The sequence below is a fragment of the Desmodus rotundus genome, chromosome 13 (genome assembly GCF_022682495.2).
Source record: "Desmodus rotundus isolate HL8 chromosome 13, HLdesRot8A.1, whole genome shotgun sequence".
In the NCBI taxonomy this organism is placed as follows: Eukaryota; Metazoa; Chordata; class Mammalia; order Chiroptera; family Phyllostomidae; genus Desmodus; species Desmodus rotundus.
Window position 1 is genome coordinate 49,210,744 of NC_071399.1, and position 260,133 is coordinate 49,470,876.

The 260,133-nt window shown below is 38.6% G+C and overlaps 2 protein-coding genes and 3 pseudogenes across 5 annotated transcripts; 4 read left to right on the forward strand and 1 right to left on the reverse strand.

Moving 5' to 3' along the window:
* Positions 1-3,764: 3,764 nt before the first annotated feature.
* Positions 3,765-173,252, reverse strand: GTF2F2 (general transcription factor IIF subunit 2). 2 transcript variants are annotated; one of them, XM_045202408.3, is made up of 9 exons: positions 173,020-173,224; positions 170,584-170,657; positions 165,065-165,083; positions 163,197-163,341; positions 84,810-84,891; positions 34,071-34,170; positions 31,392-31,495; positions 25,931-26,074; positions 3,765-7,373 (listed from the first exon to the last, which is right to left on the reverse strand). In XM_045202408.3, the coding sequence occupies exons 1-9, from the start codon at positions 173,083-173,085 to the stop codon at positions 7,364-7,366; spliced, it is 744 nt and encodes a 247-aa protein (XP_045058343.1). In that variant the 5' UTR covers positions 173,086-173,224; the 3' UTR covers positions 3,765-7,363. The 2 variants fall into 2 exon arrangements, with proteins under 2 accessions (XP_045058343.1, XP_024425338.1); XM_024569570.4 differs by lacking the exon at positions 31,392-31,495 and having other exon boundaries at positions 173,020-173,252.
* On the forward strand, positions 90,099-99,869 carry KCTD4 (potassium channel tetramerization domain containing 4). Of its 3 annotated transcripts, XM_053916835.1 has the most exons (3): positions 90,099-91,176; positions 94,376-94,521; positions 97,994-99,869. In XM_053916835.1, the coding sequence occupies exon 3, from the start codon at positions 98,182-98,184 to the stop codon at positions 98,959-98,961; it is 780 nt and encodes a 259-aa protein (XP_053772810.1). In that variant the 5' UTR covers positions 90,099-91,176; positions 94,376-94,521; positions 97,994-98,181; the 3' UTR covers positions 98,962-99,869. The 3 variants fall into 3 exon arrangements, with proteins under 3 accessions (XP_053772810.1, XP_024425311.2, XP_053772811.1); XM_024569543.3 differs by lacking the exon at positions 94,376-94,521; XM_053916836.1 differs by lacking the exon at positions 90,099-91,176 and having other exon boundaries at positions 93,151-94,521.
* Positions 92,052-92,997, forward strand: LOC112312959 (adenosine 5'-monophosphoramidase HINT1 pseudogene; annotated as a pseudogene).
* On the forward strand, positions 168,960-170,086 carry LOC112312953 (large ribosomal subunit protein eL27-like; annotated as a pseudogene).
* Positions 173,253-222,176: 48,924 nt separating the features above from the next.
* LOC112311210 (farnesyl pyrophosphate synthase pseudogene) lies at positions 222,177-223,246 on the forward strand (annotated as a pseudogene).
* The last annotated feature ends 36,887 nt before the right edge of the window (positions 223,247-260,133 follow it).

Genomic DNA, 260,133 nt, shown 5'->3' on the forward strand with positions numbered 1-260,133 from the left:
CTTTGAGCCAACTCAAGTGGATTTCTGCTTCTTACAAGTGAGAACCTTGAGTAGGACAGAGCTGAGCAATGACTGGGTGACAAATATTTCTTGAGTGCATGCAAGAGTGTGTAGAAGCAGGTGGGCCCGTAGCAGGGCAGGTGATACCATGAAGTCACATTGTGAATGGTCTTTTTCCAGCACACACGCGCGTGCGCATGCACACACGCGCGTGCGCATGCACACACACACACGCGCGTGCGCATGCACACACACACACACACAGGCCTAGTGCCTGCCATCCTCTCCACAGCGGGGTGTAGGTAGATGTGTGTGCAACCCAGCATGCACTGTAGTTGGGCCTGTGCCATGTGTACAAGTCCGAGTGAGAATAATGAAGCAACCCCTTTCCAGTCTTGGGATGGGCAAGACTGGAAGTCAAGACTGGCCAGGCCCATGGTTTAGAATTACAGCATCTTAAAACCAGGTCATTAAAGATCATCTTCACCAACCTCTCAGTAAGTACTGATACTCTTTTCTGATGACCAGCCCCTCTCCAGCCACTTCCCCTAAACCACACCACCAGGTTCCCCACCCCGAATTACTGGTAATAGCAACCGATTAAAAAGTCTGGCAAAAATAAGTATTAGAGATAGTGGGGAATGTGAAACTGCAGTTCTACCTTCCTTGCTTCTTTACTTACGCTTTTCTGGCACATGTGATGCTCTAGTCTTGATCGACAAACTCCCTTTTCTGTGTGTGAGGAAATCAACCAACTGGGCCCAAGTGAAAAGTTGTTTTAAAAAATGTTACTTAAAATAACTGTTTTCTTTCCTGTTCCTTCCCAAATGACTACTTGGCATCTATTTGCAACTGCATGCTACCTGAAACATCCACGTGCAGTGCTTTCATTTCAACATACTAAGCTTGCAGGCTAAGTTTGTGGACTTCCAGATGAGTATTTGTGTAGGTGGTTAATTAACAAAATATGATTTCAGAGCTGTTTGACATTATTAAGGTTTCACTTGCCCATGCTGTCGGGAGGTAATTAAAAGTTTCATTTTCTTTTTTTACTTTTTAAAAGATTTTATTTATTTATTTTCAGTGAGAAGGGAAAGAAGAAAGAAACACAGGGAGAGAAACATCGATGAACGGGAGAAATGTCAGTTGGTCACTTCTAGCATGCCCCAAGAGGGAACCTGGCCTGCAACCCAGTCATGTGCCCTGACTGGGAATCAAACTGATGACCCTTCCATTCACAGGCTGGTGCTCAAACAACTGAACCACACCAGCTAGGCAAGAGTTTCATTTTCTAAGAGGATATAAAGCATGGTGAGTAGTAAGGACTCAGCACCTCCAGAAGCTGCAGCTGAACAGGTCCATTTACTGGAGTTCGCTGCAAGGTTGGCCCATTTGCTCTCCTCCAGGATCCTGGGCTCCATGTAGAGATAAGGCTCCTCACCCAGAGGCAGGAGACCTGAGGGTTGTGACTGTTGTTGGGCTAGACACACTAGCAAAAGTTTCAGCTCAAGCTGACTTTAGTTCTAGCTTTAGCTTTTCCACAGTTCCACTGTGACAGGGTCAAGAACTTACTTTGGTTTTCTCTGCTTCAAAAATAGCACATATCTTACCTTCCACCTTCCTACTACATTAGGAAATAATTATTCAAAACTGCTTTCTCAAACATTTAGCAAATCAAAGAAGTGACATTCACTTCCCAAATTCGTTGTGGGATATGACTCAATCCACCGCTGCCTTTGTGGCCTCTCTCCTGTGGACGTAATTCAAGGCCTCAAACTCTGTATACACCAGGCACTTCCTTCCCTTTCGGAGATGAAATTTTACCTGTTAATCCTAGAATTTCTCAAGGCAACAGAGCAGGCCTCTAACACTGTAAACAGGCCCTGATGGGCTTCTCACCTCATTTCCTGAGAGGAGCAATCTGCAGGCTCCCAGAAGTGCAGTGCAGGATGAGGACTGAGTCTAACTCAGCACCCGGGGCTTCCCCACCACAGCACCTCAGGTGGCACCCAGGATGCAGCAGGGTGAAATTCAATAAATGTCTGATGAGGTGTAGCCTACCCTCTGAGCCTACGTTTTCTCTAGGGAAAGGGTCTTCCCTGATGGCAGGACTCAAGGTATTTCCTAACCCTCACACTGAATGCTGTAGAAATGGAGCATTCTGTATCGTTGGAACTGAAAAAGTATGTTGCAATGGGGGAATAATTGAATTGTTTGCATCATTTTGAACTTGTGTGTACAACTGAAGGAAGTTAGCCCTGCCTAGCTCCTCATCTATTTCATCTGGGCCCATGGTAAAATTACCTGACCTCCATGTTCTTTCATCAGACTGAGATTGTCCAGCCACATCCAAGGTGTGCATGGGCTCTCACCCCAACCATCAAGTGAAGTAAGGCTGCTCCGTAATCCCCTTGCACTTGTTCTTTCTGTATTTCCTGCCTCGACTCTTCAGACCCCTTCAAAACCCACCTCAGATACTAACTACTCTAAGGAGGTTTTCCTGATTCCCAAAAGATGCAATTAATCATTTCAGTCTCTGTCCTAGCTCCATATTTTATATATTTTGTGTATGTTAAAGTTAATACCGATAAAGTATTTTGTACGTATCATGGAGTGTTTTAAATGCTTTACATATGTTTACTTAATTTTTACCACAATTCTATGAGATAGATACTCTTAATATTTCTATTTTATAGATGAGGAAACTAAGGCATAGATGGCAAACAGCTTAGCCTAAGGCACAGGCTTTGAATCCAGGTAGCTCATAAAACATGCTGCCACATATTTCTATTGCTACACTTGATATATTAAGATGCCATCTATTTATTTCACAGTTTTCTTCAATACTGTAAGTTTCTAAAAGCAAAGGCTGTTTTATCTGTTCAGCTCTTAATTCTCATATCGGCAGTCTCAAGCTAATAAGACTTCCTATGTGCTCACTAAGCCATGGCACAGACCTTCCCCTGTGATCAGCCAAGTCAACAACTCTCTCATGAGTGTGGGACTGACTTTCACTGGGTGGTCTAGGATGTAAGTAAATCTAGTATACTGATCATCTGCAATCATTTCTGGGAAACAGCTCATCTGAATCTAGAGCAGGAAAAAAAAAAGGAGTATCATTCCACAACTAAGAGACTCCAGAACCTGAACAAGAACTGCAAACCAAATCTCTAAAGTCAAAACAACTCAGGTAGAATTCAGAATCCACTCTTTTTCTTTGATTCAGGAATGGTAACTCTTGAGATTCTGTTACCCATTAGTGAGGAGAAGTCAAATGTGAGAGAGATATGTAAATTATATCTTAATAATTATTAAAACAAAACCCAACCATGAAAGACTCTGGGCAAATAAATTACAGCTGTGGGTAATCAGCAAGTAGCACCCATGATTTATATATACATACGGGTAACTAAGAGCCTGTGCTCCAGAGTGACGTTCTAGGATCTGAATCAGCTCTGACCCTGACGACTGTATGACCAGGTTCTTTAGCCTCTTAGTACCTGAACATCTATGAAACACGGGTAAGAAGAGAACCTATGCTGTAAGGTTGACGTGAGGATTAAATGAGTTTTGAGTCCAGTGCTTAGCACAGTGCCCATACATAATAAGGGTCTAACAAACAAAAACTATTATTCTTCTTGCTTACTTAGTCAAGTAGGAAAAGAACTGGTAGCATATAAGGCACATTACCACAAACGCCCATCACCTTTACCCCTGCTGCCTGGCATACAACGGGCATTTCTGTGGATTTTTCACTGAATGAATGAATGGCCGAAGTGGTTCACAGGTTTTTGTTCAAGGGGAGAAACTAGAGTGGCAATCAGAAGTAAGGCTTAAATGTCATGAGCACTAGCCCAGTAAACTCTCTAATTCACCTTTCTATTAATGAGATTGATATATTGTAGACTTCCACTGTATGTATTCATAATTGTGATTCTTAGGCATTGTGTAAATCCTGTTGTGTCTTATAAATTATCAATGGTTACATTATATTCAAGGAAGTTTTAAAATTAAGTATATATTACTGCATTTAAATGCTTTAAAAGTTGGAAATCCACGTAGAGTCTAAATGGCAACGATGAATTAACTGGAATATTTTGATTAATTGTAACACTAAGTTCACACTTCAGGACCCACATGGCATTGTTACCTTTCTACACTCTCTATTTTCCACTAGACTATTATGCGTTCATATCCCACAGTGCCTGGAATATATTCATGGTCAATGACTACTTGCCAAATAAACAGCCACTGTGTTCCATGAACATACCAAATTAACATTTTTAGTCCAGTAACATATTCTTTTGGTGTACTTACATTTCCACACACAACAAAACAAAACAAAACAACAAAAACAAAAAACCTCTATCTTCTTAAGACCTTACAAATACAAATTTCAACATTTAAAAATATGGTAAATTTTAAGAAAATAATTCTTTAAAAACCTAAAATTTAAGCCTAAATTACTTCAAAGAATCTGCTTTAAACTGTAAGCTAAAGCATCTAAAAAGTTCTTAATTTAGATGATTTCTAACAAAATCAGATAAAAACTCTTAATTTTCGCCCTGGCTGGTGTAGCTCAGTAAATTGGGTGCAGCCTGAAAACTAAAGGGTAGCTGATTCGATTCCCAGTCAGAGCATATGCCTGGGTTTAGGGCCAGGTCCCTAGTAGGGGGCACGTGAGGGGCAACCAAACATTGCTGTTTCTCTCCCTCTCTTTCTCCTTCCCTTCCCCTCTCTCTAAAAATAAATAAAATCTTTAAAAAAACTTAATTTTCTTAAAATCAACTATTAAAGGCTCACACTGCTCATCTGTCAGAAGTTGCATCACACAACTGTGTTATGGACGGTGGTACCTGCTCAAAGTAGGAAGAAGAATGTGAGTATGTGAAAAGTCACGTTCAAAAGTGATCTCTCATACTTCCTGTCACACATTATGCAAATGAAACTATACTCAGGAACCTGCTCTGGACATACGTCAGAAAGAAAACTCAATCAAAAAGAGAAGCACCTTATCATCTCCTGGACTCTTACAAAAATGATAGGGAAGATGGCCAATGTATTGATATGAAAGGGGTGTCTGCAGCACACAAAGTCTTAATCCAAGGCAGCTCCCCTTCAGCTCAGTGCCCCATCCCCTGTCATATTCCACTGGGCTCCTTAACTCCGATGGAGGTCTAAAAGAATCCACTCTAAAGTCACACATCACACATCCTACCCGGGTACTTGAAGTATAACAGAAATTCAAATTTTAGCAAAAGGACCTTCACTTTAAAGAAGGGAGGTGGGCAGGGGTGTTTAGATGCACAGATTCAAGCACGGCTGCCGGAGATAAGATTGGGGGTGTAGGGGAGGGCAAGTTCTGGGAAAGTAAGCATACTTTCGTACTCACTTTGCCCTAAGGGTAGCATTCCTCCAAAGAGGGAGCAGTACTCATAAAGGTATGTATGGTGGGCAGGAAAGTTCTATAAAATGGACATTATTTCTCAGCATTATTTCTGAGGATTTTATGAGATATTTTAGAGCATTTAACACATTGTCAGGCACATAAGGACCTGAAAAGTGTTTACTCTTACTTCACTGATGTATACCAACATTGATCAAAATATGCTTCAATGAAAATTTGTTCACAGATCCTGAAGAACTGCAACTCTGCTGAAACCCACAAGAGCTGCTTATAATACAACAGAGCAAATTCTGTTTTCTTTTTTAAGATGTATCACCTTAGAAGTTACTGTGGCAACATGTAATTTAAAATCTTTCCAATGCCCAGAAATCATAATCTTATTACATTTTGACAGTTAAAACATGCCCTAAATGCGTGTACTGGCTGAGTTTTAACAATCTCAGCTATTATATAAGGCCTTCCTGTAGGTATATCAGCCTTTCTCTCAATCTCACAATGGTTTAGGGTTTAGGATTTTTACTTCCTCATTTCTGGTTGTCAAAAGCATGTTATCAGAGTAAGAGAGTCCTGAAATAAAAGAATAAAACCAGCCCTGGCTGGTGTGACTCAGTGGATTGAGTCCCGGCCTGTGAACCATAAGATCACTGGTTTGATTATCAGTCAGGGCACATGTCTGGGCTGCAGGCTCGATCCCCAGTAGGGGGTGCATGAGAGGTGACCAATTGATGTATCTCTTCCACATAGATGTTTCTCTCCCTTTCTTTCTCCCTCCCTTCCCGCTTTCTAAAAATAAACAACAACAAAAAATCTTTATGAAAAGAAAGAATATGGAAACACAGGTAGAAGGGAATCTCTTCCACGGCCAATATTTTAGTAATGATTAAGAAAGCAATTCCAAAAAACTAATCAGGAATGACACCAGTCTACCACACAGATTAGCTATCCTATTGAAAGGTAACAAGTGTTTAAGAGACTCTAAGTGTTTAAAAGACTCAAGCAGATACTGTCAGGTATGATGAGCTAAAGGTAACTAAAATAAGCTGAAAAAAAAACAGGTTTGCAGAAGTATCAAAGTATGACTTCAAATGACACACAGCTCTGATATGGAAATGCTATTAGCAGCCACCAAGTTCCACCTGGTAGGCACTGTCACCACAAAAACAAAAGGCAGGGGTAGAAGACACAGGTGTGTTTCAGAGCAGTTCCAAACATAAAAAGACAAGGTTTTGGAAAAGTTATATGCTACAAACCAAGTACACAACAGGCATCAAGAATTCTCAGTCCTACACAGATTTATCACACCATTATCCACTTGCTTCCTGACACCAAGTCTCAAATAATTAAGAATTGGAAGACAATGGGGAAATGGTTTGCTTCCCACACCAGAACAAAGCAGGATAAGACAACTGGAGGCGGGGAAGGAAAACGGGACCACCTTCCTTAATCAGGATTTATTTTACAGTGAGAATGCAAGGATAAAAATTTTCTTAGTGCAGTGGCACTCAACCTCAACATTCTGGTGTTCTGCTGTTAAAAAATCAAATAATACAGAAAAATATTTATCTCCGTGGATAGTTATTTCCTTGATTTGCTTTAATTACATAACCTCTTATCCCCATCATGAATAATATGATTTAATACAAGTTAAGCCTATAAATAAATTTGTTATTTCTCTTCAAAAAACAAGTAACTTTTCAAGAATTATTGTTTAAAAAATTTACCTAGAGAAATTATAGTATCAGTCATTTTACCGCTGTAACAGATGGTGTTCAAGTGCTCAAGTACCAACGCAGTATGCTTAACACATCACCCTTGAGTTCTGTCAGCATGCTGGCTGAGAGTCTTCTTAATCACTCTTTTCTTCTCCTTGATAGTGTCTGTATTCTGGTTTCAGCTCCCATGTGTTTTTGTGGATCCCTTTTACATTTTGAATACCAATTTCTTTTAAGATTTCTTTCAGGTAGCCCTAAAAAAACAACCCAAAACAAACAAACAAAAACCCCAAAGAGATGAGATTGTGAAGGCAGGAAACAAAATTTAACATAAAATGATACACCAAACCACATTTTATAAGAAATAAAAATTATGAGCCTCTAAGTGCAACAAGGTTTCTCTATGAAGAGGTTCAATAAACTGCCTCTCGATTCTACACATGCAATATATGATAACTGCATTTGCTATATGATCATCTACATTAAAGAGGTTGGAAGTCCTGAATGACAACCTGAGAATTAAGAAAAGCTTAGAAAATTACTGGTGCCCAATGCTTACTAAGATGACCTGTACACCAAGTGTAACCTGCCCCTGAGTTCAGTGGCCTCAGTTCACAGAGAGAGTGATTTTTGAACCAGTCATTTCAGAAGCAGTGGCACATAAACATGACAAATATTTTTGGAACAATAATATTCTATGAGGCAAGCACATGACAGGTATCCAGAATTCTCAGTTCTACACCGAGTTTTCAAATTTGCTCTCAGATCACTTATTTTTCCTGTGTAATAAGGAAAGTCATTTTTGTCTTTACTATTGTTATCTTGGCGAAGCTTGTCAAGACCGAGTGAGGATAAGAAGTAATAGTAAGTCATCCTAAAATCCTGGGGCTGCAGCTTTGTTGTGTGTGGCTCCTCTGAAGAAAGGAACGAGGCAAGCAGATAGCTATTGCAGGACAGAACTCTGCATTCTGGTATTTCAGGTTCCTGAAAATTCAACAGATACTAATACCAAATGATGACTAGGTTCATGGAAATGATGGCTATGATAAATGTAATACTAAATCCTACCTCTGCTTGCCAATGTCCAAGGCCAAAAGCATCCACTCTAAACCAGTATAAATTACAGTACTTTACCTCCTTCTTGGAGCAGACAGAAAAGTTAATCATTTAGAAGTGATTGTTTTTTCCTGCTACAGAACAAACCAATCCAAAAATAATGTTTGTGTGTATGTTTCAAAAAACCAGTTACAGTATTATAGTGACTTATCCCTTTGATGAAAGATGTTAACACTTTATTTATTGAAATGAGGCACTGATTAGAAAAATGACTGATAAGCTCTTACCTAGATAGTGTTTAAGGCAGTGCCCTTCTTGAGTGCGGTGCTAGACTACCTGCATCAGAACCGCATGGGATGCTTGTTAAATAAGCCCCATTTTAGGCCTACTGAATCAAACTCTCTGGGGCCAGGCCCGAGTATCTGCATTTCCAAAAGCCCCTAAGAGACTCTGATTTTACTCAAGTTCCACAGCATCTGCTCTAAGGATTCTCCTAGCTCTAATATTCTAGGATTTTTGAGTCTCTGAAGTGTTCTCTGAACCCCATCATTGCTGGAGATTATGCATTAACCAACGTAACCTAACACCACCTTACATTGGTATAATACTCTACAGTTTATAAAGTCCTCTTATTTAGGAGTAGGTTGTCACCTAGAAATGGCAGCTGATTAGCACTGGAACAACGTGCACACGAGTTCCTTCTGTGGCCCTCGGTGGGCTCAGTTCTACCATGTGAGCAGCTTTCCCATTTCTGCGGCCAGCTCCCAGCAGGTGGCAGCAATGAATCAAATGAGGTTTGGGTTTCCCCAGGAGGAGGCTTGTGGGCCTCCCAGTCCTGCAGCTGGCTTTACCAAAGGACCCTTGTGCATGAGTAAGCCAAAAGGCTTGAGACATCCAGGTCATGTGCATGTGTGCCATCTGTCACTTCAAATTACATTTAGAAAATGGGACACCTCATAAACTACTAATTAAACAGAATTCATAAATGGAAAATGATGGATTGGCCACAAATGATCTTCAGTTTAGATGCCAAGAATGACATCTTTGTAAAACTGCAAAGAATGATTTATTGTGAGACTGGCTAAGACCCTGTGCACAATCATGCAACTGTGGATGCTCTGTGTCATTGCATCCACATTGCTCTGTGGATGCAATGTGTCAAAAATGAACAGAGCAATCACCATGAGTACTACGGTTGCCTGATAGAAGCTCTCTTGATTTCAAGTCTAGTGTGCCCATTTATAATCTAAATATAGAACATGAAAAGCCTAAAAAAGGGTTAAACACAAAATATTAAGAAAGTCTTAAGTGTAAAAATTCAGTTGCTTTCATGTGTAGTCCACCTTTATTTTACTAAACTAGTGTATCAAAAGGTTATGGAACATTTATTTTTAAAAGAAAACGTCACTTTTTTTCCTTTTTGCAATAAGCATGGAATGACATATTCATAGACTATCAATTTATTACATTAGGTAACAAGTCGGGATTAGGGTCACATTATCTAGCCATGGTAGATTTTTTTTTTTTTTTTTTTTTGGCAGGGGGTTGGGGGGAGGAAGACAACCCTCTACATTTCCAAATGTAGTTTTTATATACAGTTGTATGACATTACCAACTGCAACCTAAGACCATTTTACTCTAACCAAATGAGTTAACTTGGCACCAAGCATTAGCTGAGAAAGTAGTAGTAATGATAGGGAAAAACAAGGTCAGAAAACCCCTGAAGGAAAGACACAAGCAGGTAACAGTGAGATGCTATCATTCCTCTGTTTAAAATTTTTCAATGACTTCCCCTTAGGCCTATAGGTTAAATTCCTAACTCTTTGCAGGAATCCACTCAGGTCTGCTTTTTTTAACCTTTGGCTTCACCTTCTAATACTTCCCTTTATATATACTTGCCATTTCTTTGTCTGTAGGCTTCTAGTTTTTTCCATATGCTGTTCCCTTTTCTTGTAATGTTTATCCCCCCTCCCCAAATCTAAACCCCTCATCCTTTAAGATTCGGCACAAATGTCACTTTCTCAGGGAAACTTTTCCTAACAGTCCCAGCTCTCAATAATATAGTCTTCATGATATATTATAACCCTTTATTTAAATGTCTATCTCTCCCATCAAACCATGTTCCTATTATAGTGCCTGCCTGCACATTACAGAGGCTTAGCCCACTTATGCAGAATGGACAGGGTATGCTTAAGAGTAAACAAAGGAACTAAGAGAATTGAAGGGGGTGCTTGAGGGGATATGACTTACAAGGTATAGGGATAAACTAAGGTAATTCTAGTTCTTTTCTGTTTTAAAAAGGAGCTACTATAAAGGACACAAGGACAAAATCAAGGGGGAGGGTAAAGGTGGGGGAGGGAGGTAGGATTGGCTGGGGTTGGGTGGAGGGACGCGGAGAAAATGCAGACAATTGTAACTGAATAAAAATTAAAAAATAAATAAATAAAAAGGATTTTATTTACTTATTTTTTGTAGAGAAGGGAGAAGGGAGGGAAAAATCCATGTGAGAGAGAAACACCCATCTGTTGCCTCTTATACACACCCTGACCAGGGACCGAACTTGCAATCCAGGCATGTGCCCTGACCAGGAATCGAACCAGCTACCTTTTGCCACACTGGTCAGGGCTCTAGTTCTTTTCATTTTTAGAATTCAGGCTCTAATTAACTTATAGGGCAATGACCCAGCTGGAGAAATAAAAGTTGATTCATTAAATTGTTTACCTGAATTTGAATAACATTTATTACTGAAATCTGTATTATAGTGCTAAAATATTGTTGGAGACAAAGCCAACTGAGGGGGAAACTTAAAGGTTCCAATAGGATTGAAGAGTAACTTTCCTTTTTAAAAACTCATATATTCACACAAATATTTATTTTAGCACCTACTATGTGCCAGATAGAGTGGTACAAGTCAGTTTTTATCCTCACAGAGTTTACAGTTTAAGATAAGGATATGTGGGGCAGGAGGTTTAGGGTGTACAACAGGCAATCATGAAATAACACAGAAGCAGAGTAATAAGAACATATACACAGGATATTATGGGAGCACTGAGAAAGGGCACCTAACCCGGCCTGAGTCAAGATGTTAGGTTGTTTGAAGGTATATATTTGATCACTTGAATTGAATGGTAATTCTGTGCAGATATCAAGAAAAACTACTTCTCCTTCTCTTACTTATTCTAAACATTGACTTTTTAATGTGATCTTTTGCCTACTTGTATTTTAAACAAAGGAGTCTAGAACTGAACAGATCACCTTTATGTCATATAAAATTAGAGATTTCTAATTGCTGACTCTGTGCAGTGCTGCAGAACAAGATCTGAATAAACTGGCTGAGGTCCAGCAGTTCTTCATCAAAGGGATGTGTGGGAGAGTATTTACAGTAAGTCTTCATGCGGAGAAAAAAGGGGTAGAATATTACAGCTTCCTTGGAAGGAAAAGGCAAAGCACACACTGAACCAAAGAAGTGAAGTGACAGGATATAGTTTGCATTTGTGAGTAAAGACACAACTGTGGTGGCTAAAAAGCCAGAAACCCACAGATGAAATTCCTAATCCCTCTCCAAGATCAAGATAAACCTATGTAGAATCATAAGGCACCACAGCTCACTATTTTAGTGTCTTTTTCTCCTTCCTTCCCTTCCTCTAACCCCAGCCATTTCTACTCTCTGCCAACCAAATGGAGGATTTATCTGCATTTCATTTTATCAGGAATTTCAGTCTTAAGCATTATGAAAATAATTCCTAGAAGTAGATCAAAAAGATTTACCTTTGATAGAAAGCTGATCATCAAGTAATACTGCTTAAAGTAGTAAGCCAATAATACAACTCTACTAGACTTCTACTCACAAAAGGTTCCCAAGAAGATTGGAATGAATATGCAATATGCAAATCTACACCAAAAACGACAGCACTGGTTAATGCCGTCACCAAAGGGAAATCACTCTACGCGTATGCTTCTTATAAAGTGATCCAAGGGCAAGAGGGGCATTACCAGTTCTGTAATAATGTCAAAGTATCACTTCATGTTTATGTGATTTTTGTGTGTGTGTCTGTGACTCCTTTAAGCAAGGTCAACAGAGAACTTCCTGATGAAGATGTTAGTGGCTCCAAGGCACAAAATTCTTGCATTAAAAAAATAAACTACACTTTAGGCATAAGGTGTGAAGCAAGGTGACTGCTTTACATACAGAAAACTGTGAATAGGAGAGGGAAGGTGATGCTGGGGACAGCTATGGAACATGGGCCACCTCAGCATTTTTCTCCTTTTTTCCTTTTTTGGTTTCACCTCTGCTTTTCTACTAGATCCTGGCCCTGTCTTCCTCTCAGGGTCCCACTGGCTGTATTCCTCTCATTGTAAAACTCTTAAGAAGCAGAGAGATGATGGGTAATGAAATGGTCAAAGCACAAACTCCACCCTGCAACCCCTGGCCTACCTTACGGCTTCATCCAAGTTCTGAGAAAACAAGTCATTACTGCATTAATATTTGTGTACTGGTAAGTCATTTTCATCTATCTGGATTTGGCAAAAGATTCAACTTCATCTATCTAGATTTGGCAAAAGATTGACATGTTTGCATTAAATAAAGTTTCCTTCCTTTGGGACAAAACTTTAATTTTAACCTCTTGCTTAATGATACTTTCTAAACTATATTATTTATATGCTGAATGTAATATAACCTTAGAATATGGGTAGTTATTCCAAGGCTGGGATATGATGGCTTTGAACTGGGAAAAAAGTGTGTGTGTATGTCTATATATATTTAACGTTGAAACTGTTAACAAGGAAAATACAGAGATATCCAAAACTTAATAGATAAAGATGAAAAAAATAAAATTCCAGTTGGAATGTAAATATGATTTCTTGCATGTAGAACCATGGCAACTATATTACCGCATTTGGTGTGAGGTATAGTTTGAAACGTAAAAAAATATAAGAAGATACCAATTTTCATAGTTATTATTTGTTTACTTGAAAATGTTGCTAGAAACTAAATGGCACACAAAAAGACTCTCTAGGTACAAATTTTACCAAGAGAGAATTTTCGTAAATTACCTAGCATTCCCAATGATGAAGCATTACTTACCTTATGATAGTTGGAATAGAGAGTAAAAGTTTTTGCTGGCTAAGGATTAAAGAAGGGTTGATGACAATCTGGCAGTTCCTCAGGTTAAAAAGTTACCAAAATGATCCAGCAATTTTACTCCCAAGAGAAATAAAAACTTATCTTTACACATAAACTTGTACATGAATGGTCTTAGCAGCTTTATTCATAACAGTCAGAAAGTGAAAACAGTTCAAATGCTCATTCATGAGTGATGGATAAACAAAACGTTGTATAACTTATTTGAATATAATAAGTTATATTGGTATATAATGGTATACAATTATACCATATAATGGTATACTATTTGACAATAAAAAAGAACAAAATGCTGACACGTGCCACAAAATGGATAAAATGTGAAAATATTATTGATGCCTAAATGAAAAAAGCCAGTCATAAGAGATCACGTACTATATGATTCCATTTATATGAAATGTCCAGGGCAGGCAAATCTATAGAGACAGAACGCAGATCAGAAGTTGGATAGGTTCCAGCGTAAGGGGAAAAGAGGAATGATTGTTAATAGGTACAGAGTTGCCCTCTGGAGTGAAGACAGTGTTCTAAAATCGACTGGTTAATAGATATGCGACTCTGTGAATATACTAAAATCCACTCAACCATAACTTAAAAATACAGTGTAACTTGTACTGAAAATAAAGGTTTTCAGTTCCGGGGGCAGGGGGGAGCAGAAAAAAAGACCTCTTGAGGTCTAACAACAAATTAATAAAACACCATCTCTTTAATTATTAAATTATCGTGGGTACAGTAATATGTCCAACAGTGGCTAGTTCTGTGTGTATCAGCTCATATGTAGTGGAAAAATGATGGAATTAGAATATCTGTTTTGGGACAGTCTATATAGAAAGAATAGCTTATAAAGCTGCAATAGAGAACTGAAGAAAGCCAGCCCAGCTGGTACTACAAGGTCTTCTGCCTACAGGCTTATCCTCTGGTATCTCAGTTCCCCTTCCCAGGCAGAGAAACTGGAAGGCTTCAAACACTTATCTAAATCCATAATGTTTCCTTTAACTCAGAGACCAACGCAAAGAAAATGATTTCTTTCCTGAGACAACTTCCACAAGAATGGTAAGCCTAAAAACAAGTCCTAGCTTGTTCAGGGAATAAATAAAGAATTCAGAAGAAAGCAATTAACAAGCTTAGAAACTTATTTTACCTCCCTTTAAATCAAAAGGGACTGGAAAAGTGGGGAAGATTTTATGGGTAATGGCAATTTTCTATTCTTTTCTTTTTTTAAATATATTTATTGAGTATGCTATTACAGTTGTCCCATTTCCACCCCCCTCACTCCACTCCATCCTGCCCACCCCCTCCTTCCCACATTCCCCCCCTATAGTTCATGTCCATGGGTCATACTTGTAAGTTCTTTGGTTTCTACATTTCCTACACTATTCTTACCCTCCCCCTGTATATTTTCCACCTATCATCTATGCTACTTATTCTCTGTACCTTTCCCCCCCTCTCCCCCTCCCACTCCCCTGTTGATAACCCTCCATGTGACCTCCATTTCTGTGGTTCTGTTCCTGTTCTAGTTGTTTGCTTAGTTTGCTTTTGTTTTTGTTTTAGGTGTGGTTGTTAATAAGTGTGAGTTTGCTGTCATTTTTACTGTTCATGTTTTTTATCTTCTTTTTCTTAGATAAGTCCCTTTAACATTTCATATAATAAGGGCTTGGTGATGATGAACTCCTTGAACTTAACAATATCTGAGAAGCACTTTATCTTCCCTTCCATTCTAAATGAGAGCTTTGCTGGTTACAGTAATCTTGGATGTAGGTCCTTGCCTTTCATGACTTGGAATACTTCTTGCCTGTAAGGTCTCTTTTGAGAAATCAGCTGACAGTCTTATGGGAACTTTGTAGATAACTGTGTCCTTATCCCTTGCTGCTTCTAAGATTCTCTCCTTCTCTTTAATCTTGGGTAATGTAATGATGATGTGCCTTGGTGTGTTCCTCCTTGGGTCCAGCTTCTTTGGGACTCTCTGAGCTTCCTGGACTTCCTGGAAGTCTATTTCCTTGGCCAGATTAGGGAAGTTCTCCTTCATTATTCGTTCAAATAAGTTTTCAATTTTTTGTTCTTCCTCTTCTCCTTCTGGCAACCCTATAATTTGGATGTTGGAACGTTTCAAGATGTCCTGGAGATTCCTAAGCCTCTCCTCATTTTTCCGAATTCTTGCTCCTCCATTCTTTTCTGGTTGGATGTTTCTTTCTTCCTTCTGGTCCACACCATTGATTTGAGTCCCAGTTTCCTTCGCATCACTATTGGTTCCCTGTACATTTTCCTTTGTCTCTCTTAGCATAGCCTTCATTTTTTCATCTAGTTTTTGACCAAATTCAACCAATTCTGTGAGCGTCCTGATTACCAGTGTTTTGAACTATGCATCTGCTGGGTTGGCTATCTGTTTGTTGCTTAGTTGTATCTTTTCTGGAGCTTTGATCTGTTCTTTCATTTGGGCCATGTTTTTTGTGTTGGCACGCCTGTTAGGTAAAGGGGCGGAGCCTTAGGTGTGCACCAGGGTGGGGTAATGCTGGTCTCTGTGCTGTGACTCTGTACGTGGGGGAGGGGTGGAGAGGGAGCAATGGCGCCTGCTCCACTCTCTGCCCGATTTCAGTCACTCCCTTTGCTACCCACAATCAAATTGGGCCCCTCTGGTGCTGGTTCCCGAGTGGGTGGGCTTGTGCACACTCTAGGTCCCTGTGGGTCTCTCCAATGACCTCAACTGTGAGGCTGGGAGTTTCTCCTGCTGCCGCCCCAACCCCCACGAGTGTTTTCACTCAGAGGTTTGAGGCTTTATTTCCCTGTGCTGGAGCCCTGGGTTGGGCAGTCTGCTTCACTCCCCTGCCGTTCGTCCCGGTTTATCTGTGCACAAATGTGGGGCCACAGGGTCTGCTAGTGGTCGGACTGCCTGCCCCGTTCATCCCACACTCCGCCAGTCTTGGTCCCACCAGGGCAAGGCGAGTCCTCTCCGCCCCAGCTGCCCGTCTCGGCCCCTCCTACTGGTCTGCATGAATGTTTATTTTTTATCTCCTTGGTGTCGGACTTCCTTGCCGTTGGATTTTCTGTCAGTTCTGGTTGTGCGAGGAGGCGCAGTGTGTCTACCTACGCCTCCATGTTTGTTCTCTCTTCACAGTTTTCAAATTAAATATAAATATTGATGCCTACTGCTTAAATGAAAATTCTATGAAACTTATGTATATAAATAAATGCCAAATTTTGTTTACTGGGTGCCTATGTTAGATATTGCTTTTATCAACATAATATCTCAAGTAAAATCTGGACTTAATTGGTTAAGTTAGTAAACTTACCCCAACTTTTAACTCATTCAGAAAATGGTAAAAGAAACCTTGCTGGTGTGGCTCAGTGGATTGAGTGCCGACCTACAAATCAAGGGGTCGCCAGTTCAATTCCCAATCCGGGCACATGCTTGAATTGCAGGCCAGGTACCCAGTAGGCGGCACGCAAGAAGCAACCACACCTTGACGTTTCTCTCCCTCTCTTTCCCTTCCCCTCTCTCTAAAAATAAATAAAATCTTAAAAAAATATATGGTAAAAAGATTTAAAAGAGGATGAAATAAACCATATATCAAAAGACAAAACGGCCCTGGCTGGTGTGGCTCAGTGGATCGGGCACCAGCCTGCAAACCAAAGGGTCATCAGTTCAGTTCCCAGTTAGGGCAGATGCCTGGGTTGTAGGTCAGGTCTGCAGTGGGAGGCACACAAGAAGCACACAGTGATGATTTTCTCTCCCTCTTTCTCTCTCCCTTCCCCTCTCTCTAAAAATAAACATATTAATAAAATCTTAAAAAAAATAAATGAGAGAAAACGTTACTATCCCATTATAAACTTGGTAGTAGATCTACTGAATGTTTCCTATGAACATTCTATTCTTAAGAAAAATATTACAGTTCATAAATATTTAAATTTCATCCATTTATATTTAAACATAGTTAATAATTTATTTTAGTATGACATCTCATATTCTAAAACTTTTAACTAAAGCTCCACACTTCGTAAGTTAGCAAATAATTATTTTAAGCAAACAGGAGTCTTGGACTTTCAGTCAAGATGGTGGCATAGGCATACATGGCTCACCTCCTTGCACAACCACATCAAAATTACATCTAAAATGTAGAACAACCATCACTCAGGAACGTCAGAAATTGATCTGAATGGAAGCCTGATAATTATGAAACTGAGATGGTTGGAAGTCTGACAACTACAGAATTAAAGAAACCACATCTACCCAGACTGGTAGGAGGGATGCAGACACGAACAGGCTGGTCCCATACCGACATGGATAAAAGTCTGGGGATGATAACTTGGGAGTGAGGAGGCTCAGACCCATATCAGGTCCCCCAGCCCAGGAGTCCAGTGTCAAGAAGGTAAGTTCCCACAACTTCTAGCTGTAAAAACCAGGGGGTATTGAGTCAGTGGAAGAAAGTCCTGGATCCCCAAGCAGTTCCTCTTAAAGTACCCATACGGACTTAGACTCACTCCCTCTGAGGTCTGGAACCAGGGTAGCAGCATGAAAGGTTCCAATGGTATACAGGGAGAAACTGAAGTGTTGGCATCAAGGTGAGCAGAGGTCACAGAATTTGCTAAATTCTCCCCCAACAGCGCTGGTAAGGTCATGCCATGTCAGAGACATCATCAACCTGGCTAATACTGTGTGACCTGCCTTGGAGATTGCCAGAGGCTCTGCCCCTCCCAATTTACAGGCCCACCCAAGCTGCTTTTTCATAAGAATAGTTGGCCTTGGCTCCTAAAACCTATCAAACAAGAAACAGATGGCTTCAGTGAGCCCTAGAGACAGCCAGATTAGATTTATAGCTTGGCTTTGCCAATCTCCAAGCCCAGGACAAGCAGAAGTCATCTCAGATTGCTTACAGCTCAGGTAGGGTGGCCCTGGGCAAATAAGTGTGGGTTGACATTGGTCTGCAATTGGGAAATCCCAGGGCCAGCACACCCAGTGGACAGCTACAGATCATGTCTGAGCACTACCACCCTGCCCCTGCACAGCTGATCCTCCACGGAGGGTGGAGGTTGGTGATCAGTGGTCACAGCCTGTCCCTGCAGCTGACTGGCCTAGGTAAATCCCTCCCATTGGTCTGCAAACAGCACACAAAGGGTACATCTCAAGTACCCAGCTTGGGTGATAGGGGAGGCTGTGCCACTGGACCCTACAAGACACCCGATACATTAGGACATGCTATTAAGACACAGAGTCATAGCAGCTCTACCTAATACATAGAAGTAAATAGTGGGAGGCTGCCAAAATGAGCAGATAAAGAAACTTGGCCCAAATTAAAAGAACACATCGAAACTCCACAAAAATAACCAAACAGAAGGGAGATAAGCAATCTATCCGCTGCAGAGTCCAAAACATTGGTATAAGAATACTTAAGGAACCCTGTGAGGTCATCAACAGCATAAAAAAGATCCAGTCAGAAATGAAGGACACAGTATGAAATAAAGAACAATTTACAGGGAAACAGTAGAGTGGATGAAGGTGAGAATCAAATCAATTATACGGAACATAAAAAGGAAACAAAAACTACCAATCAGAAGTGTAAGAAGAAAAAAAGAATCCAAAAGAAACCTGTGGATAATGTGAGCAACCTCTGGGACAACTTTAAGAGGTCCAACACTCACCTCATAGGGGTGTAAGAAGGAGAAGAGAAAGAGCAGGAAATTGGAAATCTATTTGAAAAAATGATGAAAGAAAATTTCCCTAATCTGGTGAAGGAAACAGATGTGCAAGACCAGGAAGCACAGAGTCCCAAACAAGATGGATGCAAAAAGGCCCATGCCAAGGCGCATCATAATTAAAATGCCAAAGGTCAAAGATAGAGAATCTTGTTGACTCTCACCTAAGATGGTCACTTTGTCTCCTCGCACAACCATACGAAGGATAACAAATAGTCTAAAGACAAAAAACAACCAAAACTGCCAGAAAATCAAACTGTATGGAAGTCTGACAACCAAGGATTTAAAGAAGCAACAATCATCCACACAGGTAGGAGGCGCAGAGAGGAGGCAGTGTGGCACAGCAAGGCGCTGGTGGCGGTCAGGCAGCTGCAGCAGTGGCCCATGGAATGGGCAGTCCCACACTAATATACAGTTGATACAAACTGGGAGTGACAACTGTGGAGTGAGCGATCCCTGCCCCAAGCTAGACCCACTGTTCTAGTGACGGGAAAATAAAGCCTCATAACCTCTGGCTGTAAACCAGTAGGGGTTAGCGTGGTGGAAGAAACCACTGGTCTCTCAGGAGAGTTTGTGTAAAGGGCCCAGGGTGCTAGAACATCCACAAACTCACCCACTCTGGGAATCAGCGTGAGGGCAGCAACTAGAAGGGCACCAGATGCTATGGGAAGTGGAGGAAGTGACTGGAAACAGGGTGAGAGCCAAGCAAGAGGCACTGTGCCCTCTCTGACCTCTCCTCCACCACAGTGGCAAACTGGGCTGCCCTGGCCTGATGAATACCTAAGGCTCCATCCCTTATAACATAACAAGTGCACCAAGCATGGGAATCAAAGCAGCTTTACCTAATACACAGAAACTCAGGGAGGCTGCCAAAATGAAGAGACAGGTAGATAAGGCCCAAATGAAGGAATGGATTAAAATTGCAGAAAAAGAACTAAGTGACACAGACATAGCCAATCTATCAGATGCAGAGTTTAAGGCACGGGTGATCAGGATGCTCACAGAAATGTTGAGTATGGTGGCAAAATAAAGTAAGAAGTGAAGGCTATGCAAAGTGAGTTAAAGAAAAACATACAGGGAACCAACAGTGAAGGGAAGGAAGCTGGGATTCAAATCAATGATATGGAACAAAAGGAAGAAATAAACAGTCAACCAGAACAGAAAGAATAAACGAGAATTCAAAAAAAATGAGGAGAGACTTAAGAACCTCTGGGACAACTTTAAGCATATAACATTCGAATCAGGAGTGCCAAAAGGAGAATAAGATGACCAAGAATTGAAAACTTATTTGAAGTAATGAGCTAAAACTCCCCCAATTTGGTGAAGGAAATAGACTTGCAAGTCCAGGAAGCACAGAGTCCCAAACAAGATGGATACAAAGAGGCTGCTCCAAGACACATCATAATTAAAATTCCAAAGGTTAAAGATAAAGAGAGAATCTTAAAAGCAGCAAGACAAAAAAAGAGAGTTACCTATAAAGGAGTTCCCATAAGACTATCAGCTGATTTCTCAAAAGAAACCTTGCAAGCAATAAGGGGCTGGCAAGAAGTATTCAAAGAGATGAAAAGCAAGGACCTACATCCAAGATTATTCTATCCACCAAAGCTATCATTTAGAATTGAAAGGCAGATAAAATGCTTCCAAGAAAAGGTAAAGCTAAAGGAGTTCATCGTCACTAAACCATTATTATATGAAATGTTAAAGGGACGTATTTAAGAAAAAGATCAAAACTATAAACAATAAAATGGCAATAAATACGTTATCTATCAACAACTGAATCTAAAAAACAAACTAAGCAAATGACAAGAACAGAGAATTATGGATATGGAGAGTGTTTTGATGGTTGACGGATGGGAAGGGCTGGGGGAGAGTGGGTGAAGAGGTGAGGGGATTAAGAAGTACATATAGGTAGTCAGAGAATGGCTATGGGGATGTAAACTACAGTATAGGAAATGAAGTAGTCAAAGAACTTATAAACATGACCCATGGACATGAACAATGGTGTGTGGATGGCCTGAGGTAGTGGGGCATGTTGGGTGGAATGACAAAGGAGGAAATATTGGGACATGTATAATAGCATAATCAATACACAATAATTTAAAAATAAAAACTTCCAGCCCCGACTGGTATGGCTCCGTGCATTGGGCGCTGTACCGTAGACCAAAATGTTGTTGGTTCAATTCCTGGTCAGGGCACATGCCTAGGTTGTGGCCCCCATCCCCAGTTGGAGGCCTGCAAGAAGCAACCGATAGATGTTTCTCTCCCTTTCTTGATCCTTCTCTTCCCCTCACTCTAAAAATAAATAAAATCTTTAAAAAAAGAACAACAAAAACTTTCAGTTATTGGCAAAACGAAGAGAGAACTGACAGAAGATATGTGAACAGAAAAGAAATGATACAAATTCAGGGAGGGAAAAAAGAGAAAACAACATTTATTAAGTACTAAATTTGGAATGAGTTTCAAACACTTAAAAATATCTATTTTTACTGTGGATTAGGAAGTAAATGAACTAAGATAAAGCTTAAATTCTATTCTCTATGTACCTGGTTTAGATTAATGATGGTGATTCTTAATAACAGAGAAATTAGAAAGCATCTGCCTGAGAGAGTAGCTTTTTAAATTTTTTATTAAAAAGGGATTCCTAGTGTTAGAAAAATATTTTCCTTGCTTGTCACACACATTTATATGTCTGAATGTAGAAGAGGCAATGTGGTAAGAGATATTCCTAGACTGAAGTCAGGACACTGGGTTCAAACTATTAGGCAACTTTTATTTGCTAACTTTTTAAATTAGAAAGACTACCGTTGCCTTTAAGATCCTGAGTCAAATGCTGGCTTGTGTGGCTCAGTGGATTAAGCAGCAGCCTGCAGACTGAAAAGTTCCTGGTTTGATTCTGGTCAGAGCACATGCCTGGGTTGCCAGCCAGGTCCTCTGTTGGGGGTTGCCAGCCAGGTCCTCTGTTGGGGGCGTGCAAGAGGCTACCGATTGATGTTTCTCTCCTCTATCCCCTCTCTCTAAAAATAAAAATAAATAAAATCTTAAAAAAAAAAAAAAGATCCTGAGACACGTGTGTGTGTGTATGTATGTATACATACACACATATGTGAGGATATAGGAATATGCGGCATCTGGCCTGAGCAACTTGTGGAATGGTGTTGTCACTTTAAATGGAGAAATCTGGGGGAAGCTTTGGAGGGGTGCAGAAATCAAGAGTTGTGTTTTGAACACACTAAACTTGAAATTACAATAAAATGATTAACATCGATTAGGTGTTAACTCTGTACCAGGCGGTGGGCCCTGGCTGGTGGAGTACTCCTACCCCATCCTCTTGGTTTAGGAATGGACATACCACCCCTACTACATCACTAAGATCTTCCCTGGGGTTTTTATTGGAATAATCAGGGCAGATAGTCTCTTTTTGCTTAGAGGCTGCTAGCTATGAGGTGCTTTAGGGGATCATTTTGGTTACCACACGGGAAGATCCTGTCTTTAAGAATAAAAACAATGCAAACAAACATAGAACAATAAAGGGAGATATGGAGATATGAGAAGAGACAGTTCTAACTAAATAATATTAGTATCTGGATCTAGTCATGTTTAAAGCTAGATGCATTCCCAAACTTCTTAGCTACTGAAGCTAATAAATTCTACTTTTGTTTAAGCTAGTTCAAGTTGAGTTTCTATTCCTTGCAACTAAGAGTCCCAACTAATTCACATATCTAGAATAGCATATACTTATAAATAAAATTTTATTTATTTGACAGGAGAAATTCTTAATATTCAAATATTCTAGTCATTTTATCCTAAAAATCCCCATATCTTCCTGATTTGTTTAAATCACTTCTACTTAAGCCCTGGCTGGTGTAGTGCAGTGGATTGAGCACGGGCCTGCAGACCAAAGGGTTGCTGGGTCAATTCCCAGTCTAGGGTACATGCCTAGGTTGCAGGCCAGGCCCCCAGTAGGGGGCACGTGAGGGGCAGCCACACATTGCTGTTTCTCTCCCTCTCTTTCCTCCTCCCTTCCCTGCTATCCAAAAATAAACACATAAAACCTAAAAAAAAAATCTAATAAAAAAATTAAATTACTTGTACTTAAGCCTTTACTCTGGCCTGTCTGAAGACAAACTATGAGGATTACTTTAACGTTACCTTACCGATGCACTACTTTATTAAAAGCCTACTTTGTGTAAATAAGCAACAGCCCGTTGAACTGGGGAACTTGACATATGGGCATCAAGCTGCCTCAAAATCAAAGCCATAGAAATCTTTGCCTGGTTTTTCCTGTTGATTTGAACTTACTTTAATAAGAGCATGCAAACTGTTCAGTAACATTATGAATTTGAAAAAGGGATCCACTCAACTGACATGACTAGGGACTGCTGATTTAAAGGGGATTATCAATAATTAAAGGTAAGTTTCCCTACATCTGGACATGAAAGTCAATGGATGTAGCACAAGGAAATTAACTGGTTCAAGTTATCATCAGAGCTGGTTTTGGATGACATTTTTGATAGAAACACTGGTAAATGGGTTCTGTGCTAGCAAAGAGTATGTTAGTGCTCAAATGGTCTTGACGTTTAATGTTTCAAAGGGACCAATTAGATAAAAGTTTCTACTGGTTTGTATTTTGAAGGAAATGCTACATATGCTTCTATTTTAAAGATATAATAAAATGTAGAAAGACTAGACATAACACATTCAAGGTGACAGATCAAAAATTGCCAGGGAACAAAAATAACAGAATTCCTCTGATACCTCACTTCCAAAGAGGGGAGGAGACAGTCAAAATTTAAACTGTAAATGGTAAGTTACTGACCATGTTTCTGACTTTACATCAGTTACCAGAGCTTGGCCTTTTATTTATTTATTTATTAAATTTTATTTATTTATTTTTAGAGAGAGGGGAAGGGAGGGAAAAAGAGAAGGAGAGAAGTATCAATGTGCAGTTGCCTCTCATGCGCCGCCCCCACAGGCAAAACCCAGGCATGTGCCCTGACTGGGAATGAAAAGCTTTTTGAGGGTGTTAGGCCCTCAGTTAAGAATCTGATATAAATATGGATCTGCTCCCCAGAAAAATCCATAAATTTTTGAACATATTAATAAACAGATTACTAGATCCCCTAAAGTCCATTAATTAAAGAAAGCTTTACTATAAGAAATTCACTGAGTACCATCACATGAAAATTATAAGAACCAAAACTGAGAGAATTACTAGTTATCTCTTTTCTTTGATGCAAGATGAATAAAACTTTTAAAACATGCCATTCCATGTTAAGGGAAACTCTTTTCCTTCTGAATGTTTCTCCTTAAATGTCTATTTCACACATGTACATTTGTGTGTTACTCTATGAGAATATATCGCTTGCATTCAGAGTTTCTGGACTGACCTTTTCATATTTATATATAACACACAGATAAACTTCATTAAAACCATAAGAAACACAGCTTAGCTAGTGAATTATTCTACTTCAATTTTTTTTTCTAGCTTGGAATGCCATTTCTAAGGCTTTGATGCCAAAGGGAGTGAAGTCATTAAGATGAGTTGATAATACTGCAGAATGAGTATTTTCCTGTTGTCTTTTAAAAAAGCTATATCTTTTGGAATTTAAATTAATTTCTTAATGAAAAAGTAGAAGGTTGAAGTACAACAGTAGAGAAATCTCTGCAGAAGTGGGAAAGTGGTTTCACGAATCATTTTCTATAGCTTTGAATAAATCTGAAAAAAAGGTAGCAAGCCCTTTCGTAAGTAGTAATTTGGTTATGTTAAAGTTTTTAAAAACTGGTTATCTTGTTACATATTCTGAAGCAAATAAATAGGCCAGTTAGAATAATATATGCCTTGAGTATACTGGCAAAGTGGACAAATGATAAAAGGACAAAAAATAAAAGGTTTTCCTAAAAAACTTTTAAGTAAATACTGTTATAATTCAATTTGATACTTTGCTTGCATAACAGTATAAGAAAGATAAACAGAAGGAAATGTCAAAGGCTACAGAAAGGATTTGGATTCCTTTCTTGTTACCAGTGTTTTAAATGGATTAGAAATACAAATTATTAGCAAGTAGGCACAAAAGTCTGGAGAATTAATAAAAGTGATTATTTATATAAAAAGCAAGATTTTTAAAACACCCATTTTAAAAATTGTGCATTAAAAATGGAGAACATGCCAACCTAATGACAATCTCAACAAGTATCTTTGAGGCAATACTGCTAGTTTAAAAGGATCTAATATTAGTGCTAGTAGATTCTGAGTTTTAAAAAATTCTTTAGAGCCATGGTTGGTATGGCTCAGTGGACAGAGTGCAGGCCTGGGGAGCAAAAGGTTGCCATTTTGGTTCCTGATCAGGGCACATGCCTGGGTTGTAGACCAGGTCCCCAGTAAGGGGTGCATGAGAGTCAACCACATATTCATATTTCTCTCCCTATCTAAAAACAAACAAGCAAACAAAATAAATAAAACCGTTTAAAAAATAGAATTAAAAAAATTCTTTAGAGAACAGTCTACAGAAGTAAACTCTCTCATTTTGACAGACTAGTATGACTCTAATTGAAATATGATTCTTCTAAGACACATTTTCCAATTAACGAAAGGAGTTGAGCTTTTTTTGGAGGAAGCTAGGAGAACAAAAGTATACAGAAATGATATAAAAAAAGATTTCAGGCTTAATGTTAAGGATTAGTTAAGAAAAAAAAGGATAAATTCACCTTTTCTTCATATGGACCTATTAATATTAAATATACTTGAAAATTCAAAATAATAATGCTGATGTTATAAAAAAACACTGCATTAAGACATCTTTACTGAGTGTTGAAATAAAACCTGACATTAGCATAGGTGGACTTATTACATATGACACACTTCTCTTCAGTAATGCATTGTTAATGTAGAAGGACACAGTTAAAGGGCCAATATGAACATATACATACCACAGGCTGTTTTGTGATGTCCACCAAGTCCTTAAGGTTATAATATTGATGTTTCTCAAAAGCCGAAAATAGCATGTCCAAAACATACTGCTTATCAGCTCGAGCTCGTTTTCCATCTTCTTTCTTTTTCCTTTCATATTCAATCTACATGCAAAAAGCAAAAGAAATAAAAGCATCAATTCAACATGTTCACTCTGAAATATGTTCCTTTTTTTTTTCAGCCATCCAAATAACTACTATATTTTAAGCTTCAAGATAGCAGGTTAAAGAGCAGTGGTTCAGAACCTGGGGTCCTCATTGCTACCTCAGCTCATCAGATCTTTAAGCCTCTAAGAAGTATTAGATTTGTATTAATGTCAATCTATAAACCATTTTCATTATTTCCTAAATTTAGTTTTATGTAACATGTCCACTTCTCCTCCCAAAAGGCCTTCTTTGCAAAAATTCTATCAACTCAGTGTGGCCACGGGTTAACTCATACTGGTCAGAAAGTCTAACTTTCTTTTGTTTTTGATTACCCAAAATACAGTAAGTTTATCTAACAAATGCAGTTTGGTAGGTGACATTTTTCAAAATTCAGGATTTTAGGTGCATGCAGAGGGCTAAGAGGATGGTAGATCATAGAACAGGCTCTCTAGGAAGTGACAAGTTTGGGAAGCATTGGTAAAAGGCCAAGAACATGGGCAGTTACAGGAGGCTGTTTCTCAACCCAACTCTGTGACTTCCCTGAACTTGTTTCTTCTCCTATTTGAAATGAAGTAAGCAATGGCACTAAGGGAATATGTAAACTTACTTCTAGTGTTACCACCCAGGGACTTGTTCATTTGTAAAAAATTATCTTTTTATTGAAAACACGCAAACTTTCAGTTGATTAAGCTTTTAATTTTCTTAGAAACATTTCATTTTGATATTGCATCAGGAACTTGTTAGAATAAATATGTATCATGACAGCATGGATGGAAGTGGAGAGCGTCATGCTAAGTGAAATAAGCCAGGCAGCGAAGATGAATACCATATGATCTCACCTATAAGTGGAACCTAATGAACAAAATAAACAAATGAGCAAAATAGAACCAGAGGTATGGAAACAAGGAACAAACTGACAGGGACCGGAGGGGAGGGGATGGGGGATAAGGGAGGAAAGAAGGAGAAGGGCCTAGTTAAAGAACTAGTTAGTATAAATGACCCATGGACATGGACAACAGGGTGGGGGGTGGCAGGGAAGAACAACAGGGTAAAATTGGGATAACTGTAATAGAACAACAATAAAAAATAAAAACTGCAAAATGTTAAAAAAATAAATAAACTGCAGCAGCCCACCTGATAAAATAAAGCATCAGCAGGTGACAGCTGCCAGGGAACAATCTCCTATGCATCAACTGGAATAACTATAATCTACGGGCTAGCTTCAAAAGTAATGAAATGCATTTCAAAATTTACAATAAATTATTGCATAAATTCCAGCCTCATATAGTTAAATTCACTCTCTTTATTTGTAACAATTGCTATATAAAAATAAAACTTTCTACTGATGTTAAATTAAAAATGTATCTTATACTTTAAATTTTTAAATTTAATTTATTAATTTTTTCACCTGAGGATATGTTTATTGATTTTAGAAGGAGAAGAAACAGTGGTGGGGGAGAGAAACATTGATCAGTTGCCTCCCATATGCATACTGACCAGGGATTGAACCTGCAACTTTTTGGTGTACAGGAGATGATGCTCCAACCAACCAAGCCACTCAGCCAAGGCTATCTTCTTGTTACTCAGAAACTTTTAAATTAGCGGCAAGAGGTAACTTTGACAACAAAGACTATCTTTCAATTAAATAAAATCAGAAACTAGACAAGGAAAAGGTCTAACAAGCATCTTTATTTTTTTTGATACGTAGACCTTGGAAATAAAATTCAAGATCTATTAATCTCAGGGTGTAGTAGGATAAGACTAACGGTGTTTAAATGTACAAACTTGCAGTAAGTAGTAAATAAGCCAAAGAGATCTAGTGTACAGTGTAATATAGACAATATTGTACTAAAATTATGTAATATGTATCAAAAATCATTGTATTCCTTAAATTTGCACAATGTTGTATATCAAATTTATTCAATTTAAAAGTAATCCATTTATTTATCTATTTATTTACCTCACTTGAGGTCATTTTTTCTTTTTTATTCTAAAAGATTTTATTTACTTATTTTTAGAGAAGGGAAGGGAGGGAGAAAGAGAAGGAGAGAAACATTAATGTGTGGTTGCCTCTCATGTGCCCCCTACTGGAGGCCTGGCTCATAACCTAGGCATGTGCCCGGACTGGGAATTGAACCAGCAACCCTTTGGTTTGAAGTCCAGCATTCAATCCACTGAACCACACCAGCCAGGGCTGAGGACATTTTTCATTGGTTTTAGAGAGAGAGAGAGGAAAAATGAGAGAGAATTATCGATGCGAGAGAGAACCATTGATTGGTTGCCTCTGGTCTGTGCCTGGGCCAGGGATGGAACCGGCAACCTAAGGATATGTCCTGATGAGGAATCAAACTTGCAACTTTTTGGTTACTGGACGACGCTCCAACTAACTGAGCTATACCTGCCAGGGCTCCATTCATCTCTTTAAAATATTAAGCAGGGACTCTGGGCTTTGAATTGCACTAAGATACAAGGCAAATAAGACAGCCTCTTGCTAACTGCATCCTGTTTCTAGGGCTCATGTATTAAAGTGTTTACAGAGGACCTTGAGCATTACAAATGTGGTAATAGATCACAGAACTACCTAGGACAAGATCATGATATTGGAAAAAATGCACATGCATGACACGGACTGTATTGTTGGGAAAGAATGAAATCCAGCCAGTCTCAACAGTTTCTGGGTGGGAAGAGCATTAAAGAAAACAACTATGAGCAGCTAAAACAATTTATTAGAGAAGAGCAGAGGGACTAGAAGAGCTGGAAGCAAGACTGGAGAGGAGAGGTATCAGAGAAACCCATGACCAAGGAGATAAACCAAGTCTTCCCAGTGTGGGGAAGATAGAAAAACCCATGACCAAGGAGATAAACCAAGTCTTCCCAGCGTGGGGAAGATAGAGAAACAGATGAAAAAATGCATTTAAGGACAGGGCAGAAGTACAGTCTATCCCAATTCAGCAAGAAGGAGGTTACAACAGGGCAAAGACCAAAAGGGATGGACTCAAGGTCCATTCAGGGAAGAATTTTCTTTTCTAGGATTAAAGGATAGAACTAAGAAACTGACTGTGATGGAGAAAGAAAGCATGACAGGCAGGACAAAACCCATGAATCCAAACAGAGGAGTCTTTGGATTGAAAAAGAAATGATATCATGGAATGCTTTAAGGGATTAATGTTTTAAGCCTTGCTTTACTGACTAAAAGATGTCTATTTTCCCTGGCTACAATTGTACTTATTTTACATCCTGAAATCCCCTTCCACCAATGCACTGCTCTTGAACAGGTTTCTTTTGTATTGTGATGGACAGCCTAGAAAGGGGGCCTGCTAAAAAAGTAGGAACAAATCTGGACCAGGGAATAAAGCTGTTATAACCCTTTATTCTGGTCAAGTGTGGGATAAGTAAAACTTAAACTTGGGATCTAGAAAAGAAAGGGAGAAAGAATCAGACTAAGGAGGGGTGGGAAAAGCCTATTTCTTTCCCACAGGTTTTAGTGAGATGTGGTGTTTCATTTAGCCAAAGGCCACTGGTTCTCAAGAAAAACAATACAGAGGAAGTGGGGACCTAGCAAAAGACCAATGTTAGCTTTGGTATTCTCTGAATGTTGGCACTTTTGTGAGATATTCTGTCTGCCCACCCTTCCCAGCTTTAGCTTATGCTGAAAGAAGACAGACAAAGTTAAATTCAGGAAACAGGAAAGAGAAATGATGGTATATTCAGTTTCTACGGAGAAGCTAGGAAGATTAATAGAAAAAAATGTTAAAAAAAAAAACCCCTGCTGATAAGGCAAAATGGCCCACTTCAGAAAGGGCTCACACTCTGGTTGATAGCAGAGAGAACAAAGATAAGAATTTAAAATAAGTTAGAAAGGCCCTGGAGGGTGTGGCTCATTTGGTTGGGCGTTGTCCTGCAAACCAAAAGGTTGCAGGTTCGATTCTATTCAGGACACAAGTCTGCAGGGTCCTCCCAGTCAGAGGATGCACAAAAGGCAACCAATTGATGTTTTTCTCTCCTACTAATGTTTCTTTCCCTCTCTTTCTCCCTCCCTCCCCCCCTCTCTAAATCAATAATCATGTGCTTGGGTGAGGATAAAAAAATGTTAAAATAAGTTAAGAAAAAACATAAAAATCAAAACTGAAAGGATAAGATTAAGGGTGAGATTAAGTTGTGATTAGCAAAGTTAATGAGTAGGGAGAAAAGTATCAAATTCTTTTTCTTTGATTCTTTTTCTTTTAATCTTGGTTTACATACTTCAATCTCAAAAATACTGCATTAACATTGGTGCTTTCCTACTTTAACTTAGAAAAAACAGCTCAATACCTGGAGGCAGTGCAACCTGCTTTACTTTGACCAGTGAACATAAAACACTTAAAAGTACCACCTGAAAACCCAGACAAAAAATAGTAACAGCAGTGACAAAAATGGAAATATTCCTCACTAGAGAAATTTAAGTACTAGAAACTTAACCTCACACTTACTTAAAAACAAAATGTAAAGTGGAACATCTCTTTAATTCATTCAGGGCCCGCACCATGGGATAATCTATAAAAGATTGTTTTAAAACAAAAATTTTGGCCCTGATCAGTGTGGCTCAGTTGGTTGGGTATCATCCCACAAAATGAAAAGGCACTGGTTTGATTCCCAACATCAGGGCACATGTGAGGGGCAATGGATCCATCAACGTTTTGCTCTCACATCAGTGTTTCTCTTCTTCTCTCCCTCCTTTCCCCTCTTTCTAAAAATAAATCAACAAAGTCTTTTAAAAAACCCCCAAAATTTAACTACAGCCTTATTTAAATCTTCTTTGATAATTTCCAAGATAGGCTCATAATCCAAATTCTGCTCTGTGGCATCAGGTACTCCTAATATAAATATGTAATTACAGAAGGGATTTTAATGATCTCCATGGTCATTAAATTACTAATAATTTTATACTCGGGACAAAACTGATGTTCCTGAGTTGATTTTTCATTTTAAAACTAAATGGTATAGAAAGATAATCTTAATATTGTACTTATAATTTTGTACAACAAATAAAATTAATTCTATACGTAAACTGGAAGTGATATGAACTAGTCTATTTAGAAGACTACAGTGTTGAGATAATGTTATTTCTTCTCTTTTTAGCTCTTTTCCCTTTGAGCATTATGTTTTGCACTGGTGCACTGGCACACTGGCATTGTGAGAAAATGATATGCAGCTCTGCCTGGTGTGGCTCAGTGGGTAAAGTAGCTGGCCTGCAAAGCTAAAGGTTGCCAGTTCAATTCCTGGTCAGGGTACATGCCTGGATGGCAGGCCACATCCCCAGTTGGGGGCGTGTGAGAGGCAGCAGATCAATATACTTCTCGTGCGCTGATGCTTCTTTTCCTTTTTCTCCTTTTCCCCTCTCTAAAAATAAACAAAATATTAAAAAAAAAGAAAATGATACTCAAAGCAGTCAGATATATAACTTGTTAGTGGCTACCACAAGATATTAATTAGTAGGATAGTTATTGGACTAGAAATAGCTTTTATATTATGTGAATTTTCATTACTGAACTTATATGTATCCTCAATGACCCAGCTGTACAGAAATAAACATCAATTCAGAAATTTAAATGTAATCTCCAGTTACAAATTTTTATAATCCAAAAAATCCATCATATGAAATTTTACTTAAGAATAGAAGACAAATTATTCAAGACTAAAATGCAACCAAGTAATTAAAATCCATTGTAGATGTGGTATAGAGATGTTCAAATGCCATACTGAAACCTTAATCATTAAAATTGTGTCAGTCACTGCCAATGAAAATATTATAACACAGATGTCTGCAAATTCTGGGTGGTTCTGCACAGAAATACTTTGATGGCTCTGTCAAGGCCATCTTTGTGGAGACTTTTAACTTTTGAAGCAAGCAGGACAACCTTGATTATCATGATTTGAATTTTTAAATCCTTGCGAAAGATCCCAGTGCCCAATGCTTCTATTTCTACTTAGTGTGTCAAAATTAATGCTTTAAGGGCTTCTGGCCAAGATGGAGGCATAGGCAGATATACTGTGCCTCCTTGCACAACCAAAAGAAGGACAAAAACAATTTAAAAACAAAAAACAACCAGAACTGACATAAAATCGAACTGTATGGAAGTCCGACAACCAAGGAGATAAAGAAGAAACATTCATCCAGACTGGTAGGAGGGCCAGAGATGGGCAGCCAGGGCGGAGAGGACTGACAGCAGGGCGGTGGCTAGCAGACCCAGCAAGGTGGCGGATTGTGGAATGGGGTGGGCAGTGCAACAGCTAGCAGACCCCACAGCCCCACATTCGTACATAGATAAACTGGGAGGAACGGTGGGGGAGCAAAACAGACTGCACAACCCAGGGCTCCAGCTTGGGGAAATAAAGCCTCAGACCTCTGACTGAAAACACCTGTGGCGGTTGAGGCGGCAGTGGAGAAACTCCCAGCCTCAGAGGAGAGTTCATTGGAGAGACCCATAGGGGCCTAGAGCGTGCACAAGCCCACCCACCCACCCGGGAATCAGCACCAGAGGGGCCCAATTTGATTGTGGGTAGCAAAGGGAGTGACTGAAATCGGGCAGAGAGTGGAGCAGGCGCCATTGCTCCCTCTCCACCCACCCCCCACGTACAGAGTCACAGCACAGAGACCAGCATTACCCCGCCCTGGTGCACACCTAAGGCTCTGCCCCTTTACCTAACAGGCACGCCAAGACAAAAAAAATGGCCCAAATGAAAGACCAGATCAAAGCTCCAGAAAAAATACAACTAAGCAACAAACAGATAGCAACCTATCAAATGCACAGTTCAAAACACTGGTAATAAGGACACTCACAGAATTGGTTGAATTTGGTCAAAAACTAGATGAAAAAATGAAGGCTATGCTAAGAGAAACAAAGGAAAATGTACAGGGAACCAATAGTGATGCGAAGGAAACTGGGACTCAAATCAACAGTGTGGACCAGAAGGAAGAAAGAAATATCCAACCAGAAAAGAATGAAGCAACAAGAATTCGGAAAAATGAGGAGAGGCTTAGGAACCTCCAGGACATCTTGAAACGTTCCAACATCTGAATTATAGGGTTGCCAGAAGGAGAAGAGGAAGAACAAAAAGTTGAAAACTTACTTGAACAAATAATGAAGGAGAACTTCCCCAGTCTGGCAAAGGAAATAGACTTCCAGGAAGTCTAGGAAGCTCAGAGAGTCCCAAAGAAGCTGGACCCAAGGAGGAACACACCAAGGCACATCATAATTACATTACCCGAGATTAAAGAGAAGGAGAGAATCTTAGAAGCAGCAAGAGAAAAGGACACAGTTACCTACAAAGGAATTCCCTGATTTCTCAAAACAGACCTTACAGGCAAGAAGGGGCTAGAAAGAAGTATTTGAAGTCAAGAAAGGCAAGGACCTACATCCAAGATTACTGTAACCAGCAAAGCTCTGATTTAGAATGGAAGGGAAGATAAAGTGCTTCTCAGATAAGGTCAAGTTCAAGGAGTTCATCATCACCAAGCCCTTATTATATGAAATGTTAAAGGGATTTATCTAAGAAAAAGAAGATAAAAAATATGAACAGTAAGAATGACAGCAAACTCACACTTATTAACAACCACACCTAAAACAAAAACAAAAGCAAGCTAAGCAAACAACTAGAACAGGAACAGAACCACAGAGATGGAGATCACATGGAGGGTTATCAACAGGGGAGTGGGAAGGGGAGACAGGGGGAAAAGGTACAGAGAATAAGTAGCATAAATGGTAGGTGGAAAATAGACAGGGGGAGGGTAAGAATAGTATAGGAAATATAGAAGCCAAAGAACTTATAAGTATGACCCATGGACATGAATTAAAGGGGGGGAATGCGGGTGGGAGGGGGTGTGCAGGACAGAGGGGAGTGAAGGGGGGGAAATGGTAGAACTGTAATAGCATAATCAATAAAACATATTTAAAAAAAAGAAAGATAGACTTACATTGTATTGATGATTGGCAACAGGTCTGTAATTGGTTGTTACAACTTTGTCCAGTTGTTGTGATAGCCTTACAGGTTTAGAAGATTCTTCTATTTGTAATCTGAAAAATAGAAGACGCTATTAACAAGTTCACTTGTTTAGTAGAGTGAAACCTATAGAGTTATTCCTATGATCCTCCTCATTCAAGAACTAATACTTTATAAAAAGTAACCTTAGAAAATATATCAACCTTAATATAACACTTCAAAAACACCCTGAATATATTATAATGTAGAAATCAGACCATAAGCTAAACATACACTCTCATTATAATTCTATAACCTAGTTCTTTTTAAAAATTATTTTATTTTTATTTTTTAAAAATATTCTTGAATTTTATTGTTCAAGTATAGTTTTCTGTCTTTTCCTCTCACCCCTCCCCATCACCCCAGCCATCCCCACTTCCCTCCCGTTTCTACCCCTCCTTGTTTTTGTCCATGTGTCCTTTATAGTTGTTCCTGTAAACTCTTCACCCTCCCCCCACCATTATCCCCTCCCCTCTGGTTGCTGTCAGTTTGTTCTTAATTTCAATGTACTTTTAACCCTATATTGTATAGTCAAAGAAGCTACTCATCTTTAAATTTCTGAAAAAAATTTACATTGTAAAAATGAATTATCTTAAATCATATGGCTTAGAACTACCCAAGTTATTAATTCAAAACTTCTTCACTTGGCAAGAGATAAGGGTAAGTAAAAAGATAATGTATCGCCACTCAGGGTCTAGTGGTGGCTTTATTAGACAATGCAGATATATAACATTTCTATCATCAAAGTAACTTCTATTGGATAGCATTGGTCTATTTTAGGACTCCATCTGTATTAAATTATAATTCAATTACCATTTTTTATAATCCTCACCCAAGAACATTTTTCATTGCTTTTAGAGAGAGGAAGAGAGACATCGATGTGAGACAGAAACATTGTGGTTGCCTCCCATATACGCCTAGATTGGGGACTGTACATGCCTGGACTGGTGATGAACCCGCAACCTTTCATCTAAGGGACAATGCTCCAACTAACTGAGCCACATCAGCCAGGATCAAAATTCCACTTTTGAAAAAAGAGCCAAAAATAAACAAAGGACTATGTACCGCATATTACAAAATACAGCAGTTTATCAGTAAGTATATATTCAAGTAGCAATCTTAGGTAATTTTGCTTTGATTAAATGTTACCATATTTAATGACTTGCACTTTACCATTTACTCTTTATTTTAAAAATTAGACTAATTCATTTGGTATATCAGCATACTAAATCCAGAAAACATTTTAAGGGTGAAAAAAGTAGTTTTTCAAGGTGACTATTTAAAAAACCCAAATGTATCACTGTACCTGTAGACTTCTCATCAGCAAGATGTCAGAATACAAGAATATATTTAAAGCACTATAAGAAAAAATATTACCAGCCATATCTAGCTAAAGTATAATTGAAGAGTATGAGTGAAATAAAAGTATTTTTGGACAAAAAAGCAGTTTATCGTTGATAGATCCTTAATGAAAAAACTACTCAAGGATTTGTTACAGTAAGAAGAAAAATGAAAGCCCTGGCTGCATAGTCGAGTTGGTAAGGGCATCATCCTGATATGCCAAGGTTACAGGTTCAAGCTCCAGGTGAGGACACATATAAGAAGCAACCAATGAATGCATAAACAAGTAGAACAACAAATTGATGTCTCTCTCCCCCTTCCTTCCTCTCTTTAAAAATCAACTTTAAAAAAAAAAAAAAAAGGAAAATGGACCCAAAAGGAAGTAGTGGGCTGCAATGGTCACAGCAAAGAATTTGAGAATCATGTTAGAAAGTTGCCTACTCAATAAATACCAAAAAAGGTTTTTTGCTTTTTTTTTTTTTTAAAAAGAATGGAACATGAAAGCTGTGAAGGAAGAGATTAGAATTAATGCATTTTAAGATTTCTGTATGTTTTCTAAATTTCATGCAATAAGCATCTATTATATTTATAATCCAAAGAGGGAGTATACTTTCTTAAAGAAAAAAGTTTGTTAGGTTAATTTGAAAGCATAAACATATTGGTTATTTAAAAGCAATGCATGTTCATTAGCTTCTGGTCAAGATGGAGGCTTAGGTAGACAGCCTATTCATCCAGACAGGTAGGAGGGGCAGAGACAGGGAGTAAGGCAGAGAGGACTCAGTGTGGAGCTGGGGTGGAGGGGCGGAGAGGCAACAGCCTACATTCACGAGTGGTGGATAAAAAATAGGGACACACCTTGTGAGTGAGTGAGCCCAGCCTCAGGCCAGACCTCACAGCCTCAGAAAAAGAGCTCCAGTGCTGGAAAAAAGAAAGCCTCATAACTTCTGGTGATAAACCCAGCAGGGGCTGGGGCGGCAGAAGAAACTGTTAGTGCATATGCAAACCCACCCATTTGGGAACCACAACCGGGATAGCAGCTGGAAGGGTGCCAGTTGTATGTGCAAAATGAGTGAAGTGACTGGAAACGAGGTGAGGGCCAGGCAAGCACCCAGAAGTCAGCCAGCAACAGCATAATCCCTTTGATCCTACCCCCACCCCCAGAGCCACAGTTGCCCTGCCCTGGTGAATACTCAAGGCTCTGCCCAATCCGACTGAATAGGTACACTAAAATGGAATCAAAGCAGCTTTACCTAGTACACAGACACAGGGAGGCTGCCAAAATCAGGAGACAAGGAAATATGGCCCAAATGAAGGAATAGAACAGAACCCCAGAAAAAGAACTAAGCAATGTGGAGATAGCCAACCTATCAGACGCAGAGTTAAAAACACTGGTGGTCATTATGCTCAAAGATCTCATCGATAGAGCTCATTGATAAATACAGCAAAAGCATAAGGGAAGAAATGAAGGCTCTAGTAACGGAAATAAAGAAAAATGCACAGGAAACCAACAGTGAAGGGAAGGAAGCGGGATTCAAATCAGCGATTTGGACCATAAAGAAGAATTAAATATTCAACCAGAACAAAATGAAGAAATAAGAATTCTAAAAACGAGGAGAGTTTAAGAAGACCCTGAGACTCTCCAAAAGTGCCAACATCCGAATCATAGAGATGCCAGAAGGAGAAGAGGAAGACCAAGAAATGGAAAACTTATTTGGCAAAGGAAATAGACATACAAGTCCAGGAAGCACACAGAGTCCCAAACAAGTTGGACACAAAGAGGTCCATATCAAGACACATCATAATTAAAATGTCAAGCATAAAGATAAAGAGAGTATCTCAAAAGCGGCAAGAGAAAGGCAGAGAGTTACCTACAAAGGAGTTCCCATTAGACTGTCAGCTGGTTTCTCAAAAGAAACTTTGCAGGCTAGAAGGGATGGCAAGAAATATTCAAAATGATGAAAAGCAAGGACCTACAACCAAGATTGCTGTACCCAGTAAAGCTGTCATTTAGAACTAAGGGACAGATAAAGTGCTTCCCAGACAAGGTAAAGCTAAATGAGTTCATCATCCCCAAGCCCTTATATGAAATGTTAAAGGGATTTATTTAAGAAAAAGAAGATCAAAACTATGAACATTAAAATGACAACAAACTCACAACTATCAACAACTGAACCTGAAAAACAAAAACAAACTAAGCCAACAACTAGGACAGGAATAGAATCATAGATATGGAGATCATTTAGAGGGTTATCAGCTGGGAGGGGGCAGGGGGAGAAGGGGGGTAAAGGTAGAGGGATTTAGAAGCATAACTGGGTAGGTACAGAATAGGCTGGAGGATCTTAGTAACAGTGTAGGCAATGGAGAAGTCAAAGAACTTAAGAGGCATAACCCATGGACATAAAACTAAGCGGTAGGGGGATTACAGGAGGAAAAGGGGAAACTGGGCGGAGGGGGGCAAAGGGGGAAAAGTGGGACAACTGTAATAGCATATCAATAAAATATACTTGAAAAAGAAAAGCAGTGCATTTCAAGGATCCAAGATAAAGGTGGGAGAGAGGCAATTTGGGCACTGATCTGTACAGAGGGAAGAGGATGGGAAGCCAGAAGATGACTATCCACAAGCCAGGGAGAGAGGCCTAGAAGAGATCCTTTCCTTACAGCCCTCAGGAGGAACCAATCCTGCAGACACCTTAATCTCGGACTTCAAGTCTCCAGAACTGTGAGAAAACAAATTTCTGCTGCGTAAGCCAAAATAAATAAATATAGGAACTAAAAATAATTTTCTTTAAAATTCTTTCAAAAGCAAAACCTGAAGTTTTAATAACATTCTTATTATTTAATTCCTTGGATGAAGTTTATTAGCTTCTGCCTATTTTTAGGTATATTAAATTACTCAGAAGATATTAGATATCTCCTAAATGCTTTATAAATTGAAAGCTACACAAAACTAGAGGTTTTGTTTTTCCTACAAACCCAAATTCAGTATAATCATTTCTATACTGAAATATAAATATTTTAATTCTTCCAATTATTTATAAAGTGTAATAAAGTCCTCTAGAAATGGCTATAGAAACTTACTGTATGTATAATCATAATTCAAACATTAATTTGCTTTTCATGTGACAAATACACTTTCTATGAACCATGAAGAAAGCACTATCTAGAGGTCTAGAAGAGAGATGTCTACCCAAAGATGGGCTTGGACTTACAATCCTTCAATGGCCTGTTTACTGTTCTTAGATGAAACAGCCTTCTTCACATGATTTCATGTACCTCTAGGATCTAGTCCCTGCTTATCTCCCACATCTGCATCAGGCCACAGCAGTGCCATGACCAGATTTCAGAAGGAGCTGCCTGCTGGCAATCACCCAACAAGTGTTTATTGGGCACCTATCTCTGCCAGGTCCTGGGTTAGAGGTTGGGAATGACTCAGTAAATAAAAAGACTTGTGCCCTGGCCAGTGTGTCTAAGTTAGTTGGAATATCGTACAGTAAACCAAAAGGTTTCAGCTTTGGTTCCTGGTTGGGGCATATACCTGGAATGTGGGTTTGGTCCCGTCAGGGCATGAACAAGAGGCAACCAATCTATTTTTTCCTCTCACATCCATGTTTCTCTCCCTCTCCTTCCCTTCCCTTCTCTCTAAAAATCAATAAACATGTCCTCAGGTGAGGATAAGAAAAGAAAAGAAAGACTTTCTCTAGTGGAAGACCAACATTGAACAAATGCTTATCTATAACTAATAATTGCAGTACTGAAAAGAGACAGGGGAATGGTTATTATGGCAACTTCCTGAATGCTGCAATGACGTAAATATTTACTCCAAGGTGTGCACTGGAGGGTAAACTGGAGCAGAACTGCTCATGCTTGTGAGAGGTCGAGCAAGAAGACTGGGTGAAAGTGACTCCTCCAAGCTGGTAGGAGGTCTCCAAGTGATAAAGAGATAACCATTTAGAGGGAATAAAGTGAAGACATATAGGAATGTTTACAAAGTATTAGAATTAAGCATGTGTAACTTCTTACAAAAAAACACTTTAAAAATAATATAGCTAAGTGGCAGCTTCTTCCTGATCACCTCTGTGTTCTAACCTTAGCTCTAACCCCTAATACGACCAGTTGTCAGGGGTTTGGCCTCTCTAAATGGTAATCTATCTGTTATGCTGCCACTAAATCATTGTCCCTGTCTCAATCCCCTCACTCCACAATTTAATCTTAATGAGATATTCAAAGAGGAAAGCATGTGCCAGGTCCTTTCATCCACATTAAATGATTCTTCCCATTATTTTGCAATTTGAAAATTCCTCAGGGTTTCAGTTTGTTTAGGGAAGTGTGCCTTTTTATAAACGGTAGCTTATTCTTGTCATACTCTTACACTTGAATTTACCTGAAGAATTTATTTCCAGCCACTGGATCATGACAGCAGGTTCATGTGGCATACCTTCCTTTCAATTCTAACACAACAGATGTAAAAGCAAATGCCATCATCCAGAGTGTCGTGCCATTTTTATACTCAAAGTATTTATTAACCTTTTAAGTATATAAAGAAATACACTGAATTAACATTTTATAAAAAAGAAAGCTCATATAAAAATTTAACCTTTTTATTACATATTTAAATTTTGTTTTAATTAAAAGAGGATATCTTATGATTCAAAACTCAAAAGGTTAATCTATGGACTGAAAATATAACATATTTTTAAAGAACTATATCTTAAGATTCTTTAATTAACCTTGAATAGTTAAAAATAATTTAGCAGGGTTCTCTGCTTAATAATTAATTCACTTAACATTATTTTATGAAGTGTCAGAACAACCTGAAACTCCACTTCACCACTGAACAATACACTAAATTAAACATCACTGACCTCAACATGCCTTCAAAGCGAAATTAAAATTTATCTGGGCTTGTACCAAATAATATGATTTGGAAACACTTGGTTGAACAGCAAACTGCATATTGGACTGTCTGGCCGTAGGCTGTACAGGCCGCACTGGGAGTAAGCCAAAAGCTTTACTATCCTGACCACTGAAAAAAATTGGTCTTAAGTTTTTTAGAAAAATTTAAAATGTAGTGTTACTTTCAAGAAAGAGTAATAGAAAAATAATATCTGTAATTATTTAGATGCCACCAGGCTTGTTTTACCTTTGGTTTATAAACCATAAAAAAAAAAAAATACTTGGTGCTAATTACTACCACCACTTCAGGACAGTTTATAATGTACTTCTACATTCTAAGAGGGCTAGGACTCACTGAACTACTAGTATTTCAAGAATTATTATTTAAAGAATCAGTTGGGTTTTATTTATTTTTTGAGAGAGGGGAGGGAGAAAGAGAGGAAAAGAAACATCAATGTGTGGATGCTTCTCGTGCGCCTCCAACTGGGGACCTGGCCTGCAACCCAGGCATGTGCCCTGATTGGGAATCAAACCTACGACCCTTTGGTTTGCAGGCTGGAATTCAATCCACTGAGTCACACCAGCCAGGGCTCATAATCACATTTATCAAAAAAATTTTACTTGAAATTCTTCATTGTATTTTAAAATTTATATACTCAACCACACCAAAATCACAACTAAAATAAAGAACCACCATTACTCAGAGCCATCAGAAATTCAGTTGAATGGAAGTTTCTCACAACTATGAAATTAAAGAAACCACATCCATCTAGACTGGTATGAAAGGCACAGATGTGGAATGGGCTGGTCCCTCACACACAAGGTGGATAAAAATTGGCGAGGAGTATCTCAGGAGTGAGGAGTCCCAGCCCCACACAAGCCCCCAGGCCAGGGTTCCAATGCCAGGAAGGTAGTAAGTCTTACAACTTCTGGCTGAAAAAACTAGCAACGATTGAGTTGTGGGAAAAACTGCTGGAACCCCAAGCAGTTCCTCTGAAAGAACCCCCACACAGACTCACTCCCTTTGAGCTCCAGCACCAGGGTAGCAACTTGGAAGGCACCAGTGGTATACAGGGAGAAACTAAAGTGTCTGGCATCAAGGTGAGCAGAGGCCATTGTCCCTTTTCTAAACCCTTCCCTGCAGAGCCAGCAAGCTGGTGCCATATTTGAGACTATCAACCTGGCTAACACTGTTTGACCTGCCTTGGAGATCCCTAGAGACTCTGCCCCACGAAACCCAAGCTGCTTTTCCATATGAATGGCGGGTCTAGGCTTAAGCTGCACAACTTCCTAAATCTTCTTAAACAAGCAACAACTGCTCTCAGTGTGCCCCAGGCCTGGTACTACCTGCAATTAGCCTAGATTCACAGCTTGGCTTCACCTGGGAATCTGAGCACAAGTAGCAGCCATCACAGATTGATTTATAGCTCAGTCAGGGTAGCCCCAGACAGAACAAAGGTGGGGGCTGACCTTGGCCTACACCACTTTGGAAACCCAGGTCTAGCTCACCCAGTGGACAGCTATAGACCACTCTGGAGCCACCCTGCCCCTGAATAGCTGAAAATCCATACAGGGAGGAGGTTGGTGCTAACTGCTCACAGCCAGTCCTTGCAGCTGACTGGCCTGGGTAAATCCCTCCCACTGATCCGCCAACAGCAACCAAGGCTCAACTACAAGAGAAGGGTGTACTCAGCCCACATGAAGGGTACACCTTGAGTACCCTGCTTAGATGAGAGAGGAGGCTGTGCCACTGGACTATACAGGATACCTACTACATTAGGCCACACTACCAAGACAGAAGGTCATAGCAGCTCTACCTAATACAAAGAAACAAACACAGAAAGGATATCAAAACAAGGAGACAAAGAAACACTGCACAAATGAAAAAAGAGATCAAAATTCAAGAAAAGGAGCTAACTGAAATGGACTTAAGCAATGTATCAGATGTAGAGCCAAAATACTGATTATAAGGATGCTCAAGGAACTTAGTGAGGACTTCAGCAGCATAAAAAAGATGCAGTCAGAGACAGAGGATACAATAATTGAAATGAAAAACAATTTCCAGGGAACAGTAAATTGGATAAAGCTGAGAATCAAATCAATGATTTGCAGCATGAGGAAGCAAAAAACAACCAATTAGGACAAGAAGAAAAAAGAATTTAAAAAAATGAGGATAGTATAAGCAGGTTCTGAGACAACGTCAAGTGTTCCAACGTCCACATCATAGGGGTGCCACAGGGGTGCCAGACAGAGAAGAGAATGAGCAAGATAGTGGAAATACATCTGAAAAAATGACAGAAAAATTCCCTAATATGGTGAAGGAAACAGACATACAAGTCCAGGAAGCAGAGAATCCTAAACAAGATGGAGGCAAAGAGGCCCACTCGAAGGCACATCATAATTAAAATGCCAAATGTTAAAGATAATGAGAGAATCTTAAAAGCAGCGAGAGAAAAGTAGTTAGTGACCTACAGGGGAGTTCCCATGAGCCTGTCAGCTGATTTCTCAAAGGAAACTTTGTGACTGGAAGGGATTGGCAAGAAATATTCAAAGTCATGAAAGGCAGGGACCTACAGCCAAGATTGCTCTACCCAGCAAATGCATCATTTAGAATCCAAGGGCAGAGAGTGAGCTTCCCAGACAAGAAAAAACGAAAAGAGTGCATAATCATCAAACTATTATTATATGAAATATTAAAGCGACTTTTTAAAGAAAAAGACCAAAGACCAGGAACAATAAAATGGCAAAAAATGCAAATGTACCATACCAACAATTGAACCTAAAACACAAACTATGCAAAAAAGAAGAGCAGAGAAAGAATCATGGATACAGAGGGAGTTTTGATTATTGCCAGATAGGAGGGTGGTGTGGGAAAATAGTGAAGAGGTGGGGTATTAAGAAGTACAAATAACTTCCGGCCAAGATGAAGGTATAGGTAGATACACTTTGCCTCCTTGCACAACAAAAAGGACAACAACAAATTTAAAAACAAAAAATAACCAGAACTGCCAGAAAAATTGAACTGTATGGAGGTCCAAAAACCAAGGAGTTAAAAAAGAGACTTTCATCCAGACCTGTAGGAGGAGTGGAGATGGGCAGCCAGGGTGAAAAGGACTTGTGGCAAGGTGGCAGCTGGTGAACTGGGCAAGGCAGTAGCTGGCGGTCCCACATTTTCCCAAGGATAAACTGGGAGGAACAACTGGGGAGTGAGACAGACCACGCAACCCAGGGTTCCAGCAAAGGGAAAGAAAGCCTGAAAACCTCTGACTGAAAAAACCTGTGGGGGTTGAGGGGGTTAGAGGAACTCCCAGTCTCACAGGAGAGTTCATTGGAGAGACCCACAGGGCCCTAGAAAGTACACAAAACTACCTACCCAAGAATCAGCACCAGAAGGTCCCAATTTGCTTGTGAGTAGAGGGGGAAGTGACTGAAAGCCAGTCAAGAGCCAAGCAAGTAGCACTGTTCCCTCTCACATCCCTTCCCCACATATAGAGCCACAACACAGCAACAGGGGTTCCCTCGCCCTGGCAAATACCTAAGGCTCTCCGTCTTACTATGTAACAGGCACGCCGAGATGAAAAAAAAAAGAGGCCTAGATGAAAGAACAGATCAAAGTGCAAAAACAGAACTAAGTGATAAAGAGATAGCCAACCTATCAGATGCAGAGTTCAAAACACAGGTAATCAGGGTCCTCACAGAAATGGTTGAATACAATCACAAAATAGAGGAAAAAGTGATGGCTCTGAAAAGTGAAATATGGGAACCAACAGAGAAGGGAAGGAATCTGGCACTCAAATCAATGGTTCAGAGCAGAAGGAGGAAATAAACATTCAACCAAAACAGAATGAAGAAACAAGAATTCAAAAAAAAAAAAACGAGGAGAGGCTTAGGAACCTCCGGGATAACTTTAAATATTCCAACATTCAAATCATAGGGATGCCAGAAGGAGAAGAGGAAGAGCAAGAAATTGAAAACTTATTTGAACAAATAATGAAGGAGAACTTACCTAATCTGGCAGAGGAAATACACACCCAGGAAGTCCAGGAAGCTTAGAGAGTCCCAAAGAAATTGGACCCAAGGAAGCACACACCAAAGCACATCATAATTACATACCCAAAATTAAAGATAAGGAGAGAATTTTAAAAGCAGCAAGAGGAGCGGAGACAGTTGCCTACACAAGAGTTCCCATAAGACTACTAGCTGATTTCTTAAAAGAAAACTTACAGACAAGAGGCTGGAAAGAAGTATTCCAAGTCATGAAAGGCAAGGACCTACATCCAAGATTGCTCTATCCAGCAAAGCTATCATTTAGAATGAAAGGGCAGATAAAGTGTTTCCCGGATAAGGTCAAGTTCAAGGAGTTCATCATCACCAAGCCCCTTATTTGAAATGTTAAATGGACTTACCTAAGAAAAAGAAGACGATCAAAAATACTAACAGTAAAATGACATCAAACTTACAACTATCAACAACCAAGTCAAACAGAACAAAAACAAAAAACAAACTAAGCAAACAACTACAACAGGAACAGATTCACAGAAATAGAGATCTTGGTCCTGGCTGGTGTGGCTTAGTAGATTGAGCACCAGCCTGAAAATCAAAGGGTCGATGGTTCAATTCCCAGCCAGGGCATATGCCTGGGTTGAGGGCTCGGCTCCCAGTAGAGGGCGCACTAGAGGCAAGCACACATTGATGTTTCTCTCCCTCTCTTCCTCCCACCCTTCCCTTCTGTCTAGAAATAAATAAAATCCTAAAAACAAAAAAAATAGAGATCACATGGAGGGTTATCAGCAGTGAGGGGGTTGAGGGAGAATGGGGGAAAAGGTACAGGAAATAAGAAGCATAAATAGTAGGTTCAAAATAGATAGGGGGAGGTTATAGTATGGGAAATGGAGAAGCCAAAGAACTTACTGTATGACCCATGGACATGAACTAAGGTGAGGGAATGATGGTGGGGGGCGGGGTACAGGTAGGAGGGGAATAAAGGGGAGAGAAAAAATGGGACAACTGTAATAGCATAATCAATAAAATATATTTAAAAAAAGAAAAAAAGTACAAATAGGTAATTTCAGAATAGTTATGGGGATGTAAAGTACAGGAGTAGCCAAACAACCTACATGCATGACCCATGGACTCCATGTGGGGAGATTGCCTGTGGGCATGGGGCATGGGGCAGTGCTTTGTGGAAGGAGGGCAAAAGGGGGAAAATCAGCACAACTATAACAGCATAATCAATAACATATAATTAAAGAAGATTTATGTACTATACTGGGAATTCAAATACTTAAGTGTATTTTAGAAATATAAAATTCATGTAAAAAGAAAGAGTAACGTAAATATCACCCAAATATTTTAAAAGATGAACTTCGCTAAGATCTAACAAAATTACAAAAAAGAAAGCCAAATTCTACTGCTCTAAGCTCTTGACAGATTGGGGAAAAATTTTATTAGCCAACAGATTTTTTAAAATCTCATTAGTATGTACTGTACTTCTCATGTCAAAGTAATTCAATAAATATTTGTTAAGCAAATGAACAAATGACACCTTTATTGGACAATCAGATTACAAAGGAAAAGACCGAATACTATATTAACAAATACACAATAATGCCTGATTTTATACATGTAGACTATTTTTTTTGCCTAAGCAGAAAACCCTAAGTAATATTGCCTTGCTAATCTGTCTATCAAGTACAGAATTAAACAACTACAAAAACACCTAACAATAAATGTTTCCATGAGCAACTGCCAATGTAGGAGTTACTTTGTAATGTACATAACCTTATTTTAGCATTTATCTATCTTTTGTGCTATAGCTGCACTTGATTGCAATTTAAGCTATTAAAATGACGTTTCACAAAAGAATGTGTACTGTCTTAAGAGTTTGCTTTCACTTTTGAAAGTGAGAGAGTAAAGCAGTTAAGGAAGTAAACAATGCCTCCCAAGTGGGAAAAGGAGCTGACATTTGGAGAGTGTGAGTAAGAGAAAAGTTTCATGGCAAAGAGAAGCAGGAACAGCAGAAAGCACTGGCACTGACTGTGAGAGAGAGCAAATACACTGGCCCAAAGTCACATAACAAACAAGGAAACTTCGAGCCCTGGCCAGTGTGACTCATTTGGTTGGGCATTATCCCACAAATCAAAAGGTCATGGGTTAGATTCCAGGTTGGAGCACATGCCTGGTTGCTGAAGGCAGACAATCAATGTTTTTTCCTCTCACATTGACATGTCTTGCCCTCTCTTTCTCCCTCCTTTCCCCTCTCTGTGATTTTTTTTGAATTTTTTATAGAACTAGCAATTTCATATAATTTAACCTGATAGCACCCAACATGAAAGACTTAATAATGAGTTGAATTCTTCTATAGGAGAATAATATAATTCAAATCATTAAGTTAGTTCCATTGTAATGGTTACTTGTCCATGACCATACGGTTGGTCAGAGGCAGAGAGGGAAAAAAAAATTCAAGATTCCTTGTCCAGTGCTCTTCACTGACGAAGTCTGCCTAGTAAGTATCCAGACATACAATATGAAAAATAGAGACATTTATTGAAGAAGATACAAGATACAAGAAACATGTATATAGGACAATAATGCCTCAGTCCCCTTCAAAGTAGGCACCTTGGGACCTCACACAGTTCTCCCAATTGCCGTCAGCTGCCCCATTGTGTTTTCTCGAATCTTGATGGTCTGAAATCTCTTCCCTTTCAAAGCTGATTTTAGTTTTGGGAAAAGGTATGTTTCAGAGAGCCAAATCTGGGCTGTAGGGGGACTGAGTGACCTGAGTGATCTGATGTTTCGCCAAAAAACTGCATGAGATGTGATGCACGATGCTTCACTGTCATAATGAAGCTACCAATCACCAGTTACCCATAGCTGGGGCCTTCTGAATCATCCAAATTGTTTCCATGGAGTCATGTTCAAGCTTGACGCAAAATCTGATGCAGATTTGTTGCACTAGTGGCTCAGTTGTTTTGTATGTGACAATCACACAGTACACATGCGCACTCAACAGTATCTACTGCCCCCACTGACTAGTATGGTGAAGTCATCGTTCACACATGCACATTCCAGTCTACTCCTTGGCTGACAGATTATATCAATATTCTGCAAACCACTGTCATTATGTTAACAGTGGCTGGACTTTTTCTGGACAGACTGGAAGCATTTTTGATCTGAAATAGTTATATTGGCTACTTTCTCTAAAAAGATTTAAACAAAATCTAGATAGTGCAATTAGGTAGAAGACTGCCACAATAAGAGTTCCTTTTTAGTACCACTTTTCTATTTTTCTAATTTTTAGCTTTAGAATTTTTATGAAAAACAGTAAAATAAGTATTATAGCAAAGGCATGAAGCAGATATAGAAGTTAAAGTATATGAACATAATTACTTTAATAAAATTCCCATTGAATTTGTTAGGTTCACTAGCATTTAAAACCACTAATAACACATTAGAAATAAAAATAAAGATAAGTAACCCTTTTTTCCCTTCTAAATTTGCCCTAAGAAGCCAAGAAGAAAGCTCAGGCCTTTCACTATGCCAAGATGATGAACTCCAATGCACGACTTGTAAGATAAACAATGCAAAAGCCATTTCTTTTCATTAGGGACTGAAATGCATTCATACTGATAAATGAATTTAAGGTTGCAGTTTGGTTTTAAGAGTTTAAAGTCTCACACAGAGTTTATATTTATAAATACTAATATTTCAAATTAAAAAAGAAATCTCTAGCCCTGGGTGGTGTGGCTCAATGGATTGAGCTCTGGCCTGCAAAGCAAAAGGTTGCCAGTTCGATTCCAAGTCAGGGCACATGCCTGGGTTGCAGACCAGGTCCCCAGTTGGGGGCATGTGAAAAGCAACCACACACTGGTGTTTCTCTCCCTCTCTTTCTTCCTCCCTTCCTCTCTCTCCAAAAATGAATGAATAAAATCTTTAGGGAAAAAAAAAAAGAAATCTCTATAAATTACCATTAATATAATAAAGTTAACTCAGTTTTGTAACAGAACTACTGATGGCTATATGTTTATCATACTAATAAAGTGCTGAGAATAATTATTACACTAAGATCTTTATAATTTTGTCACCTCATGTTGCCAGCCCTCTCAACAGACATTCAGCTGTAACTACTTTTTTGTAAGCTCCTCAAACTGCTTACCCATGGACTTACTGATAAACAGCCTTCTGTTTTAATATCATTTGGTGGAGTATTATGTAATACATGAAGTTACCTAGCCACCATGCAAATTTTCTCTTACAAAGAGCCTATGGACAGACTTATTAAAAACTAAATATATCATTTTATGAATTCAATAATATAACTTTCTTGCTATTAGTAGAGGAAAAGCATTACAGAAGTGTTTCAGTTTTATATTTCTAAAGTACATAAAATATTACCTGCTTCAATTCAAACTTAGGTTTTTAATACTGATCTTAGAACAAGAACAATAAGCAAATAGGAAAAGAGTTTCTAAACAAGATTTGGGTACAAACTGCTTTTTCAAGTTACTAGAAGACAGTCTGCCCAGAGTGCCAGGGAGTCTCCCCCATTAGCCAAGATGGTGGCAGGGGGTGGTTCTTGGAGGCAGAAACTAGGAAAATAATTGGATAGCAAAAAAGACCTGCCCCTCCTTATTTCAGACCCAGATTGTGGGTGAGACCAGAAGGCAGGCACATGCAACACAGAGGTCAAATGGCACAGGGAGAGGTGCTGGACCAAAGAGGCCTGTCAGTCTAGCCCGGGGAAAGAAGGGATTGGTTGAGAGACCCACCTGAGGTGTGTGAAAGTTTGGGGTTGACTGGTTGTTTTGAGAAAGCACCTAGCCTGTCCCACACCCAAGCTAAGACAATAGCAGGGGGAACAAAGAGGCTTCTGCTTGCTAGTGACCTGGACTCACAAGGTACACTTTCCTGGCCTCCAGGGGGGAGTCTGTCTCTCTCCATCCCCCTCCCCTACCTGGTGATGCACTAGACCTTGAGTTCACATGCTCTCTCACCTGGGAGCACGGACCCTGGCAGCTGCATGGCCCATGACTTCGTGGGTTCCACACACAGGTTCCAGGAAATATCCTGAAATGGAGAGCTGCCCAAAACAAGCTAAGCTATGTGGATGGGGACTGTGACCATTTAGCAGCCACCTGCAGGCTCCAGAGGACTGTACTTTCAATTGGAGCAGGATCTCTTGACACTGGCTTTTGTCTTGATCTTGCTGAGAAGATGGGCTTTGAGATAGGAGTCTGCCATTCTCCCAGGTTAAAACCTCTTTCCTTACACACCAGCATCTGTCTCACAAGTCTGGCTTTTGTGGCAGCAGGCAGATGAATCTCCACTTTGTTTTTGTTTGGTTGCACCGATGCTTTATAGATTTAGACTCTCTGTTATTTCATTTGCACTGCCAGCTCTAATTAAAAGCAGCTTCACCTTTTATTCACTTATTGAATAGCCTGTAAATCCTATAAAATGCTAAAGACATCAGGCTATTCTTCATGTACCTCTGGTTAGTCACAAAATGCATACTATTATGGGCCCCAAAGAAATGTATAAAAATGTATTCTGCATCACCAACATGCATGAATGGTACAAAGTGTTATATAAGCTACTTATAGCCATGCTGTATATTCGAGAAATGATGGACAAATCTATTTCATTTTGCTGAACTGTTGATGTGATGTGGAGCTGAGTCATTTATCTTTATAAATGTTGCTGTTGTAGACATCTTTGACAAGGATGAATATCAACAGGAAGATGATGAGACATAAACTCCTATATTATTTTTTCCAGTTGTGGTAATGGTTTTATACCAAGCTCCTTCCTTCAGTTCCCGCTAGTGGTGTTAGCTGAAGGCAAAGGCTAAGTCTGTGTCCATGGAACAGTACAAAGTAACATCCCCAAATGGCAACTGACCCTACAACCTTTCCTCTGGCATAATCCATTTAACAACTAAGTTAAGCAGGAACAAATGAGAAATTATGTATGATGTATATGTATATACTTAAATAAACACATACTATGTAAAATATGCCAATGGTCAATATTGAGAGCCAAGAAAAAAACAAGGGCTTGAACTTGCTGTATTTTCACGCAGATCAGAATGAAAATATGAATAAAGGAAAGTGAGTTTTAGGTTTAATTCACAGGAAGGGGTTAAAGTATGGAGCATATTTGATAAAAGCAATTTAGGTATGAAACAGACTTATAGTCTAAAGAGAGCCTTTATATGTTTATAACAGCTGGTATCGAAATAAACTTTTTAACAAAAATTTTATTTATTTTTAGAGAGAGGGGAAGGAGGGGAAAAAGAGAGAGAAACATTGATGTGTGAGAGAAACATCGACTGATTACCTCTTGTATGCACCTAGTTGGGGGACTGAACCTGCAACCCAGGCATGTGCCGTGACCAGGAATCACATGGGTGACCTTTTGCTTTGCAGTTCAACACGCAACCAACTGAGCCACACCCATCAGGGCTAGAAATGATCTTTACAACATTTAAGACTAGATCAGCCCTGGCCAAGTAGTTCAGTTGGTTATCCCGTTGTTGGATATGCCAAGGGTGTGGGTTTCATCCCCAGTCAGAGCACATACAAGAATCAACCAAAGAATACATAAGTGAGTAGAACAACAAATCAATGTTTCTTTCTCTCTCTCTAAAAATTAGTTTAAAAATTAAAAAGACTAGATCAGATTCTTGAAACTGAATTCTATCACCATGAAAAGGCTATCTTCTCCAAATAATGTATGTTAGAGAATGTGCATTTTCTGTAAGTTTTACTATGTGAAATCTGAAGAAAATAAATTAAAAAAAATGAAAAGATTCATGTTACTGTTAATTTAAGTACTGACTAGAGAAATTTTTTTTTTACCCTAACCCAAGGGTTTTTTCCCCATTACTTTTAGAGAGAAAGGGAAAGAGAGAAACATCAATGCAAGAGAGAAGCAATGACTGGTTGCTTCCCCTACAGGCCCAGACTGGGGATCACACCTGCCCAGACAGGGGCGTCACCCGCGCCTGCACCTGGACTCGGAACAAACCCAAAACCCGAGTACATGCACTGATCAGGACTCAAACTCTCAACCTTTTGGTAACAGCTGATGCTCCAACCAGCTAAGCCACATGACTAAAGGAATTTAAAGTGAGTGTGTAGGAGGGGAAATGAATGTGGTAATGTAGGTCAAGGAGGCTGACCTAATAGAAATAACACAATACAAGACTAGAAAAATTACTCTGATGAGAAGTACTTTTGCAATTTTCCTATTTATTATTAAGTCAAAGGTTTATAATCATAATTATTTAAAATGGTTTAAAGCTAAGCACTTAAGATTATTAAGCAGTCTGAACTACTAACTTCCTCATCAATTTCTCTAACTCCTAAATATATTTAGGTTAGACATTAAATAAATTTATGGTGACAGAAACAATGTTTCCCTAGCCAGCCACTGTGATATATACTGCAAGTATAAATCACTTTCCCAAAGTAAAATTTCTATGATCCTATGACTACCTGGAGGGTGCCAACAGAATACAAGAGGGGGATTAAACAACTTCTATTCAACAAATTAAAAAATACCATTCTGCAAATTTCAATTACCTTTGAGTAGAAATCAGAATTATTAGCTGCATATCAATATCAAACTGTAGGAAACTACTTAGGTGTACATTAAGACACTGTTGCTATGGTGACTAAGCAAATATAGCAAATGGCTACTTCATTAGTGAATCCATAAAACTGTAAGTGCTGAATAGAGATGGGAATAATCTGGCAGTATGTGGCCACCAATGTGCACTGAGATTTAGAGAGAATTTCTGAAAAGATAAGGGTAAATTTCAAGAAGTTGTTTCAACAACTTTCAAAAATTAAAGGGATTCTGATGCTAACTAGAATTAAATCAAGCCAAGGGGAAAAAAATCAGAGGAAGTGGTTAGGTTTAAAGGAAAAGTGCTCTGTTTAGGACCAGCTGCTATGATATTAAGGAATGAAAGTCATTTAGACTGCCATTTGGAACAGCAAAAAGAGAAAGAAGGACTCCCTACTGATTCAGTCCTTCAGACTGTCCAAAGGGAATGGGCTTTCAGGCCATATGGTCTCAATTTCTTTCCATCAAGAGGATGAAGAGAGGGATGAGAAAAAATTTTGCACATTTCAAATTGGCAGAATTTTAAACTTTATATTCAGAAATGAAAATAAAAGTTGGATATAAACTTCTCTGATACAGTGACAAAAAATTAATGCTAGAATTAGAGGAAAAAGGAGGAGGAAGAGAAGAAAGGAAAGAGAGGGAGGAAGGAGGGGGAGAGGGAGGGTAGGTGAAGAGTAAGTAGTAAAAAGATTGTTAATTCAGGCTATAAAAGCTCATGTATGCCAAACTAAACTATTAGGAATCAGTTGCTAAAACAGGGAAACTACAGGAAAGAGTTCACTTTAAAATAGAGATTAACTCAGCAGCAATAAGGAGAGTGAGCCAGAGTAGGGGAGAGACTACTGTCAGGGAGAGCAATAAAATAAGAGATAAAGAGAAGCTACACAGTACCAGCTGGAAGGCAGAATGGTGAGTACATATGACAATGAACTCAAAATGGTTCTGGAAACCTAATATAAACCAGACCTAGTGTTAGGAATTGTGAGAAAAACCAAAATGAAAAAGCGACAAGCTGGTGGAGTGGGCAAGAAATAAAAAGAGGTGAAACTTCTGAGGATTCCTCACCATTCCTGGAATTTGCCACCTTCTTTTCTAACACTCACTCCTCCTTTTGCAAGGCACACTCCTCCCTGGGCTATCACCTGCCCAGCAAAGCCATTTCTTGCTCCCTCTGTTGTTGCTCCATTTCCATCTCTCCTGTATCTCTCACTAGAGGACTACAGTATTCCAACAGCCACCTAAAGTCACTGCTGCAAGCAACATGTTAAAGAAGGAAAAAAACAATCCAATATATTACTCAATTACATTCCACTCAATACATTCAGAGTGTCTACTGTCTGTCAGGTACTGTGTTAACAACTGATTTACACTCATTTTAAAGTCCACCAGCAAAAGCTATAATGGAAATCTTCAGTGAGAGCAAATGAAGGCAAGATTATTAGGGAGGAAACCTAACTCAAGCAAATGTTTTGTGATATTGTTTTCTTGAAGCAGTATTGGAGTATAACTGACATACAAGAAACTGCAGATAGGTAAAGTGTTCAATTTGATAAGTCTTCACATATGTATATACCTGTGAAACCCTGTGGTATTTGTTTTAGAAACAGAGCCCAGCCTTATAACCTAGGTTCCTCTGCTGAATTTTGTTTTCCCTGTGGAGAAATCAATAAACCCAACCTAAGTACATATATTTTTAAGTTATTCTCTATCATTGACCAATAATCTCAGGAATTTAAGGTCACAGAAGTTTTATTTTATATTTTTCAGAGAATGATAACTATAAATACGTCACAGGTGGGCACAGGTAACCAGGTTCTTGGTGATCGTGGACAAATAATTGAACTGAACACACAGAGAGTTTATAGCAGAAGGAGAGAGAGCAGATTTATTAAGTGACAGTGCACTCCACAGAACATGGGAGTTCTGCAGGCCACCTCCAAGCAGAGACTGACCTCAGGGGCTAGAGGGAGTCTATTCTTACAGGGCAGATACTTCCTGGATAGTTTTGGTGGGCTTTTATTTGTGCATGGACACATAGTTGTACTACTTTAAAGCTATTGCACATGTGGTCTCCCAAGATTTTCCTTGACTGGCCACCGGGGAAGGGGGACCCACAATGTTATTTTATTATAATGCTGTTATAATGAAGCAGGGGTCATGTAAAAACTTCTGCACAGGTACATTCATGATTCACCATGATTCAGTGCTTTTCCAGAAAGCAGAAACAATCCATCTCTGTCCTGTATTGCTATCCTTTACCTTTGCCCTGGGGCACCTCTGGAATTTCCTCCTTCCTGACTATTTCCTGCCTCAAAAACATGGTCATATTAAACTCTTCTAAAATTCATATGCTAATGAAATATTTTAAATGTCTACATATATTTTCAGGCAATATAATAATACACTAAGAAGAAAAAGAAACAACTGAACAATGATAGACCAGAAACAGTGCAAATATACAAAAGGAGCTTTCCTATGTTCCAGCTATAAAATACTTTCTTAAAGAAAAAGCTTAGCAATAGCAACAAAAATATAAGTACACAAAGCAACCCTTACCAAAAAAGGTCCAACCCTATATAAAGAAAAGTGCACATTGCTATGAAAAAGTATAAAGGAAGGCTTGAGTAAATGGAGAGAACTGTGTATCTGAATGGGAAGATTAAATATGCTAAGAAGCTAATTAAGTCTTCCTAAAAACTTTTTAGAAAAATGTTTTTACTGGAGTATTCTGAATTTAAAAAATTGTTCTAGACCTGGCTGGTGTGGCTCAGTGGGCTGAGTGCTGGCCTGTGAACCAAAGGGTTGCTGGTTCTATTCCCAGACAGGGCACATGCCTGGGTTGTGGGCCAGGACCCCGTAGGGGGCGAGAGAAGCAACCACACATTGATGTTTCTCTCCCTCTCCCTCCCTTCCTCTCTCTCTAAAAATGAGTAAATAAAATCTTACAAAAATAAAAAAGATAATGCAAAGTTTATATTTGAAAAAATAAAAAATTGTTCTAAAATTGAGATGAGAGACTAATCAGGTAAGAAGAATTAAGAGAAAATGTAAAGAACAATAATAATGGGGATCATAATATTCTAGGAATTAAGCTTTGTTATTAAGCCACAATAATTAAAATGGTGCATTTCTGATATAAAACAAGAAAGATGACTGCTTAGAAACAGACCCTAGAATGTGTAAGAATGAAATTTATGATAAAGTGGTATCACAAACTTCTGAATAAGGGAAAAGAGATTCAAATAACGTGCTTACAAGAGATAAAGCTCCACCTTTTAGAATATGCTGATTGGTGTCAAAAAGAAAGGCAGGCTTAAGAGGTATCTGAGTCAATAGTAACTAATAGTATACTTTTAGAGCTATGGTTACAACATGACTTATATTCTCACATTTATTTTTGATTAGGTAACACAGTCACCTAATAGGATACATGATTAAAAATGTCACCCCCAGACATCCAGATCCTCTCTCTGGAGGCAACCAGTGACACGATTTATCAAAATGTGCTCTGAGGACCACTTACATTAGAATCATTGGGTTGTCTGTTAATTGCATATTTCTAGTCCCAACTCAAGACCTATTAAGTCAAAAACTCTAGGGGCTTGGCCCTGGAATCAACATTAAAAAAAAAAAAAATTCTTACCTGAGAACATGTTTACTGATTTTTCAGGGAAAAAGGAAGGGAGGAAGGGAGGGAGGGAAAGAAGGAGGGAGAGAGATGGCGGGTCAGTGTAGGGGGGAGAGAGCGAGATAGAGAAACATCTATCACTTGCCTCCCATATGTATCCTAACTAGGGATTGAACCTGCATCCTAGGTATGTGCCCTGCCCAGGAATTGAATCCACAACCTTTTGATGTACAGGAAGATGCTCCAATCAACCCAGCCACCTGGCAGGACTGGAATCAACATTTTTAATAAAGTTCCCAGGTGATTTGAATATACACATAAAAAGCTGAGAATGACTGGGTAACATACAAGCCCCATAAACACAGAAACCCTCTCTTTCTTATTTGTTGCAACATAATCCCAGACAAAGAAGGTATTCTATAATGTATGTTGAAGATTTAATGAATAATGTACACTGGGATTGACTGCAGAATGTCTTGTCAACATTCAACTGATTTTGAAACTGCCTGCTTCCTCCATGACAGAAATCTGAATAAAGAGTAGAGAAACAAGCTTTGGCAATCAACAGCTTAATACAGTTTATTTAGTTGTATGACTCAGTTTCAAAGCAAAACACCTGGCAAGATGTTGGAGAAGTTAATGAGCAATTTAACTATTATATATCTAAGTTTCAGATAGATGATACAAGTGTATCATGTTAACAGGAACCAAGTGACCCAAAGGAAAGGTTCCAAAATGAGATATTCTACATATTTCATATTTTCTATTTTGTGATACACTGATATCTGCTCTAACCAGAACCAGGAAATTAGCAAAAAAAAAAAAAAAAAAAAAAAAAAAAGCATTTCAGCAACCAAAATGGAAATCACAAGGCCAAGCATGACAGCTCTGGGCACTTGACTCATAGGTGAGCCCATTAGACCACCACTCAGTCCATTCAGTCTTCTTTTAAACATTCTAATAGAAGTTTAAAACTGATTTCCTAGTTCACAGGAAATTAAAAACACTAAATCAGAACAGAGAGAGAGCTGCAACAGACAGTAACATAATCAACATGACAAACGGATGGCCTCTAAGAGGCGAGTAAGAATTAAACAGAACAATGAAAAGAACTCACACAGGGTAAGAGTCTGCAGCCGTCTTGTGAAAGGGTAAACAGCTCTACTCTTCTTGATAGCATCTGAAGGCATCTACCACATAATTTAAAAATAGCGTATTTTTCGGACTATAAGACGCAAGCCCCCCAATTTGGGAGGAAAATGGGGTGTGTCTTGTAGTCCGAATGTAGCTTACCTGGCTCACGAGGGGTGGGGGGTGGGGGATGGGGAGGTGGTGGCGGTGGAGTGGGGTTACAGGAGGCAGGAGCAGGGTGGCTGCTGCAGGAAGCCGGTGGCAGCAAGAGTGGGGCGATGCTGCGGGCCCTGGGCTGAGAACAGGGTGTGTCCCAGCGGTGCAAAACAAGGGAGGCAGTAACAGAGTCCCTGCTATCTCATACTATAGTGCTAGGGAGGAGGGTACAGGCAATGCAGGCACGTTAGAAGAAGAAAGCCTGTGGGCCCATACGTGCCTCCATCACATGACCAGTGTGTCCCCCATTAACATTAACATAGGCAAATTCCACTGCAGGGTCACCTGTCAATGTGGCCCTGCAGCTGTTGCAAAACTATAACTCCCATCATGCTTGGACAGGTTGGGATGATGGGAGCTGTAATTTGGCAACAGCTACAGAGCCACACAGGTTGTGCAAAACTGCTGTCTCCATACAAGACTGTTTGCACAACCTGTGGCCCTCCAGCAGCAGATCCCCCATAACAGTGCGTCATCCACTGATGTTCTCAGCTACAGTGCCCCCATAACTATGAAGGACACAGTGCTGATAGTTCTGTCATTACTGTATTTTGTTGTGGAAAGATACAATAGCGCACCGTAGTCTCCTGCTGAATCTACTGTAATTGTGGAAAGATGTCAAAGCAGAAGAGGATCTCTGCTTTAGAGGATGTTACTAAATATTTTACCACATTTTTTGCTTCAAAATGTTTTACCCTATTTTCATCCTCTAAAACCTAGGTGCGTCTTATGATCTGGTGCATCTTATACCCTGAAAAATACTGTAGGTGTTCACAAGAAAACTAAGTTAAAGAGAAGGCTAAAATCATGTTCCCATTAAATTTTTATACCTGAGGTATGTATATGGGCACAATATGTAACATACTTCAGAAAGATTTTCATTCATTAATGCTAATTACAATTTTTTTCTTTGTCCATTTTTTTAATTGGATTGTTTGTCTTCATGGTGTGGAGCTGTGAAGAGTTCTTTATATATTTTGGAGATAAAACCCTTGTCCAAGGTATCATTGGCAAATATGTTTACCCATACAGGTAGTTCCTTTTTACTTTGCTGATGTTTTCTATAGACGTGCAGAAGCTTTTTAATTTGATGTAGTCGCATTTGTTGACTCTTTACTTTTATATCCCTTGCCTTAGGATATACATCACGGAACATACTGCTGCATGGGATGTCTGACATTTTACTGCCTATGTTTTTCTCTAGGCAGTTGAAATTATGGTGTTGTGGGTTATGTTTAAGTCTCAGTTTTTTAAAGTTACAAACTTTTAAAAAGAATTTAATAGCAGCTCTTTGGAAAACTATCAGAAATGACTCATTCTCTAGAGTTCCAGGAATGAAAAGAGACTAATGTACCAAATCAGTAGAGGTAATTTTCAAAACAAAATGTCCTTGAAAAAATTAATCTGTTATTTTGCTGTTGACATGGTTGGCAATGGCTATTCTTATTTTTTATGTTTGAAGGACTATATAGCATATATACTATCACTTAGTCACCATTTAGAATGCACATGGGGATTATTTCTGGAAAAGTCAGGGTGCTATATTACATGAATTATTTTCATCTTGAAGGATAATTTTCTTCATGAAAAAGGAATATCTAAAGTTTATGTAACAGAAAATAGTGCTACTCAAATGCTCTAAAAATAATAAAAATATAAGTATAAACTCCCAGTAATTTAATGACTTACAATAAGATATCATATGGCATTCAATGTAATTATGCAGTAAGTACTGAGATTTTTGTGAACAATAGCATTTGGCCATTACCACACCTACCCCCTCTAAAATTGGTGTGTGCACCAGACATTACTGGTAAACAACAAATTTGTAAATTAATTTTAAATATTTCACACTCACGTTAGCTTCATAAAGTGCATTATTTTGGACTATGTGGTGAAGACTTAAAAGCTAGAAGATCAAGTGTAGTGAAGCAGATCCAGTATTTTCCTTCTAGAAATTACACAGAATGCTGCATATCAAAGAACAAATCATTAACAGTAACTCATGGGCAGGGAAAATTTCAACTTTTTGTTCAAGAGTGTCTGGTACATAATAGGTATTGAATGTTTACTGAATGAATGGGTTTAGATAAGGCTGTGAAACCGTTGGTATTATGATGTAAAATATTGATTCTGAGGGGGAAACTCTGCTGACCCTATAGCATTAACTTTAGTTTCAACAGGTAATAAATAGCATCTTTAATTCCTTGTCTGAGCTATAATACATGTAATATGTGTCATACCAAAGACATGCCGTTTTGAAGAGAAATGATTTCTTTGATATTTTAAACCTAATTTTGGAGTATTTTAAAATTAAATATAAGTTAATTTTATGAAAATTCAACAAATAAAAATTATTATGGTTTGTAGGCCAGTGCTCCATCCACTGAGCCACACCAACCAGGGCAAATAAAAATTATTATGAAAAACATTCACTCATGCAACAAATATTTACTGAGTATTCTCATGTAGCAGGCACTATGGTAGGTGAGAGAAAAGTCAGTAAGTCATAATTATTAATTAATTAATAAATCTAGTGCCACACAGTAATAAGCACTAACAATACAATAAAACTGGATAATGGCTTAGCAAGTAACTAGGTGCTGGTGGTGGTGGTGGTGGTGAGAAGGCTACACTATTTCACCTAGGAGTGATTAGGAAAGGTCTGTCTGAGGAGGTGACATATGACCTGAGAACTGCATGATGGAGGGAAGGATGAACCTTTTAGATCTTGTGGTAAGGTTAAAGGAAGAGCCCTGTGATGAACTGTTCCTGTTCTACCCGCAAGGCAAAAAGCAGCCATTCTGGCTGCTACCCATGATGGAGGGAGGAATGTATGGAAAGAGAGGAAGAAGCTTCAGTAACAAATCACATAAAGTTTGGAAGGCCAGACCATGCAGTGTCTTTAAATTCTAGGCAGGGAGTGGTTATGACCTGATCAATGTTAATGACTCTGACTACTATGGGAACACTGGTCTATGGGGGAAGCAGTGAGCAACTGGTTAGGAGGCTCCCTGGAGTAGTAGAGGGAGGACCAGCTTCACCAGCAGATACCCTGTACAGTCACATTGAGTCCGCACTTAGGAGGGCCTTGCACTTGATTTAATGCAATGCTGTCACCACATTTGAAATTCTTAAATGAAGGGCGGTGTATTTCCACTTTGCAATAGGTACTGCAAATTATGTAGTCGATCCTAAATATAGGTGAATGAAGAAGGCAGCTTAGACTACTGTTGTAGCAGACAGAGGTCATAAGTAGCAGGTTAGACTGTATACTGCACAGGTGGCAAACACAAGGCCCCAGGGCCGAATCCGGCCCTCCACATTGTTTTATCTGGCCGGCACCTTGTTTCTACACAGTGGCAGCGCCAAGCTCCTTGCCCCTAGTTAAGAAGTACTTAAATTTATACAGTCCTAAGTAGTAGTTACACTTACTATGTTCTGCCCTTTGAAGGCAACTGCAAGGCTGATGCGGCCCCCGGTGAAAATGAGTTTGACGCCCCTGGTATAGTGGTACAACTGACAGAACCCAAAGATGGACTGGATGTGTCTTGCCAAGAAAACAGTGATTGATGACGGTTCCGGCCAAGATGGAAGTGTACGTAGAAACACTTTGCTTCCTTGCAACTAAAAGAAGGATAACATCCAATTTAAAAACAATAAACAATCAGAGCTGCCAGAATATCAATCTGCATGGAACTCCAACAAACAAGGAATTAGAGAAATATGCATCCAGGCTGGTAGGAAGGGTAGAGATGGGGAGACAGGACGCCAAACAGGCAGAGGGGACCCGCGGCAAGGTGGAGGACCACACAGGTGAGGAGGGGCTGGCTCACTGGGAAACTAAAGATTCAAAACCCTTAGCTGTAAATACTGTGGGTTTGAGAAGGTGGGAGAAACTCCCAGTCTCACAGGAGAGTTCATTGGAAAGTAGGGCTACAGCCAAGCAGACGATAGGCATTGTTCCCTCTCTGAACCCTCCCCCACAGACAGTGCCACAAGGCAGCAAAAAGGGTTGCCCCACCCTGCTGAATACCTAAGGCCCCATCCCCTAACAACTTAACAGGTGCACTGTGACAAAGAAATATGGCCCAAATGAAAGAAAAGATCAAAACTCCAGAAAAAGAGCTAAGTGATGAGGAGATAGACAACTTATCTGACATAGACTGGTAATCCGGATGCTCACAGAACTGATTAAGCTCAGTCACAAAATGAAGGAAGGAATGAAGGTTATACACAGTGAAATAAAGCAAAATATAGGGAACTAACAGTGAAGGGAAGGAAACTGGGACTCAAATCAGTGATGTGGAATAAAAAGAAGAAATAAACATCCAACCAGAACAGAACAAAGAAACAAGAATTCAAAATAATGAGGAGAGGCTTGGGAACCTCTGGGACAACTTTAAGTTTTCTGTCAGAATCATAGGGGTGCCGGAAGAAGAGGAAGAGCAAGAAATTGAAAATTTATTTGAACAAATAATGAAGGAAAACTTCCCCAATTTGGCAAAGGAAATAGACTTCTAGGAAGTCCAGGAAGCCCAGAGAGTCCCAAAGAAATTGAACCCAAGGAGGAACACACCAAGGCACATTATCATTAAGTTACCCAAGATTAAAGATATGGAGAGAATCTTAAAAGCAGCAAGAGGAAAGGAGAGAGTTCCCTACGAAGGAGTTCCCATAAGACTCTTACTTGATTTCTCAAAAGAAACCTTTCAGGCAAGAAGGAGCTGGAAAGAAGTATTCACAGTCATGAAAGGCAAGGACCTACATCCAAGATTGCTCTATCCAGCAAAGCTATCATTTAGAATGAAAAGGCAGATAAAGTGCTTCTCAGATAAGGTCAAGTTAAAGGAGTTCATCATCACCAAGCCCTTATTATATGAAATGTTAAAGGGACTTATCTAAGAAATAGAAAAAGATCAAAACTATGAACAGTAAAATGACAACAAACTCATAACTATCAACAACTGAACCTAAAAAACAAAAACTAAGCAAGCAACTAGAACAGGAAGAGATTCACAGAAATGGATATCACATGGAGGGTCATCAATGGGGAAGGGTAGGAAGACAATGGGGGGGAAGGCACAGGGAATAAGAAGCGTAATTCATAGGCATAAAATAGACAAGGGGGGGGCGGTTTAAGAATAGTATGGGAAATAGGGAAGCCAAACAACTTATGTGTACAACCCTTGGACGTGAACGAAGGGAGCGGAATGCTGGAGGGTGGGGAGTGTAGGGCAGAGGGGGATTAAGGGGAGGAAAAAACTGGGACCACTGTAATAGCATAGTCAATAAAATAGACTGAAAAAATAACAAAATACATACATACAAAGAGGAGTTATGGGGTTTTTACCTGAGTGAGTGTTAATGAAAGAAACTAGGGGAAGAACTGCATTAGGGGATGGAAGGTGGGTAACAACCAAGAATTCAATTTCAGGCATTTGAGGTTAGAAAGCTGTGAGACATCTCAGTGTAGCTATCAAGGGGAATGTTTGTGTGTTTGTGTACGTCAGAGTATGACAGTCAGGAGAGGCATCTGAGCTGGAAAAACAAATTCTAGGATTACTATGTAATATATATATATATATATATATATATATATATATATATATATATATATAAAATAAAGTGAATGGGATCACTTAGCAAGACAATGTAGGGAGAAAGAGTTCAAGAGATAAGCAGGAGCTACAAAGGCAAGAGGAAAATGAAACAGGGTCATAGTAACCGAGAGAGGAGAACAGAATGCTGAAGGAGATCCAGGAACTCCCTCAGAGTGAAATGTGCTCAATCAGTAACTTCTTGGATCATCCATCTGTCTGCTTGGTGTAACACTTAAATATCTATAATCAGTCTTTTGTTTACTCCACCTACCAGGTTGATCTACTACATTTCCTACAACACTCCAAGTGATTTATCTTGATTATGCTGTGCCATTCCTCCTAGAATTCCTTCCTTCCCCTCTTTATCTATTGAAAGTCTATGACTCTTTTCTCTAACTTTACCAAATCAGCATTTTCTGAAACCAGGTATTTACTGCTTTTGTCAACCTCTGATATTACATATAACAACATAATATCCTAAATTATCATTTAATATCCATGTATGATCATTTCTCAAAATAGATAAGCTCTGGTTACTTTTTAATGTTACACTACTTAGAATACATTAGATGCTCAAAAAACATCTGTTGAACAAATGAGTAATAAATGACACTTTGAAACTATGAAATATGGGGAAGTGGCAGAAGTAGATAAATCAACTTGGCAAGCAACAGCTTAGGAAAAAAATTACTCATTGTGATCAAAGTCCTGAGCAGCCTGTAAAACAAAAGGCATAAAACCTAAGTCTCACACACTTCATGCCTTCCTTTCTTCATTGAACAAATATATATTATGCACCTTTAGGTGTCAGGCCCTCTCCCAGTCATTAGGGAAACACCAGTGGATAAAGCAGACTAGAAGTCTTGCCTTCAGGGAGATGCCATTGGGAATACCATTCATTGGCATACTTTGTATTGTATAAACTCACCAAGTCCACACCCTTCTCCCCTCTTTCTCCCACTTGTCTATTATTTTTCAGTATGGAAAGTTTCTGTTTTAACGTTATTACTACGACTACTACTACTACTACTGCTACTACTACTACTACTACTACTACTACTCCTCTACTACTACTACTAATTCCATCCTTTTGGTTTTCCTCAAATACATAACACATTACAAGAAAAGGGTTTTAGGCATTCGAGGTCTTCAAAGTCACACAAGAAAAAAACCAGTATGGTAAATGATACCTGTAATATACTAAGGTATATTAAAGAGAAGTAGATCTTCAAAATGGCACAAGTACTACTAGTTCATCAAACTACACAAAGCATTACAGATTTCACAAAAATAAAACAATAAACTTGACAGGCATGTTAAATCAGTTAAATATTCTACGTTTCTCCTCAAGATATATATGGAGCCCTGACATTAAGTTACTATATCAAAGTTCACATTTAAGTTGTAGCACCTGAAATTTGATACAAAATTCTAAACTGAAGTAATGAAGCGGTTATATATCTTATATAAATCCTGTGTTATCCTATTTATAATGTAACAGAATCATGGTTTTATATATTAGTTTAAGTTGTGGGGTATTAGGGCAAGGATTATCCAATACAAGAGAGGAAAGAGAACAAGTTCCCTTCCCTTTTCCTACTGATAAGCCAGGCAACCCTTGAAACCCTTAAGGCCCTAAGAAGCAGCCTGTCCATCTACTGCATTAGAGTCAATCAGGATTAGGTTAAAATTCTAGCTTTGCCATTTACAAACTGTGAGCATGGGCAAATCACTTACCTTCTCTATGACTCAAATTTCTTATTTGTGGAAATGGAAATAAGATTGTTAAAACAGAAACTAAAATGAAAGTCTAATTAATATAATATGAAGCCATTTAAGAGTGCGTGGCCCATCCTGCACACTAACCTGTCCTATCTGAAATCAGTTCCCCTAAGCAGTCTTTTAAAATTTTTATAAGCTGAAGGAATCTCTTTCACAATTCAGGTTTTCTTTATAATACCTGAATACCATGGCAACTGCATTAGTCTCAAGCAAGGGGGGTAGTATGTAAGACATCTATGAGTCAGGTCTTCTTATACTTCTCATACTTGGACAAAATTAGTTCCTTCTAGTAGTAAGTTAGAGATTTGATTATCATCATTCCAACTGATTCAATATACTAAATGGGACCCTTGTTCCCCAATAAAAGAACATGTGGTATCTTTCTTTAGTCTTCAAGTGCTTTAGGGAATCACAAACTAAGGGCTGAAAATTCCAGTGCCGGCAAGGACCAGGCGAGCTACTTAAATTTTAAGTTACTCAGTAAGAAAACAGGACCTGTAGGCCTGCAGCAAAATGGATAGTGCAGCAATCTCCCAACTTTGCCCATTCTGCAGTGCACAATGTGAAGGGGCATATTCACACCAGAGACAACACAGATTTGTATAATTACTGTGACAATTTTCTGGAAGATAATAGTAATGTCTTCTTTAACAAAATCTGTAAGTTACCATGATTTTCTGATAGATAAAAATAAAAACCCTCGAGGAAGGATAATTTTTTAACAATGTGTACAAGAGCACCAGATGGACTAGTAGTGATGGCCCTGATTCTGCCTAAAGGTATTTGGCCACTTTTGTGGGTCACAATCAGTAGCAATCCTCCCAACAGATCTCCAACAAATGCAGCTCTGCCAGATCTACCCACTTGGCCCAGGAAGCAGAGATGGTTGTCCTGGTGATAAATCCTCCCACAAACTAAAAGGACTACTCAATTTTGTGTTTGGGCCAATCTACAAATTGCATAATTTCAAGGACTTTTCTTCACCCCACCACCCCCAAAACAATCTGCCTACCCAAATACCCTGAACAGATAATCTAATGACTATTATTTCACATTTAGTAATAAAAGGTTTAAAATCAAAAGCCCAATTTCACTTATGCCCATTCAGTCTTAAAATGTATTCAGAAGTGCTAGAATAAAAAGGATCAGAAGAAGGATAAAAAGTAGACGCATACAGACAGACATTACTAAGGCAAGGAGTGAAAACAGGAGATGTCCGGATAATAAAGGTAAATTTCCCATACTTCACAGTTTTGCCTAAGGTTAGCTTTGTTGGTTTTCAACTGTTGAGTGAACAAAGAGAGATTGTGTACTGAAATATTTTTACTCTGTGAAGCTGTGAGACTTTGTAGAAATACCACCATATGTCAATATTGCTTCTCTGGACTTATAATTTTAATCTTAAGCACAGTTAAATGTACTTTAAACAGAGATTAATTTGGAACATACTCATTTATAAAAGTATAACTGTAAATCCTGAACTTTAAAATGCTGATTTTTGGACATAAGCACTTTAAGGATTTATTGAACATAAAGCTGTCAGAAGAAAGATAAATGAGATCTAATCCCTACAGACAAAAACAAAAGTAATGAGAGTTAAATAAAGAACGAAATATAATTAATTACAGACTGTTGGAAAAAGGATGGTAGAAGCTTCGTGTAGATGATGTATTCTGTGTGGAGGAAAATGGCTGGGGAGATTCCACATATGAGGTGAATCTGACAGGATGAACTAGAGTTTGGCAGGCAGAAAAGCATGAAAAGAACACTGTGGACAGTAAGACATGACAGCACATAATACATGTGGGGAGGGTGAACCTGTCTGGTGTTGACACTGTACACACTGAGTGGGACTGGCAGCAGAATAAGAAGGAGCCAGATCCTGAGGAACACTACGGAACACTACAAGAGTGGCCAGAAGGGGTGGGGAATTCCAAAGATGAGAAGCTTAGGGACAGACACTAACCAGATACCAAAAAAATTCCTTTCCTCCTCCTACCTCAAAGTGAAACTATCAAAGGACTTGAAAGAAGACAATTATTTAAAACCTTTGTTTGTTGTTTAATTATGCCAATGTTTTAATTCTTTATAAATAAGCTCAATAGCCTCTTACAATCATTTGGAATTCATTTCTTCATCAGAATAGTAAATCTTCAGGGACAGTGTATGGCTCAAGGGTGGTGGGGGCAGCTGCTATGGTCTTTTAGAGGAAAGAGGGCAATCTTTATCAGCCAATCTCCCTAAGAAGTCTTCCTGCATTCCCTATGAAGACCTGCTTGTCTTTTACAAAACACTAAGTAAAACACCTTGCCTTGCTTTTTATGGTAGTTTTATCTCACTGGTATTCTTGCACTGCTACTACAGCTGTCTATTTATAATATTGTACTGTATTTTAATGAAAACATCCAGCTTCTTTTACATAATATGTCATGTTAAAAGGCACAGTTCAAAGGAAAGGGATATGAAAACAGGGGCACACTTAGGGCAGAGAAGGCTTGCTTCCTTCTTGGGTTAGCTCCTCAGAATGACTTCTTGTTCCCAGGCCTTTACAAAATCTTTGATTAAAAAACACACTTCCCCTGGTTAGTGTGGCTCAGTGGACTGCATGCTGGCCTGTGAACCAAAGAACACACTTTGCATAACATGATATTCTAAAGATCATAAATGATAGCATTTCATCTTTTATAGCTGAATCGTATTCCACTGTATATATGTACTACATCTTATATAATTTTATTAACTATTGTCATCCTAATAAATTTAAATTACAAAAAGATGTATAGCCCCACGATTTAAAGATCACACATCTGGGCACCTCAGGAGAGTCATCAAAGTTTCACTGCAGGAGAGGATGATAAGATTGTTTACAAGGACAACTTTGGAAAATTTTAGGGTTAATATCCTTTAAACTTTCCAGAAAGATTCTTAACATGCAAAGATTTATAAACTAAAAACCCATTATTAAAAAAAAATATATATAGATGCAATTGATGGCAACCACATCAAGGAGTACTTGAGGACACAGAGCAGAGTAGATGGAAAGACTGTAAAGAAAGGATTAACTCAAGTTTCCCAGGTCTGAATTTGGGTAATATCTATGTGGTCTAAACTACCACTTTAGGATTTCTATTTTGAAGACAGGATTATTATCATGGACTCTATAACAAAATCTTCAGATTCTTTCTCTCAGATCTATTTACCTTTCTGTTCTAGTTCTAATGTAAACTTTATTAAATTAGGTTATTTACCTCAGGGCAAGGATTCAGAAAGAATCCTTGTATACAAGTCTCTTCTGTCATGAGAACTGGATAGAGTGGGGAATATCTCCAGGAGAGTTTTAGGACAGGAATTCTTAGTTAATTGTCATAAGAGTACTTATTTAGTATTTATTTATTGAGTATCTACTCTGTCAGATAGCTCATATTACTATATTTTATTTAATCTTTATCATAACACTGAGATAAATGAAGTACAGAGAATCATATACTTTGCCTAAAATCACATAACCAGTCTTTGAACCTAGGCAGTTTGATTCCAGAGGCCAACCTCTTAACTTCCTCAATCTATTACCAAGGCATCTTTGTAGATCCACAACTGCTTTCTCATAAAAGTCCTGACCCTCTTTACAGGAAAGCAATCAAGGGTGTGAATGTCTCTGATGAGTTTTCCTATTCCTAAGATGCTTTCTGGCAAAAAAGTTTTGCTGAAGATCTCATGATTGCCTCCCTAGTATCTACTCTGCCCCTTCCCTATTGAGGAGTGGTCACATGCTTTGGATGGGATTGACCCTACCTCCTATACATTTCTACAGTTGGGCCATACATAACCAGTCCGTGCATCCCACTTCCACTGACACATTTATTGGTTAAGGGACAGACTCAGAATCCATGCCAGCCCACTGAAGGAAGTGAAGGGTTTTGTTTAGAAGCAAGTTAGAGAGAGAAAAGTCACTTAACTCCTGCTGCCCCATATGAATAAAGAGGCTGATAATCCTGAGAGCTGTATGTAGCCATCTTGCTACCAGAAGATAAGCCAGACTGAAGATAGTCAAGCTAGAGAAAGACAGACCCAAGGAAATTAGAAACAGATCTACAGCACTGATGATATTGAGAAGTTCTAGACAAAAACATGACTGAAGCCCACACCACCAATGGATCTGATTCATGTGAGTCAATGAATTCCTTTTATTTTTAAGCCATTTGCTTTGGGTTTTCTGATACTTGCAAATGAAAGCATCCTCAAAAAGGGATAATGACCATCAACTTCTATATTCTCCAAAAACTCTGTTCAATAAAAGCTGTTTCAAATATGATCACTAGAAAGCCAAAATGTAATACTATATTTCACTACTCATAAAATTATAAAACTCCAAATTACTATGACCTCAACCCTTATTGAGGATTAATAGAAAAATGTTTTTGTATAAAACTATTTCTTGTTTATTATTCATGTTGCAAAGATGATATAAAAATTGATATAAAAAATTACACTAAGAGTTCCAGCCAAGGTGGAGACATACAACTAAAAGAAGGAAACAACCAATTTAAAAACAAAAAACAACCAGAACTGCCAGAAAATCAAACTGTATGGAAGTCCAACAACCAAGGAGTTGAAGAAGAAACATTCATCCACACTGGTGCGTCCAGACAAAGAAATATGGCCCAAATGGAAGAACAGATCAAAACTCCAGAAAAAGAGCCAAGTGATGAGGAGATAGCCAATCTATTAGATGCAGAGTTCAAAACACTGGTAATCAGGGTCCTCACAAAAATGAGTGAGTATGGACACAAAATGAAGGAAGAAGTTAAGGCTATACAAAGTGAAATAAAGTAAAGTATACAGGGAACCAATAGTGACTGGAAGGAAGCTGGGATTCAAATCAATGACTTGGACAAGAAGAAGAAATAAATATTTGACCAGAACAGAACGAAGAAACAGGAATTCAAAAAAAATGAGGAGAGGATCAGAAACCTCTGGAACAACTTTACAAATTCCAAAATCTGAACCATAGGGGTGCCCAAAGGAGAAGAGGAAGACCAAGAAATTGAACTTATTTGAAAAAATAATGAAAGAAAACTTCCCCAATCTGGCGAAGGAAATAGACTTACAAGCCCAAGAAGCTCAGAGACTCCCAAACAAGCTGGACCCAAAGAGGAGCACACCAAGACACACCATAATTAAATTACCCAAGATTAAAGATAAGGAGAGAATCTTAAAAGCATCAAGAGGAAAGGAGAGAGTTGCCTACAAAGGAGTTCCCATAAGACTATTAGCTGATTTCTCAAAAGAAACCTTGCAGGCAAGAAGGTGCTCAAAGGAAGTATTCAAAGTCATGAAATGCAAGGACCTACACCCAAGATTACTCTATTCAGCAAAGCTATCCTTTAGAATGGAAGGGCAGATAAAGTGCTTCCATTCTAAAGAAGACAAGGGTACCAGGGAGAGGGAGATAAATGGGAGAAAAAAGAATGGGACAAATGTAATAACATAATCAATAAAATATGCTTAAAAATTTACATGAAAATGTTAATACAGTACCATCATATTTCCAATTTTGTGACTACTGGGAAGCACACAACAGTTTATGTTCAGCAATAGCAGTTAGTTCCGGCCTAGAATTTCTAGTATACATTTCCGGCCAGCACTTTTATTATATGTCCCTTACTTTTAGTTGTTGTTTTAAAAGGTTCGCATTTTAGTGTATCCAGGCTGTCCATAATAAGGGTAATAAGGCTATCCATAATAAGGACCTCGCATCCTACTTTTTCTGGAACTTCTTATATTGTTGTCTTAATACAGTACCCTCTCTGACTAGGGCTCATCTTCATTCTCAAAGTCCAATTTTAACAATAAATTATAAAATCATGATATTTATAATTCATCTTGTATGTTTTTAAATATATACTTTATTGATTATGCTATTACAGTTGTCCCAATTTCCCCCCTCAGTCCCCCTCCACCCGATACCTCCATTCCTCCATTCCAGCAATACACCCCCAGTTAATGTCTGTGGGTCATGAATATAAGTTCTTTGGCTACTCCATTTCCTATACTGTTCTCTACATCCTCCTGTCTATTCTGAACCTATAAATTTGTACTTCTTAATCACTACACCCTTTCCCTCATTCTCCCCCTTCCCCCCTGCCAATAACCCTCCAAATGATCTCCACATCCATGATTCTGTTTCTGTTCTGCTTGTTTGCTGTTTTTTATATTCAATTATTGATAGTTTTGAATTTATTGCCATTTTAATGTTCATGGTTTTGATCTTCTTTTTCTTATGTAAGTCCCTTTAACATTTCATATAATAATGGTTTTGTGATGATGAACTCCTTTAGCTTTACCTTGTCTAGGAAGGACTTTTGTCTACCCTTTAATTCTAAATGATAGCTTTGGAAGATAGAGAAATCTAAGGTGTAGATCCTAGCTTTTCAACACTTTGAATACTTCTTGCCAGTCCCTTTTAGCCTGCAAAGTTTCTTTTGAGAAATCAACTGACCTTCTTACGGAACTCCTTTTCAGGTAACTATCTGCTTATCTCTCACTGCTTTTAAGATTCTCTCTTTATCTTTAACTTTTGGCATTTTAATTATGCTGTGTCTTGGTGGTATCCTCTTTGAGTCTATCTTGGTTGTGACTCTGCACTTCCTGGAATTGTATGTCTATTTCCTTCACCAGATTAGGGAAGGTTTCTTTCATTATTTTCTCAAGTAAGTTTCCAATTTCTCACTCTTTCTCTTCTATTCTGGCACCCCTATGATTCAAATGTTGGTATGTTTGAAGTTGTCCCACAGGCTCCTTGCCTGTTCTCATATTTTTTAATATGTTTTTCCTTCTTGCTGTTTTGATTAAATGTTTTTTTCTTTCTTAAGTTCCAAATCATTGATTTGATTCTTGGCTTCATCCACTCCACTGTTGTTTCCATGTAAATATTTCTTCATTTCACTTAGTGTAACATTCGTTTATGCCTGGGTCTTTTTTATGTTGTTAAAGTACCCAATGAGTTCCTTGAGCATCCTTATAACCTGTGTTTTCAACTCTGCATCTGATAGATTATCTCTACTTTGTTTAATTCTTTTTCTGGAGTTTTGCTCTGTTCTTTCATTTGGACCATATTTCCTTGTCTCCTTATTTTGACAGCCTCCCTGTGTTTGTTTCTATGTGTCAGAGCTGCTCTGAAACCCTGTCTTAGTAGCGTGGCCTACTGTTGAAACACACACCCGTAAGTTGGATGGGGCAGAGCCTCAGGTAATCGCCAGGGCAGGGCAGCCCATGTGAACCAGGTTGATGGAGTCTCAGATATGGTGTCTCTGTTCTGTGGCTCTGTGTTGGGGAGGGTCAGAAAAGGGACTATGGCTGCCGCCTGGTGTCTGGGGTTTATTCAGGAGGAAGCTGTCTCCCAGCACTCATCCTGATGCCAGACACTTCAGTTTCTCCCTGTATGCCACTGGTGCCCCTCAAACTCTTGCCCAAGCTCAAGCTGGTGCTGGAGCCTAGCAGGAGTGAGTCTGCTTAAGTCCTAAGTTTGTTTCGGAACTAAGTGGAGATGCCTGAGCATCCCATAGTTTCTTCCTCTGCCCAATTACCACCGTTTTTCACAGCCAGAAGTACTTATGTTCCTGACAATAGAACCCTGGGGTGGGTGGTCTAGTGTGGGGCTGGGATCCCTCACTCCAGAGGTATGCCTCCCAATTTTTACCGACCACACATAGTGTGGGACTAACTTCTGCACATCTCCGCCCCTCCTACCTGGCTGGTTTGTGATTTCCTTAATTCCCTGGTTGTTGGACTTCCGTAGAGCTCTATTTTCTGGTAATTCTGAGTAACAGTTGCTTTGTATTTTACTTGTAATTTTTGCTATGGTTGTGTGAGGAGCAAGCTGTATTTACCTGTGCCATCATCTTCATTGGAAGTCATCTTGTATCTTTTTAATAAAAAGGATATAGCTATAACATACTGATAAGAAAAATCACTTGTAAAAGTTATTCTTCATGAAATTTATATATGAAGAGTCAAAATGATAGTACTACACATATTGAAATAGTAATTTAAATGTGTCAAGAAGAAATGTTTTAGTGTTTTTATTACATTAAACACAATTTTATTTACAGGAACTTCTTTGGGCATAAATCTAGTTCACTCACCTGAATGGCAACACCCAAAAATTGTGTAAAGATTTACTGAATAAGGGGGCCTTTTCTTCTTCCCTTGCAATAAGACATTCTAAGACATCTTTAAGTGTAATATGGGACATTAGGTATCTAGGCAGGAGCAGTACAGTAACCTCCCCTCAGGAAAGAATGTGCATCACAACCTCCTTTCCAGTATATGATGTCTCAGCATAGAGAAGAGCCTCATTTTTCTCTTTTCCTCCCCTCCACAGCCAATGTCCCATTCCCAAAGAGAAAGGCCTATCTTAGGATTTTGAAGAAAACCCATAATCACTGAAAGAATAAAAAACTTTTGAATATAGAAGCTGGTTCTTTGAAAAGACAAACAAAATCAACAAGCCTTTAAGCAGACTCATCAAGAAAAAGAGAGAGGACCCAAATAAACACAATCAGAAACGAAAGAGGAGAAATTACAACTGATACCACAGAAATACAAAGGATCGTTAAGAGATTAATACCAAGAACTGTATGCCAAGAAATTGGAAAACCTAGGGGAAATGGTCATATTTCTAGAAAAATACAGTCTTCCAAAAATGAATGAAGAATCAGAAAGCCTGAACAGACCAGTAACAGCTGACAAAATCGAAGGAGTAATCAAAAAACTCCCAGCACACAAAAGCCCGGACTGGATGGTTTCACAGGAGAATTTTACAAAATATTTAAGGAGGAGCTAGCCCCTATCCTTCACAGACTATTCTAAAAACTCCAAGAAGATGGAAGACTCCTGAACACTTTTCATGAAGACAGCATCATCCTAATCCCAAAACCAGACAAAGACACAACAAAGAAAGAAAACTACAGGCCAATATCACTAATGAACACAGATGTTAAAATCCTCAACAAAATATTGGCAAACCGCATGCAGCAATACATTAAAAAGATCATACACCATGACCAAGTGGGATTCATCCCAGGGATGCAAGGATGGAACAATATTCACAAATCAATAAAAGTAATATATCACATAAACAATAGCAAAGACAAAAATCACATGATCATATCAATAGATGTGGAAAAATCATTTGATAAGTACAGCACCCATTTCTGATAAAAACACTCAGCAAAGTGGGAATAGAGGGAGCATTCCTGAACATAATAAAGGCCATATATGAGAGACCTACAGCCAACATCATGCTCAATGGGCAAAAACTAAGTTCTCCCACTAAGATCAGAAACAAGACAAGGTTATCCACTTTCACCACTTCTATCCAACATAGTATTAGAACTCCTAGCCACAGCAATCAGACAAGACAAAGAAATAAAAGGCATTCAAACTGGAAAGGAGGAAGTAAAAATGTCATTCTTTGCATATGACATAATAGTGTACATAGAAAACCCTACAGACTGCACCAAAAAACTACTCAATCTAGTAAGTGAATTTCACAAAACAGGGGGATAAAAAGTCAATATTCAGAAATCGAAGGCATTTTTGTACATCAACAATGAAATATCAGAGGCAGAAATCAGGAAAAATATTGCATTCCCTATAGCAACAAGAAAAATAAAATTCCACTGAATAAACCTAATTAAGGAGGTAAAAGACCTGTACTCAGAAAACTACACAACACTGAAGAAAGAAATTAAGGAAGACACAAATAAATGGAAGCATATACCATGTTCATGGATTGGAAGAATTAAAATCATGAAAATGTCTATACTACTGAAAGTCATTTACAGATTCAATGCAATCCCTATTAAAATACCAATGACATATTTCACAGATATAGAACAAACATTTATATGGAACCATAAATGACTCCAAATAGCTGCAGTAATTTTGAGAAAGAAGAACAAAGTAGGTAGGATCACCATATCTGACATCAAACTATATTACAAGGCCACAGTAATCAAAACTGGTACTGGCTTAAGAACAGACACATAGAGCAGTGGAACAGTATAGAGAGCCCAGAAATAAACCCAAGTCTCTACGGTCAATTAATATTCAACAAAGGGGGCAGGAACATAAAATGGAATCAAAATAGCCTCTTCAACAAATGGTGTTGGGATATCTGGACAGCTACATGCAAAAAAATGAAACTCGACCATCAACTTACACCATACACAGAAATAAATTCAAGATGGATAAAAGACTTAAATATAAGTTGTGACACCATAAGAGTCCTGGAGCAGAAGATAGGCAGGAAAATCTCAGATATTCCATGCAGCATATTTTCACCAGTGTGTCCCCTAAAGCAAGAGACATAAAGGAAAAAATAAACAAATGGGATCTCATCAAAATAAAAAGCTCCTGCATGGCTAAAGAAAACATTAGCAAAATGAAAAGGGAACCAACTGTATGGGAAAACATATTTGCCAATGACATCTTGGACAAGGGCTTGATCTCCAAAATATATAAAGAACTCACATGACTCCACTCCAGGAAGACAGAAACAATCCAATTAAAAAATGGGCAAAGGACCTGAACACATACTTCTCCAAGGAGGACATACAGAGGGCCCAGAGACATATGAAAGGATGATCAGTCAGCATCACTAGCCATCAAGAGACACAGATTAAAACCACAATGAGATACCACTTCACACCAGTCAGAACGGTCATCATAAACAAATCGACAAGCAGTAAGTGCTGACAGAGTTGTGGAGAAAAGGGAACCCTAGTGCACTGTTGGTGGGAATGCAGACTGGTGCAGCCTCTGTAGAAAACAGTATGGAATTTCCTCAAGAAACTAAAAGTGGAACTGCCTTTTGAGCCAGCAATTCCACTGCTGGATTTATACCCTAAGAATCCTGAATCACTAATTCAAAAGAACCTATGCACCCCAATGTTCATAGCAGCACAATTTACAATAGCCAAATGCTGGAAGCAACCCAAGTGCCCATCAGTAAAAGAGTGGATCAGTAAAGTATGGTACGTTTACACAACTGAATACTACGCAGCAGAAAGAAAGAAGGAGATCCTACCCTTCATGATAACATGGATGAAACTGGAAAGTATTATGCTAAGTGAAGTAAGCCAAGTGGTAAAAGACAAATATCATATGATCTCACCTATAAGTGGAACCTAATTAACAAAACAAACCAGTAAGCAAAATATAGCCAGAGACATTGAAATCAACAACAAACTGACAGTAACGGGGGGGTGGGGGGGCGGGATGAGAGGGAAATAATGTGGGAAAGAAGGGAAAGGGACGTAAATGGACATGAATGAGGGATCCATGGATGGAGCCAAGGATGAGTGGGATTGAGGGTGGGAGGTGGGCATAGGTAGGGCTGGGGAAAGTGGTAGTGGGAAAATGGAGACAACTGTATTCTAACATCAATAAAAAAAGGAAGAAAAAAGAAGAAGAACTTTTGAGACAAGTATTTTTAGATGAGTTGGAGAAAAACATGCAGATGTTAAAGAATTATACACTTTTCTACTACTGTGACGGTCCTACAAGAAAACACGTATTAGGATATTTTTCTAATATTTATGCCCCATTATATTTAAAAACAAAACAAATTATAAATAGGGTGATTATATAATTAATCATTTGACTATTACAAAAAACTCAGTTGACTATTGAGTTTAAAGTTATATTTAAAGTTATATTTAATAAAAATGAAAATTTAAAATTTTAATTAGTACATCAGATAAGAACTGTTATTAAATATATTTACATTTATCAATTCAAAATAAATTTCACCCTAATATGAGACTGATGTGCTGCCTACTGTGCTAAGAGGGCACCTTTAATTTCATCCTAATATGAGTCATATCCATCCTAATTTATGTCAGATAAAGAGAAAGAAACACAAGCAGTGGAAGTTGTTTTTCCTTGTGTTTTGTAGGTATTCTTGGTGGCTAAATGGAAAGGGATTTTCATTATGAGATGGGATCAAACAAAAGAAAACTACAGCATAAGATTTTCTTCTTTCTTGACCTGAATTTCATTGATTTAGGGGGTTACATATTTCTTGGGTTTACTGAAATACTAATTTCTATCTCTATCTAAGTGAATAACAGAATCTTATAAACAGAATCTTATATTTTATTAATACAGAAATTATCATTCCTGTAACATTTGACTAACTTATCAGCTAGTATTTAATAGCAGAGAGCTATAAGAATTTATTACTAAAATTAAAGTCCCAATAGGACTTGTGGTGAAGATGGCGGCAGAGGTAAATTACCACAGCTCACCTCCTTGCACAACCACATCAAAATTACAACTAAATTACAGAACAACTATCATTCAGAATGGTCAGAAATTGAGTGGAATGACAGTCTGACAACTACAAAATTAAAGCAACCACATTCATCCAGACTGGTAGGAGGGGTAGAGACATGGAACAGGCTGGTCCCACATCCACATTTGGTTGTTAAAAATTTGGGAGAGATTATCTTGGGAGCAAGGAGTCCAAGCCCCACACCAGGCCTCCCTGGGCCCAGCAAGGATTGAGTTGGTGGAAGAAACTTCTGGAGTCCCAAGCAGTTCCCCTTAAAGAGCCCACACATGGACTTACTTAGATTCACTCCCTCTGAGCTCTAGCATCAGGGTAGCAGCTTAAAAAGCACCAGAGGAATATCAGGAGGAACTTAAGTGTCTGGCATCAAGGCAAGAGCTGGGCAGCTTTGTCCAAAAGGAAAGGCAGGCAGAGGCCATTGTCCCTTTTCTGAGCCCTCCTCACGCAGAGTTACAGAGCCAGCAGCCAGGTGCCATATCTAAGACTCCAGCAACCTGGCTAAGACTGTTTAACCTGCCCTGAAGATCCCCTGTGACTTCGTCCCATCCAAAAAAACAGGACCACCCAAACTGTTAACCGTGACTTTTCCATATGAGTGGCTGGTCTTGGCTCATCCTTCACAACTTCCCAAACTCTATCAAATAAGCAATACCCAGCCTCAGTGAGCCCTCAGCCCCCATACCTCTTGCTAAGTGACCCCAGGCCTGGCCTAGCAGCAGCCAGCATAGATTCACAGCTTGGTTTTGCCTGGGAATCTCTAAGCACAGCATAAGTAGCAGTTATCTCAGACAGACTGCTTTATAGTTTAGGCAGGGTGGCCCTGGGCAGAACAGAGGTTAGGGCTGACCTTGGCCTGTGCCACCAGGGAAACTGCAGAGCTCACACAGCCAATGGACAGCTACAAACCACGTTGGAGTACCACCACCCTGTCCCTGTACAGCTGATACTCCATGGAGGGAGCAGGTTGGTGGTTAGTGGTCACTGCCAGTCCTTACAGCTGACTGGCCTGGGTAAATCCCTCTCATTGACCTGACAACTGCAATCAAAGCTCAACTACAAGAGGGCAGTATACTCAGCATACAGGAAGGAGGCACCTCAAGTACCCAGCTTGGGTGATAGGGGAGGCTATGCCACTCGACTCTACAGGACACCTACTACCATTAGGCCAAGCTACCAAGACAGAGTCATAGCTGCTCTACCTAGTATATAGAAACAAACACAGGGAGGCTGCCAAAATGGGAGACAAAGAAACATGGCCTAAATGAAAGAACAGATCAAAACTCCAGATAAAGAACTAAACAAAAGGCGGATAAACAATCTATCAGATGCATAGTTCAAAACACTGGTTATTAGGATACTCAAGGAATTTAGTGACAACTTCAATAGGATAAAAAATGTCCAGTCAGAAATGAAGGATACACTAGCCCTGGCTGGTATGACTCAGTGGATTGAGCACTGGCCTGCAGACCAAAAGGCTGCTGGTTCAACTTCCAGTCAGGGCACATGCCTTGGTTGCCAGTCAGGTCCCCAGTTTGGGGTGTGAAAGAGGCCACCTGTGGATTCTCTCACACATCAGTGTTTTTCTCCCTTTCTTTCTCTATCCCCCCTCCCTAAAAACAAATATTTAAAAAAAAAGAAATGAAGGATACACTAATTGAAATAAAGAACAATTTAGAGGGAAACAATAGTAGAGTGGATAAAGCCAAGAATCAATGATTTGGAACATAAGGAAGCAAAAAACAATCAATCAGAACAACAAGAAGAAAAAAGAACCCAGCCCCCCACAAAGGATAGTGTCAGCAGCCTTTGGGACAAGTTTTAACATTTGAACATTCGCATCACAGGGGAGGCCAGAAGAAGCGAAAGAGCAAGTAATTGGAAATCTATTTGAAAAAATGAAAGAAACTTCCCTAATTTGGTGAAGGAAAGAGACAACCAAGTCTAGGAAGTACAGAGAGGAGCACACAAGATGGATGCAAAGAGGCCCACGCCAAGAAACATCGTAATTCAAATGCCAAAGGTTAAAGATAAAGAGAGAATCTTAAAAGCAGCAAGTGAAAAGCAGTTAGTTACCTACAGGGGAGTTCCCATAAGACTGTCAGCTGATTTCTCAAAAGAAACTTTGCAGGCTAGAAGGGATTGGCAAGGAATATTCCAAGTCATAAAATGCAGGCACCTACAGCCAAGATTGCTCTTCTCAGCAAAGATACCATTTAGAAATGAAGAGCAGACAAAGAGATTCCGAGATGAGAAAAAACTAATGCAGTTCATCATCACCAAGCCACTATTATATGAAATGTTAAGAGACTTATTTAAGTAAAAGAAGATCGAAACTATAAACAGTAAAATGGCAATAAAAAACTTACCTATCAACAACTGAATCGAAAAAACAAACTAAGCAAACTAAAAGAACAGAGACAGAATCATGGATATGGAGAGGGTTTTGATGGTTGCCAGATGGGGAGTGCTTGGGGAATGGGTGAAGAGGCGAGGGGATTATGTATAAACAGGTAATTACAGAACAGCCATGGGGATGTACAGAAAATGGAGTAGCCAAAGAACTTATATGCATGACCCATAGACATGAATAATGGTGTGAGGATGGTCTAAGGGACTTGGGGGTGTTTGTTGGAGGGGGGGTATGGGGGAAAAGTTGGGACAACTATAATAGCACAATCAATAAAATATAATTAAAAAATAAAGTCCTATTAAAGTAACACTACTCATTTTTAAATAACATTATTTATAGACATAAAATACACTGTGTAATATACTCAATTATGTTACTAAGAGTATAATTCAAGCTATTTGCTAAAATATAATACAGTGAAAACTCACTAAGTCACAAAACAATTTACAACTTAAGGAAAGAAAGGTCTTCTTTGGTAAAGGCTTTTTCTTCTAGTCCTCTGGAAGACTATTTTTTATATTTTGAATAATTTTCAATAATATAACTGAAGAATAATTATATTTTTAATTGTTGATGAAGTATTTCTATATTTGTTTTATAATCATTTGTCCCTTCTCAAAGCAGTGTATGTGTATGCACACATGCGCTATATGCCTGTGTATATGAACTGACAAATCAATCCCAGGTTTCAAATGCAGTTCTGAGTAAGACAATTTAAAAAGCTGAGTGTTGTTGAGTTTTATGTTTCCATACCTAGAGTTCTGGCATTCCTTTCTATTTCGATCTATTTCATCCCAACAAGTGGTTCTGGATATTTTATGTTTGTAATACAGTTTGCTAAGTGTAGAGAATATAAAAAGAGGGAGGGAGAGTGCAAAGAAAAAAATGGAGAAAAGTAAAACTCATAGTCCTTACTTTTTATTAAGTTTATAATCTTGTAGAAAATGCAACTATGTACACCTAATTGGTAGAAAAGATAGACTTTTATAGAAATCATTAAAAAAGAATAAATAAGTATGTGAAATGTAGAAAAGGAGGATGGTAGATCCTAACTAGAGTGGGGAGTAGAAACTATAGGAAGGTCTCCCTGAGTAAGTGAAAACTGGATTGGTTTTAAAGGCTCAAAAGAACCTTGGCAGAAGGGAGACAAGGCATTATAGGCAGAGCACACAGCACGCTACAAAGGCATAAAAGTGCTTAGCACGTCTGGAATAACAGCTTCTAGTGTGATACAGATATCTGGTGTCTATGTACAGGAGAATACTTAAAATGAAGCCAGAAAGTGAGACAAGAGCCAGATTATCAAAAAATTTGAATGTCATTAGGTATAGGCAGTCAGGAGGAGGTACCTGAAAAACCTTGAGCATATGTGTGAAATACCTAGGTATAGGGTATCTCAAGCACTGAATGACCAATTCTGTTCTCAAACACGTACATTTTGATGTCACGTACATCTGGAAATCTGCCACCACATTCATTTGTTAGTATCTTCCTTCCTTAAGATTCTATTTACTTATTTTTAGAGAGAGGGGATATGAGGGAGAAAGAGAAACATCAGTGTGAGAGAGAGACACCGATCAGTTGCCTTTCATATACTCCCTGACTAGGGACAAAACCTGCAACCCAGGTATGTGCCCTGACCAGAAATCCAACCAGCGATCTTCCACTTTGCAACTAGCTGAGTCACACCAGTCAGCGCATGCTACCACGTTTCTATCCCCTCCTACCCTGTCACTATACTGTCAGTAAATAGATTTTTTCAGATAATCCTGTGTGTGTGTGTGTATCTTCAGGTTCAAAAACTTAACTGCCTGGAGGAAGAATTTGCCCACTGGTACTCTACTTGCAATTTAAGTCATTTCTTTTTGAAATTTTTTTAAAGGAAAGATCAATTATTTTCTTGTAATTTTTTTAAAAAAAGATTTATTTATTTTTAGGGAGGGGGGAAGGAGGGAGAAAGAGAGGGAGTGAAACATCAGTGCATGGTTGACTCTCGCACACCCCCAACTGAGGACCTGGCCTGCATCCCAGGCACGTGCCCTTATTGGGAATCAAACTAACAACATTTTGGTTTGTAGGCCGGCACTCAATCCACTGAGACACACCAGCCGGGGCTCTTTTTAAAATTTTTATGTAAAGTGCCAACCAGGATTTAAATTAAAATGGAAAGGGGAACTAAAAGAATTTCCTTATCTCTGTCCTTCCTCAGTATAAATGGTCCTGTGCAATGCTCAGAATGGTACGGAACCAATCTGGGGATTCACAGCCCGAAGTATACCTGGGCTACAAAACAAGAGCTACCACCATCAGTATGACCATAGAGAAGGTCTTTTGTCCCACAACCAAAGTTTGAGATGAGTTCATCAGGTACCATCAACTCTATCTCCAAATATTCTCAAAACCTTGTTTCTCATGTTCCTTCTAATGAGAACCAGCTTGTTGTTTGATCATTCAGACATTTTGTACCTGGATTATCACATCAGTCTCTTAGCTTGTGTTGTGTGTATGAGTGAACAAAATAGGCACACACACGCAAAGACAAAATAACCATGGGAACTTGAACTCCACTAGAGCAAATATGGCAATAAATATAAATTATATAGTATATTAAGTGTTATATGCTGTAAAGAAAATATAAGTATGGAAGGAAGTAAGATGGTCAGGGTAGGCCTTTAATTAAAGTACAATCTGAGAGATACTTGAAAGAGGCAAGTAGGTAAGCCATGCAGTTATCTGGAAAAGCATGTTGCAGAAAAGCATACCTAGTACAAAGGACCTAATACAGAAGGGTGCTAAAGTGCTCATGGACTATTAGGAAATCAGTGTGGCTGGAGCAGAGTAAAAGAAGGGGAGGGAAGGAGATGAGGATGCGGAAAAGGGGGAGGAAATGGTAGGATGATTACGTAGGAAGCTGCAGACAACTGTGAGGACTTTAATTTTATTCTGAGTATTATAGCAAGCATGGCAAGTGACATTTGAGCAGAGATATGGCATGATTTGACGGATTTTTAAAAAACTGCTCTGGTTACTGCACTGACAACAGACTACAATACAGCAAGGGTAGAAGCAGGAACTCTACTAGTAGGAGGCTACTGCAGTGATCCAGGTGAGAAATAATGACATCATGTGGGTGATGAGACATGGTAAGACTGTAGATTTGTGATATTTTAAAGGTACAGTTAATCAGATTTTTCTGACACATAGGATATGGGATGTGAGAGAGGAATCAAAAATGTATTCAAGGTTTGGACTGACAAAATGGGAGGACAGATATGGCATTAACTCAATGAGAAAGCTGGTGGAGCAGGCTTTGGGGGAAGGACTAGGAGTCCAGTTTTTGACATATCTGAAATGAACCAAGCTTTTGGATATTTAAGTTTGCAGTTCAAAGAAAAGATATGAGCTGGAGCTTCTGTTCTGCCTCCAACAAATACTGCATTCCAGGCTTGCGGAACCATACACAAGTTTCTAATGTATTCCCCAAGTCTTTGTGCCTGCGTGTTTCTTTGTTTAACTAGAGTGTTCTTACTCCTTTTTTTCACTTGGTCAAAATCTCTCAGTCTTCAAGACTTATGTTAGATATCATCTATTTCATGAAACTGGGATGATTATAATCTATTTTATGAAACTCAGATGATTATTATCTTCTGAATCACCCTGTTTCTGTAAGTCACTTAAGTAACAAACATATACAGCTGGTCTTTTAGCATACTCCAAAGGCTAAACAATTTTAATTTCTTTTTTGTTAAGAAAAAAAAGGCAGCCATTACATAAGCACAGGTGACTTGCCTGCTCATCATCAGAAATCTTAAGAAACCTTTGAAGAAAATTAAGACCAGAGGAAAAAATCTTGGCAAGCAGTTCAGTAAACAGATTTTGCATTTTCCAATTTCAGTAGTTATTTGAAGACAAATCTTCAAAAAGACGTGAATTACATAATAAACTCCAGAGGATAAACACAAAGAGAGAAAAATCTTCTGCCTAAGACCCAAAGTTATTTTCTATTATAATGAAAAAAATTCATTTTGATTGTTTTGATTACTTTTAAATGAGAGCAATTATTGGATAAGAAAATCAGTGTCTCTGTTTCATTCCCAAGAGACAAACTCTAATCTAAGTGAGAAAAGGAGAAAAATTAAAAAGATGATCCAGCTCGACCAGCCTCTTTTACAAGTGAGAACACTGGAATCCAGAGAGGCTGCCACAACCGCTGGAACAGGTGCGCTCAACTACCAGTTCTGTGTATCTATAATCTGCTCAAAGGTAAGCTCCAGGAGGCCAGATATTTTTGTTTTGTTTCACCTAGTTAATTGCTAAAACAACAAATTTATAATTCTGAACTACATGGGATTGAAATACATTCAATATAAACTTTAATACATTTCTTTAGGGTTTAAAAATTGCTGACTCTTTGAAAGTCATAAAATTTAGAGTATCAAGAATTTGCAATCATCATCTTTTCTTAAAAAAATTACTTTTATTTATTTATTTTTAGAGAGAAGGGAAGGGAGGAGAAAGAGAGGGAGAGAAACATTGATGAGTGAGAGGTACATTGATCGGTTGCTTCTAGCACGACCCCCACTGAGGACCTGGCCCGCAATCCCCACTGGGAATCGAACTGGTGACCTTTCAGCTCACAGGCCGACACTCAATCCATTGAGCCACACCAGCCCAGACTACAATCACCAGTGTTAAATATCAATTACAAAACATCAGCGCTGTATAAAAGTGGGAAAGGGTGAACCCTGAAACAAAATCTCAAACCAAGTATTATGTTTATAAAAAAATTCTCTGCAAATCAAGAGAAAAGGATAATATTCTAACAATATAGTTGCTTTATACAGTATAGCATTTTAGATATTCATTATGGGAAGATTATAACCTTTGAAAATAAAATAATACAAAGTTATTACTACATATCTTTAAAGAATCAAGATTTATAAGGATACCCTGGCCGGGTGGCTCAGTTGGTTAGAGCACCATCCCATACACCATGGGTTCCATCCCTGGTCAGGGTGAGTACAGGAGGCAACTGATTGATGTTTTCCTTTTTCTCTCTAAAATCAATAAACATTTCCTCGGGTGAGAACTAAAAATAAATAAATAAATAAAAAATCAAAGATTTATTAGGACAACTAGAAAAAGAAGTTTAAAAAGTTTGATTCCAGGGTATGTTAACAAAGTAACCTAAAAAACCCCAAATAAACAGCCCAAATTCTAAAAAGTCCCTTGCCAAAGAAACTCTTACTTGGGCTTTTTAAAAACTGAAGTATAATTGACATGTAACGTTGTGTTTCTAAATCATTGTGTTTCATGATTTATTTGATAATCATATATACTGCAAAATGTTTACCACAGTAAGTGTAGTTAAATTAATCGCCACACACAGTTACAAAAATTTTTTTTCTTATGAGAATTTTTAAGATCTACTCTCCCAGCAATTTTCAAGAATACAATAAAGTATTATTGTAACTGTAGTCACCCTGCTATATACTACATCCCTATGACTTATTTAAATGTTTTATAACTGGAAGTTCATTTGGTTTTAAGACCCAACAGCCTTTGAAGCAAACGCTTTCAACAATAACCACAGTTGCAGTCAACAGGCAGTCTAACATATATATTTCAGTCCCCAAAAGGAAACATCAGGTATTATTTTAAAGTTAAACATCACCAACCTTTTTAACCTCATGTAGTTTTCACTTGCAGCCGGTCGGCATTCTGCTCTTTGTACCACTATTCCTTCCAGTGAAAGCTTATCTTGAATGGAAAGAAAAAAATTCACAAATGTATTCAGAGTTTAACATTTATCATTTTCCAGATTGTATGCTAACACATTAACCACAGTAATAATGATCACAATAAAAATTAACAATAAAAATCAAGGGAAAAAGAGGAATATATTTTGTATGTTTCTCAATTATAGTTTACATTCAGTATTATTGTGTTAGTTTCAGATGTACAGCACAGTGGTTAGACAATCATATACTTTATAGATTGGTCCCCTAGTGAGTTCAAATACCCACCTGGACCCATACATACGTTACTATGATATTACTGACTATAATCCCTATGCTGTAATTTACATCTCTGTGACTATCCTGTAACAACCCACTTATATTTCTTAATCCCTTCACATTTTTCACCCAGTCCCCTGATCCCCTTTCCCTCTGTCAACTGTCAGTCTGTTCTCTGTATCTATGACTCTGTTTCTATGTTATTTTATTTTTTTCAAAAGAAATATTTCTACGTTTAGAGTAGAATCATTGGTCAGAATAGAGGAAAACCTTATTCTTGGCTAGCAAAAAAAAACAGGCTCCTGTCAGGTTTGTTTACTGAGCTGCTGCAGCCCCTTACCAATAATAGTTTTTATACATTCAGCTCTTTCTAAAGAGGTTGGCTTAAAATAGCATAAAATCAAATGGAAAAATATTGAATATATACATGCATGAGTATACATATATATATATCCGTACATAAAATTCTAGAATACACTGTGAATAGAACAGCCAGCCCAGAAAATATTGTGAAACTAGGCAGAACCACTGCCTAGATTACTCTGTGACCAGTTCTGCTTGCTGGTTGCTCTGACTTCTCTTTCCAGCAGAATTATTAGTTTCGGTATGTCCAAATGACAGCTTTAACTGCTATGAATAATTGTCCAAAAAGAAGGACAATTTTCCCTACCATTAGAAATAATTTTCAGAGTTCCAGCCAAGATAGAGGCACAGGTAGATATGCTTCGCCTTCTCGTACAACCAAAAGAAGGGAACAACCAAGTTAAAAACAAAAAACAACCAGAACTGCCAGAAAATCAAACTGTATGGAAGTCTGACAACCAAGGAGTTAGAGAATAAACATTCATCTAGACTTGTGCACCCAGCAAAGTGGGTTGTCCCACCCTGGTGAGTACCTAAGGCTCCACCCCTTACCATGTAATAGATATGCTGAGACAAAGAAATATGGCCCAAGTGAAAGAATGGAACAAAACTCCAGAAAAACTAGTGATGAGGAGACAGCTAACCTATCAGATGCAGAGTTGAAAACACTGGTAATCAGGATGCTCACAGTAATGCTGAGTATGGCTGCAAAATAAAAGAAGTGGAGGCTATGCAAAGTGAAATAAAGCAAACTATACAGGGAAACAACAGTGAAGGGAAGAAAACTAGGACTCAAATCAATGATATGGAACAAAAGGAAGAAATAAACATTCAATTCAAACAGAATGAAGAAACAAGAATTCAAAAAAATGAGGAGAGGCTCAAGAACCTCTGAAACAACTTTAAACATTCCAACATCCAAATCATAGGGGTGCCAAAAGGAGAAGAGAAGACCAAGAAATTGAAAGCTTATTTGAAAAAATAATGAAGATAATTTCCCCAATCTGGTGAAGGAATAGACATACAAGTCCAGGAAGCTTTATTACAGTCTGGAAATGGATGACTATAGTTAGGAATAGCTATGGCTCAGTCATATTTCTGTGAGAATTCACCCAGGTTTTAAGAAGAGAGTGAGGAAATCCTTTGGCTCATCAGCAATGCGTTTATGTTTCATTTCTCCAGGGCAAATGACTTCACGCATTTTTCCAACATTAATTAAAGGCCTACTGTATGAAGAGCACCATCTAGGCATTGTGGAATCAAAGATGATTAAGATAGAGTTCTGTCTTTCAAGAAACATGCAGTTCACTGGAGGAAAGAGATAAACTGACTGAATTGTAGAGTTGCATATAGAACAACACCTTCATGATTTATACTAGAAAATCTTTCATAGGGTGAGCTTTCTTAATTTTGCCTTCACAATCTAGGGACTTGCTTTTTAGCCCCATTGTAGTAAATATGAACACACTATGTAATTCATTGGTTCAAGGATCCGTCAGGGCAACATATGTAACAACTCTCAAGAACTGTCGGATGATAGAAAGAGTAATAAAGAGTAATAATTCGGCATGCCTACCTTATACCAAAATATGCCAGGAAGAAAATAGTAAGTCCCTAATTATTTTATATTAAATGTAAATATCTAAAAATATTTTATCTTAATGAATTGAGTAAGATTAAAATTAGAATTTTCTTAAAACAAAAACAAATCTTATATGCAAGTTTGCTTCTAATTGAAGCTAAAAGTTCTATTAAGAAAAGTGTCTTACTAGCAATAGCAAGATTTGGAGAAATTTCAATGTACTGTATAAAGTATCATTAATCTGTGAAAAAAATTCACCATTAAAATATATATTAATCCTTTTTTAAAAAACAAAATACCACTAGAATACTGTCCCTGAAAAAAATTTAACTTATATAATGGGTCCATGTGTTTATTAATGTTGAATAGTAAAAGAGGTACCTTTAAATAGCACCTATGAGTATTCCTTGCTTATTTAGTAGAACCTACTCCATGTGAACAGGCTAATTTAACTTTCAGTTAAAGGTTTCTGTTGTCAACATTCTCCATACAACACTTGAATGAATGAGTCCAAAGCTCCTGGCCCATTTCAACATGGCCACCACTTTCATCATTATTCTTCAATCATGGTCACTCATACAAAGCAATAAAATTCACTTTCCAGACAATAGTTTTCTGACCATCATATCCTATTTTCAAACCTAAAAATAGCTTTTTAAAACCTAAAATAGCTTTCAGATGCTTCCCAAGTGAAAGGAAAAGTCCACCAACTGACTGTTCTTAATGTCACACTTGTCTGACTGTTCACTTGCCCTTCCCCTTTCTCCTCTTAAATAATTTTTAAAAAGCCAATTTATTTATGATACAGTTCACTACGCAAAATTTAAAGTCTTCACACACCTTTTAAAGCCTCACAGGAACATGTTTTCATATTCTTTCCATTAAACTATGTTTCTTTTCTTTTTCAAGACATTGTTTAAAATTTCAGGGGAAAGGTACTAAATATTACATTTTATTATTTAAAGCATTTGTACACCACCACTGTTAATTATAGATTATATTCATTAATACAAGAACCCTTACTTGAGACTACTTTGTTCGCCCATTTTGAGAGACCATAAATACTTGAAATAATCAATTTCTTTTTTCTCTCATACATGTATCAGATATTTACTGAGTGGCTTTTATGCAGAATATAATGCAAAAACACATCAGAAATAAAAAAGATAAATGAAACATGGCTGCTGCCCTCAAGGAGTCAAACTCTAGTACAGCCAATTGCTAACAGGCATATATTCTTAAAAATACTGAGGACCCCCGAAGAGCATTTATTTATGTGGGTTTTATCTATCAATATTTACTGTATTAGACACTAAAACTGAGAAACATTTAGAAAATCAGAGTGAAAAAGGCAAAAAGGATTGGTATTATCATGAAAATAGTTCTGATTTTACAGATCCCTTGAAAAAGTTTCAGGGACTTCTGTACCCAGCAGTTTTCAGATCAACACACTGAGGTCTGCTGGTCTAGCAGTGATCAGATAGGCATACAAACCATTCTGATACACCAAAAGCACTTCTGCTAGACCTCCACTTAACACACCTCCAGATTACCAAGACTCTCAACTGCCCTTTTTTAAATATAGTAAGAGGTGCCTACACAATAGTGGGTAGTAGGTTAAAATCTCCGGTAGTCACACACACTTCTGATCCAACTATGCTAGAACCTTGTTTATGCTAGGTTTACTCTGATAGTAATTATACAATTTGATTATAGACTACATAATCCTATTACTTAGGAGTATAAGGGAGTGAAATGCTTCTATGAAGCTGGATTTAATGTTTTGGTCAGTTGTTAAAAAACTATTGTCAAATTATGTAGTGTTCATGTGTCAAATTATGTAGTGCTTGTGTGTCAAATTATGTAGAGACAATAGGAGACTAGCAGAGAAACATAAAAGAAGGCTTCTGAATTCATACTGTTTCACAGTGCCAAAGTTCTTGCTCTGTCTTAAAGAAACCAAAATTGAAAATATAACTAAATTGTGGGTTTAAGCTTCACAAGAAAGAGAAAGCAGATGCTCAATCAGCCTTCTATACTGAAAGCAATGACCTACAAGAATACTGGAAGAATACTGGTAACTAAATGTACAATATTTATAAGTTTTAAGATATAATGTTTAAGGCAGTAGAAATGAATATTAATATCATTTTATGATACCTTACCTTTGAATTTAACTGACCAAGTACTACTGGTCCTTCCATATGGGCTGTGGGATTCTACTGTACAAAGTAGAATTTGTTGGGGAAGGTAGGGGGTGGGGGATGAAGGGATAAAGCAAAAAAAGAAAGAACCCATGGACAAGGACAATAGTGTGGTGATTGCTGAGGGGTGTGAAAGAAGGTATGGGGGGGATAAACGGTGATGGAAGGAGACTTGACTTGGGGTGAACACACAATACAGGGTACATATGATGTGTTGTGGAATTGTGTGTCTGAAAACTTGTATTAATTTTGTTAACCAGTGTTACCCCATAAATTTAAAAAAAAAGTAAAGAGAAGTAAAATTTGTTAAGGGTTATAAGGGCTATAAGACAGAGACATACACAATTAACACACATACACACACACACACACACACCCTGATTATGTCCAGCTGGGGATCAAGAAGAGCTGTGATAAAGGAAGAAATGTTTGTGCTGGACCTTGAAAAATGGGTTGGATTTAGAATGGGAAGTAAGTCAGAAGGGCAGTGAAGGTGGTGGAAACAGTAAGGGACCCACACCAGATACTGCTGGAAGGACATGGTCATGACAGCACTCTAAAGAGACGCCATGTAAGTTCATTCTACTAAGTCCTTGAAATGCCTCAGTTCCTCCCTTTCCCTAGGCCTGGCCATTTGTCCTCATCTTTGGATTCTGGGATATATTACAAATCCTTTCTAAATTCTCCCCCAATACCCTCCCCGACTTGCCACGTCCCACCTTTTTTTTTTTGCTACATTGGTTAATATTTGGTTTCTGCTAATTGTAACCAATAGAATTGTAATGAGTGTGAACACATGCTTTTGGTGATGGTTATTTTATTTATCTCTAAAAATTTGAAAGAAGACTTTTAAAAGTTAAGTACACAGAGCACATCCTATAAAAAGTACTGAAGGCTTCTATGCCCCGCTGGTGTGGCTCAGTGAGTGCCGACCTACAAACCAAAAGGTCGCTGGCTGGATTCCCAGTCTAGGGCACATGCCTGGGCTGCGGGCCAGGTCCCCAGTTGGGGGAGTGCAAGAGGCAACCACACACTGATGTTTCTCTCCCTCTCTTGCTCTCTCCGTTCCCCTCCCTCTAAAAATAAGTAAATAAAATCTTTTTAAAAAAAAGATGTAAAAAAAAGAACTGAAAGCTTCTAGTTCTGATGCTGTCATAAATAGCAGTGTTATTTTGGAGATGTTACACTCCATCTCTGGGCCACAGCAATGAAGTTCCTGGCATCTCTGAGGTCTCTTAAAAAAAAGAAAGAAAAAGCCACAACTGGCCTTCCTCTCTAATTGGGGAAGTTTTATTATTTAGTGTTTACTTTGTTTGCTCTAATACTTTCTAAAAGACCTAGATATACTTAAATTCTCTTTGAGTAGAAATTAGAAACTGTTTCTTAGAATGACAAAATGTTGAGAAGCTGTCCACCTGATAACACAAACTTCTGCTCTAAGAGAAACTTCCTACTGTATAGCTCAATGTGAGATTTACTCTATATTGAAGAACTCAAGAGAAGTAGTGACTTAACTTTTTACAAGTTAAGGGCATTCCTAGTTTGAGCAAGTTAAAGTAATAAGCAAGCAGGAAGGGTGCTTATTAGCATTGGCATGTAAGCAATTCGAGCAATTCGAGTTAGGAAGACAGTAGGCATCAGGAAGTACACAGGCATTCATTTCCACAGAACCGCTTTGGATCCAGTTCAGTGTGGAGGGCTTTAAGAGCACTTGCAACTCACATTAAAACACAGAAGAGTCGGCTAGAACCAAGGTTTGGGACTGATCCTCCAAACTTTTGAAGCTACTCTCCTGATTCACACTTACATCACACCTGTCTACCTTGTCTGGAAAAGTAGGGAAGAGACAGAATTTCCACAGAACAGGTGCATTTAAAAGGTAAATCATTTTCAATATTCCTACTAGTCTCCATTACTTCATTTAAAATCTTTTCCTAGCAGATTTTTCCTGTGGTTTACAAGGTATGGCCTATTCATACAAGCTACTTGGCATGTTAACAAACCAGTTAGGCAAACTTGTAATCCTTCTATTTTAAGAATGCAATCTTTATTCAAATTTGTAAATTGATGCTCTGATCTCTATTTAATCTTCAGGAATCTTAGGAATAAAAGATCATGTTCAGATTTCAGTAAACCTACAGAGTTAGCATTTGATTAGCTACCTCAAAAGTAACAAATAAGCAGTCATATAAATATTCCCAAAAGTTATGTTAATATAATGTTTTCTTATAATAATATTCAAATTACAACTATGCCTAATGCCCTGGGAATTCCCAATTTTAAACAGAATATTGAAAGCATAATTTGAGAACTAGATTTAGGATTTAGAAAATATTTCAACTTCCTCACTCACAGTACCATTCTTCAACTTTTCCCCTACAGACTGGGGAAAAGAAGGATGTATATTCGTATACAAGAGATGTTGTAATGCTGATCAAAGGTTACCTTTGAATTACAGTGGTCAGCTAAGATACAAAATCAAAGAAGGAGGCCATAAATATCTGAGTTTGTTCTATGAGTCTACAGAAACCATAACAGAATTTTGACCAAAGAAATAACTTAGGGACTGGGCATTTTTAAAACAACGATTGTATGTTTTAATACTTTTTGCTTGTTTCACCACATGTATATTTAATGAATATAAAAACCTGTAACCTGATGTTGTGATGTTATAAAGAGACAATCTCTAATCTCAAAGATGCTCTAAAGAATAAGATGCTGAATAAAACCCAGAAATAAAAATACAGATTTTTAAAAAAATGAATGCTGCCCCTGGCAGCCTTGAGGAAGGGAGGCCGCGATGGCAGGTGAGATCACCAAAGCTCAGGCTGCTTGGCCTGGTGGTGACATGATCTTCAGGAAGGAAGGAAATCCAGCCACGATCATTTTTAAGGATGACCAGTGTTTTGCTTTTCATGACATTTCCCCTCAAGCACCAACACATTTTCTGGTGATACCCTAGAAGCATATATCCCAGATTTCTGTAGCAGAGGATGATGACAAACGTCTTCTTGGACAATTGATGATCTTTGGCAAGAAATGTGCTGCTGATCAGGCCCTGAAGAAGGGTTATCAAATGGTAGTGAACGAAGGCTCAGATGGGGGACAGTCTGTCTATCATGTTTACCTTCATGTTCCTGGAGGTCGGCCAGTGAAATGGCCTCCTGGTTAAGAATGTTTTAGGGATAATTTTCCCTACTCTAGGCAATGATCAGTTTTGCAAGTTAAACAGTACTCTATTTTTGCCTGTGTATGGAGAGATTGAGGAAATAATTTCTAAAAGACGTTGCATGTTTTGGGAAAAAATAATGCTGTAAGGTAATAATAAATGCAAAAGGGTGGGAAAATCATAGTACTGTAATAGTTTTAGTTATACCTTCAGCAAAGGGTGTAATCCAGCTTTGATTGCTTCAACTTGCAATTAGAAAGAATTTAAAAACAGCAAAAGTGATTAAACAGATGAAAAACAAATCCCTGTAGGAAAGACTAAGTCTCCTGGAGAAAAGACTTTCACTATAGTGCTACATTTTAGTTAAACAGTGCCAAACACTGTGCTAGCTGTGGTGAGGGGAACAAAGGAAGAAAAATACAGACACCGGTGCTTAGGAAAGATTACAATATAGTTGAGGGATACAATATTACTAATGAAATACATATAGATGATCAACGGCATATTTTTAAATCAACTGAATATGATCCAAGTTTTATTAATTTCATCCTATTCTCTTCACCATGTTTAATTAGTGATAGCAATGATAACACATACTAGTTTAGTTCTTTATAATATTCAAGACACTTTCATAGTAAGTGATCCTCACAACTACAGGGGAGAAATTATGTCCCCATCATTAAGAACTCCTTTTAGGTAAGTTCCCTTTCCTTAGCCCATCAATGTCTTTAATAAAGTAGTTCTTCAACTCTGTTTGACCATTAGAATCACCTGCAGAGGTTTTTTATTAAAAAATACTGGTCTTACTCCCAGAGATTATACTTGAACTGTCTTGTGAGGGCAAGAGGTAGTGGCATTTTTATACCCTCCCTAGATCTTTCTAATATGCAGCAGCCAGGGCTGAGGACTGCTGCCTTAATCTCTCTCTCACCCCTTCCCACTTTTCCTCACCCTGTTAGTTTTATTTCCTGGGGTAACAGCTCACACAACGGCTCAAATATTTCACCAAATTTAAGATACTCATATAAGATACAAATTTAAGATGTAATAGTCACTATTACTTTATGTGTCACTGAGGAAGACAAAATACTGCCATGAAACTTTTACAAGCCAATAATTTTCACACATATCCTGAATGTCTTAACATTTCAGAAATGTTAAATGTCAAAAAAATGTGTGAGTTCTCCATTCCTAATTTATAATCACTCTACTCTCTATGAGTAAGAAACTGCATTTGCTCCTGTGAACCATCATATCCTGTTCTGCTATTCAGGCACCCTTCTCTCTCCCACACCATCTCACCACTAAGGACGCAACATGATCTAAAGATAAGAGGATAATAGAAGGAACAGTGGTAGGGGACAATATGGGAGCTGAGACGCTTTTGGTCAGTGATTTCAAAGTAATATTACCTTCATATATTTAAGTTTAAGTCATGTCCTTCGAGAATAACCACATAATGGTTATTAGTTAATAACACCTCCTTCTCAAAGAGAAGGTAAATGCTATTTTGCCAAATGCCACTATAAAAATTAGTTCAATACAATAATACAATTTCAATGTTCATTTGATGGTTTATAAAAGTGCTTTTCTCATTTGGTTACAAGAAAATTTTCCAGTGAATATGTATAGGCTACATTTCAAAAGAGAGAAAACATTTAAAAAAACTTAAATGATTCCTGCTTACAGAATTACAAAATAGGTTTCCTTGAAATACTCATCTTCCAAAGTACACTTACAATATTAATTAATTAATATGATTTGTAGATTGTTTTCAAGATTACCTCTGCAATGAAATGCAAAAAAATACAGATGGAATTTTGCTTGAACTTCTCATTTAGTCTGTCATTTTTATTTGTGCTCCTTTTGATACATAGTGCTTTATTCTTTTCTATATTTCTCAAATGAGGCTAAAAATCTGCTGATGTAACAAAGTTTCCTGGACTTTTTGAAGACCCAGTCCAACACTATAAAACTTTTAAAACTCTACTCATCTGACTGGAATTACCCATGCACATCACCTTCCTGCTAATGGCTACATCCGGGGAGTCCTAGGTGAGTCCTAGGAGCATACATAGTTGGTTAGACACTGTGGTCAATTAGCTACATAAAGTGGGTAAGGTACTGCAGTGTGCACTTTTTTTAGTACAACCTCAGTACCAGACAACATCTAATGTAGACAAACTTTATTATTTTCAAACAAAACAGAAGTTTGAATATTCAAATAGATTCAGAGTAAAATGGATACATTTTTAAAACTGGGACAACTGTTAATAGCATAAACAATAAAATATAATTTAAAATAAAAAAGTAAAAGAATGGATAAATTCTTGATTCTTAAAATGTTAATATGTTGCACCATTCAATTTATCTTTATTTTTTAACATGCAGAATGACGCTAAAGTCAAATAGTCATAGCTGAATGTCAAAACGGATGTTTCTCATGTTCAATCATAATGATGTCAATGACATCATTTCCCATCAGTTGATAGATAAAATGGGAATGCCTCCCACTGGCCTGGAATTGGGTCTGCCAAATGCAGGCAGTAGAAGATTAGCATCACTATATACCGAAAAGTTTAGCTAGAATTTGGTTAGGAATTGGGCCTAATTAAAGGATATAATCATAACAAGAACCTGACAATGGCATTGTTTAAATCTTCAAAGTTGGCTAAAGGGCTCTGTTTATGTATAGTTTACAGATGTCTAAGACAGAGGTGATCTAACTCTAATAAAGGGCTATGGTACTGAGTATAAAACAGGGTCCTTACCTTTTTTAAAAAAATCCTTCTACCAGCAAAGCAGATGAAATTCTTAAGTCTAGTGGATCTAAGTGAATTGATGATTGACATGTGGGTTAAGCCCTTCTGCTGAAACTACTGAACTGATTAATTCCAGTTTGTATCTACAGTAAGGCAGAGAAATGTAGTCATATAAACCAGGGATGCTTCCCTTGGCTTTGGTACTGAAGCACCATTTTAATAGTTAGGTCTATGTGGACCTGATTAACACTACCTAGAACAAACTTTCCCTACCCCATAATCCCCCAAGAAGGTAAATATAAATTTAGAATCGCCTGACAAAAACACAAGCTGGCTTTCTCCTAAGGGGCATGTAGACCACAACAGGCAGCAATGATCAACAACCCCCTGCAATTTCTGTAAACTGCAATCACTTTATTTTAATGGGGGCAATAGGGAGTGGTGAGGGTGAGGTGGGTCCTATTGGGTGCCATTTTCTGCAAGTTGGAGGCAACAGGACACAAAAGAAAAGTCCTATGGTTTGATAGGAGATTCTAGTCACACACTCAGACTAGGTTTCCATTAACACTACTGTGGCCAGCCACAGATGGCAAACAAACCACACATGTCAGGTTTGCAGAAGCCAAGAACAGCAGAGTGAAGTGTAGAGTGAGAAAAAGTGATCACGGGTTAGAGGCATATGATGTGGTGGTTTAGTCTGTCAAAGCAAGCAAAAGAAACAAAGAACAAGCATCAGTAGTTAAAAAAAAGAGGCAGCGGAAACCACAAGTATGCCAGTTAGCAAATATAAGGCAGCCCTGGGGTGAGTGATGAAGAAGAGGTCAGCAGTCCAACTTCTGCAGCCTCCCCTCCCCATCCCATGGAAGCCCATCCTGTAGCAGCACTAGCTTCACTTCTCCATGAAGGGCACCTACAAGTGGGCAAACAGGCTGTAAGGAAGCAGACCTGGTATCACAAACTATTCAGCTACGTCACTTCAAACATACGAAGAAAATGCTAGCACAGTTTCTACCGTTATGCCACAGTTATGTTCTATTGATTCTGATGTCCTGTCAACTTTGTTAAAAGAGGACTCTACCTATAAATAAAATTGTTATGCTTTTGTTATTATATGGTACTACTCATGTGCAGTGATGATTAACATAAGAATTCCATGAATACATTTCCGAAGTTGTACCAACTCCCCCCAATCTATTCACTAGTTCTTAAAAAGTATTATGCGTAGGAAAGTCAACACATACATGAAATTGTTAGACTTTGATAGCAAACTCTCAAATGATGCAGGACTGAGAGGAAGCTCTAGTCCAAGTGATGGCTATTAACAAGCTTTAAAGTTCTAGATAAAACACTAAAAATTCTCTGGAATGTAATTTTATTTTTGGTACAGTAAAGAGGATGAATTTCATGGCCTTTAAACAAAAACTTAGCCCTAAAACATGTTAAGCCTTAGATTTGCAGTTTATTTCAATGAACTTCTGATCATCTCAATAATACATAAATGTTAAATTCAAAATCTGTTATAATTAAGAATATTAATTTTTTATCTGGAAAAATCTAACCTTGTTTAGAGAAAATGTAAGCTAAACATTTTTAGAGGAATCTCCTCCAATATTTCTATCACCATATAGCTGAAGAATTTAAAAACATCTTCAATATAAAAGAAATATAAATCAATTTAATATAAAACCTAGTCTAATTCTGTAAACAATATAGTTCTCCAGGATAATTTAGCAGTCAGACCAGTCAAATAACAGTGTATTGGGGACAGTGTCGACATTTTTTACCATGGGCCTTTAAATGCTAAAACTGAAAGCTCAGACCACTAAAATGCTTTGGAATGTAAGCACATTACAAGGGAAGAAGGGGAAAAAATGGGGGAAAAAAATGACACTCACATGTCATTCCAGCTGCCAATTTTTTTTTTCTTAAAGCTTAGGTTTTGGTCCTTCCATCCCTTGTGAACACTGAAAACTACAACAACAACAACAAAAACCAACTAATTTTCCCATAACACTATTTTAGTGCAGGTATTTTGAACCTGTCTTTTATCTTCCCAAACACATGCATGCATGCACACACACACAGTAATATTTTCTACATCGGTCCAAGTCTTTTGTTCAGTATACTGAAGCAGGTTTAGGGTGAAACAAGCTTTACATTTTTCCATAGGAAATCTTAACCAAAAAAAAATAAATGATTACTGCAAAGGCTGTATTTAGGGTAAAAAAACAAAGCAGAACCTTTTATTGAAGGATATTAAGGACATTTCTTCTCACTTGCTAAAGGACCCAAAATCAGAATCACACAAATATCCAATTAAATTCAAGTGCAATGTCACAAATGACAGGTTTAAATATTCTCATTCGGGTTTCTAAAATGACTACACCACTCTGCAATGTGTGACATTTTATAGGAGAGAAAATCCTATACACCTAATTCCTTTCTTTTTTGGTTTCCTCTTTATAATTTACTTTAAAAAAGGATACTAATTCAATATACAGTTCTCTCCAGAAGGTGACAGTATTATTCAATATTAAGCCTACCTTATTAAGCAATACCTTAGTATATGTTTAGAAATGGATGAAAACTCACACTTAGCTGGAGAATTAAACAGTTGTAATCACTTAACTGCCAAGAGGAAATTCAACTTATTCTGAGTTAACTTTTATTATTTCAAAAAATATACATGAAAATCTTTGCACAACAAATTCCTTCCCTGATACAGTTAAATGCAAATTATCTTTTTTCCCCTGGTCTTACTCTAGAGAGCGAGCTCCTGCATATACAGCTGATACGCCACCTACTGCAAAATCGAGCTGACAGAACAAGCAATACTGCCAGCATTTCCATTCTATCACCAGGCTGGAGCTGAATAAAGGCGTGTTCGTGTGGCAGTTTCCTTTGTAAAATTCTTAAAGCCAAAAAAGAACAAGCTCAAATAGCATTTTCAAAAATGGAGTGTAAACTAAACAGAAGAGAAAAAGAAAAGGGATATGAAGAGAAAGACAATAACCTGGAAGATGCTGACCAAGGAAAGAACTGCAAATCTTCACTGATGACGCTCAATGTTGGTGGATATTTATATATTACTCAAAAACAAACACTGACCAAGTACCCAGACACTTTTCTTGAAGGTATAGTAAATGGAAAAATCCTCTGCCCATTTGATGCCGATGGTCATTATTTCATAGACAGGGATGGGCTCCTCTTCAGGCATATCCTAAACTTCCTACGAAATGGAGAACTACTACTGCCCGAAGGGTTTCGAGAAAATCAACTTCTCGCACAAGAAGCAGAATTCTTTCAGCTCAAAGGACTGGCAGAGGAAGTGAAATCCAGGTGGGAGAAAGAACAGCTAACACCCAGAGAGACTACTTTCTTGGAGATAACAGATAACCACGATCGCTCACAAGGACTGAGAATCTTCTGTAATGCTCCTGATTTCATATCAAAGATAAAATCTCGTATTGTTCTGGTGTCCAAAAGCAGGCTGGATGGATTTCCAGAGGAGTTTTCAATATCGTCAAATATCATTCAATTTAAATACTTCATAAAGTCTGAAAATGGCACTCGACTTGTACTAAAGGAAGACAACACCTTTGTCTGTACGTTGGAGACTCTTAAGTTTGAGGCTATAATGATGGCTTTAAAGTGTGGCTTTAGACTGCTGACCAGCCTGGACTGTTCCAAAGGGTCAATTGTTCACAGCGATGCACTTCATTTTATCAAGTAATTACTTGTGTCACAAACAAAGGCAACAAGCATGCAGCCAGCAAGCTTCGGAAAACCACAGCATCAAAGGCATCCCAAATAATGTGCCCAGCCAGCTCTGTACTCAGAGCCCTGCTGCTAATCAATTACTGTGAGCTAACGGTATGTAAATTCTATTGCTAAAGAATCCTTCTCTAGGGTTTCCTGCAGTCTGTTATACTTAAAATGAAAACAGTGATCTTCTATATATTGTAAATAAAGACTAAATGCTTTTGCTCTTTGTTTATTTTTTCTTAGGCTGTGTTTCAATCAGAATGTCATGGGTACTTGCACAATAAACGAGCATGTACATTATTGTTTATTTAAGTAAATGGTAATAAAATATTTGAAGGGGCTACAAAATTTAAAATCCTTTTTACTTATGGCAAAAGTCTACAAAGAAATTGAACTGGTAAAATTAACCATTGAGAGCAAAATAGATATGCAAATCTACTAAAACAGCATAGTGAAACCAAATAGAGTGTAAAAAGGTATTAAAGCTACTGATATAATTTTTAATAGTAGGCATCAAAAGCTTACTTATAGTTTCTGTATTGCATACTAGAATTATAGCTGAATTGATGATATGTTTCTGAAAATTCCTACAAAACTGCTTGATAAAAATAAAAGCACTACTAGCTTCTTTGCTTGTATTAATAATTATAATAAAAAGTTACACATGTCGCTTTTAAAACAAATATTACCACTTGATGATTTTACACAGTATTATACATTGATGTAGTCAACTGGCAGGCTGCAGTTACCCTGGCTGGTCTTGGAAGTGACAAAACCCAGCAGATTTATTTCTTTGCAGGCTGAGCTCCAATACAGCATAGATAACTTAGTCTCAACACAGTATGGTATTACAATAATATGGGAGTTCATTTTCAGTATCACCCTAAATATCTATTCATTTTTCAAGCTCAAATAGTAAATGAGCAACACTAAACATTATTCTCATTCACTGAGTTGTGTTTAATTTCTTCATGCTAAACAAGAAGTTATCTTTTATAATTAAGTTTTATATATGGCTGTCTCAATAAAATAATCTAGAAAATTAGCTCTAAATGTGAGTGCATTTTTTTCTCCCAAATAACAGCTAATCATTTCTATGCCACTTATTTTGAATTCTAAGAACAAATTACATCTTAAACTTGCTCCTTTAAAATTTAACCATAAAACTTGTAACTAAATCTTAACTTTAATAAATTTCAACAAAAGATATCCGAAAATCTTTACTGAGATTACATAAATTAGCAAATATGCCAAAAGTTGGCTTACGCATATAAATTTAGATTAAATTAGCAAATATTCTCAGCTAATTAGCTAATATTCCCAGATCTGTAACTGACTTCCAGGTACAACATCTAGGGTAACAGAAAAGCTGGCTGTACATACTAAAAGAAATATTTAAAAATTATACAAAGAAGTCCTTTAAAAACTCACATTAAAAAAATAAAACACTCCACAGCAACCACATCTTCTTTGTATACAAGAAAAAAAATGCTGCTACTTAAACATCAAATTTTCTCTTACATACTTGAAAATGGCTTAACTGGGATTTAAAGGAAGTACGAAAACAGACAAAATAATGAAATCTATAGCAGTTTAGTAATTGAACTATTGTTTACATACCTACCCTGAATATGAGTTGACTTTTCTTTTGTAGCGATTTTGATGTTAAAGCAAGACTGGCTCTAACAGGACTTCACTACGGATAATAAAAATAGCCCTGACATCTTTTTACAGGAGATATTTGAACAAATCTCCTTCGAAGTATTATAAATAAGGTTTTATATCAACTCAAAAGAGAATTTAACTGTTATAACAAATTATTATTGATGGAAACCACTACTTAAATAAATTTGTCATTCATTTTCATATGTCTCTAAAAATTTTATCTGGATGCATTTAAGTCCTCCTCACACTTTTGATAAACCATGATATCCTAAAATAATCTAGAAGTAAATTTGACTAGATTGATTACTCTTGTGTAACTTTTCATAAATGTGTACTTAGAACTCAAAATTACTTGCACTTGGATTTACATAATCATATTATATTTTAAGTGTATAAAAATATCTATTTTTAAATTTTGCTGTTTTCTAAAAATATTTGGAAATATTTTCCACCAAAAAAAATCAAGAAATCACACAAAATGCCGATTGTTAAGTCAGAGTGAAGCTGCCATAATATTTTTGTTTGCAGTCACTGAAGAATTTCTTTCTCCAATCTTTCCTCCGAAGAATAAATCACAAAGTAACTCTTTATCTTCTTTTTCAAAAGGTAATAAAAAATAGATTACTATACCTGCCATGAGCCAAATACATATACCCTTGTTTTCAAAAATATCCCATTGACTGTAGCACTGTCCTTAAAATATGAAAAATAACACACAGCTATGGTGTACTATATTTCTAATATGTATACGGCAGCATGCAGAACAAATAAAATACTTAAGAGACCTTTCAAATAATATAAGAAACTATTATCCTGGACAGAAGATGATGACACTGATTAAGCCTGTTCAGTTAATTTTTTTAAAAGAAAATTATTTACACTTTAAATGCTATCTTTAAGATGAAAATAAAAGGTAACATTTATTGTTTTATCACATGACAAATGACATGCTATGAACATATATTATTTCAATTAATCCTCAATTGACCCTAAGGAAGTACTACTATTCTTTCCTTCTTATAGATGACACAGTGACTCAGAGAGCTAAGAATCCTGCTAAGATCATACAATCATTAAAATGTAAGATGGAACCAAGATTTGAAACCCAGGTACACTAGTTCTAGAGCCAGCAGGAACCATGTCTACTTTTGCAGGCCACTTTCATCTCTAACACCTAGGAACTGGCTTAAAACTGGCACTCATTAAGTATGTGCTGAACACAGAATACCAGAACACAGGTTTGCCTCACTTGACAAAAATCTCATAGTGTACATACATACTCTTAAAAATTTGAGAGAAAAACTGAATTTTGGAAAAGCAAATCATATTTTTATTTATTTTTTAAATAAGATTTTGTTCATTTATTTCTAGAGAGAGAAGAAGGGAGGGGGAAAGAGAAAGAGTGAGACATCAATGTAAGAGAGAAACATCCACTGGTTGTCTCTCGTAGTTGTCCTGTTCAGGGACTGAATCCACAACTCAGGCATGTGCCCGTACCAAGAACTGATCTAGGGACCTCTTGGTTTGTAGGACAATGCCCATCCCACTGAGCCACATCAGTCAGGGCACAAATAATATTTTAATATTATGTCATTTGAAGAACATGATGTGAATCATCTCAGAAGAGTAAAGAATATCCTAAATCAGTCTATTGGTTAATCTAGATTTTCACATATCAGGTTAAATGAAAAAAAGGAGGTTAACTTTTTATGACTTCTACAGTCCACAGAACTGATGTGTTATGAAGAAAAAAATGTCACAGTGAAACACACATGGGCTATGGAGTTAGACTTCAGTTCAAACACAATTAACTCCCACTAATTTGCTTACACAACTGTAATCAAGATTCTTAACTTCTTTGCACTTCAACATCCTCATAGTGAAATGGAGATAATAATGATTAGTTGCTAGAGTTTTTATAAGGCTTAAATTAAATTCTAAATTATATGTAAAGTGCCTCATCCATCACAGACCTTCAATAAGCATTGGTTATTATCCTGTGTACAGGTATCTTCAAGACATAACCATGAATAATAGGCACAAATACGCACATTTACATTATTAGAATTTCCACTTAGACATGAACAGAATGGAGAACTTTAACAAACACAGACTTAATACTGTGATGAATACTGTAAGATACAGAATATACTTTAAATTGCTCCAGGCAAATACAGTTTTCATTTATATTAGTTTAAAATTATATAGGAAGTTTTGGGGACTTTCATCTTCTAGTTTCTTGTACTAGAATAAGCGGTGTTTGCTTCCGTCATGGCTAACACCAGTGCCGCCTCTAAAGCTCCTGAAGCTCCAGCCAAAGGAGAGGGACGGTAAGTAAAAAGGTCTCTATACCACGGCTCCTACAAAGCAGACTGCAGGCAAATTGACTGGTGGCAAAACGCCAAGGAAACAACTGGCTACCAAAGCCGCTCGCAAGAGACCGCCCTCTACTGGACGGTTAAGAAACCTTATTGTTACAGGCCTGGTAACATGGCACTTGGTGAAATTAGATGTTATCAGAAGTACACTGAAATTCTGATTCACAAACTTCCCTGCCAGCATCTGGTGTGAGAAATTTATCAGGACTTCAAACAAATCTGCACTTCCAGAGAGCAGCTATTGGTGCTTTACAGGAGGCAAGAGAGGCCTGCCTGGTTGGCATTTTTGAGGACACCAACCTGTGTGCGATCCATGACAAATGTGTAACAATTATGTCAAAAGACATCCAGCTAGCACACCACATACATGGAGAACGAGCTTAAGAATCCACTATGATGGGGAACATTTCATTAAAAAAAAAAAATTCTCTTCTTGTTATTGGTAATTCTGAACGTTAGATATTTTTTCCCCATGGGGTCAAAGGGAACCTAAGTATAAGACTGCAAGTGGAAAATAGCAGAAATCAGGTATTGGCAGTTTTTCCAGTTTCATTTGTGTATGAATTTTTAAAATATAAACGCGGGGACATAAAGTATTAATGTATGACAAAAGGTTTCAGTGAACCAGTTTCAACAGTTGAACTTTATAACAATATAAATAAACCTGTTAAATTTTCTGGACCATTCCAGCATTTGGGTTTTTGTTTTTTTTTTTTAAAGTTCAATTTCTTGATGGCAAATAAATGGTGTTTGTGAGTTGTCCTACATGCAAGTACATGTTTTTAATGTTTTCTGACTTCTGTGCTGTTCCTGTAAATTTGCTATTAAAATACATTAAACTATTAAAAAAGAACAAATGAATCATTGCAGCTGCTTCATCAGCAATTTTAAATCAGTAAAGAGTTAATATATGTGATAACACAATCTTAAAGGTACCCCTATCTTATTTCAGTGATTACGTGTCTTAAATTGCAATGATGTCATTCAAGATTAAAATTAGAGTATCTGAATCATAATTATCTTTGATAAACAGAGATGTAATACGGACTATCCAAAACCGCATACAACCTAGAAATTACTAGCATTTATCTTTGAAATATAGAATGGTTACTTCTGTAGCAGATTTATCTTTCTAATCACATTTTGCTTAAGCTAATATTAAAATTAATTGGTGATAAAGAAAAGTATTGCTGGGCAGAGAGAAATATTTAAGATGAAATTTAAAATCTGCCTAAAATAATTTATAAGAGAAGTGACTGCATTGCTACTTCTCTTGACAAAAATATATAATAGTTCAAGATTTTCTATCAAGTGAAAATCACTGACAAAAATATTATAAACTGTTATAAGTTACCTACATTTAATTTTCCAACACTGCAAAAAATGCATAAACTCTAGTTTTATTTAAGTCTTTGGTTATTTGAGAAAAAATACTGAATTGGATATTAAAGAGTGAGACAATAATACATTTCTTTATTTTGTGTCTTAAAGAAACTGTTCCATGACATAAAATATAAATTCATCAAATGGTACAATACCTAAAGCGTCATACAAGAGTTAACCTAGTAACACAAGTTTTTCCAAACCCAGATTCTAGAATATACAGTGACATTTAAAAGCAAGTTTTAGGTGTTTGTGTATGTGTGTGTGTGTGTGTGTGTATATGTATTTTCCCCCCTTTTTAAAGATCTAGTTAATTTTGAAAATTGCTTTTTGAAGACAGGCTCAACTTTTCCAAAGTAATTTTCATTACTATCCTATAGGATGTTTGCATATATTTTTGTGTATCATTAAAATATAAGTGAGCAAGTGTACTGATTTCTTCTGAATTCCATCCTCACTGATTTTTGACTCATTCTAATACATGTTTATCAACTAATTTTTAAGGTTAAGAATTGTTGAATGATATTAACTTTAATCTCAATAGTTACCTGAATTTGATAACTTTCTATGATTTAATATGGTTTTATAAAGCACTAGAGCATTTAGCATTTAATTTAGGTATCATACTATTTGATGAATTTTTATTTATATTTAATTTTTAGGACATTAAAAATAAATATGAATGCAGATATCCATGATCTTATATCCTAACAAAACTATTTTTCATTTTTGCATATTTTTCTATCCATGTATAGATATTTTTTAAAAAAGAACTATAGAAAAAGGACAGAATATATATAGTTGTACGCACAAATAATTATTAATAAAGGTTTGATGATGATGAGAGAGAAACACCAAAAAAAAGAATCTAAAAGTCACAGGTGACTAATTTACAAAACATACCAAAAAAATACAACCACAGACATTCATGACAGGTGTCTGTTACAACCCAGCCAAAAAAATAACACACTGGGATTCAGTATATAAATAATCATCTACCGTGAAAACTGGAAGCAGGCTTTATTTACTAAAATGTCATTTTAGTTCCCAGTTATACCTACCTCCCCTCTTCTTTCTATCTTGTCAAAATTTAGATTTTGATAAAATAAGATTATTATTTTTTATAATATAAGGTTGATTGTACTTAATAAAAGGCAAAAAAAGGAGGTTCAACTATATCTCATGTTATTATACAACAAAATTGTGTACAGTAAAATTCACTAGATGATAGATGTAGAAAAATACCAAAGCTAGATATAAAAACGTAACAGTAGAAGAGAGGAAGATGGCGACATAGGTGGGAGCAGAGTCCACTTCCCCGTGCACAAGGGTAAAACACCTAGCTGTTCTACTGAGGAAAGAAGCAAACAGTCAACAGTATCCCAGCGTTTATGAAAACAGGAGACCAAAAAGTATAGAGGACACTGAAAAAACAGACAATAAGGGGATTGCTTCAGGACAAAAAGGTCCCTGGCACCAGCACAGGGACCAGAGCGACTGCACGGCTCCCTCCCCTGCCAAACAAGGTTTGAGCAGCACCCAGAGAGACATGATTGCTTGAAGTCACAGGGAGGGGAATAAGGACAAAGTGGTAAACCCATGGAGACTGTGGGCGCCGGCTGGGGAGAGTTAAAGAGTTGGGCCCTTTCGGGACCTGATCCAGACAGTCCCTGGTCTAGCTGGAGAGGTGGGCTGAGGGGATAGGTCCTTCCTTGTATGGAACGGGCAGGACTGAGCAGAAGATTTTCTCAAAAAAAAAAAAAAAGGGAGGGGGGAAGAGACACTCGGGGGGCAGTTTGGGGAATTCTCCTGCAGTAGCAGCTCCAGCCTCCTCCCTCTTCACCCGGGCACTGAGTGCTCCTGTGGGGATGTGGGGGGCTTGGAGCCCAAATCCGAGGCATAGGGGACAGTGCGTACCTCAGAGGGACCTGAGACCACGTTCAAGGTACCGGGAAGAGTTAGCACCACAGGAAGGCCCTCCACGCGTACCTGAAACTGTGGGACCAAGGACTGCTGGAGAGCTGGGCTAGAGGCTGGCCCAGTGCTGGTTGGACCCCAGAAGAGCTAAACTAAGCACCCTAAGTCTGCTGCGGCCAAATAGACCAGCAACACTGGCTTGGCCAGTTTGAAGCCAGCAGGAGGCGTTTAAAAAAAAAATTCTTTATTATTATTATTTTTAATTGTTTTTCTTTTAACACCTTCTTCCTCTCCTTCCTTCTTTCTTGTTCTCTTCCTTCTCTCTCTCCCTTTATATCTCTTCTTCCTTCTGTTTTTTTTTTTTTAATCCCCACAAGTGAGACAATAAAACCTGGAACAGTGAAAAGACCAGAGTTGGACCCAAAGAAGGGCATCCCAACAGCTGAGACAGTTAAACAATATTTCACTTTGCTACTCCAGAGAACTCGCAAGTTATTGTATATTTGTAGTATTATTTTTTTCATTATTCTTACATCACTTATTTTATTAGTATTTTTGTATCTCTCTTCTTTCTGTTTAGTCTTCTTCCCTTGACTGGTTAATTTGCATTGTTTGACTGGATTCCCCTTGTTCTCTCTTTCATAGTGTATTGTTAATTGTCTTTCACTTCATTTGTGTTCCATTAGCACACTACTCTAGGACCTATACTCACTATTCTAGTTATCCAGATGACATAGCTTCTGTCATATGACTATTGCTATTGTAAATAACAGCTGTTCCATACATTTGTAAATACTACACAAAACCACTCCCAGATCTCAGCCCACTTCACTGTTTCCTGAACTTTATTATGTTGTGGTTAACTCTATTCTCTCACACATTACGCCTATTTTCTACCCTTTACTCTCACTTTACCTCATAATCTGACCTCCCACAAGCTCACAGCTTTTTAGATCTAGCTCACAGTCGTTCCGCCACACAACAAGTCTTATCTTCTTTCCACCCTTTCTAAAAAGTGGCTAGGTGGATGAATTATCATGGTTAACACTATACATATCCAAAGGATCTCCCATCTCTTCTCTAAGGGCTGGTACTTTAAATATCATAGAATACCCAAGTTCTGTCTTATACCATTTCGGCTTCCCCCTACAACCTATCACAAAAAAGAGTAGGTAGAAGTTGTAAACACCAGGATACCTCCCGGAAGAGGAAACCCACCAACAAAGGAACCACCAACAAGTAAGAAAAGAAGAAGGTGAACAAGCAAGTGGAAGCCACACTAACTCAACCCAGGATATATCTGAAAATACAACTAAACAGTAGAGAAATCAGGAAGAACAAACAACTGAACAAGAGCAAGAGAAAAGCCTCAAAACCTTGTACACACGGAAAAACCAGCTCCAACACAACCTGCCCACAACTGCACAACAGAAAACAAGAGGTGGTGGACAGACTGAACCTCAGATAACCAGCTGGTGGGAAGGACCCACCAAAGAAAGACCCAACAAGAACCAAAAACCAAAGACATACACAGAGCCAACATAAACCACAACCCAAAATAAGTAAGCTCGGGAGATCAAGGAGACTGTACCACTGAATTTCACAGGTATTCTACCACAGAAGTTTACACCATAAATCCAGGGCACCATAAGAGAGCAATTTAAGAAGCAGAGGCTATCAGGAAGAGTCTCACAAACAATGGGAAGACAAAGAAACAACCCCCAAATGAAAGGAAAGGAGGAAGCCTCAGAAAGAATGCTAAATGAAAAAGAGGCAAGTCAACTATCAGATACTGACTTCAAAGAACTGGTTATAAGGACGCTTAATGAGTTCACACAGAATTACCAAAAACTACAGGGAAATGACAATGAACTCACTGCAAACTATATCAATGTGAAAAAGGAAATAGAAACTATCAACAAGGGCCAAGAGGAAATGAAGAATACAATTTCTGAACTGAAGAACACAGTAGAAGGATTCAAAAGCAGGCTCGACGAAGCAAAGGATCTGATCAGAGACATGGAGGACAAGGTACAAAAAAATACCCAGAATGAGCAAGAAAAGGAAGAGGCTCAGAAAGAATGAAGAGGGGTTAAGGGAAATGCAGGGAAACATAAAATGTAATAATATCCATATAATAGGGATACCAGAAGGAGAAGAGGAAGAGCAAGGTATACAAAACCTGTTTGAAAAAGTAATGATGGAAAGTTTCCCTAATTTCATGAGAGAAAAAGTCACACAAATCCAGGAAAAACAGACAGTCCCAATCAAGAGGAACCCAAAGAGGCCCACTGCAAGTAGTATCATAATTAAAATGTCAAAATTCCAAGACAAAGAGAGGATCTTAAAGGCACCAAGGGAGAAACAGGAAGTGACATACAGTGGCGCCCCAATAAGATTAGCAGCTGACTTCTCGACGGAAATGCTCCAAGCCAGAAGAGAATGGGAAAAAAGTATTCCAAGTACTGAGAACCAGAGGCCTGCAACCAAGACTACTTTACCCAGCAAGGCTCTCAATCAAGATAGAAGACCAAATAAAGAGTTTCCCAGACAAAAGAAGTCTAAAAGAATATACCTCCACCAAAACAGCTCTGCAAGAGATGCTAAATGGACTTCTTTAAGGAAAGGAAGGAAAAGAGAGAGAGAAAGAGAGAAACACAGGTACAAAAAAATGGCAACAAATAAGTACCTATCAATAATAATATTAAATGTAAATGGATTGGCCCTGGATGGTGGGGCTCAGTGGACTGAGTGCTGGCCTGAAAAGCAAGTGGTCCCCAGTTCAATTCCCAGTCAGGGCACATACCTGGGTTACATACAGGCCAAGTCCCCGGTGCGCGGCACGCGAAAGGCAACCACACATTGATGTTTCTCTCCCTCTCTGTCTCCCTCCCTTCCCCTCTAAAATATAAATAAAGATATAGATTTAAAAATAAATAAATAAGTGTAAATGGATTGAATGCCCCAAACAAAAGACATAGAATAGCTGAATGGATAAGAAAGCATGACCTACACATATGATGCCTATAAGACACCCACCTCAGGACAAAAGACCTGCACAGACTGAAAGTGAAGGGCTAGAGACAAATTTTCCAAGCAAACACACAGGGAAAAAAAGGAGGGGTAGCAATATTCATATCAGACAAAAGAGACTTCAGAAAAAAGGGTCATAAGGAGAGACCCAGAAGGTGACTTCATAATACTCAAAGGAAGAATCCACCAAGAAGACATAAACATTGTAAATATATATGCACCCAACATAGGAGCACCCAAATACATAAAGAAAATCTTGGAGGAGTTCAAGAAAGATATTGACAGCAACACAATTATACTAGGGGATTTTAACACCCCACTGCCAAAGATCGACAGATCTTCCAAACAAAGTATCAACAAGGATATTGTGGCACTGAACAACGACCTAGATAAAATGGACGTAACTGATATATATAGAGCCTTTCATCCCAAAGAACCAAAATACACATTCTTTTCAAATACCCATGGAACATTTTCAAAGACAGACCACATTATAGGACAAAAAACAAGCCTAAACAACTTCAAGAAAACTGAAATCATATCAAGCTTTTTCTCTGACCACAAGGGATTGAAAGTAGAAGCAAATCTCAAGGAAAAAAACCCCCCAAACACTCAAAAACATGGAGATTGAATAGCATGCTATTAAACAATGAGTGAGTGAAGAACGAGATTAGGGAAGAAACCAAAAAGTTTCTGGATACAAAAATGAACTCACAACAATCCAAAACCTATGTGACAGAGCAAAGGCAGTCCTGAGAGGGAAGTTCATAGTGATATAGGCCTACCCAAAAAGAATAGAAACATTTCAAATAAACAGCCTAACCCTACGCCTCCAAGAACTCGAGGAACAACAACAAAGACAACCCAGAGCAAGTACAAGGAAGGAAATAACCAAGATCAGAGCAGAATTAAATGACATAGAGACTAAAACCACAATTCTAAGGATCAATGAATCCAGGAGCAGATTCATTGAAAAGATAAACAAAATCGACAAGCCTTTAAGCAGGCTCATAAAGAAAAAAAGAGATAGGATCCAAATTAACACAATCACAAATGAAAGAGGAGAGACTACAACTGATACCACAGAAATACAAAGGATTGTAAGAAAGGACTACGAAGAACTATATACCAAGAAATGTGAAAACCTAGATGAAATGGACAAATTTCTAGAAAAATATAACCTTGCAAAACTCAATGAAAAAGCAGCAGAAAGCCTGGTCAGACCAATAATACCTGATGAAATTGAAGCAGTAATCAAAAAGCTTCTGACACACAAAAACCCTGGACCAGATGGTTTCACAAGAGAATTGTACAAAGCTTTTAAGGAAGAGCTAACCCCTATCCTTCACAGACTCTTCCAAAAAAATCCATGAAGAGGGAAGACTCCCAAACTCTTTTTATGAAGCCAGATGCTGGCTTCATAAATCTTCATCATCCTAATCCTAAAACCACATAAAGACACAACAAAGAAAAAAACTTCAAACCACTATTGCTGGTGAACATAGATGCTAAAATCCTCAACAAAATATTGGCAAACCGCATCCAGCAACACATTAAAAAAATCATACACCGTGATCAAGTGGGATTCATCCCAGGGATGCGAGGATGTTGTAATATTCACAAATCAATAAACATAGTACACCACATAAACAAAAGCAAAGACAAAAACCACATTATCATATCAATAGATGCAGGAAAAGCATTTGATAAGGTACAGCACCCATTTTTGAAAAAAAACACTCAGCAAAGTGGGAATAGAGGGAGCATTCCTCAACATCATAAAGGCCATATATGAGAGCCCTACAGCCAACATCATACGCAATGGAGAAAAACTTAGAGCTTTCCCACTAAGATCAGGAACAAGACAAGGATGCCCTGTCTCGCCACTCCAATTCAACGTAGTATTGGAAGTCCTAGACACAGCAATCAGACAAGAAAAAGCAACAAAAGGCATCCAAATTGGAAAGGAGGAAATGCAACTGTCATTGTTTGTAGATGACATGATAGTGTACATGGAAAATCCTACAGACTCCACCAAAAAACTACTCGGCCTAATAAATGAATTTGGCAAAACAGCTGGATACAAAGTCAATACTCAGAAATAAAAGGCATTCCTATACATCAACAATGAAACATCAGAAACAGAAATCAGGAAAAAAATCCCACTTGATATAGCAACAAGAAAAATAAAGTACCTAGGAATAAACCTAACCAAGAGGGTAAAAGACCTGTCCTCAGAAAACTACACAAAACTGAGAAAGAAATTAGGGAAGACACAAGCAAATGGAAGCATGTACCATGCTCATGGATTGGAAGAATTAACATCACCAAAATGGCCATACTACCCAAAGCAATTTATAGATTCAATGCAATCCCTATTAAAGTACCCATGATATATTTCACAGATATAGAACAAACATTTCAGAAATTCATATGGAACCATAAACGACCCCGAATAGCTGCAGCAATTATGAGAAAGAAGAACAAAGCAGGAGGGATCACAATACCTGATATCAAACTGTATTACAAGGCCACTGTCATCAAAACAGCCTGGTACTGGCATAAAAACAGGCACATAGAACAATGGAACAGAAAGAGAGCCCAGAAATAAACCCAAGTCTCTACGGTCATTTAAATTTGACAAAGGAGGCGGGAGCATAAAATGGAGCAAAAATAGCTTCTTCAACAAATGGTGTTGGGAGACTGGACAGCTACATGCAAAAAAATGAAACTCGATCCCCAACTTACGCCATACACAAAAATAAATTATGGTGGATAAAAGACTTAAATATAAGTCATGAAACAATAAAACTCCTAGAGGAGAACATAGGCAGGAAAATCTCAGACATTCCACATGGCAACATCCTCACAGAGATGTCCCCTAAGGCAAGGGACATAAAGGAAAGAATAAACAAATGGGACCTCATCAAAATAAAAAGCTTCTGCATTGCTAAAGAAAATAGCATTAAAATGAAAACAGAACCAACAGTATGGGAAAACATATTTGCCAATGATACCTCAGACAAGGGTCTGATCTCCAAAATATATAATGAACTCACTTGACTCCACTCCAGGAAGACAAACAATGCAATTAAAAAATGGGCAAAGGACTTGAACAGACACTTTTCCAAGGTAGACATACACAGGGCCCCGAGACATATGAAAGGATGGTCAGTCAGCATCACTAGCCATCAGAGAGATGCAAATGAAAACCACAATGAGATACTATCTCACACTGGTCAGAATGGCCAACATAAACAAATCAACAAACAAATGTTGGAGAAGATGCAGAGAAAGGGGAACCGTAGTACATTGCTGGTGGGAATGCAGACTGGTGAGACCACTGTGGAAAACTGTATGGAATTTCCTCAGAAAACTAAAAATGGAACTGCCTTTTGACCCAGCAATTCCACTGCTGGGATTATACCCTAAGAACCCTGAAACACCAATCCAAAAGAACATATGCACCCCAATGTTTATAGCAGCATAATTTGCAATAGCCAAGTACTGGAAGCAACCTAAGTGCCCATCAGCAAATAGATCAAAAAACTATGGTACATTTACACAATGGAATTCTATGCAGCAGAGAGAAAGAAGGAGCTTATACCCTTTGCAACAGCATGGATGGAACTGGAGAGCATTATGCTAAGTGAAATAAGCCAGGCGGTGAGGGACAAATACCATATGATCTCACCTTTAACTGGAACATAATCAACACAAGAAAAAAGCAAACAAAATATAACCAGAGACATTGAAGTTAAGAACAATCTAACTATAGCCAGCGGGGACAAGGAAAGGGACAGTGGGGAGAAGGGTTTTCAGGAACTACTATAAAGGACACATGGATAAAACCAAGGGAGAGAGTGGGAGTAGGGGAGGGAGGTCGGTTTCGCTGGGGTGTGGTAGAGGGGTAGAAAATGCAGAAAACTGTGAATGAACAACAATAAAATAATTTTAATAGAAAAAATGTAACAGTACTGAGGTAGTAGTGAAGTCAATGCTATGCAGTAAGTGCAATCCTTCCCATCTTCAGTCCGTATCACACTAAAACTTTACATGTAACTAAAGGTTGTAATATAATATTTTTAAGTAGAATTAATTTCAATTCTCTTTATCTTTTAGAAAATGAACATGTATCAAAACAATGGTCTTTAAGATAATAGAAAAGAAAAATGGCTGAGAATTTAAAAATCAAAGTTAAAAAAGACATATTAACTCCACTGATGTTAATAACTGCTAATGTAAAAAGTTGAAAACTCTTCTATAGTAACTAATGGTTTTCCAACAAGGGAACAACTACTAATGTCTCTTCCCTTCAAAGAAATCATCTATGGTGGTTGTTTTTTTAAGTTTCAGGAATTAAGACATTATTAAAGTCACTTCTCCGGGAAAGAAAATGAATCTCCTTTAAATCAAGGTACAGAGGCTGCTAGTTACTTACTTCTCTTCTTTGTTAGTAACTCAACCCTGATTCAGTGTGGCAACCATACCCAGATAAAACCCTGTATTTCCCAGTGTTCTGTGGCTGCTAGGTTAGGCCAAGTTATCAAGTTTAGACCAAGAGTTAATATAAGCAAAACTCATAGGGTGTGACTTTTGGATATGGTCCTGCAAAGGGTTACAAAGCAGGTGAGTGTTTTCCTTGCCCTATTGTCTCCATTTTGCTGCCTGGAATGTAGATGTGATGGTTATAATTGCAGAAGTCATTCTATGTCACTTTCAGGATGAAAGCCACAAACTAATGATAGCAGACAGCTGCTGATAACCATAGAACTGCCATCCCAGACTTGGACTTCTAACATAAGATTTTCCTTTACAAAGAAAAATATGATTAATCACTACTCTTTTGGGACATCTGTTAATCCTAATAGATAGAGGTGGGCAGAAACACTGTTTTACAAACAAGGAAACAGACATGCAGAGTTAAGCAACTTGCTGCAGTCACACAGCTAGTAAGTAACCTCCAAAGTGCCAAGCTTTTAACCATTGTGTGATACCTCCTTCAGACTACTGACCAGCAACTCAGTGAGAGACTGAGCAGAGAACATGTGCCTTAAAAATGCACAAGAGGATGTTAAAGAAAGGTTGGCAGTTCCACTCATTAGACTAGGTCAAGACTGGGCTTAAAATACTGGAATATGCCAAAGTTAACCAAGAGGGAATGCAATCAGTTTGGTGAGTTTCAAGCAGGAAAAACTTAGAACAGAGAACCCATTTCTGAAACGTGGTGCTACGACCACAGAAAAGAAAGGGATGACTGGTGGGTGGGTCAGGGCATAAATCTAACCAGTAAAGAAACCTCTGTCAGTCAGGTAGATTTTCTTCATTCAGTTACAAAATCATTATTGGATTAAATCCAGAAGAACAGATATGTGGGAGTTACCAAAATGACTTCTAAAACTGGGAACTGAACATTCTTCCATGGGAACATTTAAGTAGAATCTTTAAGAAAATGAGGGTGGGGTTGGGAGGGTGTTTATATATCAACTAAACAAAGGAACAACTTTACAGAATTCTGAGACACAGTCAACTTTTGTTCTGTGATTCTGTTCCTGTTCTAATTGTTTGCTTTGTTCGATTTTGGTTTTACCTTTAGGTTTGGTTGTTGCCAGTCGTAAGTTTGTTGTCATCTTCCTGTTCAGAGTTTTGATTTTCTTTTTCTTATGTAAGTCCCTTTAACATTTCATATAATAATGGCTTGGTGATGGTGAACTCCTTTAGCTTGACCTTACCTGGGAAACACTTTTTCTGCCCTTCCATTCTAAATGAAAGCTTTGCTGGATAGAGCAATCTTGGATATAGTTCCTTGCCTTTCATGACTTTGAATACTTCTTTCCAGCCCCTTCTTGCCTGCAAGGTTTCTTTTGAGAAATCACCTGACAGTCTTAGGGGAACTCCTTTGTAGGTAACTGTCTCCTTTTCTCTCGCTGCTTTCAAGATTCTCTGCTTATCTTTAATCTTGGCTAATGTAATTATGATGTGTCTAGATGTGTGCTTCCTTGGGTACAACTTCTTTGGGACTCTCTGGCCTTCCTGGACTTCCTGAAAGTCTATTTCCTTTGCCAGATTAGGGAAGTTCTCCTTTATTATGTTTTCAATTTCTTGCTCTTCCTCTTCTTTCTTCTGGCACCCCTATGATTTGGATACTGAGACATTTAAAGTTGTCCAAGAGGTTCCTAACCCTCTCCTCATTTCTTTTTTTTGAATTCTTGTTTCTTCATTCTGTTCTGGTTGAATGTTTATTTCTTCCTTCTGCTCCGAACCGTTGATGTGAGTCCTGGTTTCCTTCCCTTCACTGCTGGTTCCTTGCATACTGTTCTTTATTTCATGCTGCATAATCTTCAATTTTTCATCTATTTCATGACCATTCTCAATAATTTCTGTGAGCATCCTGATTACCAGTGTTTTGAACTGGGCATCTGATAGGTTGGCTCTCTCTTCATCACTTAGTTCTATTTTTGGAGTTTTGATCTGTTCTTTCAATTGGGCCATATTCCTTTGTCTAGGTGTACCTGTTATGTTGTAAGGGGCAGAGCCTTAGGTGTTCACCAGGGTGGGGCAACCCACGTCACTGCATTGTGGCACTGTATGTGCCAGAGGGTCTGAGAGGGAACAATGCTGCTGGCTCGGCTCTCGCCAGCCTTTGGTCACTTCCCACGATACCCACAAGCCAACTGGGCCCTTCTGTTGTTGACTCCTGGGTGGGTGATTTTGTGTACATTCTAGGACCCTGTGGGTCTCTTGAACAAACTCTTCTGTGAGGCTGGGTATTTCTCCTGCTGCCATAACCCCCCCAATTTTTACAGCCAGGTTTTGAGGCTTTATTTCCCAACACTGGATCCCTGGGTTTCATGGTGTGTCTTGCTTCCCAGTTGTTCCTCCCAGTTTATCTGCTCGCATATGTGGGACCGCCCAGTCTACTGGCCACCACCTTGCCACACATCGTCTATGCCTCGGCTGCCCATGTCATTCTTCTTATTGTAACTCCTTAGGTTACTGGTCTTCCAAACAGTTGATTTTCTGGTAGTACTGTTTTTTGTTTTTTAATGTGTTGTTGTCCTTCTTTTGGTTGTGCAAAGAGACAAAGTGTATCTACCGATGCCTCCATCTTGGCTGGAAGTCTCTAATATTTAAGTTTTTAATCCACTTTATAAATTTATTCTTGTGTGTGATATAAGAACGTGGTCTAGTTTCATTTTTCTGCATATATATATCCAGTTTTCCCAACATCATTTATTGAATAAGCTATCTTTACCCCATTGTATGTGCTTGCTTCCTCTGTTGAATATTAATTGGCTATAAAGGTGTGGGTTTATTTCTAGGCTGTCTGTTCCATTCCATTCATCTATGTGTCAATTTTTATGTCAGTACCATGCTATTTTGGTTACTAAGGCCTCGTAGTATAGTTTGATATTAGGTAGCGTGATTCCTCCAACTTTGTTTTTCTTTTTCAGGATCACTGTTGCTGTGTGGGGCCTTTTGTGGTTCCATGTAAATGTCTGAAATACTTGTTTTAGTTCTGTGAAATATGTCATTGGAATATTGATAGCAACTGCATTGAATCTATAGAGTGCTTTGGGTAGTATAGACATTTTAATGATGTTAATTCTCCCTATCCATGGGCACATGTGTTTCCACTTATTTGTATCTTCTGTTTCTTTGTTCAGTGTTTTATGAATTTCCACATACAGGTCTTTTATATCCTTAGTTTGATTTATTCCTAGGTATTTTCTTCTTTTTGAAGCAATCATGAATGGATGTTGTTCTTTTTAGTTATATAACCTTAATTTGATGATCCTTTAAGAGGCAATACCCGCTCATCCACAAACAGATTTTGTATTTACTTCAAAATAAGTACTAGTTGTTTTTGTACTGCAGAGCTTTAAGAGATAAAATATAAAGTTATTGCTGCTTAAATCTTATTTTACACAGCCACATGTAAGGCAAATTATTTATAAGTCATTACAAGACTTAAACACAAGAACGCACATGTAAAAGAGTCCACTGGAAGGAAAAAGTATTTTGAATATAGGCAAACTACTAAATGAAAGCTGTCAACTAAGACCAATCTATTTAAAAAGCCTTGATTGTTGCCCTGGAACCCAGGCATCTTTTAGCTCTAGTTGTTTATGGGGAGGGTGTTAAATAATCAAATAGGATGAAGACAGAGAAATGTTCTTTTTCTAAAGCACTCAAGAAAGATGCCTACTAACCTAGCCCCCACCAATCTTGTAGGAAATGAAAAAGGGAAGGATAGGATGAATGGCACTGCCTGGTCAATCTTTCTGGATTGAACATAGCCCTCACTGAAGTTGCTAATAATATCTTCTGCTTGGCTTCACTTTAATAATAGATTTCTTTTAAATTTTTTTTGTAAATTGATACAGGCCAAATCAATTAATTTTTTTAGATTCACTCTTTAAAAACATGTTTATACTGGACAATTATTTAAAACTATCTTTGTAGCCTAAGACCTTTACTTTAAGTCTGTTCTTCATCTCTGTTTAAAATCCTGTCTCTCACAATTAGAGGCTCATATTGTACCTACAGAATAACAACAACAATGATAATAAATATAAAATAAGAGAAAAAAACTGAAGAATAATAAAAGGTTATTATATTTACTGAGCATTAACACCTTCCCAGCAGTTTTATCATTACCATGTCTAATTTATAAATAGAGAAACTGTAGTTTGGCAAAGAAATGTGCCTTAGGTTTCAGAGCCCCTGAGAGATTGAGGAGGGTTTTAATTCAGCAGTCAAGTTCTAGAACTCACTCCCTAGTGTATACTACAGCATACATTTGACAACCTAAATTCTACCTTTAGCTCTGAAAAGTAGAAAACTGTTGTTTTCCTCCATCTATGAAAAAGTGTTCAAATAGCTTAATAATGTAAATACAATTGTTTTAAACAATAAAAATAAATGTTTACATATGTAACTAGTTGACACATTTAAAGTATTCTTCCCGAAACTATTCATTCAAGGATTTCTCCCCAAACCTCCCTGTGCCAAGCTTTTTTTTACTCTGATTTATTATTTTCAAGTAGTAACAATGACATACTACTTTAAAAAACTATTATGAATAAGAAAATAAATTCCAAGCTGCCATTAGTTGAATTGTGTTACCTTTTCATTTTGAGGCAGCCAGCGAGAAGGGAGGGAGGTGTATGAAAGCTGAGGCTATAATATCTGAGTATCATTTTTGTTTTTTGATGACTGTATATGGCAAGAACCACTTAAGAGATTAGCAATATACCAGAAAAATATACTTCTAAAGAAAAAGTAATGCCATCTGCATGTCACTATACCTTCTGAAGAAAACATTAAGACATACATGAAAAATTAAATAATTTTCAATGATTAAAAATGTATTAAAGCAATGTGTTAAGGTAACAGGCCTCAATTATATAAGCCTGTACAAATAAAAGTTCAATTCATTTTACTAAAAACAAATGCAACAAGAGAAAACTAAAATGAGCCATCTTTTTTTTTTTTTTTTTTGAAGATCTTATTTATTTTTAGAGGGAGAGGAATGGAAGGAGAAAGAGAGGGAGCGAAACATCAATGTGTGGTTGCCTCTCACATGCCCCCAACTGGGAACCAGGGCCACAATCCAGGCATGTGCCCTGATGGGGAAAAGAACCAGCAGCAACCTTTGGTTTGCAAGCCCAAGCTCAATCCATTGAACCACACCAGCCAGGGCCATTTTTATATGATGTAACCATTAATGAGCAAATTAAATCAGAACTTACAAATTGAGTCAAAATGTACTTATTAAAAATTAGATGTCAACATCAAAGGAAATAAAAACAGGAAGTGTGGAGAGGAAAGTATGGTTCAATAAGTAAATCAATTCTTCTACAGAAGCATTTACTGTATAGTCAGCTTAAACATTTGTTAATTACCTAAAACTCTTTGAGGAATAAAACATATCTATGTATAAGGTATATTATATATTTTCTCTTTACATAAAATTATAATTATATTTCTAAAATAGACACAAAATATTGAATCTGAAATAAAGACAAATTCTGTAATGGAGCTGAAAAGAAACTATGTATAATTTGTAAAAGTCACCCATGAACCCTTTTGGAGAAAGAAAGGGAGGAGATATACACAATGAAGAGATAAATGAAAATCAATATATTCAGGAATAAGGTGGCATGATCAGAAGATTAGAAGAAAGAAAAAGTTATTTAAAATTAATACTAGGGTTAAACAGCAGAGGCTAGGGCTAGTTGCAGAACAGAACACTAACCTTTAAAGCCTTCATAAAGTGAAAATACAATGAATAAAATTTGGAAAATTGTTTTGAGAAAAAAAATTCCCTTATTCTTCATAAAAAGAAGTAACAGATTATCAAAAATGTGAAACCTCCCATCAGCAAATGAGTAGATCAAAAAACTATGGTACATTACACAATGGAATTCTATGCAGCAGAGAGAAAGAAGGAGCTTATACCCTTTGCAACAGCATGGATGGAACTGGAGAGCATTATGCTGAGTGAAATAAGCTAGGCGGTAAGGGACAAATACCATATGATCTCACCTTTAACTGGAACATAATCAACACAAGAAAAAAGCAAACAAAATATAACCAGAGACATTGAAGTTAAGAACAATCTAACAACAGCCAGAGGGAACAGGGAAAGGGACAGTGGGGAGAAGTGTTTTCAGGAACTACTATAAAGGACACATGGACAAAATCAAGGGGGAATGTGGAGGCGGGGGAGGGAGGTGGGTTCGGATGGGGTGGGGTGGAGGGATGAGGAGAAAATGCAGACAACTGTAATTGAATAACAATAAAAATTTAAATAAATAAATAAATAAATAAATAAATAAATAAATAAATAAATAAATAAATGTGAAACCTTAAGTCAAAAAAAGAAACCGGTGACTCCAATCCTTTAATTCCTCCCCCCTTACATCCACCATCAACTTGGGAACTCTTATTTCATGTGGAAAAGAAGCATTTATTTGACACTTTAATTCTTTCTATTCTCTTTCTCCTGTTACTTCAAATAAATTAACTATACTTGTTCTTATTTCCTATAATAGGGGGCTGAGTTATTTAGATCAAATCTCCCACTGGGGGGAAAACACTATAAAAGCTGAAGCTCAAGAGCTGGGGAGCTGGGGTGGCAGCAGCTGAAATCAGTCCAGAGCCTACACAGGCATTCCTTAAAAAAAATAAAAAGTAAAAAATAAATAATAATAATAATAATAATAATTAAAGTAAATTAAAGTAAATTTAAATTCCAAAGGACTATACCCTGTGACGGTAAAGAGGATGTGGGAAAGTCCCTGATGAACTGTAGCTAGGATGACCACAGCTCCTAGTTTCCTGACACAGTATACAGTTTACAACACTCCTTTGTATACTCAAAAACATTTCAGTTTGGATGGTAAGTTACATGGCCACCCTTACATCACCTACTTTCAATCCTCTGGCTGTCCTATTGGAGAAATGTCACGCCTTTTTATACTCAAAAACATTTCAGTTTGGATGGTAAGTTACATGGTCACCCTTACATCACCTAGTTTCAATCCTCTGGCTGTCCTACTGGAGAAATGTCAAGCCTTGAACATAGTTTAATAGATTGTCTCCAAAGACGACTACCAACAATTTCTCTATCCCTATATAAGTAAAATTGTGACAGATTAAAAAAAAAGAACCAAATAGGGCATCTATAAATAAGAAATATGTAACAGTTAAAATTTAAACCTCCCTGCAGGAGTTTAAATAGCAGATTAGACATAACTGAAGAAAGCTTTAGTGAGCTGTTATATAGGAAAAATAAACTTTCTAGAATACAGTATGGAAACAAAACTAAAAAAATAAGAAGAGATATAATATTAATTCTCTTCTCCCCTCATTTCTCCAAACCTTTATCTTAGTAGCTCTGCTCAGTCTCTGAGAATCTCTGCACCAGAGGCCCCTGCCTCCTGGACTGTGAGGATGATTACACACTTTTGGGAGCTATCATTTTCTGTTATCCAAGTAGGGAAAAGTAGCACCAGGACAGCTGCATTTACTCTCTGATATTTATATACATCTAGTTCCATGTCTCTTCTGTCTATGCCTCATCCCTTACACTGTGGCAATGATCCAAATCCTTCATCCTCTCAAACCTCTACACATGATGTTTCAGTATGCAACACATATGTTTCACTTGCTTATGGTAGGCCCTTAACTAACAATTCAGGTCATAGCTCAAATGGTAGATTCTAAGGAATTTCTCTCACTCACCTGGAGTAATTTGGTTGCTTCTTCTCTCTTGCTCCCAGTGAGCCCCTTCTCCATCCACCTCCCCTTTTAGACACTAACTGTTTTAAGACAGGAACTCAGGGCTTATTTAATAACAGTCTGAAAATAGGCAGTCAAATTAAACCTGATCAAACCACCTCATGTTATTTATTTTTCTTCCCAGAATTCTTGAGGATCATGTGATAAAACTGTAACAGTATTTTGTGAAGCACTATACAAATGATGTATTTTTATAGGCCATACTTATTTTTTAGAGAGTGAATCACAGTGCTTTCCATCCTAAATTATAGTTAGCCTCTACTGTTGAATTTCTAACCAAGTAAATTAGGCATCCAAAGGGGGTATAACTTTGCTTTTTACTTATCTCGCCACTTTTCCCCCATTTTTTCCTGGCAGGAAGAACATGGATACAGAGTAAGGAAACTGGTCTCTGGTATTGTTTCTCACAATCATTTAAAATAATTCTACTACTTTGAAAAAGGAGACTGGACTAAAATAAGACAGTCTCAAATCCAAGTGCTATGGATATGGCATTAGGCAGGCAAAATAAATATGTGAAAAAACTGAGTGGGAAATTAGAAATAATGGCTATGGACTTCCAGCCAAGATGGAGGTGTAGGTAGACACACTGTGTCTCCTCACACAACCAAAAGAAGGACAACAACAAATTTCAAAACAAAAAACAACCAGAACTGACAGAAAAATGAACTGTCTGGAAGTCCAACAACCAAGGAGTTAAAGAAAAAACATTCTTTCAGACCGGTAGGGGGCGTGGAGATGGGCAGCCGAGCAGAGAGGACTTGCAGCAAGGCAGTAGCTGGAGGACCGGGTTGGGCAAGGTGGCAGCTGGCAGACCCGGCCAGGCAGCAGCTTGCAGACTGGGCAGTCCCACATTCATGTGCAGATAAACCGGGAGGAACAACTAAGGAGAGAGATAGACTATGCAATCCAGGGCTCCAGTGTGGGGAAATAAAGCCTCAAATCTTCGGACTGAAATTACCTGTGGGGGTTAAAGCAGCAGTGGGAGAAACTCTCAGTCTCACACGAGAGTTCACTGGAGACCCACAGGGCCCTAGAAGATACACAAACCCACCCACCGACGAATCAGCACCAGAAGGGCCCAATTTACTTGTGGGTGGTGGGGAAAGTGACTGAAAACTGGCAGAGGGCAGAGCAAGCAGCACTGATCCCTCTCAGACCCTCTGGCACATACAGTGCCACAATGCAGTGACGTGGGTTGCCCCACCCTGGTGAACACCTAAGGCTCTGCCCCTTACAACATAACAGGTACACCTAGACAAAGGAATATGGCCCAATTGAAAGAACAGATCAAAACTCCAAAAATAGAACTAAGTGATGAAGAGAGAGCCAACCTATCAGATGCCCAGTTCAAAACACTGGTAATCAGGATGCTCACAGAAATTATTGAGAATGGTCATGAAATAGATGAAAAATTGAAGATTATGCAGCATGAAATAAAGAACAGTATGCAAGGAACCAGCAGTGAAGGGAAGGAAACCAGGACTCACATCAACGGTTCGGAGCAGAAGGAAGAAATAAACATTCAACCAGAACAGAATGAAGAAACAAGAATTCAAAAAAAAGAAATGAGGAGAGGGTTAGGAACCTCTTGGACAACTTTAAATGTCTCAGTATCCAAATCATAGGGGTGCCAGAAGAAGAAGAGGAAGAGCAAGAAATTGAAAACATAATAAAGGAGAACTTCCCTAATCTGGCAAAGGAAATAGACTTTCAGGAAGTCCAGGAAGGCCAGAGAGTCCCAAAGAAGTTGTACCCAAGGAAGCACACATCTAGACACATCATAATTACATTAGCTAAGATTAAAGATAAGCAGAGAATCTTGAAAGCAGCGAGAGAAAAGGAGACAGTTACCTACAAAGGAGTTCCCCTAAGACTGTCAGGTGATTTCTCAAAAGAAACCTTGCAGGCAAGAAGGGGCTGGAAAGAAGTATTCAAAGTCATGAAAGGCAAGGAACTATATCCAAGATTGCTCTATCCAGCAAAGCTTTCATTTAGAATGGAAGGGCAGAAAAAGTGTTTCCCAGGTAAGGTCAAGCTAAAGGAGTTCACCATCACCAAGCCATTATTATATGAAATGTTAAAGGGATTTATCTAAGAAAAAGATAAAAAATATGAACAGTAAAATGACAGCAAACTCACAGTTATTAATAACCGAACCTAAAAACAAAAAAACAAACTAAGCAAAAAACTAGAACACGAACAGAATCAAAGAAATGGAGATCACATGGAAGGTTATCAGCAGGGGAGTGCGAGTGGGAGGGGGAGAGGAGAAAAGGTACAGAAAATAATTAGCATAAATGGTAGGTAGAATATAGACAGGGGGAAGTTAAGAACAGTGTACGAAATGTAGAAGCCAAAGAACTTAATGCATGATGCATGGACGTGAATTAAAGGGAGGGGTATGTGGGTGGGAGGGGGTGTCCATGGCAGAGGGGAATAAAGGAGGGAAAATAGGACAAATGTAATAGTATAATCAATAAAATATATTTAAAAAATTTTTTTAAATTTCATTGACATATGATTTGTTCATTCAGTTTCTTTCCAAATTTAGTGTCCCTTTTTTGATACAACACTTGTCTTTCTTCAACTCAGCAAAAAGAAAAATAATAATAATAATATGAACATTTAAACCCACTGCTCAAATTATGCACAACAAAATCAAATATGGATACATTAAATACTCAAATACTATTATTCCCAGAGGAGTAGAGAATAAGAAAAATATATTTAAAAATTTTAGTATTTTTATTTGGAAAATAGAAAACAACTTCAAGTTGGAGGGTCATCAATATGACACATTTTATAAATTATTTTCTGCCCCTGTGCTTTTACCTAGTTCAGCCCTATCTGAATAGTAAACTTTCACCGACTATCTGGCTATTTCCTTCTCATTGTTCAAGGCTATCTGGTAACTTAATGCCCTGTATTTTCTCCTTTCTAATACTTATCACATTGGAGTTCTTCAATCTTTTTAAAATTAAATTAGAAGCTCTTTCACAACTCTATTCCTAGTACTTATGACATTTCTGGAAGATTACAGGTACTTATTAGACCTTCATATTACATCCTGGAGTCTTTCTTTAGTGATTTTATTAGTTTATTTCTGTTACGAATGAATTTATTATATTTTCTCATAGTTAACTATGAACATATATGATAGATATCACCTTATAATTATTTGGTAACTTTCTTCTTTAATGAACTTATTGTCATAGAGATTTAATTTGTTTATTTTGTGTTTTCTGCCACTTCTTAATGATTTTGGTTGTTTATGTTTTTAATTACTTTTCAAGAATTCCTCGTTATATTTGTATTTTTGCAAATAAAGTAGTATCTTCTTATTCTCCTTTATAATACTATCGTACGCTTGAATTCTATTGAACTTTTTCTTCAATTTCTCTACTAATGGCCTTTAATATTTTATAAACCCTTACCTTCAAAATGTAATCATTAGTTTTAGAACCTACATTCTCTTTAAGGAATAGTTTTGGGAAATCTACATCAGAGTTAACTATAATGACTGTTTCCTGTGTTTATCTCAGTCTATTTCCCATCTAAGTTTCATTCTTAAATTTTTAATATTATTTATTTTAAATTCCCTAACATACATTCTTAAACAAGTTTTGTTTTATTTATTTTTTGATGAGCACACCAGGTGACATATTTCTGATATGTCAATTACATAAAAATGTCTTTCTGTTCTCCACATTCATTACAGAGCACTCAGTTGGGCATAAAATAATTGAATAATGTTCTTTTCCTCTTAGAATACTGAAGACATTGTTCCCTTGTCTTTCATTAATGTAATTCACAGAAGAAAATTGTGAAGCCAGCTGGTTTTGTGTTCCTTTGTAATAAAATATTTTTCCACTGGATTCTTGTGCAGCTTTAACCGCACATGCACACATATACCCTTGTATGTATAAAACCCAATTATGGCAAAATCATAACAACTGTGGAAACTAGATAAGATATATAAAGGTTTCATTTTACTATACCAGCAGTCTTTCTGTATGTTTAAACATTTTCATAATAAAAATTGTAATTCAATAATTTTCAAAAAAAGAAAGAAAGAAAGAAATGGTTACTATTCTGGCCATTGGAACAAATGCCCTGAAATCATTATATTCATTATAAACAAAACATAAAGCAAGCCAAATAAAATAGACCTGCAGGATGGATTCAGTTTCTTACCCCAGTAATAATCTTTAGGCACTTCCTCTCCTACCTTTAAATTTTAACTCAAAGAAAAGGGCCATGAGAGTCATGATTTCCAAATTACGGAATACCACATCCACGAGATAACAAGTTCAAAGGGTCAGAGTTTGCTGGCCCCTATTTTACACTAATAATGAGCTAATATATTTTAATATCTTGTCCCAAATCATCTTTGGTGTACTACTTAAAACTCCACTACTTAAAGTCTATGACTTTATTCTCTCAATATATTTTCCTTCTATGTGTGTGGCAAAGCCACCATCTTTAATGCTAGAATTACCTTTTTAGTAAACTGAGTTCTCTTTCAGCCAATATCCTATAATCAACAAACACACCCCTGCCCAACTCCTTTTAAGAAATGGTTTGGGTCAAAAGGCAAGTCTTCTCTACTAGTAATGTGAGAAAATGACTATTTAAATAGCATTCCTTCTAATTCTATAAACTTAGCCAATATGATTCTACCAGCTGAAGTAGCAATGCATGTATTACTCTCCAAAGATGCATAAACTATGGAACAAACATACTCTTGTGCTGCAGTTTCATTCTCAGGATCCCAATCAAATGTCATAATATCATACACAACCCAGAGGGTCAACTTCAGGAAAAGTAATAACCCACACAAAAATAGCTAACTGTAACTCTATAGTTAGAGTGAGCCCTAAACCAATATGCCTGGTGCCTTAAACGAAGAAACGTGGTCAAACATACACACACCAGGGGAATGTGTGCAGAGGGATGACTACATAGAGAGACAGCCACAGGGTGGCCATCTGCATGCCCAGAAGACAGGCCTCAGAAAAAACCAAAGCTGCTAACACCTTGATCCTGGACTTCTAGTTTCCAGAACTATGAGAAAATATATTTGTTGTTCAAGCCACTCAGCCTTAACAAACCAACACAATATGATTTAATACCTGTGATCTAATTTTTTGAACCAACTAAGATCTGGTGGATGGATTTTTAGAAAAATGTGTGCTGTTCTTATGCTTTTCTTTATTAATATTTTTATTGAAACACAACCTACATTTAAAAAGAGTACACAAATCATAAATTCACAGCTTTGATGAATTTTTATAAAGTGAACACATCCATGTAACCACCACTCTGATCAAAATATAGAACACTGGTAGCTATGCTTTGATTTTTAATTCATGGATTCAATATTGAATTTTCTGTACTAATCTCTTACAGATCCTGAGTTACTTTAGCTTCTTCCTAATACGGTTTATTTTTTTTAACTTTCAAGCAAAAGTCTTATAGTGGACACAGCCAGTACTATTTAGAAATATTGCAATATTAGAAACATTAAACTTCTTAAAGGCTAGCATGTTAAAAAATAGACAAACCAGTCATGGTTCCAGCATGTAAAAAATTTTTCTTTTCTTCTTTCTTAATAAGAAGAGACTATGGTTATCTCTCTGAGGTACATAGTCATGTAAACTTATTAGAGGCTCCAATTAACTTTTTTTTCTCCCACTTATTGACTTTTAATATTTTTTTCTGACAGAAACATGTAAAGGTACTTGTGGAAAGTGAATGTCAGTTGAATCAGTGATGCAGTTATTTTATATGAATTTTATAATCTTGAGATGAAACTGTTTCCAACAAATGATAGTTTTTCCAGCTAATGTGGTACTATACATAGAATATTTTTCCCTTGCAAGTGTTTTCCCGAGTAAATTATATCCAAATGGCTTTTACATAGTTATTACAATAAAACTGGAGAATATAGAGAATCTGCGTATATTAAAAACTAGGGGCTAAAGTCAGAAATAGGGATCAGAAGTGGCATATGAGAAAAACTTTTGAGATCGCAATGACTTCGTAACAGAACTGAAGTCAAAATAAAGAAAAGGGTAGGGATGATTACCCAGTGGGGCCGAGGGGAGACTGTAATGAAGCCCAATGATGACATTAGCAGTGTGGTCAGCATACAAGGTGGGAACAGAGATAGCTGAGGAAAATGATGGTGGTCAGTGGGAATGGTAAAAGGCAGGTGACTGGGATAGCAGCAGAAACAGGCAGCAATTAGTGGAGAGAAAGCAATGTTTGCAGTGACATAGCATTAAAAAATGGTGTGGCCTAAAATAATATTTTAGCTTCCTATTTAAAATCTATCTGAACCTCAGCCTTAGGACATTTGGGTCTATTAAAGTATGCTTTATGTGCAGTATCCCTAGGTATTATGGGTTTAAAATCATTTGGATGCAGACACTCAGAAAAAAAAGGATGAGGATCAAAGAACATGTCAGTGCTCTCAACAAAAGACAGAAACTGACTGGAGACAAGGCTTTAAAGTTCAAGTAGTTTATTTGCAAGGTGACCCCAGAACACTTAAAAGAGAACTGGGGGAAAGAGATGGAAGAGGAAACAAGTCAGTCTGGATAAAGACAAATTTAGAACACTGTTACCAGCTGTGTACCACTGTGGAAAACTCTTGCTTAATCCTGCTGCAGAACTCTGAAGACAGGTAAAGACATGTGCCTGGAGTTATCCCACCTGAAGGTTAGGAGAGCTGGGTATGCACACACCAACTCCTGTCAGCTTTGGTTGAGAACGGCTCCCAAACAGAGTGAACACCCTGGCAGGTCTTACCTGCCCTCCAGGTGGGCAGAGTAGCTGCCAGTAGAGAAAGGTCTTAGGAAGAGATACAGACACTGAGATTTAGCAGCTGGCCAGTGTGCACAGAAATGAAAGGGGCTAAGGGACTATAGGCGGGCACTGAGAGCATCTAAGGCATTTATAACACAGTCCCTAACCCACGGGAGTCTGTCCCTAACTTTGGAATGTAAGAAATATCACCCTTTACATAGAAACTACAAATAAATAAATAAATAAATAAATAAACAAACAAACAAACAAATAAATAAATAAAAAGACTAAAAACTGCTCTAAGTCCTCATTTTCCTTTGCTAAATAATACAGGTGTTCCCCACAAGAAACAGCTTAACTGTGATTCCGGCCAAGATGGAGGTGTAGGTAGAAACGTTTCGCTTCTTCTCACAACCAAAAGAAGGACAACAACCAACTTAAAAACAATAAACAACTAGAAGTGCCAGAATCAAACTGCATGGAACTCTGACAACCAAGGACTTAAAAAAACATTCACCCAGACTGGTAGAAGGGGCAGAGATAGGAGATGGGCAGCCCAGCAGAGAGGACATGAGGCAAGGCAGCGAACTGCATGCGTAAGGTGGGGCTGGCTGAACAAAAAACTAAAGGCTCAAAACTAGCTGTAAATTACAGGAGGGGTTGCGATGGCAGGAGAAATTCCAAGTCTCATGGGGGAAGGGCACTGGAAAGTGGGGCTAGGGTAGAACCCCACTGGAGTAAGTGGCATTGTTCCCTCTCTGACCCCTCCCCCACAGACAGCACCACAATGCAGCAAAAAGGGTTGCCCCGCCCTAGTGAATACCTTAAGGCTCTGCCCTCTTAAAACTAACAGGAGTGCCAAGACAAAGAAATATGGCCCAAATGAAAGAACAGATCAAAACTCTAGGAAAAGAGCTAAGTAACAAGGAGATGGAGAACTTACCTGATGCAGAATTCAAAACACTGGTAATCGGGATGCTCACAGAATTTATTGAGCTCAGTCGCAAAATGAAGGAAAAAATGAAGGCTATACAAAGTGAAATAAAGGAAAACACACAGGGAACCAACAGTGAAGGGAAGGAAACTGGTACTCAAATCAATGATCTGGAACAAAAGGAAGAAATAAACATCTAACCAGAACAAAATGAAGAAATAAGAATTCATAAAAATGAGGAGAGGCTGAGGAACCTCTGGGTCAACTTTAAGTGCTCTAGCATTCTAATCATAGGGCTGCCAGAAGAAGAACAAGAGCAAGAAATTGAAAACTCATTTGAAAAAATAATGAAGGTGTAATTGAATAACAATAAAAATTAAGAAAAAAAAAAAAGAGCTTTATCAACAGAAAAAAAAATAATGAAGGAAAACTTCTCCAATCTGGCAAAGGAAATAGGAAGCCCAGAGAGTCCCAAAGAAATTGGACCCAAGGAGGAACACACCACGGCACATCATCATTAGGTTACCCAAGATTAAAGATAAAGAGAGAATCTTAAAAGATGCAAGAAGAGAGGAGACAGTTACCTACAAAGGAGTTCCCATTAGACTATCAGCTGATTTCTCAAAAGAAACCTTACAGGCAAGAAGGGGCTGGAAAGAAGTATTCAAAGTCATGAAAGCCAAGGACTTACATCCAAGATTGCTCTATCCAGCAAAGCTTTCATTCAGAATGGAAGGGCAGATAAAGTGCTTCCTAGATAAGGTCAAGTTAAAGGAGTTCATCATCACCAAGCCCTTATTATATGAAATGTTAAAGGGACTTATCTAAGAAATAGAAAAAGATCAAAACTATGAACAGTAAAATGACAACAAACTCATAACTATCAACAAATGAACCTAAAAAATAAAAACAAAAACTAAGCAAACTAGAACAGGAACACAACCAGAGAATGGAGATCACATAAGAGGGTTTTCAGGGGGGAGGGAAAGAATGGGGGGTGCGGTGGGAATGCACAGGGAGTAAGAAGCATAATCGGAAGGACTAAAATAGATGGGGAGAGGTTAAGAATATAGGAAACAGAGAAGCCAAAGAACTTATATGTACAACCCGTGGATATGAACTAAGGGGGCAGGAATGCTGGAGTGTGGGGGGAGTACCGGGCTGAGGGGTGATAAAGGGGGAAAAAATTTGGGAAAACTGTAGTAGCATAATCAATAAAACATACTTAAAAAAAGAAACTGATGATGTAAACAGTCCTGGGTGGTATGTTTTTTCCTTTGAGTAGAAAAGACTAGAAGAGAAAGCTACAACTTTCAACTATAAAATAATTTTCAGGAAAGGCTCTTTTAGACGGAAACCAAATATATATCTATATAAAAACAGTATGTGTCTGTTGAGGATTTCCCCTTCTTTTAGAATAGCTAATGATACAATATAAACAAGAAACTGTGGACTGATGCATAAACACAGTTACTTTAAAAAAAAACTTCGCTGGAAATTTTTTGCAAACACAGTGGCTTTTCAGAGCATACTGGCTCTCTCAGTAGTGCTTCACCTCTGACCAGGCTACAGCCACCTACTTGTTTTGTTTTATTTTCATTTTATTTAATGCCTATTTACTTAAAAAAAAAAAAAAAAGCCTATTTATTTATTTATTTTTTTTTGGAGAGAAGGGGAAGTGCAGGAGAGAGGGAGGGAGAGAAACATCAATCAGTTGCCTTTCGCAGGCCTGTGTCCTGACCAGAAATCAAACGAGGGACATTGAAGGTCAACCCCCAAGTCACTGAGCCACACCAGTCAGGGGTAAATAGCATTTTTAATTCCATTCGTCATATAAATTCTTATATTACCTGCTTCTATGTTGTTAACTTTTATTTTAAAAGCCCTCTATTCCTCAGGTTTGACAAGATGTTCTTCTTTCTAAAGGTATCTATTTATTAAGTTTATGAAATCTGAAAATAATGTGTGCTATTCAGTAAACACAGATTAAGTACCCTCCCCCTACCCATCCCAACAGTGTCACAAATTTGACATCAGTGCCTTGGTACAGCTCTAGAATGAGCTTCTATTCTGTCACTTTATCAGCCAACTTCCTCAGTTTTGCAAAAAGATTGCCTCATGCCTTCACAGTAATACAAATGACTTGATGAACTGTGTTTTCTCTAGTAGTACGTTTATAAGTGGATATTGTAAGCTGTGTAATTGCAAACAACTGTGACTTCAGATAGAGCTGGATTTATGAATCAGAAAACAGAACAGATTTCAGGGCGGGAGTGGTCAAGAATTACTGCAACTTGAGCATTAAATAGTTCCCACTGACTAAATGACATTTGGAATTATTGTTCATTTTTTTTAGGTATCATAACGGCAGGGTGGTTATATATATCTTAAAAAAGGAACCCTGATAGAGACATGTACTGAAGAATTTAAGGATGGAATGATGCATTGTGTGAGATTTTCTTTAAAATAATCCTGTGAAGCTGCTGTCTGTGGAGTAGCCACTCTTGTCTCACTGCTTCACTAATACACTCTACTCTTTCACTTTAAACTCTAAAAATCATAAAATAGCAAGGCTGGGGTATAGCTGAAACAAAAATGACCATATGTTGATAATTTGAAGTTGGATGATAGGTATATGCAAGTTCACTACTATTTCTCTACTCTTATATATACTTAAAAATTTTCCACAATGAAAAGTTTAAAAGAAAGGGGAAGGGGGGTGACATGGGAAAGAAAACAAAATTTATTTTTCTGTCCTGATAAGTTTTTATTTATCATGAAAGCCCTATAAAAAATTCTTGTCTACTAATCTGTAGGAAAGAAATCAGCCATAGTTCAATTTTTACATTGCCTTTCCCCCCCTTTATTACATATTACTCTTAAGCTTAAAATTAAAGAATTAAATCAAGCTTGAATTAAAGTGGGTGAGGTAGAAGCAGAACTTGTAGAGTGTGAGGAAAATATGCTTTAATGATCATGGTAAACACTCAAAATTGCTTTAAAGGAGAATTCTGACAAACAATGGCTAGTGAAAAAATTGAGTAAACTTAAGAGTAGATATTTAAAAAGAAAAACTGTATAAAGATGAATCCACAATAACAGTCTCCTGTAAGTTGATACATCTCTTCTTACATAACAAAAAAGAAGTAAAAATGCAGAAGGAAGAAGGGGAGAAACAGAAGAACAGGAGGAGAACAACAACAAAAAACGACTACTGGGGAGGTGAATAGGTTCTGGTCACTCCTGTTGGCTCCTTCAAAAAGAACATTTACAGTAGTCCCCCCTTTATCTGCAGTTTTGCTTTCTGTGGCTTCAGTCTCTCACAGTCAACTGCAGTCCAAAAATATTAAATTAAAAAGTTCAGAAATGCACAATTCATAAATTTTAAATTGCATGTTCTGAATAGCATGATGAAATCTCGAGCCATCCTGCACCTGGCCAGGTGACATCATACCTTCGTCCAGTGCACCCACACTGTATTCAATCCCTACCCATTAGTCACTTAGTAGCCATTTAGGTTATCTGAATGACTGTCGCAGCATCACAACATTCATGTTCATGCAACTCTTATTTTACTTAAAAAATGGCCTCAAAGCCATTCACATAACTTGTATTACAGTATAATGCTATAATTGTTCTATCTTTTATTATTAATCTCTTACTGTGTCTAATCTATAAATTAAATTTTATCATAGGTATGAATGTATGGGGAAAACATAGTATATATAGGGTTCTTACTACCCACGGTTCCAAACACCCACTGAGGGTCTTGGAATATTAACCTCTACGAATGGGTGGGAAGGAATACTGTATTTTATAACTTTAATATCAGTAGTTACACCAAATTGATTGTCGACTAAAAATAATATAGTTTACCTTATATTAGACCAGAATTTCTCATCGTTGGCACTACTGACATTTTGGGCTCAATAATTCTTTGTTGTGAGGGGATGTCCTGCTATAGTAGGAGGTCCTGATCATTAGATGCCAGTAACACACTCTAAGTTGTGACAATCAAAAATATCTCCAGATGCTGCCAAAGTTACCCTCAGATGAGAGCCACTACACTAGATAACATACAAATATATAAGTATACATCTAAAAATGCATTCAAAATCTGCAGGCAATGATCAGATTATTTTTGTTTCTGCAGGACAAACCCAATAGGGAATTTAAGAAGAAACTGAAATTTATAATAAATGAAGCTATAAGTCACAGTGATATACAGCCTTGTAGGGAGTTTGGGGTAAAATCCAGCAGGGCAATGAGGAGTACAAATATATATGAATAAAGTAAAATTGTACTTTTTAATAAAAGTAACCTGCTGTTAATCACTGACAGCATGTTAAAAAATCTACCATAGTGCTGGGGCAGGGAAAAAAAATCTACCGTAATTCCCTAAAGGTGGGTTGGGGTATACAGGGTTTACTACATTATTCTACTTCAGGGTATATCCGAAACGTTCAACAATAAAAAGTTAAACCCTGGCTGAGTGACTCAGTTAATTGGAGTATCATCCCATACACCAAAAGGTTATGGGTTCAATCCCTAGTCAGGGCACATACCTAGGATATGGGTTACATCCCTGGGCAGGAGGCAACGATCAATGTTTCTCTCTCCTCCCACACCGCCCCGCCCCCATTCCCCTCTATCTAAAAATCAATAAACATACCCTCAGGTGAAGATTAAAAAAATAAGAATAAATAATAATAAATAAAAATTCAAATTTCTTCCATTCTATCTCTCTCTCTGTTTTCAGTGCAGACTATTACTCATGAAACTGTACATCCGCACTCTGAAAACCACTAGTATGATGATTTAGGGCACAGGCTTACAAACTGCATGATGCTGGTCAAATTACAGCCCATTTCTCTCATCAATAAAATTAAATCACGGAGAACCAAGATGGCAGCATAGGTAGACACACTGCGCCTCCTCGCACAACCAGAACTGACAGAAAATCGAACGGCAAGGGGGTCCAACACCAAGGAGATAAAAAATAAACATTCATCCAGACCAGTAGGAGGGGTGGAGACGGGCACCGGGGTGGAGAGGACTCACGTTGCCGTGGCGGGACTGAGACTGGCGGAGTGTGAGACGAACGGGGCAGGCAGTCCGAGCACTAGCAGACCCTGCAACCCTACATTTCCGCAGATAAACCAAAAGGGCCGGACTCAGAGTACGGAGAGCGGGGCAGGCAGAGCAGTGGGTAGCACCCCGGGGCCCCACATTCGCACACAGATAAACCCGGCAAATGGCGGAGAGCGAAGCAGACTGCGCAACCCAGGGCTCCAGCTCCAGGAAATAAAGCCTCAAACCTCTGATTGAAAGCGCCCCTGGGGGTTGGGGCGGCAGCAGGAGAGACTCCCAGCCTCACAGGAGAGGTTGTTGGAGAGACCGACAGGGGCCTAGAGTGTGCACAAGCCCACCCACTGGGGAACCAGCACCAGAGGGGCCCAGTTTGATTGTGGGTAACGGAGTGAAAGACTGAAATCCAGAGGAGAGTGAGGCGGGCGCCATTGCTCCTTCTCGGCCCCTCCCCCACGTACAGTGTCACAACACAGCGACCAGCGTTACCCCGCCCCGGTGAACACCTAAGGCTCTGCCCCTTAAAGTAACAGAAGTGCCAAGACAAAAAAAAAAAAAAAAAGGCCCAAATGACAGAACACTTCAAAGCTCCAGAAAAAATACAACTAAGTGACGAAGAGATAGCCAACCTATCAGATGCACAGTTCAAAGCACTGGTTATCAAGATGCTCGCAGAATTGGTTGAATCTGTTCGAAAACCAGATGAAAAAATGAAGCCTATGCTAAGAAAAACAAAGGAAAATGTACAGGGAACCAATAGTGATGCGAAGGAAACTGGGACTCAAATCAACGGTGTGGACCAGAAGGAAGAAAGAAACATACAACCAGAACAGAATGAAGAAACAAGAACTCGGAAAAATGAGGAGCGGCATAGGAACCTCCAGGACATCTCGAAACGTTCCAACATCCGAATTATAGGGGTGCCAGAAGGAGAAGAGGAAGAACAAAAAATTGAAAACTTATTTGAACAAATAATGAAGGAGAACTTCCCCAGTCTGGCGAAGGAAATAGACTTCCAAGAAGTCCAGGAAGCTCAGAGAGTCCCAAAGAAGCTGGATCCAAGGAGGAACACACCAAGGCACATCATCATTACATTACCCAAGATTAAACACAAGGACCTACATCCAAGATTACTGTATCCAGCAAAGCTATCGTTTAGAATGGAAGGGAAGATAAAGTGCTTCTCAGATAAGGTCAAGTTAAAGAAGTTCATCATCACCAAGCCCTTATTATATGAAATGTTAAAGGGAGTTACTTAAGAAAAAGAAGATCAAAAATAGGAACAGTAAAAATGACAGCAAACTCACAGTTATTAACGACCACACCTAAAACAAAAACAAGAGCAAACTAGGCAAACAACTAGAACAGGAACAGAACCATAGAGATGGAGATCACATGGAGGGGTGTCAATAGGGGAGTGGGAGGGGGAGAGGGGGGAAAGGTACAGAGAATAAGTAGCATAGAGGATAGGTGGAAAATAGGGGGAGGGTAAAAATAGTGTAGGAAATGTAGAAGCCAAAGAATTTATAAGTATGACCCATGGACATGAACTATAGGGGGGAATGTGGGAGGGAGGGGGTGGGCAGGATGGAGTGGAGTGGGGGGGGAATGGGACAACTGTAATAGCATAATCAATAAATATATTTAAAAAATTAAATCACAATGGTGCCTTCTTGCATGAAATAAAGGAAATAGTTCATGTGAAGGAGTTATCGCAGTGAACAAAGTTAAGTGCTCAACAGGTTACCTATTCGTTAGCTACCACTGCTTCATGGTAAGAAAGATGTAAACATTGTAAATTTATATGCCTCAGTAAAAAGTTTAATTCTTCCAAACCAAAAGTTATGAGAATATAAAATGACACAAGACACTCGGTATTATAGCCAGTGTAATCGAGACTACAGTTCACGTATAGGCTTTAAAATCATTTTGGTAGCCTTTCCTATTCTGTTGTGATTATCTTTTCATTAGACTCTTTTTGTCAGCACTGAAAAGGCTAAAGAAAATGAGTTTTTAAAATTTAAATTTTTTAAAAATAAAATTGTTTCAATGACTTCATTTTAATATTGTAAGTAAGTAATTTACACTGTAAAATTGATTTTACCAAGGTGAGGTTGGTTTGTAAAGAAGCCAAGTTCTTCCAAAGATCTTAAGTATACATGAATCAAAACAAATTACCAGCTTTATAACCTAGAAGCTATAGAAAATCAAAAGGAAAAGAAATGTGTTTGTACAGCCTGTTATTTCCTTCAGGTATGATAAAAATGTCCTAAGTTCTTTTCAACTGCTTTATAAAACAAAAAATGAACAAGTTTGGTAAAAAATTAAAATAAAAAAACAGCTGAGCATCACAGAATTTTAGGAATAGGCAAATATACAACATAAATAAAGGTAAAAACTTAAAGGATGCTTTCTAACATTCTCCAAAAAAACAATACACAAGGATATATAGAACAGAGGTCAAAATTAAAGTTACTAGAAATCACAACCCAAACTTCAGTAAATTTTCAGCAATAATCTTTAAGTGGAATTCATGAGTACTGGAATTGGAAGTTTAGGTCATATTATTAACTAAAGGACAAACAAATGTGCCACTGTTCCTTGCAAAAATTACATATCAATTCTTCTGAGGAATAATACTATAAATATTATCTAATTCACACAGTGATTTTTACAGTACAGGTATAGAAGAGACCACATTACCAAAATAAAAAACGCATAGTTTCAAGGGTAAAACAGAATTCAAACATCTTTTTACACTCTTCATTGATCAATCAGTTTTTCTCGCCAGAAAATAGAGGACTGAATTTTAAAGTTTCTCAATAATAACTTTTGATCACACAAGCAATGATAAAATTCAGGAAATTTTTTAAAAATTGTATACTAAAGAAACATTAGAAACAACCAAAAAAAGGCTTGTCAAGATATACCCTATACTAAAAAGATTCTCTATTCAATCTAAGAACTGAATTTCCGTAATTGCTAGAAATTTCAATACCAATGCTTAAACCATCTCTAAAAATGTTGTTGGTTTCCTCCAATTAAATTGTAAAGGTTTCGTTGTAGGCAATTGCAGACCCATCACAATGAGTCACAATAATAAAACTAACTGCAGGACAATGATTACCTTTGGAAAGGGAGGTGTGGGTGGAACCAGGAAAAGAAAAATGGAATGTCAACTATCTAAAGTGTTTTATTTCCTTAAAAAAAAAAAACAAACCCAAATATGGCTAATGTCAATAATTATAAAATACAGCTATGGCTAAAGGTTACACTATTCTCTATACTTCCAAAGTTCTGAAAAACTTCATTATAAAAACAAGTGAAGAGTATATCGTAAGTTTTAACGAATTTACCTTGTGATCCCAAACCTTACCATTATCCTTATACTCCAGTTTTTTCTTTTTCTCCTCCTCACCTTTATCCCCTGATTTCTAGAGCTACAGTATACACATGAACCATACAGTTATGCATGCATACTTGAATATGAAAGCATATAAAACATGCCTTTTACTCTTTCCAGTCACTGAACAGTAAACATTTTCTACTACTAGGCTTAATTTTTCAAAGAGTAGACATGGGTTTAGGCAGTTGGAAGTATCACTGAAAGATGAACCTGTGAAGTCAGCCACAAACCTTGGTAGCAGTTCAGGAAATATACAAAACACTCAAGTCATACATTTTGTTTCAGTTTGTTCTTCCTCACCAGCATAAGACTGTCAGAAACCGGTATGAATCCAAATGTTCAGTAGCATGGCTGTTACTCAGAGTAAGCAAAAAATAGAGCTTCCTGACTCTTTTCACAGAGGCCTTTAGAAGTTGGAAAGCCCAGATTGGACTGTGAGGTGGCTGCCATGGAGGTGCAGGCAGGCGAGAGACAACCTGGAGTTCCTAAAGATTTCATCAGAGCCCAGTGAGCAGGCATTCACTCAGGTAGGCACAGCAGTATTTCAGGTATCTATTTTTAAAAAAGCTTGTTTTAAAATTTTATTTCTAAATAATAAGGAAATACAGTGGGGTTAGTCACACAATCTCTTAGAGCTTTTGTTCTCTCATCTACATAATGGAGATTTAATTTAAAAGTGATACCCTCTTGGGATTGTGGGGAGATTAAATAATATACACGAAGGCAGGTTATACACCAACAAATATAATAACTAAATACTTAAAGGAAATAGTTTAACAGAGGCTCAAATCCAGTAAAAAATGTATATACTCAACTCTTAATATACCCACCAACAAGAACATTGCTATGAATGATGCTGCCCTAAGAAGCAACGGAGGGAGGAGAAGTCCATAGCCAATAAAAAAAAAATTCAACACATAAGATATATCAAGATGGAATGTGCAACTTTTCTCATTACAGCACACTAAATCAGCATTCCTCAGAGTAAACTCTATGGAGGAGTCCTCAAGATCATCTGGGTGTCCACAAAGTCAAAACTATTTTCATTAAAATACTCCACTGCCCTTTTCACTGCTACCTGCATACTGATGGTGAAAAACCAATGGTGGTAAAATTTATGGGGCCTCCACAAATTGAGGCGGTGGTATCAAACTGTACTACTGTATTCTTTACTATCTCCCACTTGAGGTTTTAAAAACAGGGCCAGTCCTGTCCAGGCACATTAGTTGGTTGGAGTGTCATCCCGTACACCAAAAGGTTGTAAGTTCGGTCCCCAGTCAGGGTACACACCTAGATTGCAGGTTCAATGCCCAGCTGGAATGCGAACAGTAGGCAACTGATCAATGTTTCTCTCTCACATCAATGTTTCTCTGTTTCTCTCTCTCCCCGCTTAACCCCCTAACTTTCTCTCTCTAAAGTCAATGAGCATATCCTCGAGGGAGGATTAAAAAAAAAAAAGGCCAGTTTCACTTAAACATGTTCTTGATGAACAAAATAAAAATTGTTTTAATTCGCTTCTGACCCTTGATACACATTCTTTAACATTCTGCACATAAAGCACTTCTGCTGGATACAAACACAGGATGCCTGTGTCAAAGAAAAAAAAAAGAAAAAGAAAAAAGCATTTGTGTGATTGAGTCAGGAGCTAAAGTAGCTCCTTTTTTCAGGAAGATCATTTTTATTTTAAAAAAATGATTGAAAGACAAACTATGGTTATTCAGACTTGGGTATCACTTTCTCAAAAATAAATGGAATTAAGCACATCTTTTCAAAGAAAACAACTGACAGTACTCAGTATTTCTTGCCATTAATAAAATTCAAACATTGAAGTCAAAATCAGAAATTCTGAAAAACTTTTACCCACCACCATAAGCTTGATAGGTCTCCAATACTTAAAGACTTTCTAATTAATTCAATGGTGTTAATGAATACAAAATCTTGATACTATATAATGAACCATGCCAACAAGTGGCAGAACTGCATAATTCAGTGACTCAACATTCACCAAATAATGGACATGTAATACTACGTAAAAAAACTTAAGTGAAAGATCCATTTAAAGTACAAGATAAAACCCATGGATTTCAATGTAACAGTGTAAAAAGTTCACTGATAGCGTTTCAGACTCTACATTTCAACTCACCTGTAAGAAACTAACACTCATAGAGTTTGGTATAGTATGAAAAGATGAATATCCACAATTATCTGAAAATGCTACTAACTGCTCCTTTCTTTTCTAACTGTGTACATACAAGAGGTCAAATTTTCTTCAGAAACTTCAACCAAAATAACACTGCTAATACACTGATTCCAGAAGCACATACGAGAATCCAGCTTGTCTTTTAAGCTGGTCATTAGATTTTCAAAATGCCACTCTTCACACTAATTTTTTGGGGGGAAATAGCTTTTTCTTAAAAAAAATGTTATTTATATCAACAAATAATGTATAAAGGAGCCCTAGACCAAAACGATTGAGAGCCACTGTACTTTAGTAATATAAAAATAATTACAATTATGCCCTGGCTGGTGTGGCTCAGTGGGTTGAGTGCTGGCCTTCGAACCAAAGTGTCATCCTTTCAATTGCCAGTCAGGGCCCATGCGTGGGTTGCCAGCCAGGTCCCCAGTAGGGGGCACGCAAGAGGCAACCACACACTGATGTTTCTCTCTCTCTCTTTCTCCCTCCTTTCCCGTCTAAAAATAAATAAATAAAATCTTAAAAAAATAATTACAATTATGACAGATAAGGCTAAATAAAATCTCAAACCCATTGCACAGCAACTAATAATATGCATATGGGATAATTTAGGCAACAGACTGTAATTCATGTTTAAAAGCAATGATAAGAAAATTCAACAAAGAAAACAACTCTAGGTTGAATGGTAACAAGCATGAATGCAAATACATAAAGGTTAACTCAAACCTCTGAAAATTATATATCTAATATCCTAGTCTCAACAAATGAGATATGCACCAAGCTAATGTTTCCCATAAGCACTCAAAAACTCAAGTTAAAATGAAAATATTACTATTACTTATGCTTCATTTAACACACTTGCAGAACATAACCATACAAGGCAGATGATAAATTCTATAGTATCAGTTCAGTTTTCAAAATGACTGGTAATTCAGCATCTTTAAAGAACATTCCCACATATATTTTTCTTCTTCAAATACAAACAAATATATTGTAAGATCTATGTATATTGGGGTACGTTACCAAATTCAAGCTTGAAAGTAAGGCAGGCCACTACCAAATAAATTCTCACATCCAGTTACCTTGGTTACTATGTAATCTCAGCAACATAGCTTATAATGTATACAGTGGATAGCCAAGTTTCAGGGCACACAGTGCTGAACTAATCTGATTAGCAAAGAGAAAGTAAAAGGATCATCTTGCCAAAAACCTATATATAATGAGCAAGAAATAAAGTGGGGAACAAAGGAATTTAATATTTTAATTTTGAACTTCAAATGTCAGAAAAAAAAAGACTATTAACTTTGGATGAAAACCCATATTTTTGTCACTAACTGTCACCCTACTTAACAAACCACTTTTAAGAAGTACCTTTAGGAGGAGGGGGCCAAGATGGAGGCATAGGCAGAACACTTCACTTCCTCGCACAACCAAAAGAAGGAAAACAACTAATTTAAAAACAAAAAACAACCAGAACTGCCAGAAAAACATTTGTATAGAAGTCCAACAACCAAGGATTTGAAGAAACATTCAACCAGAAGGTAGGAGGGACAGAGATCGGTAGTGTGGTGGAGAGGACATGGAAAGGCAGCGGCTGATGGACCACACAGGCAATCCCACATTCTTGCGCAGACAAGCCTAGGGGAAAGCAGGGCAGCGAGACAGACCGTGAAACCCTGGGTTTCAGCACAGGAAACTAAAGACTCAAAACCACAGTTTGAGGAAAAGATCTGTGGGGGTCGAGGCAGCAGAGGGAGAAACTCCCAGCCTCACAGAAGAGTACACTGGAGAGACCCACAGGGTCCTAAAATGAGAACAAACCCACTCGCCTGCAAATCAGCACCTAAATGGCACAAACCACTTGTGGGAAGCTAGGGAAGTAATGGAAAGTAACAGGAGAACAGAGTAAGTGGCATTGTTCCTTCTCTGACCCCTTCCTCACAGATAGCACCACAACACAGCAAAGAGGGTTGCCCACCCCTGGTGAATACCTAAGGCTCTGCCCCTCACAGGTAACAGGTGCGTGGAGACAAAGAAATATGGCCCAAGTGAAAGAACTTATCCAAACTCCAGAAAAAGAATTAAGCAAGGAGGAAACAGACAACCTATCTGATGCAGAGTTCAAAACACTGGTAATCAGGATGCTCAGAGTTGGTTGTGCTCAGTTGCAAGATGAAGGAACAAATGAAGGCTACCCAAAGTGAAATAACACCAAATATACAGGGCACCAACAGTGAAGGGAAGGAAACCAGGACTCAAATAAACAATTTGGAACAAAAGGAAAAATGCATCCAACTGGAACAGAATGAAGAAACAAGAATTCACAAAAATGAGGAGAGGCTTAGGAACCTCCAGGACATCTTTAAATGTTCTAACATCCAAATTATAGGGGTACCAGAAGGGGAAAAGGAAGAGCAAGGTATTAAAAACTTACTTGAATAAATAATGAAGAACTTTCCAAATCCGGTGAAGGAAATAGACTTCTAGGAAATGCAGGAAGCCCAGACAGTCCCAAAGAAATTGGACCCAAGGAGGAACACAGCAAGGCACATCATAATTAAGTTACACAAGATCAAAGATAATCTTAAAAGTGGCAGGAGGAAAGGAGAGAGTTACCTATAAAGGAATTCCTGTAAAGCTATCGGCTGATTTCTCAAAAGAAACCTTATAGGCAAGAAGGGGCTGGCAAGAAGTATTCCAAGTCATGAAAGGCAAGTATCTGCATCCAAGATTGCTCTATCCAACAAAGCTATCATTTAGAATGGAAGGACAGGTAAACTGCTTCACAGATAAGGTCAAGTTCAAGGAGTTCATCATCCCCAAGCCCTTACTACATGAAATGTTAAAGGGACTTATCTAAGAAATCGAAGATCAAAATCTATGGGCAGTAAAATGACAACAAACCCACAACTATCAATAAATGAACCTAAAAAACAAAAACTAAAGCTAAGCAAACAAGTAGAACAGGAATAGAATCACAGAAATGGAGATCACATGGAGGGTTATCAGTGGGGAGGGAGAGGGGGACAATGGGGGGAAAAAGTACAGGAAATAGGAAGCAGAATGGTTGGTGCAAAGTAGTCAGGAGGAGGTTAAGAATAGTATAGGAAATGGAGAAGCCAGAGAACTTATATGCACAACCCATGGACATGAACTGTGGGGCGGGGCGGGGTGGGGGGTAGTGCTGGAGGGTGAGGGGGCCAGTACAGGGAGGAGTGGGATAAAGGGATAAAAAGAAATTGGGACAATTGTAATAGCATAATCAATAAAACATACCTTTAAAAAAGTACCTTTAGTGTACTAGTAATTCTTAAGAGAAAATATAATATTTCAGCACATCCACCATATGCTCAATCCTGTACTAGACACTGTGGAGATAAGCATGAGACATGGTCCCCTGCCCACAAGGTTTAATTAAGGGACAAAATGAGTCATACAAACCTTAGTGTCTTACTAGTTGAGATGAAAGAATTAACATAGGCTAGAGCAGTAAAGGGAAGGATAGTTATGACTGTAAACAAATCTCTGGCTAAAGAAAACCAAGGGGAAAAGCAAAGGCAGATGTCAGGAAGCTACTGTAAAAGTTAAGGGATTCCAGCAGATTGGAACAGAAAAAGGTGGAGAGAATGCTAAAGTTTTCAAAGGACTGCTTTGGATTAAGTGGAATAAAGAAATGTGTATGTGTAATTTCTACTATAGGAATGACAAAATGTGATCACAAGAGGAGATTAAGAATTATTATAGCCACGAGAACAGACTTACAGAAGGCATCACAGAAAAATATGGACAGTTGATGAATAAATAAGTAAATAAAGAAATGAATCTGATTTCTTATCTTCTGGATTTTAGGTGATAAAAAGTCCAAATGGATTGTTAAGTCAACTAAAGATGGGACTGGACATCAGATAAGAGACTAGACTTTTATCATTGCTACTACTGTGGTCCAAGTTTATGTCTTCTCTCTCCTGGATTACTGCGATAGTCTCCAGCTTCCATCTTTGCTCCCAATCTCTTGTCAACCTGGCAGTCAGAGTGAGCCTTCAAAATGTAACTCAGATTAAATCATTATTTTGCTCAAAACCCTCCAGTGGCCCCCCATTTCACTCAGAGTAAAATCCAAAATCCTTATAATGGTTGCAAAGCCCGTCACAATCTGCCACCTCCAAGCCCCCTACCTCTCCAGCCTAATAGCCTGCTATAGTCTTCCCCCTCGCCCAACTATCCCACTCACATTGACCTCTTTGCTACTCCTAGAATATGCCAGATTTGCTTTCACCTTAGGGTAAATGTGTTCCCTCTGCCACAGAAACTTCTACTAACTCCACATGGCTAACTCTTTTAAAGGAGCTCAAGATTTTGTTCAAATCCTATCTTCTCATTATTAAAAATTACAAGCCTACCCTAGTACTCCTGATCCCATTTCCCACTTTTTTCCCAGGGAACTTAAGGTTGGTGATAGAATTTACTTATTATATTTGTTTGTTGCTGTTTCCTCTTACTAAAATGAGAGCACCATGAAGGCTGAAATTCTGTTCACTAGAGTATCTCAAGTCTAAATATATAAAGGGCCTGTGAAAAATAAGCAAAAATATAGATTTGTTGAATTAATTAAATGCTACAGAGGGGTCAAAGACAATGGAAAAAGATCACCGTGTTTCTATCAGTTCTAACCCTGCCCATTTTTACCAATATTCTATACCTTAGTAATGGTTTCATCATTCATCCAGATGCTCAGAACAAAAAAGCTTGGAAATCATTCAAGGTTTCTCACTCTTACAACTCCCCAGTCATTTCATCACCAACAGTAGTCAAAACTACCTCTACTACTTGAAAACAAGTGTTCCCATTGCACCAGTTAAAATCTATTCACCTTTAAACTAGATTATGAAGTCCATAACTGAGCGTTTTTCCTTAGCTCTAACTGGAACTACTTAATAGATTTTAGATAGATATGACAGAGTATGACAGGTGAGAAAGGGAAGTGAAAAACAGGATACTTGAAGGTGAGAAAAATGAATTTTACTTTCATTTTCCTCTTATTTATTCACACATTCATATTCTTTAAGGTCCAGGTCAAATGTTATCTCCACTTTTGGAAGACTTTCCCAGTTCCTTCAGGCAAAGTGCATACTTTTTCTCTCCTTGTACATAACTCCACTGGAGCACTTTCTGTGGCAATTATCTTTTCACATATCTGTTGCCAAATTGAACAGGAGTCTATAGTCTCATTCTTGCACAGGGCATAGCATTAAAAATATACCTTGAACAGATGAATGAACAACAACTTTTAGTCCAGAACTAACAATATAAGAAGAAAACCTAAGCTTGAACAAAGGTAAGGTTGAAAAAGACAAAAGAAATAGAAGTTATCTAGTAACCAATAAACAGTTATAAAAATGCCGAACTGAAGACCCAAGAAGGGGAAAAATAAAGACCAAACAAATGAAGCATTTCCACCTTGATAAGATCAGAAAGATAAGGGTACTTGCTAACAGAATCCCCATGAAAATATTTAATAGAAAAATAGATGATTTAGAATCTCACAGAGAAATGTAGAGGTGGAAGAAGGCTAACCCAAAATAGCCCTTAAAAATAAAAGATGTTCTTTCAAATAGGAATACTCAAGTAGATACAAATTAATTGCATTCATAAAATGCTCATGAAATACAGATCTTTAAAAAAAACTTTTACCCATGGATAAAATGAGTAGCAAAGAAACAACCCTTAAACAAAAGAAAAGGAGGAATCCCCAGAAAAAGACCTAAATGAAACTGAAGCAATTTATCAGACATAGAGTTCAAAATGGTTATAAGGGATGCTCAAGGAACTTAATGACAACTACAAGGAATTTAGTGGCAACTACAGCAGCATGAAAAAGAACACAGAAACTATGAATAAGAATCAGTCAGAAATGAAAAATGAAATGTCTGAAATAAAGAATATACTGGAAGGAATTAAAAGCAAGCTAGATGAGGCAGAGGATCAAATCAGCAATTTGGAAGACAAGGGAGAAAACAAACAAACAAAAAAACCCCACCCAATCAGAGCAATGAAAAGAAAAAGACTTAAAAAGAACAAGGAAGGTTTAAGGGAAGTTTTGTACAACACGAAATGTAACAATATCTGCATCATAGGGATACCAGAAGGAGAGGAAAGAGAGGAAGACATTGAAAACCTGTTTGAAGAAATAAGGACAAAAAACTTCCCTAACCTGGTGGAAGAAAAAGTAACACAAGTTCAGGAAGTGCAGAGAGTTCCAATCAAGATAAACTCAAAGAGGCCCACACCAACACACATCATAGTTAAAATAGCAAAGTTTAAAGACAAAGAGAGAATCTTAAAGGCAGCAAGAGATAAAGTCAGTTACCTACATGGGAGTTCCAATAAGACTGTCAGCTGATTCTTCAACAGAAACACTTCAGGCCAGAAAGGATTGGTATGAAGTATTCAAAGTAATTAAAAGCAAGGATCTGTAACCAAGATTACTCTATCCAGCAAGTCTATCATTTAAAATTGAAGGTGAAATAAAGAGCTTCCCAGACAAAAAAAGGCTAAAGGAGTTCATTAACACCAAAACAGCACTGCAAGAGATATTAAAGGAACTGCTTTAAGAAGAAATACAACCCTGGCTGTTGTGGCTCAGTGAACTGAGTGTCAGCTGGCGAACCAAAAGGTCGCAGGTTCGATTCCCAGTCAGGGCACATGCCTGGGTTGTGAGCCAGGTCCCCAGATGAGGGCACATGAGAGGCAACTGATCAACGTTTCTCTCACAGACTGATATTTCTCTCCTCCTCTTTCTGCCTCCCTTCTCCTCTCTCTAAAAGTAAATAAATAAAATCTTTTTTAAAAAAAAAAGGAATAGAGTCATCGTTGGTACTTGTCAGCTTCACAACTCATTGAACCCTGTGCTAATTGCATTTTCATGAGGATAAAATGTTTCAGCACTCACACTTGCTCAGGACTTGCTAGAACTTGTATGAGTCAAGACACCACCCCACAAGAGAAAATCTTCGTTCTTCAGTACTTGTTGGTTCTGGCATTCATCGTGAGTTTTGGAATGAAGTAACGATGAGTACCAAGGTACCACTGTATATATAGAGAGGACATAGGTATAAAAGAATAAAATGGCAATGAATAAGTACCTACCAATAATAACCTTACATGTAAATGGACTAAATACTCTAATCAAAACACACAGAGTAGCACAATGAATAAGAAAACATGAATGATATATGCTTTTTACAAGAGACCCACCTCAGAACAAAAAATTTACACAGAGTGAAAGGGAAAATGTGGAAAAAAAAATACTTCATGCAAATGGAATGAAAAAAAGCTGGGGCAGTAATACTTACACCTGACAAAATGGACTTCAAAACAAAGGTCATAACAAGAGACAAAGAAGGTCCCTACATAACACTAAAGGGATCAATTCAACAAGAGGATATAACCCTTGTAAACATATATGCACCCAATATACAAGCACCTAAAAATATAAAGAACATTACAGAAGACTTTAAGGAAGAGATTGACGGCAATACAGTCATTGTAGGGGATTTTAACAACACACTGTAACCAATGAATAGATCTTCTGGACAAAAAAATCAACTAGAAAACAGTAACCATAAATGACATACTAGATCAAATGGATTTAATTGACATTTACAGAACATTTTATTCCAAAGCAGCAGAATACACATTTTTCTCAAGTGCACATGGATCATTCTCAAAGACAGACCAAATGGTCACATGGTAAGACACAAAATAAGTCTCAAAAAACTCAAGAAAATTGAAAATATCAAGCATTTCCTCAGATCACAATCACAAGAAATCAACCTCAATTAAAAAACTCAGGAATATTCAAATATATAGAAACTAAATAGCACATTATTAAGTAATAAATGACTCATCAAAGAGATTAAGGAAGAAATCAGAAAGTACCTGGAAACAAATGAAAATGAACACACAACAACCCAAACCTTTCGGACACAGTAAAAGCATTCCTGAGAGGGAAGCTGACAGCATTACAGGCCTATCTCAAGAAGAAAAATCTAAAATAAACAATCTAACTGTATACCTAAAAGAACTAGAAAACAAAAACAAACAAAGCCCAGAGTAGAAGGACAAAAATAGTAAATATCAGAGGGGAAAAATGACTACAGACTAAAAAAAAAAAAAAAAAAGATCAAAAGATCAATAAATCCAGGTGCTGGTTCTTTGAAAAGATAAACAAAATTGATGAAGCTTTAACCAGACTCATCAAGAAACAGAGAGAGGGAGGACACAAATTAATAAAATCAGTGAGGCTTCCGGTCAAGATGGTGACATAGGCAGACATGGCTCACTTTCTTACACAATTACATCAAATTGCAACTAAAATATAGAACTATCACTCAGCAACATCAGAAATTGGGTTGAATGGAAGTGCGACCACCATGGAACTAAAGAAACCACATCCATCCAGACTGGTAAGAGGAGTGCAGACATGGAACACGCTGGACCCACACCCACGTGGAAAAAAATTCAGGAGGGATGTCTTGGGAGCAAAGAGTCCCAGACCCACACCAGTGCCTCCAGACCAGGATTCCAGTGCTAGGAATGTAAGTCCCCACAACTTCTGGCTGTGAAAACCACCAGGGATTGAGTTGGTGAAGGAGGCTGCTGGAGCCCTAAGCAGTTCCTCTTGGGGAACCCACACATGGACTAACCTACTCAGACTAGCTCCCTCTGAGCTCTAGCGCTGAGGTGGCAGCTTGAAGGGCACCAGTGGTATACAGGGAGAGACTGAAGTGTTTGGCATCGGGGTGAGCAGAGGCCATGTCCCTTTGCTGAGCTCTCCCCTCCACAGAGCAGGTAGGCTGGTACCATATCTGAGACTCCATCAACCTGGCTAACACTGTGAGACCCACCTAGGAGATTCACAGAAGCTCTACCCCAGCCAAATAATGGGCCCACCCAAGCTGCTTTTCCATAAGAATGGCTGGTCTTGGCTCCTAAATCCTATGAAACAAGCAACACCCAGCTTTAAGATCCCCCGCAGGAGCCATATTAGAGTCACAGCTTGGCTTCACCTGGGAATCTCAAAGCCCAGTACAAGTAGCAGCCATCTCAGATTGTTTTACACCTCAGGGAGGGTACACTGGAGAAAAGACAGGTGGGAGCTGAACTTGGCCTGTACCATCCAGGAAACCCTAGGGCAGAGGTGTCAAACTCATTTTCACTAGGGGCTACATCAGCCTCACAGTTACCTTCAAAGGGCTGAATGTAATTTTAGGACTGTATAAATGTAACCACCCCTTAACTAGGGGCAAGAAGCTCGGTGCTGCCACCAGGTAGAAACAAGGTGCTGGGCTGGATAAAACAAGGAAGAGGGCCAGATTTGGTACGTGAGCCTTGTTTGCCACCTGTGCCCAGAAGCTAACACACCCAGTGGACAACTACAGACCACACAGGAGCACCATCACCGGGCCCCTGCATAGCTGATCCTCCATAGAGGGAGGAGAGTGGTGGTCAGTGGTCACAGCCAATCCTTGCAACTGACTGGCCTGGGTAAATCCTTCCCAATGCTTTGCAAATAGCAACCAAGTCTCAACTACAAGAGGAAGGTGTGTGTACTCAGACCAACCAAAGGGTGCACCTCCAGTACCCAGCTTGGGTAATAGCGGAGGCTGTGCTACTGGACCTTACAGGATACCTACTACATTAGGCCACTCTACCAAGGCCACTTAAGGCAGTTCTATCTAATACATAGAAACAAGGAGGCTGCCAAAATAAAGAAACAGAGAAACACAGCCCAAGTGAAAGAACAGATCAAAACTCCAGAGAAAAAGCTAAATAAAATGGAGATAAGATATCTAACAGACACAGAGTTCAAAACACTCGTTATAAGGATGCTCTGGAACTTAGTAAGGACCTTAGCAACATTAAAAAGACCCAGTCAGAAATGAAGGATACACTAATTGAAATAAAGAACAGTTTACAGGGAAACAACAGTAGAGTGAATGAAGCCAAGAATCAAATCAATGATTTGGAACATAAGGAAGCAAAAAACAACCATGCAGAACAAAAAACAAAAAAAGAATCCAAAAAAATGAGGATAGTATAAACAACCTCTGGGACAACTTCAAGAAGTCCAACATTCTCCTCATAAGGGTGCCAGAAGGAGAAGAGAAAGAGCAAGAAATTGGGAATCTATCTGAAAAAATAGTGAAAGAAAACTTCCCTAATTTGGCGAAGGAAATAGACATGGAAGTCCAAAAAGCGCAGAGAGTCTCAATTACTATGAATACACAGAGTTACACTCAAGACACATTACTATTAAAAGGCCAAAGGTTAAAGATAAAGAGAGACTCTTAAAAGCAAAGGAAAAAAAGTTAGTTACTAGAAGGCTGCCAGATGGGTTGGGGGAAAGGGACAATGAGTGAAGAGATGAGGGGATTAAAAAAGTACAAATAGGCAGTTACAGAATAGCCTTGGGGATGTAATGTACAATATAGGAAATGGAGTAGCCCAAGAACTTATACACATGACCCCTGGACATGAACAATGAGGGGGAGGATTGCCTGAGGGAGTATGGGGCGCTGGATGGGGGGAGGGCAAAGGAAAAATGAGGACAACTATAATAACAATCAATAAAATATAATTTAAAAAAATTACACAGTGGTGAGCTAGACACCTGCAGTTCTCCTCCTTGAGGGTGGAGAAGGAGAGGCCCTGGGTGGAGAGGGTCAAAGGGGGAAAAAACAGAACCGTAATAGCATAATCAATAAAGTATAATTTAAAAAATAATAAAATCAGGAATGAAAGAAAAGAAACTGATACCACAGAAATACAAACATTGTAAGAAAATACTATCAACAACTAAATACCAAGAAATTGGACAACCTGGGCAAAATGAGTAAATTTCTAGAAATACACAATCTTCCAAAACTGAATCAGGGAGAAGCAGAAAACCTGAATACACTTATAACAACTAATGAAACTGCAACAGTAATAAAAAAAAATTCCCAGCAAACAGAAAGTCCTAGACCAGATGGTTTCAAAAGTGAATTTTACCAATCATTCAAAGAAGAACACCTATCCTTTTCAAACTATTCCAAAAAAATTCCAAAACAGGGAAGACTTCCAAGCTCTTTTACAAGGCCAGTATTCCTAATTCCAAAACCAGGTAAAGACACAACAAATAGAGAAAACTATAGGCCAATATCCTTGATAAGCATAGGTGCTAAAATTCTCAACAAAATACTAGCAAATCAAATCTAGCAATACTTTAAAAAGATCATTCACCATGATCAAGTGGGATTTATCCCAAAAGCTTGGTATAATATTTGCAAATCAATAAATGTGATACATAACAAAAAAAATGAAAGGTAAAAATCACATGATCAGAGCAACTGATGCAGAAAAGGCATTTGATAAAATTCAGCAGCCACTTAAGTAAAATGGGAATGTATGGGTCATATGTAAGTAATAAAGGCCTATAGGGAACCAGTCCGAGTGGCAGTGGCGAATATAGTTCAGCCCTGGTTTGGAAAAGCGACAGGTGCGAGGAGGCACACAGGAGCCAGGCCCACAGATCAGCTTTCCCATGGGGACCAGGCCTGCATTATATCTACGACGCTTTGAGGCTTGCTTTTGCTAAACTCCCTCACCCTGAATTAAGGCCGCAAATGTTTACTGCCTATCTTTAAAGTAACTTCCTAAAGTCTGTGCTAAACCTCCCAAGGATGGAGTGTAACCAGTTCAATCACTTTTTTCCTTGCATTTGCAACATCCTTTTCTTTGTTATCCATAAGAAGTAATCAGCAACATCCTTTTCTTTGTTATCTGTAAAAAGTAATCACCTAAAGGAAACATGAGCATAACGAATGAGAACCTTCTTTGATGTAGTGCTACCAGAAAGCAATAAAAGCCTGTCCAGGCAAGTGTCAGGGCACTCAGAGTGGCCACGCCATTCCTTTTTCACCACAGGACTTCTGCGGTCCCTGTGAATGTGTTCATCGCATCCAGAACAAGGACCCTGCTAGTCAGAGTCCACATCAAAGGCTATATACAAAAACCTACAGCCAACATCATACTCAATGGGCAAAAACTAAAAGCTTCTCCCTTAAGATCAGGAATAGGACAAGGACGTCCACTTTAACCACTCTTATCAACATAGTACTGGAAGGCCTAGCCACAGTGATCAAAGAAGAAGAAACAAAAGGTAGCCAAAGTGAAAAAGAGGAAGAAAAATTGTCATTCACAGACAACATGATAGTATACACAAAAAACCCTATGCTCCACCAAAGAACTACTAGACATAATAAATGAATTAGGCAAAGTAGCAAGATACAAAATCAAAACTCAAAAATCACTGGCATTTTTATACACCAATAATGAACAATCAGAAAGAGAAACTAAGAAAACAACCTCTTTTACTATTGCAACAGAAAAAAAAATAGGTACTTCGGAATAAATTTAACCAAGGAGGTAAAAGAGCTATCTTTGGAAAACTATAGGATCACTGAAGAAAGAAATAGAGGAAGATACAAAAAAGTGAAAGCCCATACCATGTTCATGTATTGGAAGAATTAATATCATTAAAATGTCCATACTACCCAAAGCAATCAATAGATTCAAAGAAATTCCTATTAAAATACCAATGACACCTGGCTGGTGTGGCTCAGGGGATTGAGTATTAGCCTGCAAACCAAAGGGACACTGGTTTGATTCCCAGTCAGGGTACATGCCTGGGTGGCGGGCCAGGTCCCAAACAGGGAGCACGTGAAAGGCAACCACACACTTATGTTTCTCTCCCTCTCTTTCTCCCTCCCCCCCGCCAAAGTAAATAAATAAAATCTTTTTAAAAAATTAAAAATTAAAATACCAATGGCATATTTCACAGATCTAGAACAAATATTCCAAAAACTTATGGAATCAGAAAAGACACCAAATAGCCTAAGCAATCATGAGAAAGAAGAACAACGTTGGATGGATCATAACACCTGATACCAAACTGTACTATAAGGCCACTTTAATCAAAACAGTGCTGGCATAAGAACAGACACATAGATCAATGGGACAAAATAGAGAGCTCAGAAATAAAACTCACACCATTATGGTCAATTAATATTTGACAAAGGAGGCAAGAGCATAAAACAGAGAATGGTGCTGGGAGAAGTATACTAGTACTTGCAAAAAAAAAAAAAAAGAAAAAGAAATCAAAACACCAACTTACACCATATACCAGAATAAACTCAAAATGGATAACAGACTTAAATATAATTCATGATACTGAAAAAATTCTAGAGGAAAAAATAGGCAGTAAATTTCAGATATCTTGAGTAGCAATATTTTTGTTGATATATCTCCTGGGGAAAGAGAAATGAAAAATAAACAAGTGGGACTAGAGCAAATTAAAAAGCTTCTGCACAGCTAAAGAAAACATCATCAAAATGAAAAGGGAATCCACTGTATGGGAGAACACATTTGCCAATGATACATCAGACAAGGATTTAATCTCTGAAAGATATAAAGAAGTCATATGACTCAACACCAGGAAGACAAACAATCCAATTAAAAAATGGGCAAAGGACCTGAAAAGACACTTCTCTAGGGAGGACATCGGAGGGCCCATAGACATTAAAAAATGCTCAACATCATGAGCCATCAGAGAGATGAAAATTAACCATAATGAGATATAATCTCACACCTGTCAGAATGGCTATAATTAATAAATCAACAAACAGCATGTGCTGGCAAGGATGCGGAGAAAATGGAACTCTAATAGACTGTTGGTGGGCATGCAGACTGGTGCAGACACTGTAGAAAACAGTATGGAGTTTCCTCAAAAAATTAAAAATGGAACTGCCTTTTAGTCCAGCAATTCCACTTCTGAGAATATACCCTAAGAATTGCAAAACACCAATTCAAAAGAATATATGCACCCCTATGTTCATAGAAGCGTTATTTACGATAGCCAAGATCTGGAAGCAAGTCCAAATGCCCATCAATAAATAAGTGGATAAAAAAGCAGTGGTACGTTTATACAATGGAGTACTACACAACAATAAAAAAGAAGGAATTCTTACCTTTTGGGACAGCCTGGTTGGAACTGGAGTCTATTTTACTAAGTGAAATAAGCCAGTCAATGAAAGACAAATACCACATGATCTCACTTATAAGTGGAATCTAATGAACAAAATAAACTAAGAACCAAAACAGAATCAGAGGCATAGAAACATGGAGACTAAGAGCTATAACAGGAGAGGTGGGGAGGTGGGGCCTGTTTCAAAGATGATGAAGGGAGTAGTCAGAGAACATACATGCATGACCCAAGGACAGAGACACGGTGAAGGGATTGACTATGCTAATGGGAGGCAGGGTGGGTGGAGGGGGTCAAAGGGGGGAAAACTGGGACAACTGTAGTAACACAAATAATAAAATATTTTTAAAAGATTAAATAAAGAGGAGAACCAAGATGGCGGCGTAGGTAGACACACTGCGCCTCCTCGCACAACCAGAACTGAGAGAATCGAACAGCAAGGGGGACCAACACCAAGAAAATAGAAAATAAACATTCATCCAGACTGGTAGGAGGGGCGGAGACGGGCACCGGGGTGGAGAGGACTCGCGTGGCTGTGGCGGGACTGAGACTGGTGGAGTGTGGGACAAGTGACGCAGGCAGTCCGAGCACTAGCAGACCCTGCGGCCCCACATTTGCACAGATAAACCCAGAGGGCCGGACTCAGAGTGGCGGAGAACGGGGCAGGCAGAGCGTTGGGTAGCACCCCGCGGCACCACATTCGCCCACAGATAAACCGGACGAACGGCGGGGAGCAAAGCAGAACACGTAACCCAGGGCTCCAGCTCGGGGAAATAAAGCCTCAAACCTCTGATTGAAAGCGCCCCTGGGGGTTGGGGCGGCAGCAGGAGAGACTCCCAGCCTCACAGGAGAGGTTGTTGGAGAGACCCACAGGGGCCTAGAGTGTGCACAGGCCCACTTACTCTGGAACCAACACCAGAGTGGCCCAGTTTGATTGTGGGTAGCAGAGTGAAAGATTGGAAGCCGGAGGAGAGTGAGGCGGGCGCCATTGCTCCCACTCGGCCCCTCCCCCACGTACAACGTCACAGCGCTGCGACCAGCATTACCCCGCCCTGGTGAACACCTAAGGCTCCGCCCCTTAAAGTAACAGACGCACCAAGACAAACAAACAAAAAAAATGGCCCAAATGACAGAACACTTCAAAGCTCCAGAAAAAATACAACTAAGCGACGAAGAGATAGCCAACCTATCGGATGCACAGTTCAAAGCACTGGTTATCAATATGCTCACAGACTTGGTTGAATCTATTCGAAAAACAGATGAAAAAATGAAGGCTATGCTAAGAGAAACAAAGGAAAATGTACAGGGAACCAATAGTGATGAGAAGGAAACTGGGACTCAAATCAATGGTGTGGACCAGGAGGAAGAAACAAACATCCAACCAGAAAAGAATGAAGAAACAAGAACTTGGAAAAATGAGGAGAGGCTCAGGAACCTCCCGGACGCCTTGAAACGTTCCAACATCCGAATTATAGGGGTGCCAGAAGGAGAAGAGGAAGAACAAAAAATTGAAAACTTATTTGAACAAATAATGAAGGAGAACTTCCCTAATCTGGCAAAGGAAACAGACTTCCGAGAAGTCCAGGAAGCTCAGAGAGTCCCAAAGAAGCTGGACCCAAGGAGGAACACACCAAGGCACATCATCATTACATTACCCAAGATTAAACGCAAGGACCTACATCCAAGATTACTGTATCCAGCAAAGCTATCACTTAGAATGGAAGGGAAGATAAAGTGCTTCTCAGATAAGGTCAAGTTAAAGAAGTTCATCATCACCAAGCCCTTATTATATGAAATGTTAAAGGGAGTTACCTAAGAAAAAGAAGATCAAAAATAGGAACAGTAAAAATGACAGCAAACTCACAGTTATTAACGGCCACACATAAAACAAAAACGAGAGCAGACTAGGCAAACAACTAGAACATGAGGGTTGTCATTAAGGGAGTGGGAGGGGGAGAGGGGGGGAAGGTACAGAGAATAAGTAGCATAGATGATAGGTGGAAAATAGACAGGGGGAGGGTAAAAATAGTGTAGGAAATGTAGAAGCCAAAGAACTTATAAGTATGACCTATGGACATGAACTATAGGGGGGGAATGTGGGAGGGAGGGGGGTGGGCAGGATGGAGTGGAGTGGGGGGGGAAATGGGGCAACTGTAATAGCATAATCAATAAATATATTAAAAAAAAAAGATTAAATAAAATATTTATCCAAGAATATGTTTATTTACTTTAGAAAGAGAGGAAGGGTGACACAGATTGTTTTAGTTAAGGAGAAAGCATCGTAATACATATCATAACCCCACCCCCTCAAACAGTCAAATATGTGGAACTGAATCACTAGAAAAAATGGATGAAAATGGGCCATGCAAAAATATAACCAAAGAATAAAATTACTAAAAATAAACTCAACCCAATAAACTCAAAGAGGTTTTATTTTTCTTCCCCAACCTGTTGCACTATTAAAAAGAAATGAAGAGCCTAAAAAGTAATTTTTTAAGCCCTGGCCCAGTGGTCAGCTGATTGCAGCATCCTCCCATTCACCAAAAGGTATGAGTTCCACCCCCCAGTCCGGGCACATGCCTAGGTTGTGAGTTTGGTCACCAGGTCACTGGTAGGGGCACACACGTGAGACAATGAATTAGTGTTTCTCTTTCACAATGTGTCTCCCTCCCACCCTCCATGTCTCTCTCTCTAAAATCAATAAATATATTCTCTAATGAGCATCTTTTAAAAAGTAAATTTTTAAGTATATTTTATTTGTTATGCTATCACAGTTGTCCCATTTTTTCCTCCCCTTTATCTCTCTCTGCCTCATACCAGCATTCCCTCCAGCATTCTCCCCTCTTTAGATCATGTCCATGGCACGTATATGTAAGTTCTTTGGCTTCTCCATTTCCTATACTATTCTTAACCTTACCCTGTCTATTTTGTACCTACCAATTATGCTTCTTATTACCTGTAACTTTTCCCCCATTCTCCTTTCTCCACCTCCCAACTGATAACCCTCCATGTGATCTCCATTTCTGGGATTTTGTTCCTGTTCTAGTTGTTTGCTTAGTTCATTTTTGGTTTTTTTTGTTTGGTTGTTGACAGTTCTGAGCTCATTGTAACTTTACTGATCATAGTTTTGATCTACTTTTTCATAGATAAGTCCTCTTAACATTACATACAACCGGGGCTTGGTGATGATGAATTCCTTTAGCTTTACCTTGTCTTGGAAGCACTTTATCTGTCCTTCCACTCTAAATAATAGCTTTGCTGGATAGAACAATCTTAGATGCAGGTCCTTGCTTTTCATGACTTTGAATATTTCTTTGAAGCCCCTTCTTGCCGCCTGTAAGGTTTCTTTTGAGAAATCAGCTTATAGTTTTATATAAACTCCTTTGTGGGTAACTGTCTCATTTTCTCTTGCTGCTTTGAAGATTCTCTCATCTTTAATCTTAAGTAATGTAATTGTGATGTGTGTTGGTGTGCTCTTGTTTGGGACTCAGCGATTCCTCGACTTCTATGTCTATTTCCTTCGCCAGATTGGGGAAATTTTTCTTCATTATTTTTTCCAAATAAGTTTTCAATTTCTTGCTCTTCCTCTTCTCCTTTTGGCATCCCTATGATTCAGATGGTGGAATGTTTAAAGGTGTCCAAGAGGTTCCCAAGCCCCTCCTCATTTTTTCTGTATTCTTGTTTCTTCATTTTGTTTCAGTTGAATGTTTATTTCTTCATTTTGTCCCAAATCATTGATTTGAGTCCCGTTTACCTTTCCTTCACTGTTGGTTCCAAGTATATTTTGCTTCATTAAACTTTGCACAATATTCACTTCTTCCTTTATTTTGCAACCATACTCAATCATTTCTGTGAGCATCCTGATTACTAGTGTTTTTTAAAAATATATTTATTGATTATGCTATTACAGTTGTTCCATTCCCGCCCCCTTCACTCTACTCCATCCTGCACACCCCCTCCCTCCCACATTCCCCCCCCTATAGTTCATGTCCATGGGTCATACATGTAAGTTCTTTGGCTTCTATATTTCCTATGCTATTCTTACCCTCCACCTGTCTATTTTCCACCTACCATTTATGCTACTTATTCTCTGTACCTTTCCCCCTTCTCTCCCCCTCCCACTCCCCTGTTGATAACCCTCCATGTGATCTGCATTTCTGTGGTTCTGTTCCTGTTCTAGTTGTTTGCTTAGTTTGCTTTTGTTTTTGTTTTAGGTGTGGTTGTTAATAAATGTGAGTTTGCTGTAATTTTTACAGTTCTTTTTTTTATCTTCTTTTTCTTAGATAAATCCCTTTAACATTTCAAATAAGGGTTTGGTGATGATGAACTCCTTGAACCTGACTTTATCTGGGAAGCACTTTATCTGCCCTTCCATTCTAAATGATAGCTTTGCTGGATAGAGCAATCTTGAATGTAGGTCCTTGCCTTGCATGACTTGGAGTACTTCTTCCCAGCCCCTTCTTGCCTGTAAGGCCTCTTTTGAGAAATCAGCTGACAGTCTTATGGGAACTCCTTTGTAGGTAACTGTGTCCTTTTCTCTTGCTGCTTCTAAGATTCTCTCCTTCTCTTTAATCTTGGGTAACTTAATGATGATGTGCCTTGTTGTGGTCCTCCTTGGGTCCAGCTTCTTTGGGACTCTCTGAGCTTCCTGGACTTCCTGGAAGTCTATTTCCTTTGCCAGATTAGGGAAGTTCTCCTTCATTATTCATTCAAATAAGTTTTCAATATTTTGTTCTTCCTATTCTCCTTCTGGTACCCCTATAATTCGGATGTTGGAACATTTAAAGATGTCCTGGAGGTTCCTAAGCTTCTCCTCATTTTTCTGAACTCTTGTTTCTTCATTCTGTCCTGGTTGGATGTTTCTTTCTCCTTCTGGTCCACATCGTTGATTGAGTCCCAGTTTCCTTCCAATCATTATTGGTTCCCTGTACATTTTCCTTTGTTTCTCTTAGCATAGCCTTCATTTTTTCATCTAATTTACGACCAAATTCAACCAATTCTGTGAGCTTCCTGATTACCAGTGTTTTGAACTGTGCATCTGATAGGGTGGCTATCTCTTTGTTGCTTAATTGTATATTTTCTGGAGCTTTGATCTGTTCTTTCATTTGGGCCATTTTCTTTTGTCTTGGCACGCCTGTTAGGTAAAGGGGCATAGCCTTAGGTGGTCACCAGGGTGGGGTTAATGCTGGTTGCTGCGCTGTGACTTTGTACGTGGGGAAGGGGCCGAGAGGGAGCAATGGCGCTTGTTCCACTCTCTGCCGCATTGCAGTCACTCCCTTCACTACCCACAATCAAATGGGCCCCTCTGGTGCTGATCCCAGGTGGGTGGGTGGGCTCGTGCATGCTCTAGGCCTCTGTGGGTTCCTCCAAAGAACTCTCCTGTGAGGCTGGGAGTTTCTCCCACTGCCACCTCAACCCGCACGGATGTTTTCAATCAGAAGTTTGAGGCTTTATTTCCCCAGCGCTGGGGCCCTGGGTTGGGCAGTCTGTTTTGCTCCCCCACCGTTACTCCTGGTTTATTTATGCACAAATGTGGGGCCGTGGGGTCTGCTAGTTCTCGCACTCCCTGCCCCCTTTGTTCCACAATCCACCACCTCACTGGGTCTGTCCGCCAGCCCTCATGTTGCCAAGAGCCCTCTCTGCCCCGGCTGCCCATCTCCGCCCCTCCTACCAGTCTGGATGAATGTTTTTTCTTTATCTCCTTGGTTGTCGGACTTCCGTGAAGTTCGATTTTCTGTCAGTTCTGGTTGTTTTTTGTTTTTAAATTGTTGTTGTCCTTCTTTTGGTTGTGCAAGGAGGTGCAGTGTGTCTACCTACGCCTCCATCTTTGCCAGAAGGTCCCTGATTACTAGTGTTTTGAACTCTGCATCTTATAGGGTGGCTATCTCCTGGTCACTTAGCTCTTTTTCTTGAATTTTGACCTGTTCTTTAATTTGTGCCAGGTTTCTTTGTCTTGGCGAAACAGTCTGGGTGAATGTTTCTTAACTCTTTGGTTGTCAGACTTCCATACACTTTGATTTTCTGCCAGTTCTGGTTGTGTTTTGTTTTTAAATTGGTTGTCATCCTTCTTTTGGTTGTGCAAGAAAGTGAACCATATTTACCTACGTGTCCACCTTGGCCAGAACAAAAAACCTAATTTTTTAATAAGCAGGTATTAAGATAAAGATATTAAAGATAATGCTTGCCTCATGTATATTTCTATGTAAAAATAAAGAAACACTTACTCAGTGTAAAATGGTTTACTTACTTATACTTTTGGCAATTAGTGAACAACCAAGGTAACACTACAGTGGTGGCTCTGAAGTGTTTTTGTGTCACAGACTCCTCTGAGAATCTAATGAGAGCTACGGTCTGTTCTACAGAAAAACATGCAAATATACATATATACCTAGCATTTTAAAAGTGTCATGGCAGTCAGAGCCATGTAACCCAATTGTAAAACTGATGCCTTAACAAGCAGAAATAACAAATAACATAAGACTCCTCAGAAAAGAAATCAAACTGTTAGTAACAACTCCACAGCTTTTTCTTCGTCATCCAATAAAACAACACTAAACATAAGCATCTCTATTCACTTAATTTTATTAAGTGATATACACAGAGAGAGAGCTAAAATGCATGCACATGCCCTGGCCAGTGTGGCTTGTTGGGCATGGTCTGCAAAACAAAAAGTCACAGGTTTGATTCCCGGTCAGGGCACTGCCTGAGTTGTATGTTTGGTCCCTGATCAGGGTACATATGAGAGGCAATGGCTTGATGTTTTTCTCCCTTTCTTTCTCCCTCCCTTCCTCTTTCTCTAAAAAAAAGTTAATGAATAAAACATAAAACAATAAAAATGAATAAATAAATTTAAAAAAAATTAAAAAATGCATTCACATCTTAAACTTGAAACCAAGTGTTTAAAAATAAACCTAATAATAATATTAGTAATAACAGCTGAGCATTTATTATATACTGTATTGTTCTAAGTGTTTTAAATATATTTATACATAAATGTAAATAACTGCTATCCCCATTTCACTAATAAGAAAATTAAAGCACAGAAAAATACAGAGTCAAAGAACTACCTCAAACATAAATGATTAATGAGATTAAGAAGCAAAAATATCCATATAGTATAGACCATCTAATAGCAAGTTAGACCTGTATTAGTTCTACACAGCAGGACATATTGTCCAAACTCCAGAAGGATGACAATCTTGATCTCTTCCATATTCCTACTATCATTATAACACCACACTCATTTTGGAGTATTCTGTAACCAGAAATGTGAACCAAAATGTTCAAAGAGAGTACAACACTAACTAAAGGATTTAAAGATTAAAAATGGAAGATTAATTTGGAGGACAAAAAATCTTAGTTTTCTAAATTACTGTCTTTTGTATAAGTAGCAGCAATAAGTCATGCTTTGGAAAAACTAGCAATGTAAGATATAAAAATTTTGAAATAGGATACCTTTTCTACAGGGGAAGTTCAAGCTCCCCTACCTCAAATTTTCTTCAAGGCTTTGCCTCCTTTTTACCATCTTGGTTCCATGCCTCCTCCATTCTAGGATAACCACAAAAGTATAGAAAACCTCACAGGTTCAATAGGTCTTACTAAATCCCATCAACAGCAAGACAAATTTCAGGCTCCTTGGATTTGCCTAAGCTATGCCCTGCACAATGTGGGACACAATAAACATGTATTGAATGGCTAAAACTTCTCCAGGAGAAAATGTATGTATCTAACATTTTCTACTTCCCATAATACGAATACTACACTATGAATTATTACAGCATCAAAATAATGCAATAAAACAATTCTTTAACCTTAAATCACATGACTAGAAAGTTCTAATTTACCATTTTTTAGATTCTACATCTGTGGGGGGGGAACTAATTTTTATAATTCAATGTATACAGTTACTAACAATTCAAGATATTACAAAAAGTTTATCTGAGCATATTCCTTTTTTTCAACAATGACACTTAAAAAAAGATTTTATTTATTAATTTATTTTTTAGAGAGAGAGGTATAAGGGAGGAAGAAAGGAAGAGAAGCATCAATGCGAGAAATATCTATTGTTTGCCTCTCACACATACCCCAACCAGGAACTGTATCCACAACCCAGGCATGTGCCCTAACTGGGAAACAAACTTGTAACCTTTTACTTTGTGAGATGATGCCCAACCAACTGAGCCACATTGGTCAGGGCAACAATGATGTTCTTAACATACTAAAATTTTTATAGCTTTTTCCCTAATGATTAGTGAAAATACAACAAAATCATGGATCTTTTCATTTATACCATCAGAAACCTTTATGAATTATATATGAGAAATTAGCTCCACTAAAGTAAGTTGCCTGTTTTTTTAATAGCAATGTTCTAAATTCAGTGAAGGTTACAAACCAAGAAACAATGAAAATAAACATACTCATATACATATGATGCAAAAACATTCCCTCTGTATTTAATTCACAAACTGAAACACTTGCTCCTGATTTACTTAATGGTTAAAATACATGTATCAAACACACAAAATTGAACTATAATTTACACCGTTTCCTGAAAGTCTATACTAATTGAAAAACATTCACCTTTGCATTACACAGGCCCTCTTAATATCGAAAGCACATGAGAGCAAAAATTCAGACTAAAACATTCCCTAATATTAAGCAGCATTTTTTCAAAAAAACAACTTATAGTTGCTGAAGATCAATTTATCAAAACAGGCAAAACTCAGGATACAGTTTCTTTAACATCTTAGAAGACAGCTTGACACACCACACTTTTCCAGCTGCTTTGTTTTATTTCTTAATGCCCCAAATGGAAATTAAACACTTCTAGTAACAGCCAAAATTTCATCAATTACAGTAAAGAGAAGTAGTATGACATGAATAACAGAGGTATTTCACAATAGGTGAACAGCCTTGGTAATGACCTTAGAATGTATATTGAGACAGAAAATCTATTCAACATGTATAGGAATCACATTAAATAATTCTATTCTCACTTACCTGATGAGCTCTCAGTAAATACTGTTAATGTCTGTCCTCCAACACTTTGCAAGACAAAAGGATGTTCTCTAGGAGCACTGACTGAAGCTGGTTTTCCGCCAATATCATGAATATTTGCAAGATCCTCATTTAAAGTAAATGACACCTAATAGACACATTAGGCAGAACTTATTACAATAGACTTATATTCAAAAGTACAGAAGTTCTCATTATATATCAAATAACGTTTTAAAAATGTGAATCTCTTCTAGTCATTTAAGCATTTTTTAAACTTTAGCCGAAAATCTTTAATACTTAGTTAAAAAGAGACTCTATTCCAATATTCAGAATAATGGGGCTAATCCACCATTATAAATACACATAGCTTTCAAATATTTTCTCTGATCTATGGCTGAAGAAATTCTATTTTCAAAACAGGGATACAGTTTTTCTCCCTAAGGTCTTCCAGGTCAAGAGCCCATGTCTTGTTATATTTATACCCTTGAAAAAATAAATATAAATATATATGTGTGTGTGTATTGGGCTGGCCAAAAAGTTTGTTTGGTTTTTTTCCTGTAAGATGGCTCTAGTAGTGCTTGGCTGTCTTTAACTTCATTCAAAACAATTCTGTTAGATTGCATTATGATAGCTGTCATATCAGGATGCATTTTTTAAAAACTTACCAAATTGGTGAATTTTTGTATAGCCATTTTAATATTGAAGATGGAAAACAATATGCAACATTTTTGGCATATTATGCTTTATTATTTCAAGAAAGCTAAAAACTCAAATGGAACCCCCTAAAAAAGATTTGTGCTGTGTACGGAGAAGGTGTTGTGACTGATCGAATGTGTCAAAAGTGGTTTGAGAAGTTTCATGCTGGAGATTTCTCGCTGGACGACACTCTAAGGTCAGGTAGACTGGTTGAAATTAATAGTGATCAAACTGAGACATTAATTGAGAATGATCAATGTTATACCACATGGAAGACAGACAACATACTCAAAATATCCAAATCAATAAAGTTATTGGTGAAAATGAAAAATATGTCTTTTATTTTACGGAAAAAACTCAACAGATTTTTTTGCCAATCCTATATATGTATCTATCTCCTATAAAGTGCCTGGCACATAGAGGGAAAACAGTATTTGCTGAATGAATGAATACTTTAGGAGTATTGAGAAAGCAATTGTACTTGAAGGGAGAAAAATGAGCTACTTAGATAGCTTAAACATTCCTGTAAGCAGAGGATATATTTCTTTTTTAGGTTTTGATGACTACTAGATGAGTACATGGTCCTTTTATTTTTGAATATTTTAATAAATACAACTAAATATGTATAAGGATACTCAATACAGAGATTTAGAATAAAAAGACAGAGTAGGCATTCTTTCAAAATGATTTTTACTATACAATAGATCTCCCCAAAAGAATATCAAATTTTACATCGAAGAGATTTATAAACATAAAATACTGATCTCCTAACCACAAAGGAAGATTAGGAAGTATTTATTAAATATCTGTCTACTGTGTGATAGGTACTTCAAATTATGTGCTGGACTTAATGGGTCTAATCTAAAGCCCTCAAAAATCTAAATTAAATGCCTCTGCCACACTGAAACAATGTTAAAGTATCACTGAGGTAACACTAAGTTTCGTAAGTACTGAGAGAGGGTATATTTTAGGTCAAAGTAGAATGCTAAAAATGAACAACTAGAAAGGAGTCCATTCATCCACACAAGGGTGGCGTTTATACTAATGTGTTTCTGACCATTGGCTACTAGTTTGATGTGGAGTTTTCCAGAATACAAACAGCACCCTCTCTTCACCATTACTAATACACAGTAAAATAATCTCATGTTTTAAATAAAATCTAGAAATAATCTTACCTCAGTCCTTCCTTGATTCCTTAAAAGGAGAAAAGAAATTTTAATTATTTAGATTTCATGTTTTTGTCTTAAAATTTATCATCATTAAAAGAAATAACACTATTGCATTTTTATATAAAGTATTATATTTACAGAGCTTAATATTTATTTTTGGCTCTCTTCAACTATCCTATCTGTAATCCTATAGGAGAAAAATCACATTAATCCCATGAGTATTTTAAGTTTGTGTCACTTATTACTATTACAAACTGTCCTAATATTATTTTATCCAAATAATGATTTTATTACAATTCTTATCTTTATTTGTGAGCATTTTTAGCATTCAGCAGCATGTGAATATGTACTTAATACAGATATACAATATTTCGGCAAATTTTACTATTTGTCTAACTGAAGATGTTTCATTTACCTAACAAAATCTTAAAGACCAAAATTAAATTTAACAATATTTTAAAATTATAAACAATTTGTCTACACTATAAAAACAATATATGTCCATACATAAACACATAGACAAGCCAAAATAAGTTTTAAAATAGCCATAATTCCACTGTTAACATCTAGGTACAGTAAATATCCTTCCAGACTATTTCTATGTATTTGAATTACATGTTTTTAAGTGTTTTTTTTCCCCACAAATATGGAATCAATGCACACCTTATATAATAGCCTGATTTTTAAAATTGTTTAAAGTATATTTTATTGATTATATTACAGTTGTACCATTTTTTCCCTCCCTTTTACCCCTCCGCCTGCACCACCCCCTCCTTCCAGCATTGGGGGGAAGTTCATGTCCTTAGATCACATCCATGGGCTGTACATATAAGTTCTTCGGCTTCTCCATTTCCTATACTATTCTTAACCTCCCCCTATTTTGTGTCTAATTTTTTAAAAATGTATTAAATACCTACTATATGTAAAGTACTAAGTGTAAGGTCCCTGTCCTCAGCCAGCAGAAGATTTAAAAGCTATATCCGTGATTATAAAATGAGATTAAATTTTAATAAAGATTTGAAAGGTTTGGCAACGATGCATCCCAATTCAGCATGGCAACAATCCCCGTGACAAACACTGATAGGCAGGCACAGAATTCACTACAGTCCCTTCTGTATCACTCCTGCACTTGGCTTCTGGAGGCATTTAATTTAGCTAACTTTAAGACAGACACATTGTACACGTCTCTGTGACCAAAGGTGCTCAAAGAATAGTGAGAACATGTCAAATGGCCACAGGACTTAACACTACTCAACTATTTACTTAAAAATCGGCCCTGCCTGGGTGGTTCAGTTGGTTGGAGCATCGTTCCATACACTGAAAGGTTGCAGGTATGATTCCCAGTCAGAGCACATACCTAGGTTGTAGTTTCGATTCCTAGTTGGGGTACATAGAAGAGGCAACCAATCAATGTTTCTCTCTCAAATCAATTTCTGTCTGACTCACTCTCCCTCCCTCCTTCTCTCTCTCAAAATCGATAAACATATCCTTGGGTGAGGATTAAAAAATGGTTAAGATGCTAAATATTATATATATATAGCTTCATAATTTTTTTTACCACAATTAAAAAAGGGAGAAAACACAGGAGCCAGGTAGAAGAAGCTTCCATTGGCTAAATTTTGGACAATTTGACCAAGGATGATGGTAACAAATTGTGACCCATTAAATAAAACTGGAATCCATGAGTTCATACTAATATCAATAAATAAATGAATGAAGTAAAAAATCTGATGGTGAATGAAATAGTTACATAGTCTCAAAGTATCACCCCACAGAACACTTAATATTTACAAAGGGGAAAAGAGGACATTTACAGTGAAAAAGCTTACAGGATATACCTTAATCAAGTGATCAAAGTTACAACTACCAGTAATGGGACAAAATGTAAACATGGAAACTTTGCTAGAAAAACTAAGAATCCAGCTTCATCTCTGTGATATTCTTGACAAAGATGAATAACCCGAATCTAATCATGAAAAAACATCAGATAAACCCAAGAGTATTGACATTTATACAGTATACAAGTCAAAGAAAAACGTCCAAATGTTCTAGATTTAAGAAAACTAAAGAAACCTGATGACAGAACACAACACGAGCTTGTGGACTGGATCCTCTTGCTATAACACATTATGGAAACAACTGACAAATCTTGAATAAAGTCTAGGATTAAGTAGTAGTATAATTTGATGTTTATCTACTGATTTGGAGGGGTATACTGTGAGTATGTTGGAGAATGTCCTTGATGTAGTAAAAAAGTTCTTTATACTATTCCTCCTACTTTCTTGCAACTTGAGATTATTTAAAGAATATTAAATAATTGTAAAATGTGCCCAGTTTACTTAATCCCTTAGTAAGGAATTTGAGAATGTTACTAGTTTTTCTCTATAACAATGTTGAAATGAATATCTTTATATGCCAACCTTTCAATCTGTGCCATCACCAACTTGTAACTTCCACAAGATAAGTTCCTAGAAACTGCTGGGTCAAAAGCATGATATTTTATCATTAATATTTCTAGCCTTCTCATTATCCCAGTCCCATGCTGCTGTATCAGTTTGTCTTTCTGTAAGGGCAGCATCAACAACTGAACATAATGCTTCCACTGTGAGCTAATTGGCAGAGAAAACAGTGGAATTTTTATTCTACTTTGCTCTGAGCAGCAATATGTATGTGTGTATGTGTTATACATATATGATACCTGACTGCCCTTCAAAGTTTGTACCGACCTAAAAGAATATAACATTGTTCTAAACTTAGTCAATTTTATAACAGAAAAATTGTATCTCATTTTTTGTTTGCATATTTTTTACTATTAATGAGCCCACATATGATATTAAATGTTAAATTATTTAGAAACAAAGCTAATAATTAAGTATTAAGTTTAAGATAAGCCATATTATTAGGACAGTCTGCATGATTGTCAGTAAAATAAACCATGTACCAAAGATTTTGAAAACCGGAAGTTTTCTGAAGCAGGATGTTGGTGTGGAAAGATTAGTTTAATTTTAAAATGAAACTCCTACAAAACAAGTATAAACCTTGCAGAGACAGTGGGTATTTTAGGGAAAAAGATGTCTAGGTTCTATACATTGGGAGAAGATGCAGGAAAAATTCATGCTTTAAAAATGCTCACATTCTAATTTTCTAACTATCTCACTTTTGGAACTAAAGAATAAAATAGCTATTATAAATTTGTCATAGCAGTTTTCATTTATGGATTCAATAATCATTACTAAGTGTCTACTATGCCAGGCACTGTTCTAGACTGTGGCGATATAGCATCAGTAAGACCGAAATCCTGACCTTGTGGAGCTTCTACTCTATTAGAACAGATGAACAACATACAAACAAAAATGTAGTATGTCAGATGGGCACTGTAGAAGCTGAATAAATATTTATCAACTGAATGAAAGAACAGTGGTAAGTTCTACAGAGGGAAAGAAGAGAATAAGGGGAATAGAGTACTAGGTGCTATTTTATATAGGATAATTAGAAAAGGCCTGGCTGAGCTAACATTATCCATGGGGATATCTAAAAGAAGAATGTTTCAAAAAGAAGGAAGAGAAGAAAAGTGATTACTAAGTTTGAAATGCTCCAAAACATCCAAGGGTTTGAAATATCATAGAGGTAGTCAGATACATGAGGCTTAAAGATCAGGACAGAAGCCATACTTGAGATAGATCTTTAAACACACCTGATATGATCTGAGACCAAATAAGACCACCTAAAGAACCAGTCAAATAGAGAGAAGAAAAGAATTAAAAACTGAACTCTAGAGTTATAGAACCCTAAATAGAAGGAAAAAACTAAAAACTGAACCCTACGTGAGAACATGAGAAGGAGCCAGCAATAGAGACTGAGAAGGAATAGCCAATGATCAAGAGAATAATGTCCTGGAAATGAAGTGGAAAAAAGGGTTTGGGGATAAGAAGTGATCAGTATGTTAAATTCTGTTGAAGGTGGATCAAGAGGGCTGCTAGTTGACTGTTAAGATTTAGGAACATGGGTGTGGTAAACTACAAAAATGGACCACAAATTATTAGCAGTGACTCCCACCAAAAGGTGGAGTCTACTGCTCCACCCCTGAAGTTGGGCTTGGCTATGGAAGTTGCATTGGTCAATAGAACTTTGGCAAACCAGATCCAAGAATAGTCTTGTAAAGTGGCTCTGCATTGGGGTTTCCCCTCTCTTTTGTTACGAGGAGTTCTTTCACCATCACGTGAATGAGCATGCTGGAAATGAAATACACATGACTACTACCCCAGCTGATAGCAAGCCAACCACAAGACACAGGAGTAACGCCATTCTAGCCAGAAAGACCAGCCTGGTCAGCCCCAACCAGAACTGCCTGACAGAATTATAAGCAAATAAAATGGTTTTTGTTCTAAGCCACTGAATTTTGGGGTGGTTTGTTTTAAAGCAAAAGCTTGACAAAGGAGAGGATAATCGTGGCAGATAAGAGCTATTTAATGAAGCAGCAGGCATGGAAATTGAGTTGGATTAGGAATGAATGGACAGAGCCTTTCTGCTCCAGGCCCAAGTGGCCACTGTGGAAATGGGCAAGTCTGTGAAACTCTGGAAGGTGGTGCTGGTCCTGGCTGGATGCTACTCTGGACACAAAGCAGGCATCATGAAGAACACTGATGATGGCACCTCAGACTACGCTTACAACCATGCTGGTGCGTCTGGAATTGACCACTATCCCCACAAAGAGATAGCTGCCATGGGTAAGAAGAAATTGTCAAGAGGTCAAAGATCAAGTCTTTTGTGAAAGTTTATAACTACAATCACCTCATACCCACAAGGTACTGTGTGTGTATCCCCTTGGACAAAACTGTTGTCCCTGCTCTGAAACAGCAAGGCTGAGGGGAGGCCAAGGTCAAGTTCAAAGAGAGGTATAAGACTGGCAAGAACAAATGATTCTTCTCGGAGTTGAGATTTTAGATCTTTTTTGTTTCACTCATTAGAAATAAAAATTTTTAAAAATTGAATGGATAGAGAGTGAAACACAAGCCCCCTGGCTGACACAGGCTGAACTTTGGAGGATTCCCTTTGTAAGAAGGCCATTTCCTCCACCAAGAAACTACACTGTTACACTGTTTACCAGGTTTTCCCTACCTACTTCCAACAGTGGCACAAGGGCAAAAGCCTTCTACTCAAGCACTTGATACATCCAGTTATGACAACCCTAGCATACCTCCTCACAAGATATGGAGGGGAAGGAGGGATGAAGTAACTACATACTCTGCTGTACTGCCAATAAGTTTTACCAATAAATTTGATTTCATATTTACACCTGTCAGAAGGGGGGCAGTGTGAATGTGAGAGTGTTTGTCTGTGTACACACATGTTCACAGATGACTCCCTACAAAGCATGTAACCATCTCTTGACTAGCTTTGACATGCTCATTACCTCTAATTTTCCAGGTAAATTTTCTGAAAAAGACTACAATTCTATGTAAAAAAACTTATAAAATTTTTTACAAACAGCATTTCAAAATGGCAAAAACATACAAATAACTTACTTGGCAATCCTCAGTTTCCCAACTTCACCTCTTCCAGGGGCTTTAGCCCATTGCTGTGACAAATATTTAGGAACCTAACACAAGGTAAAAAGTTACTAAGACTATGTTTTGGATACTAACAAATCTTTTTAAACATAAAATGATATGCTACTTCCGTTTTACTTTCTGCCTGTAATAAATAATCATTAATATCAAACTCTTATTATACACATTTATTATACCATAATGACACTAAGATAGGTAAGAAATGCTTTTTGCTCTCAAAGAGCTTGAAGCCAATCAAGTTTGTGACACAAAAATAACATAGGTCAAATAACAAGAAAAAAGTATTAACTTATGTTCCCAAATAAGTCCAATAAAAGTTCAGAGGTAAGAAAGGCTACCAGAAAAGACTTCTCAGAGGAGCATAACACTCTGACGTGATATTATTTGGGACACCACTGACTTTTAAGATGATTTCAAAAGTTAAGTTTTATTATGTATAATAATAAACTCTGACCAATACGAAAGATCTGATGAAATGAAAATATTATTAAACATAACAGCTAACATTTACATAATACTACTTTCCTAACTGTTATAAGCACTTTCCATACATTTATACATTTAATCCTCACACCTCACACCTACTCCTCACACCCCGTAAGACAGATGATGGATCTGAGGCACCCAGGGATTATGTAATTTAGCCAAGGTTATATAATTAGCAAATGATGGAGCCAGGATTCAAATCCAGGCCCTCTGGTTACCACATCTATGTAACCAATACACCATATTGTGTCTGTAACTAGATATATGCAATTAGAAGGGTTATAATTCTTAAAATGGTTAAGAAAATACATGTTGGATCCCTACTGTGTACCTTCACTCATTTCTTCTAGGAAGTAGTGTGAACTCTAAATCATTATATACCTTTTCAGTTTTTCAATCTTGAGTCAGATACAAAGAATGAGTACATGTTCCAAACCTTTTTTTATACAGACCCTCTGCTCTAGGCATAATAATCTCTTTGTTTTCCAGGAGACATCATGTTAATATACATTGCAGTCTTGCATTTCTGTTCCATAGCATACTATGCTATGCCTCTGTCCACCCATCGAAATCCTGTTAAGGTAAACATTTACTGAGCATTTACTGTGCTCCAATAATAAATGCATTATCTCAAGTTCCACCATTTTTTCAAGATCTTTCTTTAAGTCCACAAGGGAGATCTCCTTAATGTCTCTCCTCCATTTAGCACGGAGAGAGAAATGCTCACTTACTCTTATCTTTTTTAAGTCATACTGATAGCTGTGATAAGTCAGATGAGTTCCAGAGACTAAGGCTAGGGTTGAAGAGTAAGATATCACTCATTCATTCATCACCTATCTTGAGCAATTACCGTGTGCCAAACACAATTCTGGGTGTGACAGGCAAGGGTACTACGCTCATGTAATGTGACTGTGTGTGCATGCACATGTACAAGTGCTAGGGAGAGGGAGGTAACCGACACTGAACACATGAACATAGAATCACTTCGGGCTGTGGAAAGGGTTTTGCATGTCAAAGCTGTGTTGTTTGACATTCCCTAGCACATCAAACAACACAGGTTCGACAAGCTACGGAATGATGATAAGGCAGTTATTTTAGAAAGGTGAACTGGAAAGGCCTCTCAGATTTACTTGATAATGCAGTCATGTGATAAAAAGTTTTTAAAATTTAACAAACCATTTTGCTTGAGGTTCAAACACTCATAATCACATTTTGAGTATACATATATATCTTATGAAACTCTCATAAGAAACAACACTCACCTACATGAAAAAATAAGGTACAAATACTGCGCTCATTAACGTCTAATTGCTGTATTTACAAAAAAAATCGGTTTTTGACGATCCGTTTCAGGAGACCCTGTCGTGCTCTAAAAGAACACTCCAATCCAATGGCCTCTTCTTCCGTGAACTCAGAGCCTAAGAACTCCATTAAGAACTCCAGGTGTCCTAAGAACTCCATTAAGGGCCACCGACCCAAGAGAGCATTTAAGGTTATGCAGAGATCAGTTCTACTTTCTGGCCAAGAAAAGTGTACAGGAAGCAGACACTCAACTTCCTTTACAGGCTCATGACTTAAATCAGTTTCACCAAGAGAAAATGCAGAAATTCTTCGGTCTAGGGTAAAATGCAACACTCGAATAGGGGCCATGAAAGGGGCCCAGAAAAACCAGGTCGTTGAGAATGGAAATCTATTCCAGGCAGGGTCGGACGCTGGCTGAAAGATATTGCTGTTTCCTAAGCTAGTTTCCTCGCCTGCAAAAGTGTGTAACAATGAATCATACAACCCACGGTATGTGAAGATGACCATGAGGAACTTCAAAAGGTGCACGAAATGGGGCGGTCTCAAGAAACTTAAACTACTTAAGAGTAGGAGGACTGCAAGCGAGAGCCGCGCCAACATTACCTTGACCAGCCACACTCCGGTGTTCTGTTTGGCGCCGGTCAGGTCAAGTTCTCCACGCTCGGCCATGGGTCTGTCGCCGGTGGAGGCGTGCGACCCACAACAGCGGCTCCGAAAGCTGGGAGACTGTGAGGCTGGCAGCCGAAGCAAAATACAAGCCGGGAAGAGAGGCAGATAGCGAAGCGCCCGCGCCCCCCTACCAGGAAGCCGGAAAGAGGAACACGCTGCCGAGAACCGGGATGTGCGTTTGCGCGCTACTACCGTCAGTACGGCTCGCGGGTGCAGACAAACTTCCTGATCGCCAACTTTTTGAGTGGGTGTGGCTACCGGTGCCGCGTGTGTCGGAGTGTTTAAGAGGTAGGTTGGGATGGACCAAAACACCAGCAATACACTTAAAGACTAGGTCAACAGAACTTAAAAAAGAAATTGTCAAAACAGGGAAGTGCGGTTGAGAGACAAAGTTTATGTCCAACCGTGGCCAAAGAGAAACATCATTTGGAGGATAGTGTTGAAGTAATAAACAGTAAATAAACTAGCACAGGTGGGCACTGGGATCAGACTGAGTAGCCCTGCGTACACTTAAAACAAACTGTTTCTAGACCTGGGGGCTGGGGGGTGGGAGGTGGTGGAAAGCAGTGTCTCACTTGAGAGGCTATTCTGAGCACCTCTGATTAAGCAAGCAGAGCACATCCCCTTTCGGACTCCAAAACCCGGAGTCTGGGTCTATTAAGTGAAAATAGAAGTGTAACAGAAAAACCTGACTGTTAAATTCCCCTTCTTAAACAGTTTCCTCTCCCTCTACTTGCCTATGGAATAGAATTCAATCCTCTTTACACACACCTTCTCAATTTGATCCCTGCCATTCAATACAACACAGTCCAACAACCTGAAGCCATCAGACATCCCCAAACATGTCAGTATCGTCCTCAATTTTTTCAAAGCCTCTGCACATTTGATGATTTTTATTCAGATGCTCTAGTCTGCCCTTATCCGCACTCACCCCGTCCTCTGATTGGCAAACTCCTACTTAGGTTTCAAGACTAATATAAATATTGCTTCTCCCTGGCTGGTGTGTCTGAGAGGATTAAGCTCCGGGCCTCTGAATCAGCAGCTCCATTCACAGACAGAGTGCATGCCTTGGTTGTGGGCCAGGTACCGGTTTGGGGGTCTGCAATAAATCTGTGGCACATCCATGTTTCTCGTACTCTCTTTCTCCCTCCCTTCTCCTATCTCTAAAAATAAATTAATAAAATCTGTGTTTTTAAATGTCACTTCCTATGAGACCTTTTACCAGCTCCCCCAAGAGAAGTTCATTTTGCTTCACATTGCATTGCAATATACATGTTTACATGCTGCCTTTGCTTTCCACACTATGAGCTCCTCCTAGGCTGAAGTAAGTGCTTTATTCATTTTACATCCACAACATCTAGCACAGTGCTATGGTTAGATTTTAATAGGCTTTGTCTGAATGAACATTTCCCGAAGAAAAACAAACAGTAATGTGTTTAATCACATCCAAGACATGTGTATACTTAAAGAAATTCCATGTCTATGAGCATAGGAACAGGAAAAGTCCTTAAGTCTCTGAGATCAGCTGGGAAAACTGATGTGTTGAAAAGAAAGGTTGCAATTCTCATGTCACAACTTGGGAAAGGGCCTTAAAACATATAAGGACAAGTGGGTGAAATGAGCTGCTATAAGCTTTGGTGAAAGACAAGGAATAAATTTCAATATGAGACCATGAAAGGAGGAAAGTAAACTAGCTTGGAGCACCTTAGTAATGGACTTTAGAGTAAAGGATTAGGACATTGGTCTTGATGTGTGTGTTTACTGGAATTGGGGGATAATGAATAGCTAAAGAAGAAGAAATGGCTAGACGCAAAAAGAAAAGGTGAATATTGAAAAATGACTATAAAGAAAAGAAGGGAAAATTCAACAATTTATTGAGTACCTCATCCTCACGCATTGTTGAATAAAGAACAAATTTCCCCTAACTGCACTTTTCAACCCCCCTTCCTGCTTAAGGAGTGATACTTACAAGCTGTGACAGACAAGAAGGGATATGAACAGTGAAAGAAAATGACAACTTGGGCTCTTTGAACCAGACTCACGGATTTGCTCTGGAGACTGACATGGTAACAGATATTGCAGCCAAAGTCTTCCCTTCCCAAGGGCCTATAATATGCCAGACATTGATAAATTTGGCCTGATTCAACAGTATGTTCCTTCCATCATGATCTTGCACCCTTAATATCCATTCTTACACATGTTGTCCAGATTTCTGCTCATATAAATTATAAAACTTAAGTAGTGCTTTGGGAGTATAGCACACCTCCTTATAGATTGCACTTTCTACCTCACCCTTATGGGCCTGCTAGAATTTGAGTCTACTTGTAAGTCTAAAAGCAAAGAGAGTGGTGAGTGGTGGGTCCTGAAGATAATTAGCATTGCCATGGGAGGCAACAGCCATAGGGGGAGGCCATTACTTTCCTCAGACAAGTGGGGTTAATTCCCCCTTAGTCGGGTAGGAGGTGGAAGGGTTGCTACCACTGGAGGTGGGGAGGCTGGTTCTACTGGGGGAGGCCACTTCCACTGGCAAAGAAGATTCATCAGAATTTAGGAGCTTAGCTTGCCCAGCTTTTCCAGGGTCTTCCTTATTCCAACTTATGGAATTTCCTTCTTTCTTAATCACTGTAACAGAAGATACTCTATGAGGCTGGGTGTTCAACTTATGTTGCAATTCATCCAGTTACAAGATAAGATTTTATGTTTGATTTTTAGCAATCTCAGCACCCCGGATACAGGAGACAAGGGTTTCCTTCAGGGCACACATTGGAACTTCTAGGTCATTTGTGTGGTTCTTGAGCTGGGAATTCAAATCCTTGAGCTTATTCTTTTCTTTCATCACTTTGTTCAGCAACATTAGAAGCAACCAGAAATCTCATTGTATTTGTTAGTTTTTCAAAAATGTTCAAAAGTATCAGATACAGTCATTCAGATCCTTGCTTTTCATAAGTGGTCTATTAGGTGTATCCAATGCAGATATTTTATGGATTTCTATTGTCTATTCAGATCATGGAATTTCAGTGCTCTCTTTACTACTGGAAATAGAGTCATTAGCATCTTTAATCAGATTAGAAAGCAATTACAAAATTCCAGGAACAATTTAGAAAATTCATCCTTAACATTCTGTTCTTCTAGAACCACTCTCAGGACCAAAATCTGTATTGGGGTTCTCAAGAGAAATAGAGAATGAGAGAGAGAGAGAGAGAGTGAGAGAAATTATAAGAAATTGGCTCACACAATTATGGAGGCTGAGAAGTCCGAATTCTGCAGTTGGCAAGCTGGAGACCTAGGACAGTTTAGAATTTACAGTTTACTTCCAGTCTGAGTCTAAGGGCCTGAGAAGCAGGAAAACTGAAGATGTAAATTTCCAGTTCAAGTGCTAGTCCAAAGACAGGAGAAGATCAATGTCCCAGCTTGAAGACAATTAGGTAAAGAGAGTGAATTCTCCCTTACTGAACCTTTGTCTCTTGGGCTTCAGGGAATTGGATGAGGCCCACCCTCATTGGGGGAAGAATCTGCTTTACACAGCCTACTGATTCAAATGTTAATCCCTCCAGAAATCCTCTCACAGACACACCAAGAATAATGGTAAACCCAAGAAACTCGGGTTGCTCAGGGTGGGCAACCTGAGACCCAGTCAAGTTAACACAAAAGATTAACCATCATAGATGGAAAGGTCAGTCCCCAAAAAGGTAACTCCAAAATTGTTTATTCTCCAAGATAATTGACTAGTCAATTTCTTATTCAGTCTTTTAAGGCACAAATGCAAGTCAAGTAGGGATGACTCAAGTACTCCCTGCTGGCTAAAATTTTCCCAAGAAGTCTATTAGTCCTTAGACCAGTGATTTTCAACCAGTATCACCCAAGAATTTTTAAAACATGCAATACCTGACTCTTTAGTCAGGGGCATTGACCTCTTTTTTCTTAGATTGTCAAATTAAAAAAAAAAAAAAAAAGACAACAGCCAACACTATAGCCGTCTGGTGTGAATGCTATCTTGAACCATAAATAGAGTTGACTCATAATAAAATTGTGTCTGATTGGTTAATTCTTTCTTTAAAGATTTTATTTATTTACTTTTAGAGAGAGGGGAAGGGAAGCAGAAAGAGAGGAAGAGAAACATTGATCAGTTGCTTCTTCCATGACCCCAACCAGAACCTAGATTGCAACCCAGGCACATATCCTGACCAGGAATCATACCTGAAACCTTTTGGTTTGCTTGGCGAAACCCAACCCACTGAGCCACACCAGTCAGGGCTGATTGGTTAATTCTTGGTCCCAGAAACTCTTACATACAAATATAAGCACCTGATTTTTTAAAAGTCATTTTGGAGCAAGGAGGGAAGGTAATTGCTATTATTTTTTTGTAAATCAAAGTTATATCAATTTTTTGCCACATAGGCAAAAAATACCAAGGTATTTCCAGAAAGTATCCAACCATATAATTTGAAAAATAGAGGCATTTATTGAAGAAGATACAAAATATAAGAAACATTGTACATACAACAATGATGCCTTGCTCCACTGAAACGTTATGACCTTCTTGAGGAAGTCTGGTTCATTGGTAGTGGTTTGAATTAAGTCATTAGCAGCTGCAGCCGCATGTTCCTTCTGCTCTGGTAGCAGAAGCCACAGGACAAATTTTCCCCCATTTCATGTCAAGACCCTGCGTCAAAATCTTGGACACAGTAGTTTTTGAAATCCTCAGATCAGCTTCTACTTCTCACACTGTCAGTTGCCGATCTTTGTTGATTGCAGCCCATACATGTTCAACACTCTCAGGTGTTCTACTTGTTGCAGGCCTTCCAGAATGTGGATCACTTTCAACAGATTTTTGACCATCTTTGAAGCATTTGTGCCACAATTTTATTTGCACTTCACTCATTACATCATCCACAAAAGCCTTCTGAGTCCTCTGAATAGTTTCATGGAGGAATGTTCAAGCTTAACACAAAATTTTTTGTTTAATTTTAATTTTTTATTGTTATTCAATTACAGTTGTGTGGCTTTTCTCCCCATCCCTCCACCCCACCCCAGCCAAACCCCCGTCCCTCCCCCACTTCCACCCTCCCCCTTGATTTTGTCCATGTGTACTTTATAGTAGTTCCTCTAATCCCCTCTCCTCACTCTCCCCTCCCCACTCCTCCCTGTCCGTTGTTAGATTGTTCTTAACTTCAACGTCTCTGGTTACATTTTCTTTCCTTTTTTTTTTTTTTTCTATTTATTATGTTCCAGTTAAAGGTGAGATCATATGGTATCTGTCCCTCACCGTCTGGCTTATTTCACTTAACATAATGCTCTCCAGTTCCATCCATGCTGTTGCAAAGGGTAGAAGCTCCTCCTTTGTTTCTGCTGCGTAGAATTCCATTGTGTAAATATACCATAGTTTTTGGATCCACTCATTTCCTGATGGGCACTTAGGTTGCTTCCAGTACTTGGCTATTGTAAATTGTGCTGCTATGAACATTGGGGTGCATAGGTTCTTTTGGATTGGTGTTTCAGGGTTCTTAGGGTATAATCCCAGCAGCGGAATTGCTGGGTCAAAAGGCAGTTCCATTTTTAGTTTTCTGAGGAAATTCCATACTGTTTTCTACAGTGGCCTCACCAGTCTGCATTCCCACCAACAGTGCACTAGGGTTCCCTTTTCTCCGCATCCTCTCCAACATTTGTTTGTGGATTTGTTTATGTTGGCCATTCTGACTGGTGTGAGAAGGTACCTCAATGTGGTTTTAATTTGCATCTCTCTGATGGCTAGTGATGCTGAGCATCTTTTCATATGTCTCTGGGCCCTCTGTATGTCTTCCTTGGAGAAGTATCTGTTCAAGTCCTTTGCCCATTTTTTAATTGGGTTGTTTGTCTTCCTGGAGTGGAGTCATGTGAGTTCTTTATATATTTTGGAGATCAGGCCCTTGTCTGAGGTATCATTAGCAAATATGTTTTCCTGTACTGTTGGTTCTCTTTTTATTTTAATGCTGTTTTCTTTAGCCATGCAGAAGCTTTTTATTTTGATGAGGTCCCATTTGTTTATTCTTTCCTTTATGTCCCTTGCTTTAGGGTACATGTATGTGAGGATGTTGCTGTGTGGAATGTCTGAGATTTTCCTGCCAATGTTTTCCTCTAGGACTTTTATGGTGTTATGACTTATAATTAAGTCTTTTATCCATCTTGAGTTTATTTTTGTGTATGGTGTAAGTTGGGGATCGAGTTTCATTTTTTTGCACGTAGCTGTCCAGATCTCCCAACACCATCTGTTGAAGAGGCTGTTTTTGCTCCATTTTATGCTCCTGCCTCCTTTGTCAAATATTAATTGACCGTAAAGTCTTGAGTTTATGTCTGGGCTCTCTGTTCTATTCCATTCGTCTATGCCTGTTTTTATTCCAGTACCAGGCTGTTTTGATTACAGTGGCCTTGTAATACAGTTTGATATCAGGTATTGTGATCCCTCCTGCTTTGTTCTTTCTCAAAATTGCTGCAGCTATTCGGGGTCGTTTATGGTTCCATATGAATTTCTGAAATGTTTGTTCTATATCTGTGAAATATGTCATGGGTACTCTAATAGGGATTGCATTGAATCTATAAATTGCTTTCGGTAGAATTGCCATTTTGATGATGTTAATTCTTCCAATCCATGAGCATGGTACATGCTTCTATTTGCTTGTGTCTTCCTTAATTTCTTTCTTCAGTGTTGTGTAGTTTTCTGAGGACAGGTCTTTTACCTCCTTGGTTAGGTTTATTCCTAGGTACTTTATTTTTCTTGTTGCTATATCAAATGGGATTTTTTTCCTGATTTCTGTTTCTGCTGTTTCGTTGTTGGTATACAGGAATGCCTTTGATTTCTGAGTATTGACTTTGCATCCAGCTGTTTTGCCAAATTCATTTATTAGGCCGAGTAGTTTTTTGGTGGAATCTATAGGATGTCCCATGTACACTATCATGTCATCTGCAAACAGTGACACTTTCATTTCCTCCTTTCCAATTTGGATGCCTTTTATTGCTTTTTCTTGTCTGATTGCTGTGGCTAGGACTTCCAATACTATGTTGAATAGGAGTGCTGAGAGACGGCATCCTTGTCTTGTTCCTGATCTTAGTGGGAAAGCTCTAAGTTTTTGTCCGATGAGTATGATGTTGGCTGTAGGTCCCTCATATATGGCCTATATTAGGTTGAGGAATGCTCCTTCTATTCCCACTTTGCTGAGTGTTTTTATCAGAAATGGGTGCTGTATTTTATCAAATGCTTTTTCTGCATCTATTGATATGATGATGTGATGTTTGTCTTTGCTGTTGTTGATGTGATGTATTATGTTTATTGATTTGCGAATATTGTACCATCCTTGCATCCCTGGGATGAATCCCACTTGGTCATGGTGTATGATCTTTTTAATGTATTGCTGGATGCGGTTTGCTAATATTTTGTTGAGAATTTTAGCGTCTATGTTCATCAGCGATATTGGTCTGAAGTTTTCTTTCTTCGTTGTGTCTTTATCTGTTTTTGGGATTAGGATGATGCTGGCTTCATAAAAAGAGTTTGGGAGTGTTCCATCAGTTTGGATTTTTTCTAATAGTCTGTGAAGGATAGGGGTTAGCTCTTCCTTAAATGCTTTGTAGAATTCTCCTGTGAAACCATCTGGTCCAGGGCTTTTGTGTGTTGGGAGTTTTTTGATGACTGCTTCAATTTCGTCTGCTGTTATTGGTCTGTTCAGGTTTTCTGCTTCTTCTTTGTTCAGTTTTGGAAGATTATATTTTTCTAGAAATGTGTCCATTTTACCTAGGTTTTCAAATTTTTTGACATACAGTTCTTCGTAGTAATTTCTTACAGTCCTTTGTATTTCTGTGGTATCAGTTGTAATCTCTCCTCTTTCATTTCTAATTGTGTTTATTTGGATCCTCTCTCTTTTCTTCTTGATGAGCCTACTTAAAGGCTTGTCGATTTTGTTTATCTTTTCAAAGAACCAGCTCCTGGATCATTGATCCTTAGAATTGTGCTTTTAGTCTCTATGTCATTTAACTCTGCTCTGATCTTGGTTATATCCTTCCTTCTGCTTGCTCTGGGCTGTCTTTGTTGTTGTTCCTTGAGTTCTTGTAGGTGCAGCAAGCTTAACAGAAAATTTGATGCAAATTTGTTGTTCTACTCTCTCAGTCATTTTGAATGCAACAGCCACACAGTACACATGCTCACTGAATGGTGTCTACTGCTCCCACTGACTAGTACAGTGAAGTCATCATTGTTTACACATGCACATTTCAGTCTACTTTCCTTGGCTGCCATGTTACATGGATGTTGTGCAAACCATTCTTGTTATATTAACAATGGCTGGAATTTTTCTGGACAGACCATGTTTACTTTTGGTGCAGAATTTTAGTTTTTAGTTTATGTGTGCCATGAGATGCAAAAGGTTGAAAACTGCTGGCTTAGGACAACCTATGACCCCACCTTTACTTAGGGCTTAGAGTCTGGTTTGGAACTCAAGGCAGCCCTACCTGCTTAATAGGCAGAACTATGTTCTCTTTGTGGGTCTTATAGAAGCTGGAGCAGAAACAAATCCCCAAACCACCCCAAACACCACCAAACGTGCTTCATTCAAGATATATGTTCTCAGTGTCTGGTCCCTGGACTAGCTTATTAGGATTTCCTATACTATTCTTAACCTCTCTCTGTCTATTTTGTATCTACAATTTAAGCTACTTATTCTCTGTACCCTTTCCCGCTCTCTCCCCCTCCCACTCCCCTGCTGATAACCCTCAATGTGATCTCCATTTCTGTGATTCTGTTCCTGTTCTAGTTGTTTGCTTAGTTTGCTTTTGTTTTTGTTTTAGGTGTGGTTGTTAATAAGTGTGAGTTTGCTGTCATTTTTACTGTTCATTTTTTTATCTCCTTTTTCTTAGATAAATCCCTTTAACATTTCATATAATAAGGGCTTGGTGATGATGAACTCATTGAACTTGACCTTATCTGGGAAGCACTTTATCTGCCCTTCCATTCTAAATGATAGCTTTGCTGGATAGACAATCTTGAATGTAGGTCCTTGCCTTTCATGACGTGGAATACTTCTTTCCAGCCCCTTCTTGTTTGTAAGGTCTTTTTTGAGAAATCAACTGACAGTCTTATAGGAAGTCCTTTGTAGGTAACTGTGTCCTTTTCTCTTGCTGCTTCTAAGATTCTCCCCTTCTCTTTAATCTTGCGGAATGTAATAATGATGTGCCTTGGTGTGTTCCTCCTTGGGTCCAGCTTCTTTGGGACTCTCTGAGCTTCCTGGACTTCCTGGAAGTCGATTTCCTTGGCCAGATTGGGACAGTTCTCCTTCATTATTTGTTCAAATAAGTTTTCAATTTTTTGTTCTTCGTCTTCTCCTTCTGGTACCCCTATAATTCAGATGTTGGAACATTTAAAGATGTCCTGGAGGTTCCTAAGCCTCTCCTCATTTTTTTAAATTCTTTTTTCTTCATTCTGTTCTGGTTGGATGTTTCTTTCTTCCTTCTGGTCCACCCTGTTAATTTGAGTCCCAGTTTCCTTCCCATCACTATTGGTTCCCTGTACATTTTCCTTTATTTCACTCAGCATAGCCTTCATTTTTTCATTTAATTTGCAACCAAATTCAACCAATTCTGTTAGCTTCCTGATAACCAGTGTTTTGAACTGTGCATGTGATAGGTTGGCTATCTGTTTGTTGCTTAGTTGTATTTTTTCTGGAGCTTTGATCTGTTCTTTCATTTGGGTCATTTTTTTTTTTTGTCTTGGGGTGCCTGAGCCAGGAAAGGTTAAGTGCCTAAGGCAGGTACTGCTGAAAGGACTGATGAGCCCGACTGTCTCGGAACGTGCAGGTAAAAATGCTGGAAGTACTTGTCCCCGTGTAAAAAATCTACCCGCATCCACACAACTGCAGTTCCTTGGAAGAAAGTACGTTCTCGGTGGAAGGGATTACTGCTCTTTTCTTTCCAAGTTTTCCGCCTGCCGCATTCCTTCCCTCCTGGTGTATGTACTTCTACCATAGCCCATTTCTAGCTACCACCATGACATTACAAAACAAAGAGTTGGAAGAGAGGCATAAGTAGCCATTGTATACTTCACCATGTGGGAATATGAGACGCAAATAACTGCAAGAGCATACATAATAGTAAAACACAATAAAATAATTAGAAAGTGATAAGTTTTTAGTTCTTATTACTTTTGTGTTTAATTTAATATAATGTGTTCTGGAAAAAGGGAGTAACCATTTTTGGTCAAGATGGTGGCATAGGTAAATACAACTCACCTCCTCACACAACCGCATCGAAATTACAATTAAACTACAGAACAACTACCACTCAGATCTGTCAGAAACCATGTCGAATGGAAGTCCGACAATTATGAAATTAAAGAAACCACATCCACCTTGACTAGTAGGAGAGGTCTAGATGCAGAACAGGCTGGTGCCACATACAGGGATAAAAATTCAGGAGGGATATCCTGGGAGCAAGGGGTCCCAGCCCCACACCAGGCCCCCAGTCCAGGGTTCTAGTGCCAGGAACATAAGTCCCCATACCTTCTTCTTGCAAGAAACAGCAGAGGTTGAGTCAACTGAAGAAACTTCTGTAGTCCCAAGCAGTTACCCATAAAGACCCACACATGGACTTACACAGACTCACTTCCGCTGATCTCCAGCACAGGGGTAGCTGCTTTGAAGGCACCAGAGAAATACAGGGAGGAATTGAAATATCCAGCATAAAAGCAAAAGCTGGGAAACAGCTTTCTCCCAGCCAGAAAGGTGGGCAGAGGCCATTGACCCTTTTCTGAAAGATCCACCCCACAGAGCTGGCAGGCAGGTGCCATATCTGAGACTCCACCAACCTGGCTAACACCATTTGTCCTTCTCTGGAGATCCTCTGAGACTCCATCCCCGCTCAACTTATGGGCCCACCTAAAATGTGAATGGCTAGTCTTGACTCAGGCTTCATAACTTCCTAAATCCTATCAAATAGCAATAACCAGCCTCAGTAAGCCCCCAGGTACCAACCCCCATATCTTTTGCTCTGTGGCACCAGGGCCAGCACTAGCCGCAGCCAGCCTAGATTCACAGCTTGGCTTTGCCTGGGAATCTCCAAGCCCAGCACAAGTAGCAGGCATCTCAGATTGTTTATAGCTCATGCAGGGTGGCCCTGGGCAGAACACAGGTGCAGGCTGACTATGGACTGCACCATTTGGGAAACCCCAGAGCCTGCACATCCAGTGGAAGGCTACACACCACATTGAAGCACCACTACCCTGTCCCTATACAGCTGATCTTCCATGGAGGGCTGAGGTATGTGCTCAGTGGTCACAGTCAGTCCTTGCAGATGACTGGCCTGGGTAAATTCCTCCCAAAGACCTGCCAACAGCAATCAAGGCTCAACTACAAGAGGAGGGTGGACTCAGCACACATGAAGGACACACCTGGAGTACCCAGCTTGAGTAATACCCAGGGTAGGCTGTGCCACTGGACTTTACAGGACATCTACTACATTAGGCCACACTACCAAGACAGGGAGTCATAACAGCTCTCCCTAATACATAGAAACAAACACAGGAAGGCTGCCAAAATGAGGAGACAAAGAAACATGGTCCAAATGAAAGTATAGATCAAAACTCCAGAAAAAGTACTAAACAAAAGGGAGATAAGCAATCTATCAGATGCAGAGTTCAAAATGCTGGTTATAACAATGCTCAAGAGCTTAGTGAGGACCTCAACAGCATAAAAAAGATTCAGTTAGAAATGAAGAATGCACTGATTGAAATGAAGAACAATTTATGGGGAAACAACTGTACATGGATGAAGCCGAGAATCAAATCAATGATTTGGAACACAAGGAAGCAAAAAACAACCACACAGAACAACAAGAAAAAAGAATCCAAAAAAAACCAAGGATAGTGTAAGCAGCCTCTGGGACAACTTCAAGCATTCCAACATTTACATCATAGGGGTGCCAGAAAGAGAAAAGAAAGTATGAGAAATTGGAAATCTATTTGAGAAGATAATGAAAGAAAATGTCCTTAATTTGATGAAGGAAATAGACATGCAAGTCCAGGAAGCACAGAAAGTCCCAATTATGATGGATGCAAACAGGCCCACTCCAAGACACATCATAATTAAAATGCCAAAGGTTTAAGATAAAGAGAGAATCTTAAAAGCAGCAAGAGAAAAGAAGTTAGTTACCTACAGAGGAGTTCCCATAAGACTGTCAGCTGATTTCTCTAAAGAAATCTTGCAGGCTAGAAGGGACTGGCAAGAAATTCTCAAAGTCATGAAGAGCAGGAACCCACAGTTAAGTTGCCTCTCCCAGCAAAGATACCATTTAGAATCAAAGGGCAGATAAAGAACTTCCTAGACAAGTAAAAACTAAAGGAGTGCGTAATCACCAAACCATTATTATATGAAATGTTAAAGGGACTTATTTAAGAAAAAGGAGATCAAAGCTATGAACAATAAAATGGCAAAAATACATATCGATCAACAATTGAATCTTAAAAAACAAACTACGCAAACAAGAAGATCAGAATCATGGCTATGGAGAGTGTTTTGATAGTTGCCAGAATAGAGGGGAGTGTGGGGGAATGAGTGAAGAGGTGAGGAGATTAATGAGTATATATAGGTAGTTACAGAATAGCCATGGGGATGTAAAGTCCAGTATAGGGAATTGAGAAGTCAAAGAACTTACAGGCATGAGCTATGGATATGAACAATGGTGTGGGGATTGCCTGAGGGAGTGGGGGTGCTGGGTGAAGAGGGGCACAGGGGGAAAATTGGGACAACTGTAATAGCATAATCAATAAAACATATTTTTTTTAAAAAGGAGTAGCATCTGCAAACCTAAAGGGAGAAGAAACTTGTGTGTTTGTGTCTGGGGAACAGAGAGGATGTGGTGGGCAGGGCACAGTGAGTGAGTGGGGAACTACTGACAGTGCCACTAGTTGGAGAGGGAACAGGAGGCTAGACCACGAGGGGCTTTGGAAGCCTCTTTCAGAGGAAATGGAAACTTGAAGAGTTTTAAGCTTGAGTATGAAATAATCAGATTTACCTTTTTAAAAAGATCCCTGTAGCTGTTGTGGGGTAAAAATGGATTGGAAGAGGCCAGAATGGATATCAAGAAACTAGTTTAGACATTATTGCACTAATTCAAGTGGGAGAAGACAGTGGTTTGTATTAGGAAGGAGGCAGTGGAGAGAAGTAGATGGATTGGAAATGTAGATTGGGGAGTAGAATTGATAAGGTTTTGTGATTTCTTGCTGTGTAGCAAAATACTATCTACCAAGTAACAATTTAGTACAAAAAAATAAAACAGGCAAAACAGGAGCATTTGAGATCTCTTTTCCTGGCATATGTCATCAGTTTTAGGTCGGATGAACTCTGAACAATTTAAAAAATAAAATAAAACAAAGTGCACACACACAGCATTGCTCCTTCTGGGAGATCAGATAAGACTCTGCATGTGCTTTGCTTGATGGATGACATAACTTAGTTGACTTGCTTTTGGTTATGAGTGCCTTGTGTCTGATGTAACATATGGCTGCTGTGCCTTGCAAGAAGCCTTCACTCTCAGTAACTCAGTGTAATTGCCCATTAGGGATTATTCGGGAATAAAATGTTAAATAAAGCATAAGAAAATTTAATTTGATACTGCTGTAATAAAATCCAATGTGTTTTCATATATAATTTACCAAAATATTTATAGCATGCTTAATATACTAAATAAAATTATAGCTAGGAACAGCACTGAAATACCTGGTCTAAGTGCCCAGATAAAAATTACAAATAACAGTAGGTCCTAAAATACCATATTAAACAGATTGTTTCTTGCTGGTATTCAGATTTTAAAGCCAGAGAAGTCATACGTGCTGAATATCAATAAGGAATTATGTCCACATTACTGCTAAGAGCAAGAGCTAGGGACTTTCATATTGATGGATCAGACTTCCTACCCAAATACACAAACATTAGGGGCAGGATAATTTTCGCATGTAGGGTTAGGTGAAAATATTAGCTAAAGCAAGGACATGCTTCCTCCATCAATGGGGAGAGTCCAGAAAAGATGAGTTAGACTATCCTATAAGTAAAGCTCTTGCCAAAGCTTTATAAATGCAATTTTTACTTCCCTCTCATAAGCTGATGATGGCTCTGTTCCAAGAAATTGTTGGGGGCCTGGGGTCCTTCCATTTTATTATTTCACCATCTCTGGGATGTTGTTCTTGTCTGCATTGCAGACCACAATGTCTCCATTTTCCAACCAGCAGGAACAGAGAAAGAGGAAGGATTACACATCAGTTTCGCCAGAGCTTGAAAATATTTTTTTTCATAGCAGCATTATTCACAATGGCCAAAAGGTAGAAATAACTCAAGTGTCCACTGATGAGGATAAACAAAATGTGAGATATATACATATATGTGTTTTATATATCTACTATTCAGCCTTTAAAAAAATGAAATTCTAACACATGTTAAAATATGGATAAACTTTTAGGACATTATGCTGAGTGATATGAGCCAGTCACAAAACCAGAAATTGTGTGATTCTGTTTACATGAGGTTTTTAGAGTAGTCAAATTCATAAATACATGGTAGAGAAAAGACAATGGTGGTTGCCAGGGGCAAGGGTTGGGGAATGGGGAGTTGTTTAATGAGTACAGAGTTTCAGTTTTACAAAATGAAATCATTCCGGAGATGCCTGGTGGTGATAGTTGTACAACAATGTGTATGTACTTGATGCCCCTGAACTGTACTGTTAAAAATAGGTAAGATGGCAAATTTTATATTATTATGTGTATTACCACAATTTTTAAAACCACCTAAATTAAAAAAAAGAAACTTTTACATTCTGGGTTGAGATCCAAATACAGTTCACACATTGTGATTGTTTGAGACAGCTGTTTTCTTTCCCTCTCTCTTATTGTTATAAAAACTAGATTGTTGTCCTGTACACTTTTGCACATTCTGGATTTTGCTAATTGCATCCCCAGAGTCTCATTTATGATGTTTCTCCCTCCCCTTTATTTCCTACAAATAGGTAATTAGATCTCAAGGCATAATCAGACTCAGGTCTGATTTTGGTGGAGGTAAAGACTATTTACTACACATGTGTTCTTGAGCACTTCCAGCATGAGATACATCATGTCTGGTTTTCTTTCTTTTTGTGATTTTGTCACTAATGGATAATTATTGCATAGACCCAGTAAGTCATTAGGAATTATAAAATTGTTATATTCAAGTTCTATCTTACCTTCTTTGGAATGACTTTCCCAACACTATTCCCATGAGCTAGAAGATAAAGACTTGATTCTGGCATAATCTGGAGTGGAAGTAGTTGTAAGGTTTTTATCATATAAATGCTGGGTAGATGGCCAATGAGTATTTGAATTCAAAACTGCATTTTGAACACAAGAAGAGTTTCCTGGGGAGATCAGCTCTCAATCCACCTCCAATATTGTGATTCCTAGGCTCACATCTACTTTATATCTCAACCCCAAAGCCGTAGTCTTTTTTGCTTTATTTTCCCACTACATCCTTCAATCACCCATCAAGAAGAGCTTCTACAGCCCATTAAAATTAGAGCCCCCAAATTTGCAATTGGCTGATGGCCTAATTGTTTTTATTCCTTGGTAGAATAGATTTCTACAGCATTTACTCACCAGGCATCCAGAAAGAAATGTACTGTCTTTCTACTGCGATTGCTAAACTAAGAATCAAGTGCCAGGTAATCCCACTAAATTTGCACACAAGTTCTGCTCCTGAACATCAACACCTCACTGGATGGCCACCATGGGAATAAACTGGACTGGGTCATGAGTCTTTGCCCTGTAAGTAGCTGCCCCATGTGGACACATCTCTGTAATGCCTCAAGACCAATAAACTCAAATTATACTTGGAGAACAGAACTGACGGAGATGGAATAACTCCTGAGAGAAGACAGTAGTAGTCAGTGATATTTGTGCTCCATTGCAATTTATTTCTCTGGCTTCAAGACTTAGATTCAACTATGGCAGAAGAGAAAGCCAATAGCAGTTACTTATATTATTTTTTTTGTTCCTAGGTACCCCTTATTAATGAGAATCAGAATTTGCCTATTTCCTGAATCCAAAAAGCATTATGTAAATAATGTTTTGAAATTGATTTTATTCTATTGATTCTTTTGCAATTCCTTTCAGCTTTCAGAGAACTTTTGGCATTGAATCTTTTGTTGTGAAAGGGCTGTTAATTACTTTTCTTGGGTCAAACATTCTCTTTGTAAATTATGAATCTCATAGCCACTAATACACTAGAAGAAAAATTGACCATTAGACCTACAACAGTTATAATTGAGCATTTTTATTTAACTTTAATGCAAATTTGTTTTCAGTAGATTTCCCCCTCTTTTCCTAACATCTTCTAAATAAAATAATTACTGTGAATCTTTACATTCAACTTATTCATTATCTTGCTTAACTATATAAGGCTTTGTTCCCAGAATCTCTTCTGTCAATGACTGAGGAGTCTCTCTGTTCAGCATAAAGCGTGAGCCACCGATGTTTTACAAAGTGTACCTTACAGTCCTGATTTTCCATATTGGTTGTGGAGGTGGTGGGATTGACAACTTATAGACTACAATGTAGAGAGACCAATGCTTGGATAAAAAGTCCTCTCCATATAAAGATTGATTTAACCAATATCCTCTTGTGTGAAGAGGCAGACTAGAGCAAATATGTTGCACCGGCCATAGTACTATTTGGACCGAGGTAACTTTCTATGTATTATTTAAATTCCATCAGGAGAGAAAAATGAAAATTATAATACTTATGTTGAGAGAATGCTAAAACAAGCTATTATTGTTACTGTGTATCTTCTTGGGCATTCCAGTTGCTGCCATTGACTATGACTCTAGGTGGTTTTAAAATATATCCTAATTTTTTGATATTCCTTTCTTCAAAATGTGGTGAAAGTGAAGATATGTGGTTTCCAGGGTTAGATGGTAACAAGGATAGCCTTCCATATTTCCTTATTCTCCCCCACCCTCTCACTTTATTAAGGTGATTATAATAGAGGGAACACCCTAGATATGAAGATCAGAGTGTCTCAGCAGGGTGGTTTTTGTCTTAGACTTTTGTAGAGAGGAGATATCTTACAGATGAGGTGATTTATAGCTTGCATTCTTTTGTAAACAGAAGTCTTTTTAAAAAAATATGTTATTGATTATGCTATTACAGTTGTCCCATTTTCCCCCCTTCACTCCACTCCATCCTGCACACCCCTTCCCTCCCACATTCCCCCCCCCCCTATAGTTTATGTCCATGGGTCCTACATATAAGTTCTTTGGCTTCTATATTTCCTATACTATTCTTACCCTCCCCCTGTCTATTTTCCACCTACCATTTATGCTACTTATTCTCTGTACCTTCCCCTCCTCTCCACCTCCCACTCCCCTGTTGATAACCCTCCAAGTGATCTCCATTTCTGTGGTTCTGCTCCTGTTCTAGTTGTTTGCTTAGTTTGCTTTTGTTTTTGTTTTAGGTGTGGTTGTTAATAAGTGTGAGTTTGCTGTCATTTTTACTGTTCATTTTTTTATCTTCTTTTTCTTAGATAAATCCCTTTAACATTTCATATAATAAGGGCTTGGTGATGATGAACTCCTTGAACTTGACCTTATCTGGGAAGCACTTTATCTGCCCTTCCATTCTAAATGATAGCTTTGCTGGATAGAGCAATCTTGAATGTAGGTCCTTGCCTTTCATGACGTGGAATACTTCTTTCCAGCCCCTTCTTGTTTGTAAGGTCTTTTTTGAGAAATCAACTGACAGTCTTATAGGAAGTCCTTTGTAGGTAACTGTGTCCTTTTCTCTTGCTGCTTCTAAGATTCTCCCCTTCTCTTTAATCTTGCAGAATGTAATAATGATGTGCCTTGGTGTGTTCCTCCTTGGGTCCAGCTTCTTTGGGACTCTCTGAGCTTCCTGGACTTCCTGGAAGTCGATTTCCTTGGCCAGATTAGGGAAATTCTCCTTCATTATTTGTTCAAATAAGTTTTCAATTTTTTGTTCTTCCTCTTCTACTTCTGGCACCCCTATAATTCGGATGTTGGAAGGTTTAAAGATGTCCTGGAGGTTCCTAAGCTTCTCCTCATTTTTTTGATTTCTTGTTTCTTCATTCTGTTCTGGTTGGATGTTTCTTTCTTCCTTCTGGTCCACACTGTTAATTTGAGTCCCAGTTTCCTTCCCATCACTATTGGTTCCGTGTACATTTTCCTTTGTTTCTCTTATCATAGCCTTTATTTTTTCATCTAATTTGTGACCAAATTCAACCAATTCTGTTAGCTTCCTGATAACCAGTGTTTTGAACTGTGCATGTGATAGGTTGGCTATCTGTTTGTTGCTTAGTTGTATTTTTTCTGGAGTTTTGATCTGTTCTTTCATTTGGGCCAGTTTTTTTTTTTTTTGTTTTTTTTGTTTGTCTTGGCGCGCCTGTTATGTAAAGGAGTGGAACCTTAGGTGTCCACCAGGGTGGGGTAACGCTGGTCGCTGTGATGCTGTATGTGGGGGAGGGGCTGAGAGGGAGCAATGGTGCTTGCTCTACTGTCTGCCGGATTTTGGTCACTCCCTCTGCTACCCACAAGCAAATTGGGCCCCTCTGGTGTTGATTCCTGAGTGGGTGGGCTTGTGAATGCTCTAGGCACCTGTGGGTCTCTCTAAGGAACTCTCCGGTGAGGCTAGGAGTTTCTCTTGCTGCTGCCTCAACCCCCACAGGTGTTTTCAATCAGAGGTTTGAGGCTTTATTTCCCGACACTGGAGCCCTGGGTTGCGTGGTCTGCTTTGCTCCCCCCGCGGTTCCTCCTGGTTTATCTATGCACGACTGTGGGACCGCAGGGTCTGGCAGCCACTACCATGTGGGGTCTGATAGCTATAGCCTCGCCTGCCCCGTTCCACAATCCTCCACCTTGCTGGGTCCGCCAGCTGCCGCCTTGCCTTGAGTCTTTTCTGCCCCGGCTGCCCGTCTCCGCCCCTCCTATAGGTCTAGATGATTGTTTCTTCTTTATGTCCTTGGTTGTCGGACTTCATACAGTTTGATTTTCTGTCAGTTCTGGTCGTTTTTTGTTTTTAAATTGTCCTTCTTTTGGTTGTGCGAAGACACACAGTGTGTCTACCTATGCCTCCATCTTAGCCGGAAGCCCAGAAGTCTTAATATCCAGAAGTGATCTGAAGAGAAAATTTTTTCTCTGTGGTGAGCTGGTTTCAGGGAGACAATGAGTCAAATCAATCATGAGACAAAGAACAGGAAGTTGAAGAATCATATTGGAAGGTCTGCCTTGCCAGCAGGTTCAGGAAAAAAGGGAAAGGTCTGTGTTTGTCTTTGTCAGCTCACTCATTCTGGGGGAAGCCAGCTACCATATTGACAAGCCAGCAGCCCTGTGTAAATGTCCTTGTGTAGAGATATTAATCTATAAAGAGTGCTCTGTGAGAGGAACCAACTTGTCAGCACCAAGTAGCCAGTTATATGAGTCCATTGGAGCATCTCCTCCTGCCTCAGTCTAGCCTTCAGATGGTTTCAGTCCTCTGGTCTCTGAATAATCCAGCTGAAGTCCCAGCCATTACAGAGCAGAGACAAGCAGCAATAGATAACTGATACAGTCTCTTCCTCTCAGCATGTAGATGTACACAGGTTGGTAGAGCCCCAGCACCACCATTTTCCTTCAAAATCTCTTCCTCAAATTCAAAAGGCAAATAGGATAGCATCTAGGAGAATAAGTGTGCTTCCTCTAGGGATGTCCACCTAGAGAGATCTGAATCGGCTAAAGTTTTGTTGTATATGAAAGATATGACAATTTGATAAATGAACACAGATTTAAAACTAGAGATGACTGACAGACATATGAAAAGGTACTCAGCATCAGTAATTATCAGGGAAATGCAAATTAAAACCACAATGTGTATCACTTTATACCTATCAGAATGGCTATCATCAACAAATTAACAAACAACAAGTGTTAGCAAGGATGTGGAGAAGAGGAAACCCCTGTGCACTGTCGCTGGGGATGCAGCTTAGTGAAGCCACTATGGAAAACAGTACAGGTGTTCCTCAAAAAACTAAAAATAGAACTATCATACGATCCAGCAATTCCATTTCTGGGTATTTATCTGGAAAAATCAAATCGCTAATGTGAAAGATATATGCACCCCTATGCTCAATTCAGCATTATTTACAACAGCGAAGATAAAGAAACAGTCTAAGTGTTCATCGATGTATAAAGGAGGTGTGGTACACATATACAATGGCATATGTACTCAGCCATAAAAAAATGAAATTTTGTCATTGTGACAACATGGATGGACCTAGAGGATATTGTACTAAGTGAAGTAAGTCAGAGAAGGACAAATAGCATATGATTGCACTTATACATAGAATCCGCCCCAAAACCCAAAATAAATGGATAAACAAAAGAGAAACAAACTCATAGATATAAGACCCAATCAATGATCAACAGATTGTATGAAGTTTAGGGGATGGGTGAAAAAACATGAAAGGGATTAAGGAGGACAAATTGTCAGTTATAAAAATAGTCACAGGGATGTAAAGTACAGCACAGGGAATATAGTCAATAATATTATAATAACCATGTATGGTGTCAGATAGGTACTAGACTGATCAGGTGATTACTTCATAATTTATATAAATGTCTAATCACTATGCTGTATGCCTGAAACTAATATAATATTATTTGTCAACTGTAATTGAAAAATAAATTTAAAATACTAAGAAAAAAAAGAAAAAGCCTCTTAACTATGCCTTTTTGCAACTAGATAAATCAGTTTATTTAGTGTACAGTCCCCAAATACTCATTTGTAATGCAACAGGGCCAGTTATAGCACAGTCTAATTTCAAAATTGCTAGTCTAATGAATAAAACAAAATAGCCACTACCATAGGAAAATTCTGTTATGTATTTTTAAGGTTGAAATAATAAGGATTTTGAAATTTGTGATTTACTATTGCTATTCAAAGTGTGATCCCCAGGCTAACAATATCTGATCACTTCAGAGCTTTGTTAGAAATGCAGAGTTAGAGCCATTCCCTAGACTTACTGAATCAGAATCTGCATTTTTTTTAAATGCTACTTTTTTATCCTCACTCAAGGACTTGTTCACTGATTTTTAGAGAGAGAGAGAGACATCAATGGGCTGCATCCCATGTGTCCCAATGGGGAATCAAACCCACAACCAACTAAGCCACCCTGGTAGGGCCAGAATCTTCATTTTAAGAACCTTCCCATGTGATTCATATACACAGAAAACACTGAAACTGGAGGTGGAAGTGAGATAGTTAACTGCTATATTCATTTGTTCAATAGATATTTCTCAAACATTCATTGTAGTGAACAAGACAAATCAGAAACATTCAATTCCCTCCCAGTTGTAAAGTTTTATACTTTTTAAATCAAATTCCTTGACAGGTAGAATTATTTTTCTCTGGCTTTTCTCCTGCCATCATGTGATGATAGTAGTTATAGTATCGTGCAAGTAGATAGGAAGACAGGTGCCAAAGAAAGTGGGGGGAAAACCCCCTCAAAATTAGAACTCTACTTACCTAAAATTGGAATAGAAGTGAGTGCACATACATTAAAACATCCACTGCTGCCACTGGCAGCTTGCTACAAATTGCCTCTATAAGGATTCCAACATTCCATAACTTGACTTTCAAAATTGCTCCACAAATCACTGTGAAATTTCACAGTATTTTGGAAACAGTGGTATTCTGACAGCATGTCAAGCACCCCCTGTTGTGTCTTCTGAAGTTGTATCCCTATGACCTATGGGACATGACAAAAAAGTGGCAAAATTTCATTTACAATGAGAAAGCCAAAACTTGCTTATATTTGCCACCAGTCATGGACTAGAGATGTTTTCATCTTTTAAATTCCATTTATAGGCCCTTAGGCAGGAAAAATAAAAATGGGGAGGAGAATAAAAGGTCAGAAAAAAGGAAAGTAAGATGAAAGTGGAGACTACAATACCATCAAAACTAACCTCCATTTCTATTCAGTTCCTACGTACCACAGGCTGCCTGCCTTTGGTCTGTCTCCATTTAGCAGCCAGTAAGGAAAAAGCTAAAGCTATGATTTAAAAATGTCATTTCTTTTCCCTTAGAGGTCAGGTTTCCAAAGCTATTATTTTTTGTTTTGTAATCCTCATCTGAGGATATGTTTTTTGGTTTCAGAGAGAGGAAAGGAGAGTGGGGGGAGAGAGAGAAACATCGATGTGAGAAACGTGGATCAGTTGCCTCCTATACGTGACCTAACCTGCAACATAGGGATCAAACCTGCAACCTGGGTATGTGCCCTGATTGGGAATGGAACCAGCAGTCTTTTGGTGTACCAGATGATGCTCCAATCAACTGAGCCACCCAGCCAAAGAAATTATTTTTAAAGATTGAAAAGTGATTTGTGACATAACATAACTTTAAAGTTGCTCCTTTTTTGATGCTTGTAAATAGTATTACTCTTCTTATGCATATGAGACAGAAGGTGCTATTCTGCTGTAAAATCTCTAGTCCTGTAAATTACAAGTTACATAAGTATGATTAAACAATTATGGTTCAGATTGTTGGAGGAATCTTGTTAAACTAATTATGCCACTGTATAGCAGTACTTTTAAACCTTAATGTGTGCCTGATGCATATTCATACCAAGAACACATCAATAAATGTTTTTTAAATAAATAAATCAAATAGGGTTCAGAAAGGCAACAGAAACTACAAACCCGCATCTGTCAAGGACTCAGCAATTGGTTATATGACCGACCAGTCACCACCTGCTACCCCAGCAAGGCTATTTTAATGAAAAGGAATAACATTGATTTATAGCCTTTAGTTTCAGTTTGACTCCAAGATTGCTCAATATTATGGTCTTTTGGGAGGCAAGATTGTTAAAAGTAATGCTGGATGAGGCAAACATATAATGGTCAATTACCTGTGTAACTGAAAAGTCCTACCAAACCAAACATTCACATAATGAGGTCGGTTTGTGAGTTTAGAATTACAATGAAGAGAAGGCAGTGTTAGAAGTCCTAAAGACTGTGTGCGTGTAAGCTTGGATTCTGGAGCACATTTTATAAAAGCATATGCTTCAAAGAAGCTAGCTGAATGTTTTATGTTCACTACATGTTCATTAGTAACTGCTCTCATTTCTTCTGCTTCCTTCTTTTCTTATTGATCTTAAGGATACAATAAAAATTCCAGAGATGTGTGGTTTCTGCTAGAGGAATAAATAGTACCTGACCCCATGTTATCTGCTGCATGAATAGAGACCAGGATTTCATCTTCCAGAATTTGTGGTGGTTGCTAAGGAGACTATTTGTATCTCTGTGTCCTAGGTGCCATATTGCTTGGAAAGAATTATAACAGCTTTGCCTATTACTTTCCCGGAGAGAATACCTGAAAACTCGTTAGGACAGCTAATATTTTAAGGTTTTGCTTGTCTCTTTAATGTTTTGAGTACCTCTAGCTTTTGAGTGTAACATGTACATGTCAGCATCTAAATAAGTACATTCTCAGAAATGGCAGTGCAGTTTTGTTAGAAAGTAGAGGCCTGAGTGTTCAGACTCTGGGCACCAAATTCTCTGACTAGGCCTATGGCACAAGTCTGCTTTGTTGTTCCTTTTCTTTCTTTCTTTTTCTTTTTTTTCCCAGACCTACTCACCCTACTAAAGGATAAAGTTTGGAGACCATGATTAAATTCCAGCCTTGTTCCTTCCCCTAGGCAAGTACACTCTCTGATCCTCAGTTTTCTTATCATTAAAGCAGAAAAATAGTGAACCCTCACAATGCTGCTGATGAAGATTAAAGAAAGTAATGAGAACATGTGGTCAAAATCTACTTGTAAATTGCAAAGCAGGTATAAGATACTGTTCTAGAGGAGGTTCCCCTGGTTAACTTTTGTTTAGCTACCAGCATGTTTATTAAGGAGCCCTTAGGATCAGCACCTGTGGAAAGAAGCAGGCTGAATAGAGAAGTTGGGTTGTGAATGGATTGTCTCAAACAGGGCTAAGATGGCCAGGCCTTTTTCCCCTTTGTTATGGACTGAATGTTTGTGTCTCCCCAAATTCATATGTGGAAGTCCTAACTGCCAATGTGCTGGTATTTGGAAGTAAGGCCTTTGAATAGTGATTAGGTTTAGATGTGGTCCTGAGGGCAGACCCCATGATAAAATTAGTGTGTCCTTATAAAATGAGGAAAAGGCCTGAGTTCTCTCTCCTCACCATGTGAGGACACAGTGAGAAGGTGGCCATCTGCAAGTCGGAAAATGAGCCCAAAAGCCCAACCATGCTGATATCCTGGTCTTGGACTTCCAGCTTTCAGAACTTTAAGAAAATAAATGTCCGTTGCTTAAGTCACTCAATCTAAACATCAGTGATTGGCTATGGTTGCCCAATGAGGAGCAGAATCTTTGCCTGTGCAGTTCAGCTAGAGCTCAAAGGGGCTGATGTGCCAAAGGCTGTCTGTGGGTAACACAACACAGTGGACATCACAATCACTATTATTATCTCTCACTCCTCCCTAACTAGAAACCTTACTCTGTCCAGATAGTTTATGTCAATCAGAAAGAGCAAGCTTATCATTGACTTCATGTATCACTCATTCACCTCTATTTGGCTCCACTCCTTTCCCCTTTTGCACAAATATCTTTAAACAGTGGTTCTTAATTATCTTTTCCTCTTTGAGACATCTAGGGATACAACACACATCTATTACCAATGGTGGCTTTTTGCACCTGTGATTTTCCCCAGGCAGGGATGGTGAGATGATGGGCTCATTCTTCCTCTCAGGACAATATATTAGGATCTTGGAACAAATAGATAATCACATCCATTCCCTGTGGAGTTTAACTCTCATTTTCAAGTGTGGGGAAACTCTTATGTAAAAAACCCTCTAAGAGTAACCCTGTTACTCTTATGTAAAAAAAAAAATGCACAAATGAATTTAAGCAGATGAGTACCATGGAAAGATTTACAATTTAGAGAAATTTCTCAAACTGGAATGTGGATCAGGTGAGGAAGACTAAGAGTAGGGAGGTTGTTGAAAGACTTCTAGTCAAACACTGTAGCTTAACTGCACAGTTATTTCCTATTACTTCTTCCCCAAAATTCCCACTAAAAGGATGCTTATGTGTATTTTTTAAAAGTACAAATAGTGGAGGAGATAACAAATGAAGAAAGAGTTCAGCACCATTTTGGAAGCTAAAGAATAACTGAAGAGTGGAAACTGACTCAGCTGCATGGAGAAAGGTGCAATCTCAGTGCTTGGGCAAAAAGACCTCTGCATCAGGTAAGCATGTGTTCAGCTGCAAGTAACAGGACATATAACAAGCACAGGCTTCAAATATATTGGGGTTTATTTTTCTCATATTACAAGAGGTCCTGAAGAAAGTGGTTGCCAGCGTGGGTTTGTAACTGAAAGCAGGTCTGGCTTAAGTCAGCCTGCTGCTATGAAAGCCAATACCCAAGAGGCAGGTGCTGATGTAAAGGAAAGTGGTTTATTTTCTGTTGCTGGCCACCTGGAAGATGGGAGACTCATGTCACAAAGCCCATCTCTGCCTCTCAGTGGAGACAGAGGTTTTTTGTTTTTTTTTTTATATAAGGAAGGAGAGGGGAACAGGACAAAAAGATCAAAGGTGGGGGGTTGAAAAGTTCTCTATATGAAGACTAGCACAGTCCATTCTGATAAGGCAAGTGATGGTCCAGTGTGCGTCATCCTGGCTTTATGTCATCCTGTCTGCATGGTTGAAGGTAAGCAAATCTACCAGAGCTAGGATGCCTGAAGGTCAGAGTCTGTATCACTTGAAGTTAATCCCTAGGATTCTTACACAAACATGCTGTTGATCTACAGGCCACATATTAGTCAGAGTTCGCACTTACAGAAACAATGTCAGAAGAATGGTGAGGTGGATTACAATTCCCTACCATTACAATTTTCCACTGTTACAGGTTCAGCTATTCACCTACACCAGGCTCTATCTTTCTGTTCAGCAATCCTTAGCATGTTAACTTTTGTTTGCCTCGTGATCACAAGTCGGTCCCTCTGCAGCTTCAGATATTATGTCTGCCTCAAAGAAAGAATAGATAAAGGGGAAGCCACATGGCCGTGATTATCTGTCCTTTTTTATTAAGAAAACACTCTTCTAAGTCACTCAGCAGATTTCTGCCTACAACAAAACTGGTTGTATGTGGTCTCTTGTGGCTACAAGGGAGGCTGGGAAAGTAAGTACCTCACCTGAGGCCAGGCACTTGGTTATCTAAAAGATAATTGATGTCCTGTTAGCAAGGAACAAGAAGGTACTAGATATTGAGTAATAGATATTGACTAGATCTGATGGTTTTGGCCACAGATAGCCACATAGGTGAGTGATTTGCCTACAAGGCATCAGGTCCTGTGGAAGGAATGATGAGCAGGCTGAAACCCTTGAAGTGAGTTAAAAATCTGTCGACAAACCAGATAGAAACCTGTGCAGATTGTCTCCCACACCCATCTAGCCAGCACTTAAACTCACCCCCTTTCTCCCTTCTGGGGACAGGAACTATCCCCTAGAAACTGCAAAGGAAGAGGCTCTGGATTAAAGGACACGGGGCTTAGCAGAGGGCAGGGTTAAAGATTCAGACCAGAAAAAGGGAGACTTAGGGGAAGTTTGCATGTGGCATGGCAGCACCACAAGGAGATTGTCCCACTTTCAGATGCCAGCAGCTGTGTATACCATCCAAGCAGGAGTCTGAATTTTCCATCCTAGAAAAGGAAACATCCTCAGAGAATAGACCTCTTGATACTGCCTGTCACTGTTACTTTTATGTCTTAAGTGTTAATGAAAAAGTTGCCATTTTATTTTTTTTGATTGTGGTAAAAAACATATATACCCTCTAACAAATTTTTAAATCTACCGACTTAAAAATTTAAGTACACTAAAGTACTTAAACAGTAGCTATACAGTACAGTATTGTTAATTCCATGCACAATGTTATACAGCAGATCTCTAGAACTTTTTCATCAGGCATGACTGAAACTCTCTACCCATTAAACAACAACTCCCAGTTCCTCCCTCTCTCCCAGCCCCTGGCAACCAGCATTCTACTTTGTGCTTCTCTGAGTTTTATGAAACGGCTTGACCACAGACTGAAGATATAAGCAAACCAAATCAGGCCCTGTTTCAAAACAAGCAATTGGAAAATAGGCTATTTACACTGTGTTCTAGAGAAGATATTCAGGATAAGCACTTCCAAAATAAGACAAGGATTGAAGAAATCAAACCCTCTGTTTGGTCAAGGCCAATCAGTAAAATTCCCAATTTAAAGGCCTATAATAAGAGACCTAACTGATTGGGTGATAGACTCAAAGAATCAACTTGGTAGAGGCTCCTACGCATTGTGTTCCCAGTCCTGAAATGTAAGTGGTCAACCTGAATCCACAAGCTTGGCCTGTCTGAGAATAAACATGGCTTCTTTGGGTTAAATAATTAACACTGTACCCCTGGGAAGAAATAAAAATAAAAAGTAGGTTGTAGGTATGGAGAAAAATAAATAAACATAGATAAATAAACAGATATAATGAAAAAGTAAATATAAAGTCTTACTACTCCTTCATTTTGTTTATGATTGAAATATCATGTAAATATTTTACTTGCCTTTAAGTAATTACTGCATTTAAAGAAATCTAAGACATTACTTTGCAAAGAATTTAATTGATTTACATTTAATTAAATTTGCAAACTAATGTTTGCATGTCTGAGAAGACTCATTTACAAAATTATGACTTTAACTTATTAGTTGTATAAGAAGTTTCTGAATATTTAAAGGAACATCAATTACTGAAATAATAATAAATTTGGGACTAGACAAAGTACAAGTAGTGGAGTATCCTTCTCCAGGAGGAACACTTCTAAAGACAGTTCAACATGGTCGTCTTTGAACCAACTTGCACATGGGGAGAATCCAATCAATGTTTTTAAAAACAGTTTTATTAAGGTGTAATTAATATACAATAAGTTGCGCTTATTTAAATGTGCACTTTAGATTTTTTCATATGTATACACCTATAAAGCCAAGCCCACTCTCAGATAATGAACAGTTTGATCATCCTCAATGTTTCCTCCTGCTCCTTTGTGACCCAGACCTGCCTGTCCCCATCCCAGTGGCCTGGCAAAATTGGTCTGTGTTCTGTTGCTACAGATTAATTTTTACTGTCTAGAATTTTATATGAATAGAATCATACAGTGTGTACTTTTCTTGTCTTGCTTGTTCCCAACCACTATAATTCTTTTGACATTCATCAATGTTGTATATATTAATAATTTACTCAGTAATATTGCTGAGTAGTGGTGTTCCATTCTTTGTTTGCATATACCAAAATTTCTTGAACCACTCACTGACTGATGTTAGAAATAAAGTACTCTAAATATTGGTGTACCAGTCTTTATGTGAACATATACTTTCATTGCTCTTGCATAGATAACTAGGATTGAAATGGCTAGGTTATATGGTAGGTGTATGTTTAAATTTTTAAGAAAGTGTCAAACTGTTTCCCAATGTGGTTGTTACATTTTATTTTCTTTTTTGTTTTTTTAATATATTTTATTGATTATGCTATTACAGCTGTTCCCTTCCCCCCCCTTTATTCCCCTCCACCCTGCATGCCCCCTCCCACCCACATTCCCCCTTTTAGTTCATGTCCATGGGTCGTACATATAAGTTCTTTGGCTTCTAAATTTCCTATACTATTCTTAACCTCCCTCTGTCTATTTTATGCATACCATTTATGCTACTTATTCTCCGTACCTTTTCCCCCTCTCTTCCCCTCCCACTCCCCACGCTGATAACCCTCCATGTGATCTCCATTTCTTTGATTCTGTTCCTGTTCTACGTGTTTGTTTAGTTTGCTTTTGCTTTTTTTTAGGTTCTGTTGTTAATAGGTGTGAGGTATTTGTCATTTTACTGTTCGTAGTTTTGATTTTCTTTTTCTTAGATAAGTCCCTTTAACATTTCATATAATAAAGGCTTGGTGATAATGAACTCCTTTAACTTGACCTTATCTGGGAAGCACTTTATCTTCCCTTCCATTCTAAATGAGAGCTTTGCTGGTTACAGTAATCTTGGATGTAGGTCCTTGCCTTTCTTGACTTCAAATACTTCTTTCTAGCCCCTTCTTGCCTGTAAGGTCTCTTTTGAGAAATCAACTGACAGTCTTATGGGCACTCCTTTGTAGGTAACTATCTCCTTTTCTCTTGCTGCTTTTAAGATTCTCTGCTTTTCGTTAATCTTGGGTAATGTAATTATGATGTGCCTTGGCGTGTAAGGGGTGGAGCCTTAGGTATTTGCCAGGGCAGAGCTACCACATTGCTGCATTGTGGTGTTGTATGTGGGGGAAGGGTCCAAGAGGAAACAATGCTGCTTGCTCAGCTCTCGGCCAGTTTTCAGTCACTTCCTCTGATACCCACAAGCAAATCATGCCCTTCTGGTGCTGATTCCTGGGTGGGTGGGTTTGTGTATGTTCGAGGACCCTGGGAGTCTCTCCAAAGAACTCTCCTGTGAGGCTGGGAGTTTCTCCCACTGCCTCCTCAACCCCAACAGGTTTGTTTAGTCAGAGGTTTTCATGCTTTATTTCCCCCACACTGGAACCCTGGATTGCATGGTCTGTCTCACTCCCTAGTTGTTCCTCTTGGTTTATCTGCACATGAATGTGGAACCGCCCAGTCCGCAAGCTGCTGCTTCACCAGATTTGCCAGCCACTGCCTTGCTGCGTGTCCTCTCCACTGGGTGGCCTGTCTTTGCCCCTCCTATCAGATGAATGTTTCTTCTTTAACTCCTTGGTTGTCAGACTTCCATAGAGTTCTATTTTCTGTCAGTTCTGGGTGTTTTTTGTTTTTAAATTTGTTGTTGTCCTTCTTTTGGTTGTGCGAGGAGGAACAGTGTGTCCACCTAAGCCTCCATCTTGGCTGGAAGTTCTTTTTCGTTTAAAGATTTTATTTATTTATTCTTAGAGAGAGGGGAAGGCAGAGAGAGAGAGGGAGAGAAACATCAATGAGTGGTTGCCTCTTGCAACTGACGACCCGACCTGCAACCCACGCATGTGCCCTGACTAGGAATTGAACAGGTGACCCTTTGGTTTGCAGGCCGGCACTCGATCCACTGAGCTACACCAGCCAGCGCACATTTTATATTTTTACGAACATTATTTGGGAGTTCCAGTTGATTTATATCCTTGCAACATCCTTTGTATGGTCAGCCCTTAAGGTATTCTAGTGGGTGTGTGATGATGATATATCATTGTGGTTATAATTTGTATTTTCCTAATGGCTAATGATGTTGAGCATGTTTTCATGTACATATTTGCTATCCCTATAGCATCTTTTGTGAAGTGTTTGTTTAAATATTTTGTCCATTTTTTATTGGGTTGTTTGTCTTGTATTACTGAGTTCTAAGAGTTCTTGGTATATCCTAGATAAACTCCATCAGATATGTAAATACTATCTTTCAGTCTGTAGCTTTCTTTTTCATTTTCTTAACAGTGTCTTTTAAAGAGCAAAAGTCATTAATTTTGATGAAGTGCAATTTAACAAATTTTTCTCTTACAATTCATGCTTTTTGTCCCTTACTCAAGAAATCTTTGAATATGCAAGGTCATTGAGAGTTTCTCTTGTGATTTCTTCTAGAAGCTTTATAGCTTTAATTATTATACTATGTATGAGTAATTTTAATCTATTTAGGGTGTTAGATGAGGGTAAAAGTTGTATTTATTTATTTGTTTGTTTGTTTGTTTGTTTGTTTTTATTCTATTACAGTTGTTCTAATTTTTTCCCCTTTCCCCCCCTTCACCCAGCCCACCCCTGTCCCCCACAGTCAGTCCCCTCTCCATTGTCAGTTTCCATGAGTTATTCATACATGTTCTTTGACTAATCCCTTCCCCTTCCTTCCACCATTCCCCTCCTGTCCTGTCCTCCTACAACTATCAGTCTGTTCCATGTGTCCATGTCTCTGGTTTTTTTTGTTAGTTTATTTTGTTATTTGTTTTACATATGACAATCCAATTGTCCCAGGATCATTAATTGAAAAGATTATCTATAGATTGTCTAAGATTATCCACTGAACTGCCATGACAACTTGTCAAAAATCAATTGACCATATATAACCATACCTCTATTCTGTTCCATTGAACTATATGTTTATCTTACTCTAACACCTCACTGTCTTGATAATGGCAGTGTATTTTAAGGCTTGAAATCAGGAGCTGTAAGTCCTCCAACATTGCTCTTCTTTTACAAAATTACTTTGGCTATTCTAGGCCCTTTGTGTATTTCTGTTTCAATGATAGGAACATTTTGTCAATTTCTGCAAAAAAAAACCTGCCGGGATTTTGACTGAGATCACATTGACTCTACAGATCAATTTGAAAAAAATTGCCTTCTTGATAATATTGACTCTTCTGATCAAAGAACATAGTGTATTTCTCCATTTATGTATGTCTTTAATGTCCCTCAGCAATATTTTGAGTTTTCAGTATACAGGTCTTACATATCCTTTGACAAATTTATTCCTAAGTATTTAATATTTGTGATGTTATGATAAATGATATTTAAATTTCACCTTATGAGTTAGTTAGTGTGTATAAATATAATTGGCTGTTAGTATTGAACTTGTGACCTGCAACCTTGCTACAGCTGGGAAGCTGGGATATTTATGGGACTTGTGTTATGTGTTTTCCCTGTTCTGAGGAGTGCTGCCTGATGCTGAATGTCTGAAAACCATTGTTTTATATATTTTTTCTATTTTTATTTGTTTGTTTATTTGTTTCAAATGGAAAAAGAAATCTAGTCACTGATTTTCTATTGTGGCTGGAAGAGAGGAAGCCAGTCAGATTTTTAGTGCCTTGCTCTTTAATATGATTGGACAGCTTAGGATCACTAAGTATTTGATTAAGGCCTCCAACAAGAAAGACAGAGACCTAAACAAATATTTACAAAAAAATAAGAACTTAAGGGAAACTTTAAATATTTTAATTAATATCCTCAGGTTACCCAGCAAAGTAAATATAAAAAGGTACTGACCAAGAGAAAATTCTAAGAGATTCTGGGGCAGGGCAGAGGGTGGGAAACATGCCTTAGATAAAACATAAGAAATAAAAATGTTCTCTGACTCTTCAACAACCACATTGGAAACCGAAAACAATAGAACATTGTCCTCAACACTTTTCAAGGACAAGTTATTTTAACCCAGAGTTCTATTTCCAGCTGAATTATCAATAAGATTTGATAATAAAATAAAAAATTTTTTCAGCCATGTAAAATCTCAGAAAGTAACCTCCCATGTACTTTTTTTCAGGAAGCATTTGGAGAATATTCTCCCAGATTATCTAGTAGTATACCAATAAGAGGAAACACATAAGATCAGGTAAGAGGGACCCCAAAAAGAAGAGAGTGTATTGAAAGTCACACAAGGACATCTCAACATGTTCAGTTTACTCCCTCTTTCCCATACCCTTTCTATAATAGGCTGAAGTGTAATGGCAGGCAAATGTGTTTAAGAATTTATATAATGTTTTTTGTGTTTAATTAGGTTTAGGGCAGGAGTTTATTTTTATTTTTTAGAAATTTTATTAGAGATTTCTTCACATTTTATAAGGCTGAATTTTAATTTTAAAGTAGAATATCAACTTTGCCACCTCAAAATTTCACAAAGCAACATCACCTCCAAAATCACATGGCGTGTGACAATCATTTGCTATCCATGTGTAATAAAGAATAGAAAACCTATGAAGAAGAGAAGAAAGTGGTGGAGAAAACATAACACGTTTTGTTTTTGCTAGTCAAGCAAATGATACTATCCACTGAAAAATTTCTACTTCTAAGATATAAGGATGAAATTTTCTCAAGTGATCAAAACGGAAAATACATGCTAAAAGATTAGCAATGGAAGAGCACAAATCACTGCTACAGTCTTAAATCTACTTGTAAAAATGTGCAGGAAGCATTTCCAAATGGTTGCATGAGCTTCAGTCTGTGAGACTGTTTCAGTGAAATTGCATTATCATACTCTACTGATCTTCAAGACCAGTAGTTGAAGGTAAGTTTTACTTTATTCAGTTGTGATTAAAGAAGAAGGAAACCTTTACACTGCAATGGTAATATCCCCATCAGCTAAAGACTATTGGCAGAGCTAGAAAAAAGTCTTGCTGCTCTTTCAACTTCAGTTGAAAGTAAGTGGTAATTTAGTATACCTAATGTACAGTATTGTGACCAGGAGAGTAAGCCAGCAGCTGAGAATATTGTTCTGCACTATAACTTTTAAGTAGGCCACCAAAATTTATAATAATAATTTAAACATTGCAATAACATTTCAAATTTATTCATATATCCTAAAATCCATTCCATGATGGTTTGGTCATATTTATCTTTAGTTTTTCCTTTGTCTAAGCATTTAACATATGGCCCCAGAGCACTCAGACAATAGTATCTGTTAAATATTTCTGTTAGGTATAATATTTATATTTATCAACATGGTTTTACATCTCCTGCTCTGCCCTATTTTCTCTCTCCCTGAAAATTTTCCCTATTATTTTACATGTGTTTTGGTTTGGGTTAAATTTTAATTTAGCCCACAGGTTACAGGGTATCAAGAAAGGATGTAATTAATCTGGAAGATTAACAAGAATCCCCTAGAGATAGATGCAGGGACTCATGTGGCTTTGGGCTTCTTATTTTATGGAAAAGGGGAGAAATTTAGGTTAAGAAGGTATTTCATTATTGAGGGTAGAGGGACTGAGCAAAACGGAAAAAGGACTCATGGACATGGATAACAGTGTGGTGATTACTAAGCAGAGAGGTATATAAGGGAAATAAATGGTAATGAAAAAAAATACAATAAAGATTAAATAAAAAAGAGTATATTGTAAAAAAAAAAAGCAGTATAAAAAGGTTCAGAGGTTGAGTAGCTACAGTTGTGGACTGTTTGCAGATATTAATACTCCACATCCATTCCAACCACCTATTGGTGTGACCATCTGCACCACAAAGCCTGGAAAACTAAAAACTGCATTCTCAGAATCCTTTGCAGCTAGAATCTACAGTCAACCCTACCCTTGAACGACTTGGGGGTTAGGGACGCTGACCTCTCATGCCGTGGAAAATTCTTGCAACTAGTAGATATATTTTAAGCTTCCTTGATTACATGAATACACATGAAATGTTGACTTGGAATGAAGACTGTGGAGAGAGAGGCATGCTATGAATCATCTCTTGTCTGGTTTGGATGATAATGGAGGCTGTACAGGCAGGCAGCAGCTGTGCTTGTGGCTCCTTGAGTCTTCAGCTTCCTACTGGCGGCAGGTACAGCAACCATCTTCGCAGACTAATTCTTTGGTTAGTGTGGTTTTGGCTTGTGAATCTAGGTTTTTTATTTTTGTGTGTTTTTTCCCCCCTCTCAACAGTCTTGTGAGCTCTTTATACCCTTTAATAAATCTGTTTGTACTCACCTAGCTAGAGAGAATTCTATTCTCAACTATTTTGGAAGTTGACAGTTGAATTTTTGTTTTGTAACACGCTAAGCCCTTTACCTGTATTTAATTTAATCATCCTACATCCAAGAGATAAAAGTACTATTATTTATTTCCATTAGCAGATGAGGAAGCAACTTTTCCAGTTTCTTCTGAAAGTAAAGAAGGGATTTTGGAGGTAATTTTTTTATCACAGAAAGTTGCAAAAATAATATAAAGAACTCTTTTGTTCATTGTTGATACTTTACACATTTGCTTTATCTCCTCTCTCTCTCTCTTTCTCCATACACACAGGTTTTTTTCTTCTGAACCATTTAAAAGAAAGTTATAGACGTGATGACCCTTTAGTGTGTATTTTCTGAGAACTAGGACATTCACTTACATAACAATAGTACAATGATCAAAATCAGGAACTTAACACTGATATACTATCTCCTGATCTTCAGACTTCATAGTTTGTCTATTGTTTCAATTATGTCCTTTATATCAAAACTAAAATAATATGTATATTTTTCTGGTCTAGGATGCAATTTCAACTCCCGAACTTCATTTAGTTGTCAAGCCGATTTAGTTTCCCTTAACTGGACAGTTCCTCAGTCTGTCTTTTTTTTCATAACCTTAACGTTTTTGAAGTACGCAAGCCAAGATTTATCTGAATGTTCCTTGAGGATAAAGTTTTAAATTTATATATTACATGTTTGCAAAGAATTTAAACAGACAAGTATGTAAAGTCGAAGGCAAAAATTGCTTCTTCTTCAATCCCTTCAACATAAGTAACTGTTGTTAATAATTTGATTTTTAGAATTTCAAGATGTTGTTTTTAAAATTTCTTTGTTTATTTCAGTATGCATTGCTAAACATTTAGGAATATTTTCCTACATGGCTGAAATAATCAACACCTTAAAATTAATAATAATTCCTTCTTATTATCTAACACCAGTTGACATTCAGTTCCCCCCAGTTGTTCCAGAAATGTCCTTTACAGTTTAATTTGTCCATTCCAAGATTCAATTCAGAAGAAGACATTTGTATTGCAACTGGTTGTTATATCCCCTAACTCTCTTTTAATTCCAAAGAATCTATAATATTGAATGGTAAAAAACAAACAAACAAGCAAACAAAAACACTAGTGTAAGAAAGCACCCGCTCTGACTGGTGTGGCTTAGGGGGTTGGGCATGGTCCCACAAACTGAAAGTTCATGGGTTTGGTTCCTGGTCAGGGCACATGCCTGGGTTATGGGCCAGGTCTCCAGCTGGGGGACTGGTAGAAGCAACCGATTGATGTTTCTCTTGCATGTCATTGTTTCTCTCCTTCTCTTTCTCCCTCCTTTCCCCTCTCTCTAAAACTAAATAAGTGAAATTGTTAGCAAAACATAAGAAAGCACCAATCTTTAACATTGACCTTGGGAGTCTATCACTGCAGTCAGGTTGCTCTAGACAAGTTCTAACCAAGGACAATGTCTAACAACATATCTGGATGCTTTGATTTTCTCTTTTGCAATGCAAATAAGAAAGTACCTGGCCTCCAGTGTTTGTAAGAAAAAGATCATCATTGATCAAATATGAGGTATTAAATACAAACATACTTGCTGTAAAAATTACATCTAAAGCAAAGAAGAGGAAAACATCAAACCATGGTTAGATAATGAATACTTAACTCACACAAAGGAACAGAAGTCTAGATTCTGGAGATGCTTTGTCTTTTGATTTATTTTTCAATTTTCTTTTCAATCTTTTCTTTTTATATCACAATCTCAGTAGGTGGAGAATTCCTTCACCATATATGTTAATAGGACACAACGGAATAACATTTATAGATCTGAGTGTAGTGGGAGTGAATTTATAGCTGTGACACAGGAGAACAAACACTAAACAATGTTTTGTAGAGATTCTTTCATATCAGCAAAGTGCTATGGCTATTACTTCTAAAGGAGAGTTCAGTTTCTTTTGGGGTTTATTTCAGGACTTTATCATCTCCTATCATGTCACAGCTGTGGGATCTAGAGGAAGGAATCCTTTGTTTGTCATTCCTTTGTTTGTAAGCATACAAACGAAGTCAATAAGCCTATAGAGGCATATTTAATGATGACTTACGGATATATTTAATACAATGATGTTTAGACACAAACATATTGACAGAATGCCATGTGGTGATGAAGTAAAGATTGGAGTAATTCATCTTCAAGCCAGAGAACACCAATTGTTGCTGGCAACCACCAAGAGTTTTCAAGAGGCAAGAAAGAATCCTTCCTTAGAGCCTTCAGAGAGATCATGTCCTTGCTGATACCTTGATTTTAGAGTCCTAAACTACAGAATTGTGAGAATAAATGTTCTTTTTTTAAATTATTTTTTATTGCCCTGGCTGGTGTGGCTCAGTGGGATGAGCAGTGACCTGTGACCCTAAAGGTCGCCGGTTCGATTCTCAGTCAGGGCACATGCCTTGGTTGTGGGCCAGTTCCCCAGTTGGGGGCATGTGGGAGGCAACCAATTGCTGTTAGTCACAGATCAATATTTCTCTCCCTCTCTTTCTCTGTCCCTTCCCCTCTCTCTAAAAAATAAATATAATCTTAAAAATTATTTTTTACTGATTGATTTTGAGAGAGAGAGAGACAGAGATTTGTTTTTCCACTTATCCATGCACTCATTAGTTGTTTCCTATATGTGCCTTGACTGGGGATCAAATCCCAACTTTGATGTATGAGGATAACATTCCGACCAGCTGAGCCATCTGGCCAGGGAGTAAATAAAAGTTCTAAGCCATCCAAGTTTATGGTAATTTTTTACAATGGCCCCAGAAAAGTAATTCAACAATGCAGTGTCCTGTGGCTTTGAGAAGCTAACTCATTCTAATCAAAATTCACGAACTACTTCACAAACTCGAATTTCAACTTATTAATCCACATTGGGAAATAGTTGGCAGGATAATAGGCATTCCCCGAGGGCACACCACCTGGCACATAGGCCTAAATTATAAATCAGACAGGAGAAGGGGAAACTGATATTCATCAAGCATATTACATGTTTCAGGTACCATATGTGTCACAAGGCAGCTGTACAGCTTTCACAAATAAATATACATTTACAACTGTGATAAGAGCTTTGAAGAGGGATATACTGTGGCATGTAATTGGGAGACTTGGGAATACCAGTGAGATTAAGGAAGGTAAACCTGATGAAAGTATCTGGAGTAACAACTGAAGTTAATGAGGGAAGGTACATGCGAGGATGGCAGGTACAAAAGCTTGTATAATCAAGGGACTGAAGGAAGGGCCATGTGCACTGGGGTGGGGTTGTACAGAATGAGGTAGGACAGAAAGTGAGGGGTGACACATGCTAGGGCTCCTAGATGAAGTTCACGTTTGTGTCTTTTTCCTAAGGGCAGTGAGGTGGTGTTCAGGTTTGTTTTACAAAGGAGCGACATGATTAGATCACATTTTTGTAAAGACCACTCTGGCTGCCATGAGGGTATATACTGGAGGAAAGGGGAGAGTGTGATGCCAACAGAGGGCCCAGGGATCAGGACTGCACACACCACAATGCAGTACATACTCTGTGAAATCCCACTGGAACTAGCAGGAGGCCCAGCCCTTTTCCTCTAGTGCCAGGAGGTCCCCCAAACCACATCTACCTCCCATGCCCCCACCCCATAGATCCAGACCTCCTCTTGGAGAGAACTAGGCTGAAGCATTTGTCTCAGTTATCCAAGCACAAAAACAGTAACTTAAATGATTATTGTGATCATTGGACTAGGTTAACATTGTGGTTTTGGACTAAATTTTTACCCCAAATGTTAATTCATAAGATCAGATCTGCATGGGACATAATAGCATAATGTACTATTTATACACCTCAAGGCAATGTGAGTATATTCACAATCCTGACCCAGGTGAAAAATAAACAAACACTCAATAGTATACCATAAACATCCTTTTGGTCAGAATACATCCATCTAAGGCATTCTTTGGAATGGCGATGGCACTCCTTGTGTGAATGTACTGTTATTTATTTAACTATTTTCATAATTATTGGTAAATATTTGTCTCTCCGGTATTTTGCTATCACACCAGTGTCTTATGAGTATATCCAAGTACACTTCTGAGACATATTTTTCATGGCATAGGGTCTTAGGAGGAGGATTTCCAGGTCTAAGAGAAAGCATATTGAAACACTGATAGATCTTGGCGAACTTCTTTTTTTAGAAAAATATGTTTTATTGATTATGCTATTACAGTTGTCCCATTTTTTTCTCCCCTTTATTCTCCTCCATCCTGTACCACCCCTCCCACCATCATTCCCCTACATTAGTTCTTGTCCATGGGTTGTACATATAAGTTCTTTGGCTTTTCCGCACTATTCTTAACCTCCCCCTGTCTATTTTGTACCTGCCATTTTTGCTTCTTATTCCCTGTACCTTTTCCTGAATTCTACCCCCTCACCCCCCTCACTGATTATCCTCCATGTGATCTCCATTTCTGTGATTCTGTTCCTGTTCTAGTTGTTTCCTTAGTTTTTGTGTTTGTGGGTTTTTTTAGGTTGGCTGTTGATAGTTGTGAGTTTGTTGTCATTTTACTGTTCATAATTTTGATTTTCTTTTTCTTAGATAAGTCCCTTTAACATTTCATATAATAAAGGCTTGGTGATAATGAACTCCTTTAACTTGACCTTATCTGGGAAGCACTTTATCTTCCCTTCCATTCTAAATGAGAGCTTTGCTGGTTACAGTAATCTTGGATGTAGGTCCTTGCCTTTCTTGACTTCAAATACTTCTTTCTAGCCCCTTCTTGCCTGTAAGGTCTCTTTTGAGAAATCAACTGACAGTCTTATGGGAACTTCTTTGTAGGTAACTATCTCCTTTTCTCTTGCTGCTTTTAAGATTCTCTGCTTTTCGTTAATCTTGGGTAATGTAATTATGATGTGCCTTGGCGTGTAAGGGGTGGAGCCTTAGGTATTTGCCAGGGCAGAGCTACCACATTGCTGCATTGTGGTGTTGTATGTGGGGGAAGGGTCCAAGAGGAAACAATGCTGCTTGCTCAGCTCTCGGCCAGTTTTCAGTCACTTCCTCTGATACCCACAAGCAAATCATGCCCTTCTGGTGCTGATTCCTGGGTGGGTGGGTTTGTGTATGTTCGAGGACCCTGGGAGTCTCTCCAAAGAACTCTCCTGTGAGGCTGGGAGTTTCTCCCACTGCCTCCTCAACCCCAACAGGTTTGTTTAGTCAGAGGTTTTCATGCTTTATTTCCCCCACACTGGAACCCTGGATTGCATGGTCTGTCTCGCTCCCCAGTTGCCCCTCCTGGTTCATGTGCATGTAAATGTGGGACAGTCCTGCTCTACCAGCTGCTGCCTTACCTGCCCAGTTCTCCAGCCACTGCCTTGCTGTGAGTCCTCTCTACCCCAGCTGCCCATCTCTGCCCCTCCTACCAGTCTGGATGAATGTTTCTTCTTTAACTCCTTGGTTGTCAGACTTCCATACAGTTCTGATTTCTGTCAGTTCTGGGTGTTTTTTGTTTTTAAATTTGTTGTTGTCCTCCTTTTGGTTTTGCGAGGAGGCAAAGTGTATCTACTTATGAGTCCATCTTGGCCAGAAGTCTTGGCAAACTTCTTAAAAGATTATTCTGATATCATCATTTTATCAACAGTCAAGCTATATCTTAACAACAATTATTTCTTTCAGGGTATGACATACATTACACTTTCACACACATTGTCTAATTTTTTTGAAAAGGTGTTTTTTTCCAAATAATAAAAGTTATATAAGTTGCTGGAGATGGAGAAAAATTTTTTCATTTGGCCTCTCAAGAAAAGCACTTGCACATGTTTGAATGAAATAGGTGAATGAGCTGCTTGGGGTGAGGAGCAATTCTTACCTGAGTAACTCCCAAGGGACAGTGGGTTTTGCTGAACTTGCATCTCAAAATAAGCCCTGAGACAGAACTGAACCTTGTTCATCACAGAGGGGAGAATTTGAAATTGGCACGCAGGATGGGGACTCTGAGAAGAAGGCCTCACAAGCCAATGACAATGAGCCTGGGATGGGGAAAGAGAGGAAGGTAAACCCAGATGGAGTGCAAGTAGAAAGGGATTTTGGAAGCAAATGTACCATTTCCTAGAGTTCATGAAATTTGCTTCTGTTTGTGTTAGTTGTGCCTCAAATTACATACTTAACCTCTGATTAGAGATTTTGTGAGTTGATTAGTCTTGGCCTTTCTCCCAGGAAGGCAGCTGTACAGCTTTCATGAGTTGTTTCAACACAGAGAGGCCACGAGGGCCGGTTTCTAATGGCAAGAGTGAAAGAAAGGTGCAATGAGGTGGCCACGATGGATGAGAAAGTGTGTCAGAAGGCTTGCTCTAGGTGCTGTTTTAGGTAACAAATCTAAATCTGTTTTTAGTCTCACTTCAAAACCCATGTGAGCAGGTAAAGGGGAGTAAAGGGATCACTTAAACCTGAGGCCAAGTCCCAAGGTTTCTGTCGCATCTTTGAAAAGGGGTCTGGGAACCCTTGCAGACAGTCCCTGAAGGGTTGAGGCTGTGGAACTGTGCTGAAGAGAAGACCAAGGACAGCCAGAGAATGAAACAAGAGCAATGGGAGAAACAATGTGGGAAATGTGAGAGCCACTGTGAAAGCCTTGGCAAGCTGAGAGCAGAAAGGGCCTGGCTCTCCCTGGGCTGGTCAGGGAAGTTTGAAAGATGAATAGTAAATCACCACGAAGACCAGACTGTGGACAGGTATTTCTGTTTCCTAGTGCTGCAGTAACAAATGACATAAACCAGGTGGCCTATAACAGCAGAAATTTATTCTTTCACAGTCTGGAGACCAAGAGACTGAAATCAAGGCATTGGCAGGGCCACACTTTCTCTGGAGTTTTTTGGGGAAGGGTCCAGTCCTTGCTTCTCCTACATTTTGGTGGTTGCTAGATTTTTTTGGCTTGTGGACATATCACTTCAAATCTCTGCCTCCCTATTCACATGGCTTTCTGTTCCTTTGTCACTTATAAGGGCACTGGTCATTAAATTTATAGCCCACCTGGATAACCCAGTATGATTTCACCTCAAGATCCTTAAATCTGTTACATCAGCAAAGACCTTCTTTTCAAATAAGGTAACATTCACGGATTCCAGGGTGTAGGCTGTAGATGTATTGGGGGAAGGCCACCATTCAACTCATAGCAGAGGGCACTCTATTTAGAGGAACCTGGGAGAGAACACCTGATCACCTTGACAAAAGGCCTTTGCTGATCATGTCTCCACTATCTCTCAAGTCCCATACCTCCACTATTCCTCTGACCTCAAGCTGTGCTGAATTGCTTTCATTTCCACAAATGAAAGGTTTTTACATGCCTCCATGCTTTGAATATGCAGTTCTCCCTTTCGGTTTTAATTAACCAAGTTGGTTGTTGGGCTGAATATCGATAGGATGAATGGTTGTGGGAACAGGTTTAGGGGATCAGACAAATAGGCTCTCTGGTTCTAAATGTTCACATTTCATCAATAAGAGTTGTTTTGGACAATCTGGCTATGTCCTGGAGGTCCCTTTACCATTTCGTTTGGCTTTATGTAAGTAGCAGTTAGGAGGTTTCTTTGTGTGAAATGTAAAAAATTCCTCTCTGAAATTTGATTTCATGTTTACTCATGAATAGCAACTGCTTGCAAAAGTCTTTTTCTTTTGGGCAAATTATAAGTTTGCCTCTGAGCACATAAATATCTTAGAGGTTTGTTTTGTTTTGTGTCTCAGGGGAAGTGGGACAGAATGAGTTAGATATTCATAAGACTGAAGATAACTTGTTTTGGATGCACTCAGTAGGTGAGGAACAGCAGCTGAGAAGGAGAAAGGGTCAAATTTCAATGGGACTAGTCAACATGCAGTGAATGACAAAGATGACAGCCACAAGATTAATGCACTCATATCTTCCTTTTATTTATTCATTGTAATTAAAGCCTAACATGGATTATGAAAATATACAAACATCAAACACCTTGCACCTTGGATTCATGCCTGGCATGCTGTGAAATTGTAGTGGGATACGATTGCTTATACATTATGCATATTATAGTATAACAGAGGTGTTTGTATATGTAATATGGAGTTCCCATGTGATAAAAATGTAAGTCTATCAAGACAAAAGCAGCTGAAAAGGATATTGCTTATTAAAGATCATAGGTAAACTAAGAGAAATTAAGGGGCAAGGAGGAAAAAGAGGCCATTGTGGCCAGACACAGAGAAGGTGTAGACTACCTGGTGCATAGTGATGAAGTGATTTGTAAGCAGATCAAAGGAGGAGACTAATCTATTGCTAGTCACCCACAAATTATTTTTACTTAAATAAAACATGATCACTATCTACACTCTTTCATAGAGATTCCCAGGACTCTTGCCTTTCTGGACACCATTGTTCATAGCTGATTCCCACCAGAATAAGATGCACAGCTTACTAAGCCTCTGAAAGGGTGAAAAAAACATGGCTCACCCACTTTCCCATCTTCATACTGGGAGAGTGTTGGAGCAGAGGGAACCTACTGGTGCCGAGTCTAGAAATGGACTTAAAGGCAAAACCTCCAGGTAGGAGCAAGCTGATCCTCTCTCTCACTCAGTGTTTAGAAGCCCTGGCTTAGCTGGGCTGGATCTCTGGAGTCTGTTGTGTGGCCCAAGCCTGGAGATTCCATCTGTGGAGGAGACGAAAGTAATCTGGCCTTGTAGGCTTCTACCCCCACCTCACATCCTGCTCCAGCCATAGCAGAGAGGCCAGACCTACTTGTGCCAGGGCTCTGGTCAGAAACATGATGGAAGGACTGAGGTTTAAGAGAGGGACAGGCAGACTTCAGTCATTTGCTATCTCTTAGGTTGAATGTTTTTCTGTACAAGTTAAAGAAATACTACCAATAGCCCAGGGTTATTGTGAAGACAAATGGAATGCATCTCTTCATTCCTCCTTTCATTCATTCATTCAACCAATATTTTGGATGCTGTGGGGGACAAAATTCTTAGGTGACTCCCCTCCAAGCCATGCCCTTGTATAAATGTCTCCCTTTGAATGTAGGCAGGATCTGTGAAAGTGATAGGTTTCACTCCTGTGATGAGGTTGTATATTATGGCAAAAGTTAAGGAGTTTTACTCATCAGTTGATTTTGAACCAAGAGGGAAATTATTCTGGGTGGGTCTGAATCAGATGAAAACCCTGCAAGTATCAGAAAGATTCTCTTTCCGGCCTTGAAGCAAGCCACCCAAATTTCTGTAACTGCAGGAAAACAAATTCTGCCAACAACCATGGCCGGTGAGAAGAGAACCTGGTGCCTCAGATGAGACCCTATTCATGGCGGTGACACCTTGATTGTAGCTTTGTTTTTTGGGGTTTTTTTTGCTCAGTCAGGGGCAACTTTATTATTTATTTATTTAATTAATTAAAAAAAATTTATTCAGTTACAATAGTCTGCATTTTCTCCCCATACCTCCACCCCACCCCAGCCAATCCCATCTCCCTCCCCCACCTCTACCCTCCCCCTTGATTTTCTCCTTGTGTCCTTTATAGTAGCTCCTGTAGACCTCTCTCCCCACTATCCCCTCCCCACTCCCCTCTGCCTATTGTTACATGGTTCTTAATTTCAATGTCTCTGGTTATATTTTGTTTGCTTTTTTCTTGTGTTGATTATGTTCCAGTTAAAGGTGAGATCATGTGGTATTTGTCCCTCACCGCCTGGCTTATTTCACTTAGCATAATGCTCTCCAGTTCCATCCATGCTGTTGCAAAGTGTAGGAGCTCCTTCTTTCTCTCTGCTGTGTAGAATTCCATTGTGTAAATGTACCATAGTTTTTGGATCCACTCATTTCCTGATGGGCACTTAGGTTGCTTCCAGTACTTGGCTATTGCAAATTATGCTGCTATAAACATTGGGGTGCATATGTTCTTTTGGATTGGTGTTTCAGGGTTCTTAGGGTATAATCCCAGCAGTGGAATTGCTGGGTCAAAGGGCAGTTCCATTTTTAGTTTTCTGAGGAAATTCCATACTGTTTTCCACAGTGGCCTCACCAGTCTGCATTCCCACCAACAATGTACTAGGGTTCCCTTTTCTCCACATCCTCTCCAACATTTGTTTGTTGATTTGCTTATGTTGGCCACTCTGACTGGTGTGAGATGGTACCTCATTGTGGTTTTAATTTGCATCTCTCTGATGGCTAGTGATGCTGAGCATCTTTTCATATGTGTCTGGGCCCTCTGTATGTCTTCCTTGGAGAAGTGTCTGTTCAAGTCCTTTGCCCATTTTTTAATTGGGTTGTTTGTCTTTCTGGATTGGAGTCATGTGAGTTCTTTATATATTTTGGAGATCAGACCCTTGTCTGAGGTATCATTAGCAAATATGTTTTCCTGTACTGTTGGTTCTCTTTTCATTTTAATGCTGTTTTCTTTAGCCATGCAGAAGCTTTTTATTTTGATGAGGTCCCATTTGTTTATTCTTTCCTTTATGTCCGTTGCTTTAGGGGACGTGTCTGTGAGGATGTTGCTGCATGGAATGTCTGATATCTTCCTGCCAATGTTTTCCTCTAGGACTTTTATGGTGTTACGACTTATATTTAGACCAATGGAATAGAACAGAGAGCCCAGAAATAAACCCAAGTGTTTACAGTCAATTAATATTTGACAAAGGAGGCAGAGCATAAAATGGAGCAAAAATAGTCTCTTCAACAAATGGTGTTGGGAGATCTGGACAGCTATGTGCAAAAAAATGAAACTCGATCACCAACTTACACCATACACAAAAATAAATTCAAGGTGGGTAAAAGACATAAACATAAGTGATTGTAGCTTTGTGAAACCCTGAGCTATGCCAGGTCAGGAATCCTGATATGTGGAAATCAAGAGATAATAAAATGTGTGTTATTTTTAGGCACTGTGTTTTGGGGGGACTTGTTATGCAGCATCATGCTAAATGCTAGGGGTCCACAATGCAAGCACAAACCTGCTGGCAAGGAACACAAGAGACATTGGAGGGTTTTAGGCAAGCCTGTGAAAGGCCCGGGTTTGCCTTTACAGCTTGCATAGGAATGTCAAGAATTTCAACTACTTTCACAAGATCTTTGCAATAACTCTGTGAGGAAGGAAGGGCATCTGTTTTTATTTCTATTTTAAAATCCATCTGTTTTTCATGACTTTCCTCACTATGTAAGGAGACATAAACTGCCCTCCTGCCTATAATAGGAGGAAATGTCGGGGGAAAGAGAGGGAGAAATGCTCTCCAAACATCTACATGCAGAAATGGCAAAACTTTGCATAAAGGGGTCTTCATTGCTTTATTTGTCTACCAGCCAGCAATGTGTTGTCCTTGCTCCTTTTGTTTTCCCTTTGTCAACCATGACCACACATCATCTACTTCGAACCATACAATTCAGTTAGTTTTGCTTCAGTAACTGTCACACATGAATTGTTGTGGTATTAGTTGAAATAAAACTGGACTATTAGGAGAGATCATATATAAGTAGTATTGTCACTACAGGAATGGGATTGGCTAGTCAAAGTCAATGGGAAAATGTGAAAACTTATTGAACTCAGGTATTGGCTCAAAACAGTAGTGTGGAAAGATAAGCAGCAAAGAGAGGACAGGTTAGCTTGATCAGTGGGTTAGGCTGAAATACTGGTGTTCATATAGAAGTGCAGCACACTTAGAACATCTCACTTAAAGTCTGGCTTGTTCGTATCATTCTCTTTCAGAGCATTTCCTACTCATTGTCCATAAGCAAGTTGCCTTGAATTCACAGTGAGCTGACTTTTCCTGGGAGGCTCAATGAACCTTTTCCATGGACTTATTTTATAATGTCCTCTAACCACACTGGAAGTGCAGGTTGCAGTGTTCTGACTTCTGCTCTGCAGGTGGTGACAAGAAGGATTCTGCAAATAAACTACATTATTTGCTGCTCCTGGGCAACGATTGCTTAACTTCTCTGATTTATGTGGTACCTATTTGCCAATAAATACAAATTAAGTGAAAACCAGAATAAATTCAAGAATAATTTCCATCAGTAACCACCTTTGTTTTTAATGGGTTAACATTAGTGACTATGCAAGTGCTTCTACCTTTGCATTTCTTTTTCTTAATGTAGATGACACATGGCAATCCTGTGTTCTAGAATCTTCAGTGGCTCCCTCTATTTTCAAAATTATGTTCAAATGTCTGGCATCCGAAGTCTTTCACAGTCTGATCCCACCTACTCTGCCGACTTTTCTCCCCACATTTGGGATCTCAATATGGAATTGGTGCAGTAATCAATCAGGGGCCCTGCCACTCCTCATCTAGGAGGCCCATTTGATGTCTCCTTGTTTCTAACAATGTTGTTTCTTTTGCCTAGACTGCCCTACCACTCTACCTGAAAAACTTCTGAGTCTTTTAAGATTCATTTCAAATGATGCATTGCTTGTTTGGGGGTGTAGACAAGACGGCTGTTCTTGGAAACCCAGATTTGGGGAGTTGGAGCTAATCTCCTTGTCCTTTAACCTGTACCTGAATGTTACTTTGGTCATTTGCAAGTACATACCTGCCCTGCTCACGGATTCCTTGCTTTTGGAAATTGCCACCCTGATCTGCAGGTCTCAGGAATTGACCACTGGCAACTGTATTTGTATCATAGAACTCATGGGTCTTAGGGCTAGTGCTTGACAACCTGTAAGATTCTCTTTTCTGGAAATTTTTAGTTGGAATAATTTTTAGCTGGAAATTTTCAGGAATAATTAGGTCATACTCATTGTGTGGCTGGAACTGCAACTTATAAATGAGACAACTGTGAAGCAACTATCTTTATTGTAAACCCAGAAGCTGCAGAAGAAATAAGTCCATGGAGATAGAGGAGTTAAACAAATTCATATGGAGGAGTAGAGATGAGAGACAGAGGTTGACTTGGAAGCTACACAGGCATTAATTTGAGCTCCTTTCTGCACATCCCAGCCACATTACTATTCCTTTAGTCCATGAAATAACACAATATCCTTATAATAAATCCTTGCCTTTTAATTTTTTTCTACTCAGTTGCAGAACACAGCATACTAGGCTCATTTGATGGTGCGAATGCCATCTCCTGGTTTTAATTACTTTTCCTCTTATATTTTCAACCTTTCAACTCCCACTTTCTTACTTACAACTCTACTGCTGAAGAGCAGTCCACTGTGATTCTAACACAAGTCATTTATCCACTTTCCTACACATGGACTCCTTCTTTTTTTTTAATTTCCATTTTTACCATTTCAAAGAAAGCTACTAAGAATATTTTTGTATATGTCTGCAATTGCACATAAGTAAGAACCTATAGGAGTAGAATTACTGAGTTGGAGTTTATACACATTTACAAGATAATGTTAAATTGTTTTCTTTCTTTTTTTAAAAAAAGATTTTATTTATTTAATTTTAGAGATAGGGAAAAGGGAGGGAGAAAGAGAGGGAGAGAAACACTAATGTGAGAGAGAAACATTAATTGGTTGCCTCTTGTCTGTGCCCCCTGACCCCCGTCTGGACCACAACTCAGGCATGTGTCCTGACTGCAACCCTTCCCTTTGTCAGAAGGTGCCCAACCAACTGAACCACACAGGTCAGGGCTGTTTTCTAAAGTCACTGAACTAGTATACTCCCACCATCTTTAATAGCCAATAAATAACTAATACTGAGCACCTAGCATATACCAGGAACCCACTGATAGAGGCTTAGTATTGTCCTGTTCATGTGTTTTTAGGATAAACATTACTTGGTCATGATGTATCTTATTTGTAATAAAGTGTTGGGTTCGGATGGTTAATATTTTATGTAGATGTTTGCATCCTTGCTTAGAAGAACAAAAGGCCCATAATTTTCTTTTTTGTCCTGACACTGGGTTTGAAGTCAAAGTTGTACCAGCCTCAAGAAAAGAGGTTATCCCTCTTTCTTTATTTTCTGGAATGATTTGTGTAGTTATTTTCTGTTCCTTGAAAATGATTAACACTCAACAGTAAAACTATTTGGAGCAGGGTCCTTTTGTTAATAAGGTTTGGGATGTCCTTGATAATCATGTCAATTTCTTTTAGCATAGGAAATGGAGAAGCCAAAGAACTTATATATACAACCCATGGACATGAACTAAGGTGGGGGAGAATGTTGAAGGGAGGGGAGGTGCAGGGCTGAAAGGGAATAAAGGGGAGGAAAAATTGGGACAACTGTAATAGCATAATGAATAAAATATACTTAAAAAATAAAAAAATCCTTTTAAGGAACATATAAAATACCACAATGACAATGCAATCATCAAAATCCATAATCTGGGAAAAACTTTGAGCAAATAACCCAGTCTTTTAAAAAAAATAAATTGCATGGAGAAATAATGAGTGGGAGAGGGAACATATAGAGTTAAAAAAAACAAAAACAAAAACAGCCCTGGCTGGCATCACTCAATGGATTGAGCAACGACCTGTGAACCAAAGGGTCACTGGTTCAATTCCCAGTCAGGGCACATGCCTGGGTTGTGGGCCAGGTCCCCAGTAGGGGACATGCGAGAGGCAACCACACATTGATATTTCTCTCTCTCTCTTTCTCCTTGCCCTCCCCTCTGTCTAAAAGTAAATAAATAAAAGAACCCACATCCAGCAACAGAGTACTTCACTCCTCCCTCAGAATGAATGGAGACCAGAAATTGGGTGTTTATGACCAAAAAAAGCAGAGTTTCATCCAGCACTTCTCTGAGATTGTCAGAGTGCTGACTGAGGATGATATGGGGCACCCAGAAATAGGAGATGCTATTGTCTGTCTCAAGGCTGGAGTACAATCATTGGAGGCAAGTACCAGCGGGGTATGACTGTGCTGATAACATTCCAGGATCTGGTGGAACCGAGAAGGCTGGATGCCGACAGTCTGCAGCAGGCCATGACTGTGGGCTGGTGTGTGGAACTGCTCCAAGCTTTCTTCCTGGTGTCAGATGACATTATGGATTCATCCCTCACCCAGCGGGGCCAGGTCTACTGGTATCAGAAGCCAGGCATAGGTTTGGATGCCATCAATGATGCAATTCTTCTGGAAGCATGTATCTATTGACTGCTGAAGCTCTACTGCTGAGAGCAGCCCTATCACCTAAACCTGATGGAGTTCTTCCTGCAGGGTTCTTATCAGACTGAGATTGGACAGACCCTGAACCTCATCACAGCCTCACAAGGCAGAGTGTATCTTGGCAGGTACACTGAAAAGAGGTATAAATCTATTGTTAAGTATAAGACAGCTTTCTACTCCTTCTACCTTCCTCCTACCTGTAGCTGCTGTCATGTATATGGCATTGATGGGGAGAAGGAACATGCCAATGCCAAGAAGATCCTGCTGGAGATGGGGGAGCTCTTTCAGGTTCAGGATGATTACCTTGATCTCTTTTGGGACTCCAGTGTGACAGGCAAGATTGGCACTGACATCCAGGGCAGTAAATGCAGCTGGCTGGTGGATCAGTGTCTGCAACCGGCCTCTCTGGAACAGCACCAGATCTTGCAGGAGAATTATGGACAGAAGGAGGCTGAGAAGGTGGCCCAGGCGAAGATGCTGCATGAAGAATTGAATCTGTAGGCTGTGTTCACTCAGTATGAATAAGACAGTTACAGCCACGTTATGGGTCTCATTGAGCAGCACTCAATGCCACTGCCCCCAGCCATCTTCCTGAGGCTGGTGCACAAGATCTACAAGCAGAAAAAGTGACCTAAAGACTACCAGGGCAGGGAGGGGTGGTTCTCAATAAATTATAGTAAATCCTCAAAAAAATAAATAAATAAAATCTTAAAAAATAAAAACAAACAAAAAACCCTTAAAAGCTGTATCAACAATTGCAATGATTTTAAAAAAGTATAAAATCTTTTATGAGTAAATGGAGGAAATTTGAACATTACTGGATATACGATGATGTTAAGAATTTGTCTATTCTTAAATATTTAATAATGCTATGTGGTTATGTTTTTAAAAGAGAATTATCTTTTAGAAACATATACTAAAATATTTTAAGTAAAATAATATGATGCCTCTGATGTTTCAAAAGAATCACGGTAGGGAAGAATGCACATGAATGGATAACTGTAGAATCTGGGCACTGAGGAGAATCAGTATACTGTTCCATATGCTTTTGTGTATGTTTAAATTTTTCACAATAAAAGTTTTTAGGTTCCTCCTTACAATTACTAACTTGGGGATCTAAAACATAAATGAGAAAAGAAAACTGCAAAAACTGTTATGGAAAGATGATGCTAATTACTGTCACAACCTAGTAGGTGACATAGGCAAGTAAACTGCAATCATACAACACATTTGACTTCTATAATAGAAGAATCACAGGGCAGTATGTGTGTAGGCAAGGGTTGCTCAACCCCATCTGGTGTACCAGGGAAGAGCATCTTTGGGGGACAGTGCTCTGCCCACGGTTGAAATGAAATAGAGCTCTGTTTGGCTTCCATGGTTATACCCAAGTGAACCTCCTCCTCCTCCTCCTACTGGCCTCTGTTTTAATCTTCTGTTTAAGTCCTCGAAGACACCTGTTCACTTGAAAATACAATCTTAGTCTGTACCCTCTGTACTTTCTTGCCTTAATGGAAGCTTGACTCTCCTTGGAGATACTGCCTTTACTGCCTCCCTCCCCTACTCCCCCTGCCCCAAGTAGTGGCCGTTTGTCTTCCCACACTCTGGTCCTTGTGGCTGAGGGCAAGGAGGGCATTGACTTTCTCCTTCTTCCAGATGCCACTGCACCTCCTGCCTCCTCAGACACCCTGTTCCTTTCTCCTCTTTTGTCCTCAACCTTTCATCTCCAAACTGTATGCAAGTTTCTGCCTCCAAAAAACAGAGAGAGAGAGAGAAAGAGAGAGAGAGAGAGAGAGAGAGAGGGAGCGCTCTTACTTTGTTAAAGTACCATCCTGCTCCAGTAAACCACCTCTCTCTTTTCCTTCATAGTTGATAGTCTTCAAAGAATAGTCTATGCATATCTGTCTTCTTACCTCCCACACACCCATCAGGCTTTTAGCCTCAATTCTAGTTCTTCTTGAATCAGTTTTGGTAGTTTCTGTGTTTCTTAGAATTTGTCCATCTCATCTAAGTTATCTAATTTGTTGACATACAGTCGTTCATAGGATTCCCTTATACTGCTTTCTTTTCTGGAAGGTCAGTAGCAATGTTTCCTCTTTCATTTCTGATTCTAGTAATTTGAATCTTCTCTCTCTCTCTCTGGTCAGTCTAGTCAATTGTATCAATCTTTTCAAAAAACCAAATTTGAGTTCATTGATTTTCTCTATTATTTTTCTATTCTCAATTTCATTATTTTTTGCTCCAATTCTTATTTTCTTTCTCTTAGTCACAATTGAAAACTATCTTCATTGTGGCTTCATGCCTCCATTTCCTCTCTAAATATTTGTAACAAAAAGTAAAATATGGGTGGGCATGGCCTACAGCCAGAAGTTACAAGTATAAAAATTTGACAGCCTACATTTTTAAAAACTAATATCAGATTGTCTCTGGTTTCACTGTTCCCAAACTAAGTTTGAGAGTCCCTCTCAAGTACTGATGATCCAATATGTGCCAAAAAGGAGTGCTTATTATTTACACAGTCTATTTTCATGAAAAGTATTATAAGAGAGCGTTCAGGGATATGAACCATCTGGCCACAACAGAGAAACATCTATCAATTTGCATATTGTAGTGTTCATCTCTATGCACCAGACTTCATTGACAGAAAGTCATCATGGAAGTAACATAGTGTGCTCTTCTTTCTACTTAACATGTATTCATGAACTTGAGAAATTTGTAATGAATGCACCCTTGGTTACTAGTACACTTTAGAAAAAAAATCTTCATCTGAGGATACATTTATTGATTTTAGAGAGAGAGGAAGAGAGAGAGAGAAACATCAATGTGAGAAACATTGATTGATTGCTTCCTGTACACACCTCAACTGGGGATTGAACCTGCAACCTAGGTATGTGCCCTGACCAGGGATTGAACCTGCAAACTTTCGGTGCATGGAATGATGATCCAGCCAACTGAGCCACCTGGCAAGGGCATTAGTATACCGTAGTTTGCTCTGTGTGTAATGCACTTCCATGTAAATGTGCACCCATGTTTTTGGCCCAAACTTTCAGGGAAAAAAATCTTTCATTTTAATTTTAATTCAATTTTTTATTTATTTCTATTTAGAAACAAAACCGATTATTGTACTCCAGGGGGTTATTTTGCATATGGATATCATTAATATATTCTAGAGTTACACTTTGAACACATAAGTAAAAGAATTAAAAACATTTGTGTAGGCAGTAGGGGGAAATGGAGACAACTGTACTAGAAAATTGTACTAGAAAAACAATAAAAAAAACTATTTAAAAAGATAAGAAACAAAAATAAATAAATAAAAATATTTGTATAGATATAGAATTAGCACTACCCATGTATAATTTGCATCCTTATATTCCCCTCCAGTATTTGGGGGAAAAAGTGCGCATTATACACAGCAAAATATGGTACTTGTTTTCTGACATTTTTACTCTAAAACAGCCAAGGGGAGAAATTATGGAATTTTCTAGATCTTGGTCCACAGTTCCATTCTGTAAAATCTATCAAATTTTGAAACTTTCCTACCCATTTCTTAGAGTATTGACACTGAGCTTTGCAGAAATTACTGAAAAAAAGTTGAATCTGGTTCTTAGAACTCAACTTTTTTAGTCATGATTTTGAAAAGTATGACTTACAGCAAAATAAAGTAATGAAAGCTAGGGGACAAAAAATTTCAATGAGGATTCTATCCATAATGGGCATAATGGTGACAGGGTGATGATAACTAACCATCAAGAAATGTTAAGTGAGTGCCATCTCTATGTTAAATACTGATATGAAAGATACAAAGAGAACAAAAATGTGGTCCCTGCCTTTAGATGACTTACAGTCTAGTGAAGAAAGTGTATACATGCATTGTGGTAGGCATAAATCTAAGATGGCTCCCAAGATACCAGTCTCTGGTGTACACACACCTTCTCCCAATTAGTAAATTAAACAATACTCTAGGTACTGCTGTGAAGAGATTTTGAAGATCTAATTAAGATCCCAAATCAGCTGACCTTATGATACAGAAATTTTAGCCAGATGGCTAAACTTCATCATACAAGCCCTTGTAGAAGTCAGAAAGAGGGAAAGTCAGAGATTTAAAGTGCAAGTGGAATTTAACATGAAAAAGATTCTTCATTAGAGATGGAGGGGGCCACATAGCAAGGAATGTGGGTGGCCTGTAGGAGAAGAGAGCAATTTCTGGCTTACAGCCATGGGGGAAAGAGGGATCTGAGTTCTACTACTACAAAGAACTGAATTTGGCCAACAACTTGACTGAGCTTGGCAGTGAACTTTTTGCTAGAGCCTCCAGTAAAGAATGCAGCTAGGCCAGCACGTTGATATCAGCCATATAAAACCCTGAACAGAGAACCCAATCAAGCCTTCAGGACATCTAACCTATAGAACTATATGAGGATTGTTTTAAGGTGCTAAGTTTGTGATAATTGTTATACAACAACAGAATACCACTAATGGCATGATAAGAAAATAATAGTAGTAATATAAGAAAGCTTTCACATCAGACACACTGCTGTATTGCATGTGGAGCTGCCTCTGTCTCTGTGACAGGCAATTATATATGTGCAGATAATGTGGAAGATTCTGGAGAATATATTTGAGAGCCTGTGTTGTTGCATAGTTAAGACTGAAGGATTTGCAATTTAAGTGACCAGAATTAAATCCTGCCTCTTATAAGATGTTGGATGTTCCATAAATTACATAATATCTAGAGATATTCTGGAAAATAAATGAAATATTACACACTCATTAAAATAGCCAAAATCCTAAAGAGGAACAACCCGAAATACTGGTGAGGATGTGGAGCAATGGAAATAAGAGTTTCTTCTGAGAGTTCACTGCTGATGGAAATGCAAATTTGGTACAAACCATTTTGGAAGATAGTTTGGCAATTTCTACTAAGCTAAACATACTTTTACCTTACAATCTGGCAATTGCTCTCTTTGGCATCTACCCAAAAGAGCTGAAAATTTATGTCCCCGTAAAAACCGACACATGGATGTTTATAACAACTCTATTTATAATTGTCAAATCTTGGAAGCAATGAAGATGACCTTCACTAGGTGAATGGATAAATAAACTGTGGTATATCCAAACAATGGAATATTATTTTAGCACTAAAACGAAATGAGCTATCAATTCATGCAAAGACACAGAGGAGCCTAAATGCATACATGTTATTATACAGTTGTCCAAACCCATAGAATGTATAAACAAGAGGAAAACTTAAGGTAAACTAAGGACTTTGGGTGATTATGATGTGTCAGTCCATGTGGGTTCATCAGTTGTAACACATATACCCTCTGGGAGGGATGTTGATAATAGAGAAGGCTATGCAGTTGTGGGGGCGGAAATTATATGGGAACACTCTGTAGCTAACTCTCAATTTTGTTGTAAACCTAAAACTGCTCTAAAACATAGTCTCAAAAAGGTAAATAAAATAATACTTATAGAAGCCTTGGATAGTGATCACAAAATTAATATATGCATTGGGGAAAAAGTAGATTTACAGTTGTTCACATGGAAAACAATACAATAATTGTGCCCTGGCCTGGTAGCTCAGTTGGTAAAGTGTCGTCCTGATAAGCCAAGGTTGCAGGTTCAATCCCTAGTCAGGGCACATACAAGAATCAACCAATGAATGCATAAACAGGTAGAACAACAAATCAATGTTTCTCCCTCTCTCCTTCTCTTCTACTCTCTCTAAAATCAATAAATACAAATATAAAAAGAAAATAGTTCAATAATTAATAAATAATAGTGCAAGTATAATCTCTGTATTTCATGTACTCACATTGTAAACCTACTTTTGCCCCACCCTGTATGTATGGAGCACTTATTAAGTTAAATGCTAAATAATTACTGTTTATTATAATTCCCCCTGCTATGGTTCACAGAGCACTCATCTTGAAAGATACTCTCTGATGTAACCTCCCATTCATTTCCCCTCTTGAGTACTGTATTCACAGTGTTTCTTAGCAAATTATAGGCTGAGATATCCTGCAGTACAGAGACCTGTTTAACTTTGTTTAATTTAGTTATCTATTACATTTATTTGACTGCAAACCCTTCTGTCGGGAAACATATTATCATCCAGGAGAACAATTCTGAGAGTTTATTTTAAGAAACACAGATATAGACAATTCACTCATTCATTCAACAAATATGAGCAGCCACTATATGAGGTCTATCTGTAAAAAGTCCAGACATCATTAATATGACTTGAACGGTTTGTACAACATCAGTGTAACCTGGCAGCCAAAGAGAGTGGACTGGAATGCACATGTGTGAACAATGATGACTTCACTGTACTAGTCAGTGGGGGCTGTAGACACCATTGAGTAGGCATGTATATGTGTGGCTCTTGCATTCAAATGATTGAACAAGTAGAACAACAAATCTGCATCAGATATTGCATTAAGCTTGAACATTTCTCTTCAGAAAATATTTGGATGATTCAGAAGGCTGCAGATATGGGCAACTGGTGATTGGCTGCTTCATCACAACAACTTATCTGCTCATGCATCACATCTTGTGCAGAGTTTCCTGGCAAAACATCAAATCACCCAGGTGACACAGCTTCCCTACAACCCAGATTTGGTGCCCTGTGACTTTTGGCTTTTCCCAAAATAAAATCACCTTTGAAAGGGAAGAGATTTCAGACCATTAATGAGATTCAGGAACATATGATGGGGCAGCTGATGGCAATTGAGAGAACTGTGTGAAGTCCCTAGGTGCCAACTTTGAAGGGGATGAGGTGTCACTGTCTTATGTACAATGTTTCTTGTAGTTGGTATCTTATTCAATAAATGTCTTTGTTTTTTTCATATTACATGGATGGACATCTTCCAGACAGACCTCATATATGGTAGGCACTCTGCTGGGTGCTCATAGAAACAGCCAACAATTCAGTCTCTTCACCCACACTAGTCGGGGAGCCAGGCAACACACAAATTTTCATGAAACACATTATTAGAAACTGTGATGTGCTATGAAGGAGAATTGTAGGGAATATGAGAAAAAATCCTTTAGACTGGGAGAGGGTCAGGGAAGGCCTCTTTGACAGAGTGACATTTAAGTTCAAGTCTGAAAGATAAGTAGAAGGCTATCAGGTAAGGAGTGGAGCAAAGCATTCCAGGCAGGAGGGACAGCGTGTGTAAGTGCCTTCCAGAGTATGGAAACAGCAAATGGGGAATATCGACCATATTTATTGTATTTTGCAGTGTATAATGTATACCTTTTTGCCCAAATTTTTGAGGGAAGAATAAGGATGTAATTATACATGGATAGTGCTAATTCCATATCTATATAAATGTTTTTGATTCTTTTATTTATGCCTATGTGTTAAAAGCAGAACTCTAGAAAGCAATAACGATATCTGTATGCAAAATAATACCCTGAAATATGATAATCTGTTTTGTTTCTAAGTATAAATAAATAAAAATTGAACTAAAATGTTAAAATGAATGTTTTTTTCCTGAAAGTTTGGGCCAAAAACATGGGTGTGCATTATGCACAGAGATATATGGTATTATTTTGGGGAGGAAGATCAAGATTTCAATTTTGGCCCTGGCCATTGTGGCTCAGTTAGTTGGGCATAGTCCTGAAGACCAAAGGATTGTGGGTTCAGTTCCTGGTCAGGGCACATGTCCAGGCTGCAGTTTCAGTACACATTTGGGGCATGTGCCAGGGATGGCCAATTGATGAGTCTCACCTCAGTGTTTCTCTCCCTCTCTTTCTTCCTCTCTTCCCCTGTCTCTAAAATCAGTGAGTGAGGATTTCTGATCAAAATGGAAGCATTGGTAAACACATCTCACCTCCTTGCACAACCACATAAAAATTACAACTAAATTATAGAACAACCATTACTCAGGACTGTCAGAAATTGAGTTGAATGGAAGTCTGATGACTATGGAACTAAATCACATCCACCCAGATTGGTAGGACAGGCAGAAACATGGAATGGGCTGGTCCCACATACATATGTGGTGGATAAAAACTTGGGAGGGATATGTCAGGAGCAAGGAGTCTCAATATCAGGACCCCAGCCCAGGGTTCCAGTGCCAGGAAGATAAGTCCCCATAACTTCTGGCTGCAAAAACCAGCAGGGATTGAGTCTCTGGAAGAAACTTCTGGAGTCCCAAGCAGATCCTCTTCAAGAACCTATGCACAAAATCTGATTCACTCCCTCTGAGCTCCAGCACCAAGTAGCAACTTTAAAGGCACCAGTGGCACACAGGGAGAACCTGTAGTGTCTGGCATCAAGGTGAGAGCTGGGGGACAGGTTTCTCCCAGACAGAAAGGCGGGCAGAGCCACATGCATGGCAGGCATCAGGCACATGCCATATCTGAGACTCCGTCAACCTGGCTAACACTGTTTGCCTACTCTGGAAATCCCCTGAGGCTTCATCCCACCCAACTTATAGCTGTTAACAGTGGCTTACACATATAAATGGCTGGTCTTGGCTCATGCTTCACAGCTTTCTAAATCCTTTCAAGCAAACTACAGCTGGCCTCAGTGAGCTCCCAGCCCTTCTACCTCTTGCTAAGTGGCCTCAGGCCTGGCACTAGCAGCTCTAGCCTAGACTCACAGCTTGGCTTTGGCTGGGAATCTCCAAGCTCAGCACAAGTAGCAGCCATCTAAGATTGCTCTATAGCTCAGGCAGCGTGATCTCAGGCAGAACACAGGTAGGGGCTGGCCTTGGTTTGCACCACTCAGGAAACCCCAGGGCCTGTGCAGCCAGTGGACAGCTACAGAGCATGTTGTAGTACCACCACCTTGCCCCTGTACAGCTGATCCTCTATGGAGGGCTGAGGAGTGTGCTCAGTGGTCACAGCCTGTCCTTGCAGATGACCGGCCTGGGTAAATCCCTCCCAAAGACCTGCCAACAGCAATCAAGGCTCACCTACAAGAGGAGGGTGTATTCAGCACACATGAAGGGCACACCTCAAGGACCCAGCTTGGGTGATAGGGGAGGCTGTGCCACTGGACTCTATAGGACACCTACTACATTAGGCCACACTACCAAGACAGGGACTCATAGCAGCTCTACCCAATATATAGAAACAAACACAGGAGGATGCCAAAATGAGGAGACAAAGAAACACAGTCCAAATGAAAGAACAGATCAAAACTCCAGAAAACTAAACAAAATGGAGATAAGCAATCAGATGCACTGTTCATAAGGATGCTCAAGGAACTTAGTGAGGACTTCAGCAGCATAAAAAAGACCCAGTCGGAAATGAAGGATATACTAACTGAGATAAAAAAACAATTTACAGGGAAACAACAATAGGGTAAATGAAGCCAAGAATCAAATTAATGATTTGGATCATAAGGAAACAAAAAAACAACCAATCAGAGCAACAAGAAGAAAAAAGAATCCAAAAAAATGAGGATAGTATAAGCAGACTCTAGGACAAGTTCAAGCATTCCAATATTCACATCAGAGATATGCCACAAGGAGAAGAGAAAGAACAAGACATTGGAAATCTATTTGAGAAAATAATGAAAGAAAACTTCCCTAATTTGGTGAAGGAAATATACGTGAACATCCAGGAAGCACAGAAAGTCCCAAACAAGATGAATGCAAAGAGGGCCACTCTAAGACACATAATTAAAATGCCAAAGGTTCAAGATAAAGAGGGAATCTTCAAAGCAGCAAGAGAAAAGATGTTAGATACCTACAGGGGAGTGCCTATAAGACTGTCAGCTGATTTCTCTAAAGAAACTTTGCAGGCTAGGAGGGACTGGCAAGAAATATTCAAACTCATGAAAAACAAGGATCTACAGCCAAGATTGCTCTACTTAGCAAAGATATTATTTAGAATACAAGGGCAGATAAAGAGCTTCACAAAAAAGAGAAAAACTAAAAGAGTTTATCATCACCAAACCATTTTTATATGACATGTTAATGGGACTTATTTAAGAAAAAGAAGATAATCAAAACTATGAACAATAAAATGGCAGTAAATACATACCTATGAACAATTGAATCTAAAAAACAAACTAAGCAAATAAGAAGATAGAGACAGAATCATGGTTACGGAGAGTGTTTTGATGGATTCCAGATGATGGCAGGGTGTAGGGGAATGGGTGAAGAGGTGAGAGGATTTGAAGTACAAATAGGTAGTTACAGAATAGCCATGGGGATGTAAAGTACAGCATAGGAAATTGAGTAGCCAAAGAATTTATATGCACGACCCATGGACATGAACAATGGTGTGGGGATTGGGTGAAGCAGTTGGGTTGCTGGGTGTAGGGGTGCAAAAGGGGAAAAATTGGGACAACTTTAATAGTATATCAATAAAACATAATTTTTTTAAAAAGCCAATAAAATAAAATCAGATCAGTGAGCATGTTCTCAGGTGAGGATAAAATAAATAAATTTTTTAAGAAAGATTTCATTTTGGGGCATGATTACCTTGAGATGCTGTGACATAATTAGAAATATACATTTGGTCTCTGCTCCCAGTTCCTGGCATAGAGCTACCAAAACCCTTGCAACTTTCTGAGTGACAGTGGTGAGTGGAGCATATTTTGTTATTCATAATAAGCCCTTTCCAATCATACCTTAGTTTATTCCAGTGAGGTGGCTCTTGTAGGATGGGGCTGGTCACCAGAGGAGGTGACCATGTGACTGGAGGGTGTAACTTTTATTCACCCCTATACACACAATGTGGCCTCCGAGGAGAAAAGAGGGGCTGAAATTGACTTAATCACCAATGGCCAATGCATCAATCGATCATGGCTATGTAGTGAGGCCTCCATAAAAACCATAACAACAGGGTTTGCACAGCTTCCAAGATGGTGAAAAAATGGCAGTGTTTGGAAGATGGCACGCACATGCAAAGAGGGCATGAAGCTCTGCACACCTACATCCTTCCTCCCATACCTTGCCCTACTCATCTCCTCTATTTGGCTATACATGAGTTGTGTCCTTTATAATAAACTGGTAATGATAAGTAAAACATTTCCCTGAGTTTTGTCAGTCATTCTAGCAAATTATCAAACCTGAGAAGGGCATCATGAGAACCTTGATTTATAGCCAGGACCAGTGATTAGTGTCTGAAGTGGGGGTGATCTTCTGGGCCTAAGCCCCTAACTTATGGCATCTCAGGCTCTCTCCAGGTAGACAGTGTCAGAATTAAAATGAATTGCAAAACACCTAGCTGGTGTCCCCAGAGAATTGGAAATTTCTTGGTGTGGGAAAAAAAACCCTACACATTTGGAATCAGAGGCATTGTGAGTCTAAAAAACATCCTTTTTCTTTTTAGATCCCTATGAAATATTGAAAAGGAATGTACTAAGTAAATGAATATGAGTCTGGAGCTCAGAAAATAGATTTAGGTTAAATAGTTAAATTATAATTTGCTTGTATTTCAGTAAAATTTTACTGAAATTATAGTAAAATCAGTGGTGGGTGCATGAAAAATAAGTCACAAAATTTTGTGCCTGTTCTTACCATGGGGAAATATCTGAGTATGCCTTTTCTCTAGTTTGATTTTCCTTAAAAAGAACAAAGTTCATTCTGGTGATTAAAGCTCTTAAAGTCTCTGGGAGTCCCAGCTGGCAGCCTATTAGCTGTTCTAAAGCCAAAGAGGAAAAGTGTTTGTGTCTGCTTAAAAATGCAGCAATTAACGATGTGGGGGTACTATTTTTCCTTTATTTGCTTCTCAGCATGGTGGCTCTCTATGATGAAGGATGGATGCTAGGATTGAATATGGATACTACAAAAGAAAAATATATGAGTTGATATGTCTGTGCTGTAGGAAGAATGTTCAGATGTTTAGCAGGTATATTGCCAAGAACAAAATGGCATCTTAAAACATCTAGAGAATTGTCAAACTCCTTGAAAATGATGACATCTACATGGAGCTTTGGGTATCTCAAGAATACTGATTAGAATTGGGAAGCTAAGGTTTTTGCAAGGGCATGTGTGGGAAAAGTTTTCCTAGTTACTAGGCAAGGGTAGGAATACTTTTTTCAGGGAGATCCTTGATATCTCAGCTCAAATTCAAGGAACCCTAACCTGACTACCTTCCACCCCTTTTCCCCAACTGTGTCAGGTCCTTGTCATAGGCTCTCATAGAAACCAGTCCCCCATCACAATATGTAATATGCTGTAATTAAAACATTCATAGTGTATAGGACTAGAGATCCCAGTCTACAGCTCAGGTGAACAAGAAATATAACTTAATTTATACTTCAAGATCTCATTCATCCATGATGGTAAAAATATAATTTCAGTCAATTTAGGGTCCCAAAGGGTTCTACAGTTCTGTAGCACTAAGCTTTATAGTTCAAGTGGGAGAGGAGGAAAGAAAGGTATTGGGAGTGACCGCTTTGCCTTTAGTGGTTATCTGTCCATGAAGCTGTCTGTTAAGATAACTGGAGTCCTACCTGGTTCTATTTCCTTAAGCACCTAAGCTTTTGGACAATAGTAGCCAGAGAAACATTCAGAAAAGGTTTTTTCCCCTGCCATAACCCCTCTGGGGAAATGGACACAGCCTCACTCTCTCGATAGGGATAAAGCAAGAAGAGGAAAGGAAATATCTAGAAAGAGAACACTCTGGTTAACATTTTTTAAAAAGAGTAATTAAAATGTACATTTACTCTATTTGGGAATATGTAAGTAAAGTTGTGTGGGAGAAATAATTTGCCAACCTTTATCAGCTCTGTTAGTCTACAGTGGAGGCTTAAACCTCTTTTTTAAAAAAATAACAACAAAGATTTTAAAATATTATCCAAAAAGTGAAAGCAACCCAAAGCAACCGATGAATAGATAAATAAAATATGGTCTATATACATACAATAAGACATTGTTCATTCCTAAAAAGGAAAGAAATCCTGTCACATGTTACAACATGGATGAATCCATAGGACATTATGATAAGTGAAGTAGGTCAGTCACAAAAAAGACATATGTGGACTAAAATCCATAGAGACAGAGAGCAGAAGAGTGTTTACCAGGAACTGGGTGGAAGGAAATTGGAAGCTGTTTAATGGGTAGAATTTCGGTTTTGCAAGGTGAAAAGAATTGTGGAGATGGATGAGATCAATGGTTATACAACAATGTGAATATATTTAATGCCACTGAACTGTACACTTAAAAATGTTCAAACCTGAATTCACTGGATATAGGCTGCTTTAATAACAGATACAGTACAGTAGCTTAAGAAAGTTTTATGTTATATGTACATTATCACAATAGAAATATATTTAAATACATGTGTAATTAGTTGTTTAATATTTTCCCCTTCAGCTAGAAGATAAGCATTGTGAGAGTGGGACCTTGTTCATCTTATTTACTGCTGTATGCCCACCACCATCTAGTAGAGTGCCTATCACATACCAGTAACTCCATTAATATTTGTCAAGTGAATAAATAATCTTATGAGTGATATTTAAGGGGAAGAGTATGTTCAGGAAATCAGTGAACCACATAGTGAATTACTTAGGAAACATTGGCAAGGGATTGCATAATATACTGCTGCTGATATTCAGTTGCCATAGTGCTTGGGTGTTTGTGAATGCATATCTTTTTTTTTAATCCTCACGGGAGGATATGCTTATTGATTTTAGAGAGCAAGAGGAAGGGGAGGGGGGAGAGAGAGAGAGAAACATTGATGTGAGAGAGAAACATTGACTGGTTGCCTCCTGTACATGCCCCAACTGGTTGTGAAAGCACAGCCTAGGTATGTGCTCTGACTGGGAATGAAATCCACAACCTTTTGGTTCATGACAACGCTTCAACCTACTGATCCACCTGGCCAGGGCATGTAAACACATATATGAATTAAATATAGGAAGAGGAAAATATTGGTTTCATGTTACATTCCTATGGTGCTATTCTTAATCACCCAGTCCCCTGCAGAAGAGGGTTCTTTCTGCTGAGACTTTTAAAATGACAATCTTTTATATTTAAAATATTGTATTTTATAGATTAGCACAAACAACTTACATTTTAGCCTATAAAATTAGACCCGAGGAGAGTTCCGGCTAAGATGGAGGCGTAGGTAGAGACCCTTTGCTTTCTCACACAGCCAAAAGGAGGATAACGACCAATCTGAAATCAATAAACAACCAAAAGTGCCAGAAAATCAAACTGCATGGAACTCTGACAACCAAGGTATTAAAGAAAAAATCAACCAGAACAACCAGACCAGTAAGGTGTTGCAAGCTGACTCGCGCCCCCCCCTTCCCCCTCCCCCCACCCCGTGAGGCTGCAGACCTTGGGGGTGGGGCTGGCTGCTGAGCTCCTTGGGCTGTGAGGGAGGGGCTGACTTAAGGGGACTCAGAGGTGGCTGTGGGCTACAGCAGTTAGGGCAGTAAGAGAAGCTCCCAGTCTCACGTGAGAGTCCATTGAAAAGGGCTCTAGAGATGAGCAGGAGAGCCACACTGTTCCCTCTCTGGCCCCTCCCCCACAGGCAGTGCCCCAGTGCAGCAGGGAGGGCTGCCCTGCCCAGGTGAATACCTAAGGCCCCACCCTCTTACAACCTATCAGCTGCACCAAGACAAAGAAATATGGCCCAAATGAAAGAACAAAGAAGCCTCAGAAAGAGAGCTAAGCAAGGAGGAGTTCGCCAACCTATCTGATGGAGAATTTAAAGCCCTCATAGTCAAAATGCTCACAGATCTGATTGAGCTTGGTCGAAAAATGAAAAAACAAGTGAAGGTTACCCAAAGTGAAATAAAACAGAATGTTCAGGGAGCTAACAGTGACAAGAAGGAAACCAGGACTCAAAGCAATGATTTGGAACAAAAGGAAAAAATAAACATCCACCCAGAATAAAATGAAGAAATAAGAATTCAAACAAGTGAAGAGACTCTTACAAACCTCTGGGACAACCTGAAATGTTCCAATATCTGAATTATAGGAGTGCCAGAAGGGGAAGAGGAAGACCAAGAAATTGAAAACTTATCTGAACAAATAATGAAGGAGAACTCCCCCAATCTGGTGAAGGAAATAGACTTCCAGGAAGTCCAGGAGGCTCAGAGAGTCCCAAAGAAGTTGGATGCAAAGAGAAACACACCAAGACACATCATCATTAAATTACCCAAGATAAAAGATAAAGAGAGAATCCTAAAAGAAGCAAGAGGAAAGGAGAGAGTTACCTACAAAGGAGTTCCCATTAGACTATCAGCTGATTTCTCAAAAGAGACCTTGCAGGCAAGAAGGGGCTGGAAAGAAGTATTCCAAGTCATGAAAGACAAGGACCTGCATCCAAGATTACTCTATTCAGCAAAGCTATCATTTAGAATGGAAGGGCAGATAAAGTGCGTCCTAGATAAGGTCAAGTTAAAGGAGTTCATCATTGCCAAGCCATTATTATATGAAATGTTAAAGGGATGTATCTAAGAGAAAGAAGATTGAAAATATGAACAGTAAAATGACAACAAACTCACAACTATCAACAAATAAACCTAAAAGAAAAGAAAAACAACAAAAACAAAAACTAAGCAAACAACCAGAACAGGAACAGAATCAGAGAAATGGACATCACATGGAGGGATTTCAGTGGGGAGGGGGAAGGGAGGAATAGCGGGGGAAAGGTACAGGGAAGAAGAAACATGGTTAGTAGGTATAAGGCAGATGGGGAGAGAGAAAAAATGGTACGGGAAACAGAGGACTCAAAGAACTTGTGTGTATAACCCATGGACGTGAACTAAGGGAGGGGAATGCTGGAGAGTTGGGTGGTGGGCAGAGCCGAGGGGGGATAGAGGGGGGAAAACTGGGACAACTGTAATAGCATAATCAATAAAAACTGTTTAAAAAATTAGACCCGAGATGAACACGTCAAGAGTATAATTATAAAAATAAAAGAGAAAGGATGTAGCAGGGAAATGGGAAAGAGAATTATAGGGAGCAAAGGGAGAAAAAGGATGGCTCTAGGGAAGTAAGTAATTTCAAATGAAGATAATATTTATTAAGACTGAATATTACTGTGCCTTTGACCCAGCAAGCTCACACCTGGGAATCTATCCCACAGAGATAAAACCACTATTCATAAAAACACATGTACATGGATGCTATTGCAGCATTATTTATTGTGACAAAAAGCTCTAAAGAAAGCCCATGGCTGAATAATTTATTGCAAACCAGCACTATAAATTATTCTTCAGCCATTAAAAAGACTGAATCATAAGTGCCCATCAGCAAATGAGTGGATCCAAAAACTATGGTACATTTACACAATGGAATTCTATGCAGCAGAGAGAAAGAAGGAGCTCCTACACTTTGCAACAGCATGGATGGAACTGGAGAGCATTATGCTAAGTGAAATAAGCCAGGCGGTGAGGGACAAATACCACATGATCTCACCTTTAACTGGAACATAATCAACAGAAGAAAAAAGCAAACAAAATATAACCAGAGACATTGAAGTTAAGAACAATGTAACAATAGCCAGAGGGGAGTGGGGATAGGGATTTACAGGAACTACTATAAAGGACACATGGACAAAATCAAGGGGGAGGATGGAGGTGGGGTGGAGGGATGGGGAGAAAAGGCAGACAACTGTAATTGAATAACAATAAAAATTTAAAAAAAAAGACTGAATCAAATCTAAACCAATTGACTTGGAGAGATTTCCATGAGGTATTGTTGAAAGAGAAGGGTAAGATTCAAAAAATGTATATAATGTGATCTCACTTTTGTAATGCAAAAAAAAAAGACAGAAAACCTTCTATATATGATTTTTTGAGCATGGATTAAAATATGGCAGGATGCATATTTGGTAGATGATCTGGCTTGTGTGTGTGGGAATGTCTGGTGTTGGATGAGGAGAAAAAAGAAAAAGAAAGGGAGGGAGAAACTGAGTAGAAAAGAAAAAAAAAGCAAAAACATGAATGAAAATAATAAAAGCACTTATAATATGCATTTATGCAAAATTATATATAGTATGGAAAAAAATGTTTAAAAATTCTACAGAAAAAGTTAACTACTTCCTTCCCCAAGTTAGGTGGCTGCTCTTTAATTGTGATTCCATCATCTCTGAAACATTCTTTTTAATGGCAGAGGGATGAGACGGCCTTAAGCAACATTGACCTCTAAGATCAAAACTCTTGATCATGGTTGGCTTTCCTGCTGCCTAGAATGTGGAGAGCCAAATTACTTATTTATAATAATAGAAGAGGACCTTACAAGAGGGGTAAAATCATATATGAACATTGAATGAGAAGGAAGAAATATGGAAAAAACTTTTGGAGGCTAGCTTTTTTATTCACTCCGAAATTTAACTATATTTTTATAAGCCATGATAAAACTTACAGAGTGAGCATGAAAAGGAGCCCTGATCTGGTCTCCGGAGTCAGGGAACTGACTTTTTCCTGAGGAAATGATTTTGAGCAGAGGTCTAAAGGACTTAACTAGACAAAGCAAGTTGTTCCAGGAAGAGGAAACAGCACACACAAAGGCCCCAAAATGGGCGAGACAAGGCATGTTTTGAGGAATTTAAAAAGGTTTAATTTAATCAAATACATAAATTAGTTCTTTTCCAAGGACCTGGTCCTTATGGCTAGTGAAATATATTCTAATGTTTGCACCAGCTCTGAAAGACACCATTTATTTTCTGTCTTTGGAAATATCCACTGTGGTTCGTCTGCCAGCCCAGAGAGAGCTGACTGTGGTTGGGAAAGCCTAATTCTTCTTCATGCACGACCTGGGTAAATGAGTAAAGTCTTTGTGTGTATAGCCTTAGAAGAATTTGGCAAAGTGTGTGCCCTGTTTTTGTCATTTATGATTTTAAATAACATCAAGAAATAGTTCGATGATTTTTGTCTACAATATATTGAAATGCAGTGGCTTTGAAAATCATTTGCCGTTTTACGTTAAAGGAACAAATTGGCAGTTGGGTAATGGATGCACTCTGCCATGTGTGAGGTGAGAGCAACAGTAATTATTGACACACAAAGACCGTTTTCATACACTGCACATGAAAATCAGCTTTGTTACTTTACAATTTCACCTCCTATTAAAGCCCTGTTATGTGTGAGTCATAGAAAATTGAGGTCCTAGAATTTGAGAGAGCGTAGTATTAAAAAATTTACGAAATATTTTTGCACTGCTCATTCTATTTTTTCTTATTTCAACTGGGTAATTGGTTTTTAAATTTTAATGTGCTTTTCTCCTTTGCTTTCCCAAAAAATGTAGCCTTCATCTCAGTTTGCACTGTCTTTCTCTCTCTCTCTTCCCCCCCCCCACCCCATATACATATATGTACGATATGGAAGAGATGAAAATCTGTTATGGAAGAAAGCAGAGAGAAAGAGTGGATGATTTCCAATTTTTGGCACTCAAAACCAAGATTAGGCAGGTAGGCTATTGCCTTGAACATAAATTTTGCACAGTAGGATCTTTAACATCCAGAAAGCAAGCCCTGGTATAATGTAGAAAAATGTAGTGTAATATAGAAAAGATACTTCTAAGGAGGCTGTCGGATAAAAAACAGAGTGCCCAGTTAAATTTGACTTTCAAATAAACAATTTTTAGTATAAGTATGTTCAAACTATTGCATTAGACATATTTATACTAAAAAATTATTTGCTGTTTATCTGAAATTCAAATTTAACTGGACGTGTTGTATTTTTATTTGCTAAACCTGGCAACCCTACTCCTAAGCTCTAGGACAGCTATGCATGAAGGGAATATAGAGCATGCTAGTTACCCAAATGCTGAAGCCATTTTCTCTATTTAAGCAGAGTCTCTAGTCACTATAGAATCAGAAATACCGGATACTTGTTTTCCCAGCCTTCCTTGAATATAAATGAGGGTACATGCCAGTCAGATACATTTACTTTGACTTTGAGTAGAAAGCTGGTATTTGGAAGGATGGATGAAGGGCAGAACCCATTTTGATGATAGTTTACCTTGGTGGCATACAGTATTTTCAGGGGAGGAAGCTGTGGTGTCCAGTGTCCATAGCAACACCAGTGTTTCTAAGACCTTACTGTGGGCATTGTTCCTGGCTCCATGCAGTGGAGGCTTGGTTCAGGCCCTCTCAGAGACCCTGCAAGCTAGGCAATGCCCTCCTTACGAGTTCCTTTGCTTCTTAACTTCATCACAGTCGGTTCTGTTTCTTACACCTAAACACTATGAGTGATAAATGAAATAAAGCCTCTTCAAGCTCAAGGAACTGTGGAGAGAAGAACAAGAAGAACGAGAGAGAGGATGGTGTGTGCAGGAATGTGCCTGAAAGGAGACAGAAGATAGATGAGATGGGGAGGATGCAGAACTGCTTAGGGGCTGCTACAGTGCTGGTGTGCGTTTGTGACCCTGCTGTATTTCCCCACTTCCCAACCAACATCGTGTGCTCCAGCCACACAGGACTGCTCATTATTCCCCCAAACCACACACACTCAGACTCTCGAGTACCCTCTGGAGTTTCGAGGACATAGCTCAGTTGTTCCCGTTATGGGTCCTGGAGAAAATCAATGGTTTGCAAAATTCCTTAGCATTGAAGCCTGTGTGCTTCTGTTCTTTCTGTTCCCTCGGTGTGGAACTCTCCCTTCTCCACTTGAAAAAACTCATTAGTCCCTCAAGAGCCAGACCAAATGTCATGACTGGAAAATTTGTAGAGACCTGTGCAGTCTACCTAAAGAGGGAACACAGAATGGTTCTCCATTCTGTGTTCCCTCTTTAGGTAGAATCACTCATAGCACTTTCCCCCTGCCTTTGGGTTTGATGGCTGCATTGTCTGCCTGCCTTGCTGGACCATGAGCATACCAAGGGCAGAGAGCACATGGTGTCAATTGTTATACCCCAGCTGCTTGACACAGTGCCTGGCAAAAAGCTGGGCCCTAACACAGGTTAGCTGAACAAATTGAATGAGTATAATCCTTTGTCTCCCCCCATTTAACTACCCCAATCTCATGTCTAAGTGGCCTTTAATTATATTCATCTTTGATGTAAATACTGGTAAGTGTTCATTCCTATTCATTCATTACAGCATTTAGCGAAATAGTTTGCACATAATGAGCACTCACATGGTGGTTGATTTGACTGGATGTCTTGGTTTAATGCCTTCATTCACTGAATGTCAGAATTTGAAGAGACCTGCAACCCCTCACCTGGTGTAATGTCTGTATGCCAAGGGGCTTATGTCATACGTGGTGCTATCGGACGGGGACTGGGCCGAGTCTGCCTCGGGCTGGCCAGTAGTGAATGGGTTCTTCACTGCATGCAGGAAAGATTCCACAATAGGCATCCAGGTGATTTTAAGAGTGGATTTATTAAAGTTGGGGAAAGTGAGAGTTTAGGAGGAGGAAAAAAAAAAGTTCACATCTGAGATAACACATGGACGTGCTCCAAAGAGAGCCCCTATCTGGCTTCCTTTATCTTGAGGGTTTTTTTATCTGCTTTCCAAAGGCGAGGATTTTTAAGGGAGTCTCAGGGTAGGATCTCAATAGAATATTCATCATTTCTCCAGGTACCCTTTTCCACTGACTGGTCAAGCACCAGGGCAGGGGGTCACTAGCCAGTGCAGAAGATTCTGGTGTCACTCACCTGGTTGCTGCTTTTCTGGACCTGAAATACAACTGAAAGCTAGATGTTATCTCCAGGAAGGAAAAGTAGGGGCAGGGATCTAAACTGCATGACCAGTAATATGAAAGGTCACCCTGGGGCTGAAGCCTGGCACTAGTTTTGTCCCTTGCTAGGCACCTGGGGCTTTCTACCATGGTGACCTTCTATATCTGGCTGTAAATTTCTCGGCCAGTTTGTTCAGCTATCTGTCTCAGTTTCCCCATTCCATTTGCCAAGGAGTTTTCCTCGCTTCTTACTACCATACCTCACAGGTATCCATACTAACATATCCCTCTAGCACTATGCTACTACAAGGTCAACTCTCTTTGTTCAGTTATCAACAGCATTTCATGTGTCCTTTCTTTTTTTTTCTGTTTTTCTTTAATTTATTGAGGTAGCATTGGTCAATAACATTATATAAATTTCAGATGTACAACTTTATAATATGACATCTATATACTCCATTGTGTGTTCATCACCTGAAGTCTAGTCACCTTCTGTTACCGCACATGTGTGCTTTCTGATGTTAAGAGTGATGATGATGGAAAGTGTTAGCTGCCAAAAGAATTTCTCTGCCTCCTCCTTGATAACAATATTAGTATCTAATATTTAATAAATGTCTTCTATTGTGAAGATATTTTGCTGGATACCGGCAGGACAAAAATACTAAGCAAAAATAAATAGTGCTTGCCTTTAAGGAGCTAGTAAGTCTAGGAAGGGAGATGGGCCACACAATTCTAGAACAATAAGGATTGTTGAACGGGAGTATGCAGAAAATACAAGGGAGGCCAGGCTGCGAGAGGATGGGTGTTGGCAAAGAGGAAGTAGAGAATACTGATGAGGAGTTTGCTTGATGAAGCTGGGGAAGCAGTCTCAGAAAGAAGGGATGGAATGTGCCGAGTGAGGCAATGTGAACACAATGCTTAGGGCCATTACATCCAGGCCAGTATTGTAGCCACAGAGCTGGAAATGTAGTGGTTGGGGAGGTGGAGAGGAAACCACTGAGACTGGAGAGTTGGGAAGCAGTCAGGGCAGGAAGGGCCTTCTTGTTATGCAAAGGAATTAGTTTTAATTATGTTGGCATTGAGGATCTCCGGGGAACTGTGAGCAATGGGTTGATGTGTATACTAGAAAGACCTTGCTGGTATCATTAGGGTTGACAGAGGTTGAGGCTTAGGGTAGAGGGAGACTGGTCAGCAGGTGATTTTAATATTTTTAGGAGAGAAAGGATGAGAGCTTAGAGTAAGGCAGTGGTGGAAGGGATGGGTTGAGGAACAGAGAGGAGGTATTTAAGATGTACACATGACATGGGTGAGCAGGAAGGACTGGAGGATGACTTCTGGTTTGGTGACCTGGGCTCCTGGGTGGATGGTAGTGACAAGTTGAGGATGAAAAACTCATGGACCCTGTAGGTCAAGAAGGTTAATGGCCATTTAAAATTTTTTTTCAATTACAGTTTACATTCAATATTATTTTGTATTAGTTTCAGGTGTACAACATAGTGGTTAGATAACAATGTATTTACAAAGTGGTAACCCCAATATTTCCAGTACCCACCTGGCACCGTACACAGTTATTATAATATTATTGACTATATTCATTATCTATAGTTTACATCCCCATGACTATACTGTAACTACTATTTATACTTCTTAATCCCTTCACCTTTTTCATCCAGTCTCCCAATACTCCTTCCTCCCCCTGCCTCTGGCAACTATCAGTGTGTTCTCTGTATCTATGAGTCTGTTTCTGTTCTGTTTGTTCATTTATTCTTTAGATTCCACATAAAAGTGAAATCCTATGGTATTTGTTTTTCTGTGACTGCAGTTAATAGTCACTTTTATCTACTGCTCTGAAGCTCAGAAGAAATTTCTGGCTAAAGATACAGACAGGGCACTGACAGTCCCCAGATAGGAGACACAGGTTAAGGATGTCCGGGGACACTCGAATGCAAGGAATAGGCAGCACAGGAGGAATCAGCAGAGGAGGAGGAGGAGGAAACACCAGAGAGTGGAAGAATGGAAGGTCATGGCAAGGTGAAAGCTTTAAAGGGGAGAGTGTGATCAATAGCATTAAATGCTGCAGAGAGGAGTGGGATCATGAGCATTTACTTTAATAGCCCTAAGGGGCCCCTGGGAGAGCAATTGCAGTAGAGTGGTGTGTCAGGAAGACTAAAGACAGAGGTAAAGAACTTTTTACGGACTTGGCTGTGAAAGGAGAGAGGATGACAAAGTCACAGTAAAAGAAAGAAAGGAAGAAAGAAAGAAAGAAAAGAAAGAAAAGAAAGGAAAGAAAGGAAAGAAAGGAAAGAAAGGAAAGAAGGAAAGAAGGAAAGAAAGAAAGGAAAGAAAGGAAAGAAAGGAAAGAAAGGAAGGAAGGAAGGAAGGAAGGAAGGAAGGAAGGAAGAAAGAAAGAAAGAAAGAAAGAAAGAAAGAAAGAAAGAAAGAAAGAAAGAAAGAAAGAAAGATAGATAGATATGCCCTGGCTGGTGTGGCTCAGTGGATTGAGTGTCAGCCTGTGAACCAAAGGGTCGCTGCTTTGGTTCCCAGTCAGGGCACATGCCTTGGGTGTGGACCAGATCCTCAGTAGGGGTGCTAAGAGGCAACCACATATTGATGTTTCTCACATTGATGTTTCTCTCCCTCTCTTTCTCCCTCCCTGCCCCACTCTCTAAAAATAAATAAATACAATCTAAAAAAAAAAAAAAAAAGATAGGGCAAACTTGGATCTACTTACATAGTGACAAGAAGCTGCCAAATAAGGGAAAAGATTGAGGATTGGGAAGAAAGGGGATAATTAAGGAAACAAAGAACTTGAAGTAGGCTGGGGTGGGGAGTGGGGGGTTGTAGGAAAGGTTGGTCCTTCCCTCTGAAATGTGGAAGAGGGCCATTGGGAGATGTGGTGAGCAGTGGTGAGGAAGGGGGTTAGACAACAGACATGTGAGGGCATCCGTGCCTGTGGACTATACATTTACAGTGAACTAGGAAACAGTTATTGGATGTTGATTCAGTGGTAGAGGGGGCAGCTTCCAGAGGCCCTCCTCGGGTTCACATTCTCTTTCCACCACTCACTAGCTTATGAAATTTACCTAAACATCATGTGCTTCAGTTTCCTTAACTATATGAAGGATTTGATAGTAATCCTGAATGGATGGTTGTTAAGAATTAAATGAGTTAAAATATGTGAAGGATGGGCTTCTGGCAAAAATGGAGGTGTAGGTAGATATGCTTTGCTTCCTTGCACAACCAAAAGAAGGAAACAACCAACATAAAAACAAAAAATAAGAAGAACTGCTGGAAAACTAAATTGTATGGAAGTCTGACAACCAAGGAGTTAAAGAAGAAACATTCATCCAGACTGGTAGAAAGGGTGGAGACAGGAAACTGGGGCAAGGAGGCAGCTAGCTGATTGGGTGGTCCCACATTAGCTTGTGAATAAACTAGGAGGAACAACTGTGGAGAGAGACAAACCATGTAGCACAGATTTCCAGCATGGGGAAATAAAGCCTCAAAACTTCTGGCTGTAAAAACCCGTGGGGGTTTCAGTGGTGGGAGAAACTCTCAGCCTCATGGGAGACTCCGTTGGAGGAGCCCACAATGTCCTAGTACATACACAAATCCAACCACCTGTGACTCAGCATCAGAAGGGCCCAACTCACTCGTAGGTAGCAGAGAAAGTGATTGAAAGTGGAACGAAAGCTGAGCAAGCAGCATTGTTCCCTCTCTGAGCCCTCTCCCACATACAGTGCCACAATGCACAGACGTGGGTTGCCCCACCCTAGCGAATACCTAAGGCTCTGCCCCTTACAATGTAACAGGTGCACTGAGACAAAGAAATGTGGCCCAAATGAAAGAACTGATCAAAACTCCAGAAAAAGAACTAACTATGAGGTCATAGTTAACCTAACCTATCAGATGCAGAGTTCAAAACACTGGTAATCAGGATGCTCACAGAACTGACTGAGTACAGATGCAAAATGAAGGAAGAAATGAAGGCTACACAAAGTGAAATAAGGCAAAATATACAAGGAATCAACAGTGAAGGGAAGGAAACCGGGACTCAATTCAACAATTTGGAACTAAAGGAAGAAATAAACATCCATCCGAAACAGAATGAAGAAACAAGAATTCAGAAAAATGAGGAGAGGCTTAGGAACCTCTGGGACAACTTTAAGCTCTCTAACATCTGAATCATTGGGCTGCCAGAAGGAGAAGAGGGAGAGCAAGAAATTGAAAACTTATTTGAAAAAATAATGAAGGAGAACTTCCCCAACCTAGTGAAGGAAATAGACTTCCAGGAAGTCCAGGAAGCTCAGAGAGTCCCAAAGAAGGTGGATCCAAGGAGGACCACACCAAGGCACATCATAATTAAGTTACCCATGATTAAAGATAAGGAGAGAATCTTAAAAGTGGCAAGAGGAAAGGAGATAGTTATCTACAAAGGAGTGCCCGTGAAACTATCAGCTGATTTCTCAAAAGAAACCTTGCAGGCAAGAAGAGGCTGGAAAGACATATTCAAAGTCATGAAAGGCAAGGACCTACATCCAAGATTACTCTATCCAGCAAAGCTATCATTTACAATGGAGGGCATTTTATCTGTCTTTCCCACATAAGGTCAAGTTCAAGGAGTTCATCATCACTAAGCTCTTATTATGTGAAATGTTCAAGGGACTTATCTAAGAAAAAGAAGAAGATCAAAACTATGAACAGTAAAATGACAACAAACTCACAACTATCAACAACTGAACCTACCCCCCTCCCCCCAAAACAATCACAAACTAAGCAAACAACTAGAAAAGGAACAGAATCACATGGAGATCACATGGAGGGTTATCAGTGGGGAAGGGGAGGGGTGAAATGGGGGAAAAGGTACAGAGAATAAGAAGCATAATTGGTAGGCATAAAATAGACAGGGGGAGGTTAAGAATAGTATAGGAAATGGAGAAGCCAAAGAACTTATATGTACAACCCATGGACATGAACTTAGGTGGGGGATGGGGTATGCTAGTGGGAGGGATGGTGCAGGGCAAAGGGGGAGAAAGGGGAGGAAGAAAATGGGACAACTGTAATTGCATAATCAATAAAATATACTTAAGAATATGTGAAGGGCTTGGAATAGTTCCTGGTGTATAATAAGCACCGTGTAACAACTGTTGTTTTTACTATCATATCCAGTGCTATTACCTGTTGAGCGAGTAGGCATCAGGCATATGGTTGAGGTTGTAAAGATGTGAACCAGCTGTTGAACAAAACAGGAGAAGGCACTAAGAACATGAAAGATTGCTGAGTAATACTGGTGGTTACAGATCGGACCAGAGGACAAAATTTTGCAGCACTGCCAATCTGCAGAGACATGGGATGTTATTTCTGAACACCTGCATTTGACTTCCTTTTTCTTGATGAGGAAGTTGAATTTAGACAGGTCCCATCATTTGCCTGTGCTCACACGTGGGCAAGTGTCAGACAGAGTGACTTGACTCCAGCACTGTGCCTTTTAACCACACTGGTGTACAAAACACAACATAAAGCCACTCACAAGCCAAACCATCATCAGGCTTTTTGATGCAGGGCTGCTGATGGGGTTGTAGCATGCCCAGGGAAAGACCAAACGAATGGGATAAGCAGAATGATCTGTCTTTGGGAAACACTTCTATGACATTGGCTAGTGAAAGTTTCCTTCCAGATGAAAAAAAAGGCTAGTTCACAACTGAAAGCACAAGGCCAAATTCTGATGGATTCTGGCAAAGTGTCCTTTTGATAGATGGACACTTTATTCAGGGTCATGACTTAACATTAAAACTGATAAGACAGATAATGTATATTATCTGAAACATATCTACTGGGATCCAGCCAAGTGCCTGGCACACAAGGTGATTAATGTGTATTTGCCACATGACTAAGTGACAGCTCTGGAGATGTGGTAAGACATCTGTGGTAAGCAAGGGAGAAAGATTTGGGGATTACAAAGAAATACGTTTAAAAGAGAAAGTCCTATAAAAGGTTTTCTCTCTAACATTTTAAAGTATAGGCAATACCCAGAAATTACCTAAATGTCTATAAGACACTCACCTAAACAACTGAAATCACCTGGTCATATTACCTGTCCTCTGATAGCCATAGCTCTGCCAGCTTCTAGATGGAAATGGCATAGCTGGATTAAATGGATCTCCATGGTTACAGGCATGCTCTGGTTTCCATGGTTACATCTCTCAGTCCCTCACAGGAATTAGATATAAATATATATTTGAAATTTTGAAGAATTTTTTTTCTCCCCAGCCTACACAGATATCTAGGGTTCGAAGGCCTGGGATGAAAGTTTCAGTGATGTCTTGGGAAGAAAAGGGGAAATAGTAATAATATTTATTTCTATCTAATATTTCTAATGACAGTTCTATCTATTATTAAATGAGAGAGAATTTGATGAGGAAATATTGTGACAGTGGAATGAAATCCCTATATTGTGAGTCTGAGTATTTTGCTTAATAGTGGGGAAGGAAAAATGGGGTGAGGGAACAATATGTTATTGTTTGGATATGGATCCCAGGGGCAGGAATAGGATGTTGTCCAGATGTGGTAAGGGGATTCTCCTGTGTTTGAGTCCATTTGAAGTGATCATACATGACTACCATAGCAGCGCTGTAGCCTCCTTGCATTAATTCCCTCTGTAGTCTATTATAAATCATCTCTTTTGGCCCGTTTTCCTTCAACCAGGCATCTGTTCTGCACCAGCCCAGGTAAACATACTTCCAGGGAGCTGGCTTTTCTTGGTTGAGGGAACCCATGTGGAATTCTAGTGCCTCCTTGTGGTGTCTCTAACACTTCCAGCTTTACCTCACCCTCTAGAGACCAGAGTAGGATCTCTTGCAGCATCTCTTCTACTACAAGCTTCTCAATTCTACCCTCCCAGATGGCTTTGTGCTGTATCCTCAGTGACCTCCTGTGCATCAGGGACACCTTCAGAAACTGACCTCACGGGTGCTCCAAAATGACGTGTCAAAGACCTTGTATAGCTGCCACATATGGAGAAATGGATGCATTCTCCTGGGGTTCACCAAGGGACATGTCCATCTGGTCAGACAGAGGACTCCCTATGAGGTTAAAGGGTGGGAAGGAGAGAGAGGAGCAGAAGGCGCTGCAAGAGATCCAAACAAACAAATTTCTACAACTAGTATTTACGAAGCAAAAATATTCTTTCTCTCTGTATTACTGTATTCATCCATCCTTCTCTCCCTTCCTTCCACAAATTTTACTGAGTATTATATTTCATCTGGGCCCTAGAAATAACATTAATAAAAAAGATAAGCTATTGCCTTCACAGAGTTCACAATCTGAGTATGGGGAAAGGACAAAACAGGTGAACAGTTCCTAACAGTACAAAGAGTTAACAGGTAGAGCCCTGGCTTGTGTGGCTCAGTGGATTGAGTGCTGCCTATGAAGCAAAGGGTCACTAGATCAATTCCCAGTTAGGGCACATGCTTGGACTGCAGGCCAGGTCCCCATTAGGTAGGGGGCATGCAAGAGGAAACCACACATTGATATTTCTCTCCCTTTAAAAAAATTAAAAGAGTTAACAGGTAGGCAGAGGGAGGGGCCCATTGGCTGGGGAAATTGTGTAAGCCACCCCAAGGACTTAATTTTTTAGGAGATAAAATATTTTAAAATTTCAACACACAGCTGTAGCATATATATACTCAGATCTGGGGACAGAGAAGAGTATACTTAATATGACCTGTACCCAGAGATGAGGTAAATAGCCAAGTTATCTTTCAGTCCCAGCATAGACCCTTAGAAGGCCCAGATGCTGAGCTCCAAATGTCAGGATGTAACTATCAAGACTCACTCTGCTCAAAAGAAGCTCAAACAATCTACTTCCAGGAGGGAAGCCTTCTGCTCCTTTTTCTCCTTCCCACCCTTTAACATCATAGGGAGCCCTCTGTCTGACCAGATGGACATGTCCCTTGGTGAACCCCAGGAGAATGCATCCATTTCTCCATATGTGGCAGCTATACAAGGTCTTTGACACGTCATTTTGGAGCACCCGTGAGGTCAGTTTCTGAAGGTGTCCCTGATGCACAGGGGGTCACTGAGGATACAGCACAAAGCCATCTGGGAGGGTAGAATTGAGAAGCTTGTAGTAGAAGAGATGCTGCAAGAGATCCTACTCTGTCAGCTGCCACGTTTTCTGCAGCATGCTCCCACAGGCACCTCTACTTCATCTGAGGGCTTTGGATCCTAGGAGAAGACGAAGCAGCTGACATGAGCCACAGCCACAGCATAGAGTATGAAGCACCAGCATGGACAGAAGGCACCAGTGACCAGGACCCAAAGGTAGAGCTGAAGGAGGGCCAGATTGTCCTCCCTGTGGATTTTCATGCCGAAATGGGAAAAAGGAGTGTTTTCTTGGTGTGCCTGAAGTCGTAAAATGTCAAGTTCAAAGTTGTTAATGGCCATGTCCTCTATCGCGTGGAGAAGATCAATCTGCAGGGGCTGAGACTGATGACACACAAACTTGGAGGGGAGCAGATTTAGAACAGAAAAAGTCCTGAGGGCTCCGGACACTGATCCAGTGGTTCCTGAAGCCCAGAGGCATCCTGGCTCATCCTGTCTGTGTTAACTTCTTCCTTCCAGCCTCTGAAATGACCAGGGGTTTCTCCAACAAGTCCACTAGCTTGAATTGGGTTTCTGCCCCATGCTAACAAGAGTATTAATTAATATTATAAAGGGACTTTGAGCAAGCATAATCGGTGGGGGACAAAGCTGGAGAGTAGGGTCACGGGAGTAAAAGAGTTTCAAGAAGGAAGAAATCATGCCAAAAACGTTGCAGAAAAGGAGGGAAAGGCTATTTAGCTTCAAAAAGGTCACTGAAAACTTCAGTGTCAATACTTTTAATGGACTGACAAACTGAAGCAAGTGCTTTTTTAAAATTTTAACATTATGAAAGGTTTATGAGAGTACAGGCCTTATCCACTAAGGACAGAAGAGTTTTTAAAATTCTATTTTAAAAATCATGAAATTTAAAAGGTACCAACAAGTTTTTCTCTCTCATTTTATTACCCCAGTTATTCGCTTTTACTCCCCAGAGGCCAGCAGCAATCACTTTTCTGGGTTTCTTGGCTATGCGTACAGAGATATTCTAAGTAACACACACACAGATCACACATTCTCAGTTTCCATTTCTCCTACCTCCTTCCCTTCCTTCCTTATTGAAATTATTATGTATTTTTTGGTAACACACCATTCTGCACTTCAGTATTTTAATTTGCTATATTTTGGAAATATATATTTCACATATGTATTCATACTAGGATATACAGAACTAATTTTTTTGGACAGTACTGTTGCATTCCATAGAATGTAGGCAACAATAAACTTAACCAGTCCCTCGCTTTTTAAAAATGATTTTATTTTTAAAATATATTTTATTGATTATGCTATTACAGTTGTCCCAATTTGTTTCTCCCCTTTACAACCCCTCGGCCCTGCACCCGCCCCCCCCCCCCCAGCATCCTCCCCACCTTAGGTCATGTCCAAGGGATGTACATATAAGTTCTTTGGCTTCTCCATTTCCTATACTATTCTTAACCTCCCCCTGTCTATTTTATGCCTACCAATTATGCTTCTTATTCTCTGTACCTTTTCCCCCATTTCACCCCTCCCCTTCCCCACTGATAACCCTCCATGTGATCTCCATGTGATTCTGTTCCTTTTCTAGTTGTTTGCTTAGTTTGTGATTGTTTTGGGGGGAGGGGGGTAGGTTCAGTTGTTGATAGTTGTGAGTTTGTTGTCATTTTACTGTTCATAGTTTTGATCTTCTTTTTCTTAGATAAGTCCCTTGAACATTTCACATAATAAGAGCTTAGTGATGATGAACTCCTTGAACTTGACCTTATGTGGGAAAGACAGATAAAATGCCCTCCATTGTAAATGATAGCTTTGCTGGATAGAGTAATCTTGGATGTAGGTCCTTGCCTTTCATGACTTTGAATATGTCTTTCCAGCCTCTTCTTGCCTGCAAGGTTTCTTTTGAGAAATCAGCTGATAGTTTCACGGGCACTCCTTTGTAGATAACTATCTCCTTTCCTCTTGCCACTTTTAAGATTCTCTCCTTATCTTTAATCATGGGTAACTTAATTATGATGTGCCTTGGTGTGGTCCTCCTTGGATCCACCTTCTTTGGGACTCTCTGAGCTTCCTGGACTTCCTGGAAGTCTATTTCCTTCACTAGGTTGGGGAAGTTCTCCTTCATTATTTTTTCAAATAAGTTTTCAATTTCTTGCTCTCCCTCTTCTCCTTCTGGCAGCCCAATGATTCAGATGTTAGAGAGCTTAAAGTTGTCCCAGAGGTTCCTAAGCCTCTCCTCATTTTTCTGAATTCTTGTTTCTTCATTCTGTTTCGGATGGATGTTTATTTCTTCCTTTAGTTCCAAATTGTTGAATTGAGTCCCGGTTTCCTTCCCTTCACTGTTGATTCCTTGTATATTTTGCCTTATTTCACTTTGTGTAGCCTTCATTTCTTCCTTCATTTTGCATCTGTACTCAGTCAGTTCTGTGAGCATCCTGATTACCAGTGTTTTGAACTCTGCATCTGATAGGTTAACTATGACCTCATAGTTAGTTCTTTTTCTGGAGTTTTGATCAGTTCTTTCATTTGGGCCACATTTCTTTGTCTCAGTGCACCTGTTACATTGTAAGGGGCAGAGCCTTAGGTATTCGCTAGGGTGGGGCAACCCACGTCTGTGCATTGTGGCACTGTATGTGGGAGAGGGCTCAGAGAGGGAACAATGCTGCTTGCTTGCTCCACTCTAGCCCCAGTTTCCAACAAACTTTCCTGTGAGACTGGGAATTTCTCCCACCTTCACAACTCCCACAATATTTTGCAGCTAGAGGTTTTCAATCTTTAGTTTCCCAGTCATCCAGCCCCAGCCTCACCCTCTTGGTGTGCCTCCTTTCCGAGGGTCCTCTCTGCCCACCTGGCTGCCCATCTCTGCCCCTTCTGCTGATCTGGATGAGTGTTTCTTTAACTCCTTGGATGTTGGAGTTCCATGCAGCTTGCTATTCTGGCAGTTCTGGTTGTTTATTGTTTTTAAATTGGTTGTTATTCTTCTTTTGGTTGCATGATGAAGTGAAGCATTTCTACTTGTACCTCCATCTTGGCCAGAAATCTACCAGTCCTTCATTGGTGGGTGTTAAGGTTATTCCCAAGCTTTGCTATTACAAATAATACTCAATTAAAAAATGATATGTCATTTTATACTTGTGCAAGCATATTTGTAGGATAAATTTCTAGTAATTGAATTATAGTTCTGTTGTCTGTAATTTTCATGGATATTGGCAAATTGCCCTTCAGAGCAGCACACCAATTTATGTTCCTACCAGCCATGTACGATAGAATGAATTTCCCACCACCCTTGCGAACAGAGGGTGTTTAAACACTTTTTGACTTCTGCTAATCTATTAGGTGAAAAATAACTTCCCATTATAGTTTTAGTTTGGATTTCTTTTTCATCAGTAAGTTTGAGTTTCTTTTCAGATATTTAAAAACCATTTTGTTTTTGTGAATTGTGTGTTTATAAACTTTGCTTATTTTTTCTTGTTGATTAGTTTTTGCTGATTTTTTCTTGTTGAATTTTCTTTTTCTTTTTTTTTTAAAGTAGTGTTTATTTTTTAAAATATTTTATTTATTTTTAGGGAGAGGAGAAGGGAGGGAGAAAAGAGGGAGAGAAACATCAATTGATTGCCTTTTGCATGCCCCAATTGGGGACCTTGTCTGCAATCCAGGCATATGTCCTGACCGGGAATCAAACAGGAGACTTTTTGGTTTGTGGGATAATGCCCAACCCACTGAGCCAAACCAGTCAGGGTTGTATTTTTATTTTTATTTATTGATTGAGAGAGAGAGGGAAACATCAATTTGTTGTTCTACTTATTTATTCTTTCATTGGTTGATTCTTGTATGTCCCCAGACTGGGAATCAAACCCAAAACCTTGATGTATCAGGAAGAAGCTCTAACCAACTGAGCTACCTGGCCAGGGCCTGAATTTTCTAACTGACTTTTATGAGCTACTCAAATGCTAAGAAAAGTAGACTTTTGTATGTGATGTCAGCTGCAAATTCATTTGTCTTTTGACTGTACTTTTTAGGCAGAATTGCTTTATTTTAGGGCTTTTGGATATTATGTTGTCCTTAGGCAGTTCTAGCCCATTCTGAGATAATGAAAGCAAATTCTTCTGCATTTTTATGGTTTCATTTTTTTATCTTTAAAAAAATCTATCTGGAATTTATTTTGGTCTACAATGCAAGACAGAGGTCCAACCTATTTACCCCCTTTGTCTACCCAAGAGTCTCAACATCATTTATTGAGTAATCTATTCTCTTCCCCTCCCCACCCCACACACTGATTTCAAATGCCTTCCTTGTATTTGTGTCTCTTTTAGAACCTTCTATAACAGATGAGCTTTAATTCCATTTCTGACCTTGTCATTGAAGGAACGGTTGTTGTTATTGTTGTTTTGTTTTTAGCTGTAGGAGAGAGTTGAGCATGACTGTGCGTGGAGGGAGAAGAACAAGTGGTGAAAGGTGCAAAGGAGGCCAGATTGGGGCCATGAAGGGAAAATAGGTTAAGACAATTTATAACAGATCCAAGTTCCTAATTGCTGTGCCCACCTCTAGCCAGGGTTTTTCAATTTTTCAAGCATGTATCTTTGCATAATGTGAGGTGGCTTCCCTTCTGCCCAGGCAGCCCTCCCAGTCTGCCAGTCTCCTCTTGGTCTCTTTCCCATCTAGTCTGGAATTTGGGTTAATCATTTGTGTTCCCTCATGGGCATTCTAATTCTCTTAATACCCCAACCTAATCAACATGACAACTAACTCACCTTGCTTCTGCATGTCTCCATTCAGGTCCCTCTTGCTTGCTCTTCAGTGTTTACTCAAACCTTCTGGCCTCTGACCCCTTCTTCTCAGCAAATGACCTGTTTCACCTGAGTGGAATGCAGACTCTCTTTCTGGAGTTTATGATTGGGATTTGGGACTTGGAAAACTGAAATTACATGGAAAATTTTTTGAGAGGTGAAACATCCAGTTTTCATCAGATTCTCAACACCCAAAAGGTTAAAATAATCTCTACCTTAGCAAAATAAGTATGCCAGGTATACTCTCCCTTAACTTTTTGAACTTTATCTAAAAATTTATCTATGCCCGTAACACTCCTCATTTCCTTTTCTCTGTTTATTCAGGGCCAACTCGTAGACATCATCTTTTAACTCCAGGCTTTCACCTAGATCATTTTCTCTTAGCTACCTCATCTCTCCTTTCCACTGCTCCTTCCTTTCCAACTGGTCTGTCTCCTTAAACATACAGAGAACAGCAACCCTACCACCTCTTTGTTGCCTTCTATCTCTGAGTTGTTCTCAACTCACCCTTTGGCGGGACCTGGTGACTCTTCTATGATCTCTGTCCTGTGCCTGCTGCACTACATTGTTATCATTGTTTTTGTGTCTGTTTCTTCCATTAGACTGTGAAATTGAGGACTATGACTTCGTTATTTTTGCATCCCTAAACCGGTGTGTTGTACGTGGTGGGAGCCCAATAAATATTTGTAGACAAGAGCTAATCAGTTTAGTTCTTCTCTAGACCTCCCTTATCTCTATAATGCCTTTCCTTGAGGTATAGAAACTAAAACAGGAAACAGTTTTCTAGGTAGACACATCATAGGTTTCTCCAAATGTAGCACATTTTTTTCTTGTATTTCTTTTCTCTTATATTACCAAATACTTTGCTAACTATTTTTAAAGCTATAGCTACATACTGATTTAAATGACTCCCGAAGCTTTTCTGCATTACAGTTGAGAACTTAAAGCTCATACTCTATAAAATATAATTTATATTACTAATGTCCAAGTTAATGGCATTATTGTCCACACTGAAGCTCAGTTGCTTTGCTGGGCAGCATAAACAAAGCTCATTTAGCAGTAGTTTCCCATGTAAGGGAACCCACCCCCACCTTCTATGCTCTTTAGAATGATACATTTACAAATTATCTAATTGTCATGAACAGAAGGCCAGCAGCACTATGGTGACATTTTATTTCTAATTATAAACAACTATTTATTAAAGAACTACCTCCACTTGAGAACACTTTAAAAAATACATTTTTAATTGTTCTATGTCAGGCTTTTCACTGATTGTAGTTTTTTTGTTTTCAAATTTTTGTCTGATTAGAATATATCACCTCTTTTGGAAACAGTACTTTGTTTCCTTTGGAGAACCATGAGTATTACAGCACAGAGACTAGAAACCTGAACAGCACTGGACAAATCTAGTGGCCCAGTTGTGCCCTTAATGGCAATGGTTAAGTAGAAGTTGCTAACACCAGGCCCTATCTTGGGCTTGAAGATGTGAAGGAGAATTTGGTTTCTGTCTTGTTATATATTAGTTTCCTAAGCCTGCTGCAAAAAACAAACAAACAAAAAACCCATAAACTTGGTAGTTTAAAACAACAGAATTTATTTGTCACAGTTCTGGAGGAAAGTCTGAAATGAAGGTGTCAATAGGGCCACACTGCCTCTGAAGGTGCTAGCGGAGAATACTTTCTTGTCTCTTCCAGCTGCTGGTGGCTCTGACTTGTGGTAACAGAGCTCCAATCTCTGCCTCCATCTTCACATGACCTTCTTCCAGATGTTTTTGTGTCTCAAATTGCCTTTTCCTTTCTCTTATAAAGATACCAGTCATTGGATGTAAGGCCCACCCTAAATCAAGGATGATCTCATCTTGAGATTCTTAATTTAATTACATCTGAAAAGACCTTTATTCCAAGTAAGGTCACACACTAGATCACAGGTGGACATGTCTTTTGAGGGCTACTCCTCTGACCCAGATCTCCAGGTGCTCAGGAGATGAACCTGAGAATCTCCCTTTCTCCTTCCTGCTTCCACTTAGTTTTGTGATTTGGGGGTTTTCAGCTCCAACTCTGGCTAATCTCTCTTGAAGTTTGCCTCAGACATTGGACACCTTTTGTTCAAGATACATGATTAATTGTCAGTGTCAGGCTATTTACTGGGTTGAAGCTAGGAATTCCTCATAGTTTTTCATTTCCCTTTCTTCTCTTCTCTTGTCTTGTTTATAAATGGAAAAGCTAAATATATCATTTGATTGTATTGTGATTTATAAATTGAAGCAGAATGTGGTGAATAAACTTATGTTTATTTTACTACTTTGTGCTAAACATACCTCTTGATGTCAGGGGATTTGATGGAAGCAAGTAAGTAGGGGACAAGCGATACTGTCTTATTGGGCAGAACCTACCCTAGCTAAATCATCTCTGAAGCACATCAGTGTGTGCATGCTCCTTCCCTGCACCCCTCCACACAAAGATTCATAACCATGAGAACTGTACCAGAAGACACATAGGGAAAAGAGGATTGCAATGGCCAGACACTAACATTAGTAAACTTGGGATGAACTGACAGGTAGGTGGGTGATATCCCATTTTGTTATTCTTATTAGAATGCTGGTATTCTCATTAGAAAATTGGTGGGAATAAAAAATAAGATGGGGGCTATAGCAAGCGTCAGATGTTTTTGCCTTTGTAGTGTGTCCTACCTTGTTTCCAATTACAGCAATTTCACTTTCACTTTCTTTTAGGGAGCTGCTCTGCCAAATTCTTAATCTCTGTAGTCTAGATAAGGTTTAACCCATCCTGAACTCCCTTAGTAGAGACAACAGCCAGCCTGGGCTATTAACGTTATGTCTTTTCACTATATGATTGATTCAGGGGTGAGCGAGTGAGCAGCTCTGTTTTTAATTGGGTTGCTAAGCTGGTAAGATGTCACTTTAGAGGTGCTGTTATCCACATTTGTCACTATTTGGAAAGCCCACCTAATGATTAGGTCCAAACAAAGAAAAGCAGACTGAGGGACAGAGACAGAATGCTAATGACATATTTTGGGCACCCAGAGCCTGTTGTACCTAAAGCCAGGGCTACTGTGTGGACCTTTCATTACGTGAGTGAATAAATTATCTTTTTTTGCTTAAATATGTTTGAGTTAGGTTTCTACCACTTGCTTCCAAGGGTCCTGGTAAGTATAGGAATTTTTTTTACTTAAATGTATTTATTTTTCAATTACATTCCATATTATTTTATATCAGTTTCAGGCATACAGCATAGTGGTTAGACAATTATGTAATTTATAAAGCGATCTTCTCAATAATTCAAGTGTCCATCTGGCACCATATATAGTTATTATGATATTATTGACTATGTTGTCTATGCTGTATTTTACATCCCCATGACTATTTTGTGACTACCAATATGTACTTCTTAATCCCTTCACCTTTTTTTTACTCAACCCCTCAACTCCCTCCCACCTGGTAATCATGTGTTTATTTTCTGCTGTTTTGAGCCTGTTTCTGTTTTGTTTGCTTTGTTCTTTAGATTCTACATATAAGTGAAATCATATGGTATTTGTGTTTTTCTGTCTGATTTATTTCACTTAGCATAATACCCTCTAGGTCCACCCATGCTGTTACGAATGGTAAGATTTCATTCTTTTTTATGGCCAAGTAATATTCCATTATATGCATGTACCACAGCTTCTTTATCCACTTATCTATTAATTGACACTTGGTAAATAATGCTGCAGTGAATGTAGGGGTGCATATATCTTTTCAAATCAGTGTTTTGGGTTTCTTCAGATATACACCCAGAAGTAGAATTGCTGGGTCAGGAATTTTCTGAGGTCGTAAGAAATGAATGTCTGTCTACAGAAGTTGTCTGAGTGGTACTGTTATCCAGGGTTCTACAATAATGACAACCACCATTTATTGCTGGATTTTGTGCTAATTGTGTAAATGTGTCATCTCACATAAACTTTGTAACACTCTGTCGGGTATTATTGCCCCCATTTTAAGACAGATTATGGCTGAGATAGGTTAAGAAACTTTTTCAAGTTGCTACAGATAGTAGCATGGCCAAGAT

Excerpts from the sequence above, each read along its gene's own strand:
- GTF2F2 (XM_024569570.4), bottom strand. The coding sequence starts at position 173,085 with ATGGCCGAGCGTGGAGAACTTGACCTGACCGGCGCCAAACAGAACACC. Across the intron at positions 170,658-173,019 it reads CCGGAGTGTGGCTGGTCAAG|GTTCCTAAATATTTGTCACA; the intron begins GTAATGTTGGCG and ends ACCTTGTGTTAG. Across the intron at positions 26,075-34,070 it reads TTGCCAATCATCAATACAAT|ATTGAATATGAAAGGAAAAA; the intron begins GTAAGTCTATCT and ends TTTTGCATGTAG.
- KCTD4 (XM_053916835.1), top strand. The coding sequence starts at position 98,182 with ATGGAGTGTAAACTAAACAGAAGAGAAAAAGAAAAGGGATATGAAGAG.